The sequence below is a fragment of the Megalops cyprinoides genome, chromosome 16 (assembly GCF_013368585.1).
Source record: "Megalops cyprinoides isolate fMegCyp1 chromosome 16, fMegCyp1.pri, whole genome shotgun sequence".
NCBI lineage: Eukaryota > Metazoa > Chordata > Actinopteri > Elopiformes > Megalopidae > Megalops > Megalops cyprinoides.
In genome coordinates, this window is record NC_050598.1 from 3,300,533 (window position 1) to 3,522,728 (window position 222,196).

The 222,196-nt window shown below is 44.3% G+C and overlaps 7 protein-coding genes and 1 long non-coding RNA gene across 10 annotated transcripts; 2 read left to right on the plus strand and 6 right to left on the minus strand.

Annotated features, from left to right (window-relative positions):
• Positions 1-8,963: 8,963 nt before the first annotated feature.
• On the minus strand, positions 8,964-11,394 carry LOC118791142 (prokineticin receptor 2-like). The gene is made up of 2 exons (XM_036548418.1): positions 10,946-11,394; positions 8,964-9,645 (listed from the first exon to the last, which is right to left on the minus strand). The coding sequence occupies exons 1-2, from the start codon at positions 11,392-11,394 to the stop codon at positions 8,964-8,966; spliced, it is 1,131 nt and encodes a 376-aa protein (XP_036404311.1).
• A 10,620-nt stretch (positions 11,395-22,014) lies between these two features.
• Positions 22,015-111,928, minus strand: LOC118790620 (spectrin beta chain, non-erythrocytic 1-like). The gene is made up of 40 exons (XM_036547594.1): positions 111,564-111,928; positions 79,987-80,174; positions 49,610-49,761; positions 48,943-49,116; positions 48,767-48,858; positions 47,952-48,032; positions 46,617-46,732; positions 46,115-46,227; positions 45,813-46,000; positions 45,436-45,553; positions 44,770-44,928; positions 44,294-44,596; positions 43,744-43,897; positions 42,434-42,828; positions 41,708-41,971; positions 41,324-41,535; positions 40,553-40,690; positions 39,974-40,193; positions 39,050-39,586; positions 38,358-38,560; positions 37,933-38,023; positions 37,031-37,177; positions 34,937-35,200; positions 34,482-34,706; positions 34,296-34,385; positions 33,749-34,024; positions 32,466-32,596; positions 31,870-32,074; positions 30,796-31,170; positions 29,883-30,127; positions 29,364-29,502; positions 29,136-29,220; positions 28,661-28,857; positions 28,440-28,552; positions 28,268-28,343; positions 26,947-26,997; positions 24,822-25,015; positions 23,288-23,461; positions 22,985-23,027; positions 22,015-22,700 (listed from the first exon to the last, which is right to left on the minus strand). The coding sequence occupies exons 2-40, from the start codon at positions 80,141-80,143 to the stop codon at positions 22,473-22,475; spliced, it is 7,125 nt and encodes a 2,374-aa protein (XP_036403487.1). The 5' UTR covers positions 80,144-80,174; positions 111,564-111,928; the 3' UTR covers positions 22,015-22,472.
• Positions 111,929-115,752: 3,824 nt separating this feature from the next.
• Positions 115,753-122,246, minus strand: LOC118791042 (acylphosphatase-2-like). Its single transcript, XM_036548261.1, has 4 exons — positions 122,028-122,246; positions 121,651-121,667; positions 121,371-121,480; positions 115,753-116,526 (listed from the first exon to the last, which is right to left on the minus strand). Exons 1-4 carry the CDS (start codon positions 122,074-122,076, stop codon positions 116,412-116,414), a joined length of 291 nt encoding a protein of 96 aa, XP_036404154.1. The 5' UTR covers positions 122,077-122,246; the 3' UTR covers positions 115,753-116,411.
• Positions 122,247-122,649: 403 nt separating this feature from the next.
• On the minus strand, positions 122,650-124,354 carry LOC118790716. The gene is made up of 3 exons (XR_005005513.1): positions 124,286-124,354; positions 123,748-123,882; positions 122,650-122,775 (listed from the first exon to the last, which is right to left on the minus strand). It is a non-coding gene; the product is annotated as an uncharacterized LOC118790716 (long non-coding RNA).
• A 6,593-nt stretch (positions 124,355-130,947) lies between these two features.
• On the plus strand, positions 130,948-139,219 carry LOC118790622 (thiosulfate:glutathione sulfurtransferase-like). 2 transcript variants are annotated; one of them, XM_036547598.1, is made up of 5 exons: positions 130,948-131,014; positions 131,933-132,058; positions 132,573-132,735; positions 133,249-133,281; positions 139,015-139,219. In XM_036547598.1, exons 1-5 carry the CDS (start codon positions 131,002-131,004, stop codon positions 139,034-139,036), a joined length of 357 nt encoding a protein of 118 aa, XP_036403491.1. In that variant the 5' UTR covers positions 130,948-131,001; the 3' UTR covers positions 139,037-139,219. The 2 variants fall into 2 exon arrangements, with proteins under 2 accessions (XP_036403491.1, XP_036403490.1); XM_036547597.1 differs by lacking the exon at positions 139,015-139,219 and having other exon boundaries at positions 133,249-133,470.
• LOC118790621 (thiosulfate:glutathione sulfurtransferase-like) lies at positions 136,746-140,202 on the plus strand. Of its 2 annotated transcripts, none has more exons than XM_036547596.1 (4): positions 136,746-136,913; positions 137,751-137,876; positions 138,674-138,836; positions 140,104-140,202. In XM_036547596.1, the coding sequence occupies exons 1-4, from the start codon at positions 136,901-136,903 to the stop codon at positions 140,126-140,128; spliced, it is 327 nt and encodes a 108-aa protein (XP_036403489.1). In that variant the 5' UTR covers positions 136,746-136,900; the 3' UTR covers positions 140,129-140,202. The 2 variants fall into 2 exon arrangements, with proteins under 2 accessions (XP_036403489.1, XP_036403488.1); XM_036547595.1 differs by lacking the exon at positions 140,104-140,202 and adding an exon at positions 138,982-139,219.
• A 2,765-nt stretch (positions 140,203-142,967) lies between these two features.
• Positions 142,968-193,707, minus strand: LOC118791521 (latent-transforming growth factor beta-binding protein 3-like). Its single transcript, XM_036548908.1, has 28 exons — positions 193,024-193,707; positions 169,408-169,686; positions 168,265-168,428; positions 167,224-167,329; positions 164,223-164,312; positions 161,935-162,051; positions 161,014-161,172; positions 160,100-160,252; positions 158,708-158,724; positions 158,292-158,358; positions 157,475-157,570; positions 157,055-157,180; positions 155,735-155,860; positions 154,287-154,415; positions 154,022-154,141; positions 152,301-152,423; positions 151,546-151,668; positions 150,789-150,908; positions 150,238-150,366; positions 149,273-149,443; positions 148,778-148,846; positions 147,684-147,812; positions 146,813-146,950; positions 145,823-145,963; positions 145,142-145,303; positions 144,499-144,588; positions 144,002-144,133; positions 142,968-143,187 (listed from the first exon to the last, which is right to left on the minus strand). The coding sequence occupies exons 1-28, from the start codon at positions 193,262-193,264 to the stop codon at positions 143,036-143,038; spliced, it is 3,669 nt and encodes a 1,222-aa protein (XP_036404801.1). The 5' UTR covers positions 193,265-193,707; the 3' UTR covers positions 142,968-143,035.
• Positions 193,708-208,157: 14,450 nt separating this feature from the next.
• On the minus strand, positions 208,158-212,999 carry LOC118790589 (LRRN4 C-terminal-like protein). The gene is made up of 2 exons (XM_036547540.1): positions 212,711-212,999; positions 208,158-211,260 (listed from the first exon to the last, which is right to left on the minus strand). Exon 2 carries the CDS (start codon positions 211,253-211,255, stop codon positions 210,482-210,484), a length of 774 nt encoding a protein of 257 aa, XP_036403433.1. The 5' UTR covers positions 211,256-211,260; positions 212,711-212,999; the 3' UTR covers positions 208,158-210,481.
• Positions 213,000-222,196: the final 9,197 nt, after the last annotated feature.

The window sequence follows — 222,196 nt, forward strand, 5'->3', positions numbered from 1 at the left end:
AACACGAGCAGCGTGACAATCTGACATACACTCACCCACATACACATATACACACACACACACACACACACACAGACCAATGACACAATCTGTAAAGAACCACTTTACAATAATGCCATTACACATTTCAGCTGAATTGCAAATTTCCCATTTTCCCCGCTTATAACCAACTGTCTGAAGTCTAGATATCTTGTTGGATAGTGGCTACAGTGGCTGACTGAAAACACTGAACACAGAAATCTGCTTATTTACACATTTGAACCCTACCCAAAGCAAGGATAGCTATATGAATGGAAACAGCAGGTAGCAAGGTAGGCAGCTTCTTTTCAAAAAGTGTTAAATGGTGAAGACAAGAACTAAAGAAAGGTATTGGAATTCCAACTAGTACACAATCTGTGTAGTTACTGAAGTTAGCTAGCGAGCAATTACCTAACCTTATTTTGTCAACCGTACGAGTCCGGAAGTTAGTAGCAAGCGAGCTACACGGCTAACTGAACTGGCTTGCTAGCTGCTCATAAACGGGAGTAGTCAGCTATCTCAGTCGCATGTGTTCTGTTTACTGTTAGGAAGCATGCTTCATACCTGTTCTATCCCCCTTTGCATGTCTTCTTTTGCCCCCATCTTTGAAAGGCTTTAGGTTTTGTAGTTTTCTGGCGTTGGGTACACGTTAGCGAAAGAGAACGGTCGAGTTAGCGCTGAGGCCATCGACACGCGCGACTTGACTGTGACAATGACTGAGGCAGGTTATTGGGGCGCCAGTTTTGAGGCATTAACTTTAACTAGTTTGGAGGAATGACGCTGGAAACGACATAATTATTTCTACGGTTCATTCATATTTGTTTCCTTTTCAGAGAGTTACAGTGTAAATAACTACTTGATAATGGTTTCCTCGACAACATTTATAGTTCGATGTTCGATGCACAGTGTTTAATTTCTGAATAAAGTCAAATCAGTTCATCAGTAATCAAGTGCTGTCCCATCATAGGTTGCAATAACAATGTTTAAATTACTTTATTAGTGATTCCTGTTTGAGTTGCTGCCAAAGAGCGCTGTATAATGTCTGTTAAGTAGACTACTTTTTTTTGGGGGGGGGGGGCAGGTCTCTTGTTATCGCCGAGTCTCCAATAAACGCCGGTAAAGTTAAGTAATTAGCGCTAATAAAGGCCTCGGCGTTTATTGGAAGTTTTACGGTATATTAGTATATATCATAATACCTAAATCAAGGGAAAATATCTCTGGCGAACTTGCCAGAACGTATTTCCCTTGATCACCTTTTATTTAGTCCATTTTTATGCCATTTTGAATTTATGATACTAGATAGCATCTTTGTCCAGATCAATACATCTCTCCTTGCATTTTGCTTATACATCTTTTTTTCTGCATTCCGTTGTAAAGCACACAGAGCTGAGCTGGCATTACCATTCTGTGATTTGTGGTAATAGGTTTTGAGATTCATTTTTAAGTATGTGTGATGGAAACTCATGGAACCTTCTGTTGAAAATACCTGTCTGACGTAAATGGTTGGTGCTCACAAGAATATCTGGATCCTACCTGGACAGAATGAAAAGAACATCTACAATAGCTGTCAGCAATATTATCCAAACCCTGTCTGACTCATTCCTGGAAGATGGTCTTCCAGATCTTGTAAAACAGTAGTTGAACAGTGCAGTTATACCCTCCCTCCCAAAATTACAGTCTGTATATGACTTTCCCAGGGAAAAAGGTTTCCCACTGACCTGCAGCAGCACCCTTGCCCACCTGGCAGAGTCCCACCCACAGCTCAGTGACATCAGCTTTTACTGTGACAACCTCAACTCACCCTCGGCCCTCCTTTTTTTCCATGGAAACAATCTCTGCAGAATACTCCTGTTCTGAGCTCAAAGCAGACCTACATGTAACAGAAGGGAGATGGAGGCCTTCAGATGGTTTGGGGGTAATTCTGAGTGAGGCCATTAACAATCATATTAATAGACTTGTCCTTTTCTGGTAGCTGCTCTGATATATGATTTGATGTTAAAAAGACCAGCCCGTATCAATCATTCTCAAGTTATTCAGCTCAGCTGTAGTATTCCCTCAACAAAAGCATCTGTTTAACACATAATAACAATGATAATGTAATAGTTTTCTTGATGCCCAAGGACACACGAGGGGAATGGCTGACTAAAAAGAGAAGGTGTCCTGTGTGGTGATCCTGCTATATAACTCTCTCAGAAAGACAATAAACCTCATGACTATTTTGGTGAGGAGTAGTCTGTATAAATTGCATCCTTGGAAAATACTTCTTAGCATCCAGTGTTTGATATGTCACAAATAAAGAGCTTGTCACTCTGGCCTGCCAGTGAAAGATCCGTACAGTTACAGCTCCAATACATACATGTACTTTAGGGGCACTAGTTTCCCCCTGCAGCCAAATAAATTAGAATGGAAGTGGACACAGTACTCTAGATGTGCTATGATAAAGGCAATGTATATCATTAGTATAACAGCCTTTGATTTCTATTCAGTACATTTCACCATGTATTTCAGCATCCTATTGGCCTTTTTAACTGCTTCAGTACACTGTCTTGGTCCAGATAAACTTAGGTGAACTGTTACATCCAGGTCTTTTTCATATTACAAAAAAATCTAATTTGGTACCTCCCATAAAATAACTGCCATTGTTAGAAATGTACAACTTTACAGATACTTCAAATTTAATTTCCCAGGTGTCTGCCCAATTTTGGATTCTGTTTAAATCTTTTAAAATTATGATAGTAGCTTAGCATTTGCTTCACCTCTGAGTGTAGTGTTAATGACAAAAATGAACTATTTTGCTTTTCATGTCCTGGAGGGAGGTCAGGGTCATTTATAAGTAAAGAACAGCAGAGATCCCAACACAGTTCCCTGAGGGACTCCACTTCAGTTTCTTACTCAGACAAGAAACTACTTTTTTTTTTTACTCTTTTAATTCTGTGCTGAAGCCTTTGTTTTGCTTTGCCATAGGATAAGAGATAAGATAAGATTTCACTTTATCGTCATATTGTTCTGAAATTTGTCTTGCATCCCATGGCATCAAAAGTTTCACATAAATAACAGACATATATAACAAAAACATAACATTTAAACACAACAACAACAAATATTGCCACATTGAACATCCTAAAGTGGCTGTAGTGCATCACCTTCATTACCCCTTGCTCAGTCCATCCATGAACCTTACGGCTTACTTATAGCCCAGATGCTGATTTAATAATTTAACAGAGTGAGGAACAAAAAAGTTCCTCAGTCTGTTGAGTCGAGCCTGTGGCAGTCTGAATCTTCTACTTTATGGCAGCTGATATTCTTCAAACAAAATATGGGAGGGGTCAGATGTAATATTACTTGCCAGAGACAGCATTCGTTTGATATATGCTGCATGAAAATCTGGCTCAAGTGTTTGACCCACAATCTTTGAACAAATATGCAGCATTCTAGCCAGTTGGGTTTTAAGCTGCACAGAAATACAACTATACCAAGCACTTATGCCATATTGCATAACACTCTGTATTATGGACTGAAAAAATAATAACAAAATCTGTTTGTTTGCTCCAAATGACCATAATCTTCTAAGAAAATAAATACGTTGCTGTACCTTGCCACAAATGTAGTCAGTATGTGCACTCCAGGATAAAGAAGTATCTACTGTACATAAATGCCCCAATATTTATACTCCGAGACTTGTTCAATCTCTGTGTTCTGTACAATGACCGCTGGAGGATAAGAGTTCACTGGTAAACTAAAAATCATTTCTTTTGTTTTCTTTGGATTAATAATAAGTGAATTATTTTTGCACCACTCCACTAATCTGTCAGTAGAGCACTGATGAATAGTGGGATCGTCTTCAGGGATTAACAAAGTCAACAGTGTAGTGTCATCTGAAAATTTAAAAATAAATGTGTTCAGAGTGTTTGTTCTACACTCATTCATATAAAGTGTGAAAAGTAAGGGTGAGCTCACACAGCCCTGTGGTGCTCCTATATTAGTAACAATCGAAGTTGAGAATGTCTGATTAATTTTAACTATCTGTTTTCTTTTTGTAAGAAATGAATGGTACCAGTGAACCATATGGGGATTAACCTCCATTTGAATCATCTTTGTTAGTAAGAGATCTGGTTTTATTGTGTTGAATGCCGATGTAAAATCCAAAAAGAGAGCCCTAGCTATAGATTTGGGCTAGTCTAGATGTTTCAGAATTAGATGTATTAATGCTACAACAGCATCCTCTGCGATTTTTCTTATATGCAAACTGGAAAATGTCCAGTTTGTCATCCACAGACTGGGTAAGATGTTGAACCAAGATTCTTTCTAAAGTTTTCATAATAACAGAAGTCAAAGCCACGGGACGATAATCACAAGTTTTCTTTGGTAAAGGCACTATATGTGAAGTCTTCCACATTTCTGGAATTATGTGAGCATCAATAAAACCTTGAAAAATAGGCTGCCACACAGGTGCAAGCTCATCTGCAAAAGTTTTCAGAATAACTGCACTCAGGTTATCTGGTCCCGTGGCCTTCCTCTGATTCAGTTTTTTTAAAAGAACTCCTCACCTGCTCAACAGAAATGTCAATTCAATCTGACTCCATAGGTACAACTGACTTAAGAATGTTAGCAATAGCATCATGGTCTGACTTACTACCATCCTCAAATCTAGAGAAAAAGCTGTTCAATTGATTTGCAAACTCTGCCTCATTCTCCGCTACTAATGCTTTTTGGGTTTTTGACAGTCCTGCCATTCCTTTCATAGTGACCCATAACCATTTTGTCTTATTGCTTTTAAAGGCATTTTCTAATTTTAGCTTGTGTGTTCTCTTTGCTTCTCTTAATTTTCCTCTTAGGTCTTTTTCCACATAACATTCTTTAGTTATATTTATATAAATATATATCTATATTTCTTTATATTTAACATTGGCATGTGTTTTACAATATACAAACTTGGCACTCTCTGAACCCTTTCTTTTAAGCTGTGTATAGTCTCTTCTTGCACAGTGGCACAGGCATTTATTTGTCAACTGTGGAGACTGCATATCTAATGTATTTTTTCTTAATTTATGTTACATGCTGAGGGTAATTTATTTGAATATGTGCCAATCCTCATTCACAGTTCCATAGTCTAGAAGTTACTGCTATTGATCACACTCACTGAACCATTGCACCCATCATTGAAAACCCTATAGCTGGAGGCTGTGGCTTTGGCTTGACAGTACATATCAAATGTGGCCATGTTCATGGTCACTTGACCCCAATGGCTCAACCACACTGCCTCCTCTTACTTAGAGTCTTGCTTCCTGTTCAGTCTGCAACTGTATTAGTTAGTTCTAACAGCAGTTCCATTGTTGCATTTATTCTCATGCAGTTTCACTGAGGTTGTCAGTACTCCGGCCCCCTAGCTGTTGTGTTTATGTTCTCCCCATCTGTCATTGTGGTCTATGTGCTTTTGTTTGTTGTTTTTCCTTGTGTTCCAGCCCTGCCCCGCTCTCCGCCCCGTCTCCGCCCGCCTGATTACTGTGATCATCTCCACCTGCCTGCCTGCGCACCTGCTTCCCATCACCTCATCAGCCCAGCCCTATATCTACCTTGCTTGTCTCTGTCTGGTTTGCCAGTTCGTTACAGTGGTTTTGTTTGGATTTCTGTTTTTTTTTTTTTTTGCCTCGTCTGCTCTTTGACTTTGTCTCTGCCTGCCATTCTGCCCTGATTGCCTGATCTGCCTGCCTTCACGGTTAGACCCTGCCTGCTCCTGTTTTGCCCTGAGACTGCATGCCTGTTTTTGACCCTGCCTGTTTTACGATTGCCGCCTTGTCTGACGATTCTGCTAATAAACGCCTGGAATCTGAGTGCTTGTGGTCTGAGTCTGAGTCCTTGCCTGAGCCCTGACAGAGCTCTTGTGTAAGATGCCATTGTTTGAGAATCTTTCTTTTATCGCAGCTAACAATTTCACTTGTATATGTGGCTTATGTGCCTTAAGATCACTTGGAAGCTGAATTGCATTGCAATTATCTCTTCACTTAATTCACTTAGGAATTGGTTCAATGTAGCTCTTTGAAAATTGTCCTTGATTATTGGCCCTAGTTCATTGTTTCCTTTCCAGGTGGTTATACTGCCTTTGCTTAATTGCTGTTGAATGTGTTCTGTTTCAGTGCTCTGAAAGTCACCCTGGAAAAGGACACTTGCCAGACAGAGATAATGACCCCAGGCTCCTGTGACAGCTTCTCTTTAAGTGGCGTGATGTGGGTGCACTAAACATCCTCCGGTCTAAACAAGACCGTGTAGCATTGACTGTGGTTCTACACTCTGAGTCAGTGTAGAATGAACTGATGTAGTGAAGGGCGAGAGCAGTCGCCCTACCCGGCCTCAAACCCAGGTCTACAGGGTACCAAACTGCAGCTTTGACCGCAAAACCAAAGAGCCAGGCTCATTGGTATGGCAGTCAGAGCGCATACTCAACTGTAGTGACAGCACTCCCCTTCAGGAAATGCACTCATGGATTCCCCTGTCGTACTTCTCCCATCCTGGGGTGCCCCACTCACCAGTGCTTCACCCATCTCTGGGGTCCCTCACACCGGGGGTCAACCTAACCTGGGGGTCCCTCATACGGCTCACACACTGGGCACTGGGCAACTGTAGTGACAGCATTCTGTCACAACCTAGAATCTACTAAGTAAAAGAAGACAGTGTGGAACGACCTGAGGCTCAATAGTCTAAAATGAGACCGGTTAGCATGACCTATGGTCTATGGTCTAAAAAGAGACCGTGTGGAATATCTTATAGATCTACAGTCTCCAATGAGAGCATGTAAAATGACCAAAAGTTGTACACTTGCAGCATAGTATGGCCTGAGGTTGTTTGTCTAAAATGGAATGCTTGCATATTGCCACCATCTCCTGGTGAAAGAGATGCAAGCACAGGCAGAGTGTGAGTAGAAGTCCTGCAGAAGTGCCGACTGCCCCTGTCTTTGGGGATTGGCATTCATACTGATACTCACTCAGGCTCCTACATCTCAGGGGCCACAGCTGACTTGAATTCCTCCACATCCTTTCCATTCTTGGACTGTTGCTGCAGTACTGTCTCTGCAGGGGTTCCCCTTTTTGGATCAGGTATGTACAGTAAGTCTGTCCCACTCTTATAGTTAGCTCAGGGCATATATGACTAAATCTCTTCACAAAAATTCTGCTTTGAAATTGCACAATATTGTGCGCTGACAAGGGTTTAAAAAATGCGCACACTAAGCTTTATGAAGTCAATAGTTTTCTCTATTCGCCTAGCTGTTTCTCTTCCTCTCACTGTTGAAATGTGTTATATATCAGAACCAGTCTCCCTAAAGAATGTGGATCTCCTTACACCTTACTGTATATCTGAATCATCACAAGGTTAGCTGGTAATACCTGGATTTTATAGCTATCCCTGTGTTTGGTCTGAGTCTGCATCTGTGCCCCTGTCATTGATTGTCATCAAATTAATTTGTAACCAGCCAGTGATGGACACAATAGCTAATTACAATAGCTAATTGTAAACAAGTAAGCCACCAGGCAATGTGATAAAGCCAAAAACATTCTGATTGTTGAATCTCCTAGAAGACCAAGCATAAAAACATATACATGAAAATGTTTTCCTTCACATCATAACAGCAAGGCTCTAACTCTTCCCTCAGCCATGATCCCACATCTCACAGGAATGAGAAGAGTGCCTCTCTCCAACTTCGCATCTGTCCAGGATAGACCTCAATGACTGGACTCTGGGCTCTCAGGGACTTCAGGGTGAAGCGGCACTGATAGCTTATGGGCAGGAGTGTCAAGAGTGCAGCTCCTCTGAATTATGGTTTTGTTTCATTTGAGCTGCGTGCACGGCTCCAGAGGAGTGGAAACCAAGACAGAAAAAAGGGCAACCTCTCAAAGGCCATCCCCCCCCCAACACCACCCTGTATCTACTCTCCTCCCTTGTTTGGTCAGACCCCTCTAGCAATCATCCTCTTTCTCTACACTCACCTCTGTCTTTCTCTCATTTCCATCCTCCATCTACTTCACCTCCGCTTCCTCTCCTTTGTGCGATGCAATCAACCAATGATTGCTTATTATGTGCATGTTGATATGCATGTAGGTGTATGTGTGTGTGTGCCCTTAATCAAGACAAATACAAGTTCCTGTGTCACAGCTAAGAACTTCAAAGACAACCCCCCACCCCACATACATAGTGCCTCATCTTAAGCATCATGAGGGCTCTTGACTTTCCTGTGACCCTGCGTGAGAGAGCCACAAGAGCCCCGTCTGATCTGTGTGTTCCAGGAAGTCGCCCCCTTTCTGGGTATAGAACCCTCTGCTCAATGGCAAACAAAGCCAGCTGCTTTGCCCCCACCCCCATCCCTCACAACACCATGGGTTTTTTATCTCTTTATTTGGTACAAGAAGCGCTACCACACACTGGCATACGGGAAGAAGCACAACATTCTAAGCAGGTAGAGAAGGGCCACAGCTAACCTAATTAACGACCAGGCCTTCATGTCGCTGTTCCTGATCCCCCCACCAACCTTCAAATTGTGACCTTTAAATGTCTCCGTCTGGCAGCGAGGAGGACTTAAAAGGGCAACAGTGATCATGGTCCCCGTCCTTTGCTGCCAGCCAGCCCGCCACAGGACAATAAAGCGCGGTTGGCTTTAAACGGCCTGCCCTGCCTGCCATCCGTCTGCTTTTTTCTGTTGCGGCAGGGGGTACGTCAATAGTAAATGAGGACCTCACAAATACAAGCATGGCTTCAAACTACTGTCCAGGTCAGGCATCTGAGTGCGAGGGTAGAGCTGTGTGCTGTAGACACATGTGAGTGTATGTGCCCATGTGTACAAATGCTTATATACAGTATATCACAAGCATAAACCCAGTTTATATCGGTGTGGTCCACTTATGGTCTATATGAGTCTCTGGTGGTGTGGTCTCTGCTCTGATAATACAATGCCTCTGTCAGTGGGATGTGGGGGGTGCCGTGGAGTGGTGGTCCAGCGTAGTCCTCTCGGGCGTCTGCGGGCGCGGTCGGGGTGGGCAGCGGCGGAGCAGCGCCCGCCGAATGTAGCGCCCACTCCGGTTCTTGGCCAGGATGAAGAAGAGCGTGTTGATGACACTGTTACTCATGGCGATGCACTCCACCAGATAGTAGAGGGAGACGGAGTGTGTGACACGCAGCAGCATCCCAGGGAAGAAGTCTCGGATGATGGAGTAACTGTAGTAGGGTGTCCAGCACAGGATGTAGGTGACCAGGATCCCCAGGAGCACCAGCACAGTCTTCCTCCGTGCCTTCAGCCGCCCGCGGATCTGCTCCGTCTGCACACCAGGAAGGTCCTTGAACCAGAGCTCCCGGCAGATTCGGCTATAGCAGCCCAGCATGATCAGGACGGGGAGGAGGAACTGGGCCACAAAGAGGAAGAGGAAATAGGACTTGTAGAGCGCAGCTTTGTCAGCCGTCCAGATCTGGACGCAGTAGGTCTTGTGGCCTGCGGACTCGTGGAAGGAGCCGAACATGGTCTGGGTGCTGAAGTAGGCTGAGGGGAGGGCAACCAGCAGAGAGAGGAGCCAGATGGCAGCCAGGACGCAGCATGCCCTTTGGGAACTCATCCTGGGCTTCAGCGGATGCACTATAACTAGATACCTGAGAGAGAGAGAGAGAGAGAGACTATAACCAGATACCTGAGAGAGAGAGAGAGACTATAACCAGATACCTGAGAGAAAGAGAGAGACTATAACCAGATACCTGAGAGAAAGAGAGAGACTATAACCAGATACCTGAGAGAAAGAGAGAGACTATAGCCAGATACCTGAGAGAAAGAGAGAGACTATAACCAGATACCTGAGAGAAAGAGAGACTGTATCGCTTCTCGGCTTTTTGGCTAAGATCAAGTGTAGAAAGAGAGACTATAACCAGATACTTGAGAGAAAGAGAGAACATTACTGGCAACTAGAACTACCACTACTTGCTATATTAGTACAAACAACAGATATATTAATCATATCACGAAAGGCAGCTCTGAGTAACATAAATGTGAATAAAATGAATGAAAAATGGTAAAGAGATTAGAGAGGATTAGAGAGGAGAATTGTGGGGAGGAGAGCAATAAAACTGCTCTGTCCAAACACACACACACGCACACATGCACACACACACACACACACCACAATTGCATTCTAAATAAGTGTTTCTCCTCTCTAACGTACCCCCAGATGTACCTGCAGGGCTGAGCTCCCGAGACAGAGAAGAAATCAATGCTACAGCGAGATCAATCAATATAAGGGACACAGGGCAGACAAGCGCTAATCTCGTGCACAGATTGGAGAACGTGGGAGTGTGTCAGAGTGTGGGTGTCTGGATGTGTGGGCATACAAGGGATGCAACAGCAGTGTCATACATCCAGGGCTCTGACCACAGAGCAACAGCCAGAAATGTGCTAGTTAATCCAGAAAAGGGGTCAGCAACTCATTGCATTTGATGGCACAGCAGTATAGCAATCAAGACACTGAATTTAATGCTGCTCCCACTCCCTCACATAAAAGTGGTGTGGAAAGTTAAATTTCATAACTGCTTGTTTGTCAGCATGATGTCAGCTATTCTCTGAATCATGTGCCCAGGCCATTGGCCATGCATGAATCTTTAACACTGTGGTCAAGGTTCAGACTGTCCACAAATGGGTTTTGTCTGTAAGCATGAAAAACTATATTAAGCAGGGGTAATGTTTTTTCTTCCATCAAGTTTAAAGTTTTTTTTAGTTTTTTTTTTTTTGCTTCCATAAAGTTTAAGATATATATCTAAAAAGGAACAAAAAGCATTGTGTATCAATAGTATGGGTGTCTGCTAAGAAATATCGACACCCTGATAATGGCAGAGAGGGGGTTCATGAAGGAACGCTGGCATAGCGTTGAGGGAACGCTGGGCGAAGGTGACGGCTGGCCCTCACCTGTCCATGGCGATGGCGAGCAGGGCGTCGGTGGAGACGTAGAGAGACACGGAACGGAGGTAGGTGACAGCTGAGCACAGCAGCGGCCCGAAGCTCCAGGACAGCTCGCGCACCACATAGTAGTGCATCTCGAATGGGCAGCACACCAGCGCCACCAGCAGGTCTGACACCGCCAGGTTGGCGATCAGCAGGTTGGTGACACTGCGCAGCTTGCGGCAGCCCACCAGGGTGGCAACAAAGAGCCCGTTGCCCACGCCACAGATGAGCATGATGCCCGCCAGGGCGACACCGATGAAGACGCGTGCTGTGAGGTGGGCGCGGTCCCCCGTCTCTAGGGCCCCGCCCCCTAGGACGTAGGCATAGTCGCAGCTCGCGTTCCACCCAGACTGGTTCCCTGCAGGGGCCTGGGGGTCGAAATAGTCGGCCAAGCCAGGGCAGGGGTCCTCCATCATGGGGGGGCGAGCGGTCTCCTCCCCACCCCGAAGACCTGTGGGGACCACCAGGAGTTTTGTTAAGCACGTTGCCTTAGCACACTGACACCTCCACCAGCAGTGGTTGAAGCACCGTCTCATTTGGTCAGTTAACTGGTAGGATGGTGGCGGATCAGTGTTTTCTGGCTGTGTGGTAGCAGTGTGGTAGCACTGTGTAGTGGTAACCGTAGTAACCACAATATAACCACTTAACACAAAAGGAGAGAAAAAGTAACAGTATACTGACACACACACTAGATGCCTCATACACACCCCTACACACACACAATACCCCATACACTCTCATACACACACAGATTCATGTTCATGTTATGTTACTGTATCATTTGTTGATAAGGTCTTTGTTTCTGTATTTGTTTATGCTTTGGGGAAACAAGAACCAACTTGTCATGCTAGTAAAGCAGCTTGAATTGAAAAATTGAATTTATAGTAAGATACAGCACTTGAAACCACAGGGTTACTGGTTCAATTCTCTGCTGAGCCATTGCTGTGTTTGGGTACGTAACCCAAACTGGCTGAGTAAATCTCCAGCTGGAAGAATGGATGACATGTACTGTAAATGTAAGTTATGTAAGTCGCTTTGGAGAAGAGTGTTCACTGAGCAAATGTGAGGTCATGCAATGGGACATCAGTGAAGGAGTTGCCTCAGTCTTCATTATTTTCTGAGCCCTGATGCACTCAGGTTGAGCAGGTGATTGCACCGCAAAACATCCCATGTGGTGTCACAGTGGGCGTGAACTGGCAAAATGATTAAATGCCTCAACCCCTCCCTCCAAGATATGAAGGCATTTCGCAATGCCAAGCCCCGCCCAAATCCTGGACTTACTGTGGTCACTCAGATAGCTGGGTGGGGGGTTTGATAATGACAATGATGTTTAAAGTATGTCCTGGTGAGCATGGGCAGCTTTGTTGCATTGGCCTTTTGGACAGTGCGTGTCTCCTAAGTGCATAGGAGGGGCAGGGTCATTCAGTCAGGTGATGTGCTGTCCCATTCAGAGGGATCCTGTGACACCATGGGCATCAGTCAGAAGCTGATGCAGCAGTCATTACATTACATTATTGCCATTTAGCATTTAAACAGCTGGATACTTACTGAGGCAATTTTGGGTTAAGTACCTTACCCAAGGGTACAATAGCAGTGCACCAGTGGGGAATCGAAGCAGTGAGCTTTTGGTTTACGAGCCCTGCTCCTTACCGCTATGCCACAGTCACGGCTCACAGCCACGCAAACAATGTGAGGCTGATTCCGCCTGCGGCATCAGTAATCACAGCAATCAGACCCTCTCTGAGGCTGCAGCGAACCCCACTGCTCCTCATTGTTCTCCAGCCTTTCTTATGGCATAAGGTGCACCCCTCCTGTAACCACCCACACACACACTGCTGCAGGAGCTGATTGTGATTGTTGTAAACAGTACAGCTGTGTCCTAATCTTTGTTTGTGCAAACAGCCCCCCTGTTTGATTTATGTTGTTAACTGTTATCAATCGGCAGTGTAGCATAGTGGTAAGGAGCAGGGCTCATAACTGAAAGGTTGCTGGTTCACTTCCCTGCTAGACTACTACTGTTACACCCTTGGGAAAGGTACTTAACCTACAATTGCCTCAGCAAATATATTCAGCTGTATAAATGCGTAAACCTATAACCTATCTAAATTGCTCTGGATTAAAGTGTCTACTAAATGACAATAATGTAATGCAACTGTCATTTGTATGCCTGGAACTTTTTTAGGAGGATTGGTTTGGTTTGGTCGGACCCACTGAAAGCCAGTTCCCCACGCCAGGCTTGTCTAAGTACAGCTCACGTGTTTGGTGGGTAAGTGTTGCTAGCGGGCTCACTGTGTTAATGTGGGTCCTCAGAGGCTTGTTAAAAATGGCAAGGGTTCTTCTGACAGCGGAGGCAGCTCCGGCTCTTGATGTGCAGAACAAGGATCTGTGCAGGTGTGACAGTGGAAAGGTTTCATTCAGGGGGTGGGGCTGGATGTGTGTGTGTGTGTGTGTATGCGTGTGAGAGTGGGGGGGGGGTGTTAAAGAGGTGTGAAGACCAGTGCCTTGCAGAAAGCAAGAACAAAAGCATCAGCATTCATATCTTTCACAGGATCACCAAATGCTTACATTACTGAACATCCTATTTTTCATGCCCTACCTACCACTTTCACTGCTAGTTTTACTTTCTAAAATACTCCTGTGCTGAGAGAATTCACAATAAACGAATGCCATAAAGAAGCAGAGGGATGGAGATAATGAGCAGGTAATGACTTTGTAATGCTGCCCCAAAGTACAGTATGTACAGACCAATAAAAAAGAAAACATAAAATCGATAATCCTGATCCATAATCTATTATCCTCACACTGGGATTGTCACAGTAAACCACACGCACACACACACACACAAGCTCACCTAACACGCAGGTGTCACAGGTCCTTCCTATAATGGTCCTGGTGTAAAAATGCCGGTTTCCAGGAGTGAACAACAGAATTAAGCCTCAGACCAAAAAAGACATTTCTCACTGTAAAGGTCAGTGTATTGTCACAATCCAGCCAGATAGCGTGTGGTCACGGTCCAGTTGCACAGGTCATGACACTACAAAATGGCTCATGGTTCAGAGGGAAGAGCTTCTAGTCATTGTTCAGCCCCTGGTGACCGGTTTCTCTTTGATTTCTGAGCGCCAGTTCCCCGTCTTCCTTCCCTCCTTCTTCTCCCCTCTCTCTCTCGCACTCATCCTCCGGGTCTGATCTGTGACTGGGACTGATGCTCTCCTGTCAGTCTCCTCCTCTCCTCCCCCTCCCTCTCTCCTTTTCTCTTTCACTTCGAACACTCTCCTCTGTCATTGCCTGCTCCCTGCCTTCTCCCTGCTCCGGAACACAAAGGTGACATTACCAAACGAGCAAGTGGAATTCACCCAATCAAAGCTCAGTCTTTTTCTTTTTTTTCAACCAGAACTGAAACCTGTCATTAACTGTACATTAGACTGTTTTATTCTGAGGTCAGTCAGTACAGGTGAGTGGCAATGGTTCTTTCATCTGTGTCCCGCTGACCAAATCTGCATTTTTATTGTGCCATGTCCACAGGATCAGGGTCTCACGGTGTGGCATTCAGAGACACGTGGCAAAATTGCTCACGTTGTCTTTCACCTTGCTTCGCTAATGTCTGCCTGTTTACGCCTGGCGCCGGCATTTTTATTTTAATTGAATGTCTGCCACTGTGACTGCCACATCCCCCACCCCCCGGTTAAGAAAGAAAGCAAGGGAAAATAAGATATGGGTACGAGCCACGGATTACCAGCGAGCAGACGGACCATTGATTTGCCTACCCCCCCCCCCCCGACCACGTTGACCAGGAGTTTGTCCAAGATGTTGTTAGCAGGGGGCTCATTGAGCAAGCGTGCTCCTTTATTCCCATCCCTTTTAGGGTGACAGAGACGAGCACAACAGATTCTCCATGTGACACCAACGGGTCCCCTCGGGACGTCACACCATTCACATGCATTCAACAAAACGCAGGATGATCCCATCTGTGCCGTTGCTTCATAGGCTACAGGCTGCCAACGGTTTGAAAAAAAATGGCCGTACAGAAGGGTGAAAACACATTTTGCTTCCTAGATGTCACCCAATTGTTTTCTGTTCAATGAAACAATGAAAAAAACTTGACGATCATAAACAAGACTGGAGGCATGAATTTTTCCGTCCGCAGGGTTGAAACTGATGGAAGGGTCTTGAAGGAACAGGCTGCGTCCGTAGATGGGCATGTGTTTGAGATGAGGGGTCAGGGGTGAGGGTTTCATCCATGGTCAGACTGTCATCAGAGGGTTAACCAGCGTGAACAGAACACAGTGGAGCTTTTTCCTCTCCCTCCCTCTGAGCTGAAGAAGCAGCCCGGTAAGCCGCGCCAGGCCGGCAGACTGCCGACAGATGAAGAGGAGGAGGCGCGCGTTTCTCACGCACAGACGGAAAGTGCTAAGAATTCTGCGGACATTTCGTAGAGGGTACAGAAGGAGGGAGAAAAAAACCTGCTGCGCCAATCCTAGAGCCAACGCCTCGGCCGTGAGGCACCGTACAAGCCGTGTCGCAGGTGCTAATTACGCCTGGCAGCCCTCTCAGGCATGCTCCTCGCTCCCTTAACTGTCATGAGTCATGTTTCTCTAGAGGAGCTCTTTGGTGGATTTGCAAACTTCTCACTCTACAGGTTGTCATTTTGCTCAAGATTGGACTAACCTCTGCCTTGGCTTGACCAAGTGGAATGCCCTTCTCAGGTTTCAGGGGGTCTGAGGTTTGAAAAAAAAGCTGATGAGCTGTCAGAACCAAAGAATTGGACCAGTACCTAAAGTCTAATGATCGCTGGCAAACCGAGCTGAGCAGGTGAGAAAGGCAGGTGTTGCATAAATCCCAGCAGGCGTGACGTCACCCACAGTACCTGGATTGCGGGGGCCCATGGACCGCCACAGGATGCCTGGAGAGCTGCTTTCCAATTTGAGCTTCGTTTACAGCCCCAAATAAGCGCACAGGAAATGTGTGGCTCATTCGAATCCCATTGGCTGGGACAGAAAAGGAGAGCCTATTAGGAGACGGAGCACGAGGGCCTGGGGTTCTGTTCTGCAGAGAACAAAAGACCACAACTGGCTCACGCGTCACACTTTGCGTTGTCGGCCGTGGGAGTGCTGCGCTGAGAAGCAGAACCATGAATATATGGGCAATCCATCTTTATCGATTCAGCTTCAAGCCGAGATGCAGAGACAATGGAGAGCTGGCACTCATAATCACATGGTTTCACAGTGCCCCCTGCTGGAACCATGCAGAGTCGCGGCCTGTATAATGCCGTGTCCACGGGCAGTTGTTGCTACGTGGGCGGTGAGTGGGCGAGTTAAGAGCTGACACTTTCTACACCAAGGACTCTTGTAAGGAGATGAAACAAGGGACTGAGGGGGAGTTGAATGAATACCGCTAGTCAGGAGAGGGCCCAATTAACCCTCCCACAACACAACAAACCATCAAAACTGCCCAAGGGTGCGCCTCAGGTCCTTGTGAGGCTCTGCTCTCGAAATGCCACTACGTATTTTAATTAGGTCTGAAAAAACATCATTAATCGTCACATTAGCTTTTTCATGTTCTTTGCAAAAGGTCCACAGCTCTCGCAGCCAGTGATTATCCACACAGCCCAAAATATTAGATCAGCCCAATAAATTAGATCTTATTCACACAGACGTCTTAATTGACACCAGATCAGTCCATGTGGCAGCTATGACCAGCCCTCTGCCTATGTTTTGTCTCAACCAAAGAACAGACAAACCTGCTTCTCCAAGTGTTTACATTCTGAACAGCTTTGGTCTATGCAATGTTGAAAATCTCAGTCAAAACACACACACAAGAAGGCATTAATGAACAACTATAGCCGTTGTTCCATTACAATTTACAAAGGCAATAAAAGTTGTGTTTTCTGATTTCATTCTCCATTGATTCAAATCAAACTAACATATTCATGAACTGGACATTTATTCTAAGGTTAGAAATTCAAAATTAATGTTATATGATGTGTTTATTGATGTTTATTTTATGACTAACTCAAGAGGCAATTATTTAACAGCAGTTCATGTATTGGATAAGTGGCTGGGTTATTAAATGTATTGACATTAATGCAACACAGCACTTCATTCAGTCTTTTGCCTTTTTTGTGTGTGCTGCTCTGTGAACACTTGCCAAATTTGTTCCATTTGTGGACTGAATATATAAATAACAATGGCAACTCATAAATTCCACCCCTGGACTCGCAGCTAATTTTCATTTTAAACAGACCGAGTAAGCCTGGACTCCTCTGATAACACCAAAATAAATACGTTTGCCGTGAAATTTGCCTTTGAACAGCAGAAGTCAACGGATGGGCTGTTCGGCCGAAGGAACAATTTCTGCTTGATTGAACATATTATATTTGAAAATGGAAACCTAACAGCGAAAACATTCCACTTTCTAAAGCATTTCTCCATATCAAGTAATATACATGAACAACAAGACTGTGTGTGTATGTATAGGTTGATATCACACAGCTTTTGGTGTGAATTAGTGACCTGTGCAGGTGTTTTTATATTGTGCGAAGCTGCATGTTGTGTGTCACGTGGACATGAACATGTTTCCTGTTCAGTCAAAGCATGGCTACCACTTAGGTGTTCCCACTGAGACAGGGATGCAACCATGGAAATGTGGCTGAAGAATTAACCCCACAGCAATGCACCATGCACTGTCTCTGTATAGGGAGACCAGCTATTGCCATTGAGTCCACCCTGTAAAAATAGGGTTTCTGTACCAGTTACACACTAGCAGCTATAAAGTGCTCATGTAGAGGGCAGCAGTGTGGTGTAATGATTGGGTGTAATCTTTGTAACCCAAAGGTTGTTGGTTCAACTCCTAGGTAGGATACTACTGTTGTATGCTTGGGCAAGTTCCTTATGCTAAATAGCTTCAACAAAAATAATGTGTAAATGGATGAAATGCACACAATGCAGGCTGCCCTGGCATATTACTTAAGTAACTATGATACAACTCAGTGCTCTGGGGGACTCCCTGTGTGTACTAGGTTTCATTCCAGCTGAGCTCTCACTTATTTAAGTTTAATTAGGCTGTTGAGTACTGATTTCTCTTTGACTTCACTTAAAATCTGTTGTTAGTCCTGTTATAAACATGGATTGTCGGAAACACATTTGCTCAAATGGGAGTACATGTTTCTATTCAAGTCCCTTAAATAATGAATCCAAACAAGCTTTTACCTCCATTGATTAATTAACAGTAATTAACTGTTAAATAGGGCCTCGAACATGAATTTGAACAACTAATTATCCTCAATTTGGACAGCTTTACCAAATCTGCTCAAGGGGCAGATATTTGTAAAAAATATGCTGAACAAACAAGTTCCCTTTTTCCATATTAGTACAAACACATCTGTAACAGAGTATTGCATTCATAAAGGATTTATGTAAAATTAAACATCCAGATGCGAATGAATGCATATATTTATAAAGAGCAGTATTCAGCAAACAGCTCAATCAAACCAAAATAAGTGAGAGCTCAGCTGAGATGAAAGCCAGCATACACAGTGGGTCCCCAGGACCAGGACTGGACAACACTAATGTAACATTGATGTAACCTAGGCTGTGAGTTGCCCATCCACAGCTCCCTCACTGAGCTTGTAGCATCGGAGACGCCACACGCTGGTGTCAGTGCGTGATGTCGCCATGGAGACTTCCATATGGCCCTTCAATATGGATGTATACTATACCATCAGCTTAATGAATGTTAAATTTAAGCGTTTGTGTTTATGCTTAAATGTGAGGTACCTTTGTGACCAACAAAACATGCCCTCTTTAAGAGTTCACACCTACTGAGGGACAATATTTAATGTTTCCACAAACTAGCTGAAGAAAATGTTAATGTGTAACAGAGTCTCCACTAACCCCCCCCCCCCCCCCCCCCCAAATGAAAACATATAAAATAACTGACCTTTAGTTATAGTTAAAGAAGTTCTGCTGATTGAATCAAAGAAACTACATTAAAAAAGATTACTCCAAATAAATGTTTATTGTTTGTAATCACAATGAAATAAACAACAGCTTCTAATTTTTTCCAGTTTTTCTTTTAAATTATATTTTATTGTGAGTTTTTTTGCATTTGATATAGATACACAAGTCAACAAATGTTCTCCTATCTGTAATGAAAATGGTCCACAGCACTCTCCTTGTGGCAAACTCTGGCATTACAGAGGTGTACCTGAAAATGGACAGCACTTATAACTTCAGTGGTAAGTAACAGTAGTAACTACTTATAGTATTTCAAAGTAGCAGAAGTAGCATTAATCATAGTAATAATATGAAACCATATAAGAGGAATCACCGGCTTGGAATGAACTGTTTGCATAAAAGAAACCGATATTTGTAAAGTTGTCGGGTACATAGCATAGTGGGACAGGACGATGCTGGGGGAGACAGCAGCGTCTGCGTACAGCGCCTCAGATCTGCTTCCTGGTGTACTGAGAGGGGGAGATCAGTTACGACAGTGGCTTTACAACTTAACAGCTCTGCATGGATGAAAAAACGAACAGGCTATCACTTGGTTTCCTCGGGTGATTTTGTCAGAATAAATGGCTTAGTTTTGGGGGACTGTGACCCTTCCCCGCGCATGAGGAGCCTCCAGATCCTCTCTGCTTGAGAGCAGGTAGCTTTGCTGTAACTGCCCCTCCCTCTTTGGTTCCCGAAGTCCCCACTGTATGCGAGTCACATCTCACACCTTAACGCTGCGATCAACACCCGTGCTTAACACATTCCGCCTGGCATATGTGTGAAAATGTGTGTGTGTGTGTTTGTGGGTTAATGTCTGTGTAAGCATGTAAGTGTGAATGTGTGTGTGTGTGTGTGTGTGTGTGCGCACGCATGCAGGTATGGGTCTGTATGCGTGTGAACCAATGACACAAACACATACGAGATGCTCTAGGACTCTGATCGGAAGGCTTCCTCCACTTGAGCCTGTCCTATGCACTCACAGGAAGTCTGAGCCACGCCCAAAGCCACACCCAGGCAAGGCTGTGACGAAGCAGTGCAGTAGCCAGGCACCGAGAGGTTGCGAGAAAACCCAGGCGAGTGTCGGCAGGGAGCGGAATCTACTTCAGCTCTTCATTTGACCACACTTTCTGAGGACTGTCCTTGGTTCAGTGGCTTTGCTCTATGGAAGAAGGTGAGAGACAGAGAGGACAGGCCGACTACATGGACAGACAAGGTCAGCCTGCTACAGTCCCCGCAGGGCTACACAGGAGCACCTGCCTGGTAACCTGCCCCTGCTCTGCTTAAATGAATGATCATCAGGTCTGTGTCGGATGGAAACTCGCACTGTCAGCTCAGATGTGACATCAGAGCAGAGAGCCGCGAACAGAGTGCACAGACACAGCATGTAAACTGGACACAGGAAGGGGCAGTGTTTAGCCGTACCCCGCCTAGCTGCTATCCTTCTTTGCATGAGGTCTGTACACTGCACAAAGCTGTTAGTGCTGTTTTTCTCACTCCAGCACTGGAAGTGCATCTGCATTTCAGTTTCTTCTCTCCCCCTGCGCATCAGCTTCCAGCAGGGGAACGTGACACGCCGCTTTCGCCCCCTTTGGGGAAACATCAGCAACAAAGAGGCAAACCTCACCCCGAAAGTCATCAAGCAAGACAGGCACCTGCAGAGCGACGCATGTACAAACACATCCTTACGTGTGTGACATTACAGATCATTTTGGAGACATGCCCTCGTACCACTTACTCCCCCAGCACACAACACAGCTCAGGTACGACATCACTTCCTGCCAGCGGCAGCTCTCCTCAGCCCATCCTGGTGTATACTGCATGTGCTTATTCAGCTCACCCGTTTACAGACATCACTAATACACTAGCAATAACCCACACGTGACTTCGGTCTGAGTCACGTTATACAATCGCAGAACATCTCAATTTGCAAATTCATAATTCACAAATACACAGTACCATCAAAATGTATTCGTTGTTTTTTCACATTTTCTTTTTTATTTCTTCCTAGATAGAATTTTGCCAAGGAAACTGAGGCATCAAAAGTGGCACCAATGGAAGAGTTAAATGCATTCAGCGTTCTCTCTGTTCAACTGTGGCTGGGATGTTAAAAATGTGGATTAATCAAAGAGGGGGCATTTACTGCCCTCCTCATCCAGTCCAATCTTACCCCGGTAAGCCCATGCCCCACCCAGTGCACCCCTCCCAAAAAGGCAACACCCCCCCCCCCCCCCCCCCCGTTCTCTTACTCCTCCTTTTCAATCATTCATTTCATTTTATTCTTTTTTTGAGTTTGATGATACACGCCCTGCTGTAAAACGTAAAACAAAAAGCCACACTTCAGAGAGAGAAAGACACAGGGATAAATTAGCTCAAAAGCCACCTAAGAGTGAACATAAAAACAGCGAGGGGAGGTTCAAACCAAACCCTTCAGAAAGTTTGCAACACATCACCCCTGTTTGACTATGGAGGAGGAAGAACTGGCGTCCAGACGGAGATGCCTTCGACCCTCAAAACATAAAAGCTTCAAAATGGAGCAAAACTGAAACGCTCTTCCTCATTACAACTCTAGATGCATCTCTCTTTGGAGAAAGGAATCCAAAAAGAATCACCAACAAAGATTGAAATACAACAATTAATTTCAAGTAAAAAGAAAAAAATCACATATAATTTTCCTGCTGAATTCTCTCATTCAAAAACCTTAACTGCTTCGGGTTAATCTGTGCTTTTTCAAAAACACTTTGAAAGTTGACATTCCTAAAAACGAGAAAAAAAGAACCCAAATAAAAACAATTAAGACAGCAGTGACCAACATGGTCTCATAAGAGCAATTCAAACAACTTATTTTTCTTCCATTTCACTTTTCTCTGCAACAAAATCAACAAAACAGATTTTTACACTAAATCTTTCCTCAAAAAAAAAATGCAACTGCCAACAAATGTGAATAATAATACTCTTAACAAGAATATCGAATTAAAAAAAATAACAGAGTTCTTCAAGCACATTCATTGAGACACAAAAAAGAGTGACAATCAGAATGTGAGCTCGTCTCAGGGGCAGTTTTCTAAAAGGATTTAGAATCAAGAAAACACATCCTTTTAAGAATTGGAGAGACAGCTGGTCCCCCGGCTTTAGAGGAGGGATCTCTGAAGGAGAGAGTGACTCCTTTAGCCCTGCAGGCTGGGGATGGTGCCGTTAGGGGGCCGTCTGTGTCCCAAATCGCTGTCTCATTGAGCTCTCTTACTGCAGTTTCTAACGCAATGCCACCAGTCACTCGGCCAATCAAATCCTGTTAATCAACCAGAGAGGAAACTGTAGGCTAGAGTAAAGAGCTGGTGGCGGGGGCAGGGTTTCGGTGGGGGGAGATGAGAAGCTCACAGTACAGGATGGGGACTGAGGGAGAAGATTCTGATGCCACACCTTCACTTCACTTTCTGACTCATTCTGTTGCTTGGTGTTTTTTTCTCATTTTTATTATTTTTTAAAGTACTTGTGTGTTGTTTTTATTTCTTCTTGCTGAAGAAGCTGAACCTCTTCTCGCGGTCCCGTTCCTTGCCCTCCTTGTTCCGCAGGGTGACCATGCTGGTCTCCCCAGAGCTGGGCGAGATGGGTGGCATGGTCATGGCCCGGGTCAGGACTTTGGGGCCCACAGGGGAGTCTTCTGCCCCACCTGCAGCCGCACCCACCCGAATAGAGGTGCTGATGGAGGACATCCAGGAGCTCATCTCAGCCTGAGAGACAGAGAGAGAGGGGGTGAGCCATGCTCTGTCAGCAAGCAAACTGGGCCTCCTCTCAGCATCACTGCACCACTGCTGGATTATCACTGGATAATCCTTCATTTCATCACTGTATAATGTCACCATCATCATCACAGCATAATCTCACTATCACTGCATCACTCCATAATCTGTCACTGCATCACTGTATAATGTGTTTAATGGGTACATTCTCATCGTTTCTGTATAAGATCTGTAAAATGTGGCTCTGCACAGTAATGAGAAGCTGTGTCACTCACCTCGTCTTTGGCCTGGAATAGGTACTCCTTTCCGTCACTCAACCTGCAGAAGAAGATTATTGGCTACTGTTAGGCCGGGTGGAGCATGCCTCGCTACCTTCACCAGCCTTATTCTTGCCTTTTTACTCAACTTTCCTTCCATAATTTCCTTCACCCAGGAATCTCACTGCTGCCCCCATTCCTCCATCTTTCTCTCTCCTTCCACTCTCTTTCCCCATCCCTCTCTCCCTGTTCTTCCCTCTCTTTCCGCTATTCCTCCATCTCTCTCTCCTTTCTCCCTCTCGTGTACCCCTGGCCTCTCACCGCAGCTTGAAGACGTGTTTCCTCTTCTTGTAGTCATGGGCAACATCACAGACAGCCTCAGCCAGGTTGACAGGCACCTCTCCGTGATAGGGGATGCCAGTGCTGGCGCTCTTGCTATCCTTGTAGAATCCCAGGCTTCCCTTGCGCAGCACGCAGTACACATTCTGCCAGGATCTGCAGCCAAAGAGAGCTGGTCAGGACTCCAAGGCCACAGCCAAACACCGTCAGTTATGATGGAGTGTGGTGGTGACCAGCGTAGGCTGATTCCTGTAGGCCCATCCTACCCCGGCCTCCTGCCTATTTTGTCCCTCCTACTAGATAAGCCCCTCCCACAATATCTCCCTACCAGACAAGCCTCCCCTGCAACTTCCCCCTGCTAGCCTGCCAGCTAAATCCCACCACAGACTGTCAGCTAAACCCCACCACACCACAGCCTGCCAGCTAAACCCCACCACACCACAGCCTGCCAGCCAAACCCCACCACACCACAGCCTGTCAACCAAACCCCACCACACCACAGCCTGCCAGCTAAACCCCACAACACCACAGCCTGTCAGCCAAACGCCACCACACCACAGCCTGCCAGCTAAACCCCACCACACCACAGCCTGCCAGCCAAACCCCACCACACCACAGCCTGTCAACCAAAGCCCACCACACCACAGCCTGTCAGCCAAACCCCACCACACCACAGCCTGTCAGCTAAACCCCACCACACCACAGCCTGCCAGCCAAACCCCCCACACCAAGGCCTGCCAGCCAAACCCCCCACACCACAGCCTGTCAGCTAAACCCCACCACAGCCTGTCAGCTAAACCCCACCACACCACAGCCTGTCAGCCAAACCCCACCACACCACAGCCTGTCAGCTAAACCCCACCACAGCCTGTCAGCTAAACCCCACCACACCACAGCCTGTCAGCCAAACCCCACCACACCACAGCCTGCCAGCCAAACCCCCCACACCACAGCCTGCCAGCCAAACCCCCCACACCACAGCCTGTCAACCAAACCCCACCACACCACAGCCTGTCAGCTAAACCCCACCACACCACAGCCTGTCAGCTAAACCCCACCACACCACAGCCTGTCAGCTAAACCCCACCACACCACAGCCTGTCAGCCAAACCCCACCACACCACAGCCTGTCAGCTAAACCCCACCACAGCCTGTCAGCTAAACCCCACCACACCACAGCCTGTCAGCCAAACCCCACCACACCACAGCCTGTCAGCTAAACCCCACCACAGCCTGTCAGTCAAACTCCACCACACCACAGCCTGCCAGCCAAACCCCACCACACCACAGCCTGTCAACCAAACCCCACCACACCACTTGGCATTGCATATCACACCACAAGAGATGCCCCTCCTATACTGCCTCCAACCAGTTAGCCCCCCTCCACCTCACTAAATAAGCCCCTCCCACCCTGCCTCCTACCACTTTAGCCCTCTACACACAGCTCCTACTAGATGAGCCACTCCCTCCCACCAGTTATGCCCCTCCACTCACCCAGACCCTGCCCCCTCCCTACCTGCTGGCAGCCTTCTTGGTGTGCGACTCCATCTCGTGCTTACGGCACAGCAAGCCCTCCATGTCCTCAGCAGCCGGTGGCTCGGTGCTGGTCTTGCTGGGCAGTGTGGCAAAGGCAGGGGTGGCCTCAGGGCAGGCGGAGGACGGCAGGCCACTGTCCCCGCCCGGACCATTCACAGACTCCCCCTCAGACCCCTGCAACACAAGAGAGTCACTGCCCTCTCACCTGTACCACAAACACACCGGCCACCATGACTGCCGGTGCACCAGGGACACACGAACTGACAGCAGTCGTGTTTTGCACACATCACTGTCACTCCTGTCACTCTATGGCTCGGCTTCACCTGGGTAAAGGAGAACATTCACCTGTTCCCTAGAATCTGTATGCTTGTTAATTGTTAATTTGTGTTAACAGTTAAATTTTAAATGTTCAAGGGCCCTTTGTTTTCAATGCAGTTCTAACCTACCAACACCAGATCATTTAATCAAGTACATCATAATCTGTTAATTGTTAATAGTGTAATTATTTGTCATTGCAATTGTCTGTGTGCATGTTAAGCCAGCCACTGGTTAATGGAACACACCTGCCTAAACAGGGCCACATTAAATACAGTGTGTGGGTGCTGCTAGGAGACTCTTGGGGGCAGACTGCAAAGAAACCCAGTTTTGGACACAAAGAAATAATTTGATTTTTTTTCTCTTCTCTTGTTTTGTGGGAAGCGTTGGCCAGCTTCCTCACAACCTCTGTGTCATTGTATGGGTTTAGCTGTGTATCGCTCCATGGATTCCACCTGTGTGTCACTTTAACTTTCTCTGTGGGTTTATTTGTGCGCTTGAGTTTCCATGGCACCCCCACAGGGAAGAAAGAGTTTCATTCTGTGTGACCAATGCCTGAGTTCAATGAGCCATAGAGTGTTTCTATATCTGTCAATGTCTGCACTTAACGCTGGCTCTTGTTTGAAAGGGAGAATTGGACAACTCCCAATAATTACTGCAATTAAATCCGCGGCTGACATTCTGAAAGACCAGCAGACCAAAGAGACGTTCTTAGCTTTCACCTCATTCCAACACAACACACCCAACGATACACAGACTGAAGGAGATCAGCCTGATGATGTTCTACACACACACACACACACACACACACACACACACACACACACACACACAGCCAATGGACTGGTGGCATTGCGTCATGACAGTGCAAGGCACACATGGAGTGAGGAGGGACTCTGGGGACTCTGGGGTCAAAGGGCAAACCATTCCATCTGTGGAGGAATCTCCCCTGTGTTACACGGTGCTGTTTTTGACAACAGAGAACATGGCCATCTATGATGACTCCAGCTGTAACTAGCAGGTGGAAACAGGGCCCTCGAGAGAATGGGTAAAAACTATGATTGCCATGAAGGGCAGCTCTGGTTGCAATAGCCAACGGGAAGCCTTTCTTCTATTTTGACTCAGCTAATCCACTGTGTAACTGAAGTTAGGTCAATACTCAGTGAATCAAAAACTGGCTCCCCCCCTGAACCAAATGGCCCCAAAAAAACTCCCCCATAGTCAATCCTTGCAAGTCAAAGAATGGCAACACTTAACAGTCATTAACCAGGTGAAGTAAAAAACAATTTAGTTTTTCTGAGCGTGAAGATTATTTGAGTACTTGAAAAGTTGAAAGTCTTGACTTTTTAAGCTTTAGCCACAGAAATGATTCCCTGAGCAGACATGTTCTCATTTAAAGTGGGGGGTTTTAGACTTTCAGGGCCAGGATTATGGACCTATGAATGATGACAACATTATGTTTAAAGCTGAAAGACCCCCGTCAAACCAAACAACCTGCCAATGTCATCCGGTCCACAGCGTAAAGACGAACAGAGGCTTTCTGGGCTAAAGCTATTGATCAGAACAGGGCGCCAATCGTCGACACCCTTTCAACACAGACCCTGTAACCTGTAACCAGCACAGAGCCTTCACCAATCAGATTTGGGCAGAAGAGGCGTGAGCGATGGTAGAGCAATGATAACTTTGCCCTCTGGTGGGACAGCCAGTGGTACTGCAGTGGGCTGGGCACAAAGCGTTAGAGGTGATTGGATGAAGGAGCAGCTCTGCTTAGACTGTGTTTGGGTACTCACAGGCTCCGCGGACTGTGGTGCAGGCTCAGGTGTCCTGCCCACGGACACTGACTGGGGACAGAAACGCAACAGGGACACGTTAAGAGAGTGTTTGTGTGGGACTGCCAGCATAGCGCAGCACCGTGTCTCTGTAGCCATGGCATTCCGGCACACGCGCACACACCTCACTCCCCACGCCCTCCCCCAGGCATCAGATCGCAAGACCTCACCTGCTTTTTACCATCATACCTGAATGAGTACAGTAAAGATACTGACTCTGGTTCAGTTGAACATTAATCTTTTCACAGTTTAAAACGGAACTAATGCAGTCACTCAGTTGTTCAAGTCAGGATATTTTTACTGATCTCACAAGTAGAAATATATAATTGCAGCTGCTTCACTTTGAGTTTTAGAGGTGTGTGACTACAAAGATTTATCCTTTAACCACTGATCATTAAATGTACCTTTCCTAACCATTTTAAAGAGTTCTTAGCTAGCTATCTAACTAATTATCAGACACTACTGTGGGGACAGTGGGCGTTACAACTCAACTTCCGTGCCAAAACTAGTTTGGGTAACTATGACAACAGCCAGCCTGAGCTAGCATCTTCACGGCAACACATCAATTAGGCAGACAGTCTGAAAATGTCTTTTTATGGATGGATATTTATAGTTTAATTATATTTAGTGAACTAAATCTTAGGTTCCCTGACGTCTCCATGACTACATCAGCGATTTATTAAAATCCACTCATTATCCATGAAATTCCAGGAACTGGATGAACTGTGATAAACAAACCATTTCACACTGACACTTCCAAGTCCTCATATTTTTTCAGGGCTTAAAAAGAGAGACATGCTCAGCTCTGGATATTCCATAGGAGGTCTGTCAGTCACTAAGTCCCTCTTTCAGCAAACAGGAGCTAGAATGGTACTACAAAAATGACTTGAACCATGTTAAATGTGTTCTATGAAAGGTCCCATGCTGGTCAGTTTACCTGTGAGCTCTGCCCAGACAGATGAAGATGAACAAGAACAGACAAAAAACAAACAAAAGAGGAAAGATCATATGAAGAGACAAGACTGACAACACTGGGGCCCACACACGCATATGAAGTAAGGAGAGGGGTTACACAAGAGCTGCCTTACAGCTGAAGGTGGCTCCCAGTGCACTCCCACCAGTTTTTGCATGAGCCCAACAGGAGACAAGGTTAGGATATACCAGTTGAAGACACACACATGTGTTGCCAGGACAACGTCTTGGAACAGAAATGTGTGACTTCCTCCTTTCTGACATCCCAGCACCACACCGCTTATGTGTGACCACTTGAGGGAGCGCTCACCTGTGAGGTGTCCTGATCGCTGTGGACACCGTTCACCGACACCGACTGGTTCAGAGTGGTCTGGTCCAAGCTGGTCCTGTGGTGCGGCAGAGAGGAAAGGGGTGCATTTGTTTAGAGAGTTGATGAATGCAGTGAGCTGACAGCCCCCTGCTGGCAATTCTCCATTCCTTACCTGGCCTGGCTCTCTGCCTCAGACTGTACCACCTCCTCGGCAGGGGGGGGTGTGGGAGGCCGGCGCGCCCTCTCCTCTTCCTCTCTCCTCCGCTGTAGCTCCTGCTCCTCCAGCTGCGGGGGGGGTAGAGGTCAGAGGTCACCTGCAGGTCTGGAGAGCATCCCACATCTCTCTCTCTGACTTCAGCGCCCCCCTGCCCCCCCTTCCCCCGCCCCCCTCACCGTGGTGAGCCTCTCTAGCTGCGTGAAGCGCTCCTCCCAGCCGGTGGCCAGCTTCTCAAAGGCCTCGTGCCGCTTGATCAGGCTCTCTACCTCGTCCACGTTGGCGCCCAGGTCGGCCGCGCGCACCAGCGGCTCCTGCCCTGCCAGCCAGGACTCAGCCACCGAGGCGTCCCGCCCGAACTGCAGCACCTCCAGCACTGGAGGGGAGGCGAAGAGGGGAGACAGCAGGTACAGTTAGGCATGAACACATTACCACAGACTGAGAAGGACAAGAGGGTGAGAAGGAGAGTCGGAGAATAGGTGGATGAAAGGAAGAAAAGGGAATGCATCAATACGGGCTGGATCTATGATAGTACATGTACAAAAGCACAGATGAATAAGCAACACACACCAATACATGTTCACACATGTGCACACGCGCATGTGCACCCATACCCACACATACACACACACACACAGGCCTTCCATCACTCACAGATTTGAAGGTGCTCCATCTTGTCCTTCCACTTCTTGTTGATCTCATCCCTCTTGGCCTGCAGTTGGTCCATCTTCTCACGTATCTACAGCAGAGGGGAGAGCAGACATTAGCATGCAGTTAGCTTACAACCCGCCTGCCCATCAGCGCATGAGCAGACTGGACCCTGCTCTGGCTGACCCCTCCGTCCTCGCCTATGTTCTGGGGGGACGGGGTGGGGGGGCGTACCTCGTCAGCGGCGTAGTGATTCTTGGCAATGAGCGCGTTGGCCATTTTGCTGCAGGCGTTAAAGCTGTCGGCCCTGGCCTCGATCTCAGATTTGATGTCCTGGTGGTTGTTGATGACGAGCCCGGCCGAGGACACGTCTCTGAGGGGGCGGGGTTAAACAGAGAACGTTTCACATCATGGGGCGAGAGCAGCCACACGAACAAGACACCTCAAAGAGGAGAGATAAAAAGGAAGGAACAAAATAACTGGCAAAAGACAGGAGAGAGGGAGCAAGAGGGGAAGCATGCTTAGGTAAGCACAAGTGGTAGGGAGCTCGCTAATAACTGAATGGAGGGATAAATCAGCCATTCAGTTGCTGAATATCATTCACTGTTTAGGAAAGCGGAGGGAAGAGCTAGATAGGGAGGGGCTTTGCAAGGCGAGATCGAGTAGGGCAGGACTGGGTGGGGTCTGGAAGGGGCGGGGCTGGTGGGGCTGGGTGGGGTATGGAGGGGCAGGGCCTGATGGGCCGCTCCTCACCTGGGCCGGTCGTGGGCGTCGATCTGCAGGTTGACCCCGTCCATCCACAGCATGAGGTCGCGCACCATGCTGAAGAAGCGGAACTTCTCCACTGTATCCTGCAGGAGCAGCCGGCGGGTCTGCGCGGCCGACAGCAGGGCCTCCCAGGCGTCGGACACGGCCCGCTCATGCTTCTGGATGTCCTCAGCCTTCTCGCCTGCATAGGCCTTCTGCAGTCGTGCCGCGTCCTCCTGCACCTGCCGCACCTGTGGGGGGGTATGGCCAGCGGTCAGGTGATCTGAGGTGCTACCACTGTCCGGAGGGGGCAGGGCAGTCTGCCTTTCCCCCTCTGTCACAAACTTCTCCTACACAAGTGTCTAATCGACCATTTTTAAAGGATAACAGTCAGCTTTACAATCAGGATAACAGTTAGCTTTACTGACGTTGTCTATACATGCACCCAAAATCTAGTGAGGCCCAGATCTCATTCAATGTTTTCATTGCTTTTTCAACTACCTCTCCATAAATGACAACTGCAGGTGACAGCATCCAGTAAGACTCCATTCATTAAGCTATATGTGTGTCTCAAATAACTATCCTCCCATCATGAAAATCACTTTGATGTTCACACCATATGCAACATTAAGAGCAAACAGCACATTCCACTTACAAAACCAAATCCTCAGTCTTGTCATTTTGAGTACATGCTACTTGCAACAGTCTGATACGGGATTTAATCACAGAAGAATTAGTCACATGACCAACAAAATTCCTCAGCATGAAGCTGACCTTGTGAGAAAGGCCACCTATACCCCTTTTCTCTCCATTCTGGCTGCGCCAGTTACTCGGTTTGCCCCGGTGCTTTTATAACCCGTCTGACGACACTGACCCGTTTGCCCATGACACAAGTGAGCATGTGCTGCTGGTCCCCCACCTGTCCGCTGAGCGCCTGGATGTCGTGCTCGAAGGCAGTATGCTGGCGGTGCAGGTGCTGCACGGAGTTGAGGTCGCGGCCGAGCTCGGCAGACAGCGCCTCGTGCTTCTCGCGCACGCGGCCCAGCGCCTCGCGCGCGTCCTGGTGGAAGCGGTGCAGCTCGTAGGAGGCGGCCAGCATCTGCGTGCGCGTGTCCACCAGCTCCAGCAGGTCGGCCCAGGCCTCATTCAGCCCGTCCTTCCACTCAGCCGCGCTGGCGTTCTCCGGGTGGCCCGACTCGATCAGGTCGTCCGCCAGCGCGTTCACTGCGTCTACGCGCTCCTGCCCGATGTTGCTGGTATCCCGCGCAAACTCCCGGAACTTGTCCCGCAGCATCTGGTGGGACAGGGTGGGGTTCAGGCACCTCCTTTATTACAGTGTCATCAACATCAACATAACCAACCACAAAAAAAGACAGATAAAAATGTAAAAATGTGCATGAGTTACATATATTTCTGTATACACTCATGTTTTTTTCAACTCTACCTAGCTGTATTTACATTTAATATTGCTTACATTATTGCTTTGACTTCTATTCGTCCTGCGAATGAAGCACCATTTAAATGAATTTAATCAACAAGCAACGAGAGAGAGGGAGAAACAAAGAGACAGAAAGAGAGGGGGAGAGACAGAAAAAGACAGCAGGAGAGAGGGAGGCAGAGAGAGGCAGATGCAGACAGCGAGAGATAAATAAACTCATATACAATACTTCTTTCTGTTATGTTTCTTTCATACATTTACATAGTTGTATATTTTTTTGGACAATTACTCTTATTATTAATTATTAGAAATTGTGTACTCTATAAGTTGTATACTTTGTTCTACATTATTGTTCATTATTGAATTCCTAGTTGCTGGTTACATTTTTTTAGATATTGCTTTGGCATTATGAATGTACACATTTGTCATCTCAACAAAACACACTGAATTTAATTAAATTGAGCTTAGCTGATCTTAGCTGAACTGAACTGGTGTAACTGAACTGAACTGAAGTGAAATGAACTGAAATGAATAAGAGAGAGAGTGGAGGGGTACCGTGACATGCTCGTAGTCCTGGCCCAGCTCGTGGGAGCCGGCCACCACCTCCCTCTCGGAGATCCACTGCTCCAGGTCGTCCACCTCCCTCTTGAGCTGCATGAGCCTCAGGCGCTCCTGTAGCCGGCCCCGCCTCTCCTCTGCCAGGTCCTTCAGCCCCGCGTACAGCTTGTCCACTTGCGCTTGCCGTAGTGTGATCCGCTCACTGCAGGAGCGAGAGAGAGAGGGCACGTTCTCATTCTGCACTGGCCTTTCTGCTGACCTTTGACCCCTCTCAGCCCCACTTCACACCTTCCATCACAGACATTACATATAAATACATACTCTTTCCTTCCTGTTAAAAACTACATCTGGAAAACCACAAAGGAAGTCACACTTTCCTTTATGCAGATACTAAGTAGAAGAGAGACACTAAGAGAGAAGAAGACTGACATGAGGTCAACTTTATAAATTTTATAAATTTGCCCTTGGATCAATGCAAATTTAGAAGAGTTGCACAGTTTTAGGAATACGCATTTAGACTGTGGCACAAGGTGCGACTCAGGGTGAGGTCACTCCTATTAGCCGTAAGGCTCTGCATGTGTCCGCCAGCTTACCTCTCCGGGTGCTCATTGGTCACCATGAGTCTGCTGCTATTGGCCAGCTGGTGGATGGTCTGGGCATAGTCCTCCAGGGCCTGCTCCACTGTCTGGTGCTTCTTTACCATCACCATAGCGCTCTGTTCATCCTGCACGCAGACACAACGTGGTTTAGCATGTAACTGCATAGCTGGAAGTTATGTCCGTGTTCAGTGTGCATGTATTTATATGTATGTGTGAGGGTTCACTGTTCCACAGCTTAGCTTTTTTATTCTCTCTGTAGATTGTGCCTTTAATGCGCACTGTGACAATCTAACTGTAAAGGCCACTACACCAAATAAAAGCTGCTTGATTGAGCTGTGTGTGCTATAGTGTCTGAGATGCGTGTGCTATAGTGTCTGTGAGCTGTGTGTGCTGTAGTGTCTGTGAGCTGCGTGTGCTGTAGTGTCTGTGAGCTGCGTGTGCTGTAGTGTCTGTGAGCTGCGTGTGCTGTAGTGTCTGTGAGCTGCGTGTGTTGTAGTGTGTGTGAGCTGCGTGTGCTATAGTGTCTGAGCTGCGTGTGCTATAGTGTCTGTGAGCTGCGTGTGCTATAGTGTCTGTGAGCTGCTTGTGCTATAGTGTCTGTGAGCTGCTTGTGCTATAGTGTCTGTGAGCTGCGTGTGCTGTAGTGTGTGTGAGTTGCGTGTGCTGTAGTGTGTGTGAGCTGCGTGTGCTGTAGTGTCTGTGAGCTGCGTGTGCTGTAGTGTCTGTGAGCTGCGTGTGCTATAGTGTCTGTGAGCTGCATGTGCTATAGTGTCTGTGAGCTGCGTGTGCTGTAGTGTCTGTGAGCTGCGTGTGCTATAGTGTCTGTGAGCTGCGTGTGCTGTAGTGTCTGTGAGCTGCTTGTGCTATAGTGTCTGTGAGCTGCGTGTGCTGTAGTGTGTGTGAGCTGCGTGTGCTGTAGTGTGTGTGAGCTGCGTGTGCTATAGTGTCTGTGAGCTGCGTGTGCTGTAGTGTCTGTGAGCTGCGTGTGCTGTAGTGTCTGTGAGCTGCGTGTGCTGTAGTGTGTGTGAGCTGCGTGTGCTGTAGTGTGTGTGAGCTGCGTGTGCTGTAGTGTCTGTGAGCTGCTTGTGCTATAGTGTCTGTGAGCTGCGTGTGCTGTAGTGTCTGTGAGCTGCATGTGCTGTAGTGTCTGTGAGCTGCATGTGCTGTAGTGTCTGTGAGCTGCGTGTGCTGTAGTGTCTGTGAGCTGCGTGTGCTGTAGTGTCTGTGAGCTGCGTGTGCTGTAGTGTCCGAGCTGCATGTGCTGTCTCTCTCCTCACCTTGGCCTTCTCCTCTGACATCATGTGCAGCTCCTGCTCTCCCATCCAGGCCTCGGCCTCGGCCGCATCCGTGTAGAACTGCTGGGCGCGGTTGGCCTCCAGCAAGCGGGTGTGCCGCTTGTCTGTCTCGGCGATCAGCTGGTCCCAGGACTGCTGCAGCTCGGCCAGGCGTCCCTCCAGGGCCTCGGCGCCCTCCTCGCCTGGCCGCATGGATCGCCCGTGCGCCTGGATGTCATCGATGCGCGGCTGATGGCCCTGGATCTCCTTCTGCAGGGTCTGGCAGATGGAGCAGTGGACAGATATGTCACGCGTCTGAGCTACCCTGTCCCACACACACATCTGTAGCACAGGATACTTCTCCCTCTCCATACCTCCAACCTTCTCCCACTCACCCTCTCTCATACCCCCATCCCTCATTCTCACACCCCCTCTCTCCCCTTCTCTCTCTATACTTCCAACCCTCACTCTCATACTCATCCTTTCTCTCCATACCTCCATCACTCATTCTCCCACTCCCCCCTCTCCATCTCTCTTACTCTCTCCATACCTGGTTCTTCTTGATGAGCAGCTGAACGCTGGGCAGGTCCTTGCCATGGTCAGTAGAGGTGGCCAGCGGCATCTTCTCCCTCACCCACAGCTACAGCACCAGAGAGAAAGAGAGAGATGGGGTTAGACAGCAGGCCTGGCCCCTGGCCAATCCCCCGGAGAGGCGGTGCGGCTGTGGGCCACTCACGATCTCGTCCTCCAGGTCACGCTTGAACTGGTGGGCCTCCTTGGAGGCCAAGAGGCGCTGGTGCCTCAGGCGCAGGGGGTCCTGCAGGTGGGTGAAGCTGTCGGCCACGCTCCGCTGCTGGCTGTCCACCTCCACCAGCCCCGCGTCCTCCTGGGACAGCGCCAAGGCCTGGGACTTCAGCGCCTGCACCTCCTTCTCCCGCACCTCCATTTGGTGCTCCAGCATCTTCCGGGGGAGGAGAGGGAGAGTCAGAAAGGCCATGTCCCAACTGAGGGTTCCCAAACATAAGCGTGCCGCATATCAGGAGCACACATACGGCTCCGCTGGAGCTGGAAGCTTGTATCCAACTGCATAAACCCCTCACTGTTCCTGTAGCACTGGTACTATGGGTATAGATTAAACCTCTCACTGTTACTGTAGTGCTGGTACTGTTACACCTGTAGTACTGTACCCACCTGATGCTTCTTGAGCAGGATGTTGACGCTGGTCAGGTCTTTGCCGTAGTCGTCGCTCTGCAGCTGAGTAGACAGGTTCTTCACCCAGGCATCCAGGGCCGAGCAGCTCTGGGTGAAGAGCTCCGCCCTGTTGGCATCGAAGAGGCACTGCGCCTTGGTCTGGGTGGCGGCCTCCAGCTCCTCCCACTGCCGCTGCAGCCCCTCGAGGGTCTGCCTCACCACGGGCTCCAGCTCGGGCTTCTCAGTCACCAGCGCCTGCCCCTCCTGAGGGGAGCAGCCAAAAACATTCCACTTACCCATCAGCATTACTGGCTCTTCATTCCACTCACACATCAGCATTACTGGCTCTTCATTCCACTCACACATCAGCATTACTGGCTCTTCATTCCACTCACACATCAGCATTACTGGCTGCATTCCCGGCTATTTATTCCACTCACACATCAGCATTACTGGCTGCATTCCAGGCTATTTATTCCACTCACACATCAGCATTACTGGCTGCATTCCCGGCTATTTATTCCACTCACACATCAGCATTACTGGCTCTTCATTCCACTCACACATCAGCATTACTGGCTCTTCATTCCAATCCCACATCAGCATTACTGGCTCTTCATTCCACTCACACATCAGCATTACTGGCTCTTCATTCCACTCACACATCAGCATTACTGGCTGCATTACCGGCTATTTATTCCACTCACACATCAGCATTACTGGCTCTTCATTCCAATCCCACATCAGCATTACTGGCTGCATTCCCGGCTATTTATTCCACTCACACATCAGCATTACTGGCTCTTCATTCCACTCACACATCAGCATTACTGGCTGCATTACCGGCTATTTATTCCACTCACACATCAGCATTACTGGCTGCATTACCGGCTATTTATTCCACTCACACATCAGCATTACTGGCTGCATTACCGGCTATTTATTCCACTCACACATCAGCATTACTGGCTGCATTACCGGCTATTTATTCCACTCACACATCAGCATTCCCGGCTATTTATTCCACTCACACATCAGCATTACTGGCTGCATTACCGGCTATTTATTCCACTCACACATCAGCATTACCGGCTGCATTACCGGCTATTTATTCCACTCACACATCAGCATTACTGGCTGCATTACCGGCTATTTATTCCACTCACACATCAGCATTACCGGCTATTTATTCCACTCACACATCAGCATCCTGTCTCTTCATTCCACTCACACATCAGCATTACTGGCTCTTCATAACACTGTTATCGCAGGTTTCACAGGTTTAACCCAACCTACTCTTGGTTTTGGCATTTTTATTAGTTTGGGTTATCACTGGCCATCGGTCTTACTGCCTGATGACTGATCCTGGCAGGAGTGCACTGCGCCCGTGTGTGAGCGTGTGCACGAAAAGCACGTTTTCATCCAAATTTTTTCTGTAATTATGATTTTTTTCCATAATCATCTTCATATATCAACAAATCATTACCCTAATTAGTATCATTAATCATTATGATCATTACTATCAAATAAAGTCACATAAAGGGTGGCGGTGTGGCAAAGTAGTAAAGAGCAGGGCTTGTAACCGAAAGGTTGCCGGTTTGATTCCCTGCTAGGGTACTGCTGCTGTACCCTTGGGCATGCTACTTAACCCAGAATTGTATCTGTAAATGTCCAGCTGCATAAATAGATAACACGTAAACCTGTAACCTATGTAAGTCACTCTGGATAAGAACGTCTAACAGTAATGCAATATAATGTAAAGCCAAATAAAGTATCACTAGAAAGAGCATGATTCAGACATATTTTTCCAAGTCTTCATGATTTCACTAAATTGACGTCCTGGACAACGCTCAGTTATACAGTAATGTGCACAATGGCTCTGATAAGCATAAGACGATAATGCAATGACAATTAGAGAATTCAAAACTTCACTGATTTTGGTTCACTTTCAAAATTAATTCTGAACATCAACACTTGAATACCAATGGGACATTTAAAAGACATTTAAAAACACAATTGATTTGGAAAATCCAGAATTTTGTCTGTCAAAATGACAGATGGGCATAAAACGCTATGTTTGTAAGTGACGGGCACCTTGTCGATCTTGTCCAGCCAGTCCTTGTTGGACTGCAGCTCAGCCATGAAGGCCTGATGCTTCTGCCACTTGCTGTGGAGGTTGCGGGCCTCATCGTATGACATGTCCTGGGCTGTCAGCATCTTCTCGTTGATCCACAGGCTCAGCTGCGGAGAGGGGGGAGGGAGTGGTTAAGAGAGGAGAGAAGGCCCGCAAACACGCCCCCCCTCCGGTTCCCCCGCGGGTACGTCAAACGCTCATGAATCACCGACTCTGTGATTCAAGCCTGACTCAGAGCTAGCAGATTTTGGGTCTCGTCTTGACAAAAGTTCCTTTTTTTAACCTTTCGGGTCACCTTGGGTAATGCGGTCCATCTGTTGTACCCAAAATACTTTGTCCTAAAGGGGACAGTGTTTTGTAACCTTGAGCAAGTGTTTTCATGTTGCACAAAATTTTCCAGATATAGAAGTAGGTTACACAATCAGCTGAGCAAATAGATTATGCAATACAATTCTAATTCTGTCAGGTGTCAGGAAACAATTCACTCATCTTGTTATTGAAAATGGAAGTGTGTAAAAAGTAGTAGGAATGCATACTGAGACACTGCAGCCACGTTATGTCAGTGCATTAACTGTAACGTGTTACGGTGCAATACTGATACACTGGGCTAGTAACCAAAAGGTTGCTGTTTCACCTCCCTGCTGTTTCACCCTTGGGCAACTCACCCTTGGGCAACAGTACTTAACCCACAAATGCGTCAGTAAATGTCTAGCTGTATAAATGGATAAATGCCACATGTAAGTCAATCTGGATAAGAGCATCTGCTAAAAGATAACTGACACCTGAACAATATTGTGTTACACTGCAGTACTGATACTCTTGATAATTGGTAATGCATGAAAACTGATGTGTTGGCCCTCACCTCCTGTCCATCCTGCAGGAAGTGCTGCAGCTCGCGGTTGTCTTTAAGTTTTGCCAAGAGTTCATTGGCTGCCTGTTTGTTCTTCTGGTGCCTACAGAGTGAAGGAAAGAGAAATTGAGTCGCTCCTAAAACAGAACATGTTCAGTGAGTAGAGCTGTCCACTACAACAGCTCTTTATTAAATTGACTTTACTAAACCATCAGCTCCCTTTATTCAGCTGACACCTCTCCATCACCTGCTCCTTCATTTAATATCCCTCTAATATCCATCTTTCAGCGTCTTTAAAACACCCGCTCTCTTTCTTTCCCTCACACCCTCCATTCTCCCTTCCTCCCTTTCTCCCCTTTTGCTCCTCCCCCTCTCATTCGCTTTCTCTCCCTCTCTGTTTTTCTCTAGCCCTCTCTCCTTCCCTCCTTCTCCCCCACCTCTCCAGGATGGAGTCGGCCTTCTCCTGGATCTTGTCAGAGTTGGCATTGTGTTCCTCGACCAGGCGCTGCCCAGCCTCCACTACGCCGAGGATCTTGTCCTCGCTGGCCTCCATGGTGGTGAGGAAGTCCTCATGCTTTTTGATGGCATCTTCGGCCCCCTGCAGGCTGGACGGCATCTCTGTGTGGGACAGCACATACTCCTGTAGGACAGGGAGTGAGGGGGGCACAGGGGTTCCGTTACAGCCACTATAATGAATGCTCCCACCATCCATTCACCCACGTGTTTCTGATTGTACTTTCTGTGTATACACTGCACTAACACTGAAAATGCACTGAAAATCAGTCACTGTACAAGTACATTATTGAAGTCCGAAGAGATACATCTATGCGCACATTTGTCCTAGCCTTTTTTAAATCTGTTCTCCTGTTGTAATAATAATAAACGTTTTATTAAGCACTGTTCCCATACTATACTATCTCTTTATAGTATCAGATTTAAATACAATGCCACAATTTATGAACACAAAAACAGAAGAATACATATAATTACCACACAATGCCTCCATAGAACACCTGACAGGAAATAACCCAGAATTCTTTTCTACCCTACAGTAAATTATCAAATATTCAACTATGTACGGTTAAAACCTTTGTAGACTGCATTGCACAGTGTCTTTTCCTGGACTTGCCTGGCTGTTGAGGAAGCCCTCGGCCTGCTTGGCATCGCGCAAGAAGGTCTGCAGGTCCAGGGCCTGGGCCAGCACACTGTGCCGGCTCTCCCACATTTGGTGCAGCTCGTGCCAGCCCGTGTCCAGCGCCTGCAGCCGCTGGCCCAGGAACATGTGCTGGGCGTCGGTCTGGCCGCTAGTCACCTCCTCGCCCAGGGCGCGCATCCTCTCGTAGTCCTCGCGGTAGTCGTCCAGCTCGCTGCGGATGGCGCGGTGCTGGGCGAGCAGCCGCTCGGCCTCGGGCGGAGAGGTGGGCTCGTCCTCGGAGGCCACGGCTGTCGTGGTGCGCGACAGCCAGGCCTGGAAGTCGTCCAGGTCACGCAGGAAGCCCTGCAGCTTGCTGGCCTCACCCAGGCTCTCCTCGCGCCGCTTCATGGTGCCGTTCAGCTCCTCCCATACCTCCTGCATCTCCGCCAGTCTCGCCTGGATCTCCTGCGCCTGGTCCGGGTGCTCCCCGGCGAGCTTCTCTGCCTCCCGCCGCAGGTCGTCCAACTTGCCCTGATCGTCGGGTGTGAGTGACATCACAGTGATTGTTACGTTTAACCAGGTCTTTACAGTTTGTATCACATGACATCCTATCTTAGGTAGACACAGAGAAGCTGTGAAATCTTACATGAGTTTCAAACACTGGAGCAATTTCTGCTTGGAAACATGCAGTACTCAACCCAGCAGCCTCCTGTGGTTCTCAGCTTAGTATATTTCTGACTTCAACAGTGTGTAAGTGCAGATGAGTGTGTCTGCATGTTCACAATGTGGTGTTATACATCAGTACAGGTGGTATGTAACTGAATGTCCAGAAGGTGGTGTTGTATGTGTAAATACAAGTGATGTGTGTTTGAATGGCCAGTAGGTGGCATTGAACGTGTAAATACAGGTGATGTGTACCTGAATGGCCTCCAGGTCGCGCTCCATCCCTGTGAGTTTGCGCTGCAGGGCCATGACTCCAGCCAGGTCGTTGCCCAGGCTCTGGGTGGATTCAATCACCTTGGTCTTCTCCTTCATCCAGCTCTGGATCTCGTTGCACTCCAGATGGTAGTTCTGGATGTTGAGTGCCGAGTCCAGCTCCTGCCTCCTCTGGCCAGCTAACTGCTGGAACTCCTTCCACCTGAGGGAGCAACCCACCTGGGTCAGCAATCTGCATGGTACTATAGATTCCAGAGTGAACGAAAGAGTATGTGAATAAGCCTACAGTGTGTGAGAGTGTGTTAGCTGGCATTGAGCTGATCCTGGGTCAGGCGGATCGGCTCCTTGTGCGGAGTAGGTAAATAGCCTAAGGTGTGTGAGTGTGTGTTACCTGGCATGGAACTGATCCTGGGTCAGGTGGATCTGCTCCTTGTGTGGAGTAGATAAATAGTCTAAGGTGCGTGAGTGTGTGTTACCTGGAATTGAGCCGATCCTGGGTCAGGTGTATCTGCTCCTTGTGTGGAGTAGGTAAATAGTCTAAGGTGTGTGAGTGTGTGTTACCTGGAATTGAGCTGATCCTGGGTCTGGTGGATCTGCTCCTTGCTGCAGTTGTCTGTGCTCAGCAACTGCTGGGCCACCTGGTTCACATCAGTTATGCGGCTGCCCATGTTATTCATCTCTGTTTCCAGGGTCTCAAACCTGCAGCCACATTTAATGTACATTCAGTGACAAAACACCAACGCTGGTCACATGCTCACAAGTCTGTAATTCTCACAAAGATCTACACCCACAATGGCTGTGTGGGACACACATCAAACATGTTTGGTGAGGGGGAAAGCTGAGGGTTTGGTGAAAAGTGTTGACTGAGGGCTTGTTGTGTCATTATGTAGATGTTGAATAGTGTTGAATGAGGGCGTGGTGTTGATGTGCAGATGGTGACTAGTGTTGAATGAGGGTGTGTTGTGTCCATGTGTAGATGGTGAATAGTGTTGAATGAGGGCTTGTTGTGTCTATGAGAAGAAGGTGAGTAGTGCTGAATGAGAGTTTGTTTTGTCCATGTGCAGATGGTGAATAGTGTTTAATAAGGGTTTGTTGTGTCCATGTGCAGATGGTGAATAGTGCTAAATGAGGGTTTGTTGTGTCTATGGGCAGATGGTGAATAGTGCTAAATGAGGGTTTGTTGTGTCTATGGGCAGATGATGAATAGTGCTGAATGAGGGTTTGTTGTGTCTATGGGCAGATGGTGAATAGTGTTTAATGAGGGTTTGTTGTGTCCATGTGCAGATGGTAAGTAGTGTTGAATGAGGGTGAGTTGTGTCCATGGTGCTGCACCTTGTCTGCACAACCTCCAGGTCCTCCAGCTTCTCTGGGATCTCCATGCTGTTGAGCCACTGCTCCTTCTCACCCACCCACAGCAGGCAGGCGTCCGCCTCGCTGAACATGCGATACAGGGCCAGCGCCCCCTCCAGGGCCTGCCGGCGCTCCGCAGACAGGGACTCCAGCTCCTCATAGCGCTGCTCTATGGCGGGCAGGCGCCCCTCCACCTGCAGCAAAAGCAGTGTACTCCCAATTTATGTCTCTCTGGCTAGGAGCATGTACTAAATGGCTAAAATGTAAATGTAAAATGTAATATCACAAGCACAAAGTTTGTGACCAAGTCTATGCGGGGCATGCATATGCAGGAGATGTGTGATAGGAGCAGCAGGCTGTGCGGACCTCGGGGGAGCGGGCATGCTCGGGCGGCAGGGAGAGCGCCTGCTCGTGCAAAGAGTCGATGAGCGGCCGGTGGCTCTGGATCTCCTCCTCCACCTCGCGCTGCTTGCGTGCCAGCGTCTGCGTGGAGAACTCGTCATGCCCCACGTCTGAGCTCGTCACCCGGCGCAGCGTCTCCTGGATCCACGCCTCCATGTCGTTGGCATCCGTCTGGAACTGGTACAGCGCCACCGCCTCCTTCAGGGAGCGCTCACGCTGCTGGGACGTCTGGAGATGGGGGGGGGAGGAGGGAGAGAGGGACAGTGAGGTAGAGACACAAAGAAAGAGTGGGTGGGAGGAAGAGAGGGAAAAAAAGGAAAGGAGGTAGGGAACAGAGGGAGACATGGAAGGAGGGGGAAAGGGAGAGAGGTGGAACAATGGAATGAGACAGACGGAAGGAGAGGGAGACAGAGATGGGAAAAGACGTTATAGAGCACACATACAGAAGAAGTCATCATGTAAGAAAGGAAAGCAATACCTCACATAACCGTTTCTATTCTGTTGCAATTATGGTATACCATTTTTGAAAATTAGGATGCTATTAATATTCATTTAATTTTAATAACAACTGCTATCATTATTAGTGACTTCAGTGAATCCACCTTCAGTTTGGTTGTAGCTTTGTTTAACCCCTGAGCCAGTCCCAGCAGCTAGTAGAAATAGGGTGTGTAGCCCTGGGCTCCACCTTACCTGCTCAAGGTGCTCCCATTGTGTGCGAATGTCCCTGATCCTCTCGGTCACCTCAGGGGCGCCGAAGTGGTCCTCCTGCACCAGGGCCTCCCCGGCGGCGATGCTGTTGCCCAGCGGGGCGTAGCGGGCGGCCATCTCGTCGCAGAAGGCCTCATGCTTGCTGAGCAGGTGCAGGGCGGAGCTGAGGTCGCGGCCGCAGTCTCCGCTCGCCAGGATCTGCTCCTGCTCACGGATCCAGGCCGCCTCCTCGCCCAGCTCCCACAGGAACTGCCAGAGACGGCGCGAGTCGTCCAGCCGGCCCCGCCTCTCCGCCGCCAGTGCGCCCAGCTCCTCATACGCCCGGCCCAGCAGTGCCACCCTCTCTGCCACCAGCCCCGGCTCACACGGCTTGTACCCTGCGGGGAGGGAGGGGATCACAGCCGGGGCAAAGCTAGGGAGGGTCTGTATCTCTGTCTGTATTCATGTGCATTAAGATGTGTGTTACTGTTAGTCATTGTGTCTCACTGAATGACTATGTGTGTGTGTCTCTCTTGTCCCTGTGTTGCAGAATCTCATGGAGTCTCAGAGAAAGTCTCAGAGCTGATGTAGCAAGTGTGACTCTGAATAACCCTGCTCGGCGCTGGTGAAGCGTGACTCTGACTCTCACTCACCCTGCTCGGCGCTGGTGAAGCGTGACTCTGACTCTCACTCACCCTGCTCGGCGCTGGTGAAGCGTGACTCTGACTCTGACTCACCCTGCTCGGTGCTGGGGAAGCATGACTCTGACTCTCACTCAGCCTGCTCGGCGCTGGTGAAGCGTGACTCTGACTCACCCTGCTCAGTGCTAGTGAAGCGTGACTCTGACTCTGACTCACCCTGCTCGGCGCTGGTGAAGCATGACTCTGACTCTCACTCAGCCTGCTCGGCGCTGGTGAAGCGTGACTCTGACTCACCCTGCTCGGCGCTGGTGAAGCATGACTCTGACTCTCACTCACCCTGCTCGGCGCTGGTGAAGCTTGACTCTGACTCACCCTGCTCGGCGCTGGTGAAGCGTGACTCTGACTCACCCTGCTTGGCGCTGGTGAAGCGTGACTCTGACTCTGACTCACCCTGCTCGGCGCTGGTGAAGCGTGACTCTCACTCACCCTGCTCGGCGCTGGTGAAGCTTGACTCTCACTCACCCTGCTCGGCGCTGGTGAAGCTTGACTCTGACTCACCCTGCTTGGCGCTGGTGAAGCGTGACTCTGACTCTGACTCACCCTGCTCGGCGCTGGTGAAGCGTGACTCTCACTCACCCTGCCCGGCGCTGGTGAAGCGTGACTCTCACTCACCCTGCTCGGCGCTGGTGAAGCGCTGGGCAGCACTCTGCACACTGCGGACCTGCTCGGCCTGGGCAGCGATGTCGGCCTCCACAAGAGTGTGCTTCTGTAGCAGGTCCTCCACATCATGCAGGTGCTTCCCGATGTCCTGGGACTGCACGCGTCCCTGCAGTAGGAACAACATGTCTCATTACAGGTCCCTCAGGGGAACACGCTGTGTGAACACTGCACTGCTAGACGCAATGTTACAACAGTAAAAGTAATAACACTAACATTAGTCAACACCAAAAGTAATGCTAACATAATTATTTTATAATAATAGTGATAGTAATAATAACAATAATAATGTTATTCTTAATTACTGTTACTTCTACTGATAATAACAGTTCTAATAAAAACAGTACAACTGTTCCTGTAACTTCTACTACCACCGCTAATAATGTTAACAATGGTACTACTACTACTAATAATAAATTATACCACGACTGCCAATGCAAGCAGTACTATTAAAACAGTACAATTGCTACTGCTCATAATACTGTGCAAGTGAAGGCTGCAGCACCTTCATGTCCTCCATCCAGTCCATGATGTATCTCATCTCCTCCAGCAGCCTCTGCAGGTCCCTGTGGGCCTGCAGCCTCTCCCTGCGGGAGGCCAGCAGCTCCTTCAGGTACTCCCAGAGGCGTAGCACGTTGTCCCGGCGGGCCAGCACCCTGCGCACGTCGTGGTACTGCTCCTCTTCCAGCTCCCGCGCCACCGCCTCCACGGCCGCCACGCGCTCGCCGTACGCGCCGATGTCCGTCTCAATGGCCTCGTGCTTCCGCGTGGCCGCCTCCACCGCGCCCAGGTCCGTGCCGAAGTTGTCCTGCAGCGGGGGGGGGGAGCGGGTTAGGATGACGTGAGGGTTTGGGAACCCTAAGCTCTGGGAGTTTCCTGGAGCCATGAGTGCTTCAAAAATTTCATGTAAGACCAAAAGAGGTCTGCTTTTCCTGTATTATCTGTCTAAAAATGAGTGTGTGTGTGTGTGTGTTTGTGTACCTGTGAGACCAGGCGCTGGTTCTCGCTCAGCCAGGTCTCCCTCATGGCAGCCTTGCGGTCGAAGCGTGCTGCCAGCATCTCCAGCTTCTCCTGGCGAATCAGCTCGTCCCGTAGCGCCAACTCCCGCTCATGCTCCGCCTTCTCCAGCCGTTCCCACGCCTGGCAGCCAATCACAACAGTCAAATCACAAGAGTCACTGGCTTTCAGGCACACAGCCAAGCGCATCACAGTGTCTGATCGCAAGCCTAGCCTTCTTTCACACTTGCAGCCACAGCAGGTTTATAGCATCACCTTCTGAGTCTTTGACACTCACAGCCAATCACAGCAGGTTTGTCATACTGGTGTCACCATTTTTACGCTCACAGCCAATCACAGCAGGTTTGTCATACTGGTGTCACCATTTTCACACTCACAGCCAATCCCTCATTCACAGCTCTGTGTTCTCTCTCTGACTCACTGCTGCTTCAAATAAGAGCAGACACAGCCTGAGAATCAGCGCAAACAGTGTGTAAACAAGGTGTGTGAGCACTGCATAAGGTTTTTTCTCCATTCACATACCTTCTTTAATGTCTACAATACAGTGTGTGTGTATATGCAGTGAGTCTTTAATGGCTACAGTAGATTGTATGTATATGTGTATATATAATGTCGATGCTGGGACAGTACCTTGTTGATGTCGGAGATGAGCTTGCCCTCTCTGGGCATGTAGACCTTCTGGTTGTTGGCTCTCATCTTGCTCTGGATGGTGAAGAGAAGGACCTCCAGGTTTCCCTTTTCTGTGAACCTGTGGCAAGCAAACATGCACATATTAGAGATCAGCCGCCTCTCTGTGGCACACTAACAAACTCCAGTTCCTGCTCCTCACACAAACTTTACTGGGTACATTTTCAAGGCTCCATTGTCAGTTCCAATGCAACCATGGGACTAGCAATCCTGTCATCTCACCCCCTCTCCAAAGAACACCCCATGTCCCTTCTCTGTCCAATCCCCACCCATCTTCTGCCCCTTTTCTCACTCATGCCCCGCCCCTGTCCCGCCCTCACTTGGGTGGCTTCTCCACGGTGCGGTAGGTGTTGAAGGCCTGCAGCTGGTTCTGCACGCCGCTCAGTGAGTTGGCCAGCTTCCGGTCGTTGAGAGTGAGGATGGTCTGCTCGATCCACAGCAGCAGCTCCGATGCCAGGGTTTCATACTTCTCTATCAGCTGATCCGCCTCAATGGCGTAGTCCAGCACCTGGGACAGACACACGGTCAGACACACACACACACACACACACACATGCATGCACACACACACTCACACACACATGCATCAGTATAAGAAGACGTAAGTAAAGAGGTAACCTACCTTCCCGATCCTCTTCCCCTCCACTGCCAGGGCCTTCATCTTGGAGAAGTAGTGGTAGTAGGTGGCCACATAGGTGATGATTGACTTCTCGTCCGGCTGGTCAACGTTGACATCTGTGTCCAAAGAGGCAGCGGAGTCGATTTCTTTCTCTCTCTGTATCCTCAGCTGGCTTATCACGCTTTAGAGTTTAACCAGGCCCAGCTGGTGAATCGGGGACAGAAATCCCCTCTAGCTCAGCTGTAAAGCACCCGGGCTAAGCCCTCACACCCACCCCAGTCTGGGTGCTCACTGCTTAATGTCACCTAAAGTGCAATTAATCCCTGTGATCCAACAACCAGTCCCCACAGCCCACAGGACAGTGTATGTGACTCTACTCAAAATGCAGTGTGTGTGTGTGTGGCTGTTCTCAGGGTGCAGTGAGTCTGTGAGTGTGTGTGTGTGTGAGACAGAGATTCTGCACTCAGAGGACAGTCCCGCGCATGGAGCTGGGGGCTGGACTCACCCTCAGGGTCCAGCAGCTTGGTGAGGCCCAGCTCCTTCTCCGCCAGATTGAAAGCATTTTGCAGGTTGTAGTGAGCATTGGACTTCTTCAGAGTGTCAAACTCAATCAGGTCTGGTCTGCACACCAGGAAGAGAGAGCACACTTTAATAACAAATACTCAATTGTGTCAAGTTTACACTCGGGGAAGAGTGGACACACTTTAGTAACGAATACTCAATCAGATCTAGTCTACGCACCAGGAAGAGTTAACACATTTTAATTACACAGCTGATGTCGACAGTTGTTTCAACTGTAAATTATTATCTCCTGCCTGCATTTAGATTCCTTTCGCCCTCTGTTAGAATATTTAACAAGGTGCTGCACTAAAACCAACATACCTCACATTTCGCTAAAACACAGACTATAAATTTAGACAGAAAAACTGAGTGTGAAGAAAACCCTAACATCTTCAAAGATAAGCCCACCAAAAAACTCAAATCCTCTCTTTAATTCTACCACTGATAGGATTTGTAAATGCAAATACCAACATGCAGGAAACGGCAGACTACTGGGATTTGCATTGGACTGATTTAGCGACAATTTGCCATGTGTTCTAATACATTCCCTTACCCCCCGGGCCTCAGACCCGAGAGCAGGAGCCTCCGTGTTTTGCTTAAACTTGTGACTGATGCTTTCATTCAAATTCTCTGTGTGACTATGGACAGAGTCACAATCAAATTCATCCCCCGAGGGTCCTGCTGCATTTCAGCGTTAGCCAGCAGAGGGTGCTGGTTAGCTGTCAACCAGACGTTTAGTTTCATTTCATGTGTGAGGAGAATCTGGATTTCCAGGTCAATGTCTTTATGCTTTTTAATCCTTCTGTTGATATTGATTTTTGTGGGCTGTTATGCAGGGAGGGAAATGGAGGAAGAAAGCAACACCATCACGGTGGAGTCATGCCTCAGTGCTTCAATGTTTTTAAAGTTTTAATGTTTAATGTTCTTCAAACGCTACACGCAAATTGCCCTTCAGAGACGATAAAGATCTCCTGTACTGTATTGGCTGTGCTTCTGTGTGCCAGACACCCGTGCTTCTGTTGAATGAGAGCTTACCGCTGCAGGGAAAATCTGAGACTGATCATGGCACACCTTCAGCAAAAAAAGATGTGAATTTCACCCACAACATCGGAGCTCGCGCGATCACACACTGCAGCGCGACGTAAAAAACAAAAATCAACCATAACAACGAGCAACTGGCGATCACAGCCTATCATTCCTCAGGCTTGAAACCTGATCCCTGGCTGGGAGTTGTACAGGCTGGGTGTGTCGGGCCGTCGTGCGGAGAGGGACCGCTCACCTGTGTTTGTGCACGATGGCGTTAAAAGCCAGGCCGTCCCTCCAGCTGGTGGTGAAGTTGTGCACGTTGACGTTGGGGTAGCTGCAGGGAGGAAAACACCGGGAGGGTGGTGAGAGTTACGGCTCTGTTCCCAATCCGACTGGATTCCCTAAACCTTGACAAGCCTATGAAAAACAACAGATTCTACAAAGCAGTACTTCTATCTATAAAATAATCATTGGGTCACAGCAAATAAAATGCCTTGAAAATGCAACAGACCTAGGCTTGACATGTACTGACAGGTTTTTGAAAGGTGCTTTTATTACCTCCGTGCATTTGCAGAACATGTGCTTCAGCCCACCAACACCAACTGTACCATACCATCACATTATAAACCCAAAATATCTGAAAGCCACAATACCATGACTTAAAGGTACAGAGTTTTTGACCCAGAGATCGCTGGTTCAGATCCCATTCCTGTGGTACCTTTGTGCAACATACCTACCCTGAAACTGCCTCAGGAGGAATACCCGGCTCGGTAAATGAATGACTTGTAAACTGTGAAAGTCACTCTGAAAGCTACGGAAATGTTGCTGGGATCATATTTCATACAAAACAGTGTTGCTGGGATCATATTTCATACACAACAGTGCTGCTGGGATCATATGTCAAATGATTGTTTCATTTTTCCCCCAATTTATAAGAACATTTATTTATAATAAATTTTATTTGAATGCACTGTAGGATACTGAAAGACTCTGGTGAGTAAATTTCATTTGAATCCACTGTAATACTGAAAGACTCTGGTAAGGAAGTGTAAGGTGTGACTCTCTCACCCAGCTGTCTTCATCTGGCACCAAAGGAGAAGTGCGTCTTTGGCAGATTTCTTCTCCTTGTTGTCCTCCGTCTCCACGCTGATGTCCTGGATCTGCGGACAGAGACATCATGGTCATGTCCCTCACAGACGCGGACGTACTCCTGTGGTAAGGGAGCGTTCTAGGGCGGGCCCCACCTGGAAGCGGAGGATGATGGTCCAGATGAGGCCCAGAGTGAGGCGGTGGTTGCCGTCCACGATGTCATGGGAACCCATGTTCTCCAAGTGGACCTTCTGCTCCTTGAGGAACTGTAGCGCCTTGTCCACATTCTCCAGGCAGTGGATGCGCATGCGGCCCTTGGTGGGCTTGGGCTGAGGATAGCAGAGAGAGGGGTGGAGTGAGTCAAAGAGAGGAGCAGAGTTAGCAGAGAGGGGGCCGGAGAGAGTCAGAGAGAGAGGCAAAGAGAGCAGGGAGGGGGGCGGAGTGAGTCAAAGAGGGGGCGGGGGGGGCAGGGAGGGGGAGGAGTAAGTCAGAGAAAAAGGCAAAGAGAGGGGAGGAGTGAGCAGGGAGGGGGCGGAGTGAGTCAGAGAGAGGGAAAGCAGACACAGGAGACACAGAGACAGATTGCAAAGTAATCATGAAAAACATACAATGAGACCCAGACACTGAGACAGACAGACAGACAGATAGAGACATAGGACAGACGAAAAGACACACAGAGATGGGGACATATTGACAGATACACGGAGAAATACTGAGACACAGTTAGACAGAGAGAGAGCAACAGACATACCATGCAGGCAAACTGAGACACACAGTGAGACAGACAGACAGACACACACACACACGGCGCACAGCACTGACCAGCTGCTCCCCGGACAGCACCTCCAGCAGGCGGATGAGCATGCGGCCATCGCGCAGGTCGGTGTACAGGTCCCCGATGCGGCAGGTGACCCGGCCCAGGTGAGAGTTCACCCACTTGGTGAAGGTCTTCTTCTGCACTGCCTCACGCTCATCTGAGAACAGCAAGAGGGGAGGGGGTGTCAATCACCCTGCCCAACCACAGGACAGGCACACTGATGGGGAACAATCTTCAACCCCGCATGCACAGCCTATGCAATCACTCACAGCATGGTATAAACACACACAACAGGATTCATGATATACAGACAGAGAAACTCCACCGATTAGGTTAGGTTATTGTCATTTAGCAGATGCACTTATCCAGAGCAACTCACTTAGGTTACAATTTTATCGATTTATACTCCATAACTATATACTCTATCCAACTATATCTGGATATACTGAGGCAATTGTGAGTTAGGTACCTTGCCCAAGGGTACAATAGCAATGCTCCAGCAGAGAATCAAAACAGCAACCTTTTGGTTATGAGCCCAGTTTCTTACCACTACACCACACTGCTGCCACTTGAACACTCAACACTCAATCAGCCCGATCTGTCACTTGCCAGATGACCTCATCGCAGGCTCGCCTGATCTGTCCACCGTCAGACTTCCTCATAGTCACAGCAGAAACCCACTTGCTTCTGCAACCACAAGCGCTCCACTGCCAAGAGACACATGCTCGCACAGGCCACCGCTAACGCGCGCCGTTTACCCTGGGGGGACCTGCTCTGATCAAAAGTAAAAAGCCTTGTTGACTTCGCTGCAGCTGAATGTGATCTCCACCTGACTATCCCGTGGAGCAGATCAAGGGCTTTCGGCCCTGTTGCGGCCTGCTTCACAGAAGCGGGCATGGAGGTTGGACCGGGCGGTACACCATGCTGCATGAAGCCTCTGTGAAGATGTGGCGCTGCACGCTCCCTGCCCTCTCAGCTGGCTTCCAGAGTGCCTGATTTCGCAAACGTTCCGGGACCATTAAACGGGATTTGGCATCTGTGCCAAGTAAAATATGTGGGGGAAACTGCACCGTAGCCTGAGGGAACACATCATCAACCAGGCTGGCTGACTGAGCTTGGACCAGATTTCGAGAGGGGTTAGGATAGGCAGTGTGGTATTACAGAGGGGGTCAGGTCTCTGAAGGAGACGGGTATCACCAATCATGACTGAGCACTGTGCCCCCTCGCCAACCCCACTTTCCAATCCACTCCTATGCAATACAACCAACTCACACTCCAATCCACTCCTATACGATATAACCAGCCGGCTCTCTGACACACTCTTATTTGATATAACCAACTCACTCTCTGATCCTACTCTATTCAATACAATATTTCAGTGCAATACACATCTCATTCAACTGCAACCCTCATTTTGGAATTACAACTTGTATACTAGGCTCGTCTCACCATGACGACCTGCACACTCATGCAAGAGGACTGATGTGACATGCAACCGTCTGATTTCCTTGCACACAGCCATCAGTGGAGTGGCAGCTCATTGGAGGATAGGGTTTACTCCACTGACATCATCTGAGCGACTTGTAGGCACCTGACAAATCGCAGGGGGTCTGAGAGTGATGACAGAAGCAACGCCTGCAAACATACTCGCCTCTATCCCCGGCATGAAACCAAATGGTTGGGCCGCTATAGGCTCCTGGTCAACATCAGCATCATCATAGCTGTGGTCAAACCCAGACTGTAGATGGCATCTTGCTCTCAAGATGAACACCTTAACCACTGAGGTACTCGGGAAACGGTCTTTAGTTTGAGGGCTGGCTGAAAACACGTACTGCTAGAGTTCCCAGAAACAGAAAAATTGCAGGAATCTGACTGCAGACTGAAAGGAATGTGTTTAATGTGTGAACTGTCTGAAGGATTAGAGTATTCAGAAGTCATTAGGAAATGGCACTACTGAAGAGTCAAAAGAGCCATTATGGCATGGCTTTTCAGTGCATTCTTCAGCAGCTGACAATGGTATAGGAAAATGCAGCAAGCAATGCTCATGCAAACTTCAACAGGCCTGCAGTCCCGAACAGCTGAAACCATACAGACACACAGACCAGTACCATTCACAAAAAGTGTGTGACTCCACGCTAGATGTGGAAATATTTAATAACTGGTTTCCACACACAGGACGGTTGAACACATCGTTCTCCATTGGTCTCGTCTTGGTGGAAGCCTGTATTTTACAGACGTGTCATACGACCACTCCAGGATTCTTGCTCTATCTCTGTGATCTTTCAAAACCAGTTTGGCGGGGAGACGCCCTGAAACAAAATATGTCAGCTATGGCCATCAGTCAGCGCTGCCCGGCCAGTCTCAGGCTTCCCACACGGGATCCCAAACTGTTCTGAAGAGGAGTACTTAAAAACCCCATTTATTGCCCCACAAACATGTTTACGGTTCAATTTGGGAGGAATTTCAGCCTTGTGGGCAAATGCCCTTTCCTGTACGCGGCTGTTAAATCTGGCAAAGGCACAAATTTCCTCTTCCCCATTCTAATGGGAACCACATCTCCCCAGCCTGAACAAATCCCATTAAAATCCCTGAGCCCCAGGAAACGTCCACAGGCTCCGATATATGGAGGAGCTACAGCAGCGCTGCTCCTTGAAAATAACCTTCAGCATGTTCATGCTTCTGGCTTGGCCAGACCTGTAATCTTTACATACACCTGTATTGACAAAATAACACTGTGCCTTGCAATGAATGACATACAGGGAAAGCTATTAACACATATACGGAATTCCTGGAAGCTGAGTCAAGTCCACAGCCCTCCATTCATAGCGTGAAATGTATAGGCTTAAGGGTGGAGCTGTAACAACACACTGGCACAGTATGTTGCGGAAATGTCAGGGGAGGTGTGTATATCTCTCTGAGCGGAGTGGAGGAAGGCTGGGGAGAGATGTGTATGGCTCTAGGAGAGGGAGAGTGTGTTGTGGAGATGACGAAAAGTCGTACAGCTCTAGAAGTGGAACTGTGTGTTGTGGAGATGACAGGGACCTCTATACGGAGGGGTTCACTGTCCCTGGTCTTATCATGTCTCTGGCCTATTTAGCTGTTGAGCCCTGACTGACACCACACTTTACACAGTTCCAGGGCTGAGATGTGAACACAGCCACTACTGCTGCACACATCCACTCCTGGTCACATTCAGAAGTTTGTCTGTACTCATTCATAACGAGGCATGGAATTATGGAATGTATTTGACTCCTTCCCAGAGCTCCCAAATTGTCCTAGTTTCAGATTAGCATGAGTTGATGCTTGAATGGTGGTATGCGTGCACTTGCTGGTCTGGGGGTGTTGTTAGTCTGCTCTAACACTGTTGCTCATTTCACTTGGATGGATACTCTTCTGTTCCTGAAGATTCTGTTCTCTTACACTCTGGATAAGAGTGTAGGTGCATGTGATGTAAAATATAATGTAATTAAAGTGAACTGCCTACATCTACTGTATCTACACTGTATCTCCATTGCAGCCAAACAAAACATTTGTTTTATTGTATAAACATGTGTTGATGTACACGTTTTTGTATGAGGTCTTCGCAGCCCACAATGTTGAGTAGTGTTGCTGTAGACGTATCTCACTCAGTTATGTAGACTCACTAATCTGTATATTCTTACAGCAACAGAAAACAGGGATCTACCTTACCACCATCAGTGCAGTAAAAACCCTACGGTATGTACAGTATCTGTGTCAGAGAGTATTGTGCAATGTGGGTCTTGTAGGTGCTGTAATTCATTTAAAGAGACAGTAACTGCGTAAGCACATTGTTCGCATAGCTCTAACACTGTTATCAGGTTTCACCTGCAGGTACACTGCATTACATTACATTACTGTCCTTTAGCAGATGCTCTTATCCAGAGCGATTCACATTTTATCCATTTATACAGCTGCATTTTTACTGAGGATTTTGTCTTAAGTACTTTGCCCAAGGGTACAACAGCAGCACCCCAGCAACCTTTGACAGTAAGAAGGTGAGAGAACAATCTGAGGTTGACCTTGGTGTGAATCTGCAGTATGGTGAGAGATGGAGATGGAGTGTCTGTGTGGTGCGGCTGCTCAAGGTGTAAGGTGATCCTATGTGGAGCTGTGGCAGGACCCACCCGGCAGAGAGAGGAATCTGGCAGAGCCAGGGTGCTTTGCAATGCAAATCGTACACTGCCATCGGGTGCGATAATGTCCATCCGCAGACTCCCAGACCCCACCTGTGAGACTGTGCTCACAAAACAACAAGACTGAACAAGACCACAGGGAACGTCTGTGCTTGTGAGGTCTGTGCTTGTGAGGAACCGCGCTCTTGAGAGAACTGGGTAACCAAGAGCGGTAAAACCACCACCTGTGATAGACCTCCCTCTTGAAACAACAAAACAATAAGACCGAACAAGACCAAACAAGACCTAACAAGACTGAACAAGACCACATGGAAGTTTCTCAGGCCCTGGGCTTGTAAGGGACTGCACCCTTGTTAAGATACAACCGAAGAGTGCCAGAAATGGTCAAACCACCACCTGTGATGGACTGCACTTGATAGACAAGATGACACGACCGTAGGGAATTGGCCATCCAAAAGAGCTACTGTAACCTTCACCCTGGACTGTGATCAGCAAACAATTCCCAATGGGAGCAGTATTTTGCCCCCTGCACACAGACCTCATGACCCAGAGAAAGGAAAAAGTAAAGCCCTCTACCTTAGATGAGAGGAAGTTTTTCAGTAAAGGGAGTGATGGAGGATTCTGTATAATTGACCTGCTATCCAGCGTGTTTTACTTTGATGCATCCTGTTTGCTCAGCACAGAAGAGCTGCAGCGTGAGAGGGAGGCCACACTGCCTTCTCTGGTGACTCTGGACAGCTCTGACTGTACCCTCCACCCTGTCATCTACCCCTGTGGCCAGCCCCACTCTCTCTCATGCAGCCATGAGCGCATGGGCGCCCAGACTGGACAGACCGGTTCCAGCTCCGGAGGGGACACCTCAGCACACCGGAGCGCTGAAATAGGCAAACAGTTGTCGTGTCTTTGCCTGATGACCACGCCCATGCTGTGCATAGATCGCAACAGTAGATACTAGGGGCCAACTGAACCACACTTCATACTGTGCAGGAAGGAGGTGGCATCAATGCTGTAATGTAGCTTTAATCTGGAGGGAGGCAAGGGGAGTTAGAGAGGGAGGAATAGAAAGGGAGAGAGAGAGGGAAGGAGGAGGGAGAAAAGGAGAGAGGGAAGGGAGGGAGTGAGAGAGAAGAGATAGGGAGTGATAGGAAGAGAGAGGGAAGCGAGGCAAAAGAGGGAGAGGGAAAAGGGAGGGAGAGAAGGAGAGAGACAGCAAAGTGACTCTTTTCTGTCAGTGCATGACTCTTCCCACAGCAGAGTTCCATCTGTGCCACTGCTAACATTACCATGTGCCAGTTTCCATATAAGGCCACAGTCCAATCGGACCACATTACAGACATAGCTCATGTCCAACGTGTTCTCATTATTATCATTTCTGGATAATGGGACTGCATAAAAAGGTACAGAAAGCTAATATCTGGAGCTCTATAAGGGACGATGACACCCTGATGGGATGGGGAACACTCTCCACCTCTGTTCAGGTGCTGCTGATGTGGACAGGATTACTTTCCATTTACTAAGACGAAAAATGACCCATTCAGCCATTTTAAATTAAATGGGTCTGATTCTTCTGAGGAGATATGACCCAGGAAACAGAATGTTCCGGCAAAGTTGTGAAAATACTGCGCATTGGGCTGGGAAGTCACAGCTAATGCACACCATAGGTTGTTCAAAGTGGTCCAAAACGTAAAAAAAACAACCTGCTGACTGTATTGATTTAAATGACTGTCTGAGCAGAAAATCTAAAGCCACAGGCTCTCTACATAGCAACACAACAGCCCTTCCCTGGCAGCAAAAGGAAAACCAACACCTCCACTTGCAAACAAACTTATGGATGTTTTATAGTGGCTCAAACGTGACCAGGGACTCATTTCAGATCAGATGTTCCTGCCAAAGCTGTGCTGAGGATCACTCCATCTCAGAGAGACCAACTGACCTCAGGTAAGTGGCTCCTGCCCATCTACTGTCCAGGCCCTTCACTGTGTTCATCCACAGTGTTCAGTCCAGTGTCCATGCACATCTCTCTAAGCCTACAGCGGGCTGATAGCATGAACGAGGGCCTGCGGATTACAGAGCTAATGCTCTTATTTATAAAAAACAATGACTATCCTGATGTTTACAAAAACTGTTTTAAAAATGCATGTATGTATTTTGGTTTAAAACCCGTTGTTTTTCTCCAGAGCAATCCCAAAGCCAGCCAGAATTAAAGGGATTACGATTAGCCTAGCATATGCCTCAAAGTCCAACCCCAAAAGTCAGCTGTCACAATTTCAACACCCCTAAGGGTGTAAAATCTACACAGGTAGAGGCATTTATCTATCAGTGTAACCACAGCTCTAGTGATTTGGAGTAAAGCTCGTCCATGCAGTGAAACTGAAACGCTACTTGCGGTGAGAGTGGCTAAGAGCAGGGCGTGCTGCTGGTTCCGGCAGCCTCAACAGGGCTGAACGGAACCCCCATCACAGCCAGACTCAGAGACATGCCTCACGCACCACTTTGCCTTCCTGGCTACAGGAGGTCTGGGAACAGCCCCTGGGGAGAGGCTTGGCTGGGACGTTAGACAGGAAGCTGAGCTGAAAGGGCCCTGAGGCCGAGGCTGAGGACCATGGTTGGACTGCCAAACCCGCTTGTGTTGCTCTGTGATAGGGGGTCTTTTTTGTAGTAGTTTACAGGATGTAGTGACAGTAGTGTGACACTCAAACAGTAGTTAAAAGAAAGAAGGGCATTCTCTCTCTCTCTCTCTCTCTCTCTCTCTCTCTCTCACACACACACACACACACACACAGCAGGCCTCTCAGGAAACAGATGATGAATGATGGTGTATGAAAAAACCTTACACCACCTCTCTGGTTAGGACAGGGGATGGATGTAAACCCAGTCTATACTGCAGTGAGAGGTTGTGGGGCAGGTAGAGCGACCTCTTTTTCAACTGAAACTTTTTCTCCTAAACAATTCCCTATCACTAGCACAGATAATAATGATGTAATCCAGAGAAAATGCAAATCGGACTCAACGTCCTCTCCTGTAAGATAAAGCCTTTTATCAGTCTGACACAGATAAGGAGACACCAGGGAAAAGGGTGGCTACCAGCAGGTACTGGAGAAGCTGAGATGATATCAGCCTAAGGAGGGGGCCTTCCACCCTTACACCCTGAGGCCTTTCTCATATACCTATGGTATATGGTAATGCCTTTCACACACACCCACAATAATCTATTGCCCTTCATACATACTCACAGTGATATAACACCTTTCACATATACACACAGTAATCTATCACACAACCATCTAACTCCTTCCATACAGACCTATACCATGTGACAGCCTTTCATATATATTCACAGTGCATTAATAGCATTTGGAATACACAATAAAATAATACTTTTCACATATACCCACAGCCTGCAACTGCCTTTCAGACTTCTATACAATCATACATGGATCAAATGTTCATCTGCTTGCACTCAGAACATGGACAAGGCGCTTCGCTAAGACAAAAGCCGAGCGGACAGTCGTTCGATCACTAGCCCTCTCTTGAGGATGTGAATTTACAAACAATTTCTTTAGCAAACTCATCCTGAGCAGGAAGTGTGTCGTTCACTGCCCCTTGCTTTCTCCATTCACTTCCCCATTACAGAAGTGGATTCTACTACATTATAATGTGTTGACAGAAAAATAATTTTGACAAATTTTGTCAACATTCTGTTCATTTTTTAAACATTCAAAGACTAATGAACTAATGAGAAAAATACATATACATAAGGTTTGTAATAACACACTATTGAACAAACCTACATTTCTCTACATTTCACATTGTTTGCAAGAGTTATAAAGTAACTTGCGGTATTGTGCTGGCTCAGACCCATCGAGTAGAGGGTGCAAAAAGCATGCTCTGCTTCTTTTTTTGTTTATGGTCCCATTTTTAACAGAAATTAAAGCAATTTATCAATCAGCTGATTGGTCATTAGAAATTCACAATTCTGAGGAGCTATGCATGCTGGGAACTGCCATTCAAAATGGATTCATCATCAGAAATCTTCCAGAGCCGGAAAACAGCATTTACCCCATGTGAAACCACACAAACCTCTCACACCTCCTTTCACACTTAAGACAACAATGGGCTAAAATCGGACTGCCAAATGTGGAACGCTGATATGACTCACAGTCACGCACACGCCCCCACACTCTACACACTCCTGGGGGTAACGAGCGGTGTGTAATCCGATGATGTTGCAACAGTCAGGGAATCCGGAGTGTAGATATGAACTGAGCTGTCAAAAGACCACACGCATCCACCTGCAACACATTTGATGAGCACGTAATACATGACACATGTGGATACTACAATTGTAGAATGAACACATGAATTCTTGTAAACTGCAGCCCTGGAACAAGTTCCAGCATGGGTTGGCCTGGCAGGCTTTGGCCCAGCAGGGTTCTGTCATTTGAAAAGAGGTTGTAAACACCTCCGCACAGATACATTCACACTTAGACACTACCTGCCATAAAGTTCCTCACAGCAAAAACACACTCAGACCTCCGCATACACACATGAACAGACACACGTGTGTGGAGATCTAATCTACATTGCCCCCTGAAACTGTAGACTGTGGTTAGTCCCCTCTGCATGGCCCAACTCATAACAAGGGCTGTTAGTCTCACCTGAGTAGAAGGGAGCAAATTCTCAATTACTGGATGCCAAACTGTGACGAATCAGGAGGAACACACACCAACTGAAATGACACTTTGAATACCTGGCCTTGCCTACCATAAAATGGGAGGGATTGTGACACTGCAGTATTAATGCAGGGAAGAGTAACAAAGGCAGACACGGAGTGGGGAGTTTGCTAAAATGCTACACCGAAAGGGAAAGCTGGTGTGTGAATCCTGTTGGTTTTGTGTTAGGGCGGGAGCAGGTGGGGGAGACACCTGAGAAAGAGGAATTTGGAGGGAGGGAGTGGTGATCGCCTGGCGTCCACTCTGCAGGTGTGCTGGTACCCGAAAGCTTCGCAAGGTTTCTCCATCTTTATCAGCAGCGTCCCCCACTTCCTCAGATCTGCCTCCGATGCAGGGATGTTTTTACTGTGAGGAAAGTATGATTGAAAGTATGATTGTGACTGCCGTCTCGAGTCCCTCCTCTATGTTGACTGGAAACACAGAAACACTGTGTATACAACACGGTCTGTTCAGGGCTCAGAACAAGACATCAGGCCTGAGGTGTTCATGCGTGCCCTAATGCTGAAGCTGACCCAACACTTCCTCTGCACTGATCTCACACAGACACTCATTTATCAACGACACTGTCTTCACATCGACACTGTTTGACACCGACCAGTTCCTTCATCTCCTCTTCTTCACCTCCTCATTCACCATGGAAAAGATGTCCTTCAGTTGCCAATCAAGTGGAGTATTTCTAAATACAGATTTGCAAACATATGTATTTTTTTCACCCCATGATTGCGCTGTTGAAAAATAATTCCCACTTCCATTTTAAAATGAAATATGTCATAAAGCAGTACCCACTCCCCTGAAATAGTAAAGTGGGCGATTTCATCCGCTTTCCCAGGATTCCCCTTGGACCCACCCCCTCTGTTCCCATCTCTCCTGACGTCACTGGGCAGCTTGGTCCATGTGTGATGGGAAGTGCCCCCGTGTGAACTGAAACTCTCCCCACGGGTAATGAACCTGCCCCCACAGGTAATGGAACTCTCCCCACGAGTAATGAACCAACCCCCCCATGCATAACGGGACTGAGTTGCCTGGTGTCCCAGGGTAGCATGCCCTCTGTGTGCTGGACCTGTCCAATGTCAGGTTGAGCTGTGCAGTACTGTTTCCCAAACAGCAGCTCAACACTTCAAAAGCTAAGCCCGTGCTGATGGTGGTGGAGCATGTGAAGAGCGAGTGTGGCCTGCCCTTCACCTGAGCATGAACACCCCTCTCTCTCTCTCTCTCTCTCTTCATATATATACACCTTACATATGCCTTTCTATACAATTTAACCATCTGGCTCTTTTTTAAGGGTCATGAGTTAGCTGAAAATGGGTCAGCGCTGGAGGCGAACAGAAGAGGATAAAGCCATTTCATGCCACCTTCAACAGTTTCCTTAATTATGTCTGAATGAACACAATTACCTGTACAGATATCTTCACACAAGTTGCAATCACTCTTGAACTTTATGCTAAAAGCTAACAGGCTGATACATATACTTGGCTTTTTGAAGATTCAAACAGAGGTGAGAGAACAGCAAAAGTTACTGTGTCAAGCTGCTGGAGAAAGAGTGGACGACAGGTCTTCCTAAACATGTTCACATGCTCACGCAAACTGCATCATAGTTTCAGCCACAGAAAAAAGAAATTAATAACCTCCATCCATCAGCATTTCTGCCTTTATGACCAGACTGTCAAAAACCACGGGGGAGGGGATTATGGGAGCCTGCGTGTCCATAGTTACCGCACTACTGCCAGAACATTTTTGGGAGCAGGCGGAGCTCAGAGCGGGGGGTGCCGGCGACCCGGGGTGGAGGGAGCAAACACTGCACATTTTTAATGGGGGGGCCATTCGGTCCTGGTGCCCCCTCCCATGGGGCCTACGCTTGCCCTCCTATAGTTACATTGGTTCTAAAATATGGTCGTGAGAAAAAGCGCACGCGTGTGGTAATTACATGCTTCAGTGTCACGACCGAGACTACAGTCATGCAGGGGGGCGACCGGCAGTCACACTACCTGCAACGCAATTGGCTGTTCAGGCAGTGTGAAGTTCCACAGATGGAACACAGTCAAGCTGCTGTTTGCGTTCATACACGGATGTAACTGGTCGTGAGTGAATTTTTTCTTCGTCATGCCAGAGAGATTTACTATATGCCTCCAGCGCCTCAGATCATAAGATTAGTTATGTTTCGAGAAAAGCGTTGCACCTGCCCTGCAATTCTCCAAAGCCATCGCCTCCTACCAGGATATGGCCCAGAGCTGCAAGCAGGGCCTGGGAATCTCAAGTGACACTCCTGCCTGACCAAGCCCACAAACAGCCAGGAGGAGAGGAGAGGTATCGCTTTCGCAATCACAAAAGCTGTTTTATGACACAACAACACCTGATGCAAGGGAAACCAGTCAAAGCATTCGCATACCTAAGGAGCTGTTTGGTTCGCTTGACCTAAAGGTCTTGGAAGAACATTAAAGTCAAGCCTGGAGAGAACACCTGTGACTGACACCTCTTCTCATCTAGAAGCCAGGCATCAACTGAATGCTGTCATTACAGTCTACAGCATGGGTAATCATTACAGAAATTACACACACACACAAACACACAGACACACACACATACATACACACAAATACACACATACTCACACAGCATGCGCACACACATCCACAAAAACACATACATACACATACACATGCACACAAACATTCATACACACACTGAAAATGTAACTGTGTTCTGATTTCTGTGTGCCCTCGATTTACCCCCTCTGATTTGCGACTCTGAGCACTTGGAATCCCTGCTTTCAGCTGAGACCACAACAGCCCTGCCACAGGCCTCCAGTGAGATTTTACAACATGAAGCGCTACCACATCCATAGCACACTGAAGCGCAGAGTATCACACTATAACAGACAAATATACACAAACAAACGATACGACAAATGATATGAATGAGAGACAACAAATGATATGAATGAGGGACACCAATGGTTCAAATACAAAGGTAAAAACTACTATAGACAATCAATGGCAGGGATAACATTGCAATGTAGTGTGACCCACTATTAAAGGCTATTAAATGTGACTATGCAGTACTAACTTTAGCCCAGCCCAATCATTCTGTAGTGATATTAATGCTTACTCAATGCATTCGGCTGCACTGACATTACAGCTAAGTCATATGCTATCAAAGTGACTGTGGCCGCACTGACTATACGCAAAGATAGATGGCATTTTGCTTTGCAGACTCAGTGCTCCAATCCAGAGCAACTTGCACAGGTTACTATGTTTACATGTTATCCATTTATACTTGACTGTATGCACTTTTGTAAGTCGCTTTGGATAAAAGCGTCTGCTAAATAAATAAATGTAAATGTAGTTAAGTGCCTCCTTTCCACTACACCACACTGGTGCCTGGTTCCGATAGCACAACCACTTACACGATACTCCAGAACTTCCAGTACAGCAGTGTCTATGATAAAGGGCTCTAGAGTGGCCGAGGCCCCAGGGAGCACATCTCTCAGTGGTAATACTTGGCTAACAGTGGAGCAATGGCCGGCCGCTGTGAGACAGAAGGCCCCAGCAGGAACAGTTCAGCCAAAAACGCTGTCCCCATCACAGTATCTGGAAGCGTGGTCAGCTCCAGTGGAATGTCAGAGGTCAACCCCACTGGACTGTGGCATGCTTCCTCTGATGTTCTCTTCTGATCTCAATAGCAAAAATAAACACCTGTTTACAGGAGATGGGACAACAACACTGCAGTGCCATGCTACTTCCTCCTTTGACATATGACATGGTTCCACAACTACACCCATGCCAAACCTGGCATGACAACAACCTGGCCTCACTAAGTACCAGGGGACCAGCCATACCTGGAGCCGCCTGCTTCAATTTCCCCCTCACCTGTTGGATGGCCGTTGGATGGCTGCAGTGGAGCATCTGGCCACAGAGTAGCAGAGAGCAGCATTATGGGAAATTAGAGGTAGCTGCCAGGTTCAGATTTGATCAGTGACACAGTGAGTGTCAGTTTGCTTTCTCCACTGATAAGGAAACACCTGCCCACAACCAGGGTGTGGTTATACTGCTCAGTGTGGCAGCTGACAACTTCCTTCTGGGCAGGGCACCAGGTGAGATGCCATTGTCCGCTGTTGTTGTGTTACCTGCTCACATTTATCACAGTAGAAGTTCACTCATTGTGCTCTGTGGAGCCCTGGTGGTCCATCACCAAGGGCTCTACTATCAAACCATACACAAACAGGTCATTTCTTTTTATCCTCTTGCATGCAACATGCATTTGCATCTGATTGGTCCAAATTCCCCATGCAACTTGTTTGGTCCAATCAGAGATGAGTAAATGGGGTTGGTGCATGATAAACAAGTTTACTCAGGGGTGGGCTAACATGTGCACCAACTCACAGTTCTACTTGCTTAAATACAGCAGCCAATAAGAAAACAGATCTTTAGCCAAAAATAAGCCAGCTGAAGGAATCAAATGGTGAGAACGAGGGATTTGTGGACAGTGCAACCAGTAAGATCATAACACAGGCTCTACCATGCACCCTGGGTATGCTCCTGCCACACTGTCAACACCACGGTAACCATGAAAAGCAGATGCACTTCCATAATATCGCAGGATACAAGCCAACCATCGCAAAAAAGCCACCTGTCAATCCCTCCCAGCACAGAAAGCCAAAAAATCCAACTCCAGAGCACCAAATGTGCAGAGTTCTTCCAGCCAAAACTCGCAGGGCTCATATATGCTCACCAACACCACACCTAACACAGAGGCTCTGGAATATTCTTAGTGCCTTCCCACTGCCAAGGTAGGAGAAGAACGCACAACCACAAAGGAACATTAGCCTGCAGCTACAGAAATAGCGCTAATGCCTAGAGGAGAGGGGACTGCAGAGAAGCATGGTGATGTACCGATTCCAAACCGTATCGACGAAAACGAAAGAAAGGGCCAAGACTGCCGAAGCATTCCGACAGACAGCGATAACTGCAGTCAATACAATACACCATGTCTCCCTGAAGCAGCGGTCTCTGGCACAACCTCAGGTATGGCAAGGGGACCGCACGGGAGAGCGTTTCACTTTACCGACCGCAGCCCGGGAGAATGACTACAGAACACACTTCATGACCATGACCATGACCATGCTGAGTTTGCACAGGGAATAGACAACACAGTGAGAGGCCCTTCCTATATATAAAGAGCCAGTTAACATGAAGACTCTAGTGGATTAAAAACAAACAGACTTTTAGAGCAGAGCCTCCATAGACTTAGTGTTCTTTGCCTTGTACACAGGCTTGGGGAGTAATGGAATACATGTAACGGTGTTACGTAATTAGGATACAAAAAAAGGTAATTGTATTCCATTACAGTTACAGAAAAAAGACGTAATCAGATTACAGATACATTTAGTAAAAATAGGGATTTTTAGCAGGATTACAATTTTAAAATCCATTTTAAAATAAAGAACGATATACTACCATGCACATGTGCACACATTACAACATTTCACGAGTCTCACAACACTACTCAGGTCTCCAGTGAAACCATAGCCAATCTTACAGTTGCCAATTTATTATCATGGCCTCTAGGGAAAAAATGCTCTCACTGGGTGGAAATTTTGCCATTAGTTTGTCTTTAAAGCAGAAAAGGGGATCAACATCACAGTACAGTGCAAGTTATGCCTTACATCTGTGAAAATGCTATCATCATCCAAGGACTCGACATCTAATTTAAAGAAACATATATAGGTAAGACCAACCGCTAATGTTAACTACACAGACATCCAGTTAGCTAAAGTTAACGTCAATACTACTACTACTATTGAAAAATATTTTGGGACTATAGGTGGTGATGCTGGTGACGGGATGGTGTGTGGGTAAAAACATAAGCCCCAAACTGGAAAAATCTTAACGTTTAATTGCTAGCTAGCTAGCAAACGGTACTTAAGTTTAAAAGTTATTATCTTGTCTTGCAGTACGAATGTTAAAATTAACTATTTGTTCAGAAGAGACATGATGAAGCTGTATTGGTTTGATAGTAAAGTGCGTGAAAGGCAAAGTAGCTAGCTAGCTACTTGCACATTCAACTGAAAAGTACAAATACCACCTTACAAAGACAAATCTAGGTAACTAGCTAGCTAGCTAGCTACAATACAAACAAAACAATAAACGTAACTAGCTAGCTACTATCGCATTCCGCTGACAAATACAAATATCACCTTGCAAACAAACACATAGCTATCTTAGCTAGCTACAATAAAAAACAACGTAGAAAGCTAGATAGCTTGCTAGCTAATTTGGCTTTCATGCACTTTCCTCAACTGTCATATTACTAATAGCTATCTAGCTAGCTATCAAACTAATACAGCCTCATCACGTCTCTTCTGACCAAATTGTTGATTTTACCACAGACACTGCAAGCAACCTGTTCTGACAACTTTAGCACTGTTAGCTAGCTAGCTAGCTACCAATCAAATTACCATTATGTAGTTACCGCTATTAATCTAAACATGCATTCGCACATAACAAAGGAAGAAATACCTGGACAAACAATTAATAAACCTCACAATGAACATAAAATATTATATTAGGCTAAACAGTTTCACCAGCACATCCAATCCAATCCAAAAGTAATGGAAAGTAATCAAGTTACGTTACTTTAATATTGTGATACTTGGATTAGGTTACTAATTAGGTTAGGTTCCCAATCCTGCTTGTACAATGGTACAAGGATCTGCAATCTGACTCCCGAAGACATTGCTCATTTCAATTCTGGATTCAGAAATCGAAGTGTGCAAAAGTGTCAGGTCTAATGCAACTACGCACTCATAGGAGAAAGGTTTCTTACCCCTGCTCTTAATTAAAAACCACACAAGGATGAATCAACAAGCACCCAATGCTGAAGATGACAGATTCAACTACAGGGACACATCCATTGCGCTGACACACAAAGGAAAATGCACCATGCTTATCAAATAAGGGAATCTTATTAATATTCCTGTTCTACTTGGTATGTTAAACAGTGTGGTCCAATGAGAGCTAACAGCTCCACAGGACAGATGACTTGACACATTGTTACGTATGGCACGTTTAAACTCCTTCCATGAGGATAGCATTAATGAGGAGTATGTAAGTGAGGACACTCCTACCTCAAACTTCCACTTTCAGCCTGTCAGAGAGCCAGGTTATAGATCACAGACGTTTTGTCATCCATCCATCTTGCTGAAAGTGTAGAGAGAGTTACATGCTAGTCACAGGCTAATCTGACTGTCACAGCCTTGATATGGTCTTATGAGCAAAGAGAAAAATCCAGATGTTGATAAGTAAGAAAATTACACTAGAAGATTTATTTACATCCTGTGGTATCTTATTTGGGACGGCCTTTAAGGTACCCACTCAGAGCGCATCTTTCTCTCAGCCAACAGCAGACACGCACTTTTTCCTGTGCTTGTACTCAGTGGTGAACTGGACTGGAGATAACCCTGCAACCACATTTAAAACCCCCACCATACTAAATGACAGCTGCATTGCTCTCACAGTACTTCTACATTACATTGTGTATGAGAGTTCTTCTCCAGACTGACTTACATAGGTTACAACTTTATCCATTTATACACCTGGATGTTTACTGAGGCAACCGTAGGTTAAGTAATTTGTCCAAAGGAACAATAGCAGTTGCCCCAGCGGGGAACCGAACCATGTAAATTTTGTGAACACTCCTCACCACTACACCACACCGCTGCTTCGAGAAAAAACACTTTTCTAGACAAACAGTAGTGACTGCTGTCTTTAAACAAGGAGCTGCTAAAACACAGCCCTTCCTCCACAGCTCACCAGCCATGTCCTGATCTACTGCCGCAAATAAGCCTGGCTTTGTGTCTCCACTACAGCTCAACTATAACGGCGCTAACAATATTTCAGCAAAAAACAATCCTTTGAAATACTGAGCAGTGCGCACGTCACGACACGGCCTTGGCAACAGGAAAATCCAGTCCTCAAAAGCCAGCATTTCCGCAGGATTTTACAGTTGTCTTTGAATAGCAAGTCGGTGCGTTTGAATGGCAGGCAGCAATTAGCCGCGGCAGTGGGGGGAAAGGAACTGGGCTGGTATGCAGACGGGAGGGCTGACGCTGCCGGTAAACAAGCTGCAGTGTAAATGAATGGCATGTAAGGCTACTGAGCGCATCTGCCATAAGCACATAACATAAGAGGCAGTATTTTCACCTGCACAGTGTAACCACTGCAGATGCATTTGTTGATAAACTGGGAGGTGTTCATGGTGGTGAGAGTCTGGCATGCTGGCTGCATTAAGTTTCTGACAGTTTCTACCCTGATAGGACAGACATCCACCAGTACTCAGAGACCCTGAGGACCCCAGAAATCACCTGGCTCCACATGACTTTGGTCCTACAAAACAAGCCTAAACGAATCCTCACGGGTGACTTTGGGTTCAAGGGCAATCAAAGTGACTTCGGACATTGGTGCCTGCTAGGAGAGTAAGAGAGATGAAGTCTTGTGCTGAGTCTGATGTTCTGATACTGGAATTTAAACAACAAGTGGTGGGGAAAATCCCAAATCCCCCGGTGGGGTTTAAAGGTTCCCAGCCACCTCTGCACCATCTCCTTCAAACCCTCCTCTCCTCCCCTAGTCCTATTTTTGTTTCGTATTTCATGATGCTGGGGGTTTCACAAGGGTGTCTCAATCAGGTCTTCCAAGTCCTCTTCTTTCTTGTTGCATTGCAACTGTGTAGGAAGCACTCTTATCCAGAATGTTTCAAACCGTGTATATTTTCTATACGTCATCTATGTAAGGTTTAATATTTACTGAGGAAATACCCCTGGTACAAGAGCAGTGCCACAACTCAGGGCTGACCCAGCAAGTGCTAAGGACAGTTGTGACCCCTGTCCTTACTACAACATCTGTCCAAATATTTGTCTTTTTTAACAAAATAATGCCCCCCATCAAACACACACACACGCAAATGTAACATCACTGCTATCCATCCTCTGATTGGCTCAGGGAAGCATGACAGATCTTCAGCATTCTACATGTCATCAACTCCAGTTCAACCCCAGCAACACTTGTGCAGCCCCCCCCCCCCACACACTTGGGAGTTGTTGGATTGAGGTGCAAAGGGCATTTAGAGGACAGGGTACGAATGAACAAAGGGCCAAAGGGAAGGCACAGCAGCCCTGGGTAATCTCCAGTCCTGACAGACCCGACCTTAGCCCTGTTACTGAATATGTGAGCAGGACTATCAGGGAGATTGTGTTGCAAAGTGTGAATGGCTCTAATAGAGGGGCAGTGGGTGGATAGAGTGCTTCTGTGGCCTGCAGCTGGAGACTCACAGACCCAGAGAGCACTCCTTCAGCTGAGGATGTGGGGGACCCAAGCTCCACGGCAACGGAGAACAGGTGCGTAACAGGACAGAGGTGCTGCCAAATGCATGGCTGTGGAGTGGTGTGGCGGATGAGTGTGAGTCACGCTGATAGTAAATGGGATTCTCACCCTTTAGCTCTCGCTATCTCTGCACTGATAGACCACAGCAGTTCACATGGAGCTGAGACACTCTGTTCCCATTACACACAAACATACCAGCACACACACAAGAACAAATTTACACAAACAAGCCCACACACATGTACACATAGACACACACACAGACACACATGCACACACAAATACACACACATACACTGCCAGAAGCACAAGAAAGAAAATACTATAATAACATCACAAGACTAATTTTGGCCTGATCGTTACCACACCCTAAAAACCCCAGCAAGAGAGAAGTGCAGATAGTGATCAGATGCAATGCTAACGGCCTAGCCGCTGAATGATGATGAAACACTGTGGGTCTCTCCTGCCTCAGTCATCACACGTGTGCCCTTCCTCTGCCTGCTGAGTCACCCATGCACGTTAGCCAATGACATGCGTAACGTTAGCCCTGTGTACAGGCAGGGCCAGGGACTGGCAGCCAGCTGCTCTCACCAGAGACTCCAACAGGCTACAGCAAGTCTGCACTACTAATGCTAACCATACTGAAGCACAAGAGCTAATGTAGCATCATTATTATTGACAGCACTGCTGCAACCCTTCTGTTTGGTTAAGTATTTTTAGAATTCCTCTCCTTTCCTTAATTTTTTAACATTCAGAACCTTTGTGACCCACCGAAGCAGCAACGCGAATCTGCCACAGAGAAACAGAGAGGCTCTTTATTATACTCTATATACAGTTACACATTTATAGTGCATTTAAGTCATAACATAATTACTAGATAAACGCATATAACAAACACAAGACCAAAGAACTTCAACTATGTGAAGTGAAAGCAGGCTGTCAATTCATAACCCATTCCCAAGTCCCTCTCCTCTCTGCCAGTAGGACCCATCTGTGATGCACCACTCCTCAAAGTCCAAGCTTCCACCAAATTTATCTGCTAACACCAACAAGAGGTGTTCAACTTGCTGATCTCCGACATGACCATAAATGCTGGAGTGCTACTGGACAGTAGATTTAACCATTCATTTTATAAAGACACAATAAAGTTAAATAAACTTGACGAGGCCATAATCATCAAACATTTACCACAGTATAAGCTTAGCCTTCCAACATACAAATGAAAACGTTTATTCACAAGGACTTTGGTTAATCTTTCAACAGCTGCATAACAGAGAGCTGAAAGCTTCCTGCTCCCTCTTGCCCTCCTGCAGGAGTGAGAGGTTTCCATCATTTGCTCGACACCACACGTCGCAAGTAAATAGGGCGCAGTCTGAGCTCGACGGCAGGCCAAAAAACAGGCTCGTGACCTGCCACTCCAACATTAATCGCTAATCAGACCTTCATTCCAGCAGTCCCACAGGGAGGAACGCTTTCAAACAGCACGTCACATTCCTGCCAAGTGACAGCACGGTGATGCACTCGGAGCATAGGTATCTCGCAGCATCAGCAATGTGCCAAACGCAGGACGGCCCCACAGTGTCTTTTCGCACACGGGCGAGAGTCGGCGTGGGAGGAGAGAGAGGTCCAAGGGGAGTGAGGGGGCTCATGGGGGATATGCAAAGTAGGTGTCTGCAGAGACACTCTGGGCAGTGCAGCTCTCTGAAGGTCTCTGAAGTCCTTGCGTAGTGGCCGTTTGAACACGAGAAACTCAGGCAAGTGCAAAGCTTATGCTTTCCCGGATCGATCTCGCGCATGTCGTCTGGAACTAGCATACATCTCTTAATCTCTTCATCAGAACTTCAGCTCCACCCATCCGGGCTGATGCTATGATCTGATGGCAGAAGATAGTGATACAGCAGAGACTGTAGTGTGTTGGAGAGAGTGTAAACTCTGTATAAGCAAAGCTCTGGTTTCTAGTCTCCCACAAACTCCATGCTGTTATGCCCCTGAAGAAGTGTGGGTGGGATCAAAGGGTCTGCACTCTGCCTCAGTAGAGCTGTTCGTGTGTGCTGGAGGTGTAGGTGTGTGCTAGAGGTGTAAGTGTGCAGGTTCTGTGAGAGCATGTCTGCAGTAATGAGCTCAGTCAGGCTCCATCAAAATGAGGTCACAGACGAAATCAGCTTCAAAACCCTTCGAATTTCATCGCATGGGTGAATTTTTGGGCGCTCTCATTTCAGAGGGGGCTGAAAAGCATCCACAGTGTTTTCGGCAGAGGTAGGGTGGAAGGCCAGCGGCGAGGCTGCCCTGCTCCTGCTGCTGTGTTACACAGAGGAAGAGAGGAGGTGCACGCGTTTTCAGCTCTCAGAGGGAAAGAATTGGCCTGGGGCTGCCAGACCTGCTTTTCCAGTGCTGTGCCTCGGCAGGGAGCTCCTCGGGCTGCCAGACTCGCTCAGCCATGGAGGGCCGGCACGGTGTTACTGCGGGCCGCAGTCTAGGGGAGTGGCCATCAGAGCAGCGGCTCTTCACTGGGGCGGAGATGCGCACCAGGTGTACTGCATTTGACTGGACAAACCTCCAGCCCATTTACAGACATTATGCTGTTATGCCATCTTGTCATCATTTTAAACTTCTCATCTTTCTATAATATCTTGTCACTGTTTTAATACCTTGTGAATTGTTTCCTATTTTTTTGCTTTGTGAAACACTTTGTGCTGTATTGCTAGAAAGGCACTATATAAATACATTACATTATTGTTATTTAGCAGCCGCTAATCCAGAGCGACATATACACTGTGGAGCTCCTTAGGCAGAGCAGAGAAAGCTACATAAGCATGTCAGATGGAGTGTGTTTCAGGGCCACCAGTTCAGACGTGTGATTGGCTGTTTTTGGTCCGAGGGCAGGGCAAGACACTAAGCTGAACAGTTATTAGGATGTGAGAGGATGGCACAGGAACAAGGGTTCCTCTTGGACCATCACAGTATAACCTTACCGAGAGCAGTAACACCACGGCAGCTTTAGGGGTGCAGTCTGGCCTCCCCCCTCTTGCGTGCACTCTTCTCTGGACAGGTCACGTGGATTATAATCACTGTCTGGGTGTCAGGGGAGAGGCACAGGCTGCATGCCTTTTGTGGTGGGACAGGCAAAAGTAATAACACAGCCCTCTGCCGGGCTGTCACTCAGAGCCCTAATGAACACACTCCACCTATGCCTCACCTTAGAGCTGGCAAATAAATAACATCTCGTTGTTACTTAGGTGATAATCTTTCCTTCATTAAGTGGACTGGGGCAGGCATGGACATTGAGCTACACAGCTATATGTGAGGAACCTCAACAGGCCTAATGTTAGGCAGACTATATCAGATTTTCTCTGTACAGTGGTCCCTGCCTAAAAGCAGCACCATTCCTGTGGGCGCTGATTCCTCTGACTGAGGCACTGCTAGGGATTTAATCCAAGCAGCTTCTGCTCACATGCGCTGGATCACATATGTAAAGGATCACAGTGCTGGACCCCCCTACAGCGGATCATATATACACTGGATCACAGTGCATGTGTGGTTAAGTATATATGTGATCCAGTGCACCTAAATCACACGTGCTGCATGTGTACTGGAGTGTAATGGACCGGAACTGCACTGTATTAAACATTTACTGGATCACACATTCATTGGAGCACACTCACATAATGGGTCACACTGCATTCCATGTTCAGCAATGTCACTGTGCTTGTCACTGCTCAAACCACAACTACACCAATCTGCCACACCCAGACATCCTGTGAGGCAAGATCCCTTCAGCAAAGGTCAACATTAATTTGAGAACTACAGAACGCAACAGATCCACAAGCGCTGTTATTCAGCACACACACAGGGACAGAACTACAGAAAGCAACAGATCCACAAGCGCTGTTATTCAGCACACACACAGGGACAGAACAACAGAATGCAACAGATCCACAAGCGCTGTTATTCAGCACACACACAGGGACAGAACTACAGAATGCAACAGATCCACAAGCGCTATTAATCAGAATACCACAGGGAGAGAACACTTTAAATAAGTTCAACACAATGAGGCAAAAGAAGGCAAAAGACCTCTAAACATTCATTTCCACAATGCATGAACAGAACTGCAGAACATGACATCCATGCGCATTACAAATCTCCACTGCAGTGAGAAAACTACAATATGAAAACAACCTGTGGCATTTTCAGTGGCTGAGCCACATTCAGGTGGAGTATTGCTAAGGTGTCAAAAGTACCCAACTCTCCTCTCAAATCCCGGAACAACACTCCTCTCCACCCCTTTGACCATGACACCTGAATTCCTGTCTACCCCCCCCACCTCTCTCTGCAGGATCGTGCCACCAGTGATAGGCGCGTGTGGCCCCGTCCCGCAGGGAGCATGTGCACACTCACCCTGCAGCTGCTTAAACCGCCCCTCCAAGATGTTGGAGTACTGCGACTGGTTGACAAAAGCAGCCGGGGACAGGAGAGACTCGCTGTGCCTGCGCTCCAGCTCCATGTCCCTCCAGTCCTTTCCTTACTGTCACCAGCTCCAAATTAAGAATGCTTTCTGACGTTAATGCTCCCCCTGTGAACGCAGACCCCGAGGGGGGAGGACCAGGAATGGTTTCCCAAAGCAGATGAGACCTTCCCCCCGCTTCTCCTCTCCTGGTTTCGGTGCAGTGTCCTCTCTCTCAACCCCCCTGTCCTCTGAAATCTACGGATGCGTGACAGCACACAAGGCCATGCTGCCACTCCTTCAAAGAGTCCCCTTCCGCCTCTGCCCCCGTTCCCTCTCACTCTCCTCTAAAAAATGAAGAAAGGATGAGACCAGGAGGGAAGGGAAGAAAGGAAAGATCAAGGATGGGTGATTCTTTCTGTCTGTCTCCTTTTGCAGAGTCTCTTCCACTCTCTCTCCTTTCTCTGGACTAGCTGCTCCTTAGCCACAAGCTCTGTCTGTCCCACGCAAACTCTGAATCCCACAGAAGCAGCCGCGGTCTGAGTGCTGGGTACACAGAGTTCGCCGCTGGCTCGGGAGTTTGATCATTACCACAAGGTGTGCTCTGGGAGGGGAGAGAGGGGAGGGGAGGGAAGGGGAGGGGTTATAGGGGCTATACCATTCCCAAAGGTGTTACAGGGTGAGAGTGGTTTGGTCCACTGCTTGTAAGTTTTTGAGGAGGCAAAGCGTACGCTGCTGTGTGAGAGAGAAAGAAAACACAGAGGGTCTCCCCATGCTAAGCACTCTTTGTTGCTCCTCTGCAGAGAGCTCAGTGGTGAGACAGGAAGAGTTGGTGAGACAGGAAGATAGCTCTCATGAAAACATGCCAGAGTTTGAGTTGCTGTTCACTCCTCTGCAAACACCTGAGGTGAAGCCCCCTGCTGGACACTTTGGTAACTGCTGGCCATGTTTAGCAGAAGGGAGCTGTGTAGTGACAGAGTTATTTATCTGTCCCTTGACTAGTCACAACGCTCTGTGGAGGAACTTAAACAGTGATTGTATCTGCCTTTCTGTTGCTGGAGCACTGGCTACAAAAACAGCTCAGCTACACTGTGTAAACTGTACTGTGTGCAGTCTGCTGTTTACCTTGAAGTGACTGACCTCTCCACTAGAGCCAGAGCAGGCACGCGCACACACACACACACACACACACAAATATACATGCATGCTCACACACACACACACACACAAATATACATGCATGCTCACACACACACACAGACAAGTACACATATACACACTGACATACCTGCATGCTGACGTGCGCACATACACACATGCATATACAAAAGTCAGATGGACTTTGTGACGTGGTGCAAACCGTGCTGTTGTCGAGGGCTTGCGCAGGGAGCCGCAGGGGCTAGAGCCTGCCTTCATTAAGAGGCACAACCACCTGCAGAGAGAGCTCTTTAACTGTGGATCTACTGAGGCACACACACACACACACATACACACACACACAGACACACCTGCTAACAGTTTAGTAGCAGTAACTGCGCCTTTGCTGTGGTCACTGCTGGAGCTCTGTACAGGGATCTGTAAGCCTGTGAGGTGCATATGTGCAATGGGCACCAGCAGGCTACCACCCAATTTCAAACAATTGCCATGCATGCATTCAATATTATAAAGCACAAGGTTCTGACCCAACTCCGTAGATAGTGAGCTAATGAATTAGCTGTCTATGGTGCTGGGCCGTAAGCTTGCGGAGAATAATACTAAAGGCCTGTGATAAATGCTTTTGTTCTACTCCCTACAACAAGCTGAGGGAGGCCACATTACTAAATATACTACACGCTTGAGAAGTGAGTTTTGTATCAGGTACACAACAAAAATGTACAGTTCCTTCATCCAGTTAGTTGTAATAATTGGTACAAATTCAAAACCACAGAGGAGAGAGGAATTTAACACAGTCCCATGACACAATTAACACAGTCCCATGACAAAGGCCAGTTTTGAATAATGTGCCCTCTCTACCTTCCATTACTGTCCAAACAGGTTGAGGCAGAGTAAGGTTTGGATGGTTAATGTAGCTGGTCAGGTGCGCCTTTGGCTGTATTCAGGTGTGAATAGGGCGTGTGGACACAGGTACAGGAGCCTGGAGTGTTGTTTCAGGTGTACGGCTTCATAGTGCATGGCTTTATGAAGCACGGTGGCCATTTTGGCTCTATGGATGGCACCTGGGTCATGTGTTGCCATGTCCTGGTGCAGTGAGGACTGTAGAAAAACCCTGTGCAGAGAGGGGCCGGCGTGCTCATTGTGCATCTGGCAGAGCCTCGCACGGTGTGAGCATTAGGGCATAATTACAGAGGAGGGCTACTTTCCCAGGCCAGACCAGGCCAGCAAGACAGACAGGACAGAGAGAGAGCAAACTACTGGGAGAGAAACAGGACAGGGGTGGGGGACAGAAATAAAGCAAATTACAGGGAGAGAGAGAGAGAGATGACACCTAGAGGGACGAGCTAACGCCTGAGAAAAGGGCACAGGGGGAGGCGGAGGGTCAGCAAGGTTCACAGGGCGCTGTGGGGCGGAGTCTGTCCAAATGGCCACACGTGAAAAGCATTCCGATGGTCCCACCTCTCCCACACACTTCCCTGCTGTGGGATACAGGGGCATAAAGTGTTCTCAAACCCTGTCAGTGCTCGGCCTGCTATTTCAGGTACTCCGTACAACCGCCCCCTTATAGACCCGCCTCTTCCCCTGCTGTCCATGGGACTCACTCACTCTCTCCTAATTCAAATTCAAATGCTTTATCAGCATTGCCAAAGCAATTACCATTCAACACATTTACAGTATTCTCTCTCGTGGTATAACAATCAGCTTTCAAAGCTTTCTGCTTTCAGCAAAAACTGAACAATGCTGTTCAGTTGATAAGGACTTCCTTGACAGTTGCCACAAACATTTATACTACTGAAGTGACATCAAATTATTTCTCAGCCCTACTGGGTCGCATTTGGCAGCCTAGCCAGTAAGAATTCTCATCATCATTTAAGACTACCTTGACAAGTTGCAGTCAGTTGCTGGAGTAAAAAAAAATATGTGGCAGCAAGAAGAAGCTAAATGGCTAACACAGCTCTGAGAAGAGTTATTGTGACAAGCTTAAAGGGAACATTCCACAGGTCTGCGGAGTTTAACTTTCGCACAGCACACATTGTCCGTGTGGATCACGAGCAAGAAGTAGGCCATCACAAACACGCTGAAAACACCCTGCACACGAGCACTTGCCCTAGGGGCGGGGCAGAGCCTCTAAGTCACAAAACAGGAGACTCGCTTCCTGAGAATGCCATTCGAGGAAGAGATTAAATTTAAATCTAAATGACCGGTTCTGGTTATGAACCTGCTGCCAGCTTTTTCTCACCAGTCTACATGGCATTCAACGCAAACCAGGCCAAACACCCTGAGAGTGTCAGAATCTATTTCTGCATTTAAAGAGATTCGGCCTCTGAGATGTTTAATAGGGCCTCTGAGTCCAGGCACAACATAACAGGCTCTCTCTGCCTGTTTCTTAGAATTTCTGAACAACATGCCATTTCAGGGCTTTTGCAACAACAGCGGTAGACTTTATATCATATACGGATTAAAGGCAAGTTTAAAACGCTGGCATTGATGACTTAGTTTCCTGCCTTCTGCCCATGTCAGTTGCTGAGATGGGGTCTGGCTAATTTTTTTTCTTAAATGTTGGACAGATCACCCTGAATAAGCACAGCATATGCACACAGTGAGGGATCAGCTATAGCCCAACACACAAGACCTGCTATGTGAGAGCCAGGGGCCATGACTCAGTGAGAGGGAATATGTTGCCATATGATAGCTGATATAACAAAATCTGGAAGCTCCAGAACACAGAGTTTCAAACACTCCTGAGTGAGACCGAAACCCACAGAAGACAGGGTGTCACATGTACTTACAGACATACCAGCAGTGTGGGGATGTTCCCACGCATGCACCCATTCTAGAACCACGACAGGCAGGACAATGGCATTGCATATGTAACACAAATACTCTGCAACCAAGGCAACATAAAAGAACTTGTCACAGAGGTATGAATGAGAAAAAGACAACAAAGAGCAATGTACCGCAGGTGGCAGCTGTAAAAGCCAACAACACATCCTCCTTTACATTTAAATTATTGTCATTTAGCAGACGCTCTTATCCAGAGCGACTTACATAGGTTACAGTTGTTACATGTTACCCATTTATACAGCTGGATGTTAACTGAGGAATTTGTGAGCTAAGTACCTTGCCAAAGGGTACAACAACAATGCCCCAGCAGGGAATCGAACCAGCAACCTTCTGGTTACTAGCCCTGCACCTTACCACTATGCTACACTGCTGCACTCCTTTAAGGATCAGCACCAGAGAAAACAGTTTGATTTAACAGGGCATTACATCCTAATGCCGTAACTTTTGTCTCTTAACTGCAACTATTGCATTAACAAGACATCCGTCCTGAGAACGTTATTACCATTAAGAAGCGGTCATCTGGACCATTGATACATCTTACTGAGCTACACTTTGTTATCCGTGGAAGCCCAACTGTTCACTCATGCATACGGAAGGCTGTAAATTGCATAACTGCCTTACACTCTGCTTTACCTACCTAGTGGCTACAGGGCCGGGTGACACAATGAGAGGGCATGACTTCAGGAGGCAGAGAAACGAAGCTACCCCAGGGGGTGGAGACAGAGCGAGAGAGAGCGATTCCAGGGGGGCGGAGACACAGAGAGAGATTGTCTGACAGGCACACGGAGAGAGAGGCTGCACCAGCAGGCCTGGGCCCCAGGGCTCCCGCTGCCGCAGCAGGCTAAAGAATGTGCTCTACAAGTCGCTGCTCGCCTGGAGGAGATGCCTCCCTCCCTGAGAGACACAAAAATACTAACTCAACTCCATTCCCTGAGAAGGCCTGTTATAATTCCTGACCTACTAGAGGAATTGACAGCTGCCTGTTCACAGCTTACCTCACGTTAGCAGGCTCAGGTATGATCCCTACCAACCACGCTGGCTGCAATGCAGTACACGTATGCGCCTCCATGCATTAAAACACGCACAGGGCTATGTGCACTGGCTGGGGCTGCACCTGGGACAGCATGTTCTGCGCTCTGCTGATCTTAGATGAGAGAGCAACAGCTTCCTCATCCCTTCCAGTTCCTGAGGTGGAGACGCCTCCACAGCAGGCGGCTCCCTTTGATGTCCAAACCGGCGAGGAGGTCTCTGTGTACCTGTGCCAAAAGCAGCCCATCATAAAGCCCGACAGGGTGTGCCACTCAAATCTGCACCTACTCCCCAAATTCCTTAAAAGTGCCAAAAGCCTACCATTAGCTGAACTTCAGAATGCAAAGAGGTGACATTTTGGCTCAGTGATTGATTGCCTATGTCTCACGTTTCAATTTTTTGTTATTAGGAAAAGCCTGCCCAGACTGTGCCAGATCATGTCATTTAGCTTACCGGGCTGTCAAGGGCATGGCTATTTCACACTCATCTAACACAATCAGCATTTGTGCTCATACCATACCCAAGGGTCGCCCAGAACTTAATGTAACACACATTACATCATAAACAGAAAACTTGAACATTCAAAGATCAGGTATATGCAGTAGCGGTTTAATACTGCACTATCCCTCTGTTTTACAAGCACCTTCCTCATGCATACAGCTGGATGTGTACCATTTAGTCTCTCACTGGTACTGCCCGCTGCTGCCCTCTGCTGGAGCTTTACAGCAACTGTAGACACAGTTCTATCTGTCTCAACTGATGCCATCAGAATAATAACTTTCACTTAACATTTACTTTACATGCATTTAGCTGATACTCTTATAGCATATAGCAGATATGCCAACTTCCAGCACAATAGAACACAAGTGTATCCATTCAATTTAAATGAGAAACAGTGTCAGACCAGGCACTCCAGACCACTGAGAGTGAGCATAACACTATTCAAGCACTATCACAAATTAACTTGTGCAATCTGACAGAAGCCAAGTGTACTACGGTACAACAATCCCTAGAACACTGAAGCTATAATACATCACAATACTACACTATAAAATAAGTATTAATCCTAGAGGTAGCAGGTGTTAGGGAGTGGGGACTGAGGTGGAACCGAGATGCAGTCTGAAGAGGTGGGTCTTCAATCTGCTTCAGAAGATGGCCAGTGATCCTGCTGTTCTAACCTCCGTGGGGAGTTCATTCCACCACTGAGGGACCAGTACAGACAGGGATCGTGTCTTAAAAGACCGACCCTGTTGCACCAGGAAAGTCAACTGCTCTGTAGATGCAGAGCACAGTGATCTTGAGGGAAAATAGGGTTTGAAGAGCAGTCGTAGATATTAAGGGGCTGTCCCATTCACTGTCCTGTATGTCAGTACCAAGGTTTTTAACTTTTTAACTGCAAGCGATAACAGGAAGCCAATGAAGTGAGGTGAGGAAGGGAATAACTTGACTACATTTAGGGAGACTGATTATAATGCACCTGCAAGTCTACAATCAGACTCATTGATATCAAGTTTAAATTCACCACTTACTGACAAGGAAGAGCCCATAAGCCCTGGAGTGGTGCAATTCAGGGAGACATAGAATACAGAATCTAAATGGAATCTTTACACCTAAACATCCAGTGATGCAGAGATGTCACTTTGTAGCACAGAAAACTCCAGTGACACAGACACTGTAAAGGCAATGCATTAGGGGTAATGCCCTTTAAAGGGTGTGAATGTAAATAAAGAGTTTTTTCCTTTGTAAATAAATCAGCATCTATATTTTATTCACTGGGTGGAAGAGAACAAAGAACAGCTCTGATGGAAGAATCTGGAGAGGTAAGAGACGTTAAGCAGGAGCGAATGAATACTTACACTAGATATGTCACTTATACAAAGATTAAGGGGAAGTAAACTGTACTGACCTGATAAACATGTCACTGCATCATTAACCCTTCAGGAGAAGTAAAGCACACTTACTCGGTAAAGGTCAATGACATGTTAAAACCTTCAGGAGAAGTAAAGTATATTCACCCAATAAATGTCACTGAAATGTTAAAACGTTCACGGGGGATAAAGAATATTTACCCAGTGAACATCTCAGTGAAACATCCCCACCTTACCTGAAATCCCTTTCAGTTCTAATGCTGTGATGAACTGTACTTCCTGAAGCCTGTTCACCATTCACTGGGAACAATCTCACAAGGCAGCAATTTCAACATAATGTTGTGATGGAGAGCTAGAGTGACAGAGAGAGAGGAAGTAATGGAGAGAGAGAGAGTTGGAGAGATGGAGACAGGAGAGATTGAGAGAGAGCAAGAAGAAAATGAAGAGAGAAACTGAGAAAGATAAAGACATACTGATGTGGGTGGAGAGAGTGGTGGAGAAGGAGAGAGAAATGGAGAGGGAGACTGAGAGGGGGATGGCGGGATGAAGACATAAGAGAGATGGAGAGATAGCAAGGATGAAATGGAGAGAAATTGAGAGAGATAAAGAGAAAGAGACATGGAGGGGGACACAGAGTAAGGAGGAGTTGTAAAGAGACAGAGATGAATCGCAGATCAAGATGGGACATGGAGCAACGGAGAGACAGAGACTGAGACTGAGAAAGAGAGACAGGGAAACAGAGTGAGAGAGAGAGAATGGCAGCTGAAGAGAGCTGTCTTACCTGCCAGGGCCTTGATGCGCGAGCGCTCAAATAGTCGCGCAGAGCTGTTCTCATTGTCCCAGTCTGTCTCTGCGGCCAGGTCCCAGCGGTTGTTGATGTCGTTGTACTGCTGCTGGATCTCCAGGCTGTCGTAGTCGGTGGGGGAGATGGTGCTCATGGTGACTGGAGCAGGGGGTGCAACATCCACCCTGAGGGCGGGAGAGGAGAGGGATGAGACCACGGCCCCGAGGTGACAGACTGCGGGTGTACAGTCACACACACACACACACACACACACACGCACACACACATCTAAACACATCTAAACATCTAAACTGCTCTCAGCTGAGAACTGTCTCATTGTGGAACTGTACACATCCTGTCCCCCGTACTGTCTCTATACTTGCTGTATGCACTTTTGTAAGTCGCTTTGGATAAAAGCGTCTGCTAAATAAATAAATGTAAAATAAATGTAAATGTAAACTATTCTGTCAGAAATAGTCATTGCTAAAGTCACCAAAGTCACATTGTCAATTACTGTAAACTAAATATATGTAGTTAAAGTGATTTTTACTGTAAGTTACACATACTGCTGTCATTAACTTTAGTTACTGGATCGCTGTTGCCTTTAAATGTCAGACTTTCTAAAACATGTTGCAAGTTTCTCTTGTGTGTTAGCAAGTCTGCTAATTTAGCAATGTTCCCTATAAAAACCGTGCCCTAATCACATGCTAATTACATAAGCATACATTCAGACAAACACTGTAACCCCTGATATTTCATATCTACCATTACTTCAACTGCTTGATAAAACAGAACTGCACTATACTAAATAACTGTGAAGATTTACTTTTATGGCCTGTTGGTGTCTATGTGTAAGTTTGTGTGTGAGTTTTCCTGTCTGCATATAAACCAGATTGGTATAAAGGAAATAGGATGAAGCTGGATAACTGGATAAAGCTAGTAAAACAAGACTGATCAGTCTGGATCTGCTCTGTCTTTTGATATTAGAATTAAATTAAATTTAATTCAATTAGAATTAAAGTATGACATTTACTAAAGATGCAAACAATTCCAATATGTTCATTTTTTTTTTCTTTTATAGCATAGTCTTTGTTCTTATTTAATCAAGGGTATGAATACATGTGAAAGACACTATAGGTACACAGTGTGACGGTTGGGACTTGTGCAGGGTGTGGAAATGGAGAGATGGCAGGACTTGGCTCTAGATACTGGCTGGATGGGACACCTGCACAAATGCCTGCTCTGCCAATCCACACCCCAGCCACTCCCACCCCGCTTTGAATCGACCTATCAGGTTTAACTGCAGCAAACCCCGCCCATGGCGCTAATTCAGAGAAAAATAGTGATCCTGGCAGTGGGAGAATGAGTGTCCTCCTTCTGCAGCCACTCTCTGCCCCTCCTGCACGTGGGTGGCTGCGTTTTTTAAACGGGGGGAGAGGCAGAGACCACAGAAGGATAGGTTAATCCCTGCAGAGTTACGGCACTTATTTAGCTCTTACGCCCGTTCTGTTCAGACCGAGAGCAAGCACTGACTGGCACAACAGAGCAACAGGGAGAGAAAACACAGAGCGTGCGTGTGTGTGTGTGTGTGTTTCTGTTTTTGTATGTGTAAGTATGCGTGTACCTGAGAATATGGTGTATATGTAAGTGGGTCTGTGTGTGCTGCGTATCGTGTGTGTCTACATGTGCGTGTCTAAATGTGTGTACAAGTTTGTGTGGGCTGTGATTGAGTGCATCTGTGTGTTATGTGCATATGTGTGCGTTTGCTTGTGCATGAATGTGTGTGTTTATGGTTTATGAGTGTGTATCTGCACGTTTACTTATTTGTGTATGTGTGTCTGCATGTGTGCCCATGTGTGCAAGCGTCCAGTGTGTATGGTGAAAAGCAGACAGGATTCCCATGTCCCGTGTGTGTGTGTGTGTGTGTGTGTGTGTGTGTGTGTGTGTGTGCATGCGCTGTCAGTGTATATACTATATACAGTGAAAAGCAGAGAGGATTCCCACGTCAGTGTTGAGAGCTGGAGACGCTCTCTTTGAGAGCTGTCACGACTGTCTACTCAACCCCTGATGTGTCTTCTTGTTTTGACATGTGCACACAGTGTGGAATATCCTGTACTACAAGGCCCGTGAATGAAGAGACGCACAAAACAACAGTGTGAAACACAAACCCAGCACCACGCAGCCTCGTCCTGCAGGCCCACAGTCTACACTACATCAGTACAGTGGAGGAGGAGGCTGTCTTTGTATCTAGGACAGCCTGGCTTACATAAAAGATCTCTGTGGGTTTAACGGCTCCGGCTGCCGTTCAATGAGTTCCCTCTCCTGTTCTTCATATACTCCTGCTACAGGAACAACAGCCATGTGTCACAGATGTTTGTTGATCTGTTTGTAGGGAAATTTGCATGAGATCCTGTCAGGAACAGACTCCCCCTGCTTCCCAGCATTCAGTGCTATGTCTCACTGTGAGATTATATTACGTAAAAAACGGAAAATTGATTTATGAAAACACGACTAACGACTGGTTATGTATAGTATAATATTATGGGAAATAGCAGCATTAGGATGCGCTGGGGGTTTTTTCCAGCACACAGCAGTGGTGAGTGGTGGTAAGGAGCAGTGCTCATAACCGCTGGTTTGATACCTCACTGGAGCACTGCTGTTGTACCCTTGGACAAAATACTTAAACCAGAATTACCCAAGTAAACATCCAGCTGTATGAACAGAAAATTGTAAAAGATGTAAGTTGCTCTGGATATGAGCCTCTGCTAAACAAAAATAATGCAGCATAATGTCATATTTGCAACTTCAGACCCTTTAACTTCAAGGGAGCATTTTCCATGCATGTGAACCCAGGTACAGCTCCGAGTGCACTTTCCAATAGGACTACAGCATAAGATTGCAGGGACCCAATAGCAGCAATTGTGCAGTGCATCGGCAATTATATTCAGTGTTGGGTAGCCTTGATAACCCCCCTCCCATCATAATATGGGCAGTACTTCTTAAATCGCACATGGCCCCACTCTAAAATATGCTGTGCTCATATAGGAGTCTTCAGACCATTATAGCATCATTTTAACAGAAAGAAAGAAGGTAATTTTTATTTATAAGCAATTATGTTTTTGAAATTTGAAAAATCAATATCAAAATTGTATCAGGGCACACTGATAGCCTTACTTTCGACAACTAGACTGTGACTAAATCGACCATACTTCAAAAATTCATTAGTTTGCCTCTGTTTGAGCCTCTGTACGTACCAACATTCAAGAAAATCTCAAGGGACGATGCCAAAGTCGGACCCATTTCACGCTTAATAACCCTATATATAATTCAGGACTTAAGCAATGATTCTTAAAAGCTAGCTGCTATGCAGCTGTTTAACTGAAACAAACAGCTGAATGCTGCACTTTAGCTGCTCAGTTAAAGAGCCTTTCAGAGTTCAGGACTGAAGAGATGCTATTGTACAGCAGAGGTGGGCACCAGTTGCATAAGTTGTTTTTATCATTGGCTCTGATTTCATTGGCTCTGTTGGGGTGGGGTCAAAAGGGGTGATGGGTGCTGTAGGTCCTGGCTCTGTCAGGTGGCCTTTCCCAAGAGCCCTCCCAGCAGGAGCCTCTCCCCCGAAAGATCTGGACCCCTCTTCACCCGTGCAGAGTCCCGGCATTGCTGTGAACTCTTTACCCCAAGTGTTATCCCTCCAGGCACACAGAGGGCCAAATCTGCTGATCCACAGGGATGAGGGCTTTAGCACAGTGGCGCCTAAAGCTCCCGAGGGGGCGTGTGTGCTCTGCTGCCGTTACCGTGCACTGCCCAGGGCTCACTCACAGGGCTACGTCCTGCGCTGACTCACAGGGCCACGTCAAGGGCTCACTCACAGGGCCACGTCAAGGGCTCACTCACAGGGCCACGTCCTGCGCTGACTCACAGGGCCACGTCCAGGGCTCACTCACAGGGCCACGTCAAGGGCTCACTCACAGGGCCACGTCCTGCGCTGACTCACAGGGCCACGTCCAGGGCTCACTCACAGGGCCACGTCCTGCGCTCACTCACAGGGCCACGTCCTGCGCTCACTCACAGGGCCACGTCCTGCACTCATTCAGGCCGTGGACGATCAGGGTGTGAAACTGGGTCACGCATCCAACAAGTGCCTCTCACACCCCTCCATCTGAACTCAAGCTCCTTGCTCCTTGGGTCATCTAAAGCATATTCACTCAGACCCATAAAAACCCTCAGAGACCGCCTCATTGCTGCTCATCAGAAACCCTCAGAGTTCAGCGTAGCTTCACTGTAACTACTGAAAACTCCTATGTGATGACAGTAGGGATGCAACGAATAATCGACATAGTCGACTAAAATCTATGACCAAATTAGGTGCCAACAAATTTAATTGCCAATTAGTTGGTGACGTCATCGTGTGTGTTTTTCATGCCGACTCGAAATGCTCAGACATGTAACCTAAGCTACGTTGCTTTACTGGAGTGAACAACAGAGATGGCAACACCTTCATGACAAAAGACCTCAAAAGTGTGGCAGCATTTCACTTTTAACCCTTTCACACGTAACTTAAATGTTTTGTAGCTCGGGTGTTACATTACATGGTTTGTTATGTTTTCATTAGCGTTATTAAGGTTCTCATAGTTTTCAGTTAGCATTTGCCATATTTTTTAATGTTAAATTGTGGTTTCCTCAAAGCTAAAATTAGCTAGAATTTTTCCAATCTACTTTTCTAATCGCACCGGTTTTAGCATATGTTTGCAACATTTGCAAACCTGACCTTGCCAGTTAATCTCGAGCATCTGCAGAGGTGGCACGTTGGCTCTCTGGATGATGAAGACCCATCTTATTAAGTTAGGTAGCTAGCTAGCATAGCTAATGTTAATGTTAAAAGCCATGTTACTTCACATTATGAGCTGTAACGTTTTCTATTTTGAAATACATTTTCTCTTCATCAATAAATTACGTTGAACACACAGTGTAGCAAATAATAACCTATAATTCACAACGATCCTGTTCACATTCCAGATGTGCCCTAACTTTACAATGTTAAACCAGAGCCCGTCTGCTATTTAGAAATTCTCTGCTTAAACGTTGCATCGTTGTCATAGTGACGTCTATGGCTGGAGATAGTGTTGCTGCCAAGTGCACAAGTTTAGAGAACACTGGCGAATTTGATACTTTCTGAATCGCGAAAGATTTCTACAACTCGTGTCTACGCGTGCGTGCCCAATGTGGATTGCATTCGAATTAATTCAAACGAGTTATTGGTTTTTTGGATCTCGTAATGCTACCATGGATGGCTTTCTTCAAAGGAAGCAGACTGGTACTCCCCAGCAAGCAACTGCCATCACTGAATTAGTCCTAGTATCCATTCATTAAAAGAGGTATTATTGAATGAAGTTCTCATCTTTATTGTTAGTTAGCATATGCCTAAAACAACCTCAAGCTAAATTTAAAAGCCGATAGATGAATAAACGCCACTGAGTAATTGTGCGATTCATAAACCGAATAGTCGATTATTCGTTTCAATAATTGATAGATTATTCAACTATCAAAATAGTCGTTAGTTGCAGCCCTAGATGAGAGTATGATGCAGAAGCAATGTAGAATGCAGAATCAAAGAGGGAAAGAGAGAGACACAGCTACAGAGGAACAAGTGCAACTGAGCTGATCCAGGGCAGTATTACTGGGTAGAGAGAGCAGCACTGCAGGGTCAAGAGAGCAGCTTTCCCAAGTAGAGAGAGCATCACTAACAGGCAGACAACAGTATTACTGGGTAGAGAGAGCAGCATTACCAGGCAAACGGAGCGGTATCAAATGTAGAGAGAGCAGAATTATCAGACAGAGAAGCATTAGTGCATAGAGAGATTGCCACAGCTACACAAAAAGGCAGTGCCAGAAAGCAAGAGTGAAAGGTCACATTATTGTAGATTGCACAAATAACAAATTCTTCCTAAATCAGGAGACATGATGAATCAGAGAGGGTGATTCCACTCCTCTGGCAGTTTCAGAGTCATCTTAGAGGAACTACTGCAGCCCACGACTACAACTTCAGACAAAAAAACAACTAAAACTGAGAATCTGGTCTACAGTCAGTCGTCCTTGATAAACTCTGGCCAGCTTTATCAATGAATACATGACAGAGTGCTGAAAACAAAGAGACTGTTAAGCTTATATTAAAATGCAGAAAGCCCATGAATATGGGAAAAAGGGAAAAAATAACACCAGATATGAAAAAACAGAACAAAAAGGTAGAGCTAATCGCATTATATGCAGATTAGAGAGCGGCCAGGAATAGAAAGCCAAGGCGGGGAAATTAGCCCTGATTATAACGCTCTGCCCAGTCTGCCCCCACTCTGCCAGCCTGACCACATCTGAGAACCAGGCCCAATTGCACCATGACCCGAGCTGACCGCTCCGCCCAAACCGTCATGACCGTTCCACCCAAACCTCCATCACCTCTACGCCTAAACTGTGCGACCGCTATGCAGAAACAGCGCCAACCACTACCCCCAAACCATGCCAACAGTTATGCCCAAACCATGCCAACCTCTGCTTCCAAACCATGCAACTACTGTGCCCAAACCATGCCAACCTCTGCTTCCAAACCGTGCCAACTGATAAGCCCAAACCATGCCAACCACTACACCCCATCTGACAAGAGACAGCAGAGTGACCACAATCTTAATGATCACTTTTCAAATTCATACTCACTAGGCTCTCTTGTCCACTAAATTTGCCTAAAACTGACATTTCTCTACTGCTTATGTATTTTAATATAATCACACACAGTGATTCACAAACATGACTTGTTTAATAATAACAACTATACAGACAATATGTTATGCTTCCTGTCTGTAATCTGTTTTAATGTTTTAATGTGCTTCCTGCCCAGGGACTGCAGATGCAAATTAGCTTCATAGTTAAATAAGGCACAACTAATGTGTTGTACGTGGCCCCTGCTAAATAAACTAATACACTATATTTGATTAAACATCAAAAAACAACAACAGTAGGTCAGCAAAGGTCAGAGGTTAAAGCACCCAGTGTACACCACTGCATAGCACACTTACTCTACACAAGGGCAGGTCAGTCAAGCTAATAGGTCAGACCTTATTCATATTCATAAATGTGAAGGAGAGCCTTCAGTTCCCCTCGAAACTGAATCCTCAGTGTCAGGTTGTGCTGTTAAAATGTTAAATGTTCAAGGGCCCTTTCTTCTATCCAATTCAAACTGGCCAATGGCAGATCATACTTCATCAAGTACATCTAAACCTGTTAATTGTTAACTGTTAGCCAGCTTGTAATGTTAAATGTCTTTGTCATGTAATGTTAATTAAAGGCCTTTTAAAGGTGTGCGGCAGCAGAGCAAGGGGTTCAATTTGTTTCTTTGGACTGGTTGCTTGTTAGTTTAAAATAATTTCTTTGAACCTTTGCTCTTTTGGCTCATTTTTGTGAGAAATGTTGTCCAGTTTCTCCACAATAAAAACATGTTTTCAGAAAAGACAGGGACATGTTCAAATATGTTAATTCCCATCCAACACTTTACAGTGACCCACATGGGGGCTTCAGCTGAAACTAGGACAGTGAAGGTGAATAGCTGTTTGTGTTAACCATGCGCCTTCCTGCACAGGTCATTGGGAGAGATGGTGGTGCTGATAACCATACAGAAGCAGATAGCCTAGCTTTGCTCTGCTCTGTGTCATACACTGGACATCAATTAAAGCAAAGAAGCATTGTTCAACCATCACTCATCCTTTGTCATGCCCAGGATGTCTCCATAACTAATGCAATGAGGATTTGTGTGCATGCTTTTCACCTCAAATGGCACACAGAATGGCTTGATTGTCAAAACCATCCCCATCTGGTAAATTTATTGGTGAGGTGGTATGTCATACAGGCTGAATTAATGGACTCTACATCGGCCTGAATTGTTGCATGTGTAATGGATGTTCCGGAAATCAGAGAAGAAGAAAAGAACCTTAAACCCCCCTTGGGTTATACTCAAAGATGATCTATAGCAAACCATCAGCCTTGCAAAGCCCATCACCAAGTACACTGTGCTTTGCATAGTATGCCCAAGCACACACTCTCCCTGGGTTCATTAAGACAGCATGTTGCTGCCTTTAAAAAGTATAGTAATAAACTGGCTGTTAACACTAGGAACAGAGTACAAAGAGACACACAGCAGAGAGCAGACTTCATGCCACCACCATCTATCACAAATCACAGTAAAGTATCACATCCATCTACAGGTATCACCCTCTATGAAAATATCTCCATCTATCATACCATCTATCACAATGAAAATATATCCATCTGGTAGACATGGGACAATAAATTCAGCTCACAAATGATACATTTTGCAAAATGGAATTCTCAAGACTAAAATATTTTGAAAAAATACATTACCTCAAGAAATAACCATGATTAGTAAAAAATACATAACATGATTTAACAGGTTTTCTTTCTTTTTCTTCTGGATTCTGGATTTCTGGAAATTATTAACGTTACTACAGTAACTGTAGTTTCTGGCTTACTACAAGAACTACTTACTTCTCAGAAGAAATGATAAACGTTTACATTGTCTGCAACTTAAATTGTAGCAATATGGAATGGTTCCGTTACAATATTTTTTGTTAATAGGCAATAACATTAAAACAATATACGAAAATTCCTGTGGTATGCAAGTGAACACTGGACAAACAATGGATCGGAACTAACCATTTTATCAAGTTTTATCGTTTTTTTTTCATAGTGCTGCGGAGAAATAATTGACAGAACCCTAATCCAAAGAAAATAAGAATTTCACAAACATGTATTCTATTCTAGCGAGGTTTAATATAATCAAGTTATGTTCTCATGGCCGTGATGAATTTTGTCATTTTCTGATTTCACAAAATTCTAAATCGTGATAGCTTGTCTCGTCCCTACCATCTACCAAGGTAACAACATCACCACTATCTATCACAATAAGAATACCACCACCATGAATCATGTCAAAAATCACCATCATCTATCACAATAAAAACATAACCATGGACGGGACCACTGCAGCATATGTCTGCAAACAGCACCCCATATCTAACATGGGTCACCCTAGACAAAATAGCAAGGACACTGATTTGCTAAAGCCTCTCATTTCACTCTGAGGCCCATGTATTAAAACATACAGCGTGTAATTAATCAGTCATTTGTGCTGGTGGGAGGGCTGGTGGTTTCAGCTTTGTGTTTAAGCAGCCAGAGTCTGAAGGAGGCAGGATTATGCAGAGAGGAGGGAACACTGCAGGCTACCCATAACCCACCTCCTCTCCCCCTCTCTCTCTGTCTCCCCCTCCTCCACCACTCTCTCTACCCTACCCCTCTCCTCCCTTTCCCTGTCTTGCTTTCCTTCCTCTCCACTGGCCTCCTTTTCTCTGTTCCAGTTAGATAACAGGGAGGCAGCCAGATCACGCAGGCCACCAAAGAACTACAGGGGAAAGGAAGCTGAGATTTGTCATTGGTAAACAGTGCTGTGTTTCATCTGCAAAACACTGCCTCCTACGGGCCCAGGCCTCACCTTGAACAAAAGGCTTGGGCCATTCCCAAATCTGTATAAGAACAGAACCATGCTAACATTTCTGCACTGTCATCATGGTAATGCCTGGCTGGTCTGGACTTATAACCACGCATTATAAACTCACCATTAAATTATGGTTATTTTGTTTATGTCTTCTTGAGTCACACACAGTTCCCAATTATGCTGATTAAAACCAGCTGAGGTTTGTGTGCACGGCTTTGATTATTTCTTCAGCAGTGTTTTTTATATGCAACGGTGAAACTAGAACTACAAATTGTTTGTATTACTCATGATGTAGGCTAGGGATGAACGATTTTGGATTTTTGCTGATATTTGATATGCCAATATTTTCAAACTCATTTTGGCCGATAGCCGATGCTGATACCGATATAGTGTGTGTGTATGTGTGAGTATATACATACACATGCTGGGTAATTTAAAAATGGTCTGTCTTATTTCCCATCGCATCCTTATGGAGCCGCAATATTTATTTTGAAAGAGCAGAGACATAATAAAGTTACAGAAAATGTTATTCGCTGTCCAGTGTCGCTGTGTAAGTGTACAAACACAAAAATTACGCCCTCTGTTGGAGTCCTAATAATTTTCATCTCTCCATTAGTTGCATTAGTCCTAAAGCAGGAACTAGGCAATCGCGGGTTGTCTTGTTTTATTTCCCATTGCTGTCTCTGCTTACTGAGTCGTGTTATTTAAAATTTTTCTCACACCCCCTCCAGAAGCAGAGAAAAGCTTAGCAGCACACAGCTAGCATCCTCCCAGGGTGAGAAACTTAGCTAGGGGTTGGTCGAAACCATTAGGACTTCCGTTCGAGTCCCAAAGCACCCTGCCGGTCGCGGGTTATCTTGTTTTATTTCCCATTGCCGTCTCTGCTTCCTGAGCCACATTTAGAGATGAAACAGTATGAAAATTAAATATCACGATTATAGTGACCAAAATTATCGTGGTTATCAGTATTATCGCAAGATTGTTAAAATGTGCTGAAAATGTTCAAAAAGTACTGATATACAAACTGAAATCATCACCAAGTTTCATATTGAAAACGACAAATAAAATTAGCAGCACTATGCACTTTTTGTTTGCATAAACATTAAAATAATAAGATAGCCAATACAAACATATGTAAACATACGAAAACCATATCAAATGTGCATTAACATTAAAGGTGGCACCATGTGGCCATGAGAGGTAACTGCACTTTGTGCATACTGGAGATAAGAAAACAGTATTTAACATGAGTTTTTCAAAGCGGTAATATTTTAATAATAATTAAAATTTGAAATGGTAATACTAAACATTGCCGTTTACCATGAAACCGGTAACTGTTTCATCCTGTCACAGTAATTAACGTGAGTTTTTCAAAGCACGGTAATCAACTACGGTTTTAATGATCATTTAGCTGCAAGCAGCGATGCAGGGGCGAAGCACAATGAGGGCCTGTTTTGCAATAAGGCAGACATTGAAACCACTAAGTGTGCTGAACTTGGCATGGCTGAGGGAATCAGAAGAAGAAAGAATTATGATTTTAGGCCATGAAATTCAAAAGATATGTTAAAATATAAGTATAATACAAATTACATGCAATATGTGTTATAGCGCCACCTAGTGGTCAAAAGTCACTAAAAAACTTGGGCACCCTCAAGGCATAGTCGCATACAAAGGCACCCAATTTGGTGTCAGTACACAAAAGCACTGCTTAGATATGGCCTCACTACCTGTTTGGCGTCTTCACTGTTGACTTTGTTAGCGCATTACTACCGAGTGCTTTCCATAAACAAAAAATCATGGATAACTTGTGTGTGGCACACTCTCAATATGTTCCGACACAATTTTCGTGAAGATTGGAGAAAATTTGTTTTGAAAATTCTGTTTTCATTAACATTCAAAATGGCAGACAACCAAATATGGTGGAAATGAAAATTTTACATCTGCTCAACTTGACATGACCCAAGGAATCAAAAGAAAAAAGAATCATAATTCTCATCTAAAGACATTAAAAGTTATGAGCAGAAATTCAATTGTTTTAGTTATAGCGCCACCTAGTGGTGAAATGACACAAAACTTCTTGGACACTCTCAGGACTGTGACCTCACTTCTTGTTTGGTGTCTTCGCCGTCAAACTCATTTGCATGTTATGGGCGAACGCTTTGGAATATCTAAAATGTTTGGACAACTTTTGTGAGGCATGGTCTGAAGATGATATGTACCAGATTTGGTAAATATTGGACAAAATTTGTAGGAGGAGTAGCAAAAAAACAGGTTTTGTAAAAATTCAAAATGGCGGAAGAACTTTGACCTAATGGTGGCACTACAGGGCTTGATTGACTGACCCCAAAATTGGTGAGTGGACAGTTGGGACTGTCCTCTGTGAGTAGGCTATGCCAAATTTCATAAAAAGCGTACAAACACATCTATGGGCTGCCATAGACTCCCATGGCAGATGTATAATAATAATAATAAGAAAACTAACAATTATAATAGGGTTCCAGCACCTTTGGTGCTTGGCCCCTAATTTGAAACGGTAATACTAACCGTTGCGGTTCACTGTGAAGCCGGTAACTGTTTCATCCTGTCACAGTATTTAACGTGAGTTTTTCGAAGCGCGCTAATCAACCGCGGTTTTAATGATAATTAAAATTTGCAACGGTAATACTAACCATCGGGAATTTTACCGTGGTTTACCGTAAAACCGGAAACCATTTCATCCCTAGCAGCGTTATTTAAAATTTTTCTCGCGCCCTTGCAGAAGCAAATAGAAGCTTAGCAGCACACAGCTAGCATCCTCCCAGGGTGAGAAACTTAGCTAGGGGTCGGTCGAAACCATTAGGACTTCCATTCGAGTCCCAAAGCACGAGCTCGGTGATCTCGAGCTGTCTCCTTACGGAGACGCGTTATTTAAGAATGGTCTCACGCCCCTCCAGAAGCAGAGACAAGCTTAGCAGCACACAGCTACCATCCTCCCAGAGTGAGAAACTTAGCTATATATTTTACCCCTCCTCGCATCACTGGTGCGTTACAAGCATTGCAAATAGCAATTTCATCTGTTTCAGATACTTTGAAATACTTCCATACAGCTGACATGTTGAAGCTTGTTGCTGGCACTCATAAGAAACATTTAATGTCATCGCGTGCGCATAGTTACGCGTCAACTTATCGGCCAGGCACATTGGCAGAAATTTTCATAACTGCCGATGCTGATAATTAACTTAAGTTTTTATCGGCTGATATGATGTCATGCAGATATCATCGTGCATCCCTAATGTAAGCCTAATATTAAACATTAAATTAAAACTGGGCAAATAATTATACTTATTTATTCAGAAATATAATTTACTGTAACTGCAAACATATAAAGTATAGCCTATTAAGGACACTGTGAACTGATGTATTTATTCAGTGATCCTACATGCTCATACAAAAGCTGTCCATCACTCCGGTCCCCCACGGTAACTCTGAACCAGCCCCTGCCTGACTGCCTGTCCTAACAGAGAGAGGCCAGAGCACTTGCATGGGGGACATCAGTGGTTACTACACTGTCTGCATGGTTCAGAAGGAATTTAAATGAAACAGCTGAAACACGCTCTTCTTTCCACTCTGGCCAGAACAGCTGATTCTCTCAGTCACTGTGAATGCAGTCTTATTGCCTTCATAATAAGTTGATGCTCCTTGTCACTTGTCTCTTAAGTAAAATGCAAGTAAAATGCAATACATGCCCATCTTCATCCCCACACGTGTATAACACCCCCCCCTACTCCATAATATGAGCCCCTACCCACTGACACTCTCAGTCTGAAAACAAGTGTTGAGATGCTCATTTAAAATGTGGGGGTATGTTAACCAGCCACCTCCTCCAGCATCACTGCGGTAGGTCAACCATTTTCCAATTCACTGAACTGAGTCAAGCAACAAGTTTCTCCTCTGCAAAAGGTGGCCAATTCTAACATTTATAATCTAAATACCTCAAGACAAAACATTAATTTAACTCTAGACTTAACAGCAAATAAATCGTGGTCTTCAGTTACAAACTGCTGTGCTGTGTCGGTTCAGTAACAGTTCAGTTCAGGCAAACGGTCTGCAGTTATAACAAGACGAGAATACTACAACACAGGGTAGCAATCCAATTGACGTGTTCCCTTTTAAAAACACAGAAAGTAAACAAATGCATTTACACGCTCAAGGAAATTGGGTTTTTAAAAGCACTTAAATTTTACAGTGAAATTTTAGCTTCCAAGCAGCAGGGACAACAGACGAGAGAAGCCTTCTCATTTGAGCGAACAGACTGTCCCTTTTAAAAAAGTTTTCAAAGGGAGGTTTAATACAGCACACTGATCTGGAGGTTTACAGTGACGCCCATGCAACAAAACCACCACAGAGTAACTGACACAGTAAAGCCAAATCAAAATATTAACACAATTACAGTTTTAGGAGTGCACTCAGTAATTAATTTATATTTAATTACCAGTCTTTCAGTAACCATTTAATGAAGCAATGAACTATGGTGGAAGAATACCTTTGGTGACATTCCAGAGAAAAGCTTTGAATCAACAGGCATCTTTGGCATTTCTTACATCAGCTTTAGGTATTAACATCATCAATTTTGGAAAGGTTCAGTAAAGCAGGCGAGCTTGATTGAAATGCAAGTGAGTTGGAGGTGAACCTTTTTTTTTACCTTTTTCCTTTTTCTCCCCAATTTGGAATGGCCAATTCCCCGAATTTTTGGAATGCCCAATTTGTCATCGATGTTCGGTCCCATTGCACAACCCCTACTGTCAATCCGGGAGAGCGTGGACAAGCACGTGCCCTCCTCCAAGACATGTGATGTCAGCCGCTGCTTCTTTTCGCACTGCGGTCCACAAGCTAAGCTAACACAGAGATGAGTCGGAGGAAGACATTTCATATGCAGCTTTGGCACATGGACCACAGATGCCCAATCGACCAGCAGGGGTCGGTGTTGCTAATGGGACCGAAGCCCCTGCCGATGTACCCACCCCTATCCCCAGCAGAACGAAGCCAATGTGTTCCACCTGTGAGCTCTCGGTCACTGTCGGCTAGTGACACGGTTGGGGTCGAACCCGGGCCGTAGCATTCAGTCTACACTCAGAACGAGTGCTTTTACCAACTGAGCCACTCGGGAGCCCCGGAGGTGAACCTTTTCAACCTACAGTGTGCACTTCTGATCGGCCCCAATTTGCTCAGCTCTTAACTGCGAATACTAACTGCTGAACATCTGTCTGACATTTTTTGGCTGAGCTGCAGGTCAACTACTAGTTATGATCTTGCTTTATTTTAATGTTACTTACATTTACATTTACATCTAGTTATTTAGCAGACACTTTTATCCAAAGCGACTTACAGGCAAGTATAGCGACAGTACGGGGACAGGATGTGTACAGTTCCACAATGAGACAGTTCTCAGCTGAGAGCAAGGTCTGTCTGAGGACACAGTACTATTAGATTTGTACAATTACAGCCTATAGGGTAACTAATACGATACACTTTCAAACGGCAAACTTCAACAACTTCAAACGGCGCAATGAGCGTCAGGGTAAAGGCGGCAACAAGAAACAATTTAAAAAGTACAATTTAAAAAGCACAGCAATTTACGACAGCACTGATTGGGGGGGGGGGGGGGGGGGGGGCAGCAATTGTGTGCTGGGTCAGTCCAGGTAGAGTCTGAAGAGGTGCGTCTTCAGGCCCCGTCTGAAGGAATGGGGTGAAGAAGCTGTCCGTAGCGAGACAGGGAGTTCGTTCCACCACTGGGGAGCGATGTAGATGAAACGCCGATGTCTGGCAGAACGAGCACCTCCTGCCTTGACCAGGTGCCTTTTACATGTGTGGATATATATAGATAAATTGTACTAGTTTACTAGATAACTGGATATGTTGGTTCAGCACTGTACTTCCCAATGCACTGTATTAGACTAGTCCTGCAGAGGCAATAGACGAATGCATTGAGTCCTAGGTGTGATGTAAATGTAGAGCTAGTAGAGTATGCCCTCAACACAATGACACTGCATTACTGGCCTTTTCACACGCCCTCTCCTTCCCAGCCTGTCGGTGGATGACAACGACTTTGTGCAAATGTTTCAGAAATGTTCTGTTGGGTGGGTGCACCCTTTTGCCCCCCCCCCCCAACTTGTCACTCAGTGCCCCACCTTGGCAGCCCTGCCCAGGTACCCTGCCCTGGGCACAGAGAGGGCACCCTGCCTACAGTGGCCCCACCCACAGTGGCCCAATGCAGCGGCAGAGTCTAATCGGCACTAAGCCTTGGCAGCAGACCAGGGCTTTCTTACTGTGACGGGGAGTAAGAGGAGGGGTGACCACATCCAGTGCCATGAGCATATCCACCGAATGGCTGATCATAGAGATTAGCATGAATTATGGACACATGCTTTTCCTGATGAATATGGGCATACTGTTGAGCCATCATCCATTACTCGCTCCCACTCTCACACCCACACCCACACAAACCAAACATCAGAACTGGACACGAGCAGTGTTTCAAACCAACTGACTGCTCAGACACACGCCTCACCTGCTGTACCAGTGAAACAGTGGTTTTCCTTAAGACCTGCACTTTGAGTGAAAGGCATTCACTGTAAAACCCGCTGAACAGGTGGGGGATGGCGTTCAGTTAAGTGATGTACTAATCCATTAAGCAATCAATAATCCAAAACACATGTACGCCAAACAAAGTGTAATGATTTTAATACTTTAAAAACGTCTGAAGCAGTTATCTAACAGTGAAAGTTATCACAGTGATGGTAAGCCACTCTTCAACATTTATTATTACTGAGGCATTTATTGAAATATGGCATGAAATACATATTTCTAGTTTGATATTTTCAATATTGTAATAAGGGTTATCATTAAAAAAACTAACAAATCAAATTGTAAATATATTTTGCTAAATACACCACCCCTCAATTAGTTGCGGTTGTTGGGGTCTATCAAAAATCTGTGAATTCAGTAAATCCACAACCTATTGAAATTAAATGAAATTTGTGCAATTTAAGACTGATCAAAAAACATCAATCTGTGTAATGAAACTGAATGATGTGCTGAGGACAGCAGTAAATACACATTTAACCACTATAATATTGTATTAGACTAATAAAAAAATCAAGAAATAAAACATCATTGTATGAAATGTGAAACTGCTGATTTTACTTACAGCATCAAAACCTCAAAGTCTCACTGTCAAGATTACCAAAAGCAGTATCTATTCAAACCTTCAGCAGTATGAGCATATTCAATTTCTGTACATATTTTGTTAATATGTTGCTTGAAAAGTCAGCAAGAAAATGGATTTACAAGAAAACAAAAATGTTTTTTTACTCAATGACAGACGTTTTCTAGTTTAGAATGCCATCACAAAAGAAGCACAGAAGACACAGTTGTTACTATGTTAAATGGTCAAGACTTGATTCTGCCATCTCAGTTCTGCCACTTCTCTGCTAATTCAGTGCAGTTCTGAAGTGCCCCAGTGTGTCAGATTTCCTGCTTAATGTTTCATGCCTACCGAAATGAGAGTGCTAATTTGCTGACAATCACTTGAGTTGTTGAGGTTACTTGAATGTAACTGAAATTATGCACCGTTTCTAAATATAACCAAATGCCACTACATTTTTTTTCTTACAGTGGTTAACCTGTTTTGTGAGGCTGTATGGAGATGCCATTATTATGAAGCCTGTTAAGATGGCTTAATAATCATATCTGTGTGACACAAAGGAATGTATTCACTATGGGAAGAATGTTGTTGGAAAACATTTGTCAGAATTCAGTATTACTTTTTAAAAGCACGGTTTTAATTTAGCCAGACACATCTGAACAACCTTGACTCATACAGACAACATGGTTATGTGCTTGATTTACACTGAGGAAATATTTAATATAATCTAAAATTAAATTTTCACACTTCAATGTGTTGAGTGAAGCATATAAGCACACTGCCAACATAAAAAATACAGGTATGTTCGTTCTTTGAAAACATTCAACATTGCATTTTAACAGTTATAATGTTGGTTGTTTGTTGAAAGGAACATTTTTGGAGTCCAATATAAACTTTTTCAAGAACTTTGAAACACCCTTCTGTAACCCAAAACCTTACCCAAAATCACTTAATGGCAAAGGCTGAGCCAAGAAATATCCGATTATAGGAACAACCAGAAAACAAATAATTACACCTGGTGTCTCATTTAATTCCACAAACAGCAGGCGAGCAGGTGAGGGAGCTGTTCAATTAGTCCCACAACCTCTCCTGCCCTTCACAAAAATGCACACATTAAAAACACTAACCCCTCCCCCACCCCATCCCCCAACCACTACCCCCCAATTCTTTCGTCGGGAATCTAACCTGATGTCGTTTACTGCTGTCTCCTGCCTCTCCTCCCCCTCCATCTCTCATTCAATGAGTGCCGTAACAAAGAGGATTAGATCTGGTTAAAGCTGTCTGCCGGGTCCTGCTTACTGGCAACGTCACCGGCGGACCCAGAGGTGCCCTCTGTGCCCATCCCGGGCGTGGCTGCGGAGCGGTCACACCCCTGCCCCACAAGGGAGGTCTTAGCGTGAGGGCCCCGCCCTGTCACACCCATAACCGTGCCTACAGAGTGCCCCTCCCCTTTCAAGGCCTTTCTCTGGGTTTGCTGCAGAGGCCTCTGTGCTCTGGTCATGACCTAAGACTGTTTTCCATGAACTGCCAATCTTTACTCTCAAATGATGACGTTTAGAAACACGTCACTCATTCAGTGATGGGAGAAGAGAGGTGATTTGATGCAAAGAAATTTAAAAAAGAAGCAATAATCTCTCATTTGAGGAAGACTCAGGCTCAGTTCCAACATTTGAAGCCGCACTCCCAACAGTGACAGACTCTAATATATAACAACCCCGTTAACCATTTTTGTATCCAGATTATGCATTTAGCCACTCCCCACTGTGTTCTCATGCAATTAGATTAATCAATATGCCACTTTGGGTGGTAATGGAAGAAACTCCAACACTCCATAAAGGCTGCCAGTCCAGTGGCTTTTTGCATTATTCATGGGTAGCATATATACTGTCCAATTCTGTGGTTCTGCATTCCAATCTTAGGATGTGGATTCATTTGATAATCTTTCACTACAAACAAATGCTCATTGAGTGCAATCAGGATTACTGCTTAGAGTCTGAATGCCACCTCAACATTCCATATTGCCTTTATTACCTTTGTGTCTAGTCAGTATCTGGAGTCATGTACACCCTGCTGAGAGTGCTGTCCTGAATTGCTTTTGATGAGACCAAGTAATCTTGGGTTCCTGAGTTGCTTGGTTGCCTAGATGCTTGTCCCAAGTGCAGGCCAAGTCCTCTGGGTGTGTCAGCTTCCAGCAAAGACTAAGACCCCACGACAATATGGTTTCATTCCAGTAGTTCCAACAAAAGCACACATTCATAAATGGCCACATTACAGCTCTTCTAGAGCATGACTGACACAGCTTACAATGTTCACATGTTGTCCATTCATACAGCTGGATATTCACTAGGACAGTTCAGGTTAAAAATCTTGTCCAAGGGTACAACAGCAGTGAGCAACCACGGAATTGAACCAGCTGCATAGGGTCCCGAGTCCTCATCCATCAATCCCTGATTTTATTCTAGCTGGTTGCTGTGAACACTGTAAAAAATCTGTTCTGAAATGTGAAAATGCATTTTGGAGACATAAATTTTTCTTCCTAGTGGCAATTCCACTGGCAGTCCTCCAACCCCATTAAACAGGCAACCCTAAAGCACGAGCAATACTTCAAGACCAATGAACAGAAAAAAGACCAATAAACAGGCAGCCCGAATTTTCATGCTATGTTTTCAATATCTTGAGTGTCTTCCATCACCATCCAGCAACGCTCAAGTCAGAATGGAATCTGTATAATGAAGAAACTTGGGGAATTATCTAGTGCAGCGGTCCCCAACCTTTTTTGCAACACGGACCGGTTTCATATAGACAATATTTCCCGAACCGGCCGTCGGGGGGGTTGGAGAGTATCACAACACGACCGGAATATCGATTACGCCTATAAGTTTGGCCGCTTTTTCATAACATTTTAGTTTAAGTAGGTCTAACGTGATGATATTATTAAAAAACGTTAAGTGCATATTTCTCTCAATGACCATATATTAAAAACATTGCAACCCTAAGTGTTCCTTATGTCCAGTCTACTCCGTAAATTTCGTTTTTGTTGCCGTCATTCGCAGAGATAGGATAACGACTTTTTTATCATGTCAGCTAGCTAGCTAGTATAAAGTTGGCAACACAGCTCAAGCAGACCGTATAGTAAGTGACGAACTCGCGGCGCGCGCGTTACTCAAGTTCAAAATCTGTAAACTGTTGTGGGCGTGAGAGGTATTAGAGTGGTGCAAAAAGGACCAATAGACTGCACCAAGTTCAATGTAATTACTGCACGAATAGCCTGTAATTGTATATAATTATTATTTTAATATTACTTTATTTTACCGGTGGTTGGGGACCGCTGATCTAGTGAAGTTGTGAAAGAGGTGTGCGCATTTCAATGCAAGCCCCTGGTGCACCAATCATCAAAAGCCTAAGCTGCACCAGCTATGTCACGTCTGTGGACAGAGCGACCACCCAGCACACCCCAAAGTGTCCGGTCGCCCCATCATCATGCCCATGGCCCAGCCCGGAGGTCTCATTGCTAGCGGTGCTGACATGTCAGTTTCGCATCGGGGATCAGGGATTTGCTGTGTTTAGCGCCTGAGGACAACAGCACACGATGAGCAGAAAACACTAGCTTTGGTAAGAAGGCCTCTATGCAGCACCAATGCCAGGCGGCGCCAGCGATGAACGGCGGGTTGTGAGGAGTCCAGCACTGCTCACTCACAGGGGTACACTTCTTGAAAAGTTCAGCTAAACGGTAAGTACTGTTTTTAAGGCTTTTACTTTAAAGTTATGGTTAAAAGCATAGTGGAAAATGAAATGGGAGTCTGGAACTGTTTTAACCCACAGTGGCACAACATAACAATACTTAATGTGTACATGCTTTTTTAAAGCTGTAATATCTTTTTTTGTGGTAAATGTGTCATTGTCTAAAACTTCATGTGCTGCTATTTTTGGCCAGGTTCCCCTTAAAAAGAGATTTTTAATTCTCAGTGAGACCAACCTGATAAAATAAATGTTAAATAAAACAAAATAAAATAAAAAAGGCCTTGGTGCACTTTGCACTCTGAGACGAAAGGGATGTGCCACGCCAGCCCAAGGAAAACACGATGAGTCACAGCAGACAGCGCTCTATGGTTCAGTGCAGATGATAACCCCCTGTATTCTGGCTTGAGAGAAGTTTAGATCATTCATCATTCTTTTTTTTAAAATAAACCATACCATATACTGTACATTCCTTCTGTCAAGGACAAGCCTTAATCTCTGAAACTACATACTCTTGAACTTAACTGCTGTGCATGTAACGTTACAGTTAATTCATACATTTGTATTAGGGTGTGTTTTTGTATGTAAACATGCTAGTGGAGGATCACACACGTATCAATAACAGTTTATTTATTCAACCTCTTCTTCAATCAGGTTAATTGTCTTTTTGTGTGATGAATGCTAGAATATGTATGACTAGGTATTGGTTAACGAGCCTCACCTGTCTAATCAACTCAGTTGATCAATTAAAACTACAGATGTGACACCTGCTGGGAGTTTTTTCACCTGAGTAGTCTGAGGCTCTGGCAAGACTGGTTCTGGTTTGGTTTGTTGGATTTTCGAAATTAATTTTTGGTTTTGTAAATTGTCCCAAGCTGCTATTTTTATATGCAGCACATCAGAAATTCATTAACGCACGTCCCCCATGTCACTATGAATGCACCACTCCGACAAAACAGGATCTCTTAGGGATGGGCATGTTGAGGATTTGGAGCTCTCATGAGCAGTGAAAAATGTTGAGTATTCAAGGACAAAAAAATAATTCCATTTATAACCATGAAGGCCTAGCTACGGCAGCTGGGTAATCCAGACGTACGCCCCAACAGAGTAAGACTGCCTTCATCATCAAAATTACCATCATCATCAAAAGCTGCATAAATGGATTGAGACCATTTCCCTTTTTTAACTCAGCCAACTGTGCCAGGCAATCACCAAAATAGAGCTGTCAATGAGGGTGGAGTCAGATTTGGTAAAATGTAAACCTGTTACCTGTATGATGTGAATCAGTGGCAACTGCATAAGCTTCAGGTTCAGCCTGCTGACTGTATCCTAAAGATTGCGCCACATATGAACCAATACGAAAAGCTGAGGTCCCTGGCAGAATCCAAAACCTAACATTAATTTACACACTGTCCACGGACCCTCCCTAGACAATGCCCTGTCGATTCCAAAAACCCAAACCTGATCTGAAATTCGTCATGATCTTAAACAAGGCACAGAGTGAGTAATATAAGAAACATGTCTTTGGACCAACAAAACATGCTGCAGTTGACCCTTTCTATTGGGTACGTATTTAGCTGATATCTACTGATTTTCCTACTGTCTCCCAACCATCAACGATTTTCTGTATTCTATTATTGTTTTGGTCATTTGTTTTCAGAACTTCCTTCTAACAGGTCATTTCTGAATCAATTTCTTGGTGTCAATCCTGTTCTAAGAGTGTGTCGTGGCTTCAAAGGAGCCAACAGGATTCCAGCTCCTCTGGTTCAGTCTCACATCAACAATGCGGAAAAACAATAAGAGAGATCACACACAACCGAGTAGTCAATGAGATAAATCCAGCTGGCACACACCGCCCTTGTAATGTTGCTACAATGTTACAGCAACACTGCAAGAATGTTGTCTCTCAGCTATACAGGCTTCACAACCATGGCTGAACAGGAGGGCAAAGGAAGCCATGTTGGCATGATTTTGCCCCAAACATAAATAAATTCAGAAAACTGACCTCACATTTCAGAATCTCTCAATCCCCGATACCACACAGGTCTGCACAAAAAATGGAAAATTAAACTTCAAGTGGATCAAAATAGGAAGCACTAAGGAGAAGATAAATCCAAGGCCTTTGTGAGTACAATGACTGTGGTAGCTGCAGATACTGATGATGAGGCAGTGTGGCTCTCGGTGCTGTGGCTTGCGGTCCGTTGCCTGTGTGAGGGGCAGGAGCCCAGACCGGTCTGTGCGGAGGGGACTGTGACGGTCAGCATTCTGCGGGGGCTCTGTTCACACTTCCCCCTTTCCAACGTGTTTAGAACTCTCCTGTGCACCTCTCTTTACTGCTGCTACTTCTGAAAAATACTCAGTAACCAGAGAGACACTACAATTCTACAGTCAGAGTAGTCCTGTTTACTAGAGGAGCGATGAACTTTTGCTTTGCTACTACAGGCTACAACAGAAATTTTCAACAGTGATTTTCTTTGCCACTGCAAAAGTAGCCTACTTCACTAACTGCCAATAACTACAGTAATTTTGCTTTGCCTCTAGAGAGACAGTAGTAGAGTGACAGTAGTAGAGTGGCAGTACTAGTTTTGTTATGCCTCTAGAATAGCAGCAGTACAGTGACAGTACTAATTTTGCTTTGCCACTCGAGCAGCAGTAGGAGAGGGAGAGTAGAAGAGGGACAGTAGGAGAGGGACAGTACAAGAGCAGTGTTTCTCACAGGTCTGAAATATACTTGTGGAGGTAGCCGGCGGAAAGGGCCAACGTTACCTGCCGGCACAAAAATGGTCTACTACGTGTGACAAAAACAAATACGTGTGATCTTTAACACAATATTTTGATTTATCGAATATTTCTATTAATTACACATGTAATTATTGAGGTTTATGCATTTATTTATTGCCATTTCATGCTAAATGCTAACATTGGCTAAGTTACCTGTGGTGCTTTGCGTCTCTTCTTCCTCATGCCGCATTCTCTTAAAATATTTTTGAATACTCATATCTGCTGAGTAAATGCATGAAAAATTAGTAGTCTAACCTTAGCTAAAGTTAGTCTGTGTCTTTCTAACTGCGATAGCCCAAAGAGAAAACAAATTATAATCTTTCTTATATTTAGCCAGGACAACTTTTCTGCATGTTGCGCAATGGTCAAGTTACGTGTGCAGAATACACTCTTGAGTCTTGTAGCTACCAACGCAGCATAGTTGCCACTTTCTTTCATAGAATTCAAAGCTACTACCAAAGTCAGAGAACAATTATACAATAAGGAGAAAAGGAGTTGCTTTACATTTACATTTATTCATTTGGCAGACTTTTTTTATCCAAAGCGACTTACAAGTGAGGTACAATGCAGCACAAGTGAAAAACCATACAATATTAGAAGTGCTGCATGACAAAGTTCCAGAGGTTGGCCAGAAGAGGTACCAACTCGAAGGTAAAGCTAGCAAGTGCGTTAAGCCATTGCAACCAAACCAATACAACCAAACCCTTTACGTTTAAACCATTACAACCAAACCATTACACCAGATCAATACATTAAACTAGTACAGCCAAACCGTTATACCAAATCAATACATTAGACTGTGACAGCCAAACCATTACACGTTCTTTAATATAGTTTAGCTTTATCTGGTCTGTGCTTGTAAAATATCCACCGTGTCCGCGTCTTCTAACGTAAATAATAATAATAATAATAATAATATTACAGATGAGTCACTGGTGTGGAGCTCTTGAGCAAAGAACCTAACCTCATCTGCTGTGAAAATACAGCACATGAGATGGGTTACAGTCAAAGTGAGTCACCAATGACACCAGCAGATGCTATCTTCAGTAACCTGGGGAGGCAAGTCCTTTATTAAACCATCTGCTGTAAGTTAAAGGGCTCATCAGTTGATTGTTATCACAATCATGCAAAATTAAATACTTTGGAGGAAGTAAAATCTACACAGCAACAAACGCCAGTACACCATAAAGTACTAGTTATCTAAAGGTGACAACAGCCAGATTATCTCAGGACCACAAAGCAGAACAGGCGTCTCTATGAGGTGGCTTCTAATGGTCTATGTGGGCCCAGCTCCAAATCCAAGCCAGACCCAACCCACGTACTTTAATATCAGAACCGAAGAGGACGTTTTCATCTGCTACCCAATCTAACTGGTGGGGGTGCTCATGCACAAACACTAGTAATTATGATACTGGCTACTGGTAATAATAAAATGAATCCCTAATCACATTCAGCCACTTACATACATCAAAACTATTTTGCTGAACTTTTAGTAAAACACATCCTTTTCAGTAAAACACACTGTACTCTTTCCAAAGGTCAGTACAAAAAATGAATAAATAAGTATGTAAAGTTCAGCACTTAGCAAATGAACACAACACAGTCTGTCCTTGTTGGGACAGACAAACAGTCCTTTTCCGGCAAACTGAGGGCTCTTAGGTAAGGATAAATAAGTAAATCAATTGATTCTCAGTTCAAGTTTGATACATTTGGTTAGGGATGCATGATGATATCGGCACGACATCAGTATCGGCCGATAAAAACTTAAGAAGTTAATTATCAGCATCTGCAGATACACTGTATGGACAAAAGTATTCGGACGCCTGACCATTACATTGTAATGACATTGTATTCAAATACATATGCTTTAATATGGAGTTGGTCCCCCTTTTGCAACTATAACAGCTTCCACTCTTCTTGGAAGGCTTTCCACAAGATTTTGGAGTGTTTCTGTGGGAATTTGTGCCCATTCATTCTGTAGAGCATTTATGAGGTCAGGCACTGATGTTGGAGGAGAAGGCCTGGCTCGCAATCTCAGTCCAGTTCATCCCAAAGGTGCTCGATGGGGTTGAGGTCAGGGCTCTGCGTGGGCCAGTCAAATTATTCCACACCGAACTCATCAAACCATGTCTTTATAGTCCTTGCTTTGTGCACTGGGGCACAGTCATGTTGGAATGGAGAAGGGCCTTCCCCAAACTGTTGCCACAAAGTTGGAAGCATAGCATTGTCCAAAATGTCCTGATATGCTGAAGCATTAAGACTGCCATTTCCTTGGAGATAAGGGGCCTAGCCAAAACCCTGAAAAACAGGTGTGACCAAATACTTTTCTCCATATAGCGTTTGAATATTTCTGCCAATGTGCCTGGCTGATAAGGTGATGCGTTAACTATGCGCACGCGATGACGCTAAATGTTTATTATGAGCAGAGGTGGAAAACCCCGGCTTCAGAAAGTAAAAGTCCTGCCACGTATTTGTTCTACCTATGCACTACACCAGCTGAATTTAATTAGCACAACTCTTCAGCCGGGTAGAGGAGCTAATTAGTGAAATCACCTTGTTTAGTGAATGGCTAGAACAAATACATGGTAGGACTTTTACTTTCTGAAGCCGGGGTTTTCCACCTCTGATTATGAGCACCAGCAACAAGCTTCAACATGTCAGCTGTATGGAAGTATTTCGAAGTATCTGAAACAGATAACAAAATTGCTATTTGCAATGCTTGTAAAGCACCAGTGATGCGAGGAGGGGTAAAATATATAGCTAAGTTTCTCACTCTGGGAGGATGCTAGCTGTGTGCTGCTAAGCTTTTCTCTGCTTCTGGAGGGGGTGTGAGAAAAAATTTAAATAACGCGGCTCAGGAAGCAGAGATAGCATGGGAAATAAAACAAGACAACCCGCGATTGCCTAGTTCTTGCTTTAGGACTAATGCAACTAATGGAGAGATGAAAATTATTAGGACTCCAACAGAGGGCGTAATTTTTGTGTTTGTACACTTACACGACGACACTGGACAGAGAATAATGTTTTCTGTAACTTTATTGTGTCTCTGCTCTTTAAAAATAAATATCCTGGCTCCATAAGGAGAGAATGCCATGGGAAATAAGACAGACCATTTTTAAATTACGCAGCATGTGTGTATATATATATATATATATATATATATACACACACACACACACACACACACACACACTATATCGGTATCGGCATCGGCCATCGGCCAAAATGAATTTGAAAATATCGGCATATCGAATATGGGCAAAAATCCAACATCGTACATCCCTACATTTGGTTGCTCTAAAAATCTTATTTCCTTACTGTGTGTATAGGATATTCATACAAAATAAGACTTGCGTCCAGATTTTAGACAGTGATGCATACCAAACCTGACATCCAGACACGCTGAGCCTGACCCAACCCAAACCTGAATGCTTTGGCGCAATTAAAAGTCCAAACTGGCCCAAACCTGTTTTGTCTGGTTCTGTCAAGTTTGGGTTGGGTTGCTGTACTTAAGTGGCTAGATACCAGAGCATTCTCTCAGCATACAACTAGACCACTATTTACCACTTTCCAAGGCCTATATATTGCTGTCACCATATGCAACAACTATATTCAGATAACTGCCCTGAGGTGAAATCACAACACAGCTACAAAGGGCAAATCATCCCAAAATGGACCATTTGCTAGACCACTAACATTACCTCAAAGAGCAGACCAAATTGGACCATAGATCACCCAAAAATGGCTACAGACAATCTATTCTGTGACAGCCCTAAGTGAAGCGTCACCAATTATCCCCGCTGGATAAGCAGAGCGCTATCAAACTCAGGCATGGCAGTGCGCCAGGTCTATAAAGTGCAGACATACATTTGCAGTCTTTCAGTCGCTAACAATATAGCAATTTAAAAAAGATAAACCTTCAAAAGACGGGGCCTCATTCATGAACTGCTCATGATTCATTCAAGGCTGCTAGTATGCACTTTTTAGCCAAAAGTGTGCGATTTATAAAGAAGTAAACTGCATGAAAATGCCTCATTCATGAACTGCTCATAGTTCATTCTATACTGTGAGTCCCCACCTTTTCATCAAAAGTGTGTGATTTATGAAAGAGCAAACTGCATGAAAACAATGCAAAATGTATGCCCACTCCTTGTGGTTGAACAATGGCCCTGCAGGACAGACACTTTCAGTGAGCTCTGTTCTTGCCACTTCATGAACTCCACATTTTGATGATTGGCTAGTTTGGAATTTGAACAGAATTAGAATACTGCATTTTAAATTAGTTGCATTCTGTGTGTCAACAGAAAATGTGTTATGTGACTGTCTGTGAATACAGATATTCCAATACTAAATAACAAACACACAGGGGTTGGACTATTTGAAAAGCAGTGCTTTATCATTTTATCTCTAAAGAAACAAGCTCCTTTAAATGTTACTTAACTGTTTACTTAACTGTTTTATTTTAATCTTTTATAAATGTTGTACAAACTACATATAAGTGTTAATGCATTATGTACAACAAGAAACACAAGCATCAGCAGCTGCCTTTAAAATACACCAAAGGAATATTTTGGTGAGATTGGTGATGAGATCAGTAGACTCTACTACATTTAAAAGCAATTTGCAGCATCATACAATCTAAAGCAAATGTATTCCAGTCTGGCCTCTGAATAGAAGTGCATTAAACTGTAGAGGAGAAGCAAGAGTCGAGCATGTCATCTGTGGCCTGGTACTGTGGCTGTGAACACAGTACACCCTGTACTCTATGCAAGCAAGTTTAAGCCTCCAGCTTCAGGTCAAACCATTCCACTTCCAACTCTGAGAGTCATTCTGCTGGGGCCAAAATAAAAGCCTGCTTAAGCAGAGGTTGTAATATTTACCTGCATACTGCATCACCAGTACTATCAGACAAAGTGCTTCTTAGCTTATACTGTATATTAGACACTATTTTCATTTCTCTCTACAGTACAATATATATTGAAATAATATTTTAACAAATCAAAAATAGTACCTTTTCCATATTTACAATCATGTTTAAATGACTATGATATGTTATTGAAAATGATTACTTTTCAATTTACAACAAACCTTAAGTGTCATACATGTATCAGCGCCAGCTAAGAGCTTTAATACAACACTAAAATCATGGCTGCATGAAATATCTGAGAAGACACCAGGGTAGGCACAAAAATGGCAAAAAAAAATTATGACTCTCAAACAATATGAGTATGGTATTATATAAAATAAATAAATAAAATTATAAAAATAAAAATTATACTTATGTTGAAAATTCTGCATTAATAATACCTTTTCCAACTTTTAAAAAAATCTGTAAGTTGGTCCCATTTCACACAGAAAAACAAGGCAGTAAGGACATAAATGAATTGCATTCTCTGATAGAATATGGTACAGTATGTGTTAAGAATCTAGGGGGACGTTTGACACGTGACGTGATCTTGCTGACTGCAAAGACGAATTTTTCCTTGTAGATAATTCACTTGTGTGAACTACTGAGCTTGTCCAAAGTCCACTGTGCACATGAATACATAAACCAAACATATCTTCCATATTATGAAATCATTGTCTATGTGGATAAGCAGTAACATTACAAACTGTAAGTTTCTTAAAACCACATGGCCTTGTATTAACCTCTCAGCCATTTCCAAACCAAATACGTCTCCAAAATATGAGGTGACCTTTCCAAAAAGGTACAGACAAGCTCATATATACTTGTTTATTTAAGGAATAACCCAATATCAGCTATTTCCTAGGAAAAGTATTACCAGAGAGAAGAAATCTATGGAAATGTGCTTTCATGGCAAGTGAACCTGGCATGATGTGACGAACCTTCGGGGACTTTTTTAAAATAAAAAAATAAAAGAGGAATTAATTGCACCTGGAGAACTGCACGCTATTTTTTAATTAACTACAAAAGTTAACATGTTAACACTGACAGCCCTAATTTGCACCCTGGAACCAGCAAACCAAACCCCTGCCAAGTTGAAGGCTAACAGCACAATTAGCAAATGTAGAATGATACTCTGAAGGAGCTGAGGTACAAAACATTGGCCTCAGCATAACCCCACCACAGCAGAAGAGGAGCAGTGTATTCTGGGTCTTTCGTATGAGTGTCGGATAGATGGGAAGTTTGCTTATAATATCACAAAACAATTTCAGACCTGCTCTGTGTCTCCCCCTTGAGGTCTTCAGTAAAGCCAAGCAGCCTCGATAGAAACAGTGATTACCCTGACTACAGCGTTTGTTTTATTAGCAGATTTTGACCATTAATGACCTTGTGTGAATGCTCAATACACCACTCAATGACCACCACTCAATGATTCCATTCCTATGAACTCAACAGCGCCCCCACGATTAAATCTGAGTATAGCATCTTACATTTTGTGCTCGGAGCCATATGAAATTTTAAGGTCAGATATTCACCCTTTCAAATTATGATTGGTTTGTAAATTCTAAAACAATATAAAACATGAGGAACTATTAGTAAGAACTGCTGTGTGAGCAATGCACCTACTTAAATGTATTATTTGTCCCATACATTTAATTTTTTATATATGTATTCAGAAAAATGTAGTAGGCCTATATTATTTTTACACACTATTACATATTCTGCTCTATGAATTTTAAATTTAAGGTCAGGTACGAATAAAAAAAATGTTTATTTATGCAACATAAATGGCTATTTTGTATTCTTAATAACAAGCCCAAGGGTAATCCCAGGGTAAATGTTGAAAAGTGTTGAAATACCTACAACACAGCCAGGAAGACACCTGGCTAAGAAGTTACCATGTTCGATTAAGCAGGGCTTGCTCTAGATATGTGGTTAGATACCATCGTCTTGGTTTGACGAATAACGGTCGTGGTACAGTACAATCACACATCGGTTTGATGTTTTTCTTCCTCACCACATCGGTGAAAGTGATGTGGAGTAAACGGAATATCCTTGCAAACGACAGAGCGAAATATGTTTGTTCTTTCTTACTACGTGAGGTTATAATCTCACACTCTCCGAAATCCTCGGAAAATACAGAATTTAAACTACTTCATAACTTAGTTTCCCTTGAAATGCTCTCAGACCCGCAGATACAGATAGACGTTAGCCCTTTATTTGATAAATAGGAAGCAAAAGCAATCATGGACTCTAAATGTGTTAACAACCAAGTGAAATTATCCGTACCTACATTAGACTATTGATAAACACTTTCTTTTCAGTTCATAAAACAATGTCCTGTAAATCAGACCACTATCACTTCGGCCGCCATTCCAACTTAATTATAGCCTACTAAATCTTACAGCCCCTTCACCTGTAATATTTCGCTGGCAAAAAAGCAAGTCGCCCATACCACGTATCTTATGTCACATCTTTCCGCATGTTTGGAAGCTAATTAGACTTGCTGTCAAAATAATTTAAAAGTCACAGCTATCTAACTAGCCAGCTGGCTCCTTGTTGCAATCTTATAGATAAGATAATTACACTGAATTGCGTACTCAGTTAGGACAAGCGCGATACACCGTACTATTACGCGCAATCATGCGACCACATTGTCAGATTTTCATGATTGAAAAGCAATTTTAGCAACTGCTGCAATCTAACTTGTTCTAGCAACATCTGAACGAGTTTCATTCAATGTGTAGAATACGTGTTAACAAGCAAGTTAACAAATACATAACTTTTAACCCCAAAATTTTAACCCTAAACAACGTCAAGTGAGCCAAATAACTAGCCGGTTTTCTATTTTACAATTCTGAATCCGTTTAAGAGTCTAGTCTTTTTTTGTTTTTCCTTCAGTTTAGTGGTCTCTCCATCAAGAATCCTGAGCACCATAAGAAAGCACATTCCAGCATATGATCCAAAGGATCCAATAAATATTGTAACAGTGTGACCTACTGCACCTATTCAGCTAACCAGCGACAGCACACACAACTGTACATTGACGCTCTAACGCTCCTATTCTGGCTATCTGTGCAGACGTCTGTTTGCGATGGCTGCATTGAGGTCGCTAGCTTGCTGGCTAACTTGTTGTGATGCGTAAGCCGAGACAAAGCGTGGAGGCTAACTAGCCTATACTACCTTACACCACTCAGCATGGCCACATCGGGGTAGGTAGCTAATGGTTAGGCTAGGTACACCAGCCTCCTAGTGAACTGCACAGATATGCAGGCGAGCTGTCTTCAATTAACTTATTTCTCACATTCTCAAAGATCCGACGTACAACGCTGTTCAAACAACCATGTGTTGACAATGGTTATATGCAGAGTCGCAAGCTATCTTTGGATTTGAGCAATCCGAAGGCTTACCTTTTTGGGTAGCTAGTTTGCTAGCTCGCCAAAACGCTACCGACCCTTCGTTCTTGTGGATGTATCTGGTAGCTGGCTAGGCTGCCAGCTAACCAGCTAGTGAGGGCTATTTGGAGATACAAAAAGGGAAAAGATCTTCAATTGCTACGTCTCGCACAGTATTCTTATTTTTTTTTTTTAAATCGCACAAATGAACAAAATATAAAAACTGAAGGCAGGGGCGCCTTAATGTTAATTCCTTATCCTCGTGTGCCTCTTTTTCACACGACTAGTGCAGCATCGCATGTTACGAAACATTTAGCTATAGCTAGCAAACTAGCTGTCTAGCCCTATAAAAGAAATAGCGACTGGCTTGCAAAGCCAAGATACACTGACTTGGATTCCGTTATATTTCAGTTGCTGTAGAAAGCGATTGTTGCATCCCTGCTCCAGGTGCTGTCTTGCGCGGTTCGCCCCTCTCTCCTGTTCAACTAAGAAGAACCAATGAATGACAGAAAAAAACCCGCTGTCTCAAAATGCGCGTCAACGCGTACTGGTAGCCCAGCTACTGCGGATTAGACGGCTACTGGGGGTCTCCCTTGTGAGGATGATGTTACATGCAGTCCGCGATTCTTAATAATTCCCTTTCCGTTCGAATGCCACTTCTATCTCAAAGCACCATTTTAAAACCCTCTGTGTTCCTCGTCAAAACATCTGTCTCAGTGTTATTTTTTTAAACTCTTTAAACGATGTATTCATGTGGCGGATGGATATTCTCGGGAAAGGAGTGTATGTTGGGGTGAAGTGAGCGTCGAGTGTGATATATCACATTCCTTCTCTGTGACAGGTATCATAATGATATTTTAATAAGTTTCCCTGTTTCAGACCCATTATAACAGCCATGTAATGTATTAAAATGAATTGACAATGTCAATCCAAACCCTAGGTAAGGTACAACCTACAATGAAAGCTAATAAGAAATGTAGTGCCCTTTCTGTGTTTTTGCATGACTAAATTAAAATGTTTTTACTCAAAATCAATCATGCATAAAGCAGTCATGAATTATTTTATAATTTTGTGAAACATAATGTCCTTAAATGTAAATCAACATCTACTTTCCATTGTCTGGAAGTTAATAGAAGCTGCTGGAACTGTCCTGAAGCTTCTAAAACTCTATCATAAAATACTTTTTTCTGAGATTCAAAAATATCACAAATTTGGTAAACTGATTGGAATCTCACAGGTATATTTGGTGCCAAAAAGACAAAGCACCTTTTGAGAGGAAAAACTTCTGAAGCATGAAGGCAAACCTTTCTTGCTTTGGGGATAATTTACATTGTATCTGCCTGGTCCCCTTATGAGAGCTGAACAAAAGATGAACTTAGGGGTACACCAGGACATTTTGTCTTAAATCCTCATTCCCTCCATCAAGAAGAAAGCAGATTCTAGTATGATTATGATCCAAGGGATTCGAATCTACAAAGATTAAATCTTGAGGAACACTGTTTGGGACTGGCCTCTCCAGTGTTCAGTCTAGTAGAGCAAGAGAACACCTGTGGTTAAAACATAAGAAAAGGGGCAGTAGTTAAAACCAAGAAAGAGCTGGAAATGTTCTGACAGGAGGAGTGCTTGAAAAGTGCAACAACTTTATAAATCTTGAACCTAATTCAAGTACACAGGAAGTGTCCTCTCAGTGTCATGAGAGGGAAAGGAAGGTTCTCCTTTGAACATCTTTGTGTAAGCCTTGCACATGTATGGTCTCTTTAACCGTTTGTTAAAAGAGGTCATGGTTCCATTCCTCCATTTTTGAGCTGTGCATGCTTTGAAAACAACAAAAAATTATTTGCACACCTGAAAAGGTTGCTTGCTGGCCATCACTGACCAAATAACTTGTCCACACACCACAGCTTTTCTGTTTCATTTATAAATTCCTAACATTTTTGTCTTGTGACCTTTGTCTGGGTATGCTTTTTGACTTGAGCACTCCATTTTGAAAAAGATTCACCCCAAGAAAAAGATGACAGACCAATCTGCTCAGTCAGGCTTTTGGCCTATAAATAAACTGAGCTTTGAAGCCCAAATGTCACCAGTTTGAATCTGGGCTATGTCATTAACTAACAATTACAGGGAGTCTGTAGTTCTGTCAGGGCAGATTGGGTTCCTCAACTCACCACTAATTAGTCCCACCCAGTAACTTGTCAGGCACCTCATTAGTTAACTAAGCTGACATCAATGAGAGATAGTGAGAGATGGTGAGAGATGTGGCAATCCAATGTTTGTACTGGTCCCCCAGTGGTGGACTGTACCTCCCACGGGGGTCAGAACAGCGGAATCACTGGCCATGTTCAGATGCAGACTGAAGGCCCACCTCTTCAGACTGCATCTCCATTCTACCTCCATCCCTACCCCCTAACACCTGTTACTTGTATTACTTACATGAAGCATGGCAATGTGTTTTTGATTCCGTGATCTAGTGACTGTGATGTATGGTAGTGTGTGTCCTTGGCCTCCCTTAGTTTCTAGGCTGTCTAGTCAGGTTAGTACAAGGTAACTTGTGTTAGGGATTGAACAGTGTTATGCTAGTACTGTTAGCCTGGTCTGACACTGTTGCTCAGTCAACTTGAATGGATATACTTCTGTACTTTTGTGCTGGGATTCAGTCTGGATAAGAGTGTCTGCTAAATGTATTTAATGTAATGTAATCCTCCAGTCGGTGTTGCATCTCCTGCGGTGCACTGTGAGATATTTCATGTGTACATTAACTGTTGGCCAACCTTCTTGGCAGTTGGACCCAGTCAGGTCCTGATTGTGGTGTCCTGGATTTAGAGAGGGATATGTGTGTTTGAACAGTGCAGTGTTCAAACTCTTGAGTGTCTGTTGTTGATGAACAGACCAGCTAAGGGTGATCAAAATCCCGTCCATGTGCAGTTTGTGTAGGGATCATACACCAGAGCCATCATCCTTGGTGGCATACTGGTCTTTGAAAAAGTGAATATTACAGCCAAAATATGCAACATAGTGAGGATTTTTCTTATCTGTGGCATGACACCATGTCAATCACTGGAGGACACAGAGTTTGTTTCTCTGTCAGATTCATGACTAGTAGAAGCAACAGCCAGGGTTCACAGATCAATGATTTTGTAATGTAACCTGATGCCTGAACAGACAGACAGGCAGGATCAAACAGGCTGTATCCACACCTCTGACCACTTTCTATAACAAGATGCCTATCACCTACAGGGTGGTCCAAACCACTCTCCCCTGAACCCCCTCCCCCATCTTCTCTCTTAACACAGCATTCCATGACCTCCACCAAACAAAATAGGACGTCCCACCTGGTGTCATCTGACCCCGCCCGTGTCCGAGCATAACCCCCTCACCCGTCTGTGCCAAGGCCCTCTTTTTAAAAACCGGAGCCCATTCCGAATCCAGGGGGACAAAGGGAAAGAGCTGAGTGTGGGACATTGGGGCAGCCCTGGCCCTCACTGTGCTTACACAAACCCCCTTTCTGCACGCTGCAGCAGTTTAGGATAAACCCCCGTTCAGTCCAGACGCGCACCCCCTCCCACACAGGACAGAGCCGTGGTCAGAGGATGGGGTGAGGGGCTCCTGGGTGCTCAGTCATGTCGGGGTGAGGGTGGGTTTAGATGCCAAAATTCCATTGCGGTTACACTCTTCCTGTTTTCCGCTGCAAGCTGTTGATGGGCATGTTCTGGCTGTCAGGTTTTGAAAACACAGGCAGCCATCAGGAATGACACTCAGTCCAAATCTCTGGCTGTCCCTGCCCTCAAAAAAGCAGTTACTTGCTTTGTAGTATATAAATTCAATTTATAGCCTTGTTTGGTTTTTCTTGCTTTTAACATACCTGTGTGCTGTTGTGTCTGTGGTCTGTGTTCTACAGTAGACCCTTTCTAAGGCAACACATGTTCACACATGCACTGAGCTCCAGAGGAGTGATTTAACAACTGCAGAATACCTGCAGCATCACTATAGGCCCGCCAAAATCCTCAGCAGCTTCCCCACACCTGACTCTCTCTCCATGTCCTTCCACAGAACACCACAATTAACCAGTGAACCCCAGAAACAGCATCCATAAGCCTCAGGCTTCAAAGCCTGAGGAAACACCTGCACGGTTTACATGAGCACATATGTCAGGGCCACATAGTCTGTGTTATCATGCACCCGGAGACATGACCATATTTGCTGCATCTTTTGTTGTTTATTCCCAGTTGACAGTGAAAGAAAACTGCCATTGCATAGACAGCAGAAGTTTTTTGCTGTATTCACTTAAAACAGGAGAGGGACTATTTTCAGTCTGTTGCGTAACTCTATCGGGACAATGATTCCAGAGAGATGACATGAAACAGAGGGAAAATACTGCACTGTGCAAACGGCCCCAAGCGTCAATACAACACCATTAGCTAATTTGCTTCAAAACCTGTGTCGGCAGGGAACACTTTTTGATAGATGACAATGCACCAATGTGAATATTAACTTTTTTTTTTTACATTTTTTATTACATTACAGTTCCAATTGCAATGTACACATCAGATTGTTTCATTACATAAACGACTGTTGCAGAAAACCTCTCAAAGTACTATGTTTAATTTTGATTTATCAGATGTTAAATGTCCAATAAAGTTTAGCTGTGCGTTTGGATGGTACTACTGCAACTTAAGTTAGAGACGAATGTTTCCTGTCTTTTATGACAGGTGCTATATGAACAAAGTTTTTAATTATTATTACTATTCTGTAAACTCTGCCAGCGTGCAGTTGCCATGTTCAGGGTAGTTGGTGCGGATGAAGGCTTAGAGGTGGCACAGGCCGCCATGTTGGTGTTGCGTTGGTGCCAGTGCAAGTGGTGACCCTTCAGTATTTGGTGGTGAAAGAGTTGAACTCCAGGGCAGGGATGTCTTTCTCATTGGTGAAAGTAGCCCTGTCAATACGGGACATTGGGCTGCCAGTGGTTCTCAGCCAAGTCTTCCTATGGAGAGAGGAACAGTGAAAGAGAGAGAACGTTTTAAGATTATCTGTATTAATTGTTTTCTTCTTCAACTTCTTCTTATTGTAAAGATTATTACTAATCCTGGTTTATTTACCATTCATAGTTTTAATGTAATGTAGTTAAAATGTAAATACTGTAAGTGTCTTAAATATTAATTGGTTTGGCAACACTGTGAACTGAATAGTCCTGAAAAGCATATTTTGAATTGAATTGAATGAAAGAGAAGGGAGGAGATATAGAGAGGAAAACTTCAGAGAGAAAGGCAGTGATATAAACTAAAGTTCATTTCACTGGACTCCATACTGTATGTGATTTATTAACAGATACACCAGTAGGAGCATCTGTCCTTCTGGAAGGGTAAGGAGTCCTTTCTCCTCTCTCCCCTGGTGACCAGGGAACGAGTTCTCCATAAAATGAGTAAAAAAATTTGCAGCGCTGTCCAACGCCCAACGGACAGGAAAATCTCGACTGATGAATCAAATCAATGCACACATTCCCCGCCAGCACGGGATCCTCTGTTCTTCTGGGAGGTGGAGAGCATCCTGTGCCACATTGGTCCCAGTACCCGATGAGTTACTCCTCCCTCACCAGTGACCTACTAAAAGATATTTATATTTATCTTTCACTCTCTAGGATGTCCTATTTCTGGCCTCTCTCCCCCTACCCTTTTTTTGGGTCTGTTGGCTATCTGAAGGTTGCCTGGCCTGCTCTAGTTCTGAACTTCAGAAGAAGTGTGTGGAAAGCAAATGGGTGGTGAGAGGGTGTCATCGAAATTTACAGGCTCCTCAAAGACCAATCAGAGTGCAAGGGGGAGAGGGGCATGCACGTGTGCGAGTCCTGGGGGCTAGGGTGGTGGTTTGGGATTCTGAGAAAAGTATGCTGAAAAATGTGCCACTTTCTCTCCTGCACCACCCCTCCCAGACCTCTGCCCATCATCCCAGCCACTCTGTTGCTCAGGGTCTTCAGTCGAAGGAATTGGGAAGCTCAGGCGCGCTAAGGATTATGGGTAAGACTCACACAGTGCACCACGTACAAGCCATGATTTGTGCTACCTACCTACCTTGGCATAAATTTTTGGTTTAAAAAATGTCACTTGTGGGTCATTGAATTTGCCAAACTCTGTCAGTATAATCTGGGGACTGCACAATGTAATTTACTGATGCTCTGCTTTGATGGAGAAGAAAAGTGTTTCAGTATTCATTTTAACTTTCACTACTGTTTCTCACCTTTTAACTTCACCTTGCATGCTGCTGCAATGTGAAAACAGTATTTGGACTACAACAAAGTGGTATAAAGGTATACCGAAAATCACACCAAATACCATCACATGGAATCTTTTGCTTAGTAAAAGCTCCTCTCCAGACCTGCATATCCATTTTATACAGCTAGATATTTACTGAGGCAATCTTTCTTATGAGCATAGCTTGAGGGTGCAAGAGCTGTGCCCCACCATGGAACTGAGACAGCAACCTTTGGGTTGCACCATGGGATCTGGTGAGTCTCTCATAAGTGCCCTTCCATTTTCCATCATCATTGTAAGAAGGACACCTCACTGCTGCCTTACACAATTAGCTGCATCTCACAAACCTAAAATAGCTAAACTAAGACAGCTTTGTGAATTAACATTCAATCTTGACGTGAGCTAAGAGCTGATTGGGGTTCCACGGCACACCCCTGTTACTAAATTCGATCTTGTCCCTTGTGGTTTCCAGGCAGCGTCAGTAACAGTTCAAACAGAAAGCGGAGTCCTAGTTTCAGCGCAGTGACACAGTTGGGATCTCCATCTCCACACTGCTACAATAAACCAGGTCACAGGAGAAACTGAGGGTTCTGGGATAGAGCAAATAAGTGCTAACAATGCGGTACTTGTTATTTTCACATCTGGATGTCCATAAAATGTGTTAATACTGTATGGACATTCAATGATGAACACTCACTTAGGCTGTGACATAGTGCATAACTCAGAGATTAGGCATATCTGTAAGACGAAATAGACTTCATAGTACAGTATATCAAAATATCAGGTGTGATTCAGATTAAAAGCAAGACAAGGAAGAGCCACTACTGAGGGTGTGTGAAGTAAAAAGTTTCATTAAAAAAAATTGAAATTTCACTGGTGTGCTGTTTCATGGATCCCCTTGTTGCTGTCTTGGCTGTCTTATTGCTATCTAGTGGTAGAACAGGGGTACTGTCACTGTTCTGAGGAAGACACTTGCATGATCAATGAGTTAGCAGGAGACATGTTTCTACGGCTGCATAGTCACTTACAGCCAAAACCTACTATATTAATAGTAATTATAATAATGATTGTAATATTAACTGCAATAATAATAATAAGTGTACGTGCAGTACCAGTAGAGTAGTTGTTCTGTGTGATTGCTGTATTAATAGCCTGCGTGTCAAAGCCTTGCTCCATACCCCCAGCACCCCAGAGAGGGATCTGTGCACCCCCTAATTAACAAACTTGAAAAATTATGTCTTAGTGAGGCACCAGACCTGTGAGGAAAGCCGCATTTAAAGGATGGGTCTCTCCTAAATGTGAATGTAAGAACAGGTCAATCCTTCTGACGTTAATAGGAATGCTGATAGAGGACAAAAAGAAGTGCATGCATCAGTAGACTGAGTGCTGATGGACAGCCCTGCAGGGCTACATGTGATTGGCTAGGATGAGTCATGAGTTATTTGGGGAGCCTGAGGGCACAGTCTTCCTCACTGAAAACTTTGGAACAGGCCTCTTGGTGTGGAGCTGTCTCAGTGTGGAGATGCTTCACTGTGGAGCTGCTCCGGCGTGGTTCTGTCCCAGTGTGATTCTGCCTCGGTGAGGTTGTGTCTCATTGTGATTCCACCTCAGTGTCATTCTCACTTGGTGTGGTACTGCCTCAGTGTGGAGCTGTCTCAGCGTGGTACTGTCTCAGTGTGGGGCTGTCTCAGTGTGGGACTGTCTCAGTGTGGGACTGCCTCAGTGTGGGGCTGGCTCAGTGTGGGACTGCCTCAGTGTGGTACTGTCTCAGTGTGGGGCTGCCTCAGTGTGGGACTGCCTCAGTGTGGGGCTGTCTCAAGTGTGGGGCTGTCTCAGTGTGGGGCTGCCTCAGTGTGGGACTGCCTCAGTGTGGGGCTGGCTCAGTGTGGGACTGCCTCAGTGTGGGGCTGTCTCAGTGTGGTACTGTCTCAGTGTGGGGCTGCCTCAGTGTGGGACTGCCTCAGTGTGGGGCTGGCTCAGTGTGGGACTGCCTCAGTGTGGGGCTGGCTCAGTGTGGGACTGTCTCAGTGTGGGACTGCCTCAGTGTGGGGCTGGTTCAGTGTGGGGCTGGCTCACTGTGGGGCTGTCTCAGTGTGGGACTGTCTCAGTGTGGGACTGCCTCAGTGTGGGGCTGGCTCAAGTGTGGGACTGTCTCAGTGTGGGACTGTTTCAGTGTGGGACTGTTTCAGTGTGGGGCTGGTTCAGTGTGGGGCTGTCTCAGTGTGGGGCTGGTTCAGTGTAGGGCTGGTTCAGTGTGGGGCTGTCTCAGTGTGGTACTGTCTCAGTGTGGGACTGCCTCAGTGTGGGACTGTCTCAGTGTGGTACTGTCTCAGTGTGGTACTGTCTGAGTGTGGGACTGCCTCAGTGTGGGGCTGGCTCAGTGTGGGACTGCCTCAGTGTGGGACTGCCTCAGTGTGGTACTGTCTCAGTGTGGGACTGCCTCAGTGTGGGACTGTCTCAGTGTGGTACTGTCTCAGTGTGGTACTGTCTCAGAGTGGGACTGCCTCAGTGTGGGGCTGGCTCAGTGTGGGACTGCCTCAGTGTGGGGCTGCCTCAGTGTGGGGCTGGCTCAGTGTGGGGCTGGCTCAGTGTGGGGCTGGCTCAGTGTGGTACTGTCTGAGTGTGGGACTGCCTCAGTGTGGGACTGCCTCAGTGTGGAGCTGGCTCAGTGTGGGACTGCCTCAGTGTGGGGCTGTCTTAGTGTGGGGCTCCCTTGTTGTGGTACTGCATGCCCAGTGGTGACACGGTAGCTGCCCACCAACGTCAGTGGGGGCTCAGGAGGGGAGCTGCATTGGCTGGGCACCAGAATCCTGCATGGATCTTAAATAAACCATGTACACGGGGCCCATCTCACAAAGCTTTTCTGGGCCAGTTCTTGCATTAGTCCTATAACATGGACCTGTCCAGGGGCATCCCAAGACTGGGGCTAATCATGCCTTGTGAAACCACTGTATGAAGCAGCATTGTACTGTGAAACGAAAAGAGATCATTTGGATCATAGGCACTGCTGAAAATAAATAAATGTATAATAATGAAGTAATGAGGCCCCTGAACTGTGATTGAGTCGCTTAATATTGCAATGACCTACTGGGTTTAAGTGTAAGTCAGTGAAACATACTAATTTTTCATATACTGATTTCACAAGCCCTAGAAATGGGCACTTGTGTTACTCCAGTGTGACACATCACACTGCAGACTTCAGATGCTACTAAACCCAGCAAGTCTGCACAAACTCAACTCAAACTCCACTGTGGCATTTTTTGAGTTATAGCCCCCTCTAGTGGATAAGTGCATTGATGCAGTCCTTGTCATGTATCAATACAGCAGCCAGTAGTCACAATTTTGTACGCTACAGTATATGTGCAGAGCACATAGTATATCAAGTAACATATTCACAAAAATTCCATAAAGTTTATGTTGCTGACATGTATAAGTCTGTGTTGATTTAAATTCATAAGAAATTAACCTAAGGTGTTTTGCTGCAAACCACCTGCACAGCAAGCTAGCCTGAGGAGGGCTGTTAGCTAATTCACAGCTCTGCTGCTCCTTTTCCAGACAGAGCAGCTGAAAACAAGAGTCTCACATCTTTTCCACAGTGTCCTTTGGCCCCTGGACCTGGCCCTCCACGGTGCCCCGATTCGTGTTCCGCACCCAGCCCACCAGCTTCAGTTGATTTCCCTCTTTCTCTGTGTGCTGACGGAGAGAGGGACAGAGGGAGTGAAAGAAGGCCAGGGAAGAGCGTGCGTGTGTTGTGTATTTTATAACGATTTATAACAGAATCTTGCAATACTGATAAAATCTCTCGCTCTCTGTCACTCTCAGAACACTGACGCAGGCATCAGTATTGAAGCGAAGACACGTACCATACGGAAGAATACACCTGCAACGAAGAAAAAAAAAACACGTGGTACAGTAAATAATGTCACTGACATGACGTCAGATCAAATAAAAAAGTATTTTTATAATATTATTACAATTTTATGCACAAACTCTAAATATACAAGATATCACAGATAAAATGCTAATGTCTTAGTGTCTAAAATGTTAAAATCTAGAATAAAATATTACAATGAAACGTTTATATTCCATTACCACTCCGCAGGAACATAACCATGAAAATTAATGAACAGAATTATGCTTGCACAATAATTCCCTCGCTTCTTTGAACAGCAATTGTGTTTTTTAAATATAGCACACATTTAGCTAACGACACACCGAGATATATTGCGTTACGTCGTACCTTGTACGTGTCCGTACACTTCGTAGTCCACGGAAACCAGTCCCGACATAGCCAGTAAATGATGAAAATGATTCCTGCTCTACTGTGTAAATCTGCAAAATGCAGTGTGATGCACCTAGCGACCGGTGGAGGCAGCTGTAATACTATGCTTTCCAGTGTAACAATTCAGCGTTGCGTGTGAGGCGGCCTGTGCACCTGCGTTATTTCCCTTGAAGCTAAGAAACCTTTGAGCCACAATGGCGGCCAGCTCGCACTGAGCCATGGATTCCGGGGTGGCGCCTTAAATAGGAACCAATCACAATAAAGAAGTAGCGTTCGACCCCCACGAAACACCACCAGACGGGAGTTATATTTAAACCAACGAATGTCATCTGAGGTTGAGAAAGCCGGATGTTTATTGAAGCAATAAAACTAATATAGCAAAAAAACATTTACGCTCAAACAGGACAGGTGAAGTAATTTATGTGCAACAAAAGAAAAAGAATTACAGAAATACTGTTTTCAAATTTATCTAGTTGTCAAGGACCCCATGGGGGAAAAAAACACGGCTCCTCTCCAGTTAAAGTGCATTTTACACAGCTAAAATTACACTTAACTGCAAGTCCAATCAAGTCATTATAGCTACCTGTTGAGTCATATGTAACAATTATAAGTCGTTAACATTTCAGTATCTCTGTCAGCTGCATTATGGCCTGCATTGCTCAAGCAAGCTGACAGTGCTGAGATCTTCCATCGTGACCAGCACCACCTAGAGAAATGGCACAGTGATATTGTTACCCTCACACCAACAGACATGAGACACACACTGCTGCAAACACCGCCATCAGTGTATGAACACACTACACCTTTGATCTGGGGTCTCACACTTATTTGGGGGGCATTAATAGCATATCTGTGGCAGTGGTGTTCTGGAGAAAAAATCTTTTAAAAACATAAAATAATGTTAATTCAATACATATCTCATGGCAAAATATGGATGAAATTATACTGTTTATCGTGTTATCGAACACCGTGCAATGACTGTCATATCTTTCTGAATCCCCAGTTTTATGGAATTAATATGTCTGCAAATTATGAATCACACCACATCCATTTTTCAGAAACCGGATATGACTAAAAAATAGTATGACTCGAGAGATGAAGAGGCCACAATACCACTCTAAAGTAGGGATGCTCGATTATGGCAAAAATCATAATCACGATTATTTTGGGCTCATTGAGTTTGGAAACATCGTGCATTTATTGAACTATAGCTAGAATTTGTCCAATCTCGTGATTATCTAATCGCACCGGTTTTAGCGCGCTAAACGGCAAATCACACTCGTGTGATCGTACGCGCGAAAGGGTTAAATATAATTCAACCGAAAAACAAATAAAAATACATGTAAAAAAATAGATAATATAATATAAATAATATATGATATAAAATAAGGTAAGATAAGTATATATATATATATATATATATATATATATATATATATATATATATATATATATATATATATATATATTTCAATAAATAATGCCGCGCAATAATCGTTTTATCTCGATTATCTTGTTTTCATAATCGTTGGAAGCCAAAATTGAAAATAAAATTCGATTAATCGCCCAGCCCTACTCTAAAGTATGAATCAGTAACAACTCAAAGTGGTTCAAAATGCACATGTGCACCAGTTCAAAACTTTCACCCATTAAACAAGAACAGGAAATGTGCGGTTACCGTTGAGTGGCTGGGATCAGTGTAGTCACACACCTCTTCTGGGAACACAGCCCTGACCAGCTGCTTCAGCACTGGGGGGTAGATGTACGTGGGGCGCACCCTTTCATCAGCGCTGCAGCCCACCTTATACTGAAACTGAGAGAGAGAGGGGGGTAGAGGGGGAGACAGACAGATTGACAGAGAGAGAGAGGAAAAGAGAAAGACAGTGGGAGACAGACAGCAAGAGAGAAGGAAAGGAAAAGATAGAAGGGGAGGGAAACAGAGAAGAAAAAAATTAAAAGAAAGGTGAAGGGAGAGACAGCAAGACATACAGAGAGACACAGACAGCGAGAGAGCAAGGGTGAGACAGAGAGGGACAGACAGAGAGAGGTGGTTTCATTTCACTGAACTCCAAAATGTTTGTGATTTGTGTATAGAGGAAACAATATAAAAATGTGCTGGGATGTGATGATGCTATGTGATGTGCCCACTCCCTCAAAAGTGGAAAGAAGCAGAAAAAGACAGAGTGATGGTAACAGATTCCCCTTTCCCCTCATACCAGCTTGTGTTGGATGAGTTTATATGCTCTCCTCCGCCTTGCTCGGTCACTCCTCAACCTTGACGCGGCATGGAGCAGTGGTGCCACCCACAGGGGAATTCTATGAACCGCAGCCAGAGAGTGAGACAGTTATACAGTCCAAAATCTGTAATTAAACCCAATTCCCTACATGGCAGCCAAGTGTGGGGGGTGCCTTTCAAAATTAGGATTTTGTCACATGGGTGTAACACCCAATAGAAGCCATGCATGCAGAGCTCTATAAAAGGAACTCCAGAAGTAGGCCTATACACAAACACATCCAGCGTAGTACACATCCAGGACAGAATCAGACAAATACCTAAAACTAACTGCAACTCAAAACAGGGCCATTCTGTTCTGCTGTTTCGACTAATTTCCCCTGTCCAACAATGCCAATAGCTCAGCGTCAGCCACCACCTCTGACATTAAGCACAGTACCATGTCAGTGCATACAGTGAGAGCACAGACCAGCGCTTCACCACTAACTCACACCTCCAACTGTGTTCTGTATTCATGTAAGTGACATGAATGTAACAAACAGTTCTGTCTACAAAAGTTCAACCAGCATTTGCTTTAGCGTACGGAATTATTCCTGTGCGATTTCATGACACATAATTCATTCCGTGAACTGCTGACTCACGGAATGCATGGACCAAAGTCCTTTCGTGTACATCATACCTTCAGTAATATAGCCTGTTCATAATTAATTTTGTACTTAATCAAAACACAGATGTCTACGACAGTTCAAGCATTTTTTGGACGGAATGCCCTCTGTAACTGCGGAGTCACGGAATATATTGTGATAAATCCCTTTCGTGCACATCATACTTTCAGTAATATAGAGAAACAATTAAGTGGACAAAATGAACACTCAATGGCACGGAATATTAATAGTATAGCGCATTCTGCATTTCGTGCCACAAAAGCATAAATGCTGGCCTAGGACATCTATTAGACAGAGTTACTTTTGTCTACAAAATGAGTTTCTTTTGTCCACAAAATGAAAACGGTCAATTCAGTACAAGACAGGAATAATCCGTTTTGTTTTCTGTGCACGAAAGTATGTGCTCTCTTCAATATTTCGTGGACACAATGCTAACGCGTTCTGGTTTCGTAATGAATTTATGCGTTTCGTAGCACAGAAACCATTCTGTCTACGAAAAAAGGTGTTACACTTGGCGCCCCATAGTTTATTGGCAAAATTGTTTATGTTAAATGATAATAGAAAGTAGGCCGCTTTAACATCTAAATTTCTTGTATTACAGTAGCAATAACCTTAAAACTGCAATTGAGTACCGCTCCTAATAATCGAATGCTTAATTTCACAATCGAATGCCAATATATTAATATAATTTTGTATTACCGTGCTCACATTAAAAGTTTCTTTTTTTCTTAAATGCTATTAAAAATGAAAAGTGCAACTTCAATAAAAGTTGGTCGAATAGCGAGATGCTGTGTTACAACTTTGTCCAAGTCATCATCATAGAATCGGACCAATACATTGAAATTTCTGTCCATGTTTCGGTTTGTGGACTCGTCAACGTTTTGTGAAAACATCTGTTTTGACAGCTTGTGTGCTAAGCATTGCCTGATGTGACAGGCAATGTAGTGAGTGGATAGGTAGCTGGCCTGTGTATTTGACACGCTAAGTTTGGAGAGCGAAGTTCTGTCCTGTTATGTATTGCAAAGGTCATCCAGCGCTGGCGCTATCCTGAAAAAGACAAGTCATGTTCCGCTATAAACGCGGACTTTATGATTGCACACGAGGTTGGATGGATGAAGTGGCAGCAGCTACAGTGGCCACAGCTCCCGGCAACGTTGACATGTAACGAAGAGCCCGAACAGCTGCTTTGTGTGAGGGAGTTATCTGTATCATGCCGAGACAATACCTTTTGCCGCTTGTCCCATACTGTATTTTTTCCAACACATGGTGCAAAGCAGCTCCAGGGCTTGTTTAATTTGTGACAACATACACCGAACGTTTGTCCGTTATTACCGTTTTCATCTAGCCAATCCTATCGCCATTTATTTTTCACCCCCGTTCTACTGTGCTTGTGTCCGCCTCACAGACAGTTGAAACTAATTGTCGATTGGATAAGAACAGCGTTCTCGTGCCAGTAACAGGCCTAGCCTAAACAGGCTACCATTGGTTAAAACTAATCCGAAAAAACAACACATCAGTGATTGTTTTCAATAAAACTGCGTTCCAGTTTGGTAATATCAGAGCCCGTAAACGCTAGTCATAATGTATTGCCCGATCTAAAATCTCTGCACGCCCGATTTCCGGCGTGGTGCCGGAGATCTTTAACCCATTAGATTTTGAAGGAGGTCAGATAGAAGGCATGTCAGGCAAAATATTTAATGTGTCGAGGCAAACACTGTCAAAAACCATGACAGCATGTGCCAAACAAGGAAAAACGTCATCGGGAAAAAGGAGCAGTGATTGCAAGTTGAAGCTCACTGACAGGGACAGTGACTTAACTTAACAGGACAGTTGCAAGAACCCACAAAAAAGGCCTCAAAAATGACCATATAAGTGAATCTACACCTCTGTGACCCAGTACACAAACGGTAATTTGTGAGCTTCACAAAGCTGATACTTATGGTAGGGGTACCATTAAAACGCCCTTTTAACAAACGTCAATGCAACAACACATAACATGGTGTAATGAACACAAAACCTGTACTGAGTAGTGGAAGGACATGGTCTGATGAGTAGTCTTTTTCTGGACTATTACATCTGGACAGGTTTATGTTTGGAGAAAGCGCAAGGAAGCCTTCAACCCACGTTGCCTGTTCTCAATTGTTAAACATTGTGGTGGGTCTGTAAAGGTATTTCGTGGAAGTCATTGGGTCTGATTACTACTCTGCATGGTGGAAATATAGTCAAGGAACACCAAGCTTTTTTGGCTGATATAGTGGTAAAACTGTTTCCTCAAGATGCTCTCATATTCTACGATGATAACACCCCCCATACTTACCTTTCTGCAATTGATAAATGCCCTGTGTTTGAAATACGCAGCTAGTATACTACTGTATTTTATTTATGTATCTCAAAATGGGAGGGCCATTATGACACATCAGTATATACCACTTTACAGTTTATATGCCCCAACACAGTGGGTAAATTAATAGCTTGAAATTAATCATAATATTTATATCATAAGGGCTCTGTAATATTGTGCTAACAAGGCAACAGCTCTGTGTTCAAGAAATTAATTAACGTTAAAACCACGAGACTGCATGTTCAAACGTCGTCGATAATACTGAATCGCGCAAATTTTCGTATAGGGTTAATATTAGGCAACAGTAGATGTGCATATTTATCTGTTTCTGTATATTTCTTATCGGTTTCGAAATTACGTAGCTATGCACTTACTGATTTACAAAAACTGTGCAGGCAGACGAAACACGAGATTTGTAGGTTTGTGTTTAAAGCATGCTTAACAGTTCATTTAACCCACTTATCATTACACTAGCATCCAGCTAAAATTCAAATAACTGTTGGTTATGTACCTGAGTATCCGGCAGTTCTCCTCATAAAAGTAAATACTGTTAACGCCTCTGTTCCCGTTCATCGTGCAAAATCAACAGAAAAGACGATGTCCTGCTTGTGGATGATATACAGTAAAAGATCTTTCCAGCCTAATTTTAAACTGTAGTGAAATAATTTTAGAGCTTTTTACAGACTAAAATAAAGATTTTATTGAATAAAATAAGCCTGTAAACCCCTCTCCGTGCTATGTATATTTAACACCAAAGCCTCAAATCCAATGGACATTCTGAAATTCAAACATCAATAATTATTTGGCTTATTGCACAGCAAAGCCGCTGTCTTAAGAATAATGCGTCCTATTGGTGGTCTCATGCTCCACATGCAAATACAAGCGCTAAGTGTGATTTTATTCGTCAACGTGAAAAAGTAACACAGTTTAAAACTGTGATAAGTGCCCCTTTCTACAAAAGTTGAGAGACGTCTGTAAAAAGAGAGAGACACTAAAGTCGTTACGTATATGTAATTAGCATGTTTCACACCCAAAAAGGATAAAAGCATGATTGTTAATCACTCATTTGGCTGGTTTTGCGTGAAGCTAGGGGAGAGGACACCTTATGATCATATATTAAAAAGATAATACAAGTCCTACATATTAGTCATGAACAATGGGAAATCCCCAAGTGTCAGTGTTGACTGTATTGAAAGCATTTAAACACAGACTTGTTTATAAAATTGTGCCTTTAAACATATCGCCTGTAGAATGCACTGCAACACAAACGAATACCTCAAATAATCCAGTTGACATCAATGGTGTTTGAAATACAGCGTCAATGTATTGGAAATGTTACTCATTCTAAATCCATTGAGATTACAGTCTTCAATAACCCGGTAAACATGACTCATCTGGCAAAATGTTTGATAACAGGTGAAAAGGTGAGTTACTGTAGCCTTCCAAGACAAGCATTGACTGGCTGTGTTGTCCTGAAACTATTTTTGCAAAGCTATGAGAAGTCGTGTTGGATACATTATCATAACATCCAAATTATGTTCATCAGAAAAAAACTACCGTTATAAACATATCAGTAAAAAGGAGAATAGAACTATCTGAAATCATTTTTCTTGTTAAAAGACTTTTTTTGGATGCATCATTATTTTGTCTTGGGTCGTCATTGATCAAAAACATGTTGAAAATTTGGCACAGTCAGTGAGCCAACGGTGCAAAATGATTGGAATGACTAGAACCTCCAGTGCAAAATGACTAGGGGCTGCGCATGATGGTTTATTAGTGGGTTAGTACAATCTCCTAACCAATAAGCACTCACTGGGTTGCCAGCACTGACATAAATCACACGTTAAAATCACACTTTATTCAACTGGAGGAGCTGTATTTGTCAGCAAAATTCAGACTGTGTGTGAAAGAAGTTTATGAAACATATTAACACTTGCATGATCATTGCAATTTTATTCTATAAGTGATCAATATCTGCAAAACAATTTCCTTGCAGCTTTAGTGTAGCTTTTTTATAAAGTTCTACACACTGTAACTGAGCACTTCAAAGCCATGAATTCAAATGATTTACCATCAACAATGCTGAGACAGCCAAGTTCCTGACTTTGCCAGCAAAATCAATAAAACACTGTCTGTTCTCTGAAAATAAGACTGCACTGTACAGAAGGCATTATATCATACTTCAATATTCAGTCATTCACTTCATTTTTTAAAAGGGGCAGACACATGTATTTAGCAGGCAATAATTAGTAGATAACTGGTTTCACAAGAAAATGGCTATCATATCAAATAAATGCATATATGCAAATGGACAGTAGTCAGCAAGAAGGCATGCGTTCTAGTCATTTACTATGGGGCTGTTAAAAATCTCTTTTCTGTATTACCTGGGTCTTGCAGTACACCCAGCCTTCTAATCCAGCTGCAGTGAGTTGGTAGCCAGCTAGCTAAAACTCCTAACTAAGAACAATGGTCTGCCATACGGGCATATTAAATATGCAGTCACTGAACTCTGGACCATTTAGAACCTGCTTATCAGAATGCCAGTCTTGGCATGTGACTTTTGACAGCCATTGTTGGGAAACCATCATAAATTAATATATCACCTAACACAATGCACCATAATAGGACCACGTTGACGCTGTCATTTATTAGCCAAAGATGGCTCTCTGCACAAAACCATAGGTTGGGGATCTCATAGCGACTGCCTAAATGCCAACACTGGCTGGTTGTGATGACCACAATGGAGTGAAGTCCATGAGGCTCATTTTTATAAGGCAAATGCTATGTCAGTTGCTTGCTATATACACCCATTAAAAACAGTTGTTTTCCAATTAGTAGTGTGCACTATGATGCATAATAGGGTGTTGGCTAGCACTTTAAGACACCACTCAATTGTATATAAAGCTATGAAAGAACCATGGCTAGCCACCAGGTTAATGTCTAACATCATACACATTCATTGAGCAATGGTTAACGCTTAAAGGCATGTTGTGATACAAAGAAGCCTGTATTCATTACAGACACTAAATATAAAGTGGGTTAAAACGTTGGCTTTTAGATATGTATGTATGTACATACAGTATATGTAATGTATATGTAATAGATAAAAGCTTTATATTTAGTTATTTAATATTACTTTTCCTAAAAGAATATGGAAAAAACATCAAACATGGTTAACTGAGTTCTACCAAGGTTTTTATAATTTTATTTTTAAACCAACATAATAATAATTATTTATTTAGTTATCTTTAAGTCCACAGCGTTCACTCACGTGCAGGGGTTTCGGAGGCGTGGTTGTGGTGACAGCCCGCGAACGTTTGTATGCGTGCGTGTGAACTCGTATATGCTTATACAGAGATGAGGCGCTGTTTAAACATTCCCTTAATGATCTGCCTGGCATCCGATGCTGCGGGAAGAAGTCCTTCGTACCCCTACCGTAGGAGCCCCTTCCAACAACATCATTTCACTATCGCGGAAATAAGGTTACAATGTAAGATATCAAGTGAACGTTCAGCATGTTTTTTTTTTTCCACAGGGTTCATGGGAAGTGAAGTCCACATCACATGTGACTAGACGATTTTATTCGCGCTCTGAACTTCGTCTCCCATCAGCACGATTGTGAAGCATTACGTAACGTTTGCCCAATGAATTCAGCCGCAAACTGGCAGGTAACTCAGACGCACGATTATCACCATGTCAAACGCAGGTAAGGGACATTAAGCCACGAAATTGTGAATAATTCTCTAAATTTATTTGAACCGTGCTTCCTAATCTACCATAGTGTTTTCGCGTAGGATCACAAAATAGGAATAAGGTAAAACTGCATGTGGATTCTAAACGTTCACTTTCTTGAAAACAACGCGGCAACATGTTTTAACTTGAGTGTTTTGAATGAAAACTGAAATTACTGCATAACTCGTTAGGAAACGATTTTGCTAACGACATCGACGACCACATTCTTGAATTACCTAGTTTCCATTGGTTCGAGAAAACTTGCGATAAGAGTATATCAGCAAGCTAGCTGCTACTTGAGAGAGGATCATGCTCAGAATTGTGCAAAACTTTTTTCGAACCAGACAGCTGGCATGGATTGAATGGTGTATTGAGACGCTGGTCATGATAGCACCGTCTGTGACACGGAAAATAGTAATCTGCGTCGAACTGACTTATTACACAAGAGACGCGTTTCTGTTCGGCAACGATCTTTTCTGCAATTTCACCCAAAGTTCTTAATCATACGATCAAATGTCGTGGAATTTCATGTATTAGTTTTCATTGTACTCGCTGCTTTTGTGGCAGCACCACAGACGCCATTTAATATTTTGTTTCGGTTGAATGAATTTGCATGGGTGGAGTAGGTTTCCGGGAGCACGGACAAGTATACAGTTGCCTACAAATATAATCATTTCCCTGTCGAACTGTAATGACATTTAACAAACATTTAACTGAGGGGAGTGTGCGTTTATTTTTTTTTTATTTTTTGCACGCATTAAATTACAATTACCAACAGTGCTCAGAGCAACAAGGTGCATTACAAACGTTTCTAAAGTTAGTTCAACATATTATTACAATGCATTGAAGAAAATGAATGTTTTTGACGCCTCTGTATTTACCTGTCCTCTAGATAAAGTGATCACCTACGATGAGCTCAAGGCTCTCTTAGAGAAGAGTTCCAACCTGCTGCTGATTGACGTGCGCACCAAAGAGGAGGTGGGCCGGGGGAAGATCCCAGGTTCCCTCCACATGCCCGGTAAACTTCTGTCAGTCAACACAGGAAGTGTGTCTAACAAGTCTCTATGCACATGAGTAGTGTATTATCCAGTGGCAAGGCACAGCGCACCACTACCCATGGGTGCACAGATGCTAATAATAATTAGAAAATTACATGTCCACAGACCAGGTGCAGAGGATAACAGAAATTCTAAACCACTGTTGGGAATGCATAGCTTTAACTAGTAGTTGAGAGTGTTAACATCTATTCATGTTTTCATGTTTCAGTGTAAGAACCTATAGTGACCTTACTATGTACGGGTTGAAAGGATTGAAGATTTATAATATGGAAATTGAACCCAGATAAGGGTGGCAACTGACAGAAGTGTTTTTTCAGCAGGTGCGGTAAGTTGTTGAGTTATGTAAAATTGTCCAGCCCTTAGGAGGTGCCAGGCCCCTGTAGGATTCCAGTGTGAAGAGTCCACCCACTGCAGTAAAGTGGGAGTTTTGTCAGTGCAAGTTTAGTAAGGTGTGTTTGTGTGGTTCTTCTGCAGTGGACACGGTGGAGTCTGACCTGGCCCTGGACCCTGCTGCCTTCCAAGCCAAATTTGGGGTCCCAAAACCCCCTCTGGACTCTCCAGAGCTGGTGTTCCACTGTCAGATGGGCCATCGTGGAGCAATGGCCACAGAGAAGGCCCGGTCCCTGGGGTTTCAGAAGTGTGTTTCGTATTTGAATGACACCCACTGTAAACAGCACATGACAACACAGTACTCATCAGGGTTTGGTCTTGCTTCACTGACTGGGATAGTACATTTCCTGTGGCAATCTCAACTTCCTCTTGAAGCTGCAGAACTGTCTTAGGTATCCCACACTGGGTGTGAAAGAGTTTATCTTTTAGATGTCAAATAGAGGTACAGTATATCTTGTTCATAAACCAGTTTCCTATTAGTGTTACAATTTACAACTTATTTTGGCATAGCAAAAAAAACAAACAAACACTATGTTTGGTGAGCACATCTTTGAGTAAGCATATACAGTTATACCTCATTCAAAACAGCCTACTGAAGACTTTTTGAAGACTTGCAAAACTGTTTCTGTGACTGTGTCTCTTTACTGTTGGCCACTCTGGAGTGTGCTTTTTATACAGTATAAAAACAGTATATTTTCATGTTCTGTGATTTAAAATCAACAAAATAGCGATCAGTAATTTGTGTTTGTTATGATTTCAGGGCACGTAACTTTGCTGGGGGGTACAAAGAATGGTCTGAGAAGGAGGGGAAGTAGATGGAGCTGATAAGACCAGCATTCCGGACCACACACTGTAATGAGAACTGCAAAGCACTGGATGTATTTATTTCATCTCTATATAAGGCCTGCAGCTGCAGTAATTCCTTCCTGCTATTAATGTAAGTATGTGGGACTCACACAGACATTGAGAATAAAAGCTTTAAGTGGCCTTTTAACCTATAGTCAGTGTGGCTTTATTTCTGGAATGTGTTACTTGGGTTGGTGTATGCTGGGCATACAGCGTAAAGAGGGTGTTTTAGGAATGTGCTTAATCGCCAGTGCTGACGTGGAAACAGCCGATCTGGCTATGGCCACGACTCACGCACATGCAGTTTTTGAGGGGTTAATCCTCCTTCCTGGATTCCAGCTGCATAGCCCTGCCTACTGTGTTCACAGTGGGAGTCTGATGTTATAGAGGTGGCAGTGCCAGAGCGTGAAGGCCACTCTGGACTTATGTGACTCACAAGGACAGGCTGACACATGGGAGCCAATGAGGAAACTCTTGAGAGCTGTGCTCCAGGGCAGAATTCGAGCCCGCACCGTGACCGCAGACAAAATGGAGCACTGCACACAAATCTACAACACCCAGTGTCTAAATCCACTATACACGCTTTCAGCTGGCTTCTCCTTTCATTTTTTGGCATTTATTACTTCTTTCTATGCAATTGACATCCCAGTATTTGTATGTATGTGTTTAAGTACATTTTTAAGGGGAAGGGGTTCCATAGATTTAATCAGATTCTCAAAGGGGCTTAAAAAAGGTTAGGAGCCACTGATTTTGAGGGAAATTTGACCCTGGATTAAAAAAGAATGCAAATACAAACCAAAAAACATAAAGAACCTCGTGAAAAACAGTCAAGACATATCACTTCCTTACCTGAGTTTTAAAATTAATTTAAAAAGAAATTGTTTTAATGAGAAGTCAAGGTGTGTAAACAACATTGAACTAGATTATATGAACATTGGTTAAGTATACTAATTTAGTGAATTAAATTGAGTCAGTCTGTGCTGCAAAGAGCACCTCCACTAAGCATAATCACTTTAGTGCACATCTGCATTTAACCTTTACGACAGAATCATTTGCATGAGTTGCTAATACTGGTGTGATTGTAGGCATTCAGCGCTTAGAGGAATGGTTGTTTTAAGATCCACTCCAGTTTTAGAGATAAGAACAAGCTGTGTCTCCCACAGGTGACCTGGGGCACTCCATTGCAAGAGGAAAGGAGAAAAAAAGCTTTGCAAAGAAAGTGTGATTTACCTTTGACACATTATTTAACACCTGGTGTGTCAGGTTGCCATTAATTATTGTGTGACTGTGTGTCCTGATAGACTAAGTCAATTCCTGCTCCGCCATTCTGAATATTTAATGCGGCAGGCATGCCATCCACCAAGGTATAGGTTGATGAGGCATATCCTATATCTATAAAGTAAAGAGAGTAAGGCCTTTTATGGGATATCCTACAGAAATAATTCTGTCGTCTGACTCATTGCAATCATTAACTTCTGCACCATATATCCTCTCTTAAACATAATTTGGACAGAATCTCACACACTCATAAACACAAATAAATTATTAGTCTCTTCCATGCTGAGAAGCCAAGCAAAGTTAAGCTTTCACATACACAGTCTTTTCATCTCAGAGTCCATACAATCTTTGTTACACGTACTGTAAATACACACAAGCTCTCAGAAAACTGAGGACTGTGTTTTTGGTTCCTGTTCCATACAGTGTCTTGACACTCAGCGTGGATGAAATCTCTGATCGGTGTCAGGCAACACTGTCATCCAGTGACAGAAAATTTAAATGTTCTGGCTGTATTTGCATCCAGTATTTGGTTGTTATAAATATGTCTATGGCACATATAAAGCAAGACATTCAGAGAATATCAAATAAGTTAAGTTGTGAATAATATGGTTATGGTTCATTGGAACAAAACTGTGAACCAGATCATGTTATACTGTAGGTTCATTTTAGTATCTAAGTTCAACTGCTACTTGTTGCCATGAATGCCCGCTTCTGAATGCTCACGGTAAACACGATACCGATATCAGCTATCGCATACACATCATTAGGCATACCCAAAAAGTGTTCCGCGATGAGTACGGCACGAATGTGAAAGAGATCCTCATCGCGTGCCTAATCCTGGAAGCATAGCCCTCTAGACTAAACATCTCAACTTCCTCTGGGCGCACAGCACGCAAGCAATCCCTCACGTCACCTAACTGATGGACTGCACACAAGTGATGAATGCGCATTGGGGGATCGAGAGTTATTGGCAGGTCGTATCGTGCGCTTGTTTAATGCAGATACCAATACTTCCACCTCTTCCAAAGAAATGCAAATTTTAATAATCAATAGCCTAATACTTAACCGGACTTAAAGAAGTTTGGTACCAACGCTACGGACCACGTTCTTCGACCGTCGCAAAGCAACGTAAAGCCTACTCAAGCATACTGTCCAGGGCGCTGAAAAAGCTATCAGTTTCACGGTCTAAAATGAACGTTATCTCTGAGGCAGCTAATACTGTATGTCGCTCTACAGCACTGGGTCTGTTGTTAATAACTACCTATGCTCTGCTGTATTAAAAGCGAATGATCATCAGCGGTATTGCCATTGTTTTCTAGTGTCGTTGCTCGTCATCGGTTTTCTCAGCCATGTACATTTTGTTCTTGCTTTGCTTGCTGTTAAACCGGTTTCGTCGACAGTTCACAGCGGGTCATTCAGCGAACGCGCAGGGACAATGAATCAACTCATTCCTATACCATACGATGTAAATGTAAATGTATAACATCCGTCAACATACCAAACGCACACAAATTTGGCCCATGAGCGGTGGACACTTGTCTGCGGAGTCGGTTTCTTGCCCTACATTCACCATCTAGTAACTGCAATATGATCAGAACTTGTTCTCTGTTGGTAATGATTCCGTTTAACTAACGTTTTTGTTGCGTCCATCAACAGACCTGGATCGGTAGCAATGTTTCTTGCTGCGATGGTACCAATATTATGACTAGGCATCTTATATTTTTCTCTTAATTATGATTAAGCATCTCTTCATAATGATGAAAATATGAGAAGCTGAATCACAATTAAGAGAAAGTTTTTCATTATTTTGAAATGATTAGTCATAATTGCACGAAAGTTCCCTCATTATGAAATAATTTATAATTTGCCTACAACACACATTTTCATTATTATGAGATGTTCAACAATAATAATAATAAAATAATAAAAATAAGTTTCTCATTGGTATGACATGCTTAGTCATAATTACTAAAGAGTTTTGCATTCCCCGGATGTGTCGATGCTATCTGCCTTGCAGTTCAGCTTCTGAGCCCCGGTTCCTAGGTGAAAAGCCGTAGCCCCTCCTAACGACATAATTTCAGCATTGCGGAAATAATGAACTTGAGGCGTGATTTCAACAAGTAAACGGTTAGCCATGGGACGTTAAATCCATAATCACAGGTTCTCAGACATTTTCATACTAGCTCTGAACTTCCTCTTCCATCGGCACTTTTGTGAAACATCGGGTAAGGCTTGTCAATTGAATTTACCTGTACGCTGGCAGGTGACTCAAACGCGCACCTGTCACCATGTCGAAAGCAGGTAAGGAACTTTACACCATCACCGTTTAAGGATTTATGAATAATTATTTAAACTGGATGTTCTGAACTGTACTTGTTAATTTACCACGTTGTTTTCACACAGGCTAGCTATAGATATATCGCAGTAACTAATTAAAATTACACGATAGCATATATGATACGTCTGGTACTTTGGGCTTTCCAGAAGTTCACTTTCTCAATGCAACAAGAGAAACTTTAAATTAAAAATTACAATAACTTGATGACTCGTTATCAAAGGAGAAATTAGGTAATAAGATCAACAACGTTCTGAAATCGTTTACCTTTCACTGGTTGAAGACAACTGCTAAAATACTTCAAAGACAGTTTATAGCACCGGTTTTACTGATCACAGCAATCCAGCGGCAAATTCTTTTATCACGCAACAGACGCGTTTCTGTATTGCAACAATTTGTACATTAGCCGTCCTGTTCTGCAAGCTTTTCAATAGTTTGTTACGCAACAACATATCATGTAATTTCTTGCATACTTTTTCAATGTACTCGATGCTCTAATTCATGTCGAAGTCATTTAAGCGTTTGTTTTGATCTATTGTATTTGTTTCGAGTTTATATTGCAAGATGAACACGATAGACTGCAACTACCAGCACTGCGCCGAGGAACAGAATGCATTGCAAACATTTTTTATGTTAGGTCATCAATTTATTACCACATATTTAAGAGAATTGATGTTCTTAACCAGGGGGAACAGGTTGAAAGTAATGATAGATTTAAAGGTAGTAGTCTTAATTAGGGGAGTCAGACCCCCCCAATTCCACCCGTAATTCGAACCCTGTTCTTAACGTCTCCTGTTCCCCAGATAAAGAAATCACCTACAATGAGCTCAAGGGTCTCCTGGGGACGAGTTCCAACCTGCTGTTGATTGACGTGCGCACCAAAGAGGAGGTGCAGCGGGGGAAGATCCCGGGTTCCATCAACATCCCACGTGAGCTTCTGCCAGAGCTAACACTATTGTCTCCCAACCACGGGGCTTAGCCTACGTACTCATTCTGAGAAATTGCTGAACTCATGCAAAGTAGTATGTTTTACATCGTATGTCATGTACATTTTAATGTTTTATGCTTCCCCTCAAAAATATTTTAAGTGTGTATTACGAAAGCGATTGTTCTACCACATGCAAGGAAACTCGTAGTGGTTTCAATGTATTTAATGTCATCTTTTTAGGCCTTGCTGACACAAAAGAAGACAGAGGAATTAGTATTTACAATGTATAGTCATATTGAAGCTGAGATGTTAATAATGCTTCATATGAGTATTTGCAATCTCTCAGGCACATGTGTATAGGTACTGAGCTATCGGTGGGAATACAATGAGTCAGTGCAATCAGTGTGTCCAACAAGTCTTTCCTTCTCTCCTTCTCTATGCCACAGGCCTTATAGAAAGGCCAAAAAACCTAAAGCACTGTTGGTCATGCAGTTGGATGTTTTAATATCTATTCATGTTTTAGTGTTTTTGTGGGGGAGCTACAGTATATTGGCCTTTACTGTAGGCTTAAAGGATCAAAGATTCATGGTGTAGAAATGGCAAGGCCAGATAAGAATGGTAAATTGCAGCTGAGGAGGTCGAATAATTTTGAGTTATGTGAAGTTCCCCACTGTTAAAATGCCACCAAAAATGTCCAGCCCTTAGGAGGTGCCAGACCCCTGTAGGGCTCCACTGTAGTAAAGTGGGAATTTTGTCAGTGCAAGTTTAGTAAGGTGTGTTTGTGTGGTTCTTCTGCAGTGGACACGGTGGAGTCTGACCTGGTCCTGGACCCTGCTGCTTTCCAAGCCAAATTTGGGGTCCCGAAACCCCCTCTGGACTCCCCAGAGCTGGTGTTCCATTGTCAAACAGGCCGTCGTGCAGGAATGGCCATGGAGAAGGCCCGGTCCCTGGGGTTTCAGAGGTATCTGTAGTAACTGCTTACTACACTACTACACTGAGTTTTTTTTGTTTCTTCATAACTTGTGTGTAGTATATTTCCATGTTCTGTGACTCCAATGTTAATGTTAGACTTTTCTCAAATAATTCATATTTTATTCTGATTTCAGGGTGCGTAACTATGTTGGGGGGTACAAAGAATGGTCTGAGAAGGAGGGGAAGTAGATGGAGCTGATAAGACCAGCATTCCGCACACTGTACTGCACAGTAATGAGAACTGCAAAGCACTGGATGTATTTATTTCATCCTTGAAGAAGGCTAGAAGCTGTAGTAATTCCTGCCATTTTTGATGTAAATATGTGGGACTCACAAAGACATTGAGAATAAAAGCTTTAAGTGGTGTTTGTAGCCTGTGTGTAGCTTTCTTTCTGGTCTGTGCTTCTTGTAAGTACCGGTGTATATGGTAAAGGAGAGCATTTTGGGCATGTGATTTATTGCTGGTGCTGATGTGGAAATGGCCCGCCTGGCCCCCACCCCCGAGCCAGCAGCCTGTCACTAATCTTCCCATGGTTCCATGGTCCACTTGGCCTCGGCCTTGACTCTACCACCACCCCCTCCCCAAACCACCACCATCGGTCCAGTCCCTCTAACGTGTTCTGTCACAGATCAGCTTCATCTGCAGCAGGATTGATCTTACTACATTCTGGGCGGCACACAGGCTTGAAGGCAGAGCCTCACAGATGGTGATTACCTACAGTTGGCTCTGGGAGGTCGCTCTGTTCCCTCACCTGTTGTTTGTTTTGCACTTATTATCAGTGCCCCTGGGTGTCTCAGTGCTCATTCTCTGGGGCTCATCGCCTGCCTTGGGGGTTCACTGCAGTACACTGTGTACTGTTTGGCTGAGTCATATTGCTCACAGCAGATTGAGCTGTGGTTGTAGAATGGGTCTTATACAAGACAATCTGTCTGAGCTAACCCACCTCTAATTATTACTTCTACAAGACAGGAAGCCTCACTTTACAAATTATTTTAACTTCACAGATTTATTTTTCAGTAAAGATATTTTCTGCAATGTGTTGAGGTATTTTATAATTTGTCACTGTGCATACCCTGTAACGTATTTGCATGGCTGAGAGGAGTAACTGTCCACCAGGTATATCATCAGCATCAAGCCTGAAATTCAACCCCCAGAATCGTGCTGTGATGTTGTGGCATGGTTGTGATACTGGAATCAGTAGCACATATGACCTAAGCCAGGATCATCTTTGTCTCTCTATGTTGCAAACCAACAGGTGCTGGGGATGTGAACACTGCTAAAGGAAATGCTCTCCTGTGCCTCCCAACCATCCTGCCCAGTGTGCGAAATACCCGGTGGCAATCGGGGGTCCCCCTACCCCTACCTGCCAACATTTAGGTTTCAAAATATGGGAGGTTTTTTTTGGCAAGGGGGGGGGGGTGGATAGCAAATAAATAAGTAAATAAATAATTGTATGTAGTGTGTGGATTGTGTGTGTATATTGTGTTTTGAAAAAATATGTGCTTAGTGCCTAACGGAAATAAATGTCATTGCTTTATTCACTGAAGTCTTGTCACTGAATCATTGGATGAAGAATGTGCTTTATTTTATGAAAACCTGCGCACATCTTTTGACCACAACTTTTGAATCATTGCAATGAAAAGTAAATACATTATTTTGTGTTTATTTTTTATACAAAGTGGGATGTAATGTCAGCCCTATGTTGGAGACAATGCAGAAATTTGCTGTGATTTCAAAACCTGGATTACTCAACAATGTTTTGTTGCACAGAGAAACAACTAGTATCTTCGGAAAGAGTAAGTTATGCTGTTTATTTTAAAAAGCGATGGAGATTTTGTGACTTATTCAACCGAGAAGCAGGAGTGTGAAAATGGGTGAAGAAATTAGTAAAGATATTACTTTGCAGAAGTTTGATCTATCTTCATAACGTGATTACTTCGTTATGTGCAAATATGTGACTAGCATCATTACAAAGCTCTGGTTCCACTCTTTCTTGTGATATGTGTTCCATATCTATGCAATGACGAGTGCATGAGTAATTCAAACAAGAGTAATGGGTGTGGAGATGGACGCAGAGTTGTATGCAGATTGTAACTATGATTAAATTTGATGTAAATTCAAAATAATTTTTCTCACCAACACTAAGCAACTAGCATCGTTAGCCATGAATACTTTGTGAGCAATTCAACTAAGAAGAAGGGATGTGAATTTGGACGCAGGCTGTGTCTGTCGGCCTTTTGAGGGTTAAAAGACATTTTTAGTGACAATTGCAAGTGACAAATAATTTTTCAAGGATTTTTCCAGAGACCCCTCAAAATTTTGTTGTTGAGGCTTTCAGGGGATCTTGGACCCCCCAAGACCCCCATATTTCGCACCCTGGTCCTGCCCCTTTTAGGACAACGCTTAGAGTACCAGGCTGATATCCCTGCTCAACTCAGGACAACATAGGACAGCCCTGCCTCTTACAGGACCAGGCTGATAGCCCTGCCTGACTCAGGATCAGATTGACAACCTTGCCTGAATTACAATTAGGAGCAGGGTGACAGCCCTGCAGCAGTGAATGATACAGCGATTTACTGTAGTAGAAAATGAGGCAGTCTCACATCTTAGGTCACAGTTTTTTATTTTAAATATATTTTACCTGGTGTCCTTTCTCAAAGTTTTTTACATTATCATCACTGAGCAATAATTATTGTCCTGAGACATGTCCATCAAGGTCAGTCCTTTTTTTAGAGGCTTGACTTTTGTCCCTGGTTATAAGGGTTCTCTCTGTGCAGGCTAGTGTTGTTCCTATACATGTGATCATTGCTATTTGGTAGGGGATCAGTTAAACTTAACTTAAGTAGACCTTGCTATGGTTGGGATTGATCAATCGATGGGTTGTGGTAGGTCTAGTCATTCTATATCTACAGTTTCTAGCAACAAGAAATGGAACAGGTGGTGTGAAGCAAGTGTAAGTTTGTGTCCTTTTTGTAAGACAGGAGTAAAGACTAGGTGCAGAATATAAAAAACAGAAATAATGGAGACATAAATGGTGATATATCATCAATATGACAAGAGCCAACAGGGATTAATTCCCAATAAACACCTACCACCTCTATTCTCTGTATGAAATATTTGGTAAAAAGGTAGAAAGCATATTATCATATCCTTTGCCATTGGTAGTTTAGTGTGAGCCAATCACAGAGGAGGGATCTGAGACAGGTGCCAGGGAAATGGGGAACTGTGACCGCAGATGAGGGGAAGCTGCTTGTGGCTGTAAGTGGAGGGCAGGCATGGGGTCATCCTTTGTGGTTATGGGACTGACTTTCCCATGACTTCCCTCCCAGAGTGAGGGAACTAGGAAATGGTGGGAATGAGGGAAGAGGGACGAATAAAAGGAAAAAAAATAATGGAAGAAAGGTGGTCTTTATGACATCATTTTCTTTATTTTTTCCAGACTCCTTTATTAAGGGTGACTTACAATTTTACATCTCACACATTCTGCAACCCATTTGTACAATGGGCTTTTTTTTTTTTAGCTGGAACAGCTGAGGTTAAGCGCCACACTCCTTGGGGAGTACAGCGGTGTCCCACCTGAGATTCAAGCCCACACCCTTCAGGTGTGCTGAGATTCGAACCCATGTCCCTCAGGTGGTCTGAGATTAGCGCCCGCGTCCCTCAGGCGTGGTGAGATTTAAGCCCGCGGCCCTCAGGTGTGCCGAGATTTCAACCCCTGCCCCTCAGGCGTGGAGCCCAGTGTTCTTGCACAGTACACCACCCTGCTACACATGCCACTGAGTGACATAAGCTCTGAGGAAAAACGTTTTGTTTAAAGGCAAAGACTTCATTTCAAGTCTGCTTTCACCCTATATGTGAGTGACTTCGGGGGAATGCTTATAAAGAAACAAATGCAGTGAAAAAGAGAGAGAGACAGAGAGGAAAACTGAACAACTTCTCTGAGACAGGCAAAGAGAGAGGAGGGAGAGAGAGAGGCAGATCGATTTCACGGTCCAGGATTTCTTTTTTGTTGCTTTGGCAACATGTGTTCTTTGTCTGTCGTGCCAATAAAGCATGAAACTCACAAAACAGACAAAAGTAGAGGAGACTGAGAGATTGACAGAGAGAGAGAGAGAGAAAAGAGAAAAGGACAGGAGAGAGAAGAATGGGTGGGACGAGAGAGGAGCAGAGAGAGCTGTGGGAGGGGGTTATGCGGCTCGTGGACGGACGCAGATATTGGGCCTCCTCGTGGGGATGAAGCCCTGCTTGCAGACGCACTTGAAGGAGCCTGCGGTGTTGAAGCAGCGCGCGTTTTTGCAGGAGTTTGGGCGAATGCCTGGCTCAGCACATTCATCAATATCTGTCAGAGAGACAGGGGCAGAGGGAGCACGTCAGTGTTAAAGCCAGCAGAACTTAGAGCAACATCTGTATACACTGCGCACCATGCTGTCACTGAATATATTTCAACATTTTCAATGACATACATGTACAGGACTGAAGTTAGCAAAGTGACTTTGAACAAATGGAACCAGCTAAACAGATTTTTACATACAATATATGATATATTTATGTTAAGTGATTTATAGGAAAAAATACACTTTTACAAAGCACTGTGGTCACAGAACATAGACAACTGAAACCAGACAAACTGGTTTCTCAACAAATTCAAAAACCTATTAGATGGTCATCTGGTGGAAGTTCTGCTGAGATTTTTTGCCACCTTGAATTTTGTATGGAATGTTTTGTGTTGCCTTTACTGCATGTATTGTGTAAACTTTTTATATGTTGTGTAAACTACTGCTGCTCATCTTGTCAGGTCTGTTTTGCAAAAGAGATTTTAATCTCAGTGAGAATAGCCTGGTTAAATGGGGTAAACGAATACATATATTTTATAACTGATATACTTTAACTACATGCATGCACAGTACTGAAAGAATGTCAAAATCCATGTGTTAAATTACCCCCTTTGTACATTTATGTATAGACACAGTTCTCACATATATATGTACACTGTGCTGTCTATAATCATTCTAAAAACTGCTCAAGAACAACAAATTCTCAGACTGTACAATGATATACCTATTCCTATGTGACACACGTGTGGGGTGAGATTTGTAATGAGCTAGACCACGTAGACAGCCCGTACGTGATCGCCTGTGATTGCAGTGGCGCACCTATGCAGCGAGTCCGTGAGTGGTCCAACCGGAAGCCCGGGTTACACTCACACATGGTGCCCAGGTACGACCGCACACAGCGGCCATTAGCACAGCTGCACTCGTCCGAGTCCTCCTCTGAGCTCTCCCCCTCTGAGAGGGACATAAAAAGAAAGAGAAGGCGGGAGGGAGGAAAGAAGAGGGTGAGGCAGAGGGAACAAAGGTGTTTAATAAAAGCCTGTTGTGAATTTGAACCCTCCACTTTACGGCCAAAGGTTTGATGCAGCAGGAGGTATCAGAAGTCAGAAATTCTCTTGGAATGAGACATTACCTTTATTTCACATGGAACAGGAAACAGCCTTGGGGGAGGGACTACAGTGTGGGTATGACAAAACTTCCTTTAGCTTATGTTTTTGCCCACCACCTGCCCACCAATGTCCACAGATGTGGGTGTGTTTATTTTGCAACAGATCAGAACTGCAGTTCTCACCAAGGGAGAGAGGGAATGAGGCTCTTACCTGTGTTATAGTGGGAAAATGCTTGTAGAAAGTCGCCATCTCCGTCTGACTCTGTGTTCAGGTGCAGTCCGCACAGACGGTTGAACATGTCTGGGAAAAGGACACAAAATGAACAAGTGTTTGAGGAGTTTCAGCGCCCTTTCTGCTGATGCACCCCAACCCTGCCCTCGCACCCGGGGCCAGGTGCTGGAGCAACAGGCCAGGTAGGGTGGCGTTCTGCAGTTACCATACAGGGTCATCCTGTTACAATAGGACCACCATTTTACAACTATAATACCCTGCCACTACAGAATCTCCCTCTTACAGCTGTTTAACTGTAACCACCCTATAATAACAGGATCCCCCTCCTACAACTGTAGAAATGTAAACTCCTGCTACAACAGGATCACCCTGTTAGAAATGTGCAGCTGTGACACCCTGTTACAACAGAATCATCCTGTCACAACTGTAAATCACCCTCATCTTGCTGCTCATTACCTTTAGTCATAATAATCTCAATAATTAACAAAATACTCAAATACTCATCCTAAAATACTCAGACACTTAAACACATCTGCATATTTAGTGGTGGATTGTTGTGTTTGAATCCCTACATCACCACTCTGCTGTCCCTGACTCTAATGATGTTGACGTGGTGTCACACCTGAGTTCCTTGGAGGGCAAGGGTGACATGCGGGACCCCAGCCGCGGCCGTAGCGGCAGCAGCACTCGACGTATGTCACCACTAGCCGGCTCTGAGGCGAATTGCAGATCCGGTCCTCGTCCACGTGCAGGAAGCACACGTCCTTATGAGCAGCTGTGTGGTCTGGGGACAAGGAGAAAGGGGGGAGAAAGGGAGAGAGGCAGCAAGAGAGAGAGACAGGGAGAGGGGAGAGGGAGAGAGAGAGGGAGGGTAGAGAGAGAAGAAAAGGCCGACAGCAAGAGAAACAGAGGGTGAGTGATACATACATGGCCATGAATCGATCACTTGGAGATGAACCATTTTACCACAAGCTGTTTTATAGAGCCAACAATTGGCTCCAAGTTATTTTATTCTATATTTTTTTCTGTAAACACATTAATACACAGCAAGTAAATGCAGTTAAACTTCAGAAATCCATTTGGTAACAACTTTTGGCAACTTTGGTAACAAAGCGAAAACAAAGCCTGCTGTTTGGCTGGTGACACACACACATTGACCTGAGATGGCATAGAGTTATCATGGCTAAGTGAAAAGGGGCTGGATACCTTTTGGAACAAGCTAATTTACCCAGCTCCACTTCTTTCTCACCTTTTACCCATCATGAAGTGAACACAGCTCTTACCCATCATGCAGTGCACTCACCTCCCTGTTCCTCTGGAGGAATGCAGCTGGTGCCATCAGTGGCCAGAGTCCAGGGAGGGGTGCAGATGCAGTAGTAGGACTCCAGGGTGTCCACACAGTGCCCGTTTTTACAGTTGGCAGGGTCCTGGCATTCGTCCACAGCTGCACCGAACAAAGCTCATCTCAGGGCACTGCATAGTGCTAGTACTGGGGTGGAGGACCCTTCTCCTATTTTACAGAAGGCTATGGTAGGTTCAGGGTAAGGAAAAACTGGGCATCTACCCAGCTACCAATTCGATGACACGTTCATTGTGTGGGACAAATGAAAGGATCAGCCAAGGATTTCATAAATGTCAGGTCACACTTTGTCAGTGGTTCAATAGGTGACGTTGCTGTGCCGTTTCATAAGGTTTTAAAAGTGATCCTGCAGCATTGAGTTAATTTGCCAGAAGACGGTGATCCACTCATAACACTTCTATGGCTGTAAGAGATTACCATCCATTTCCTCCTTCTGCACAGAGCATGCGCTCTGCAGTGAGAGACCTCACGAGAGGGACAGCATGCCAAATGTAACTCGCTGAAACATTCCAACTGGGTGCTCTGAGTTACAAATTCCAAAGATCAATCAGGGCGCATCTGTTTGGAGATTGTTGATTGGTTGAAATTAACAGCAGTGCAGCATGTGTTGCAGCAGCTTAAGAGTCCTCCCACTGGGACACTGACTGAGGCCTGGGTTCATACATGAACAACAACCCAAAAAACAAGACTGGCAACTGTTTAAATGTCTTCCAAGCTAAAGCTGAAGAGAAATATGACACAGTAGATCATAACAAGGTAGGTCTGAGTCAAAAATGATCACTAATTCTATGTCCCTCTCTACATTATAAGAATGCTTTGGAAAACTGGACCCGGGGTAGGTGTGCATCCACTGCAGCCCTTTACAGGGAAGTTACTGCCCACTCCCATCTCTGCTGTAACCCGCAAGGCCTGCTGAGCCCTGGGCCCACTGACCTGCAACAGCAGGGACCACGCAGTTCTTTTTGGAGGCGTCAGGGATCCAGGGGGGGTTGCAGGTGCAGTAGAACGAGCCTCTTGTGTTCACGCAGCGCCCATTGGCACAGAGAGACTCATCGTGGCATTCATCCACATCTGGGGGGGGAGAGGCACGAGGACAGAGACCTGGGTGAAATTTCAGGCGAATAACACCCCATTGGGCTGAACACATGCAAACACATGCAGCCTTTAACATTGGCCAAGGTTCGAACCCAAGTGGCCTCAGTAGTATCCAGCTATATGAATGGATGACATGCTAAAAATTGTAAGCTTTGGAAGTTGCTCTGGATGAGGGCGTTGGCTAAACAAATATATTGTAATAAATAATGTAGTACAGTCAGCCTTGCAAGAGGCCAGTCCCTGACCAGATTACAGAGAAATACAGCCTATTCTAATACTCCTGGTCCTTGAACTGTGGTTTGGCCCCAGATATGCACACATTTCCCTTCTTTTGGTTTCAGCTGAGAGGCGGTGCATTATACATTGTACATAACAGGGTTTAGACGTGATTGCAAAAGATGACTTATGAATTTCCTTGTGACAAAAAAGTAAAGAAGCAGTATATTACTCTATGGACATTAATACTTCTTGGATCAGCTGTTGTTTTGGACCAAATGGTCAGGACACTTGAGTAATTAAAAGCAGCATTTGTCGGTGTCACTCTGATTGGCTGCGTGGAGTGGAGCTGTGTTGAAAAGGGAACATGTGAATGTTACTCTGATTGGCTGAGTGGAGTGGAGCCGTGTTGAAAAGGAAATTTGTGGATGTTACTGTGATTGGTGCAGAGCTGTGTAGACAGACAGTATGTTTGAACGGTTGGTTTGATTACCGATGCACTGGAGCAGGTTGCTGTCATAGTAGAAGCCCTGCTGGCAGTAGCACTCGTACCCTGGCTCAGTGTTCATGCAGCGGCCCTCCTTACAGATCTCATCCGCAAAGAGAACACACTCATCTATGTCTGTACAGAGAGAGAGAGAGAGAGCAGGAGGAAGAGGGGGAGAGGGGGAGAGGAAGAGTGAGGGAGGGATAAGGGGAGAAGGGGAGGGAGGGAAAGAGGGGGAGAAAGAGTGTTACAATTTTTTTTAGATCTTCCTGTTCGCTGTTAGAAGAATGAGTTGCTGTTACTATTATTCTTCTTAATGATAATAGTAATGCTTTAACAGTGATTATTATTAATAAAAACATCTTTTTCATTGTTGCTGTAATTATTGTTATCCATCACTATTATTCATTTCTATGTCACTCCATTCAGTGTCATCTGTTACAGAAATCCTCTAGTAATACAGAAATTCCCTGTCATGCCAGTAAAGCTCATTTGAACTTGAATGTGAAATTTGAGAGAGTTACAGAACTTAAAAATAATGTGGTGCACTATTATTATTTATTTAGATGTATTCACTTATTTCTTGACAAAGCCTGATACCAAGGCTTTGACAGGGTCAAATGTAACATAAATAGCATAAATATCAAAATAAGGAATATATAAAGCATGCTGATGAATTAATTTAGTCTGGCTGTGTGTAGATGTGCATATTTGTGTGTGTGTGTGTGTGGATGACATTTAAAAACTAAGTGAATGAAAGTGTTTCTTTATTCATAGCGACTAAATACAGTTAAAAGGTCTGGAAGAAACTTACCTGGCTCTTTCTTCCACCCCAAGTTTCAAAGAGATGTGTGATTGGCTGTCAATCAGCCAATAATGACATGGTGAATGGATGATAATGATGCTTGGCTTGAGTGCCTGAACTAACAACTAACAAATCAATCTAGCAGAGCCGGTAGATTATTTATTTACTTATTTATTTTTGAAATATTTATATATGATACTCTAGATGAATAAGTGCACAGCCATTTCTCCTCTCTTTGGAACAAGCCATAATTCATCCAGTCCAATCATTTTTACAGGCCCATGAAAACACTCACCACGACGAACGGTCAAGCTCTGTTCATTGTAGAAGCCTCTGCCGATCGGACACAGAGAGAGGAATTCCACTGCAATGACAGACAGACACACACACACACACATATGCACATACAAAAACACACACACACACACACACACACACACAGGAAGATCATTAAGGAAACCTGGTCCATTCATACAAATCTCCTACCAAACTTTACTGTGATTTAGTAGACACTCTTACACAGAGTGACCTACACAGTTTACAATTTTATCCATTCATACGACTGGATATTTACCAAAGCAGTTGTGGGTTAAGTACCTCGCTCAAGTTTACAACAGCAGTGCCCCAGGGTGAAATCAAACCAGCAAGCCCTGCATGAGTCCTGCTCATTACTGCTATACCACGCTACTGCCCTATGTGCCATGGGCTCAATACTATAGAGACAGACTGGAGGGCTGTGAGGGAGGGTTAGGTACAGTATAATGGCGTTACAGTGAGGGGACTGAGATACCGGAGTTGTAGACGGGGCAGGGGTAGATCTCACACTGGTCGCCCCAGCCCACGCCAATGGAGCAGCAGCACTCCTGCTTAGTGATGTTGGTGGCCAGGACACTGTCACAGAACACTGTGTCATCCAGGTTCAGGTAACACTCCTTCTTGTCTTCCATGTCCATCTCAACCTCTGAAGGAAGAGAGAGGTGAGGTGCTGCAGTCTCCATTCTCCATGTCAACTCTATATCATATCAGCCCACATCCAAAAGTGCATCCAGTTTTTCAAAAATAACTGACGTGTATTTGCCTGGGGGAACAGACCACAGGATGCCAGTGTATGCTGGGAATTCAGATAAACTACAGGAAGGGAATGTAAAAATAAGACTACAGGATATGAATCTAGGATGGGAATTCAGAATAATATGAAGGCTGTTGCCAGAATGCATTGGTCTGTGTGTTCTGCCCATTAAAATAATATGGCAAAAGAGATCCCTGCCACATTAGAATAAGACTACGGAATGTGAATAATATGGGATATGGTAATAATATGGGATATGAATTCAGAATACGACTATGGGATGTGAATTCAGAATAAGACTACGAGATGTCAGTTCAAAATGAGAGAATAGGTTGTGAGTTCAGAATAAACTATTGGATGGGAATGCAGAATCTTGGAAGTGAATGGTAACGCAGATAGTTGCAGAATGGATGAGACTGTGAAACAGACAACATGTCAGACTGTGGGACGGGAATTCAGAATCAAAGAGAGGAAGAGAGAGAGGGGCAGAAAGAAAGAGTTAAAGAACTCAAACTAAGGGGGTGCAGTTTTTATTCTTTGACATAAAAAATAAGAGAATTGGATGTGCATGTGTGTGTGTGTGTGTGGATGCCCCTGAAAGTCTTCCTAAATTTCCCACAGTCCAGGAAACGCGATGACAGCGATGGCAATGCATACAGGCGGACCGGCGCAGAACGCAGGCATACCCTCGCAACTGTGGCTGTCCTCTGAGGTGATGAAGCCCTCCTTGCAGACGCAGACGTAGCCGCCTGGCGTGTTCTCGCACACTCCATAGGGCTGGCACAGGTTCCTGTCCCTGGCACACTCGTCAATGTCTGCCGGCAGAGACACACCGTCAGATGAGCAACGCCTGTGCTGCCACCATGGTCATACCGCACTGAGACTACACAGAATCTCACAGAAGCGTCCACCATTTCTCCAACAGCTGATGACTACCGCTGAACTCCCTGGCGGAGTGAGGGTGGTAGCTGAATATGTAAAGCTTCTTTACTGCTTCTTTACTTCTTTACTTGAAAAGTGTATTAATGCACTGATACTTCCTGCATAAGACACCTGCATTCTGATGATGAGGTAGCCTTCCAGAGAAGCCACTATGTCAATAAACACATAACCTGCTTATAGAATAGGGTTTAAAGTCAGAAGCAAGCAAGCTTGCAACAGTCCCACAACCATAGACACACCATAATGTTGTGATAACATTCCAAAAACACAGATGTGGGTGCGCAGAGGAGAATACCTTGGCACCGCCTCCCGTTGACCAGATGGAAGCCCTTCTGGCACTCACACCTATAGGACCCCATCATGTTCACACAGCGCCCCCTTTGGCAGTTCACAGGTCTGTCACACTCGTCTATATCTAAACAAACAAAAAAAAAACAATGTTTGAATGGTGGCCCAAAACCCAAACAGCTCAGAGCATGGTGTTGCACAGTGAAGGGAATGCGGCTTCCCTTCCAATAGCCCATTACCTGGGAGTGGCTGTGCACTAGTCACCTAACATGACTGGTCACGTGACAGCATAAAACCAGGAGACGGCTGCACGGCAGCTCGTAACAGTCCCTATGTAAAGGTCAATATGCTTCACCCGACCACAAAGACAGGGTCCCAGGTACCACTTCAGTGGGATCCAGAGGGGTGATGCCCGCAGCTGTTTTGTGTGTTCTGGTTGCAGAAAAGTCTTCCTAGCAGTTCTGCCATTAAAACCAGATTCATACAGCGTCCTGAATGGCGGCTGAGATGGCATAACCTGAGTTTGAGATGAGATATCCTGTGCTTGTGTACATGCTTGTGTTCTTCTAAATTGTTAAATTGTTTTCGTTACAGTCCAAGTGTACAAATACACTTTGATGCTACTGTAACTCAGCGATACACAGGTAAAGGTTTCTCTTGTAGCTTTGTGATATAGCTGTGCTATGTTTGTTTTTACACTGCTTGCTCACGATATTAAGCTCATTCTGTAACCCCAGCAGGGGTCAGAGCGTCTGGCCCATTACCTTCACAGTGGCTACCCTCACGGGTGGGCTGGTACCCCGGGTAGCAATCGCAGTGGAAGGAGCCCTCAGTGTTCACACAGCGCCCGCTGGAACACAGTCTATCGTCCTCACACTCATCAATGTCTGCAGATAGCAACAACACACCTTCACACACTACGCTGGCCACAACAAGCACTGCACGCCATGTACTGAACACATATCCTACACACCATCCACTGAACATACATTTTACATGCCATCTACTGAACACACATCACCCATCCACTGAACACATGTCCAACACACCATCTACTGAACACACATTTCATACGCCATCTACTGAACACACGTCACCCATCCACTGAACACACACCAAGCCATGCAGTGAACACATATGGTAGTGAATATCACGTTGACTCTGTTGCAGCCTCTTGTTTCCTCAGTGAATATACAGTGCAAGCGGTTTAGTTTAATACACCACAGTCACCAATGATATGAAATGCATGGCTTTATTACCCCTGTTTTGTAATGCAGTAACTACCACAGGCTGACAGGCTACTGCCACTAAACTGCATTATCAGTCCTCTGTAAATCAGCTTCACGCTAAAGTCTTGAACTTTATAAATGTGGCACGTTTTTACAGATGCTTGCTGCAGTTCTCCCCAAAATCTAGTAAACTAATAAATAAAAATGTATCTTTGGTTTCAAAATCTTAGCAGGAATTCATTTCTCCTAAAATCATAAACCTACACGTGTTTAGTGAATTAGACACCAACCTCTACAGCCCTTTCCATCGGACTCGGGTTCAAAGCCCTCCCTGCACAGGCAACGGTAGGAGCCCTGGAGGTTCTCACAGCGTCCGTTGGGGCACACGCCCCTCCGCAGGCACTCGTCCACGTCTGGATGGGGAGATCAAAGGTCAAGGGACACAGAGAAACAGAGACCCTGGAGATGAACCCAGCCACCCAGCTCAGACTGAGATGTGAGACGAAGGGACAGTGACGCCCCCACTACCTTCACATCCTCTTCAGTTCTCCCCCTAGATCTCACCCCCATCACTCATGTGATGGAGGAATTCACACTGAGTGCTAATGGCATCTCTTCACACACTACTGAAGAGATCTCTTCACTCATATATGTTTTCCCCACATGTGGCATATATGGAATTACCATATTCGGCTCTGTGAATGTGAATCAGACCTATAACCAGCTATCCATAGTAAATGAACATGAGAAATAGTGGTTATAGTAACTGATCATATTTTGTTAAAAAGCACTGCAGGCCCCACCTATCAGAAAATGCAGCTCCCTCACTGGCCCACTGTAGGTGAGCTCACACACACACACACACACACACACACACACACACACACACTCTCTGCACATGCACACACATGCCTCTGATCAGAGAACAAGTCCACCTGCCACTCCAGTTTCAGCTCTCCCTTAGGGATCTCAGCATTTAAAATCAATCCAGGGTTTCTGAAGTTTGTCCCTAATGCATGGACAGGGCTGACACAGGTCTATTTAGGGGTAAACGGGGAGGCTGTGGCTTTGGTGAAAACTGGAAATGGAGCGGGGTCGGTATGTGTCTCTGAGGGCAATGGGCAGCCACCCAAAAGCAGAAGGACAGGGCGTAAACCAGGCCTTCATCCCTTACACAGCAACAAGCACTCCTGGGGTCACAATGCCTGTATTACTGTGAGATCAGCCTGGCTTGCAATAGCAACTATGACCATCTGAGCCCAGTTCACTCTCTCTGTTGGAGAAATGTGGCAACTTTGTATTTGTACTTTTTTTTTAAATGTAACATTAGCTAGAGCTGAACTGAGCTGAAGAGGTGCTTTCACTTGTGCTACAAATGCAAGTGCCTATTCTCTTGCTTGGCATGATTGATTGATTGACCCCAGGTTTTAGTGGTAGCCAGTTTCCCCTGATCCAGTGGGTAGGTATTTAGTTTTGTACATGCCTGGATCCGACAGGTTAACACTCCTGCTCAAGATATTGTGTGTGGCTGGAAATACAAAGAGATCAGTGAGTTTGTTTCCTTTGCAGCAGCTGAGTCTCTACAGCTGAGCCAGTGGGAGAGAGACAATGGAAAAGGGACAGGAAATTAAATGAGTTTGAGGCTCTGGAATCCAGCTGAATCAACATCTGGAAACACAAGGATGAATGAAACACACTTCCTGGGGGGACTGAGGATGCCCTTATATGGATGTGCAGGAAGAGGCTGAGTCATAAAGAAACAGTGGGTAACATGAGCCCTTTCAGTACACGTAAGATCATGATGAATCAGTGATAACTGACAGAGTACAGAATCAGTTTGTGTGTGTGTATGTGTGTGTGTGTGTGAATGTGGGCACACGTGTTTGTGTGTGTGTGTGTGCGTATGTGCTTGTGCATATGTGTGTGTGCGTGTGTATGTGTATATGTGTGTGCATGTGCATGTGTGTGCATGTATGTGTATGTGTAGAAGTGCCATGCTTAGCAAACGCACCATAGCAGATGCCACCCTGGGCGTGGTAGCCGGACTGACAAGGTGTGCACTGGTAGGAACCAGGTGTGTTTTCACACTGCTGATTAGGGCAGCTGCTGGGGTCTAGACACTCATCAATGTCTGAAACCATACACATACACACACATAGACACAGAAACACACAGGGACACACACACACATCATCATCATCATTGTAATATTACTACATTTAAACACCAAAGCCTGCTGAACAAATCTATACTTAGGGAGAAACAAGTATTCTGACCTTCACAAGCCTGTTGGCGAAGTGTCTTGCTCCTGTAGCCTTCATAGCACTCGCACCTGTACGTCCCCGGCAGGTTGACACACCGCCCCCCTTCTCCGCAGGCGCGGGGCTTGGCGCACTCATTCACATCTGACAAAAGTAAAGCCACCCCTGAGAGCAGGCCCCACCACCTCAACCTGAGTCTGCCCTCCTCTTTAAAGGAACGGGCCAGACACACACAAACCCAGCCACTCACACCTGCAGAAACAGCTGGGTCTCCCTGGGGCCAGGTCCTTATTCACCCTAACCGCAGATAACTGTCTCAACCTGGAGCGGAGGCCGGTGCTATTGCAGCTGTGCTGTCAGCTGCTCAACAGGGGATACCTCTGCCACCTGCTGGGCCTGCAGTCCTCCAAGCCCTATATGTCTGAAAACTCTGAGACAAATTAGAAACACCTACTTTTCCATTTTCAGTAACGTAGGCCCCAAATTCCACAATCTGACAAAATACGCTACAGTCAACTTGAGCTGAGCCGTATAGTACTGGCTATCTCACTGAGACCAAGAATGGGCTTGGAGCAGGTTAATGCTGCTGTCACTGCAGGCTTCCACTGCGGTGGTGATGCGAGTGTGTGTGACAGTGTCAGAGCACAAAGCTACAGGGCTGTATACACATACATACACAGCTGTCCTTAATAAGGTCCATTTGCTTCGCGGGTGTCTCAGCTAATTATCTGCACCTGGCTTTATTTTCCTGGAATGTATGAGTAAAATATATGGGCAATAAAGTGCCTGTGAATTATCATGGCTGATGCAGTCAGCTTTGAACATTGAACACTGGGAGCATTTCTAAATTAGCATTGTAGCCAATATAATAGCTGTGCTTAGCGGTGCGTATTACTGCTGCTAATCTTGCTCAATTTATTTATTTATAAGCTAAATAACTCATTTTATAGGTGATGTGGTCAGATATAGTCTTTTAACTACAGCAGGTACAGCCTACTCTAGTCTAGGCATTTAGTGAAGTACAACAGTACAACAGTACCTTATGTAGATTTCATATTATTGGCATTTTGCACATTCCCATTAACAACAATTCATTGTTGAATATCTCTGAAAACGTGGTAATTTGGTGGTATATTAGCAAAATAGTAACTACCAGAACTGTAACAAAGGGAGAAAAAATTCAGTATTCACTTCTTTCAGCTTTAACATAGCTAGCTATATTTGCTAGTGCTAGACTGGTGCATACACTGTAGAGATGCATATACAATGTGCCGATATCACACTGTGATGTCACAATGTATCTCTACATTGATTGTGATGTCACAGTGTGTCAAAACACCAGCAACAATGTCACAGTGCAACTGTGTCTCAGTTGTGATAGTGATGTCACAGTGTATCTGCACAGTGATTGTGATGTCACTACAAGGAGCAGAGCAGAAACCATGGCCCACAGCATTCCTTACCTACACACGTGAGCTTTCCATACTGGAGTTTGTATCCATGGTTACAGTGACACCTGTAGGACCCCATGGTGTTGATGCAGATGCCCCTCCCTGGCCCACAAGGGTCCCTGTCACATTCATTATCATCTGCAGAGAGGGGCAAAACCAAGGGGTGTGCTATAAGAGTATTCTCCTTAGGTAAATGCAATACGTCTTGACCACACAGTTCAGTTGAGCTCTGTAGGTTTTCAACAATACAAAGATGTAACCTATTAAATGTAGGATATAGTAGGATGGGATTAATGCTGTTGTACATTAACGAAGATCACAGTTCCTTTCTCTCAAGCATTTGATGAGGTGTGGGGAATTTTCAGAAAATTGTTCTCTATAACTCCTATAATTGCTCAATGATGCCATGTCTGAGTTACTGGATATGAACAGCTTCCCAGCTTTAAAACTAAACAACTGTTCTTTTCATGCGAGGGGTCACTGCAGTTGCTATTTAATTGTAACCACTGAATGAGAGATGCTCCACTCCCTCATTTACAGAATGGAAAAGCCATTCTCCACCTAATCCTCAATAGTTTGTTTGCAGTTCTGTTATGCTTAGAACAAAATGAACAGTATAATTATACACAGTAATAGGTGGATACACTGGGGAGGAGGCCCAACAGGACTAAGGCCTACCTCATACTACGAATCACAGCACATAAACATTCATTGCTATGGATTTTTTCCACACTTGCATGTTGTAAGCGTTTTTGTTCAGTGCAAACAAGAGGTGTGAACCTGAGCTTTGACTGCTCACTTGAGGTGTGACACATTCAAGACTCGTTTGGAGGGAACATTTTGATTGGGGTAGTAGATGAGGGCGTGTTTGAATCGAGGCAGTAGATGAGGGCGTGTTTGAATCGGAGCAGTAGATGAGGGTGTGTTTGAATCGGGGCGGCAGATGAGGGTGTGTTTGAATCAGGGCGGTAGATGAGGGCATGTTTGAATCGGAGCAGTAGATGAAGGCGTGTTTGAATCGGGGCAGTAGATGAAGGCGTGTTTGAATCGGGGCGGTAGATGAGGGTGTGTTTGAATCGGGGCGGTAGATGAAGGCGTGTTTGAATCGGGGCGGTAGATGAGGGTGTGTTTGAATCGGGGTGGTAGATGAGGGTCTGTTTGAATCGGGGTGGTAGATGAGGGCATGTTTGAATCAGGCGGTAGATGAGGGCGTGTTTGAATCGGAGCAGTAGATGAGGGTGTGTTTGAATCGGGGCGGTAGATCAGGGTGTGTTTGAATCAGGGCGGTATATAAGCGTGTGTTTCGACTGAGACGGTAGACACGGTGCTTACCCACGCAGCTCTTGCCCTGTGGGTGAGGGCGGTACCCAGGGTTGCAGTGGCAGCTGAAGCCGCCCACCATGCTGATGCACTCTCCGTGCCCACAGAGGTTCCTGTTCTGCCTGCACTCGTCCACCTCTGGGGGGAAACACACAGAGTAAGCTCCCAACAGCACACACAGCTCACAGCTTACAGCATCCATTTAACACACAGAGCAAGCTCCCAACAGCACTTACAGCAAAACGTATAACAGCAGTGACCCATCTGGGGATTGAACCAGCAGCCATTAGCCTATGAGTGCTGCTGCTTACCCACTACACCACACTGCTGCAGAAGGACTGCACACCATGCTCCAGAACACTAGCTGCAGCACAAAGGCCCTGAAAGCAGCATTATGCTGAGGTCCGGTTTTGGCTTGGGGGTGGGACTCACGTGGCGGCTGTGTCTGCATCCCTTCCAGGGGGCTGTTTACATCCCTCTCAGGTGGGACCTTCACGATGGGGGGAGGGGTGGGTTTGGCCACAATCACTAAAGAGAGTGAAGGTTAGGTTGATACTCATTCTGTTATATTTATCTATATTTATGTAAAAATTGTTTTGGCAATATTGTACATCTGTGTGGTCATGCTAATAAAGACTGTTTGAACAGAATTTGAGAGAGAGAGGGAGAGAGGGAGAGAGAGAGAGAGAGAGAGAGAGAGAGAGAGACAGAGAGGGGGGAGTCATTAAATTTAATGATGTCCAAACGTGACGCCATTCCCATGTGGACATTGAAACACTACACACACGATTAGAGTGGAACCTCGGGTTCAAAGCTGGGGCCAAGGAGGACGGGTATTTCCCTCCCTCTCAGAAGTCTGCGGTGTGTCATGCAGGTGGGTGTTATAACCACCCCCAACACTCCCACCACTAGAACAAAGCAAAGTGCTTACCAAAGTTGCGAGATGCAGTACATTATTATTATCATTATAACCTGTCTTTACAACTGGGAGCATTTAGGTCCAGTTTCAAAACAGTAGCTAACACAGTTAAGCCAGTGCTAGCAATCCAGGGGAGACACACCATCCTCTGAAAGACTTTCTGAAGAGCTACTGGCCATAGATTTTTTATTGAACTTGAAAGTAAGGAGACAGCTTTGATTCAGGTGCAGTTGTAATATTGTGGGTACCCTGTATATGTCCAGCATGTCAGGGGAAGGGAGGCCCTGAGCCACCTGCATTATCTGCATGCAGCTGATCTGAGATCAGTACCTGGCATCTGGGGCCTGTGGGTGCTGGTGGTAGAGAGCTGCATGGGTGTGGTCACCTCGGGCTCCATCTGAGGAGAATCAGCATGTGACTGTCATCATGTGACATCTGGCCATACCACACACACACACACACATACATACACACACACACACAGACACACACACACACACACACACACACACACACACCACACACACTAGCATCAGCTATACAGACTATAAAGGAACTGACGGATAAAAATCCCCTAGGATAAAAATTTTTCTCTTATTCATTTCATCTAGATAAAAAAGTTTCTTTGATTGATCATGAGCTCAGAATGGGAGAACCTTTCCCATTGCTGTCAGGGACACTGCTGTGGTTGCTTTGTGTTGGCTATATGGAACTGCACAAATTCTGCATTAAAAGGGGCCACTTACTGGTGGAAACTTGACCTCTGAAACAGAGAAAGACAGAAATAATTATTACCTCAGATGACATCCATGTACCGTTACACTTCTACAGACCACTGACTGATGGTTTTACACACGTTCTGTGGATGGGTTGGACTGCACTGGATGAAATCTGTTCAGATCATAGTGTGCTGTTTTAAACATGCTCCCTGAATGTGAGCTGCTACAGGGGTTTAAGCTGTTGGTATATATTATTGATCTCTCACCCAGAGGGTGATTCACGGCTAGGCTCACAGTGTTTGACTTTCTGGAAGTAGTATCTCAAGTATGACATCATATGTTTGACATATCATTAGGGCTGCCCCCTGAAAGTTGATGAGTCGAATCATCTGTCGGAGACCCGTCAGTTGACTGAGATTCTTCAAGTTGAGCAGTGTTTTTTTTTCGTCAGTGTGCATAACAATAACAGGATAAAACAGACAGAAGCTTACAAAAATGCACAGGGATAACATTTCAATGAGGAATTATAAATAAGGGGAATCATAAATATATTTTTACATTCAAGCAGGGCTAGCTGGCGCCCTTGCTAAAAAAAAATCCATGTGACAACATGCGCTGGTGGTTAACTGATTAGAGGAGCTGAAACCTGAGGTGGAGTGGTTGGTAAACTAGGCTAGCTATAACCATGTCTCAGAAGAAGTCTAAAGTATGTCGGCATTTCGAACTTTTGAAGGACAACCCTAACAAAGTTAAATGCAAACTCTGTATGCAAGAAATTGCTTATCATTCAACAACATCGAACATGGCAAACCACTTGTAACAGGTAAGTTGCATAGCTAGGCGGCCATTCTGCAATTATCTGGGCAGATTTACTCTACACATAATGCAGACAATAAGTCTATTTACAAGGCTAATTTAACCCTTTCTTACATAACTTATTTTTTATGCTATGTAGTGTGCGTGTTACGTTACATGGTTTGTTATGTTTTAATTAGCGTTATTAAGCTTCTCATAGTTTTCAGTTAGCATTTGCTATATTTTTTTTCAAATCTAGTTTAGTAATTGCACTGGTTTTAGCATACGCGCTAAACAGCTAATCACACCATTGTGACCATATGGGTGAAAGGGTTAAATGCTCAAAAATATGTTCCCATGCATTTGACTATGTTAATGCAGTCAAAATCATCACTGAAACTCATGCCAATGGATTTTCTGATTGCCAGATAGTCTATATGAAAGAAAAGGAATGAATAGTCGAATCTTCATATTGAATAGCCAAATCCGATTCGAATGCCAAAACTCTGAGTTGGGTACAGCCCTACACATCATATGATATATCATATACAGTATCATATCATGTAAGATGAATCTGGACTGGACCTCTCCTTAAGCGGCAAGTGGAGAGTGTGGGTTCCTTACCTTGCTGCTCGTTGGTGGTGTCTGTCTTTGGGACACGGGGTTCCTGGTCCACGGCGGGGTGGAGCTGCAGGGTTTGGGGTTGGATGGAGAGGGTTCCTCTGTAGCTCTGGAAGATGTAACCCTTCCCAGCAGGACAGATTTTGCTGAAGGAAGCTGGAGAGGAAGAGATGAGATCAACTGGTGTTAAAGAAATGTGGCCTCCATCATGACCTTTTACCAAAGTTTCACTGACTGCAGTGCAGGGTCTCCATTCAGAAAACATTAGAGCATAATTCAGTAATAGAACAGATAATAGCAGGAACTCTACAGTAATGCTATTACTGGACTGGATCTGTGAAAATAACCCATACCGTGGAAACAGATATTTCACAAATAACAATGGAATTGTAATATCTACTCACTAATACTGAATTATCTATCAGGGAAATGTTCTTTTTGCAAGCAGGTATTCTGAAAGGCAATGGCCATTCAGAGTTAACAGCCACTTTATAAAAAAGCCATTTTATATAAATCCATGTCAACGTGCACCTTAGACATGAACACTCATGAGTATGAGCTGAAGTATTTGAAATAGACTGTGTCTAAAGTTCAGTGTCTCGTCCTGTGTTCACTGAGGTTGTCATTCCCACAGGGAGCACTGTAATGAAAACATGCATCTCCAAAAGAGACCAAGCAACACGTACATGCGGTTTCACATTCGTATCCACATTCACCAACACTACTACTTAGAGACATGCAGATAGCACAGATGCACACATGGGGAAACCTGAGTGCACGCACACAAATACACACAGAAACAGGAACGGAAGAAAGACATTAAACACATGCAAACAAGTATACACACACACGCACGCACACTTGCACACACGCACGCGCGCGTGCACACACACTCACGCACACATATCTGCGCTGACCTGTTCCATCCTGAGGGCACCTCTCGCACCCACTGCCCCAGGCCTTGCCCACGGTGCAGCAGCACATCTCCTGGGACAGCTGGGTGGGCAGGGCGTGCTCACACTGCCCCCCCTGCCCCACCATGCGAAAGCAGGGCCCCAGCTCCCCCGAGGGCTCTGCTGGAGAACGCCAGAGCAGGGGGTTATGGGAAGACCAGGTGGAGGGGGGAGTTTGCCCCCGATGAAACAAATCAAGGTGGATTGGGAGACAGGAAAGACAAGGGGGCAGAGAGAAAAGAAAAATGTTTAATTACATTGTTCAAACACTCAATGTGTGTAAAACCATTTTAGGCAAGGGCAAAAAAATGTCTCTCCACCTAGCTAAGTGTTTATACACAGGTGTAGTTTTCAACAGTAAAATGCAAAGTGAGAAACATTCCAATATGACCAAAATTCCTCATGGTCACAGTCATCCTACTGGCACTGTGAGTAAAATCAGAGAGGTCTTCACTGTGTGTTATTAAGAACCTGCCCTGATGGGGTATCCTGTACACATTAACCCTCCTACTTCAGTTAACATTTACCATCAGCAAAGGCATTTAATTTTTTTTTTTCAAAGAAGAAGTGGCTGTGGTTGTCCACAGTGAATCAGTTTAATTTACTTCCTGAGGGAACTGTGGGTTAAGTACCTTGCCCAAGGGCACAACAGCAGTGCCCCAGCAAGGAATCGAACCAGCAATCTTTCAGTTACAAATCTAGCCCCTTACCGCTACACCACACTGTTACCAACATATACTGAAGAGTAATTCATTAATGTCTACATCTGTGCTCTGCTTGTGATGCAAGCCCATTAAGATGAAGGCTCTACTGCCTTGCTCTGCATGGTCCATAGTGGGGCGGAGAGCCGCCCAGCATGTTTCCTGTGGTGGAGGAGGCCCTCACCCACACACCGCGTGCGGTCCAGGATGAAGCCAGGCTTACAGGCGCACAGGAAGCTGCCCTGTGTGTTCAGACACTCCCCATTCTGGCACACACCCTGCATGGTGCACTCATTGATGTCTGAAGGAGGGAACGCAGAAGGGAGAGAACAGGAGGAGTTACAGTGATAGACACAAAATGACTAGATTGGTCAAATATTTGATCTGCATTAAACAACTCTATAGCCACTTAAATGGTTGCGCACAGGGGGAATAGATGCTGCTTTCGGTGAATGCAGCCAGTCTAGTATTTGTGGTTCTATGCTTTTATAAGGACTACACCAGGATATTTTGATAAGGGTTCTCCCTGTCACACTGTGGAGTTGGATCGCCCCTTTATGAGTTAAAGGAGGGAGAGGTAGGATGAGGGCTGCCTTTAGAGAGATGCAACTCAAAATTTAAATGTGCAAAAATTGAGAAATGAAAAAGAACTATATGGATAGACAAAGTAATGTCACTGATGCAAGCAGTCTTTATAGGGATACACTGTGACATCACTATTGCAGTAGTTATACTGTGACATCATTGTCTCTACAGCAGTATACTGTGACCTAGCTATCCTTATAGTGATACACTATGACATCACTATCACTATAGTTATTCCATGATATCATTATCATTTAGATATTCTGTAACATCACTCCTTCTATGGAGACATGTTGTGAAATCAGTACCACTATACATACACTGTAGGGCTGGGTATTGACAGAGATGCCCCGATCGTATTCGATTCCGATTCACAAGCTAATTCGATTCAATCCGATTCGATTCGATTCCAATTCGATAGGAATGAGATATGAAATACTATAGCAGCTTTCCATATTTGGAGAGATGTTAAAAGCTCTAAAGGGAACACAAATTTAAAAATGCAGAGTCACCGGAAACAAATTGTGAAAATCACTACAGAAAAGGCCAAAGGCTTGTACAGTCATGCGCCGCTTAACGTCAATTCGGACAACGTCCGTTCGCATATACGTCCGTAGTCCCATAAGGTTATAATAAAGTTTTAAAACCCGATCGCAGAACGGGACGTAGCGGACGTAACCGGACGTAGTGAAGGCAACGCTTCCCGCACGCAACACGTGTATCTCATGTCTCTGGGAAATAAAGCGATTGCGCCTCCAGGCATATAATGGTACAGTACATAATATACCATACGATACGTCTTGATAGTCATAGTAAACGCCTATGCTAATGTCTTATATACTGTACTTTCTATCGGTGTTGTAATGTGAACTTTGCATACTTACAATTAAAAAGTTTGCCGTATAACATTGTATGCTTCGACTCGTAAGCAGCAGCATCCAATCTCGTGCCTATTCCATATAGGTTTGCTAAGTATATAGTATGGTGTTCGCACACCGTCCAAATCACATAACGTCCCATCTCACAGAACGTACCGTGGACGTTAAGCAACACATGGCTGTATACCAATCTTCTTATTTGAGGAACACATGGGTATAGGCCCTTAAAAACAAAACCAACCTGTATCATTGCCTACTTATTAATGACACGAAGCAGCAATGTGTTTGCATTAGTTAGCTCAGGAAAAGCTAGTTTGTAAGGTAGCTACAATGACTGACAAAACGTAGCTGTCAGTAGCAACTCTGCAATTGTGAACGTTTTCTTACTAGCCTAATATGAACAACTAGCTAGCTACCTAGCAAACGAACACGAATAACTACGTTTCTCTTGAATTGCACTAAATTACATTGCATTTGTGAGCAAGTATTGCTGTTCAGTTTAGCCAGCTAGTTAGCTAGGTAGTGGTTGTGCACTGTATTAAAGTTAAAGCTAAAAAGCTGTGACTGCAGTGCACATATATATGAATATGTACACTAGGCATTGATGTAACAGGTTTTCCTCTGTGCGTTCGCAGGTCATTAAACGTTAAAAGTTAAACGAGAGAGCGACATCTAATGGGGGGGACTAGTAATTGCCTTTAATACGTCAGTTAGGCTATGTCAGAGCCTGCCTATTTAATTCTCTGGCCATGTTTATCCATTTCGGAAATTAACCTAGAAAACCGGAAAAAATGCATATTAGCCTAAAAGTTTCATCCATAAATTTTACAGATCGATATCGAATCGGACGAATTAAAAAAAAAAAAAAACGATTAATCGAAAAAAAGAGATATTTTTGCACACCCCTAATACACTGTAAGACTATGTTCGTTATATAGATAAATTGTGACATTGATATTGCTATAGGGACACTGTGTAAACTGCTAATGCCATACTGAGGCCGGGGTACCGTGGCAGTGCGTGCTGTTCAGTCTCTTATAGCCCTGTGGGCAAGTAGAACCATGGTCCTTGATGATGGATGACTTGTGAACTCCAGCCACTGTGAGGGAGAGATGTAGAGAAAGACAAGGAAAGAAACAGTAAATTCCTTACAACCATTATGTACTCCACTCTAAATGAACTCTGCTTGAAAAACGCCCTATACAGACCCATGAGAAAATGCTCACACTCAGAGCAAGACTAATAAATTTGAAATAACTGAGAATGTATAAGATTAATCTTAATGTGTTATCATATGCAAAATATTCTTCCTGAAAGTAGCCTCTGTTGTGTTATTTCAATATAGTTATTCTTGGTAAAGTATTAAAATAAGGGAAAAAATCTTGTGACAGACAAAACTGGAGCCATGCAATAAAGGCTTTCTTGCAAATTAAGAACTTACATAATTATTTTGAGCGTCAAAATGATAAAATCCTTTTTTTTATTGCATTGATTGGCCTGAGCATGGAAAGTGCTCAGAGAGTGAGCATGGAAATAAAGACTCCTTCCCTTAACACAGGGATCTACATCTGGAGGGGGTGGGTGGGTTGCATGTGATCTGGGAATGAGGATGGTGGAAAGAATCCAGGATAAAAACAAAGGGAAATTCAGAGCCTGTGGAATCGCTTGACGGATGGTATAATGGAATATTGGTGGGTTAAAGATCCCTGTGGACAGGAAAGGGCAGTCGCTGCAGATCTAGTCTTTCACAGAGGCCAGGTGTTGGCACACAGAGCATGCCGGTGGAAACGGATCTACTGCACTCTGTCCCCCAAAAGAAAGGGACACACAGAATACCAGCACTAGTCCCATTGTCAACAATCGCCTTAATATAATTTTACCAGCATTAGATCATCTGCAAAGATGACTATCAATACAACAGCCAGTTTCAGAAATTGGCACAGTGCCTGGACTTGAAAATTTTAACAGAATGTAATACAAATACAAAGAGTTAGTGGTGAGCCTTATGTGTAGAACAAGGACTTTGTGTCTCCAACATCTTTCTGAGCTTTGTGGGAGTGGAGGACAGTGCATAGGAATTGTATGAATGAGTTCATCTTCTAAACTCAAAAAAGGTTTATTTGTTAATACTTTTTAGTATTAACCCCCCAAGGTTATCTCCCTCACTTTGCCAATGGTGCCTACCTCACACAACATTCTCCACAACTGAGCAGGAATGCTGCATCATGGTAAATGCAATCCTCCGACACACTTGGCCCCAAGCTATTTTTGCACTACAGTTTCCAGAATGCGCTACAGGAGAGTGTCAAAAAAGGACAGACACATATCACTCTTACACTGACAGTATCAGAGCAGCTCACAGGAAACTGAGTTTATAGAGATGATTATGTCAGTGAGAGCTAATGACACAGCCCAGACTTTAGTTGCAATGACCTGGGCTGTAGGAGTAAGCCTGTGGATGGAACAAGTTCCTTTACCAACTGAGCCACTTGAGAGCCATCAATTGGATTTGAGGAAATTGCAGATCTTGCCAAACTGTTAAGAAAAAAATAGGCTTGCATTTGTTTTTTTACTCAAAGTTAAGGAAAACGTTGATTGAATCCAGGGGTATGTTTAGTCCGTACTGAATGACTGAATGATGGCACTCTTAAGACTATTATTGCATTTGTCTCCAGGGACGGAACAGTTCAGAGAGCTGAAAAAAGCCAGAAAAAACAAGGAGAGACAGGAAGATAGATGACGCCAAACTCCACCTCATTTGGTAATGTAAGATTATACACAAACCAAAAATATATAACTGAAGAAGGATAAGATCTCTGGGTGCATATTTTAGGAAGGAGAAAAATGGGAAAAATGTCTGGGGAGGAACTGTGGGAGCTGTTTAACACTTGTTATTCAGATGATCCTGCATTTAAAAGGCATCATGATAAGTACTTAAACCTGTATTTCTGACACTTTAAAGTTTTCTCTGAAGGCTCTAAAGCTTTTTTACTGCTGATGAAGCGACAAGTTACATTGCTCCACTGTTTGAGAGAGCAAATACAGACCCACAGAGAGGACAGAGTCACCTGGTATGTGCTCTGAACTTTTCTGACATCACCATGAATTCTCCAAAGGCATTTCCTAACAATGAAATATGTTGACGGAGTCAGATTTCAGACAAAAGCATTCTGGGAAAATTGCCACACATAAAAGGCACAATCCGCTCCCTGGTTCCCGTCAACGATGGGACACAGACCAGAGGTGGCCAAGGGAGTGTGGGGGTGGGTTGGGGGCGCTGAACACCCAAATCGGCATGGGATCAGAGAGCGTTTCATCTGTGGCTGAAAAATCCACAATTCCCGACTCAGAGCCCAGGAATCAAGTGCAGCAATACGTTAAAAACAGGCCTCTCTCAAGCCAACTTTCCAGTTTTGCAGTAATGCTGTTCCAAGGTTTCTGAGAGGCGAAGCGGTTTAGGATTCCTTGTTCTGCAAAGACGTCAGCTCTAAAATACGGTTTCACAACGGCAATAACACTCGCTCATCAAAGGGAGCCTGTCAGCGTGTCAACTCAAGGGTGACAATGCTGGCTCCTCCTGACCACTGGCAATTAGTGACAACAAGCATGTTCATTTTTACACACCTTAAATAAGCCTTGTGTAGGTAGGATATAAGCCCCTGTTTACAGCCCTTAAATAAGCACCCTGTGGGTGGAATACATTTTGGAAATAAGTATTTTTCAGATGCACGCTTGATTAGGTGGTTATGCACATGGACTGGAAAGCTCCACATCACTTATTCCACTCCACTATAGGTAGTGTTTGCACACACAGGGATACAAACTCGAAGGTGACTGCAGCCTCTGGGCCCCTGCAGATAAAGATGCACTACGGTGATACAGGCAATGTTGTAGCTGTGGTATAGGATGAATGGGGCAGGGCAATGGTAAATGTGGGCAGGAAGTGTGCCAATTGGGGGTGGGGCATGGATGTATGGGGCGGGGCATGGGCACATGGGGCTAGTACTCACGTGGCAGCTTGGGACACTTGTGGCATTTGTTCTGTCCCCAGGAGTTTCCCACACTGCCACAGCAGTCCTCCTGATTGGTCAATCCAGGGAGGGGGTTACTGCTACACTGAAACACAATTGGATTGGATTGGATTGGATAGTCTTTATTGTCCCCGAGGGGAAATTTGGTTTGCAAACAGTAGTCAATACAACCAACACACATCATAAAACAAATAAAATGTGAATAAATAAAGAGCATAAATACATACAACATACAGTAGATTGGCATCATATTAAAAATGCAATGAGATATAAAACACTAAGAGTCCATTAGTCCATTGTTAAAATGTGTGTGCAATAGCAAGTAGACCTACAGCTTACAGCAGGTAGAAAAGAAAAGGTGACCTTTAACCTTTCCAGTGTTGAAACAAAACACTGCCTCATTGCGAAAAAGTGCATTAAAAAAGCTAAATACTTAATTAAGTAGTCTCTGAATGTCAAATAAAGTGAGAAGTATTTATGCTGCCTATTAACAGCTAAACAAAAAGTATGCTAATGGTTTTTCATCACTCAGCTCTCTGATTGCTTGACACAATAATGAGCCTAGAAGAAACAGCTACATTTGTAATGAGGTGGAGATGTCAATCTCTGACTGTCTCATATGAGTTTAGAGCTCAGGGAACATTGCCAACGGTGCATGTCCATGTTCCATAAAGCAGATAATATCACAAGTAATTATGAAGGTAATCAATTTATTTTAGAACTGGAAAATATAAAGCACAAGACAACATTCTGTGTGTCACCTGCAACAGAGACCAATAGCAGTAGAGCAGTTAAAAAATAGGAAAACACAACAATGCTTTTGTTTATCTTGCACACACAATCCTTTACAAAAATTGTCCTTAAGAGTAATATATCGCTGGCTTTTAGTTTGGTGGCAGAATAATCACTTCCAGATATAACTGAAAGCACAATCATGACACACTGTGCTGGTGGACTGATCCAAGTTGCACAAACTGGGAGCACTACTGAGCACATACAACACATGATCACAACACTCACAGCCTGCTTGGGCGTGGTCTCCTGGAAGCATCGCCCCCGGGGCTTGTGGGTCTGAGGCAGGAGGCGGGGAACTGTCTTATGTGGAGGTTTGGCCTCTGATTGGTCCATGGGGTGGATGACAACGGAGGTATCTGGGGCGTGGTGGACACGCACCTTAAACTGCACTGGAGATGGAGTGAGAGAGAGGGAGAAAGAGAAACAGAGGGAGGAAGCAAGGGAGAGAGAGAGGTAGATGGAGAACAGGGATAGAGAGACAGGGAAGGAGAGGGAGAGAGAGATAACGCTCTTCTTATCATTTATCAGCTATCACACCATCACTGTAGCACGACAGTATTTAATGGTCAGACAAATTTCATTGGTATAGAGTTATGAATTGTTTATTTGTTTCTGTTTCTTGTATTATGTAATATGCTTTGGCAATATGTTCAAAATGTATTTCATGACAATACAGCAATTGAGTCAATTTGAAACTGATGAAGCTCACTGACATATTGAAATATGTCAGTGTGTGTAGCTTGAGACACTACTTTGCTGAGGATATGGATGCTATGCTTATACTGAAAGTTGACTGTATGCCAATATTATGCCATTATTTATGAAATGACAAGTACACTGACATAATTGTCAGAATATGCAGGGTCCCAGTCAGAGGGGTAAATGATACAACTGTAGACACAGAGAGAGCTAAAAAAACCTCAAATATAAAAGATAACTACCTTGGTGCAGCAAGTAAATAAATCTCCTCAAATTAAGTGAAAAGGCTCATGATGGGACATCCATTCTTAAATCATTTTATTTCACAGAACGAACTCATTCAAAATAAATATAAACTGCATTTAAACCATACCAAAAAAACATATCCTGCTGCCTGTCTGTAATCCTCTATGCAATGTGTGCATTTGGAAAATGACTCGCAGCACGGTCAGATTCCATTTTCCACTTGAAAACACAGATGTGAAAAGAGCATGAGACCGACCTGTCCCTCCTCGCTTCCCTCAGACTAGGAAAAGGTGAAGTAATTTCCAAAAAATTCCTAAATCGACTTTTGTGTGTGCGTGTGTGTGTGTGTGTGTGTGTGTGTGTGTGTGTGTGTGTGTGTGTAGGGGGGTGTGTGTCGGGGCTGCACGGCAATGCACGGGGTACCTTCGGAGGAGTGATGCCCACCCCCTTGCGTCAGTGGGAGGGTGAAGACGGAGTGCGTCTGGGCCAGCTGGCTGGCGGCACCTGTCTGCTCGGCTAGACCCACGGCCTCGGGGCCCACCTGCAGGGCGTAGACGGGCTGCTTGTTGCCCCGCGCCGCCTGGCTCTCCGTCAGGGGGCGCAGTGGGAACTGGCACAGCCGGCCCGTGAAGCCGGGGGGGCAGAGGCAGTGCGTGCGGGTGCTGCACACGCCCCCGTTCATGCAGGTCAGAGGGCACACCACTGTGGAGGGGAGGGAGGGGAAAGAGAGAGAGGAGGTCAGACAGTTTTACAGCTTTAACCCCACTTTATCAGGATATCACAGCATCACATCAGCATTCATTTACAGAGGAGACAGTGCTCATTTTGAGAATGTGACAAAAAACAAAACCTCTACAGCCCTCACCTAGGCAAAAAAATCCTGGAAGGGAAGGAGAAAGAGGGAGAGAAAGGCATAGATGAAAATTGTATGTGTGTACACATGCACTCAGTGACCACTTTATTAGGCACACCTCTATAATACTGGGTAGGACCCCCCTTTGCCCCCAGAACAGCCTGAATATTTTGTGGCATGGATTCAACAAGGTGCTGGAAACATTCCTTAGAGATTCTGCTCCATGCTGACATGATAGCATCAAGCAGTTGCTGCAGATTTGTCGGCTGCACATTCAAGCTGCGAATGTCCCGTTCCACCACATCCCAAAGGTGCTCTATTGCAGTGTTTCCCAATCCTACTCCTGGAGGCACACTGTCCTGCATATCTTCTATCTGTCCTTGCTCTACCTACCAGCAAGCAGCAAGGACAGATAGAAGATATGCAGGACAGTGTGCCTCCAGGAGTAGGATTGGGAAACACTGCTCTATTGGATTGAGATCTGGTGACTGTGGAGGCCATTGGAGTACACTGAACTCATTGTCATGTTCCTGGAACCAGTTTGAGATGACGTATGCTTTGTGGCATGGCACGTTATCTTGCTGGAAGTAGCCATTAGAAGATGTGTAGACATTAGAAGATGTGTAGGAAGTAGATTTCTGTCTCAATCTTTCTCTCCTTTTCATGCCTTTCTCTCTTCCACTCTCTCTTTCTCTATCAAATTCAGACTTTCAAGTGAGGGAAATATTCAATAAATATACGATTTCAAAGAGATGACTGATACAGGAAAATGTCTGTCATGCTAGGAGTGGGGCCCTCAGCTTCACTAGCAGCCCCAATATGTGGTACAAAAATTGTGCTGCAGGAATTGAGACATTTTGGAATTTTTTTAAATAGTCTAAATAAATTACATAAAATTGTGAGTTACTGCTGATCAGTTTAACTTATTAACATATGGATGTGTGTATCTGTGTGTATATAGCTTTGTTCAGTCTTGACACAGACACAGTCTTCAGTCCCCAAACTATGGGTGGAAGAAAACCACGTGGATACACCATACTTTCGTTATACTTGAGAAGCTGTTTTCGATCACGGAAAGTAAATTCACTCAAGCGGTAAATTTGTAATAATTGTAATAATATTTTTTTTTTTTGAATGACAATTTGTGTCTGTTGTTTCATGTGTCATAGTCATGATCATTTGACAGATTAATTAGTACTTTAACACATCCTGAGGTTTGCCATGTCAGAGTTTCTCAGTTTAGAAACAAGTCAGGTTTAACTATCAGGAGTGTAACAGTTGTTTCTTTCGTCCCTCTACAATAACAACTATACCTATTATATTATTATACCAAAGTCGTTCCACATTTGTACAAAATAGCACCTGATATTGATAGAACACACACATGAGTTGTTGATCAGAATGAAAATTAATTTCTGTCTGTAACGGTATCTTTTAAAATTACGTTTATCTGAAGTGTTACTTCGTCCTGGCTCTCCCCTAAGTAACCGAACGTTATTATCCCTTTCTCACATAACTTATGTGAAAAGGGATAACTTATGCAATGTGGTGCGCTGTTATGTTTTCATTAGCGTTATTAAGCTTCTCAGAGTTTTCAGTTAGTATTTACTATATTTTTTAACGTCAAATCGCTGTTTCCTCAAAGCTAAAATTAGCTTTTCCAATCTAGTTTCCCAATCGCACCAGTTTTAGCATACGCACTAAATGGCTAATCACACAGGTGTGACCGTATGCGCGAAAGAGTTACTCCATTATGCTAAATGATTAATGGCCTAATTAACATTAACAAATTGCAAAGTTAAGGCTACATGCACCTAAATAAATATATTGTCATATGCGCTATTAGGCTTATCCAAGTGTTCGTGGGGACTGGGGAAGCTAAATTACCTCGCTTACTGCACGTTTAACTTCATGTTCTGTTTTTTATTTATCATTTGTTTTATAAGTTATTGTGTTGGTGTTACAAGATCATACGTTGTATTATGTCATACTGTGTTGAAATAAATGAACAAAATGTAAATGTTCAGTCTCATTCCTGGTTGTTCTGACACATTCAGAATCATTACCGCTTTGCCGTTAGCATTGTCATTAACAAGCAGCTCGCTTTGTGTGTGCGCTTGTAAAGTTTACATTCTCAAGGCTCATTATTACGGTTTTGTATTTCTCTGTAACGTAGTACAGTATTAACAATGTTACTTATAACATTCTTCCTCAGCCCTGAAACTAATACCATTTTCTGATGCCCCCCAAAAATATATATTTAAATAATTAAATTAATGTCATAAACGTGCAACGATTAGTCGACTAATGGTTTGAACTAACGACTACTAGGAAAATCTTTGGTCTGGGGCAGCCCTAGTGTGCCGGATCACTGAAAACAAACAGTACATTATGTACTTTTTTTGGTTTGTTTTGCTTTTGTTGTTTTAGTTTATTTTCCAGGTGGTGGACCAAGAGGGCAAGCCACCAAATCATTGTGTTTACTCATTTATTTATTTTTTCATCACTCACCTCTCATCTATAAATAAATGCCTATCCAAAGACTGGAAAACTTCACTTTAGACCTCCTGTCTGATCACGCTCCAGCCAGATCACGCTGCTGCGTGCACCACAACCTTTGAAGCAACTATTCCAAAGTCAGTGCTAGAAATCCCTAGGGCTGTAACTCCACCAGATTTCTTTGAGAGGACAGCAGTGGCTCTATAGAAAAGGAGTATAAGCTACCCCTGGTGGCTGTGAGCATGTGGTTTATTTTTTGTACTCCACTCCACACAGCTGTCTGTGTGTATGAATGAACTCATAACTCTAAAGCCCCTTTCAGACATGCACTGAAAGCTAGAACCTATGTAGCCATTACCCGGAGGAGCTGTATGTGAGAACGCAAACGTCCGAATCAGTTGGACTGGACATGAGACTGACTTCACTCTGCCAGCTTACTAGTACAAAGTCTGTCTAACGTCGGATTGAGTCCATGAGAGAATAGAGCAGGTCATGTTCCGGAGAATCCATGGCGAGCGAGTGGGCGTGTTGATGATGTTCCTATCTTTCTATCATGCCACTGGCGCGAAACCGGAAGAATACAAACATCTGCTTCGTACTCTTTTCTGCGTGCCTGCATATTGCTTTCCACTCTTTCGTTGACATTGTGGATACGTCCAAATACATGCTATTTTGAGTCCAATGATCGTTAAAGAGATAGTTAGCTATAGCTATACTGCCAAAATTTGTCTCTTACGATGATTAATAACGTTGGTTAGTAGGTTATTATCTGGTTAGTAGCTAGCTAAGCTGTAGGTAATAGTGTAAGTAATAGTGACAGGTATAGTGAGATAGGTGAACTGGTGACCTAACATTACATAGCAAACAACAAAAACTTACCTTCCTGTTATAATAAATGTATAATTAATAATAAATTATGTGTACCGGTAGCACCATTTGGATGGCTATGTGTGATATTTTTTTATAGGCTACCCAAAAGTACAATAGCTATGTTCGCCTTCTCCTCCTCCGTGCCACATTATGTGCCCGTACCACCAAAAGGTAAGAAAGTGAAAAGAAAAAACCTGAAAATACAACTTGTGAATACTTTTCGTGAACTTGTCAATACTTTTCACTCGTGAGAATGCAAGTGGCATCTAACTGGAAAATACTACGTGGAAATCTGGATGTTTCTAAACTCGCAATGATTTCATGCGACAATGTAACATACTACAAATGTAATCATTAATGGTCGCATACTGGGTACTATACTGAAAAATAGCATGCAGTATGCAGTATATACTTGTGTAGTAAACAGTATGCAGTAGCTGGTTTGAAATACAGCCACTGTGATTTCTGCAGCGTAGTTTTTGCATCATGTCCTGCCTCTTGCACGCTCTACCCAGGCGCCACCCCTCGCCTAAACCAAACAAGTATTTCCAGTAGGTAGAATGCGTCTGACATGGACAAGCTCCTGTTGTGTGCTACATGTGTGAAAGGGCAACTCCGGACAATGTGCGGACCTGATTCTCCGGACATTGTCCTAAGTTCATATGTGAAAACGGCTTTAGTCTGTTAGTTGTAGCTTTAAACAGGATCTTGTAATCCACTCATAAATGAAACAGGTCTCCAGTTTTCAAACAGCAGATGTCCCCCTTCTTTGGCAAAAGGGACAGCATAAGGAAAAAAAGAAAAAAAACACCCTTGAAAAGAAGAAGGGCAGCAGTGTGGTGTGGTGGCAAGGAGCAGAGCTCATCACTAAAAGGCTGCTGTTTCAACTCCCTGCTGGGACACTGGTGTTGTGCCCTTGGGCAATGTACTTAACCCAGAATTACCTCAGTAAATCACCTATGTAAGCTGTTCTGAATAAGAGTGCCTATTAAATGACAATAATGTAAAGGAGATAAAGTTCCCAAAAAAACCGAAAGCAATGTGCTTTGAAACACACAACGTAGTGAGTCTGAATGCAAAGAGAAAGAAAGAAGTAGGGAGAGAGAGGTTGTGAAGGAGAGCAGTATTAGTATAAGACTACTATATGTGTAGTTGTATATGGTATACAGCATATATACGATAACTGGTAGTTTGTTGATTGATAAAGGACAAGTGTTTCCTGGGTTTCTGACATAACACTTTCTTGTCATAAAATGACAGGATAATATCTTAATATTAAGCAATTTTCTCACTGACGCAAAGCTCCTGAACACAGTCTAGAAATATTATTTCCTCAAACAATTACTGAATAAACAAGATAGCATCAAATATGTGTAAAATATCAATATGGCATAAAAATATGCACATTTAACTTAAACATGAAGACCAGGGCTCTCCACCAAGTCAGTTTGAGATGGACGGGACAGCAGGACGCCAGTCACTGTCTGTGTTTATTCAGCTACAGGTTTGCCTGTTGAGAAACTGCACACATTCAAAGCATGAAACAAATAAATCCTCTTCAGCTCCCTGCCACAAGCTCACTGGATGAAAACAACAGACTAAAATGGGACAGACAAGGCAACAAACTCAAACTAACATCCCTAATGGGGAAAGAAATCTTTGTTGCCCTTTTGGAATTCTTTAAACTTTCTGTCCTCTCTCTCTCTCTCTCTCTCTTTTCCTGGCCTCTCTTTCATTGTAAATTTGGATTTTGTGTAATAAAACAATGCATGACAATCATGGTGTTATGTAAAAGAAAAATTTGACAATAATGCCAATGAAACATTGTACACATACCGCTGACATCTCTGTGCAAAGTCAGAGTGGAGACATTAATCGGTGCTGACTCAGGCTCCAGACACCTCACAGCAGCAGGACTCAGAGCAATGTGGCAGAAACAATGCTGAAATGCCACGGCTCACCAAGAGATCAGTAGTGATCTCACAAAGCGATCTGGGTGTGACACGTCACCCCATGAGACCTGGTCCTCTTTATCCTGGCCAGCGGGGCCAACTGCCTGAAAACTACAACTGAGATGAACATCCCTTCCTCCTCAAACCAAAACTGTCACTGTTTCCCAACTGGATTCTTCATTCACACCGGAATGCTCACTGTTGGTTCAGCAGAGAATGCCTCAATCATAATTATACATCTCCTAAGCAGTGGTTATCAGCCAAATGCACGGGGTAGGGGCAAATCCAAGTTACTTGCAAATTCAGTTACTCTCTTTTTTCAGAAGACAAACTATGCACAGAAACGCATTGGCCGACATCATTTTTTAATCCCACATGTGGGTTTTGTAAACTGCATATTGCAATAAATGTAACCAAGCAAGATGCTATGGGTCATTTCTAGTCCCAGCGCTCTCTATGAAGCTGCAAGATGCCCAGAATATAGAGATGATTCTGAGCAATGCAAATCAGAAATCACTTTGTGTCAGCTCCAAAGTCTATTCTCTTCTTCCTTCTTCTTCCGATCATTTCTGAATTTCAATCAAATCTGTGCATGGGCTTTATCTCAGACAGACACACAGACATACATGGCCATACTCATACTCACTGCTCCACCTGCTGGTAAGAGAAGGTAAAAACAGGCTTGCTTCTGTTTCTCCAAAGGAGAAAGCTGCTGTTAAACAGTTTTAGGGATGATTTTGGTATATTGTCATTGCCTTTTACTGTCATTGAGTGAGTATCACTTTTTTGTCCGTAGCTCTATGGCCAGGGCCAAGTCTCCCTTGGAAAAGAGATTTATATGTCAATGGAACATACCTGGTTAAATAAAGGCTAAATAAAATAAAATAAAGCAGTTTGTCTTTTAAACCTTTGTTTGTGATCAGGTCTGTAGTATTAGGACAAGGTAAGCCAGGGTAGGACAGGGTACTTGAGTCCCAGCAGCACTGGCACTCTGCCAGGACCTTTGCCCTCACTGTCCCTATGTTGGTTCCTTTGTCAGTTGTTCTGGTAGCTGATGGTGTGGTGCTGTGGGGCTCGGTTCGTAAGGGGTGTGGTGCTGCGGTCTGGAAGGTGTTGGTTCATTAAGGCTCTGGTTCTGGTTGATGACAGGGCAGTTACTAGCCCTGGTAGGTTGTTACAGCAGCCGCTTTCCTCCCCTTTTGTTATGAAAATCTGCAGGGCATTTTTAAATTCACAGATGTGACCACCTCAGCATGTTATTCTGAGAGTGTGGCTGAGGTATGCTTGTTTGTGTGATTCCCACTGAGTTGGACAATTACACCCAACATGTAGGAGAACTACTGTTCACTGCATCATTCTCACTCAGTAGGACCATTATGCCCCTGTGTGCGATTCCCAGTGTGTAGAAGAATTATACTCCACTGTGTCATTCCCACTGCATGGAGACTTACACTCCAGTGTGTGTCTTCAACTTCACATGCTCACACAGTCTTATCTAATCTCCTCTTCTTTTCTTCTCAATATTACCGAGAATAACATAACATTGCACAGAATAACATTGCTCATCCAAAGTGATGTGTGCAGGGCTGTTCACAACATGAGAAGGAGGGCTGGTTTTAAGGGGCCATTGTGCTGCCCATTTTGGAGCTTTCCTTAAACAGCTGAAACTCTGGGAAGAGTGGAAGATATATTACTGAAATGCAGGAGTTAATTAACAGAATTGGGTAATTAAGTGCTTGTGTTTGGATCCTCTGTAAAGTTTTTTAAAACCCCAACACAGGGACAATGTAACAGAGATAGGGGCAGAACAAAACATCTGGGAGCCCTTAAGCTTGGCACTTAGGGCAGTCTGGGAGATACACACAGCCCTGAGAGAGAGGAATGCAGTCCTAATATGCCCCTTTTCCACCCAGGCAGTTCGAGGGCCTTCTGAGCCGGTGCCTAATCTCGAACCAGTTCTTCGTGTTTCGACAGCCAAAGAACCGGCTCTTGGCCAGGAACACTGGTTCGAGAGTGGCACCAACACTTTGCTGGTCTAGAACCAAGAACCTTTTACGTCAGGGGCTGGGGGCGGGATTATTGTGACCAACAAGACCAACTAAAACTTTGTGACTGCCATTTTTAAAAACCAGAGCTAGTGTAGCATCTAGTCTGTTTTATTTAGTATGTTTCATTTTTCAAATGTTTCACCTTGTTGCCAGCCAGCTATGTATTTCTTAGCTGTTTAGCGAGCTACTAATTTCTCACATCAATGTTACGAACGTAGCTAGTAGTGGCTAGCTAGCGAAACCTTGGTAACAGTTGCTCTGTTTTTTAAAGCACTGTTCTCCTGTTTTTGTTGTTGTGTATAGAGTTGTCTGCCATCGATGACGTTGATGCCGGCACGTGTTTGGATGCCAATGTAGGCTCGCAAAGCCAGGAGCAACAATTGTAAAGAGACGATGTAGTCCGCCATTGTCGTTGTTGTGTTTGGCGCTAGTGGGAAAGCGGAGATGTATACAGATGTCCACATTGATGTAATGACGTGGCTCTATGGTGGCTCTTTAGCCTGTGGGGAAGCAAACCAGTTCTTATAAGGTTTGCAAGTTGAACCAACTCCGCACCAGCACTAGCACCAGCCCAGACCTAGCACCTGGTTCGCGTTGGTGGAAAGGGAGTAATAGAGAGCACAGTCCTAATATACATGGCCCTGAGGGAGACACAGGAGACCCTGAGAGAAAACACAGTCCTAAGGGAGAACACAATCCTGACAGAGGAGACAAACATGGTCCTGAAACAAAAAGTCCTCAGACACATACATAGTCCTACAGAAGTCAGAAACATGGGGACCAATAATAGAGAAAAAAGCAGTCCTCAGGCAGACAGAAAGTTCTTAAAGGACCATGTGGTCCTGAGAGAGACACATTGCCTTCAGAGGAAAACGCAGTCCTGTGAGAGATGCATTGTCCTGAGAGAAGCAGGCTTTCCTGAGAGGGACAGGCCTGGGTGAACTGTGTAGGCCCATGTAGCCGGTCTGTGTAAGCCAACCCGATGCCAAACCATGGCCGTTGGCCAGAGGCTGGGCGGGTTCCGCACCCCACCCCCCAGCCTGCCTGAGAGACAGAGTCACTGTTTGCAGAGAAAACACTGCAGAGTGGTTGTGACAGGGGAGAGATTACCCAGAGCGGAGACTGATAAAGAGAGACAGAAGAATGGAGGGAGAGAAAAGGAGAGAGCATGAGTTAAAGACAAAGAGAGAGAGAGAGAGAGAGAGAAAGCGATCTTCCATTCTGGTCAGAACAGACAGTGCAGGAAAGTATTGGCCAGGCATCTGTAGGGGGCTGATGTGTACTGTACTATAGCAATGGCACTTGCTACATAACCTCCACTGAGAGAGGAAGAATGCTTTGTTTGACCTATATTTTAACTCCAGGAGCAGCACTGCTGGAGCAGAGAGCAGAAAATTGCTTAAAATGTCAGATCTTTGTACTTGGTGATTTGTATTGTGTGTTTGAGGAGAACGTCTGTACTGAGGAAGAGTGTGAGTTGAAACGCAAATGGTACAGCTTTCTGAGCTTCATATGAGCTTCATATGAGTGTATTCACATGATCATGTTCTGTCAGGTTATGTTTTTGTTGTTATTCAAACAGGGGTATGAATGCATTCTGAGGACACCACTGGTACAAACAGCTGGTCTGGCCTCTCTGGTACACCAAATGCCAAGCTAATTAATTCTTTCACAATGTAACTGCCCAACAATGGAAGAAGGGATCAACTTAAAATGGCTCACTGGTGTTAATAAATGGCAAAGAACACATTTTTAAAAGCAAAACAAAATGCAAATTTTTCCAACATACCAATACCTGTCATTCTAAAGGGGGAATTGTGCTATAGCTTTATGAAGTTTGGTTTATGAGGAAAGTATGTAAAATGTTTGGTAAAGAAAGAAAAAGAGGGAAAGAAAGAAAGAAGGAAAGAAAGTAGAAAGAGAAAAAGAATGAGCCCCTTAGATTTCAACGGTCTTGGCGTGTTTTGAATGTAGACTAATTGCAAGCTCACCGAAAAGTGATCCAGCCTTTTGGACAACACGCTCAGGTTGAGAAGAGCAGGAATGGGGAGTGCCAAATCTTTGATAAATATGAAGACCCTGACAATGCTACCCCTGTCAGGCCCAAAAGCTTGGCGGCCATGCTCGTATTACTATGCACAGAGCCAATATCTGTGACTGCTCAAAGCCCCATTAAATAACAGCCATGAGGTCTACAAGAAATGTGCTTCCAATTATGCTTGAAACATAATTTCACATCAAAACATGTTCCTGCAATATTTCACTCCGACTGATTTATATCCCAGCGCTGACATTTTCTGTGTTCCAAACAAAGTGAGGACGGGCTCTGAGGCCGTGGAGGCACTGGGGAAAGATTAAGAGTGAGCTTTTCCTTTGAAGGGGCTTTTCTGTGAGGGGGTATTGCGAGCGACTGTCTCGTCCGGCTGTGATTTAGCGTTAAAAGATGTCCTGCTGCTGATGGGGCGGGGGGCGGGAGAGGCTCGTTCTAAGAGGTCATGGTCGGACGGGGTGGGAGGACCACACGTGGAATGCGGGTGGGGCTGCGATGTGAATCTGTGGGATGGGGTAGGGGAGAGCTGGGGTTGCCAGACTTTTTATTTCTCTCCCAGATGCTGTGAAACATTAAGAGCTTTTCCTGAATCATGCATACCTGCCATTCCGTGACTGCGCCAACAGCAAGCCCAGACTGCTGCAGTGTGCCACTGGTGCGCACAGACAGACAGACAGCAGTAAGAACGAGACAGATACACACACACGTTACAGATGAGGCTGCCTCACTGCATCATTAATGTGCATGAAGAAAGAAACACAGACAGACAGTAGTGGGAAAGAAAGTCACACAGGCAGCACTGAGAATCAGACAGACAGCAGCAAGAAGCAGACAGACAGATGGCACTGAGAAACAGACACGCGCACACATTCTTATAAATACGCTTCCAGACAGAATGATTTCGCATCTTTGTAGGGACTTCCCACTGGATGCAATTCAATTCGGATGTGTTTCCCAATCTACAGTAAAATAAACCTCAGCCCGAATTAAACGTGGGCTCAAGTTCTACACATCGGCAGAGCGCCCTTAAAATGATACATCGTTCAGTTCCTCCAGACTAGAGGCTGTATGAAAATGAGTGAATGCCTAACTTTACACCCATACCTGCCCTCAAACGAACAGACCGGCTTATCACTGTATTTACTGTAACAGCAGCACTTATTCAAAGGAAATTATTCTGTTAAAACTGTTATAACTGTTAAATCAAAAACAGTTCTGATTTTTTCATGTGGTCTCTAGTTGTGACAAGAGCCTGCATATTTATGACCTCATTGTCACTACCTTCCATTTATCTCCACGACGACAGTGCATGCCTCCCAGTAACCACCACCCACCTTCCAGGCTGTGTAACTTTGATGAGGTCATGGCTAAGGCTGGGTTCAACATTGCGATTACAATCATTTACACTGCCCCATTATTAGGAAGTGCCGGGCCAATACGTTCAAATACTAAATCAAATGACACCTTTAAATACACGTCAAAACATGTCATATACTTTATTTGAAAAATATTCATCATTAGCCCTTTTAAAGATGTAATTTTATGCATTGGTTCACCTGATTCTTGGAGTATATTTAGCATGATGAAGACGGTAACAACTACAAAGGAATTTTGTAAAGTGAGAACATTTTAGCTCCAGGTTTCACCCCGAAGAGAATAAATGAGGGGGAATGCAAGCAAAGTGCGGAGGCACAGCCTGGACCAACACCTGCAGCCCCCCCAACATTTTTCCACAAAACAGAGTCCCGCCCTGCACCTCTGGAATGTGCGACAGGGTAAATCTGAAAGTTGGTTCACCCCCCACCACCCTCCCTCATTTTCCCCCTGCTGTCACGAGACAGGGGGTGGGGTGTGAAATAAGCACACTGCTGTGTCTGGCTATAATTGGCTGCTGACGTTAACAGAACTACACCCCCCTCCGCTTTTCTCTGCTGCAGCTTAATTAACCACAATTGGATAATAACTATCATCACTGCGGCGTGTGAGCGGAGCACGCTAACTTGGTGCCCGGGCCTGTCAGCCACTGTTTACCCACAGCCTTCCCTTTGGAGCTAACTGTGGCGGGCTGCTGATCGCACGGTCAGACCAACCGGAGATGACACAGGCTGGTGATCACATAGTCAAACCGCATGGAGGTGACACAGCCAAACTGGCTTGAGGTGACATGGGCTGAAGATTGTACGATGAGACTGCACAGAATCGACACAGGGTGGTGATCACATAGTCAAACCACATGGAGGTGACACAGTCAAACTGGTTTGAGGTGACATGGGCTGAAGATTGCACGATGAGACTGCACAGAATCGACACAGGCTGGTGATCGCACGGTCAAACCTCATGAAGGAGACACAGTGAAACCAGCTAGAGGTGACATGGGCTGAAGATTTCACAGTTAGCCCGCATGGAGATGACGCAGGCTGGTGATTGCACGGTCAGATGGCACGGAGGTGACACATGCTGCAGATGGGGCCCCAAAGCCCCTCTTTAGGAAGATGTGTTTGGTATCAAGTCCCTCTTCGTACCTGTCCCTTCGTATGTCTGACATCACCATCCCTGATCCACAGCAAATTAAGGCGCCACTAACTAAGGATACTGATATGCAGGGAGAAGCCTGTGTGTGTGTGTGTGTGTGTGTGTGTATGTGGTTTTACCACAAGAATAAAAATGCGCTTAGAGTCACAAGTGCAAGCACAGGCAACCCCCCGCCACAACAGTGAGTGCCATCAGAACATTCTGTACTTTGACGCAGAACCTTGATGAACAGGGTGAGGCCATGAGGTCTCCTCTGCTTGTGGGTGGAGAAACTCTTACATTCTCTCCACATGCTTAGTCAACCCCTCACAGCAAGCTGAACCAGCCTTCTACCACTGAAACTGTACAGTAAATAGAACAGATAAGAGCAGCAGGCAGTGCTTGCAAAGTGCGGTTCCGCTTTCTCTACAGGGACAGGAGTTATAAGGTCTCATTGCTTGTGTTGAAATGCTGAGCTGTTCCACATGGACTGAGCGTCCCACTCAAATGCAGCCTTGAGTCCTTCATGCTTGTCGTTTGATTTTGATTGTTACCAGGCGGATGAACTATCAGACCACCCTGGCACTCTTTACTCTTAGGCAAAGGGACAAGCATGCGAGAAGCCATGACTCCTGATTTCTGCACCACTGGAACAGGATGCCCTGCAGTGGGCGTGTCTCCCAGCGACGGGAATCTCCAGGCCAGTTTGCAATTGAAGGGGGTTGATGATGCTCACTCTTACCACAGTTCCCTGCCCCTGAGGGTTCCGTTGTCAGTGCAACCACCTGCTGTCTGGTCTGGCAGGAAGTGATGCTGGCATGGTGGCCCTAGACTGCATTACATTGGCCTACATAATGCCAATCTGCACTGCCTTCCAGAGATGCCCATTCTCATAACCATTCCCAAAACTGCCATAGAGATTCCCATTCCCATATAACTACCATACAGAAATCCCCATTCCCATATCCACCATACAGAGACGCCCCCCATTCCCATATAATCACCATATAGAGATCTCTATTCCCATAATTACCATACAGTGATCCTCATTCCCTTTACCACCATACAGAGATCACCATTCCCATAACCACCATACAGAGATCCCCATTCCCTTATAACCACCATACAGAAATCACCATTCCCACAACTGCCATAGAGATCCCCATTCCCATAACCACCGCACAGATCCTTGATGCTGAATTGTTCAGCTTTCTCACTTGATCCTGATTACATAATTTACAGATTAAACAAGGACTGAGCGCAGCATTAATACCCAAGTCTGTTAAACTGTTAGTCTGCTGCTGGCAAGCTCACACACTTACACATCCTTACACCTTATGGTGGGTAGACCAGTGGGCATAAATTTTTTCTAAGGCCAGCAGTTTTGTGACTATCACAGGAAGCCTACAAGCCTGTGGGCCAGCTTTCTGTCCGAAAGCCTCTGTCGAAGCATCCCGCCAATCACATTGCTGCAAAATCAGCTTCAGGGTAGCCTGGTAAGTGGCACAATCAATTGGATTGGACAAAAATGCCTTCCCGGAAAGTTTAGGTGGTCACCGAGGGTTCATTTGCTGGCCGGCACTTTAATGCCTATTAATCAGCTGGCTCTGACACACAGCCCGATTGTCTTCCCTCTTTCCTGGCTGATCTGAGTACAGCCAGAGATGGACACAGCCCTTCTGTTCCCACTGTGTGTGCAAACTAGAGCAGATCTGTGTCAACAACAGGGGGGGGGAGTGAGAGACACGGAATGGCTTCTTAGCATCTATAATCTAGCAACAAAATTCCTGCCGCAGAGAGCAGGATGTTCAAACAGATGTCATAGCAATGAAGCATAATTGTAGAATAACTACAAAACATGATGCGGCTTAGCAGGCAAACAAGTATATACAATGTTTTTTAAATTATTTGATGAGGTGACAACTTGTTGGGCTGTTTTACAGGTAATGCTGGTATATGGCACAGTGCTGTGGTTAAAGAGGTTTCTGCTACCCACACTACCCCAACTACTATAGCTGCTACTACTTGCATTTTATATCTCTAGTACCATACAATGTGTTGTGTGAAAGACTTTAGAAGGAAATACTAGCATTCAGTTTGGAAATGGAGAAAAAGGTGGCCTGAAGATGTGTTGCAGTCTACATTCACAGGCTGGCCACTGCTGTTGTATCATTGGGCATGGTACTTAACCTGGATGCATCTAATGCTAGTCTCACCAAAGTGCACATAGCAGGATTCACGAGGAGCTGTATCCCGCTACTGACTAAGAGTGGCGTTTACATGACTGGATGTGTCAAAATGTGTTCATACACTCCCGAGTGGCTCAAACAATGCAGGCTCTAGTGTTACACAGGCTGAGCTGTATAAAACCAAGACACTGCAAGTTTTGGTCTCGGCTGTCTGTACATATTACATTACATTCATATCATTTAGCAGATGCGCTTAATTTACTCAGGTTATAATTTTTACATGTTATCCATTCATACAGCTGGATAATTATTGAGGCAATTGTGGGTGAAGTACGTTGTGCAAGTACCAGCAGCAGGGCCCCAGTGGGGAATCTTCTTGTTTCAAGCCCAACTCCTTAACACTATGTCACACCGTCACCCTATTTATCCATTTACATGGCTGGATATTTACTGAGCAGTTTGGCTAAGATTGAAACAGCACCCTGGGAATTGAACTGGCAATCCTTGAATTACAAGCCCTGTTCCCTACAATAGTACTGCACCAGGAGACAATGGCTAACAATGCCAAGAAGCGAGTAACTGCAGAGCATGACAAAAACTGTTTGCATCATCTCCAGCCAGCATCATCGAAGGGAAAGTTTCCCAAAGCTTGGCTTAAGTTTCACAGTGTGAAAGTATGGCCAAATTCCTATTTCAAGGAGCTTTGTCTTGTTCTGGGAGGCTACAGACACTGTTAGGAATGCATTTAGGTAAGCTTCTCTACAAGTTTTTAAAGTGACAGGAATCACAGCTCTCTCGCAGCAGCTATTTAACTTTAATTAGGAGCAATTGATCTAACTTTAAATTAGAGAGTAACAGTGAAAGTTATGCATACATTAATGGAAGAAGCACTTTTGACCATATTTGTGATCCAAAAATGTTTTTTCCCTATAACTTCCCCTTTAAAAGCTTTTCTTTTTGAAAGTAAATCTTAAAACGATATACCCAACAGCTCACACAGGAGCGATTAGCAGGGGCAGGTGCCTCTTAACTGGATCCACTGGAGACAAAAAGGGCTTTTCAGAAAATTGCACACCTACAGGCAACTGTGTCCAACACGAACACCAACAAACAGCGAGAGGCAGTCCAAGGACTGCGCCACTATCCAGGGTGCCACTATCAAGACACCAGACAGCCTGTAATCGCTTGCATGTTGAAGGAGAGGTACATTTCCCCCCTCTCTTTTGGAGACCTGCTGCTCTGTTTCCTTGAGCTGGGTGCCAGATACAGTTTGGCCTGGTCCCTCTCCGCCCCTGTGCCAAGTTTTGCTTGCAATGGAGCCAGTGACCGAGGCAAGGGGAAGAAGAAGAGGAGCCGGAGATGAGAAATGGGCCCGAAAATAACCCGAAAAATGCGACCTCCAGCGTGTGACCGGAGGCGGTCAGAAAAGGACCAATAAATACAGTCAATAAATACAGCAGAAAAAAGGCAACAACAAACACACTTCTGACCTTGTGTGACCCAAAGTGTATTTCTGTTTGTTTTCCCGAGGGCAGGGAGCCCTAAATCAGAAAGAAGTTAAACTTTTCCCTCACATAACCACCCCCAAGCCACACACACGCACACATGCATGCGCGCACACACACACACATGCATGCGCGCACACACACACTCTCTCACACTCACACACACACACACACAAACACACACACACACGTACACGCACACAAACACACAGCACACTCAACTGATACCTAGTGAAAAAACTTATGAGACCCACACACCCCGAGGGGGCACCGCATGAATGCAGAGTGGGGATATTTGCGAAAATATGAAAGGTTGCATACAGGTGCCAGCTTTGGGTCTGTGTCTGGGCACTGTGCTGGGCAAGGTGCTGATCCACTCGGGAGTGGTCGCGGTTTGGGCCGTCCCTTCTCCCCTGCTCTGGCTACAGTTCCAACAACTGGGTACCACATTAAGAAGTATGTCCACCCAGAGACCATGAGGGAAAAGGCTCAGAAGACTGTTTAAACATGACTAATGACCTGGCTGCCCTATTAGGCTTGCAACAGTCCATGTTTGCGATGGCATTTCATGGCATATATGTGCATATATGGAGCAGTGTAGCCACACTGGATTTCAGTGACTCAGAGGGAATGGCAGACTCTCATGGGTGTGTACTCTTTCTGACAGCAGCAGGCTAAAAGCACATCATTTCAACCAATTATCCCAATTACTGTACACAACATATTTACACTTCCACTGTCTTAAATGGAGGGTGACAAAAGCCGTTTTCACATATGAACTTCGGACAATGTCTGGAGAATCAGCTCCGCACATTGTCCAGAGTTGCCCTTTCACACATGTAGCACACAACAGGAGCTTGTCCGTGTCAGACGCGCTCTCACCTACTGGGAATACTCCGGTTTGGTTTAGGCGAGGGGTGGCGCCTGGGTAGAGCGTGCAGGAGGCAGGACATGAAGCAAAAAGTATGCTGCAGAAATCGCAGTGACTGTATTCGATACCGCCTACTGCATACTGTGTACTACACAAGTATATACTGCATACTGCATGCTATTTTTCAGTGTAGTACCCAGTATGCGACCATTAATGATTACATTTGTAGTATGTTACATTGTCGCGTGAAATCATTGCGAGTTTAGAAACATCCAGATTTCCAGTTAGATGCCACTTGCATTCTCGCGAGTGAAAAGTATTGACGAGTTCATGAAAAGTATTCGCAAGTTGTATTTTCAGTTTTTTTCTTTTCAATGTCTTACCTTTTGGTGGTACGGGCACATAATGTGGCACGGAGGAGGAGAAGGCGAATACAGCTATTGTACTTTTGGGTAGCCTATAAAAAATATCACACATAGCCATCCAAATGGTTCTACTGGTACACATAATTTATTAATAATTACATTTATTATAACAGGAAGGTAAGTTTTTGTTGTTCGCTATGTAATGTTAGGTCACCAGTTCACCTATCTCACTATACCTATCACTATTAATTATTACCTGCTTTGGATATACTGCTTTGATTTGTCCTGCCAATAAAGCTGAACACTGAAGACAAAGAGAAAGAGTCTGAGAGAGGAGTCTTGGGTTACAGTTGTCACTGGTGTCATATAGAAGAAATCTGAATAGTAATCATTACTCAGGATTTGTATTATCTCATGAAGATCCCAATATTTTCTGTCAGTGGATCATAAAGAGTTGATCTGAACTGGATCTGCATTCATCTAAACTGGGTTTTTGAGGGCGACAGACCCATGTTCAAGACTGTGCCTGCAGTGGGATGCGACTCTGGGCCATGCAAGACCATCAAGGGTGGCCAAGCCTTCACCCCTTTGCAGCCAGCAGTCACAGAACATTTCAGTGTAACACTGAACACTTCTTGGCTGTGATTAAATCTGTCACAAGTACAGAGATTTGCATCTCTAATGACTGCCACTCCAGGGAGCATTAAAACCTGCAGGAGCCCGGCTCCCCGGGGGCCAGCATGGATGGGGCCTGGCTTTAAGTGAGAGAAACCGCCGCCTGTCAGTATAGTGGATGTGGAATTCCGTGGCGGTAGCAGACGCTGGAAAAACCCTGGCTCGCAAACCGAGTGGCGCGCCACGAAACGGCGGTGGAGGAGGGCTAAGTGTGAAGCTGGGTAAATACTCAACGCTGGCTCACGACCTGGCCGCGTTCAGCGGGGCCCCGTGAGCCGAAGCCATTCAAACCTTCCTTTTATTTTTCCATGTGGACGTGCGCCGGCTTTCGCGGTATGATGAAGCACAGTGAAACGCTCAGAAACACAGAGGCCTGCATGGAAACTTCATCAAGATGAAATGTTGATTTCAGGAATCCACATGGCCTTAACCTGTGGAATTAAACTACTTTTGAAGAAAATAACAAATTCCATTAGTTGATGGCACATCTTACATCTGCTATTTCGCGTGCGTGTGTATTTTTGCATGCATACATAAAAATATGTAAATTTAGATAGAGGAAATAAAGGAATGTTGAAGGCGAGGATTATAATATTATTGTAGCAATACAGCATACAAGTTTGCACAGCAAATAGCAAACCACTTTCATACAGTCACAAACCAAAAAGAAATATATGAAAATTGCAAGGTGGGTACAGTTAATTATCTCAAGAGATAATAGAGAAGTAAAGGCAAACACACAGCTAGCTACACCTAAAGGTACAGTGGAAAATGACTATTAGTTCAATAACTATAATATATTAAATATATATTCAGGTACACTGATTCAAGTATCCTGTAGGTAACTTTGCAGTGTGACCACAATGGATGGTTAAGAAGACTGTGAGAATGAGCTCCGATCAGAGGCCAAAGAAATGGTCAAAACTGTTAAACTGTTAAGACATGCACTCTTGTCATGTCACGATCATAGTACAAAAAAACCCCACTACAGTCTAAACTCTAGGATGTAACCAGAGTCGCAGAAATTCAAAGTTGCCTTTCGGCCTAAATTCACACCGACTCATTCAGCAGACTCTTGATCAGATTGACTTAAAAAGTAAGAATACAAAATGCACTTAGTAATGTTTCAGGTACACACTGAATACAACCAAATGAACACTCATCTAAACACCCCTTTGTCCCTTGCACAGTGCATTCATAACTAGTGCTACTGTAAAAACAGTTCATTACTGCATTGACCATGATTTTAATCACTGAAACACAAGGGAGAGGGAAGAAAGGAGCTCTTAAATGGCAGCTTTACTATCCTGGAAGCACTCTGCTTTCCACACATCCAGCCCTGCTACGTCTGCTCACTGCTGAAGCACGTCCTTGTTCCTGCACAGCTCTGAATAGCAAGAATACAACCAATCACAGGTCCAACAGTGAACGAAGCTACTGCTGGGTGGTCTCTTTGGTGACAAGGTGAGATTCCAAGCAAGCCCATCCAAGCTACGCAAGTTGTACAGAGCTGGTGGCCTGTGCTCCAGAAGACCTTCAAGGGCAACCTCCAATCAGGCTTGAGAATGAGATTGATGAGAATGGTTTTTGATTTTGTGTTGTTGGCAACATTACCAGCCTGATGACTCTAGAACAGGGGGATCTTTGGATTCCAGGGCTGTTGGCTCCACTCAGTGCCTCACACTGACTTGGGAAGGTTGTAATATTTGGTGAAAATGGGGGCTGTACCCATGCTGCATGACGAGCAGCTTGATCTCATGCATCTCTACAGCGATCCCCCTTTAACCCCAATGGAGCTTATGTGGGCAGTCAGAGGATCACTGCAGTGCGTAGACACAGCACAGCTTTGGTTTGATGACTACCGTCATTTTTCAGCAGACTCCCTCAAGAAGTGTGGACGGTACAACAGCTGCGGTTAATCACTAGAGAATGACTCACATGCGATCCCGCAAGCACACTGAGCGATCACAGACGTGAAAACATCCCAGAGTGCAAAGCTGAAACCCCAGGCTCTTGTTTGGTCCTACCAGTGTCTTTGTAAATGACAGCTTCTCCACCGGTGCTTCATATGAACAGGTTTGTTTGTGATAAGTCACATTATGATGCACTACTCACCTGTAACCATCTCATTTAACACCATCAGATCACTCCTACACTCATCCAGAGATAATGTACTCATCCAGATACTACTGTTAATGTTACTGCTGAAGGCGGTCTTCTGCAGAGAAACTTATATGGACTACAGTCATTACCCATTATCAGATTAAGTACCTTCCCCAAAGGTACAAGGCCATGGGGAATAAAACTGGCAAGACTTCAGTCATCATACCCTGATCCTTAATGACTATGCCACACTAGGTCCGCCAACAGATACCGTGAGACACTCTCAGGTCTCAGACCTAAGCCAGCACTCAAACTGAGGCAGGCCACAAGTTTCAGTTGAGTTTCAAGTTTTGAGTTTGCAGTTTCAGCAATGAAAACACAACACTGTGTGGAAGTGTCTTTTCTTTACCTCAATCTGAAGCAAGTGGCTATGCTGGTTAACCTTCCAAAGACTCTACCAAAGACTCTACCACTTTTGCATTGTAATCAATTGAAGAGCAGATTTCTGCTGAAGCAATCTTTTGGCATTAACTGATTTCTTTCAATTGGGCCTGGTGGTGCCCCACCCAAACACCAGGTACTTTTACTGGTGATACTTGTGTGGTCCCAAGCAGCTCTATGAAGTGCTGTCACAGAAGGCAAGATTTACTGCTGTTGCACATGGTATAGTGTCGTGTGTTTGTCTGAGTGCCACAAACATAAAAAATCCCCATACCTGGGCATCCCAAATCCCTCTTCTCAGGCATCAAAAAATCCCCTTTCTCAGGTGTCTGGAATGCAGAAACAAAATCCTGCAGGATGCCAGTTGTATAAAAATCTGAATGGAATGGTGCCCCCTTTTGAACCCTAAACACTGATGACACGTTTTTTTTTTTTAACACATTCACTTTCTGAGTGAATGTCAAATCACCCACTTGAAAGACCCCTTTAATGTGTCACTTTCCCTCTCATTAAATCCACCGCTGTACTTTTGTGCTTTGACTTCCGAGATTTCAGCATCTTTCACTCTAGCACCAATGCACCGTCAATGATGAGATGACACCACCTAGACCTGCCCATGATGTTACCAGGGTGGGAAGCACAAGCCATGCTCCAGGCTGGATTACATCAGATAAACTGAGATAAAGTATGTGCAGATCTGTTCAATCAAAAGTAGTGGGTGTTCTGCCTGCTTGAACAGTACACTACAGGTACACTGTACATGTGTTTCTGACTACATAGCAAGTGTGCAGTAGCCAGCACTGCTTCCTGGAAGGAGAGGGACTGATTACCATCAATCTACCATCCACACCCACACTATGTACAACTCATCCTGCCATCTGCACCAACACACCTGCAACTCAACCTATCATCTGCACCAACACATGTAGAAAAACACTTGCACACACTCTTCCAAAAACAAATGCACACACACACTCACACACATACATACACAGATGCACACATGCACACACACATGCACACACACATGCACACACGGCCTGCCAAGAGCAATCACTGGCTCACATTGAAGCCTGTAGTCCCAGAAAAACCCAGGCAACCCTGGTGAAATGCACTTTACAGTTTAACTACCAAACCAGACTCTGAACACACACCACTCCAAATGCCATCTAATTCTCCAGAATATGCATATTGTTTGAATAAAAAAACACCCCAAGTTAATTGATAAAGTCATTATTTTGGCAGTCATTTTGAATTTCGAACTATCATTTATTTCAGTTAAACTCATTTATTTTGTTCAAAGAAATAACCAGTGATTTCAGTCACAGAACTGAAGGAAATTGGGTTAAAAATAACAGTCCACCTTCCCAAATGGCTTCCAAACCAAAGTTCATCTGGCTTATTGATGTGGGAGGAACATTAGTTATTCATAAAGTCTTAGCCTTCAGGTGGAGGTATGAAAGCATTTTAGAGTGCTAGGTACTCTACAGATACTGAATGCTTCACTCACATGATTTTATGTGACCTCACAGCTTGGTTTACCTGTGATCAGACAAAATGGCAGTTGGATCATGTTACAGCAGTATGACCCTCACCAAAGATGCGTGACAACACAATGTCAATCTCCATTACTTTTCAAAGTGAAAGATATCCATGCATAGTGGTTTCAAAACAGGACCTTCAGCCAGGTGTAGCCTGCATTGCTTTTGAGCATGATACCTTTTTATGTGGCATGTGAATATTTTAGGGAATAATTATTGACCTCACAAACCAAATCACAATACACCTGATAAAACAGTTCTTCCCATATCCACCATAAATGATGTGGATATGGGAAGAACATTTGGGTCAAAATATTTGGGTTTGGCTCCTAATTTATTCTACCACTTAAGTTTATTTTGGTCCTTCTCAGGTTCTAATGGGAAACTGACCCTGACATAATTATGGGCCTTAGGAGAAAAAATAAAGAACAAAATCTCTGCATGACTTGAGGGAACCAAATTTAGAATCAAAACTAATGAAAAATCTACGAAAACCGTACACTGTGTCTGGGCCATTATAAAAACAGAAGTATATCTCTAGCCGTCACATCTGTCATATTCTATGAGAGAAGATAAGCCGTATAAGATTAAAACCCTGACGTGAACAGTTTTTGGCACAGTCAACAACACTGCCCGGCTTGCTTTGTTTTCATAGTCGGTGTGTGTCCAGTTCACACGCGGAGTTTCTGCCCCGGACGTACGGTGGTCGCTACAGAGAACAGACATCTTGGCACCATGCCCCTACCACAGTCAGTCTGATATGAAGAAAGAAGGTTGATTCATGGCCGCCAGACAATGTCGGGAATAGAAGTTAACAAAGGGGAAAAATGTTTTAAATACAACAAAGACATAAAGCGACGTAAACGATAGAGCGATATCATTCTGTTCCACTCACGCTCCAGCTGCCGTTGCAAGTGGTCTTGCCATGGAAAACAGTGAGTTAAGGCTAAAAACTCCGTCCCCCAAACACTGTCATTTGAATTAGTACTTTTCTTTAATTAACACGTAAGAAACACGACTGCAATTAAGACCAGCATTTTCACTTTATGGCAAACACAGTGCAGAACACACAACTGTTCACAATGCGCTCAGCACATGCAGCAACGGCCTTTTAAGGCACACTGTTGTGAATTCGTTGAAATGCAATTTCATCCAAGCCGGCACCCTCACATTAAACCGTTTAAGTGCACTTTTAAGCACACAGCGTAATTGACACAGGGTGCACAGTCCGACTCGGCAGTTCTGACTTAACTCTTGACAGAGCACACCAACTCGACAATTCTCTCCTAGGCCCGTACGCAGATTTCGAAGAACGGTACTATTACAGAGGGTTAATTGACCAAAACAACAACCACGCAGCTAATGAACCTGAACATGATTCTTTTCGCGAAATCCGTGTGGAAACTATAGGTATTAATGTATTTGTTTGCGGAGTTTTAGACATACATATTATGCTTCAGAAACAAAGAGCTCAGTCAAATGTTTTATTATTCACCATTAACGACGGATCGCAGACTGTGTTTACTGTTACAAATGAGAAAGGAAAAGTACTGCCTACTGACTCACCTACTCTGAAGCCGGGCCCCGTGAGCGTGTCTGCGGACTGGCCGTTCTCGCTGATGAGTGTGGTGTTATTGCCCTGCTCGCAGGTGTCCTGGCACTGCCCCTTCAGGCACGTTCTCTTGCAGATTAGAGGAGCGATGACCACCTTGAAGCGCTCTCGGGCCGAAATGCGCTCGGCGCCGAGGACCAGCCTCTGGACACCCAGCCAGATGAAGAGAAGGTGGGAGATAGTCAAAGAGGGCATGCTAGCATCCTTGACCACTGAGCGCGCACGGAGAGAGAGGGGAGGGGAAGGGCACGGAGGCAAAGATGTGGACTGCCAGCTAGTCCGAACCTGAACACGTACCCCAGTCTTCCTTGCTTCTCTGCACCTAACCTCCGTTACCCCCACACCTGGAAACGACCGACGTCTTGAACTTATCCCTAATCACCACAGCGCGACAAAATGAGTGTGATAGCAAAGAGTGCTTTGCTGTCTTGCGTTTTTTTCCTTTGAAAAAAGTTGAAAAACAACTAGCTACCTCTCGTCTTCCCACATAGCAAAACGGAACGGGTTCGAAAACTAACAACAGCAGACGTTTTCAAAAACTTAAAAAGTAATAAATTAGATTTACTACAATCGTTAAAACCGAAATAAAACCACGCTTTCCCCGTTTGCTGTGTCTGTTTTCTCCTTGCTCCTCGCTGTTGCTTGGATGGTTGATGTGTGCGTATATGAAAGACTTGGGGAAGGTGGGAGGGGAGAAGGAGAGGGAAAGCTAGATGGAGCCAGTGCTTCCCTACAGAGCGGGCTGCTGGCGGCCGGCCAGGCAGCAGGAGTTTAACTTTAAGTGCTGTCGTTGTTCGTCCCTCTCTCTTTCTCTGTCTCCTCTCTCTTACTGCAATAATGACAGCTGTGTTAATCACTCTCCCTCTCACAGTCGACAGCTCGACAGCATCACACTTTTGATCACACCACTCTCTAGCAACAGAGTGCAAGAGTCGATAACTGGTAGTGTCACAGGGTTATCAAATGAAAAATACAGCTCCTTATGATATACTGGTAAATGCATAATTGCATCCCTCAGGAAGTGGGACCAACGAGACAAACTATCAGCTGGTTTTCAGACGAAGAAATAAAGAAAAGGTATAAAAGTAATAACTGTAATCATAATAGTACATAATAATACCATGGTGTAGGACAGTTAGAACAAAATTTTAGAAATAATGACGGATGAGGAGGAGGCAAGCTACCAAGGATTATTTTCCAAATCGAAGGAACCGTTCTATGTATAGTATTTCAAAAAGAGTTTAAGTAATGAATTACTCGTAAGCCAAACCCTTGAATCCAATTTTCAGCAGCAAACGGGAATCCAGTCTAAGGTCAGATAACTAGACAGAGAGAGAGAAGAGAAAGTTGGAGAGAGAGAGCAATGGTTGAGTCACTTCCTCTCTGAAAGTGAGAATGTTTGTTTTCTGTCGCTAAGGAAATGACTGCACCCCGCTGGAGAGAGTTCGCAGGCAGCTCTTGCATTTCAGTGCCCTCTTCACAGTGACATCCATTGCCAACACACACACACACACACACACACACACACACACACAGAGGGAGGGAGTGAGAGAGAGGGAGGGAGTGAGAGAGAGAGAGCTCCCAGCTTTCTGCTGTTAATGCTTAACACTGTTTAAATATCAATGGTAGCATGCTTTGATAGAAAGACACATTACACAAGTAATGCAATATCAGAACAACAATGGATATAAGAACAACAACAATAAGAACTGGACTGTGAGAGACCAGTTGAAAAATAATACCGGTAAGACCTGAACTGAGTGAAAACTATCAAAGAAACACACAGATAAGAGCTGAAACTGACAGAGGACTACAGAATCATTACACCAATAAGAGCTTGACTGAGAGAGGACTATAGAATCATTAAACCAATAAGAGCTGAACTGAGAGAGGACTATAGAATCATTACACCAATTAGAGCTGGACTGAGAGAGGAATATAGAATCATTACACCAATAAGAGCTGGACTGAGAGAGTACTATAGAATCATTACACCAATAAGAGCTGAACAAAGAGAGGACTATAGAGTCACTACACCAATAAGAACTGGATCTGAGATAGGACTGTAGAATGATTGTACCAAGAACTGAACTGAGAGTAGACAATAGAAAAATTATTCCAGTAAGAACTACTGCTGATGGTGGCCAGTGTTCCCAATGTGAGAGTTTTATTGAGGAACTTTTATTTTTAATTGTATTTATAATGTATCTGATTTGGTGGCCTTTTGGGGAGTGAAAGTGATGAGATGGGAGATGGTTGTGTCTCAATCCCCTTTTATTATTTTAAAAGGCTTGTGAAACGTTATAATCAATTATAGCCTTGACAATAAACCTGAGTTCACCTTACACCTCTGAATTTTGTAGTGATGGAGTTTCATTGTGACCTTCATGCTGCTCAACATCTCTGAAAGCCAAGTGCATACTCACCACCTTACACCAATGATCTTCAAGTGCACTGAAGACTGCTGTTCCATTTAAAGGATAAATCAGGTACAAACTCTGCAAAGCTCTCTCAATTGACTAAATCAGTTGTAATGCAGGATGTGAGTATCTCTGTTTCAGATGAGGCTTTTTAATTGCCATAAAAGATTATTACAATCCAAACTCAGAAAAAGGAAATGGACCACTGGCTTGGATCCAGGTCTCTGGTTGTTTTTTGTGCATTCTTTCATCAAAGACAGTTAACAGGTTGGCCCTGTGTCAACCTCTTGCAGCCTTTCAGAAGGAGTCCCCCAGGGCTCAATCCTTGACCCCCTCCATGTTGTACCTACACATCAGCAAGGCATGCTTGATAAGACCTGTGTTTCAGATGGGAGGTAGAAAGGAGAAAAACACTTGAGTGTTGCCAACATAGCAGTGATTGGAAAAAAACACAGGAAGAAATAGTAGAGCCAGGGGAGTACTAGCGCAGAAAACAGCTCCAAATCGGCTCTCCCTCGCTGCACATAAATACAGTACAGTGTAACAGATACGTCTGCCTCCTCAGGGTGGGAGAGTGCTCAGGAAGAAAAGACGGCCATTAAACCGAGTCAGCTGTAACAACAGCCTAGTGGTATCTTCCCCCATCCCCCAAAACCACAAGATGGTGCATCCTCGAAGCTGAAGTCATCGCTGTGGTTAATACTAAGCAGGAACAACTGGCCGAACCCGCAGAGCCAGGGCGGGACAGCTGGACTGTGTTTTGGGTCACTGCTGGCTCCAGTGACCGAGTCAGGGTGGTGCAAGTCCACGTGTGGTTTGAGTTTGTTTGTTTTCTCTCCCTCCCTGAAGCGTTTCTTGTCATTGTTTTTCCTATGCGCTGACCTCATACAAAGCTCCCTTGGTTGTGTGACACATTCTGTCTCACCCCGTACTCACCTCATTGTGGAGTTTTTCCCCTGGGTAGCACTGATTCATGGGGCTTCCCTGCTCCTCCTCCCAGGCTGGGTCACTGCTCCAAACCATCCACTACCCACAATCCCTGTAATTGCTGCCAGAACATCTCAGGCTTTCCCAAGCTTCCAGAGTTCAAAGGCCTGCTGTCATTATTCTCCCCTGACATATATACTACCATCAACTTTTCATCCAGCATCAATTCACATATAAAACACATTGAAACAGTCTGGTCTTACAGAAAAATTAAGCAGCTTTTTGGCACAGGAACCTGGGACTGGGGCTAGCAACAAAAAGAGACTGTATATCAGCACTGAAACATTTTTCAAAATTTTCAACATTGAAAACCATTTTAAACGAGGCAGAAATGAAGAGGCAGATGAAGACTTCAGTGTGGCATGAGATTGACATTAACAGTTGTAGCTGCTTTGCTAGGTCTGGGTGAAACACAAGTGTAAACGCATCTTACATAAATGTATTTGACATTTAAGGCATATTTGATGTTATTTCTTCAGAAGTTAACCATAATTAGCTTAATATCCCCCAACTTATACACCCTTACATCTTAATGTAAACTGCTTTTCAAACCAAGGTGGGCCAAATTTGTAAATCAACCAGTCTCATTCTGGTCACCTGAAACTGTTTGTTTATGTTTCGGTTATGCAGGAAGTTTTTCAGTTATTAGAAAAAGATAATTGAATGCATTTAAGTTGGAAGTAAGTTGAATGAATGGATTACACCAATTTGAAATGATAGGCCATCTGCCTGATTGTGAAAAAAATGAGTGACACTCAGTGACCGTGACCATGAGAGACCTTCAGCTATATTGCACCTATAAAATTTTACTTTAATGAAAGAAGTTTGCTCCTTGCTTAAATAAGGTTCTTTCAGAACACAAGTAGCCATGTAATGCTATTTCTAATTTTACACTTCAATTACATTCAACTATTGAGTAGACTATTATCTTATCCCTTTTTGATAATTAGTCACAGCCGGATCAGCAATGGCTCTACTACTGAACACCTACAATTAGTGGCTCTTGCCATATTTCTTGGAAGAAAATGTTTCACTCTCTAATTTGACAGTTCCCTAGAAAAGCAGTAAGGCTAATGGCTAATACCACTACCACAGAGTAAGAAGATTTGACATTAATAAATCTGAACATCTAATATAAATCAGGCACCAAATATTCAGATGTCAATTGTAGCCTCAGAACACACAGATACTAAGATATAATGGTTTTGGTCAATAACATGTGGGTCATGGAGGTTTTGAAAGGGGAATTGTGTGTAAATATTTGATGCTCTTTGGGAGTCAAATTACTTTCTTCCCATGGAAATTGCTCCTTTGTACTCAACTATGAGGTGGTCACAGCTAGACACAGACTTCTGTATCCTCCACGGGATAGTTATCATGAATTTGGGATTGTGTCAAATCAGATAAAGTTGCTCCACAAGCAGACCATAATCTTCTGCATTATCAGTGCATTTGTGGCATAGAGGAGAGGAGGACAAACATGGTGTTATGACCACATATTGAACTCTTATGTTCCTTCTGTCCCAGTGTAGTCTAGAAGGTTTCAGTGCTGTTTTCATTTCTATGCATAACTACCGTTGCAGACCACACTCCTTCAAGGATGTTCATAGCAAGCCAGCAAATGAGAACACTCACAACAAATGGCAGAGACAGAATTCTCAATGCCATATACACTGACTGAGCAATCTGGTCCACATGTAATACTTTAGTCTTCAGCTGCATACTAACACCTGGATCAATGTGTGTAGAGACTGTAGAATTTAGTGGTGATTTCCTACCAATCAAATAACCCACTTTGGAAAACTCATCCCTGCCACCAGTTTATTAGTAACACACCATACGTGGTAGAATGGTTCGGGTTTGCAAATGTATGAATGTGGATGCAGATGATTTTGTTGCACGCCATCAGGACAGCCATGCATCGCCAAAATAAGAGAAGAAATCTTCAGTTCAGTGTAACCTGCTTTTTATTGTACTCTGTGTGTAGAGGGTGGAAGAATTGATGTGCTCCTCCAAAAAGTTAAGGTTACATTTCAATCCCACTTTAAGTGCGAAAACTGCTGGCAGCAGAATAGGACACGTGAAATATTGGGAATTGCTGAACAAAATGGACCCGGTGGTTTTGGGGTCACCATTTCCTCCTTTGATTTAATGTGTTGTTTCATTCAGCCTTGGATATAGATCACTCTGGATTTTGTTCATTTTTAGTTAAAGTTTGAACCAGAGTCATCTGCTGCCATTTTGAATGTCCCTGTCCCCAGAGGTCTTTCATTAAACCCTCTCAATATCAGTAGACAGGAACATTTGTTATGCAGCATGATAATTGACAGCTGGCAGGATACATTCAGAACTGCATCCTACCATTTTACACAAGTTTGGTGCACAGCCATTTTTCTGCTAGTAACTAATGTATCTAACCAATGTTTCTGTGCTAAAACTGTGAAGGCTAATTATATTAGAATGAACAAACCTGTAGGCAAACAACTGGGAACACCTGAGTGGATCTACCTGCTGCGTTGGAGGAGTCTTAATAACACCTTCCTGTTGTTGGTCCAACCAAATTTAGATTGATGGTACCTTGTGTGCCCTCGGGGAGCTATTTTTCTGGCAGGCCCCTCCCTTTCCAAAACTCTGCCGCAGTAATTATGGTGCAGTCTGGCTCCTCACGGGCCGAAACATGATTCCCAGTGTGTCATCAGCTGCCTGTTTGTGTCTCGGGGCGCGTCTGGGGCGGTGTGCGCACCTCTGAGTGGCTGCCAGGGCATCGGCTGCATTTGGAGTGCGTTTGTTCTGCATGGGAAACAAGGAGGGAAGGTTTCTATGTGTTCTGGGAAGCACATTGCAGCACCAACAGTCTGGCTTCACCAGAAAACACCTCTCCAAGCCACCTCAAGGTCCTCTTTCCAGGGAATTGAGGGGAGAGATGTCACTTTTCGTGTGACTGCATTTTCAGCCTACATTGGAAGCAATTACACCTAAGGCCTCATACACACACACACACACACACACAATGGTTTAGGGCTCACCTTTTTATACCTTTTTGTATGGCTCTGTCAACACCTGGGAATATTTGACTATTGGACTTAATTACTGCCTTGAAGCAAGCTTTGTTTGTTGTGTGTTTGTGCTTGTGTGTGTGTATGTGTTTATAAGTGTTTGTGTGTGTACTGCTCACTATTGTGTAATATACCCATTGGGTATATCAGTGATCCTACCAAACCTCCATGGGCTTTTTGTAATGCTTATATAAACAGTGCATGCACAGACTGTCATATTATCAGGTATTAATAGTAAAGAACCTGTACTATTATTTAGTACGCTATGCACTTTGCTTTAGTATGGCATGCTCTTTGGTTACCATTTCATTTTGGTTTACTACAGCATGCAGTCTGGTGTACTTACCACACTGGTTCAGTATCAGAACAAAACAAAACTCTTTAACACAAGACAATGTTTTATCTTAGTTATACATTTACCACACAGGTTCCCCCATCATAAATAATAAGGAAAGGATGGAGCTCTTCTAGGACCATTGTCTTCTCATGATAATGTAATGGTAACAGGAGCTAAGAAATGACCATTTTAAATTGAAGATGGTGGAAGGTGCAAGCTGAGACACAACAGCCCTCAGCACAACCTTGTATAGTCAAAACTGCAATCTATGTCCTGGTGTTACGTGAAGACTCCATCTTGGCTTCCAGAGGAAGACTATATCCGATGCCCCTCTCCCAGCACCTCAATGCCCATTCCCCGGTGTTAGGTCTAATACAGTGTTATAGGTCAGTGTGAGACTCTGTGGGTATATTTGTGTGCTACATGTTTATGTGGTTCCCATTGTTGCTCATTTGGTGCTCCTGGGATTACTTGTGTTGTTCTTTGTCAAGCACTTTATTTGCTATAAGATATAGTAGAGCTTAACTTATAATCGTTTTAAGCACTGCACGTACGGCTGTATCTGATTGGCTGTTTTTATCTCACAGTTGTTTGTCTTTTGATGATTATGTATTAAGTGCTATTCCATGTCTGTGTCCTTGATCTCACTGCCTCTACTATATGCATGCGATTTGACACCGTGCTCTTGTAAGATGAATTATCATTACAATAAATGCCGAAAACTGCACATCCTGTTTGTTGCAACGCTGAAAAAAAGCATTTTCCTACTACGTCCACTAGAGGGAGCTCATAAATAAGTACTTGATTTCTGATATGTGATGGATGAGAATGAAAAAAGGAACCAAACCCTTTGTAACTCAAGGGCTGCAAATTTGATTCCCAGGTCAGCCAGTGCTGTTGTACCCTTTGGCAAGGTACTTAACTTGAATTTCCTTAGTAAATATCCAGAAGTATGAATGAATAATATGTAAAAAAAAATTGCCAACTGTGCAAGACACTCTGGAGACTAAAGTCAGATAACTATACATAATGCAAAAGTTTTGCAAACAAAAGTGCTATATAAATCAGTGCTCACAGAGAAGGAGAGTTTAGATGGAGGAGGAAAAATGTTGCAATGTCGGCCAGGCCAGTTTGCCCTAGATGGAAGACCACAGAGTCTAAGGGCTCTCATTCAGACACTTATACACCTGGGCTCAGCCAATATCCTGGCTAAACAAATTTACCATGATGATCAGTGCTGTGCCCGCTGACCCTGGTATGGCTTCTCCATGATTTCCTCTGGTTTTTGTTTTTGTAGAGCTGAATTGGAAGCAACCATGAAACTCTGGCCCCATAACCTGGTGTCTGCCTATTATAAGCAAGGTCAGCAAGCTATATATTGTTGTTGGAAATGATACAGAATTCTGTGGTTGGATTCCCTGTGAAATGCATCTGGTAATTCAAATATAAAATGATTACACATCCTAACCTCCTCTAACCTTTGCTATTTTTATTGAATTTGAATTGTTTTCTTTCATTTCTGTTCTCTCTGTGAGAATAGCCACATTTTAGCTACACTAGCTTTACATTTCTCACATACAGCACAGATATATGTATACAGCACTTACGAAACACACCAATCTAACAGGGATTAATACCACATTTAACAGTTGCTATATTTTTGTGTTAGCCTACTAGCCTGCAAACTGTGTCAAACCTGTGACGTTTTTTCTCCCGCCTGGGCATGTGCAACAGCATCCGTTTATACTTCTGTTTATGTCTCCATGGTGCAATCAGAGTACAGAAAAGCACACCTTGTCAGCTAGGTTACAGCAAAGATCAGCTTAGCCCCGCTCAGTCAGTGGAAAAGAAGCATTGGTGCCCTAAATGCAGCTGGCAAACTATGGCATTGTGGCCCTCTAGGCAGGCTTTGAGAGTTAGCAGAAGGTTTTATTTGTATATACTGCTGCCTTACATCATGATGAACCTCCGCTCCTCCCAGGGTGACCAGTGTTGTAGTCTGCCTGTGATGCACAGTGACTGGGTCTGTGACATAGGGTGACAAATCCAAGTCTTTCAGGGAGGTGACTGAAGTACTGAGGTACGGCACGGGGTGGAAGCGTAATATCTCACAGACCAACACAAAAGCTGTTGAGACCAGCAAGAACAGGCGAGACTGTAATGCAAGCAGTGACATGCTGTATATGCCTACTTTCATCTCACCCTTGACTGGGTCTGAATTGCAGGCTTATGGTCTTGAAAATCAGCGTGGAGACCCTGTACATATATGGTAAAGGGCTTTAAATATGTTTCTTGAAATAAAGCAGATCCTGCTTACATACAGTGCCCTCCATATTTATTCATACCCCGGATTAAATAGGAACAAAAAACCACCTAAAAATGTATGTATTGAATAATTTTTAAACGTTATCTTTAATCTTAACAGTATTGTTCTGAGAAAAGTCATAGTGTTCACAAATGATGAATTTCAGTCCTGAAAACACAATTAATTAAGATTAAAGTGTAACATTATTAAATTAATATAAGGAAAACTTCTCTGTGAAATCATGTTTTTGTTCATATTTAATCAGGAAAATGAATAAAGAGGGCATGGTTTTTCCTATAGTGTGTTTGCAGTTTGTTGCACTGTTAGATGCTACTGTTAGAAGGCTGACTCACATTTAAAACACTTTTGTTCTTTTTTGTGAGAAACTAACCAGGTCTGAGGACAGAGGGAAAATGTTCATACAGCTATAATTGACAGTGTGGTGCAGTGATAAGGAACAGGTCTCATATCCAAAAGGTTGCTAAATGACAGTAATGTAATTTAATAATGTAATGTAATTAATATGTCTGCATGTCCGTGTAGCAGAGCTGAAAATAATAGCTTTTGAGTCCTATGTAAATCCAATAGGGCAACAGGTAGCAGAATGATGCAGTGATGTCAGCATGTAACATGCTGGTGATTAGACTTATGCAACAAAAACAGAGCTTCACCTCACTTGTGGAGCTGTGGACCTTTTTCCACAGTTGTTACATCTACTTATTACAAATATACAGCAACACTGATCTTATCTACATGTCCCCTCGTTACAAGTATATTCCTGTAAGACAAGCTGTAGCAGTGATGTGTTCTCTGTTGTACCACAGTATTTCATCTTGACTGCTTTGTGATTGGTTGTTCTACGCCATTAGTCAACCTATTGTGCCTGGGGTTGTTCTGGGTATATGTCTGATGTTTGTACTCGTTTTGACTGCTTGTTTATAGCTAGCAGTACAATGTGTAGCAATCAAATCAGTCTTTCACCTGGTTCCTCTGCTTCTTGTGCCACAATATTCTCATAAACACTTTGAAGACGTGGCAAATGTACTTTTATTCTTTGTGCCGTTAATAGAATCTTACTTTTTAATTGGTAAAATAATGGTTTTGGTATTCACTTTCAAAATACATCCCCATTTGGAACATTGGGTCCAGAATGTTTTTATTAGAAGACTGTGTTGTCTGGATATTCATACCATAGTTATAAATATAGTATCTCAATAGTACATTTTTATGCAAAAATTATGACATTTTCCCCTCAGTATGGATAGTGTAATCTTCCTGACTTATTCGTACAGTTTAAAGACCATGTCTCTCTGAAAACCTCCCTCCATAATTTAGACTCCAACAGGCTCTAAGGCAGGGATGCCTCGAGTAGGAGGAGTCCCGTCAAACACAGAGAGAGATGAAGATCCCATGTGGGGCCACTGGTAGTTTAAGAAGGGAAAGATTGAGTCACACATTGGACGTGGCTCAAATGAGAATGACTGCAGAACAACAGGGGATGGACCTGGATCACAGCGCATCCAGGCTGGCTGCCCAGACGTTATTGAGTCCATGAATTCTGGGGGGACTTTATACATGGTGATAAATAAAAATAACTTTCCAGCAGGGAAAGTAGCAGCTGCTTATGTTGCCTACTCTAATTGTGAAATGTTAATCAATCGATCTTCCAATGGTGATGTGTTGTTATAGTGAGTTTTCACAACTGTATCATTCACAAAGCATTGGAGAGGAAAACAACCCAGAAAACAACGACTTAAGTGATGTCCTAAATGCAGACAGTAGCTTACCACGATTCATGTTTTCATCATAACAACAGGACACGGGTGATGTGATGTTCCTGTTGATGTGAACAACGAATAATTAAGCACCCCCACAGTAGCCCACTAACTCTCCCAAAAATATCTTTTTTATGAGTCATGGAATCAATGCCCTGCACATATTTCAACAGACACAGATTATAAGACAAATTCAACCACAGTACTTACAGACCTTCCTCTGAACTTGCCTCTGAACCACTGAGGACAGCTATTTTTTAAAGAGCCTACTTCAGAAGCTTTGAGTCCCACTACACAATTTAAGGGAATCACTTTAAAACCGCATGGAAAACCACCTTTAGAAGGGAAAGTGCCTTCTGCATCTCCACCCGTAGCAGGCTATGGTTTTAAATGCTCATGCACTGTGTTGCAGGATCGGATATAACCAAGTAATTACTGTTCCAGTAGAATACCAGCTGCATATATATAGACACACTCTGAGTCTGGGTTCCTTAAACCTCCAGAGGCACTGACTCATTTTATTGCATCATTCCCTCTAAGAACTCAATAATTCACAATTTAACAGCTATATAATAATCCCCATATCCAAAACATAGCATGGTGCAAACCTGCAGACTGTTCAACTGAAGTATAGTTAAGAACATTAGCGATTAAACATATCTGTTTAAAGCACCATCTGTTTGGAGCACTTAAAGGCAATATAAATGTGATGCCATGACAGATGCTGTACAAAATGGATTTGGTTTCTCAAGCAAGTTTACAAAAAAGGAACCTGTAACCTGAGAATCTGCCAGGAACAATAATTTGTTAGCAATTGAGCTGTAAATATCTGTTCTGTCAGTCTCCTAATAGATCATTGTTGTGCACAGTATCACAGAAAATGCCCGACAGGCCGACGGTAAGATCTATTGATTTATTTTTTGAAACCACTGTCAAATTTCATTGACTTTTTAAGCATGCATGATGCCAACATCAATGTCAATGTTACCAACGTTGGCTGAAGAGTCCACTGTTGCGATCAATAAAATCTCAGAGCTGGATGACATGAAGTTGGCTCATAGACTGACAGAGGTAATGTAAGTGTACACAAACTTTTTTGCATGTTTTGCTCAAATAGTTGACAGTATATTACATTACATTACAAGCATTTAGCAGATGCTCTTATCCAGAGTGACTTCCATCACAATAGTACATAAGTGTATCCATTCAATTCAAAAGAGCAATAGTGTCTGACCAGGCTAACAACACTCCCAGACCAGTGAGTGTTAGCATAATACTATTCAAGCCCTACCACAAGTTAACTTGTGTACTCTAACAGAAGCCAAGTATACTACTATACAACAGTCCCTAGAACACAAAATCAAAATACATCACAGAAGTGGAACCAAGATGCAGTCTGAAGAGGTGGGACTTCAGTCTGCGTTGGAAGATGGCCAGTGATTCTGCTGTCCTAACCCCTATGGGGAGTTCATTCCACCACTGAGGGACCAATACAGACAGGGATCGTGACAGAGAAGAAGAAGACCTTTTGGTTTGGGACAGTCAGTTGCCCTGTAGAAGCAGAGCACAACGATCTTGAGGGAACATAAGGTTTGAAGAGGGGTCGTAGGTATGAAGGGGCTGTCCCATTCACTGTCCTGTATGCCAGTACCAAGGTTTTGAACTTGATGTGAGTGATAACAGGTAGCCAATGAAGTGAGATAAGGAGGGGAGTGACTTGACTACATTTAGGGAGATTGTAGACAAGTTGTGCAGCTGCATTTTGGATTAGTCATAGAAGTTTGATTGCACAGGCAGAAAGGCAAGCAAAGAGGGAGTTGCAGTAGTCCAGGTGTGAGAGGACCAGGGCCTGACTAGGAGTTGTGTAGAATACATAGTGAGATAGGGGCGGATCCTTTGAATATTGTAGGGGAGGAATCTGCAAGCCTGACAGTTCGCTGCAGAAAAGTTATTCCTCTGGCAAACACCGCAGTCACCTTGAAGGATCACCCTTATGTCTGTAAGCTCTTGGTAGCTGAATAATGGCAGTAGTTATTAGCCATTTGATTTGATTACTTCTGAGGGCTTGATGTCAAAAACAAAATAATCCATTTCATGACATGTAACAGGGATGCTGTCTGATTTATAGGATTAAAACTCAGTCTTCTCATATTGTAATTTATCATAAAATTTTATGTGTCCTAGTTTCACATATTTAAAAGTAACTTCAAGTAAACAAAAAAGAGCAATGGAAGCAAACCAAAGCACAACTGAAAACTCCAAAATCTGCTCCTGAATATTCAGGGTCACAAACAGAAAAGAAAAGGGATCAAAGATCACAAGAGGAGTAAGGTTCCACATGGCAAAAGAGACCCCAAAAACATGACACTCAGCCAGAAATATAATAATGATGATAATAACATATAAAGTACCTTTATTATAATGGGCAGAGAGCACAAATCAAGGCATTTCAGATCTCTTTTGCCATGCAGAACTTCACTCTTTTTGCAATTCTTGATCCTTTGTTTTTAAGCGAAACTTTAATTAAGTAAATAAAGTTGTGTGACATCCAGAATTACATTTGATGCATTGTTTAGGAATCCAAGTGTTTCAGTAAGCACACAATTCACATGACTGAAATGGTTAAATATAGAATATTTCTTATGAGATTTGAATTTCTGGAGACCAGCTAGATTTCCAAGAAGTAAAAACACCCAAGATGAATTTACAGAAGTTCCAAACTGAATGACAGCCATCTGTGTAATGTGTCAGTATATTCTACACTGCGGGCAGCAGTGTGGCATAATGCGGCATATGTGGCAGAATTGCCTAGTATCTAGCTGTATAAATGGATAAAACTGTAAGCTATGTAAGCTACTCTGGATAAGAGCTTCTGCTAAATGACTATAAATTAATGTAATTTTGCACTAGTATGAGCAGGAACAATGTAATGTATAAATTCCTCAATTCATCAATAAGGTATTTTATGATATAAGGTACCAAGGGGATTTTTCATAATTTACAGGATTACAATATTAATTATGTGTAACAGTTGTTTTCTGAATTTTGTAGGGGTATATAGTGCACGTGAACTTCCCTCTATACAGCTTGATTAATTGTGTGAAGTATGTTCTATGGGTCCTAAGGCCATAGATAAGAAAGGGAGTCTTAAAGGAACAGCTTCAAGGAGAGGAGAATTAGAAATAGCCACTCAATACTACCTTAAGAATAAACCTCTATGATAAAATTCCAGAATACAAACACATCTTTTGGGATGCATTAAAATGATTTACAAGGTATTGAATGAAAAGCCTATAAAGCCCAATGCTTTCTATATACTAAAGAAATTGATACAGAAATGAAGGACTCCAGTCCTGGAGTTAAGACTGTATTTAATGAGTGCATCAGACGTTTCTGGAGCAATCCCAGAAATTTTTAAAAAAGGCACTAGACAACTACAAGTGCTCAGAGAAATTCCTAAAAAATGGTGGCCAATAACGTCTCTTGGATATTGAAATATCTTACACTGGGTCATTAACAAGCTGGATTACTCATGCTCTAAATACACCAGGTTCTCCCAGTTAATAGCGGCACTGCTTACTCCAGCTGGTGGAAGGAAAAAAATGGATGGGCACCCTTGACCATCCTAATGAGTTTAGAGGAAAATGAATGCTTCAGATCTTTGAGTGCATTTGAGGCTTTGAGCACACTCGAGTGCATCATGCACATAGTGACCAATGTTGTGTGTTATGACCTATTATCATGTGCTATCATGTGTTTTCATGAGTTATGATGAGTTATGCTGTGGCATGATGTATTACGATGGGTTATGAGGAGTTATGAGTAAAATGAGTATGGTGGCTTGGGGACATGGCAGTCCTTAATAAAGACTGCAGTGACTTCACTTGAAGTGGGAATAGTTTCCTTTTAAACAACTTGAGATGATAGCTTGTACATACTGTACAAAGCAAAAGCACACTGGAACGTGTGCTCTTTTGTCTCTGTGTATGGCAGTTTGTGTTGATTCAGCTGGACTTCCCGTGAACTATGTTTCATTCCCATAAACTCTTTAACTGTTTAAATGGTAAATGTTTGCGTAGTGATTCTAATGAGTAATTGTTGTATTTGTTGCTGGTTATGGGCAAAGGCCTTAATCTGTATGCCATTAGTAAATACCCAACTATACACACAGATGAAGATAAAATTGTAAGCTATGTACTTTCTGGATAAGACTGTCTTATAAGCAAATGCCATTGAGGATACTATTGCAGAATAAGGGGACTGATGTTGACTGTGTTGTGGCAACTTGAAATTCTGTTTACGCTGCTGGTTCTCCTGTTTATGTGAAAGGGGGACATAGACGTGCAAGGAGATGTAATCACTTTGAGAACTTGAGATTAAATAAATTTGTTTGTTTGTTTGATTGATTGATTGATAGACCAATTTAGTTTCAGAAATTTTATTGGTGTCACTTCTTCCCTGTTTATTCTTTTAAGGCTTTATCATATATTTACAAACAATGTCAAAGGCATCCATCAAAGTAAGTATGTTTACTGCTTTAATGTCCTTTCAAGAACACTTTCAGGTCAGTAATAACCCTGTATTTACAGTATAGTTGTAGTAGTTGTATAGTAATTATCGTATAAACTTTTTCCTGCTTTAACAATAAAACACTCTACCTTTTGGTCCCTCTATCTGATATACATCATACCCTGCTAATTAAGTGGAAGTGCAAATTTTTCCTAGCATTTTCAAAATTTAAGTGTGACTTTAAACACTTGGTTATTTGTAGTATTTTTTATGAATGTGTAAGTTGCTGTTTCCGGATTTCGCACCTCTTGCGTTATTTCAGTGGTGGACCTCAATAGTGCCTCAAACGAGGGCATTCTTAATTCACATGTCCCAAGTGCCATAGCGCACAGACAGATGTGATCCTGAGCCGGACTCACTCAATATAAAGTTGTATGTGCTTTTGCACATGACTCGCAGTCACGAGGACTGTGCTTGCGAAATTCTGTAACTGGCCATAAAACAAGCCCAAAACTGCAGATTCTAAAAAAACCCACAAGCCCAAAGCACTGTGGCATTACAATGCGATTTACGTGCGGAACTGGGACGCGCAGTAAACGACCAATCCCTGCACCGACTATGTCCCTCCCTCTCATTACCCGTGGATTAGTAGAACAGAGAGGGAGCGGGTAAGGGCCCCACACAAATGCTTTACGCATGAGGATGGTGCCCCCCTGACACCCCCATCATTAGATGAACAAAGAAAATTCATGCTTCATGGCCCTAAACCGCCTTGTTATACAGGAAATAACACAACTGAAAACTAATACAAATTTGTGGGGTTTTTTTTTCTTGACACACAAATTGCAGTTAAAATTTTGTTACAATAATGCCATAAAAAGGGTTTTGAACAGTATAAATTAGACATTTTGACACAAATACATTTCTATTTATCATGTCCAAAATATACTGATATTTCTACTGTGTGAATAAAATGTCTGGAAATAAAGTTAAAATTACATCTGCCCATTTACATACATCTCTACTAAATATACAGTCAGCTATTTAAAATATACTCTCTCTCCCATTTATGTACCTTTTCAAACTTGTTACCCACAGCCACACAATACAATTATTCATTTTCTCATTTAAAAACAGTGTGTCCATTAAGTACAAGTGCTGTTAATCCAGTGCAATGCCAGTCCTATCAAACACCAACCAGCTATCATATACAGCTCCTATAAATTACTTATTTGTGACACACATTGTGAATACATCTTACTGTGATCACTTTAAAAAGATTTATAAATTAATCTACAAACACTAACAACTGATTAAACAAGTATTGGTTAATATAACAGCTACTGTTCTAAAAAGAACATCTGGAAATACAACATGGTGCACCAATTAGATGCACGTTACTCAGACGGTCCATTTTGCTCCTCCAGTGTTCTGAGCGACATTTTCCATTACTGGTCCACTGCCTCTCTCAGATGAGCCAATGAGACAGCACTTCCGATTCACAGAATCACATCTCTGCCTCCATGTCGTCTCAGTGTGGACACACTTTCTTGAAGACATTTGTAAGCCTAACCTCATGACCTAGCACAAGGTTACATTCTGTACAGTTAATAAGCAGCTACATTAACTGATCTTCCTCACACTTCTTGCTGGTTTTCTATCACAGCAGTCCAGCAGAAATGTACTTTTTTGTTTCATTTTTATGTTGTTCTACCCTGTAATAGTTACAGCACACCATAAGTCCTGAACTGCATTCCTCTCCTGGGTCGTCATCCTCGCAACAGACATGCCAGCAATTCAGCAGTGAGACACATTCACGTACGCAAGCTGATCTTGGCTCCCATTGGTTCTGATGAAAATCTTTCTGGGGAACTTTGTGTGGGCCTTTTCTAAGGTGTTTCTGCAGGAGAGCACACATAAACATACACACACTCGCACACACACACACACTTTGCATCCCATGAAAAATGTGTGTTACTCCATCTCAGCGTGTCCCTGACTGGGTCCCCCTGTGGGGAGTGGCTCAGAGGGTTCCCTCGGAGCTGTAGGATGGGTTTCCCAGGCCCTCTGTGTCACCCCCGCTCTTCTTGCAGGCGTTGCGCTTCCAGAGCAGCAGGGCAGTCAGAGAGAGGAGCAACAGGAACCCCAGGCCACCCCCGATAACCCCGGCCTTGAGAGCGGAGCTCCCATCATCCTGAGGCTTGTACTCCAGGCAGGAGCGGTCTGAGGGCTGGCTGGCCCCCGCCTCATTCACCGCCTCCACGCATACCCTTGCCCCTGCCTCCAGAGGCCCCAGGGTGCCCCTCCGCGCCCGCTCCCCGAAAACAAGGGGGTCTTGTCCATCCACCTGGACCCGATACTGGGTGACCGTTGATAACGGGGCGCACCATGTGACCAAAACCTCTGACCCCTCCTGGGACACCTGCCCCACGGCGGGCGCCTTAGGCGGCTCATGGGCCCCGCTCACCCCCGGGCACAGGCAGCCCGTGTTAGCGGAAAGCTGGGCACAGGGCACCTGGCCATCACGGCACGGGTCAAAGTCACAGGGCTCAGGGTCACCATGCAGGGTTGGGTTGGGGCCATGGCTGCTGCGTGTGGTCTTGCTGTCCTCATCACCATAGTCAGTATAGTCGTCATCGCCCAGCCCCGTCACATAAAGAATTCGGAGCCGGGTCACCGGAGGTTTAGTCGATGTGTTGTTTCCCTGGGGGGCTGTGATGGGATTGGCCAAGCAGCTGCTTAGCAGCACCAATGAGATGATCAGTAGCAATAAGGCAGGTATCCCAGTGGCTGGCATATTGTCTGAAAAATCAGATTGAAGAGTCAAATCAAATTGTCCACTAGCCCTTTCACACGTAAATTCTAAAATATTGCCAAATGCCCCCCAGTGTGACTTATTTCAGCTTGTGCACACCTGCTTTTCTAGAATTTGGTTATGATGTCATAATAATATTTCAAAGACTAATTTTAAGAATACATATAATGATATAAATCGCATATTGCGAATATTGGATATTTGTATACTTTATTTTCGCTAATTTCTAATTTGGGAGCCAGGACTGTGTTATACTTCTTATGCTGCAACATGTGTGCATTGAAAAATAAATAATCATCTTGCATTTGTGGAACATTTTTATGTGAAAAAGCAGTGGGTTGCTTTGTAGCGTCATTTGTAGATAGCCTTTCTAATCTAGTGTTCTAATCACACTGGTTTGACTGTATGTGCAAAAGGGCTAGAACAGTGCTGGAAGAAATGCATACAACCACACATGCTTTTAACTGCAGATGTCTGGTATGACACCTGAAAACCTCTGTATGAGAAATATATCATGAAAAATTATGTTATTGTCATATGTCTGTATTTCATATATTTGGTTGTACATGTGTCTTACTACACTTTCTTTGGAACATTTTACATTTGAGAGACTCCCTGGAAAGGTCAACATATAGGGTACAGTATGTTCAAACTATCAAAAAGAAAGAATATATAGAGAGAAAAAAGAATTAAGAATTTAATTCCACAACTTTGACAAGATCATTGGAGAAAAAGCAACATTAGGGACATTACATCACAAAGTGGGTATGGTGGAATTTTTAAATATTAGCCATGCCTTACTTGACATACTTAGCTTCAGTAATGTCCCCATGAAATTGGCCATTAAAAACGGCACCTTACCAAAAATCATGCCATAAACCCCTACAGTTTTACTGGTTCGTTCTCCTAATCCTAATCCCACTTCTGATAATGGGGAGAAATAAGCAATAATGCAGTCAACGTTTCCCGAATTTTTAGATAATTGACTTTACAGAGGGTATCCGAAACAGAACCAATTTTCTCAACAGATTGCCCTTGAACAGATGAACTTTGAGCAATTAAGATATTTGTCCAAACCCATGTAAATCTGGATGCAGTATGAACACACTGACAAGGGCTAGAAGTTTACAGACCCTCATGCAAAGTGTTGTTGGGTTGTTTCTCTGGGAACCCAGATGGGTGCACAAAGAAAAGAGCTGGGCTGGTCGATAACTGCCTGTAGACATGTCTCCTTGTGGGAAAGTTCCTCTCAAAGGAGTAAGGCACATCTGAGAGCACATTGGAACGCGCTAACAAGCGGTCTTGTCTTCTGGTAGTGGAGCCTGCCATGAGACCCATTTACAGCCAGAGCATGCACTCACACGCTCTTCGTCATGGAAACTATACAAACAGGAAAAGAACATCATAATCTACAAGTGCAAAATGCAAGCATGTTACCTGAATAGTTTGGGAGCTCTTCTGGAACCTTCTTTTTTCCTTTCCCTGAAGCTTTCTTCTCCTCTCGTCTGCCTCCCCTTTTCGAAAAAACTGGTCTCTCACCACCCTCCCACCCACTGTCGTTCTTTTATAAAGTCCCCCAAATTGTCCCCCTCCTTCTTTTGGCAGCTCCCTCTCCCCTCCCTCCACATCTCCCTCTCTCTCCTTCCAGAGGGAGTTCTGGCAGTGCTCTGAGCCAAAGGCTGTGTGATTGTGTGCCAGAGACAGAAAGAGAATGTGTGTGTGGGTGTGTGTGTGTGCGTGTGTGAACACTACGTGAGCAGAATACTACTAGCATTCTTTGAGTATGTGCGGGTGTTTGGTGTTTGGTACAGTGGAGAAAGGAAGAGGATCAGCTTTCATCCTTATATGGCCATGGTGGATGACTGCAAAGCAAGCTGACACATGCAGTGCAATTCTCTATGACACGGAGGTGTACCAAAGGCACGTGGTACCAGCACCCAACGCCTAATCATCCCTGGGTAACCACCTCAGAACCCCCACTCCCCACTATATGTATGGAACCTCTATCCGCTATAACGGCTGTCATGAGTTGAGATTCATTGCTCAATCACTCTGATTAACTGGAATGGACTTGTTGCTTTCACTTCGAGGAGACAGCCACGCTGACATACGATTGGCCAGCCCATCCTATACGGGAGGCTTCAGCCAATCAGAGGAGAGGGAACGCTATACATGGTGAGGAAGCCAGCGCACCTCACCTTGGAGAGCTGTGTCTGAGTCAGAAGTGAACACCTGATGACATGCTGGGACACGCCCATCTGTGTCACACCGTAAAGTGGATGTAGCAACAGCATGCGAGTGAATGGAAAAGTTTACCGTGGAGAGCTCGCACTGCAGATGAATCAAAGACAAACCCTTTCATACTACCCAAAATTTAAAAAGCAGACTGAATTGAAGGATAAATATTGCCCACTCTCCAAAGAAAAAGGAGATAGACCATATTGGATCTTTAGATCTACTTTTTGTTTGAAAAGTAACTCTTGGCACTGAAAACATTGCATTTGGCTTTGAGTTTCATCACACCTTAATCCCCTTTTAGGGTGAGAGTGTGTGGTCGTTAGCCTTCAACTCAATTAGCTTTTTATTTTTGATTTTACTGCTTGCTGCCATTGGCACCTCATTCACATTGTGCACAAGGTTTCTTCAGTCTTCCTCTCATCAATGGAGCCTACCTCATCCTCAAATGCACACAACTACAGCTCTGATGAGCTGCAATCAGGTTGACTGTTTGAGAGTATTTGAACATTCAGAGATGGAGTGCAGGTAGAAGGTTCTGTGGGACCGAACTTTGACAGCTGGGCTCTCTGCTTGTTAGTGAGCAGAGTGTCCATCCAATCACGTCACAATTAAGTTGACAATAGCAGAACTGTGGCTTTAGATTTCGGTTTAGACATCAGTTTAGACATAAACTTTTCAACATCCAGGATATTATCATAATGGTATCTAGATACCTGCTTGTTCATTATTCTGTCCATCTCTTCATTAAGACAGCCCTGTCTGAATTCACTACTCCAGCACAATATCTCTGATAATGTCTGAATGTGTAAACAGAGTTAAGGAAAAAATAACGCCATTCGATGAAATTGTCTTCTCTTTCCCACACTGTACAAATGGATGGTTAACCACATCTCATTCCTCAAATGAGGAACTGGGTTATTTCAAATGCTGTTACTAAGGAAGTGGTCAAACATGTCACAGATCATGGAAGCCACTCTTCTTGAGTACTTCTTTTGGATTTTACATATTTAGGTGTTTTTTTCCATTACAAGCATGGATGTATAGTCAACAGCAAGGAGGCGTGTTGAAGGGACTGGGCCTATAAATGACTCTTCGTGGGTTCAAATGTGTAACACTAATGCCGGGTTCAGACTACATGATTTTTTTGTCTTTCACAACAGTCACAATGTCAGACTAGACAGTCATAGTGCCATAAAATCTTGCTGCGTCTTGGTCGGGAGACTGGCAACACTACAAGTTTCATCGCGGAGGAGGGTAAAGAAAGTGTCAATCATGGCAACAGAAGCGCTATGTGTGATGCTGGCAGTCTTCTGTTCAGAAAAGAAAAAGAAAAAACAATTGTGGACCCGTTCCTGGGTGTCACAAAGAGGACAGGATGGGCTATCTATCCTTCAAAGAGAACTTGAGGTAGCAAATGTGTTATGTCAAGAACATTACTGTACATAAATGTAGCTAGCTACCACGTTCGCTGTATGTACACAGAAGGTCTCGTGGAGGAAAAATGATTGGGTTTTGGCAATTGTATACTCTGTCTAGTAAATGAAGATACAAAGATATGTTTTAATATCAGGTGGTTTCACAATCACTATAACTGAAATCAAGAAAAAGGGGTAAATACAGCTCCAGCTCTTTTCATTGACCACCGCCTGAAGTGACAGCATATCCATTCAGATGCCCTAGGGCAGGGCTTCTCATAGTCTGGACCTTGATCTGCATCTGGACCGAACAGCAAGTCAATACGGACCCAGGCCATACCTCGTGTTATGAATACAATAATACATTATGAAGTGTAACGTTTTCTATTTTGAAATAAATTTTCTATTGATCAATAAATTGTTAGTGACCTAGCAACAGCAGCATCATCCCTCATTCTCTTCGCTGCCATGTTTGCAGAGAGCACTCCTTTTGGCCAACTTCAGAGCACGTTGTAGGAGATTCTGTCGTGGTGTCGTGGTGTTGTGGGGGGTCCCAGACGCCACATCGCTGTTCTTCATTTATGTCACATTACAAGACCCGTTCGTCGTTCGCCGTTGTTCTCGATGTTCATATTCGGGCATAACGCTGGAAATTTGTCGGCTATGACAAAATCGTGTCAAAATCAGGGTGAAATTGTGTTGTCTGAACCCGGCATAATGTGGCATAGTAAAGCAGAGGTGACTGTCACAGGAGAAAATGACTCATCAGAAGGAACTAGTCATCAATCAAGAAAAAGAAAAGGAGAAGACAGACTCCACGAAGGAAAGCAAAGACCACCAGGCACAGGAGTACAGGCTTCTGACTAGTAAATATTTAAGTCCAGAAACAGCACTGCTGATTAGCAAACTGGCACATACCTTGTACAGACTATTGATACCTCTCTGCATACATACTGTATAAGAAGCAGACCTATGTACCGCCTGGCAGACTTCTGACCTGATATGACCAGACTGAGTCTCCAAAGCTCCATAATTGCTGGTACAGACAGAGAAGTACTTCCTTCCTTCCAGTCAGGGTTCATGGGGCATTCCACTACTACACTGCTATTGTACCCTAAAGCACATCACTTGACCAGAATGGCTTCAGTGAATATCCAGCTGCATAAATGGAAAACTGAATTAAGTAAGCTCTGGATAAGCATGTCTGGTAAGTATATACTTAATAGATAATACTTAAATCCTGACACAAAGACTGCAAGGGAAGCGTTCAGATAGTCATAGCAGATTGAGAGATAGTTAACTTCTGTCGTACAACCCAAAGTGAAGCAGTTAACAGGGACGAGTGGACATGGAAGAGTAGGCTAAGAATCAGACAGGTGTGTGAAAAGAGATTTGATGCAGGGCTCACATGTGTACAGAGAGACAAAGAAGCTCACTGAGCACTTGCAATCACTGTCAGTCTCACAGACGATCGCTGTGGAGGCAGACCGTCCCACTGACTGCCACGTAAGGAAAAGGGAACATTCCCTTTCAGCAGACAGACATTCAGTCATTTCCATCTTGCGTATCTCCTTCCACGCATTGCATAACCCTCTGTTATTCCGCCCCCTTCTTTCCCTTTCCGAGTTTAGCTCTGAAGCGCTGGGGGACCCCGGCGGGAACCTCTGGCCTCTGCTCCCCCTCCTCCCCCTCCTCCCCCTCTTCCCCCACTGTTTTCATCTGTTAGCAGTTAGTGTATGTGGGAAAGTGAGCTGGCCTGGCCCGCGTGCTCGCCCTCCTACATGACCTGGGACTGCCCAGGAGTGCTGGCTCTGAGGATTGAGCCAGTGTGCAGGAATGCGGCGCCGTGTCACTGCCGGTGACGAAATGGTTTCCACCGCGCTGCCCTGTAATGACTGCAATAGCGAATCTCCCCTGTACCTGCATTTAGGTGTGATGTCTGCCCTCATTGTTGCGTCTTCACAGGGAATATTGTGACATGCCACTGTGATGCCAGGCATGGCGGGGTGTGAGCACAGGAGGGCTGCTTCTACATTTTTGGGCTGGTTTTTGGCTGCTGTGGGTCTTTCCTTCCTTCTCTCACAGCCCAGGAGGCTTTAGGACCTGGAGCAGCAGTGGCCTCATAGACAGACACCTGCAGAGCTGAGCCTGACCACAAATCAGCCCAGGTTTTGCTGCTTTCATTAGGCCTGTTATAAAGACCCAGTCAGCTGCTCCTGCGGAGGGAAAGCATTGGACCCGGACTATGGTGTGTGTTTGTCACTAAATAAAAACACATTAGCTGGACTGCCATCAAGCCAGTAAGAGTTTTTTTGTTTAATCACTGTGATTCAGAATAATTGTAATAAACTGCTGTTTATTTATTATGTGAAAGCCCACCTTCTAGTAATTGTGTCAAAACCCAGCATGGTTGTCACGCCTGTCACCTTCTCCCAACAACAGTTTCTGGTTTTATTGCTATTGGCATGCATTATGAGAATAAAGCAGTGAGTCAGAATAAATTGCTAGAGTATGGTGTGTGTGAACTGGATTGGTGGAGGAGATCTGCTGGGTTATATGCTGGAATGTACTGAGTCACTGTATACTCTACAGCACATCTTTTCTCACAGTTAAATACTAGCATGTGCTTCACTGTCATACTCACAGCCCCTGATTTGATACTCTATACCTAAACGTCTCATTTATGTATTTTCCCTTTTAAATTAAATCTCATTTTTTGGTGGATATAATTGAAATATACTTTATATATGCTTCCATGTTTTTTCCAACTTGATCTCACAGAGCCAAGCCCTAGTGAATGACATTCATTTTAAAATGGACAAAAGAAAAGGAAAATGCAATAATGAAAGACTACCATATCTTCAGTCTGCTCAATTGATGGGGAGAATACAGAAAAACCATAGCCTGCTTATTTTACACACAGAAGTGCACTGAAATTTTATTCATTCATGTTTTAAAATGTAAGCGTTCTACATCCAGCATCAACAAATAAATTTACTTCAACAGACAATCTAAGGACAGTTGGTGAAATAACTTACATTCACAAAATATGGAGGTTGTTATCCACACAACATAATAATCCCATAACTATATCTATCACTGATGTCCTCATATGTGTCCTTTCCACCTAGGCCCCAAATCGTACAGTGTGTCTAAGGCAAGCTCAATATTCAATACAGGTCCAAAAAGGCGGGACCGATGCAATTGCGGTATTTTGATACTGTAGCGAAGGGCAAGAGCAGTCACCCCACCCGGCCTCAAATCCAGATATTGCAGTCAAGCTGCTGGTTTGGTACACCGTAGACCTGGGTTTGAGGCCGGATGGGGTGACCCTTTGCTACAGATACCGACAATAGAACCTGGTACAGATGGCAATGCACGAGAGTGGAAAAACAACTTTTAATGAGATGGAGTAAGGCAGGTGTATGATCAACATAGACCCATAGATATGTAAGCATATGTATGCTAGTTCACCATGTAGTTTTATTGGTGGGCAGACATCATGTAAACCGCATGTTTGATGTACTGGAAGCCTTACAGAGGAAATGATATTCTGTAAATAGGGGTTGAGCGATGAAGTTTCTTTTAATGACTGCCCTTTCTGAACCTATTAGTTTTGATATTGGAATGTTATCAAGCACCTTATGAATATAAAACAGTACTGAGGAATGCATTCATACTGCTTAAAGTTATATCAGCAGCCTTTCAGTATTAACCTCTCAGATCCATGTAACGGAGCAAACATTTGGAATGCTGAAAGTGCCTTCCCTAAATGTTTTATATACAGCCCAAGTACATATACACTGTTAACATTACTCCTGCTCATACTGATGTAACATGTTACTACACAAATTAACAACATTGCTAACTTGTGTAGTATAGTTAGTGTACCTATGTATGGTGGTGCGCTTGGTGTTTCAAGATATCTAGAAGCTCAGTGTGTGACAAATGACACTACTTTACAGACAAAAGTGGATGCCATAAATGTGACTTCATCTACAGCGATGAAAAAGGCAGCAGGCACCTTTATATCAACAGTTACAGTGGGCTCACACATCTGCTGTGACTGTATTCATATTGTGCTTGGCTGTCAGGGTCTTTGTACTGGAATAATGAAGATTATTTGCAAGATTTGTTATTCCACTTCATATAGGAGTGAGTGCCTTTATTGACTGAGCCACTTGAGAGACCAACAGATGTTATCTTTACGAAATACTTAACCTGAATGCGTCATAAACAGCCATAACTGAATAAACGTTCCCTGTGTGTCAAAACACTGAAAACTTTTTTCTGTAATTATTAACCCAAAGAGGAGTGTGTGTGTGTGTGTGTGTGTGTGTGTTAATATTTGAAGACCAAATGATGAATTCCCTTTTCAATCTTTGTGACAGCACCACCTACTGGTGGGCTGATGTTTTTTTCTGGTGGAACAGGAGACAACTGCCCACAAAGAAACAAATTAATTAATTTTTTTTTTTAAAAAAGTGGTTAATTTTACCTAAAAATATTTTAAAATCCAGTGAGGAAAAGTAAAACAGCCTATTATGGTGAACGTGGTGTGGTTCTGAAGTGCTGCAAGCCAAAGCAAACCCAACAAAATCCAAAACCAGCATGCAAATAAACAAAATAACAATAACAAAACAAGAAAAAGCAAACTCTGACAGATCTCATCATTCCTTAAATACACACATGGACACTCAGTGGACAGTACCAAATGGCAATTAAATAAAAAAAGGTCTTTTTGACCTTTTGTGTTGTAGTCGGGAAGGTGTTTGCATTGAGCAATGACTGAGCCATATGGCTGGGGTTTGAAACCAACTGTGTCATTTATCCACAGTGGCATAGTAAATTGGCTTTGTTTTGGTAGGGTTGGGTAGGTCAGCCAGGGTTTCTTCGTCTTGCTGCTCTCAGGCGCCCCGTGATTCATCTGGAGTCTGCAAGCAGAGTCTATAAGTGGATTGCATTTATTTTGCTTTAACTACCGAATACTGTAGATGCATGTCCTTTACAGTGCAAACCAGGAGTCGTTCTCTGTAGGCTGACCCACTCTTGGTGTGAGAGAAATAATGCCCTTTATGAAGCAAAAAGTACATTCTTTGACCTTTAGAAGATACTGGAAGATGGCTCTCTTCTCCTAATTTATTTCTAGCCTAGATCCCATAGTCATTCACACTTTACTGATAAGTAAAGTCAAACAGTTCAGACAAAGGGACACTAAATATCATTCTATTTTGCAGATAACAACAGCCGGGAGGGAGAAACTTTGATAGCCAGTCTGCTGAATCTCTCCCTTGAATTTTTTCAAGAGTCAAGAGAGATTTTATTGTCAGCCCATCCATATACCAGTATACAGTAGGGTTGAAATAAAGTTTTCCTGGGACCCATGATGCTACATTCAGTCAGTGAATAAATACACAAGACAATAAACAGGCAAAATAACAAGACAATAAATAGACAAAATATCAAGACATTAAATGGAAAAAGTGGCAGGCAGAAGTGTGCAAGTAAATTGTAAACAGAATTACACCTTTTTAAAGTAGCTATGTGCATTTAAATTTTGGGGTGCTCAGTCCAGGGGAGTGGACGGGGGCATGATGTGCCCCGGGGGTGTGGGTTCGTTTTTGTACAGGCTCAGGAGGGGAGGAAGGGGCAGCAAGGAGTTGAGGAGCCTGACTCCAAGTGTGAGTCAAGGCTTGAGAAATTGAGGACAGCTCTGATTAGAAACAAGGCCTCATTGAAGTTTTCTCAAACAGAACAAAAACAGTGAATCAGCTAAGCTGGATATCTTGGGGGGAAAAAATGGGTGTTGGTTCCCTGTGGCTCCATGCCAGCAGACTGCACAATCAGACGTGTTTACCCTCAACACACAAGCACAGCGCATAGGGGAACCAGCCAGACTCAGTTTCTCTGAGTTGCAGATTGCGATCATCAGATGGATCTTGTCTGGGCCCTAGCCATAACAGGGCCAATGGTTTATGTGTGTGTGCGTGTGTGGGTATTCCCCTGCTCCAAACATAGGTAATACACCTTTATGTTACACACCTGGGCTTCTTTTGAGGGGTGTGTGCTGGTACTGGAGATAAATTCAGACAGGATGAGGATGACACCCATAGTTCTGCTTGGAAGAGGAGTTAGTCATATATCACCTGCCTGCATTGTGAATGTGCTAAGGTTCACGTCATTGCAGGGTTTTCTAAAAGGGTGTAACGGGAGAGTGTGGATTTTTGCAAAGAAATGAAATGACTATCAAGAGAAGCCACTGATTTCTGTATTGAAAATAATGACACATTAATTGATTTATCTCTGCAGAAGCTGGTCCTTTTTAGTCCTTTTTTTGTGTGTGCAATGGCACAGGACATCAGGCTTCTAAGAGTCCTGAACGTTTTCTGAAAGTAGGTATTGTAAGTGGTGCCTTGCATCCTGCCAGTAAGCTGCAGAGGACTGTGTTTGGGCACACCCCTTTGCCAGGAGTCACCAAGCAGCTTCCACCTGGAGTCATGCCAGGCTTGGTTGCTGCATCTGGTGCCAACTTCTTCACCACACTCTGTGGCACAAGCAAGACAAGCCCAAACCAAATCAGGTGATCCCAGCCACACTGGCCACCTCTGACTGTGATGGAACGGTCACTGGTTCTACACAGTTTATCAGGACAAGCCGCCTCCTAACCCCCATCACTCCTCAGAGACCCAAACTGGGTCATCCCCTAACCTACACCTAATGATGTACTATCATCTCTCTCATTGGCCCTGAACCACTCAACCCTGCATCCTGGGGTAATGCCTTTGCTGGCCTTATGTGGCAGGAGAGGAGCCAGATGAACAGCATTTAGTCTCATGGGGAATGTTTATGGAAATGGTTGCCTCTCAGCAACTGGGCTTGGGAGACATCAACCTACTACATATCTCTCTGAACCAATATATAATATCATAAAGTGGTATTGAGTTGTAGGGCTGCACCTGCATATAATGTCCACTAGCTGTCACTATAGTGCCAAATATACACTCTCATAAACGCTGAGCAAAGGATGGCATCAATGCGTCTGGATTCATTAGGGTGCTTTAATTTCTGCAATGTATATCATACGTTTATGTAACATTAACAATGCAATGTAACATTTTGACAAATAAATAAATCATTAAAAGGTACTAGTTTATGCTCAGTCACAGATTGGCATGAGTAGTCTCCTCAAGCTCTACCTGTCTATCTGTTTGACCTCTCAATGAAAGTGACTTCTATTACATTACTTCCTAAACACAATGTAATATTGAAA

Bases quoted from the DNA above. Each gene is read 5' to 3' on its own strand.
- LOC118791142 (XM_036548418.1), bottom strand. From the start codon at position 11,394: ATGGAGGACCCCTGCCCTGGCTTGGCCGACTATTTCGACCCCCAGGCC. The intron at 9,646-10,945 runs GTGAGGGCCAGC...TCTCTCTCTCAG, and splicing joins CTCGCCATCGCCATGGACAG to GTATCTAGTTATAGTGCATC.
- LOC118790620 (XM_036547594.1), bottom strand. From the start codon at position 80,143: ATGAGCACCATCTCCCCCACCGACTACGACAGCCTGGAGATCCAGCAG. The intron at 42,829-43,743 runs GTGAGTGAGAGT...CCCTCCCCGCAG, and splicing joins CTTCACCAGCGCCGAGCAGG to GGTACAAGCCGTGTGAGCCG. The intron at 29,221-29,363 runs GTACGCCCCCCC...CCTCTGCTGTAG, and splicing joins ATCACTACGCCGCTGACGAG to ATACGTGAGAAGATGGACCA.
- LOC118791042 (XM_036548261.1), bottom strand. From the start codon at position 122,076: ATGTCGGGACTGGTTTCCGTGGACTACGAAGTGTACGGACACGTACAA. The intron at 116,527-121,370 runs GTGAGACTCTTG...CTCTCTCCATAG, and splicing joins AAGGACACTGTGGAAAAGAT to GAAGACTTGGCTGAGAACCA.
- LOC118790622 (XM_036547598.1), top strand. The intron at 132,736-133,248 runs GTGTGTTTCGTA...TTATGATTTCAG, and splicing joins CGGTCCCTGGGGTTTCAGAA to GGCACGTAACTTTGCTGGGG. The intron at 133,282-139,014 runs GTCTGAGAAGGA...GTACAAAGAATG, and splicing joins GCTGGGGGGTACAAAGAATG to GTCTGAGAAGGAGGGGAAGT.
- LOC118790621 (XM_036547595.1), top strand. The intron at 137,877-138,673 runs GTGAGCTTCTGC...GTTCTTCTGCAG, and splicing joins GGGTTCCATCAACATCCCAC to TGGACACGGTGGAGTCTGAC. The intron at 138,837-138,981 runs GTATCTGTAGTA...TTCTGATTTCAG, and splicing joins CGGTCCCTGGGGTTTCAGAG to GGTGCGTAACTATGTTGGGG.
- LOC118791521 (XM_036548908.1), bottom strand. From the start codon at position 193,264: ATGCCCTCTTTGACTATCTCCCACCTTCTCTTCATCTGGCTGGGTGTC. The intron at 154,416-155,734 runs GTAAGGAATGCT...TACTTTTGTCAG, and splicing joins TGGAAAGCTCACGTGTGTAG to ATGTGAATGAGTGCGCCAAG. The intron at 150,367-150,788 runs GTATTCTCCTCT...CTCTGCCGGCAG, and splicing joins CAACGGGAGGCGGTGCCAAG to ACATTGACGAGTGTGCCAGG.
- LOC118790589 (XM_036547540.1), bottom strand. From the start codon at position 211,255: ATGCCAGCCACTGGGATACCTGCCTTATTGCTACTGATCATCTCATTG.